This window comes from Mobula birostris, chromosome 3 (assembly GCF_030028105.1).
Source record: "Mobula birostris isolate sMobBir1 chromosome 3, sMobBir1.hap1, whole genome shotgun sequence".
NCBI classification, from domain to species: domain Eukaryota; kingdom Metazoa; phylum Chordata; class Chondrichthyes; order Myliobatiformes; family Myliobatidae; genus Mobula; species Mobula birostris.
In genome coordinates this window covers 230,116,877-230,369,287 of record NC_092372.1, presented here as the reverse complement: position 1 = coordinate 230,369,287, position 252,411 = coordinate 230,116,877, and the positions used below count along the sequence as shown (strand labels likewise).

Sequence of the window (252,411 nt, the reverse complement as noted above, 5' to 3'; positions counted from 1 at the left end):
GGGCTGAGGAGGGGAGAAAATGTTCAGCCATGAATGAATGGTGGAGAAGATTCGATGGGCAAATGGCCTACTTTTTGCTCCTCTGCCTTATAGTCTTGTGATTTGAAGATAATTATAGAGAACGATCTGTCTGGTGTTCTGGTTGAGGATCTAAATTGGAGAAAATCCAATATTGATGGTATCAGAAAGGCAAGTGTGGATTGGGAAAGTTTGTTGTCTAGCAAATGTGTTCTTCGTCAGTGGGGGGGAGGTTCTTCAACAGTGAAATTTTGAGTATACAACGTTTGTATATTCAGAATGAAAGGCAAGGATCATAGAATAGTACAGCACAGTACAGACCCTTCGGCCCACAATGTTGTGCCGACCCTCAAACTCTGCCTCCCATATAAGCCCCCACCTTAAATTCCTCCATATACCTGTTTAGTAGTCTCTTAAACTTCACGAGTGTATCTGCCTCCACCACTGACTCAGGCAGTGAATTCCACGCACCAACCACTGAGTAAAAAACCTTCCTCCAATATCCTCCTTGAACTTCCCACCCCTTACTTTAAAGCTATGCCCCCTTGTATTGAGGATACCAGAGTTAGGGAACCTTGAATTTCGAGGGATGTTGAAGGAGGTTAAGAAAACGAAGGAGGTGTATAGCAGGTATAGACAGGTACTAAAATGAAGTAGTTATGGAGTATCAGAAATGTAAGGTACATTCAGAACAAAATCAGGGGCGGGGGGCTAAAGTAAGACACGAAGTTGCTCTAGCACAGCAGGTGAGGGAGAATTCTAAGGTATTAAGAATGAAAGGATTGCAGGAGACAAAATTGGACCCCTGGAAGATCGGAGTCGTAATCTACGCGTGGAGCCGAAAGAGAAGGTGGAGATTTTACGTAGATGTTTTGCATCTTCATTTACTCTGGAGACGGCCACAAGAGTCTATAAAAGGTGAGGCAAACCAGCAGCGAGTTTATATAGTTGGCAGATGAGAAAGTGTTTCCTTTTTTGAGGCAAGTTAGGGTGGATACATTCCCAGACCCTGACAAGGTGCTTTCTTGAACCCTGGGCGAGGGTAGTGCAGAAATTGCAGGGCCCTTAGCAGGGATGCGTAGAAGAATGAGGGGAGATTTGACAGAGGTATATAAAATTATGATGGGTATAGATAGAGTGAATGCAAGCAGGCTTTTTCCACTGAGGCAAGGGGAGAAAAAAACCCAGTGGACATGGGTTAAGGGTGAGGGGGAAAAGTTTAAAGGGAACATTAGGGGGGCTTCTTCACACAGAGTGGTGGGAGTATGGAATGAGCTGCCTGACGAGGTGGTAAATGTGGGTTCTTTTTTAACATTTAAGAATAAATTGAACAGGTACATGGATGGGAGGTTTATGGAGGGATATGGTCCATGTGCAGGTCAGGGGGACTAGGCAGAAAATGGTTCAGCACAGCCAAGAAGGGCCAAAAGGCCTGTTTCTGTGCTGTAGTTTTTCTATGGTTTCTATATTTAATATGTCCACAGGCACAGGTGGGGTGCCGGGATTCTGGAGGGTAGCTAATGGTGTTCCATTGTTTCACAAAGGCTCTAAGAATATGGCAGGAAATTTTAGTGCAGCGTGCCTGACATCAGTAGTGGGAAGGTTTTTGGAAGGGACTGGATACATACAGTAAGTATTTGGAAGCCAGAGATTGCTTAAGGAGGACTGAGGGCAAAGAATCGCACACAGGATGGTGGGTATCTGAAACAGGCAGCCTCAGGAAGTTGTAAGAGCAAGTAAACTTGGAATGTTTAAAAGACATTTGGACAGGTACATGGATTGGAATTGCTTAAAGGGAGCTGGGCCAATAACAGGCATTTAGCACTACCTAGGATAAGCAACTTGGTCAGTTGAGAAACAAGTTTGGGGGGAGGGGAAGGAGAGGAGAGATAGATATATATATATATATATAAAAACTCCTTGTATGCGTTTCAGGAAATCGTCCTCTACAACGATCGTTTATTTTTATAGTTTATTTAGCGATACAGCAAAGTATCAAGCTCTTCCAGCCCAAGCCGGTCAATTACTCTCATTTACCCTATTCACCTACTAACTCACGCATCTTTGGAACGTGGGAGGAAACCCGAGGACCTGGAGAACACGCGGTTACGGGAAGAACATGAAACAATCCTTCCAGACTGCGATAGGAACTGAACTCGGGTCGCAAGTACTTTAATATTGTTATGCTAACCACTGCACTACCACGCCGACTACTCGATCTGTCTAGTCTATCTGGAGGCAGAACTCTCCACGATTCTCTCTTTCCCTCACTTACACGCTCCCCCTTTCACTGCTGGTGTTTGAAATCCAATAAACGATTCCTAGAAACACTTTGTGGTGCCCCGCGGCGCCGTCATTCGGCCCAGGCCGATTCTAATTCCGAGATCTCTGCGAGGTAGCGTAGCGGCTGGCGCAATTGCTTTATAGCGTCAGTGTTCACTGTTAGGGATTCGGTCCCCGCCGCTGTATGGACATTTTCCCTATGGTTGTGTGGGTGTCCCCACGGTAGCGTAGCTGTTAGCGCGACGCTATTACAGATGGGGGCGTCGCAGTTCGGAATTCAATTTTCCGCCGTCTGTAAGTAGTCTGTACATCCTCCCCATGAATGCCTGGGTTTCTTCTGTATGCTCTAGATTCCTCACACAAGCATGTATCTATCCAAACGTCTTCTAACCCTGTAATTTCACCCACCTCTGCCAAACCAGCCGCCAGCTCGCTCCATATGCACACCAGAACCCGTTTAAATCTCGTGGAGTGTGTTGCCCCAACTCTGGACATCCTGCGCTGGTCATTAAACGTAATGGAATTATTGGAACACTAAAGTACTGATCAGGCCCGTAATGTTATTCCGATATTTGAACCTGCTTCAATATCACTTTAATTCTTCCCTCTTACTTAGCCATACATGTGTTTATCATCATGTGCCTTTCTAAGGTTTCCTAAATGTCCCTAGAGCATTTAATTTAGCACCACCCCTTGCAGAGCGTTCCATGCACCCACCACTCTATGTAAAGAACATGTCTCCCATATCGTCCTGTACTTTCCTCCAGTCACGTTAATATTATCCTCCCTCGTAGTAGCCATTTCCGCTCTGGGAAATAAAAAGGAGGTTGGTGGCTATCCACTCGATATATGGCTCTTATCTTGTATACCTCTATCAAATCACCTCTCACCCTCCTTCACTCTAGAGAATGAACTCAACCTATCCCTGATCTCCAATCCAGGCAGCATCTTGATAAATCTCCTCTGCACTCCGTATAAAGCTTCCACATCCTTCTAATTACGGGGCGACCAGAACTGAGCAGAATACTGTGTCTAAACAGGTTTTTTTTATGAACAACATCGATGGACGTGGACCGCAAGATCCGTTTGTTCCTCGATACTGTCCTGAATCCTGCCTTCAACCCTGTAATTTATCTTCGTTTTCTTTCTGAAGTGTATTACTCCGTGCTTCTCCTGGTTGAACTGTATCTGACGTTGCATTCTATCAATATCCCATTGTAAGCTCTGACAACCTTCTGCTCTACCCACAACTCCGCCAGCCTTCGTGTCATCTGCACCTATTTACCACCAGAGTGCTATTCGCGCATCTTTTTGCAATGATTATAAAGTTACCGTTGGTGGATGCGGCTGAGAATTCCCGGCAGAAACAGGCGAGGAGGTACAGGAGCAGGAGCCTCATCTCGACGGAGCGGAGCGTTCAACTCTAAACTGCTTCTCCGGTCGGATTCCGGAGTGTCTCGATTTTCCTGCTGTGCCTGTCTTCATTCCCCAGCCCAGCCCAAGACGGAGTTCGCAAACTGGGTAACTCGATGCCACATCAAATAAAGTGTCAGGTTCCAGGGAGCCGATTTAGTCACTGACTGCTGGAGCACCTCCGCAGGGCCCTAGCTCACTGTGACACCATTTTCCAGGAATTATTGATCTGTATCCCTCTGTCCCACTGCACTCCTCGGTGACCTGCTGCTCACCGTGGAAGCCCTACCCTGGTTTGTCCACCCAAGGTGCAGTACCTCACACTTACTTACATTAACTCCATCGAACACACACCAAATGCTGGCTACTTTCAAAAGGTGATGCCTCAAACAGGCCGTATTAAGGACCACCATGACCCAGGACATTGTCCTGTTCTTATCAAGGAAGTGGTACAGGAGCCTGAAGACAGACAGACACTAACGACTTCTTCCCCTCCGCTGTTTGATTTCTCAATGGACAATGAAGCCATGAACAGTGCCCAACTGTGTCTCGTCACTTTTTGCTCCATTTATTTTATATTTTCCACTTTTTGAACAACACATTTTACGACATCCATCTCCCAGTTCCTGTAAATGACGTCCATGTCACAATGGCAGGGGCATAGGGAGCAAGGGTGGACTCAAATGCAAGACATCTTGAGGTTAATTAAATTTAGTTTACTGTTCGATATCAGGAGAGCTAGGCAGGAGCAGGAGTAGCGATCTGGACAAGGACTGAGGACTACGACTAGGCTGGGACCAAGGGTCTGGGCTAGGACTCAGAATCGGCTCCCAGAACTAGGGGAGACATGAAGAGGCTAGGGTATGGACTCAGAGCCCAAGACTGGGCAAGGACCCAGTACCTGGGTCTTGCATCAGGCTCAGACCCCAGAACCAGGCATGGACATGACATGGGCAAGGGAGAGGAGGAATATGGAAACACAGAGCCTCGGTCTCAGGGAGCAGGTACATGGAACCATGGACACATACACAGAACAGAGAGCCGGGACCCCTCCTTGGGTACAGGACATAGGGCCAGGACTCATGATCCTCCACAGGGCAACAGCAAGACGGCCTGACTTACCCCACAGAGGCGAGGACAAGACAAGACAAGACAAGACAGAACATGAACCCCCGCAGGGCAATGGCAAGACGGCCTGACCTACCCCATGGAGGCAAGGACAAGACAAGACCAACACGAATGAACACCAGACAGTACCTATCCAGCTCCAGCGATGGAACTAGACCGAAGTGCAGGCAAGGGCTAGAGGCATGAGGGGCAGAGAAGGGATTCAGAAAAGGGGGTAGGACAGGAATCACAGGCCACCAAAGCCAGGACTTCAACTTGACTTGGAGCTTGAATGCCACCAGGGCCTGGATTTGACTTGGAGCCTGAATGCCACCAGGGCCTGGACTTGACTTGGAGCTTGAATGCTGCCAGGGTCTGGACTTGACTTGGAGCCGCCAGGTAGTGGTGAACTCTCGACTCGGCCCGGGAACAGTAGACAGCAGTTCTTGATTCCCTCCGGCGGGTTAACTGACGGATCCACCTTGGTGAGGAAACTTTGCAGGCTCGCTTTGACGAGGTAACTGGACTGGGTTGCGCCAGTGAGGAAAAGGCGAATTACCGGCACTCGCTTTGGTAGAGACTAGGCTTGCTCCAGCCAGATAACATCCGTACATAGAAACATAGAAAATAGGTGCAGGAGTAGGCCATTCGGCCCTTCGAGCCTGCACCACCATTTATTATGATCATGGCTGATCATCCAACTCAGAACACCGCCCCAGCCTTCCCTCCATTCCCCCTGACCCCCGTAGCCACAAGGGCCATATCTAACTCCCTCTTAAATATAGCCAATGAACTGGCCTCAACTGTTTCCTGTGGCAGAGAATTCCACGGATTCACCACTCTCTGTGTGAAGAAGTTTTTCCTAATCTCGGTCCTAAAAGGCTTCCCCTCTATCCTCAAACTGTGATCCCTCGTTCTGGACTTCCCCAACATCGGGAACAATCTTCCTGCATCTAGCCTGTCCAATCCCTTTAGGATCTTTTACATTTCAATCAGATCCCCCCCCCCCCTCAATCTTCTGAATTCCAACGAGTACAAGCCCAGTTCATCCAGTCTTTCTTCACATGAAAGTCCTGCCATCCCAGGAATCAATCTGGTGAACCTTCTCTGTACTCCCTCTATGGCAAGGAGGTCTTTCCTCAGATTAGGGGACCAAAACTGCACACAATACTCCAGGTGTGGTATCACCAAGGCCTTGTACAACTGCAGTAGTACCTCCCTGCTCCTGTACTCAAATCCTCTCGCTATAAATGCCAGCATACCATTCGCCTTTTTCACCGCCTGCTGTACCTGCATGCCCACTTTCAATGACTGGTGTATAATGACACCCAGGTCTCGTTGCACCTCCCCTTTTCCTAATCGGCCACCATTCAGATAATAATCTGTTTTCCTATTTTTGCCACCAAAGTGGATAACTTCACATTTATCCACATTAAATTGCATCTGCCATGAATTTGCCCACTCACCCAACCTATCCAAATCACCCTGCATCCTCTTAGCATCCTCCTCACAGCTAACACTGCCACCCAGCTTCGTGTCATCCGCAAACTTGGAGATGCTGCATTTAATTCCCTCATCCAAGTCATTAATATATATTGTAAACAACTGGGGTCCCAGCACTGAGCCTTGCGGTACCCCACTAGTCACCGCCTGCCATTCTGAAAAGGTCCCCTTTATTCCCACTCTTTGCTTCCTGTCTGCTAACCAACTCTCCACCCACACCAATACCTTATCCCCAATACCGTGTGCTTTAAGTTTGCACACTAATCTTGTGTGGGACCTTGTCAAAAGCCTTCTGAAAATCCAAATATACCACATCCACTGGTTCTCCCCTATCCACTCTACTAGTTACATCCTCAAAAAATTCTATGAGATTCGTCAGACATGATTTTCCTTTCACAAATCCATGCTGACTTTGTCCAATCATTTCACCGCTTTCCAAATGTGCTGTTATCACATCCTTGATAACTGACTCCAGCAGTTTCCCCACCACCGATGTTAGGCTAACCTGTCTATAATTCCCCGGTTTCTCTCTCCCTCCTTTCTTAAAAAGTGGAGTTACATTAGCCACCCTCCAATCCTCAGGAACTAGTCCAGAATCTAAAGAGTTTTGAAAAATTATCACTAATGCATCCACTATTTCTTGGGCTACTTCCTTAAGCACACTGGGATGCAGACCATCTGGCCCTAGGGATTTATCTGCCTTCAATCCCTTCAATTTACCTAACACCACTTCCCTACTAACATGTATTTCCCTCAGTTCCTCTATCTCACTGGACCCTCTGTCCCTTACTATTTCTGGAAGATTATTTATGTCCTCCCTAGTGAAGGCAGAACCAAAGTAATTATTCAATTGGTCTGCCATGTCCTTGCTCCCCATAATCAATTCACCTGTTTCTGTCTGCAGAGGACCTACATTTGTCTTTACCAGTCTTTTCCTTTTTACATATCTATAAAAGCTTTTACAGTCCATTTTTATGTTCCCTGCCAGTTTTCTCTCAATCTTTTTTTCCCTTCCTAATTAAGCCCTTTGTCCTCCTCTGCTGAACTCTGAATTTCTCCCAGTCCTCAGGTGAGCCACTTTCTCTGGCTAATTTGTATGCTTCTTCTTTGGAATTGATACTATCCCTAATTTCTCTTGTCAGCCACGGGTGCACTACCTTACTTGATTTATTCTTTTGCCAAACTGGGATGAACATTTGTTGCAGTTCATCCATGCAACCTTTAAATGCTTGCCATTGCATATCCACCATCAATCCTTTAAGTGTCATTTGCCAGTCTATCTTAGCTAATTCACATCTCATACCTTCAAAGTTACCCCTCTAAGTTCAGAACCTTTGTTTCTGAATTAACTATGTCACTCTCCATCTTAATAAAGAATTCCACCATATTATGGCTACTCTTACCCAAGGGGCCTCTCACGACAAGATTGCTAATTAACCCTTCCTCATTGCTCAAAACCCAGTCCAGAATAGCCTGCTCGCTAGTTGGTTCCTCGACATGTTGGTTCAAAAAACCATCCCGCATACATTCCAAGAAATCCTCTTCCTCAGCACCTTTACCAATTTGGTTCACCCAATCTACATGTAGATTGAAGTCACCCATTATAACTACTGTTCCTTTATTGCACACATTTCTAATTTCCTGTTTAATACCATCTCCGACCTCACTACTACTGTTAGGTGGCCTGTACACAACTCCCACCAGCATCTTCTGCCCCTTAGTGTTACACAGCTCCACCCATATCGATTCCACATCTTCCCAGCTTATGTCCTTCCTTTCTATTGTGTTAATCTCTTCTTTAACCAGCAACGCCACCCTACCTCCCCTTCCTTCATGTCTATCCCTCCTGAATATTGAATATCCCTGAACGTTGAGCTCCCATCCCTGGTCACCCTAGAGTCATGTCTCTGTAATCCCAACTATATCATAATCATTAATAACAATCTGCACTTTCAATTCATCCACCTTATTACGAATGCTCCTTGCATTGACACACAAAGCTTTCAGGTGCTCTTTTACAACTCTCTTAGCCCTTATACAATTATGCTGAAAAGTAGCCCTTTTTAATACTTGCCCTGGATTTGTCGGCCTGCCACTTTTACTTTTCTCCATAGTACTTTTTGTTTCTACCCTCACTTTACACCCCTCTGCCTCTCTGCACTGGTTCCCATCCCCCTGTAGTGAACTAACCTCCTCACACCTAGCCTCTTTAATTTGATTCCCACCCCAACCATTCTAGTTTAAATGACTTTGCAGACTCTCCCACCCGAACAGCTGAAAGCCGGAGACTATAAACTACCGGTTCAGCTGAGCGTTAATGGCCTCTAATCACCAAAGTCGAGGGACACGGGAAAACCGGGAATCAACGGTCCGGATCGTAACATAAACAAGGTAAATTTAAAGGGACCCTGATCCGGACCATGACAGTCCAGTGCTCCAACTTCCAGAGCTGTGACAGAATTTTAACCAGTTGAAATAAATACATTTTTTTCGATTAGTCTTCCTGAAGAATGTCCGTCGCTAGGTTCAGAGTGTCCTGTGCGATTTAACGTTAATGCGTTGGACGGTAACGAAACCCCGGCTGAAGGAGAGAGGGGGTGATGGTTCACAGTGATTTAAACGCACGGGGGATGGGGGCTGCTTTGTAATCCGACGGAATTATGTGATTTGACAACGGGGGCAAAATTATGAAGGGTGTACAGTGATATCCTTTTAGAACAGACATGAGATGGAATTTCTTTCGCCAGAACGTGGTGAATCTGTGGAATTCATTGCCAACAGAGTCTGTGGGGGCTAGGTCATTGGGTGTATAATATTTAAAGCGAAGTTTGATAGGTTCTTGATTAGTCAGGGCATCAAAGTTTACGGAGAGAAGGCAGGAGAATCGGATTAAGAGGGATGAAAAGGTCTATCAGCCATAATGGAATGGCGGAGCAGACTCGACAGGTTGAATGGCCTAATTCTGCGCTTTTGTGTTATGGCATTAAATCTGTCCTTTTCACCTCAATTCTATGCCCTGTATTTTAGACTCGTGGAGGAAAAATACTTAATTGACCTGATCGAGGCCCTCATAATTTTATAAATCTGTATACAGTCACCCTTCAGAGTCCGGCATTTCATTGAGAATAAAACCACCATGTCCAATCTCTCGTGACAGATGCAGGGCTCCATTGCAACAGCTGGAGGATTGCTTGTTCAAGCGTCGAAACATATTTAACGTAAAATAATCGAGCTCCGCTGTACTAAAAGACCACATATACAGCGAATTGCTCCCGGGATCTACATCGGGAGTAGATGGGTGTTGGACCTGTGCACGCGTGAGGATGAAGTGCTTCAATCCCGAGAGTAGACTGTGTTCACACCAAACCAATTAAATTAGTAATCATATAACCAACTACTCTCTTTGCCTACACAATACCCATATCCTTCCATTTCCCCCACATTAACGTGCCTATCTAAAGGACTCTTAGCAGTCGCTAATGTTTCTGCCTCTGCAGCCACCCAGGGCAGCGCATTCCGGACACCCACCAATCTCTGTGCAAAAAAAAACCTTGCCCCTCACAGCTCCTTCGATATTACCCCTTCTCACCTTAAATGTATGCCCTCTGGCATTAGACACTTCAACCTTCAGAAAAAGAAACTGCCTATCTACTCTGTCTATGCCTTTCATAACCTCATAAACCTCTATCTGTCATGGTCCGGTCCGTGAAGTCTGCATTCCGGTTCACGGTCTGGTCCATGGACTCAGGACTCCAGCTCTTCCAGATGTCCCTCGTTTAGATGAGTTAATCATAAGCAGCTGATTCCCATCTTTGAGCTTGGAATATAAGTAGCCTTGGGGTTAAGAGTGGGCTGCTGATTGATAACTGACCAGAGAGTGGTTAGACTAGAAGCTGGCTGTGTTTTGCTTGATGTGTGAGTGTGTTTTGGAACCTGTTGTGGGAAAGAGAATGGGGAAGGAATGGAAATTGCTGGGAGGGGGTCGTGTGGGTCTGGTAATGGTGGACAAGATAAGAGTTGGGGTTGAGGGAAAGAAAGTGGAGAAGGAGAGGGATAGAGACTTAGGACCAGAGGTAGGCAGCTGGGGAGAGTTGGATTATTGTGAAGGGAGAAATAAAGGGAATGAGGAGGTAGTGAGGGGTCGGATGACTAAAAACCAAGACAAAGGGAATAAAAGAATAAGAAATGATAGTGGAGAAAGCTCTGAAAGTGAGGAAGATGAACAAGCTCAGAGAGGAGGTGTTGTCATAATTAGGTTTAATGAGAAGGCTCAAGGACATATGAAGAAAATTAACCTGTTTGTACTAACAACAACTCTGATAAATAAGGTAGGAGAAATAGTATTTGCAGAAGTCCTTAATGATGGCAACTTATTGGTAAGATGTGCGAATGAGGAACAACTTGAGAAAGCACTCAAGCTAAAAGAGATAGGAAAATGCAAGGTGGAATACACTGGGAGGGTGGGAGCACGAAACAGTGGTTGTAAAGGAGTGATCACGGGGATACCAATGAGTATAAATATGGAGGAGATAAAGAGGAATATCAAAGGAGGGAAAGTAATGAATGTTCAAAGACTGAAAACAACAAAGGAGGGAGTGAAAAAGGAAAGTGAATCAGTATTAATTGAATTTGAAGGAGGAGTGCCAAGGAAGGTGTTTCTGGGTTTCATAAGTTACCCAGTAAGGGTGTATGTGCCAAAGCCACTGAGGTGCTATAATTGTCAAAGGTTTGGACATGTGGCTAAAAACTGTAAAAGGCAGAGGAGATGTGCTAGATGTGGGGGTGATCATGAATATGGAAAGTGTGGAACAGGAGTTCAACCAAAATGCTGCAATTGTGGAGGAGCTCATAATGTTGCATATAGTGGGTGTGTGGTTGTGAGACGGGAGACTAAAATTCAAGAAATAAGAGTGAAAAGAAAGATCACTTATGCAGAAGCTGTAAGAATGTCGAGAGAACAGAATAGTGTTCCTAATGAACAGGGAGCAATAGGGATATGAGAGATGCAACAAAGAACAAATGACAGGATTTATGTAGACAAAAAGGCTCTAGTAACATTCATTGCAGGAGTGATTAATAGAACGGCTGAGGTAAAGTCAAAAAGTGACAAAATTCAGCTGGTGGTAAAAGCAGCAGTAAACCATTTAGGATTAGTAGGATGACATGGGAGGAAGTAAGGGAGAACCTCAGTAATCAGTCAAGCCAGGAAGTGTCATGTGTTGGTTAATACTAATTATGGTGATTCTTTTACAATGGAATGCAAGGAGCTTACTGGCCAATAGCCAGGAATTCAAGCACTTTTTATTAAAGAAATGGTTGTAAAACTGGATGTAGTGTGTATTCAGGAAACTTGGTTGAAACCAACTTTAGACTTTGTGGTATATGGGTGTACAATGATAAGGAAAGATAGAAATCTAGGGGGAGGAGGGGGTTGTGCTATGTTAATCAAGCAAGGTATACCATATCGGGCACTGGAAAAAGGAGATGATCAGGAATACATAGTGGTGGAAGTGTGGGAGAGAGGGGAGGGAGTGGTTATAATTAACTACTACAATCCATGTAAAAGGTTGGATTTGGACAGCCTATTAAAGATACAAGGACAAAACAGCCATAAAGTAGTGTGGTGTGCAGATTTCAATGCTCATAGCACAATATGGGGGGATCAAATGGAAAGGTAATTGAAGATTTGATGGAAGAAAGGGATTTGGTGTGTATGAATGATGGTAGTGGCACAAGGATAGATATAACAACAGGAACTGAGTCAGTGTTAGATATTACGTTAGTGTCTAATACCTTGGCTGGCATTAGTAGCTGGGGAGTTTGGACTGCTTCAACAGTAGGCAGTGATCACTAACCAGTTTTGTGTTCAGTGGGTGAAAGAGTTGAAGTAAGACCAGGTGGCGGAACCCCAAAGTGGGTGTTTGAAAAAGCTGATTGGGGTAAGTTCCAGAAGTTGAGTGAAGAAGGGTTGACAAAGATTGATATTTCTGGAAATGTAGATGAATTAAACAGTCAGGTGACTTCAGCAATTATCATGGCAGCAGAAGGATCTATACCTAGGAGTAAAAATAGGATGAATAGAAAACTGGTACCATGGTGGACAGAGGAATGTTGTCAGGCTGTAAAAAAAATCAGAAATAGAGCATTCAGGCTAGTTAAAAGAACCCATAATATGCAGCATTTGGTTCAATATAAGAAAGCACAGGCAGTGGTGAGAAGAACTATACGTCAAGCTAAAAGGGCAAGTTGGAGGAGTTTTTGCGACAAGGTAGGAAGAACAACACCTGTGGGAGAGATATGGAGAATGATTAAGAGGATGGGAGGAGATAGAAGGGAATGGGAATATCCAGTAATGATATCTGAGGAGGCAACTGCAGTCTCCAGTAGGGATAAGGCTGAGATCATGGCCAAGTCATTCGTACTGATACACAGTTCAGAAAATTTGTCTGAAGAAGGGAAAGAATAATGAACCAACACCCAGGTGTGTTAAGCAGGAGGGAAGGAACAGATGATATAATTGATGATCCATTTACATTAGCAGAAATGGTGAGAGCAATAAAGAGATCGAGACCAACCTCAGGGAAAGATCTGATATGCTCTGTGATGCTAAAAAATCTAGGAGAAGGAGCGCTCTTGAAGTTGCTGCATTTTTATAACAGTGTGGGAGGAGGGAAGATTACCAAGTGCATGGAAAGAAGCAGTAGTAATTCCAATAAGGAAGCCTGGCAAGGATCTGTCAAAACCCACTAGCTACAGACCAATTGCATTAACATCAAGTATATGTAAGATAATGGAAAGGATAACAGAAAGGTTATCATATGAGCTTGAGAAAAGGGGAATGCTGGCAAGTTATCAGAGTGGTTTTAGAAAGGGAAGGAATTCCATGGACTCAGTGATTATGTTAGAGATTGAAATAAGGAAGGCCCAGGCAAATAGAGAGTCAGTAGTGGCAGTGTTCTTTGACATTGAAAAAGCCTATGATATGATGTGGAAGGAAGGATTATTAATTAAACTGCTCAAGATGGGGGTTGGTGGGAGAGTTTTTAATTGGATTAAAGATTTTTTGTTTGGTAGAAAAATTCAAGTTTGGATTGGATCAGAATTATCAAAACAGTACATAGTGGAAAATGGCACACCTCAAGGTAGTGTGATTAGCCTGTTACTTTTCATCATTATGATCAATGATGTCTTCACAAAGGTACCAGTGGATATAGGTAGGTCACTGTTTGTGGATGATGGGGCCTTGTGGAAAAGAGGCAGGAACATGGACCATATAATCAGGAAACTACAAGAAGCAATTGATGAAGTCGTGGAGTGGGGTTATGATTGGGGATGTAGATTTTCAGTAGACAAAACTCTATCTGTATTTTTTACCAGGAAAAGGGTTGAGGTAGGGAAGAAGTTAAGGATGTATGGGGTTGAATTAGAAAGGGTTGCATCATTTAAATTTCTGGGAGTTATATTTGATTCACAATTAACATGGGCAGACCATATCAGGAAAGTTGAGGAGAAATGTAAAGTAATAAATGTGATGAGATGTTTGACTGGTAGGGAATGGGGAGCAAGTTGTTCAGCTTTGAAGAGAATGTATGTGGCTTTAGTAAGATCTGTATCGGACTATGGAAATATAGTATATGGATCAGCAGCTATGTCTCTTATAAGGAAACTGGATGTGATTCAGGCTCAGGCCTTGAGAGTGTGCAGTAGGGCTTTTAAAATGTCACCAGTGTCAGCCCTACAGGTAGAAATGGGAATAATGCCTTTGGAACTAAGAAGGATGCAACTGATGGCAAACTACTGGGCTAACTTGCAGGGGCACAATGATTCTCACCCTACTAAAGGAGTGTTGCAGGAGTGCTGGGGAAAATGGGAGGTTTCAGAGGGATACCTTTAGTCGGGTAGGGAATGATATCGTGAAAGAATGTGGAGCATTTGATCTGAGGATAAGTCCTTCAGTAGTTTATCCGGTTGTAGCTCCATGGAAGCTTGTATGGCCTGACATAGACTGGCATTTGTTAGAGGTAAAAAGGAAAGAAAGATATAAAACAGATTTGCTAAATGCATTTAACTGTCATGTGATGGAAAATTATAGTGATTATACTCACATTTATACAGATGGTGCGAAGGAACCTGCAACAGGAGTGACAGGGTTTGGGGTGGTCATACCAGCAAAAGAAATTGGAATCAGCAGAAGAACATCTAATAAGTTAGGAGTGTTTATAGTGGAGATGCTGGCAGTGTTGGTTGCATTGCAATGGGTGCAGAAAGCCAGACAAGTCAAAGCATTGATATGTTCAGATTCATCCTCCGTTCTAGCAAGTTTAAGGTCTTTTCACACAAACAGTCAGCAAGATGTACTTTATGAAGTCCTTCAGTTAGTTACAAGGATTGCAAATCAGGGAGGTCAGGTAAAATTTCTATGGGTTCCAGCACATGTAGGGGTGAAGGGGAATGAGAGGGTGGATGAGTTGGCAAAGAGGGTGTTAAAGAAAGAAAATGTGGAAATGCACATTAGTATCAGTAAAGCAGAGGTTAAGTGTGTAATCTGGGGAAAAAGTCAACTGAATGTGGCAAGAAAGATGGGACGGAGGGGAAAGGGAGGCATTTATATCAAATACAAAAGAGTGTTGCAGTTACTAGGGTAGGTAATGGAAACAGAAGAGGAAATTGTGTGGACTAGCTTAAGGCTGGGGCATTGTGCATTAACAAAACATTGAAAATGATAGGAAAACAGCAGACAGGATTGTGTGAGGAATATCAGGAAGAGGAGTCAGTAGAACATGTAGTTCTGAGTTGCAGGAAGTATGGGATACAGAGAGATGATGAGAAATAAATTAAGGGAGTTGGGGATGCAGGAATTCACATTAAAAGGGTTGCTGGGCATGGGTGAGAGCACAAGTCTGGGTATTTTTAGCATTTTTAAGGGGTACAGGGGTTTTATAGAATATGATGAATAAACAGGAATAGGATACTAGGATGGTCAAAGGTGTGTGTGTGTGTGTCCCTTAGAGTAACCTGCTGATGGAAGGCTAGTGAAACCATTTGTGATCTCTAGGCCTGGTTAGAGGACTGCTGCTTTATGGAGCCTGGTTACCACTGGTTGGAGTAGTTATTGTGGTATAGATTCCACTGTTTCCCAGGCCAGCTGGGTGGCCATCAGTCACTCTGAGCTATGTAGGGATCCAGTTGTTTCTGTAGCCAGTGGAAGTTGCTGGCTGTAACTGTGACTTGGAGCAACCCTGAAGCAGAGATGGAACTGTGTGTTGTTCTTTGGTGTTTGTCTCTTGTCCTTGCCTCTGTGGGGTAAGTCAGGCTGTTCTGCTGTTGCCCTGTGGAGGGGGGGGGGGGGGGGTCATGTTGTCTTCTCACCTCTGTGGGGTAAGTTAGGCCATTTAACTGTTGCCCTGTAGGGAGACATGTCTTGTCTTTGCCTCTGTTGGGTAAGTCTAGCCATTCTGCCATTACCCAACAGGTGGATCTGTCCCACCTTGGTGTGGAGAGGTTGAGTCTCGGCTTGTCTAAGTATAAGTCCTGGCTCTATGTCTATGTACAGTCCTGTCTCATGTTGGTGTCATGTTAGTGTTGAGTCCCGGCTCTATGTTGATGTTCAGTTCCCAGTCGGTGTCTCAGCTCCAGCCTCCGAGTTATCAGCCTCTGCATTTCAAGCTGAAGATCTCTCAGCCAAACTCCAAGGACCCAAGACCCCAGCCTGTCTCCAAGCTCAGGCCTCTAGACCCCAGTCATGTCCTGTCCTGAAGCCATGTCATCCTTGCCTGGTTCTGGGGTCCTAGCCTGAGGCAAGACCCAGGTTCTAGGTTCTTGTCTGGTCTCGTGCTTGGAGTCCAAGCTTTGTCTCCTAGTCCATGGTTTCTAGTCCTGGTCCTGCTTTCCCTAGCCCTCTGTGTTCTTGTCCCTGCTCCTGGTCTGAATCCTGTCACGTCCCTACTCTAGTCAAGTCCTGACCCTTGTACTTCAGTGTCTGTGTCTTGCATTTGGGTCTGTTTCCAATGCCCCCATTGTGACACTATCAGATCTCTCCTCAGCCTCTGCTGTTCCAAAGAAAACAACCTGAGTTTGTCCACCCTAGTGTTAAAGAGGATGTCTTCTAATCCAGGCATCATCCTGCTAAACCTCTTCTGCACTCTCTGAAGCCTCCACATCCTTCCTAAATCTGCATGCAATGCTGTAGTGAGAAGGCAAGGTGGCCGAATGTACTCGAAGTCTGGGGCAGTGAGGTGTACTTGGAGTTGATAGATTCCTGATTGGTTGGGGCACCAAGGGATATGGTGAGAGGGCAGCTGTATGGAGTTGGCTGGGATCCAGGATTGGCCACGATGAAATGGCAGAGCTGACTCGATGGGCTGAATGGCCTAATTCTGCTCCAATGTCTTATGGTCTTATGGTATATGGGCAGGATGGTAAATAAGTGGTTGGAATAATGCTTTACATCGACAGTGACTGGAGCTCAAACCCCACTGCTCTTTGCAAGGAGTTTGTATGTTCTTGCCATGACTGCATAGGTTTCCTCCAGCTTTTCTGGATTCATCCTACCTGCCAAGGATGTGCAGGTTAGGGTTAGTAAGTTGTGGGCATGTGATGTTGATGGTTGACCCCAGCACATCCTCGAACTTCACTGGTTGGTGCGAACAATGAATTTCACTGAATGTTTTGATGTACATCTGACAACACTGATGCTTATTTAGTGCCTGAGTGGGGACTTTGCTCTCAACCCTGTTTGCACTCACGGAGAACCAAAAAAATCAGGAATGGTCTGGTGGGAGGTTTACTAAATGAAGCAACACTAGAGGGGTGGGTTCTGGGGTATAGGGGTGCATGCAAAAAGGTTTTGAGGCGGTCAGCTCACATTAAGGACTGGAGCAACAGTTAGTGTTTGTGCTCAGGATGCAGGTGGGCATCTATCTGTAGGTGCAAGTGTTGCAACTGGACCGGAATAGTTGGTTTGTTCTGGAGTGCAGGGATCTCACCACGACCGTAAAGTTGTTTTTTTTTTTTATTCTCCACTTTATAGACTGGATTGAATCTGCAATGGAGTCGGGAGGATGTGGGATCCATGGGTACAGCTGCATCTGGCTGGCTCTGTTGCAGTTCCCAGAACTCAGCTGTGATATACCCCGATCCACTATCGCAGGTGTCCGGGGTCACTGCCTGGTCACCTTGGTGCTGAATGGAGCAGAGTGTGTCTGTCAGGCTGCTCTGCTGTTGCCTGCCTACTTGATGATGATCTGAATCGGGTAGAAAACGCTGAGCAGTTCTTTCGCGAGGGTCTGCTGCTTGGTGAGGAATACCAGTTGGAATTTCTCCACTCGGCTAGGTGAGAATTCATGGCGGGAATATTCCGGCCCATCTCCTGGCTGGATCAACGACAGAAATCTGTCAAGGGAACGTTAACGTGCATAAATGACGGCTGCTGACAGCAGGGAGAACAAGGGGGGCATATCTGAAGTGATGACAGTGAGGGTTGAGAGGAATGGGTGCTCTCGGGAAGTGTCGGTGAAGTGTCTTACAGCGGCTGGCAGACAGGATCCTCATCGTCATTAAACAGCAATGGCAGGCGCTCTCAAACCTAAGGGAAGGTCACCAAAACGTTCATGTTTCACGGCCTGGCCTGCAACAGGAGGACTAAGGACAGTGCTGGGCCCTTGCTCTGGAGCTGAAGGTGGGATAATGTTAATGGTTAATGCCACTGTCCACCCCTCATTGCTCCTGAGCACAGATGCCAGGTGAACCCACGTACTGCAGAAGGAGGTGCGGGTGGTGTCACAGGTGGGCCAGAACTCGTAAGGATGTCCACAGACAAATAGGGTGGGTGATCGGAATGGGCCGAGGGGATTCATGGCCAATGCCAGGCCCTCACAGACTGAAGAACACATGTCACATGGTCTGTTTGTGCTTGTGCAGTGTAGACACTACAGAGCACTCCGCAAGATGGGTAAGCGAAGCGAGGCCTCACCTGGGAGGGCAGTTGAGTCCCGTGGCAGCAGAATCAGGGGCTGGGAGGGCAGGTATAGAGAAACGGGACACCTACCTGGGTAGCAGACCAAGTTTCAGTCTCACTCCAGGAAAGCTCATTGCTCACCCCTCAGTCAGCCATTACCCCAGGCCGGCCCCTCATTGCTGGGAAACTCCTCACTCACCTCAAGACAGCTGCTCACTCACCCTCCTCACCCCATGATGGCACCTCTCTCACCCTCACCCTGGGAAAACCCCTCACTCACCCCTCACCTTTCTCCTGGGACAGCACCTCACACATCCTGGAACAAGCCCCTCCCCCACCCCTCTCCCGAGGACAGCCCCTCAGTCACCCTGGGTCATCCCCTCACTCGCCCCAGGATGGCCATTCACTCACCCATCTTTCTGCAGCAACTCTTTACTCAGTAACTTCTCCATGAGTCCGGCCTGGATCTGCTCAAACACTGCCGTCACCACCTGGAACATGTTCACCTCCATCATGTCGATGACAAGCATTTTGCCGTACCTCAGGGCAGTAAACATCACAGGTCAGTGTGCGGCTTACTCTGGTCAAGTGTCAAACAGTAAGATGAGGTGACCATTCACGTCCTCTCGTTGCTTCATCATTCACTAGTCAGGGGCAGGTCTGACAGTCTCAGCACCACTCACCTACTCTCGCATATAACCCCAACTTCAAAGGAAAGGACACTACTGTGGCTGACAAGTAAAGTCAGAGCCAAAGTAAAAGCAAAAGAGAGGGCATACAAGGAAGCCACAGCTCGCGGGAATATAGAGGATTGGGGAGCTTTTAAAAACTTGCAGAAGGAAACTAAGAAGGTCATTCGGAAGGAGAAGGTGAATTATGAGGGGAAGCTGACGACTAATATCAAAGAAGATACTAAAAGCTTTTTAAAGTATATAAAGGGTAAAAGAGAGTCGAGGGTAGATATGGGACCAATACAACACTGGAGATATTGTAATGTGAGATGCAGAGATGGCAGAGGAATTGAATGCATATTTTGCATCAGTCTTCACAGCAGAAGACATCTTGCGGTGTACCGGACATGCAAGACTGTCAGGGAAGTGAAGTATGTGCAGTGAAAATTACGACTGAGAAGGTGCTCAGGAAGCTTAATGGTCTGAGCGTGTGATAAATCTCCTGGATTTGATAGTGCATCCTCTGATTTCGGAAGGAAGTAGCTGGAGAAATTGCAGATACATTAACGATGATCTTTCAAGAATCAATAGCCTCTGGCATTGTACTGGATGACTGGAAAATTGCAGATGTTACTCTTCTAATTAAGAAGGGGAGGAGGCAGCAGAAAGGAAACTATAGACCTGTTATCCTGGCATCATTGGCTGGGAAGTTGTTGGAATTGATTGTTAAGGATGAGATTACAGAATATCTGAAGGCACATGATAAGCCAGCATGGTCTCCTGAAAGGAAAATCCTGTGTGACAAACCTACTGCAATTTTTTGAGGAAATTACAAGCAGAGTAGACAAAGGAGATGCAGTAGATGTGGTGTACTTGGATTTTCAGAAGGCCTTTGACAAGGTGCTGCACGAGGCTGCTTAGCAAGATAAAAGCCGATGGAAATACACAGAAGTTACTAGTGGGTGGAGCATTAGCTGGTCGGCAGAAAACAGTGGGAATAAAGGGATCCGATTCTGACTGGCTGCCAGTTACCAGTGGAGTTCCACAGGGATTGGTGTTGGCACTGCTGCTTTTTACAATGTATGTCAATGATCTGGACGACAGTATTAATGGATTTGTGGCTAAATTTACTGATGATGCAAAGATAGGTGGAGGAGCAGGTAGTGTTGAGGAAACAGACTTGGATAGTTTAGGGGAATGGGCAAAGAAGTGGCAAATGAAATACCATGATGGAAAGTGTATGGTCATGCACTTTGGTGGAAGGAATAAATGGGTAGACTATTATTTAGATGGGGAGAGAATTCAAAATGCAGAGATGTGAAGAGACTTGGGAGTCCTTGTGCAGGATACACTAAAGGTTAACCTCTAGGTTGAGTCTGTTAAGAACGCGAATGCAATGTTGCATTCATTTCTAGAAGTATAGAATATAAAAGCAGGGATGTGATGTTGAGGCTCTTTGAGGCTCTATGAGGCACTCGTAAGATCACACTTGGAGTACTGTGTGCAGTTTTGGGCTCCTTATTTTTGAAAGGATATACTGACATTAGAGAGGGTTCAGATAAGATTCACAAGAATGATTCCAGTAATAAAACAGTTACTGTATGAGAAACATCTTGCAGCTCTTTGGCTGTATTCCCTTGAGTTCAGGAGAATGAGGGGAGATTTCATAGAAACATTCCGAATGTTAAAAGGCCTGAACAGATTCGATATGGCAAAGTTATTTCCCATGATAGGGGATTCTAGGACAAGACGGCATGACTTCCAGTTTGAAGGGTGTCCTTTTAGAACTGAGATGCGGAGAAATTTTAGTCAGGGTGGTAAATCTGTGGAATTTGTTGCCATGAGTGGCTGTGGAGGCAAATCATTGGGTGTATTTAAGGCAGAGATAGATGTTCTTGATTAGCCAGGGCATCAAAGGGTATGGGGTGAAAGCAGGGTAGTGGGGATGACTGAAAGAATTGGATCAGCTCATGATTGAATGGTAGAGCAGACTCGATGGGTCAAATGGCCTACTTCTGCTTCTATATCTTATGGTCAACAAAGATCTTCACTATCCAGACCATGTCATCTCACAGCTAGTAGTGGGCAGGAGGTACAGAGCCTGAGGTCCCATGCCACTAGGCTCAGGAGCAGTTACTTCCAGTTCTTAAACCAACCATCAAAACCCTAATCACTACAGATCAGCACACTAAAGTGTATTGCTGATTTGTTCTAATTGTGTTCTTCCTTGTGAAAATTCTGTATAATTTAATTTATATTTTCCTTGTGAATGCTGCTTATCTGATGCCATGTGCCTGTGATGCTGTTGCAAGTAAGTTTTTCATCACACTGGCGTGCACATGGTTCAGAGCATATGGAATTAAACTTGACTTTGACTTCCTACCTGAGCTGCCACCTCAGGAATCGTTGGACCTTTACACTGAGGTTCTCCTGTTCCAAAACGGTCTCTGGGCTCCACCTTTAGAGGTTGAGGCAAAGACACTGACACTCGACAGGATCAAATTCCATCTGCCAGTGCTCTCCCATGATACGTACTAGTCTGTAACCTAACACTACCCCCTCACTATTAACACTTGAGGGTTGAGACCCTCAATTTCCCAGAAGTGAATATCCCCTGTAGTGTGTCCTGGTCCATTTTTGTGGATGGTACAGCCAAGACACTGATGCTTGGAACTGTGTCTTGCACCTTGGCCCAGAGTAATGCTGTTTTGTTCGGCTGTATTTATGATCATTTGGAAGAAAGCTCACCAGGGTCTCCTCTCTGCCAGGAGGCTGAAGACATTTAGCATGTTTTTGTTTGACTGTCACCAGCTTTGATCAATGCACCACTAGAAGCATCTTGTCTCAGGTCTCTAATCAGTGTTTTTTAAATGCATTTTTCACTGTAGTGCTGTTGCAAAAACAGCAGATTTTGTGACACGTCAGTGATAATAAAGCTGGTTCTGATTCTGAGGAAAAGAGGAACAGCTGGAAATGGGTTAGCGTATAGGGTCCCAGATCGGAAATATTCTCTCCCCACAGATGCTGCGGACTTGCTGAGTGTTTTTGTTTCTCCCGGGGAACAGTAAGTGTCGGAGTGTGCAGCAAGATTGACTGCATCCTACTGCACCACTACCCGAATACTCCCTGCAGCTGTCTCTACTTCCACAGGTGGTTTCTCAGAGACCTACCGACTGATCCGTTTGTGTCTGTTCTCCAGTTACCTGATAGCTCTGAGCAGGCCGAGACGCAGAACCTCAGGCTTCATATGGCTGGGATTGAGGGCGTTGTGGAAGTTGGTGTCGCGGTACCGCAGGAAGGTGCTGGCTTGGCCGGAAGGGTCAATAATGAGTGGCCACCTGGAGCATGTTGGGGAGAGCAAGGGAGGGAATGAGGCAAGGTCAGCCAACATCCCAGGGCCACACAGGAATGCCCTTGTACTCCAGACAACCACAACCCAACACCCAACCCACAAATTCCATTCCCAACATCTCCCCCCACATGTCCATCCTCACCTTTTCCCCAACCATCTCCTTCCCACCCAACCAACCATCCCCTGATCTCTCAACCCCACACATTTCCCCTTGTCCTCACCTCCCTTTCCCAAGTGATTCCCTTGTTTCTTCCCCTCACCCTTCTTGCCATATCTTTTGACTGATTTGGAAATGATCAACTTCTGCCTTAAGTATATCCATGGCCACCACCATAGTCTGTGACAGAGCATTCCACAGATTTACGACTGTCTGGCTAAAAAAATTCCTCCTTACCTCAGTTCTAAAAGGTTGCCCCTCAATTTCGAGGCTGTGCCCTGTAGTTCTAGATACCTCCACCATGAGAAACATCCTCTCCACATCCACCCTGTACAGTCCTTTCAGCATTCAGTAGGTTTCAATGAGATCCCCCTGCATGCTTCTAAATTCCTGTGAGTACAGGCCCAAGGCTGCCAAATGCTCCTCATATGGTAACCTCTTCGTTCCCGGAATCATCCTTGTGAACCTCCTCTGAACACACTCCAATGACAACACATCCTTTCTGTGATATGGCGCCCCAAACTGTTTACAATACTCCCACTGTGCCTTACTAGTGTCTTATGAAGGCTCATCATTATCTCAAGCAACACCTAAAAGTTGCTGGTGAACGCAGCAGGCCAGGCAGCATCTCAAGGAAGAGGTACAGTCGACGTTCGGGCCCAATGGCCACACATTTTAGTTCCACATCCCATTCCCATTCTGATATGTCTATCCACAGCCGCCTCTACTGTCAAGATGAAGCCACACTCAGGTTGGAGGAACAACACCTTGTATTCCATTTGGGTAGCCTCCAAGCTGATGGCATGAACATTGACTTCTCTAACTTCTGTTAATGCCCCACCTCCCCCTCGTACCCCATCCATTATTTTTTTTCTCTTTTTTCTCCCTCTGTCCCTCTCACTATACCCCTTGCCCATCTTCTGGGTTCCCTCCTCCCCCTTTTCCTTCTCCCTGGGCCTCCTGTCCCATGATCCTCTCATATCCCCTTTGCCAATCACCTGTCCAGCTCTTGGCTCCATCCCTCCCCCTCCTCTTCTCCTATCATTTTGGATCTCCCCCTCCCACTTTCAAATCTCTTTCTAGCTCTTCCTTCAGTTAGTCCTGACGAAGGGTCTCGGCCCGAAACGTCGACTGTACCTCTTCCTAGAGATGCTGCCTGGCCTGCTGCGTTCACCAGCAACTTTGATGTGTGTTGAAAACCATAAAACCATAGAAACTACAGCACAGAAACAGGCCTTCTGGCCCTTCTTGGCTGTGCCGTACCATTTTCTGCCTAGTCCCACTGACCTGCACATGGACCATATCCCTCCATACACCTCCTATCCATGTATCTGTCCAATTTATTCTTAAATGTTACAAAGGAACCTGCATTTACCACCTCGTCTGGCAGCTCATTCCATACTCCCACCACTGTGTGAAGAAGCCCCCTCTAATGTTCCCTTTAAACTTTTCTCCCCTCACCCTTAACCCATGTCCTCTGGTTTTTTTTTCTCCCCTTGCCTCAGTGGAAAAAGCCTGCTTGCATTCACTCTATTTATACCCATCATAATTTTATATACCTCTATCAAATCTCCCCTCATTCTTCTATGCTCCAGGCAATTAAGTCCTAACCTATTCAACCTTTCTCTGTAACTGAGTTTCTCAAGTCCCAGCAACATCCTTGTAAACCTTCTCTGCACTCTTTCAACCTTATTTATATCCTTCCTGTAATTTGGTGACCAAAACTGAACACAATACTCCAGATTCGGCCTCACCAATGCCTTATACAACCTCATCATGACATTCCAGCTCTTATACTCAATACTTGGATTAATAAAGGCCAATGTACCAAAAGCTCTCTTTACGACCCTATCTACCTGTGACGCCACTTTTAGGGAATTTTGTATCTGTATTCCCAGATCCCTCTGTTCCACTGCACTCCTCAGTGCCTTACCATTAACCCTGTATGTTCTACATTGGTTTGTCCTTCCAACGTGCAATACCTCACACTTGTCAGTATTAAACTCCATCTGCCATTTTTCAGCCCATTTTTCCAGCTGGTCCAAGTCCCTCTGCAGGCTCTGAAAACCTTCCTCACTGTCTACTACACCTCCAATCTTTGTATCATCAGCAAACTTGCTGATCCAATTTACCACATTATCATCCAGATCATTGATATAGTTGACAAATAACAATGGACCCAGCACTGATCCCTGTGGCACACCACTAGTCACAGGCCTCCACTCAGAAAAGCAATTCTCTACCACCACTCTCTCTGGCTTCTTCCATTGAGCCAATGTCTAATCCAATTTACCACCTCTCCATGTATACCTAGCGACTGAATTTTCCTAACTAACCTCCCATGTGGGACCTTGTCAAAGGCCTTACTGAAGTCCATGTAGACAATATCCACTGCCTTCCCTTCATCCACTTTCCTGGTAACCTCCTCGAAAAACTTCAATAGATTGGTCAAACATGACCTACCACGCACAAAACCATGTTGACTCTCCCTAATAAGCCCCTGTCTATCCAAATGCTTGTAGATTCTGTCTGTTAGTACTCCCTCCAATAACTTACCTACTACTGATGTTAAACTCACCAGCCTATAATTTCCCAGATTACTTTTCGATCCTTTTTTAAACAACGGAACAAATGAGCCACTCTCCAATCTTCCGGCACTTCACCTGTAGACAGCGACATTTTAAATATTTCTGCCAGGGCCCCCGCAATTTCAACACTAGTCTCCTTCAAGGTCTGAGGGAATACCCTGTCAAGTCCCAGGGATTTATCCACTTTAATTTTCCTCAAGACAGCAACCACCCCCTCCTTTTCAATCTGTACAGTTTCCATGGTCTCACTACTTGATTCCCTCAATTCCATAGATTTCATGCCAGCTTCCTTAGTAAATACTGACGCAAAAAACCTATTTAAGATCTCCCCCATTTCCTTTGGTTCCGCACAAAGCCAATCACTCTGATCTTCAAGAGGACCAATTTTATCCCTTACAATCCTTTTGCTCTTAATATACTTGTAAAAGCTCTTTGGATTATCCTTCACTTTGACTGCCAAGGCAACCTCATGTTGTCTTTTAGCCCTCCTGATTTCTTTCTTAAGTATTTTCTTGCACTACTTATACTCCTCAAGCACCTGATTTACCCCCTGTTTCCTATACATTTTATACAACTCCCTCTTTATCAGAGTTGCAATATCCCTTGAGAAGCAAGGTTCCTTATTCCTATTCAATTTGCCTTTAATCCTGACAGGAACATACAAACTGTGCACTCTCAAAATTTCCCCTTTGAAGGCTTCCCACCTACCAATCACATCTTTGCCAGAGAACAACCTGTCCCAATCCACGCTTTTTAGATCCTTTCTCATTTCTTCAAATTTAGCTGCCTTCCAGTTCAGAACCTCAACCCTAGGACCAGATCTATCCTTGCCCATGATCAAATTGAAACTAATGGTGTTATGATCACTGGAACCAAAGTGCTCCCCTACACACACTTCTGTCACTTGCCCTAATTCGTTTCCTAACAGGAGATCCAATATTGCATCCCCTCTCGTTGGTCCCTCTATATATAGATTTAGAAAACTTTCCTGAACACATTTTACAAACTCTAAACCATCTAGACCCCTAACAGTATGGGAGTCCCAATCAATGTATGGAAAATTAAAATCCCCTACCACAACTTTGTTTCCTGCAGTTGCCTGCTATCTCTCTGCAGATTTGCTCTTCCAAGTCTCGTTGACTATTGGGTGGTCTGTAATACAATCCCACTAATGTGGCCATACCTTTCCTGCTTCTCAGCTCCACCCATAAGGACTCAGTAGACAAGCCCTCTAATCTGTCCTGCCTGAGCACTGCTGTAATATTTTCCCTAACAAGCAATGCTACTCCCCCACCTTTCATTCCTCTGCCTCCATCACATCTGAAACATCGGAACCCTGGAATATTAAGCTGCCAGTCCTGCTCCTCCTGTAGCCAAGTTTCACTAATTGCTACAACGTCATAATTCCACGTGTCAATCCACGCCCTCAACTCATCCGCCTTCCCTGCAATACTCCTAGCATTGAAATATATACACCTCAGAAGATTTTTACCACCACTCACAACCTTTCTATCAGCGGATTTGCTTAAACTTTCAACATCATTTATTTTCACCCCAGCCACACTGTCAGCTCTGGCACTCTGGTTCCCATCCCCTGCAAATCTAGTTTAAAGCCACCCCAATAGCACTAACAAACCTCCCTGAAAGAATATTGGTCCCCCTGTGGTTCAAGTGTAACCCGTCTCTCTTGTACAGTTCCCACCTGCCTCAGAAGAGGTCCCAATGATCCTGAAATCTGAAACCCTGCCCCCTACACCAGTTCCTCAGCAACTTGTTCCTCCTCCAGAGCATCCTATTCCTACCCTCACTGGCACCTAGCACAGGTAGCAATCCTAAGATTACCACCCTTGAGGTCCTGCTTTTCAACTTCCTACCAAGCTTTCTATACTTGCTGTCCAGGACCTCTTCACTCTTCCTTGCTATGTCATTGGTACCGATGTGCACCACGACATCTGGCTGATCACCCTCCCACTTCAGAATGTCATGCTGAAAGGATCAGAGACATTCTTGACCCTGGCACCTGGGAGGCAAGAAACCATCCTGGATTCTGTCACGACCACAGAACCTTCTATCTGCACCTCTAACTATCGAGTCCCCTATCAATACCGCTCTCCTCTCTCCCCCCTCCCTTCTGCATTGCAGAGCCAGACTCAGTGCCAGAGATCCGGCTACTGCAGCTAGTCCCAGGTAAGTCATCCCCCCCAACAGTGTCCAATGCGGTATACTTGTTGTTGAGGGGAATGGCCACAGAGGAACCCTGCTCTGCCTGCCCTTTCCTCTTCCCTCGCCTGACAGTGACCCAATTTCCTGTCCTCTGCTCCTTTGGCGTAAGTACCTCCCTGTAGCTACGATCAATAATCTCCTCATTCTCCCGAATGATCTGTCGGTCATCCAGCTCCTGCTCCAGTTCCCTCACGCAGTTTGTTAAGAGCTGCAGCTGCAGCTTGAGTTTCCAGCATCTGCAGATTTCCTCGTGCTCACCATTATCTCCTTGCTTTTATATTCTATTCCCCTTGAAATAAATGCCAACATTGCATTTGCCTTCTTTACCACAGACTCAAACTCTAAATTAACGTTCTAGGAGTCTAGCACGACAACTTTTAAGTTCCTCTGCACCTCTGATGTTTGAACCTTCTCACCATTTAGATAATAGTCTGCAGTATTGTTCCTTTTACCAAAATGGATCATCATAGATTTCCCAAAACTGTATTCCATCTACCACATTTTTGCCTATTGTTCCAATTTGCCTAAATCCTGCTGCAACTATCTTCCCCTCCACCTCTCTTCATATCATCCACAAACTTTGCCAAAAAGCCATCAGTTCCATTATCCAAATCATTGACAAACAATGTGAAAAGTAGCAGTCCCAATACTGACCCCTGAGGAACACCACTGATCACTGGCAGCCAACCAGAAAAGACCCCTTTTATTCCTTTTCCTGGATTCCTGTACATTCACAGTCCCTTAATCTGTGCATAATCCCAGTACCAAATTCCTTCCACATTCCCAATCCCGCAGTCCCTGTAGATCCCCAGTCCCAGAGTCCCTGTGCATTCCCAATCCTCTGCCCCACTGAATTCCCTCCCATTCCCAGTCCTGGAGTCCCTGTACATTCTCAGTCCCAGTCACACAGTTGCAGAACATTACATTTCCCAGAGTCCCAGTACGTTCCCAATCCAGGAGTCCCTGTACATTTGCAGTCCCAGAGTCCTTGTATATTGTCAGATTCAGAGGTCCAAGCACATTCCCAGTCCCAGAGTCCCTGTACAATCCTTCAGTCCCTGTACATTCCCTATCCTGCAATCCTTCCACATTCCCAGTCCCAAAGTCCTAGTATATTCCACATCCCAGAGACACTGTACATTACCTGTCCTCAAGTCTCTGTACATTACTTGCCCCAGACTCCCAGTACATTCCCAGTCCCAGAATCCTTGTACATTCCCAGGCCCAGAGTCAGTGTACATTCCCAGTCCCAGAGAACCTCCATATTCCCAGTCCCAGGGTCCTTGTACATTCCCTGGTTGGGAATCCCTCCACATTCGCAGTCCCAGAACCCTTGTACATTCCCAGTCCCGAAGTCCCTGTACATTCACTATCCTGGTATCCTTGCAATTCACCATCCCAGAGCCCCTATACAATCAGTCCCAAATCCCTTCTACACCCTCCACTCCCAAAGTCCCTGCACAATCCCAGTCCCAGAGTCCTGGAACATTCTCACTTCTGAATTCCCTCCATGTGCCCAGTCCCAGAGTCCCATAACATTCCCTGACCTGGAGTCCCTGTATGTTCTGATCTGATTCCCTGTACATTCCTAGTCCAAGAGACCCTGTACATCCCTATCTCATAGTCCATATACATTCCCTATCCCATAAACCCTATACATTCACAGTCCTGAATTCCATCCACATTCCCAGACCCTGAGTCCCACAACATTCTCTGTCTGGGGGTCCCTGTACATTCCCAGTCTTGGAGTCTCTGCACATTCCCAGTCCCAGAGTTGCTGTATATTCCCCATATCAGAGTCCCAGTACATTAACTGTCCTGAAGTTCCTGTACATTCCCAGTTTCAGAATACCTGTATATTCCCAGTCCTGGAGTACCTGTGTTTCCCTGTCCCAGAGTATGTTTTTTCCCCAATCCTGAATTCCCTAACCCCTCCAAGTTCTGGAGATCTCCACATTCCCTGCACTGGGGTGCCTGTGCATACACAATCCCAGAGTTCCTGTACATTCCCAGTCCTGGTGTCCCACTACAGTACCTGTCAGAGTCCCTATACATCCCCAGTCACAGAATCCCTGTACATTCCCTATCCCAGAATCTCTAAAATCCCAGTCCTGGAGTCCCTGTACGTTTGCAGTTCCAAATTCCCTCTGGATTCCTAGTGTAATGCCCTAGTAAACATGGTTCATATTTTTTCTCTGTTATGCTTTTCTGTTCTCTGTGTAAGCTGCTTGTCTGGGTTACCGTTGAAGATAAGAGTTAGAACAAATGTGTGCCATCCATTCGGGGGGGTTTCTCTGGTGAGGGACATGAAGGTTGGGCTTGGGGCTTTTGAGAGGGGAGAGGAGAGGTCGGAGGAGTCAACCTGGAGTGGGGCCAGGATTTGGTGTAGCCTGGAGAATCAAAGGAGGATTGACGAAGGGGAAACTGAGCTCCAACTTGTGCATGTCAAACTGTTTCATTTAAAATGGGTCCTTTTCTTTTTTTGCTTTTTCTTTACTAATCCTTTAGTCAAACTAAGAATTATAAAGCTGTATGTGGTGTACTGATTTGTAACAGGGTAACAAATCATGCAGCATCCACACAAATGGGGATTGGGGGGGGGGGGGGGGTTGCACTTCCATCTCATGTTTGGCAGGGCCGGAGTGTGTCTTAGAAACATAGAAAACCTACAGCACAATACAGGCCCTTCGGCTCAAAGTTGTGCCGAACATATCCTTACCTTAGAAATTACTAGACTTACCCATAGCCCTCTATTTTTCTAAGCTCCATGTACCTATCCAAAAGCCTCTTAAAAGACGCTATCGTATCCACCACCGTTGCCGGGAGCCCATTCCATGCACCTACCACTCTCTGCATAAAAAGCTTGACCCCTGACATCTCCTCTGTACTTACTCCCCAGCATCTTAAGCCTGTGTCCTCTTATAGCAACCATTTCAGCCCTGGGGAAAAGCCTCTGACTATCCACACGATCAATTCCTCTCATCATCTTGTACACCTCTATAAGGTCACCTCTCATCCTCTGTCGCTCCAAGGATAAAAGGTCAAGTTCACTCAACCAGTTTTCATAAGGCATGCTCCCCAATCCAGGCAACATCCTTGTAAATCCCCTCTGCACCCTTTCTATGGTTTCCACATTCTTCCTGTAGTGAGGCGACCAGAACTGAGCACAATACTCCAGGGTCCTATATAGCTGTAACATTATTTCTTGGCTCTTAATCTCAATTCCATGATTGATGAAGGCTAATGCACTGTATGCCTTCTTAACCAGAGTCAACCTGCGCAGCTGCTTTGCGTGCCCTATGGACTCGGACCCTGAGATCCCTCTGATCCTCCAACTTACACTAAACTTACACTGCTGGCGGAACCAGAGTGTTACACTCATCCTGGAGTCCCTGTATATTTCCTATCTCAGAGTCCCTCCACATTCCCAGTCCAGAGACCATCCTCATTTTTTTTATCCCCAAGTCCCTCTACATTCACTATCCCAGAGACTCTGTACATTCCCAGACCAGGAGTCCCTGTAAATTCCCAGTCCTGCAGTCCCTTTACATTCCCTATTGCAGAGTTCCTGTATATTCCCTATCGCTCACTCTCTGTACATTCCCTGGCCTGGAGACCATCCACATCCCCAGTCCCAGCAAAGCTGTACATTGCCGATCCCAGAGTCCCTGTACATCCCCATTCCTGGAATCCCTGTGCATCCTCAGTCCCAGAAACCCTTTACATTCCCAGTCCCTGGGTCTCTGTACATTCTCAATCCAATAATCCCTCAACATTCCCTATCCTGGAGTCCCTGTACATTTCTAGTTCCATGTACATTCCCAGTACCAGAGCCTCTATGTCCCCAGTCCTGGAATCCCTGTACATTCCCAGTCCCAGAAACACTCTACATTCCCAGTCCCATAATGCATCAACATTCCCTATCCTGGAGTCCCAGTGCATTCATAGTCACGGAGTCTCTGTACGTTCCCAGTTCCGGAGTCCTTCCACAATCCCAGTACTGGAGTCCTTCCACATTCCTAGTCCCATAGTCTCTGTACATTCCCAGTCCTAGAGTTCCTGTACAATCCCAGTTCTGGAGACCTGTATCCCAGAGTCCATTCATATTCCCAGTGCCAGAGTTCCTGTACATCCTCTGTCCTGAAGTCCCTGTGCATTACCAATCCCGGATTCTGTGGACATTCCCAGTCCCACAGTCACTCCATATTCTCATTCTAGAGTCCCTGTACATTCCCAGTTCCAGAGTCACTCCATGGCCTTGTGCCCTGTGCACAGTTGAAGGTGACCCCATGCTGAACATGAATGCTCTACCCCCTGTGCCCTGGGTAGGTTCGAGGAGACCTCCTGCTGACAGTGATCACCCAGGATCCCCTCTTAGGCTGGTACCTGCCATCTTGCTTGATCTTGTCACCCACATCCTTCAGCAGGACGTCATCCAGCTCCCGAATGTGACACAGGGTTCCTTTCAGCTCCGTCAATGACGCTTCTGTAGAGAGAGGGGGAGAGAGGGTGGCGGGAGTGTGGAGAGAGATTGAGAGAGGGAGCAAGAGATGAAGAGAGGAGAGAGGTGACAGAGGGATAAGAACAAAGTGTAGAGAGGGGAGAGGATGGGTGGAGTGCGAGAGAGAAGTGGAGAGGGTGGAGAAGAGAAAGGGAGCAAAAGATAGAAATTCACAGGAGGGAGGGAAGAGAGCAAGAAAGGAGGAGAGAATGGATGGAGGGGGGAGAGGGAAAGGGGAGAAAAACAGAAGCAGGGAGATGAAGAGAGGAGGAGAGATGGGGATGAGAGAGAAGCAGTGAGAACATGGGAGACAGAGGGAGAGATAGTTGGAGAGACAGGGATGGGGGAGAGAGAGGGAGGCAGAGAGGAGAATGAAATGGCAAGGAGGGAGACAGATGAGAGACAGATAGTGAGAAGGAGGGAGAGAGAGATGGAGATACTGCCACTGGAGAATGCTGCACATTCTTTCCTCTACACAGTATATGGAGATTTTCTGCTCCTCCAAGCTCACCCAGTTCCCTTAGCCACATTCCTTCCTATGCAAATGAGGCTGCCTGCTCTACCCAGCTCTTCCAGTTCCCAATGGCCACATTCACTTTCTCTCGGACTTGTATTTTGCTCTAAACAGCAAAAGGATCAGGTCATGCTACCCTTGAGCCTGCCCCGCTCTGACTGATCCCACCTTGACCTCAGCACCATACTCTCATTCTCCCCTCACCTGTAATTCATCCTCAGTAGCAGGTTTCCTCCGGCAATGTACCATTGACTGTCTCCACACACTCTGGGGTACACGGTTCATCAACACTTACCTCACTACTTATTGATTTTTGTAATTCATTGCAACTTCTGTAATTTTTGTGTATTATTTCTGAAAATAAAGCAAATCTCAAGATGTATGCCAATGATAATAAACTTGATTCTGATTCCGCTTCTCACTGGAGGTAACCCACTCTCAGCAGCCCTCCTATCAGTAGCCCTCAGGATGAGATGTTCTTACACTACAGTACAGCAGCAGGCCACTTGACCCATCTACTCTGTGCTGAACTACTATTTGGCCTACTCCCAATGACCTACACTTGAACTACAGCCCTCCATGCCCCTCCCATCTATGTACATCCAAACTTCTCTTAAATGCTGCAGTTGAACCCAAATCAACCCACACAAAATGCTGGAGGAACACAGCAGGCCAGGCAGCATCTATGGAAAAAAAAGTACAGTTGACGCTTCAGGTCGAAACCCTTTGGCAGGAAGTCCAGGTGCAGATAGATGGGACCATGCTGGATTAGAGTAGATGGGCCAAATGGCCTGCTTCTATGTTGTAGTGCTCTGTGACTCCATGTGTCACCTAATGAACCTCCTTTATGCTGCTTCCAGGCAAATAAACAGCATCTTCAGTATGGGAACCAAATTTATGCATAGTATTCCAGTTTCTGTAAAGTAGTAGCAATAGTCATACATTTATGCAACATACAGGAGGTTCAGGAGCCTGTGGTCTCTCACCAGCAGGGTCGGTAATAGTTACTTTCCTTCAACCATCAGGTTCTTGAGCTATAAGACCGTAACAACATCAGACATAGGAGCAGAATTAGGCCATTCAGCCAATGGAATTTGCTCTGTCATTTCCATTAATGCTGATCTATTATCCTCCCTGCCCTCAACCCCATTGTCATGCCCTCTCCCTATAAATTTCGACACCTTACTAATCAAGAAACTATTAAGCTCCATTTTAAATATATCCAATGAAGATCTCCACGGCCGTCCGTGACAATGATTCCATAGGCTCACTGCCCTCTTGCGAAAGAAATTCCTCCTCATCTCCATCCTAAAGGGGACACCCTTCTATTCTGAGGCTGCACCCTCTGGCCCTAGTCTCTCCCACTATAGGAAACATGCTCCCCATATCCAGGCTTTTCAATGTTTGAGTCCGCTAAGCTGCCTCTTGCACTACAGTAGACTTGTCTCTGATTCTGCCTTTTTTCACCTATACCTCATTTGCTTTTCTCAGTCCCTTCGCGGTAGTATGCAATTTATGATCTGTGTGGTGTCTGAACCGAAGTGCCTGTGAGACTGCTGCAAGCAAGTTTTTATTGTACCTATCCCTGCCTACACACATGACAATAGACTTGGCAATACACACTCTTTGCAACAAAGGCCGGTGTTCTGAATTACCTGACACACCTGCATGCAGTCATTATCTACCAACACAACAGCCAGGAAAGGATGAGCAGAGTCAACATGGATTCATTAGACAGATCCTATGCTTGAGTAATCTGTTGTTCTTTAAGTAAGTGAACCATAGAACCACACAGGAGAGAAATGGACTTTTAATCTACCTGATGCAGACTCACCGTGTTGCCTATTTACTCTAGGCCCATCATTTGCATTAGGCTCGTGTCAATCCATGCATTTCCTACCCGTACCTATTCAAAATACCTTATAAACATGATCAATGTGCCTCCATCCACTGCCACCTTTGTGTTTCTCAACACCAGTACTTTATTGTTTCCCGTCATTCACCTCCTGTACAGCTTGGCATCACTTTATGGACATGTAATCAATCTATGTATAAAAGCACTCTAATGTATTTCTATTTATTGACTATTTCCTTGGAGTTTAGAAGAATGAGGGGAGACCTCATAGAAACATTTCGAATGTTAAAAGGCATGGACAGAGTGGATGTGGCAAAGTTGTTTCCCATGATGGGGGAGTCTAGTACGAGAGGGTATGACTTCAGGATTGAAGGGCGCCCTTTCAGAACAGAAATGCGAAAAAAACTTTTTAGTCAGAGGGTGGTGAATCTATGGAATTTGTTGCCACGGGCAGCGGTGGAGGCCAAGTCATTGGGTGTATTTAAGGCAGAGATTGATAGGTATCTGAGTAGCCAGGGCATCAAAGGTTATGGTGAGAAGGCAGGGCAGTGGGACTAAATAGGATAAAATGGATCAGCTTATGATAAAATGGCGGAGCAGACTCAATGGGCCGAATGGCCTACTTCTGCTCCTTTGTCTTATGGCCTTATGGACTTTTAAAAAAATTATTATTGTAATCTTTATCTTTTGTGGGTTTTTTTGCCTGACCAGAATGTAGGTTGATGAGACTAGATAGATTAATATTTTGGCACAGACAAGATTGGCCAAAGGGTCTGTTTCTGTGCTGTGTGACAGTGTGACTCTATGGGTGCAGACATTGTACTCAGTCCTGATTCACCAGCCTCTCAGCCTTCTGAGTCTGTAACCCTGAAACCATAGAAACCATAGAAACTACAGCACAGAAACAGGCCTTTTGGCCCTTCTTGGCTGTGCTGAACCATTTTCTGCCTAGTCCCACTGACCTGCACATGGACCATATCCCTCCATACACCTCCCATCCATGTATCTGTCCAATTTATTCTTAAATGCTAAAAAAGAACCCGCATTTACCACCTCGTCTGGCAGCTCATTCCATACTCCCACCACTCTCTGTGTGAAGAAGCCCCCCCTAATGTTCCCTTTAAACTTTCCCCCCTCACCCTTAACTCATGTCCTCTGTTTTTTTTCTCCCCTTGCCTCAGTGGAAAAAGCCTGCTTGTATTCACTCTATCTATACCCATCATAATTTTATATACCTCTATCAAATCTCCCCTCATTCTTCTACGCTCCAGGGAATAAAGTCCTAACCTATTCAACCTTTCTCTGTAACTGAGTTTCTCAAGTCCCGGCAACATCCTTGTAAACCTTCTCTGCACTCTTTCAACCTTATTTATATCCTTCCTGTAATTTGGTGACCAAAACTGAACACAATACTCCAGATTCGGCCTCACCAATGCCTTATACAACCTCATCATAACATTCTAGCTCTTATACTCAATACTTTGATTAATAAAGGCCAATGTACCAAAAGCTCTCTTTACGACCCTACCTACTTGTGACGCCACTTTTAGGGAATTTTGTATCTGTATTCCCAGATCCCTCTGTTCCACTGCACTCCTCAGTGCCTTACCATTAACCCTGTATGTTCTACCTTGGTTTGTCCTTCCAACGTGCAATACCTCACACTTGTCTGTATTAAACTCCATCTGCCATTTGTCAGCCCATTTTTCCAGCTGGTCCAAGTCCCCCTGCAGGCTCTGAAAACCTTCCTCACTGTCTACTACACCTCCAATCATTGTATCATCAGCAAATTTGCTGATGCAATTTACCATATTATCATCCAGATCATTGATATAGATGACAAATAACAATGGACCCAGCACTGATCCTTGTGGCACACCACTAGTCACAGGCCTCCACTCGGAGAAGCAATTCTCTACTATCACTCTTTGGCTTCTACCATTGAGCCAATGTCTAATCCAATTTACCACCTCTCCATGTATACCTAGCGACTGAATTTTCCTAACTAACCTCCCATGTGGGACCTTGTCAAAGGCCTTACTGAAGTCCATGTGGACAATATCCACTGCCTTCCCTTCATCCACTTTCCTGGTAACCTCCTTGAAAAACTCCAATAGATTGGTCAAACATGACCTACCACGCACAAAGCCATGTTGACTCTCCCTAATAAGTCCCTGTCTATCCAAACGCTTGTAGATTCTGTCTCTTAGTACTCCCTCCAATAACTTATCTACTACCGACGTTAAATTTACTGGCCTATAATTTCCCGGATTACTTTTCGATCCTTTTTTAAAAAACAGAACAACATGAGCCACTCTCTAATCCACCGGCACCTCACCTGTAGACAGCGACATTTTAAATATTTCTGCCAGGGCCCCTGCAATTTCAACACTAGTCTCCTTCAAGGTCCAAGGAAACACCCTGTCAGATCCCGGGGATTTATCCACTTTAATTTTCCTCAAGACAGCAAGCACCTCCTCCTTTTCGATCTGTACAGTTTCCATGATCTCACTACTTGTTTCCCTTAATTCCATAGACTTCATGCCAGTTTCCTTAGTAAATACAGACGCAAAAAACCTATTTAAGATCTCCCCCATTTCCTTTGGTTCTGCACATAGCCGACCACTCTGATCTTCAAGAGGACCAGTTTTATCCCTTACAATCCTGGTCAGGGGAAAAATCTTCAACAAACAAGAGAAAGTCTGTGGATACAGGAAATCCGAGCAACGTACACAAAGTGCTGGAGGAATTCAGCAGACCAGGCAGTATCTAGGAAAAGTGTACAGTCAGCTTTTCGGAGAGAAACCTTTCGGTGGAGCAAAACATCTTCCCTGCCGACCTCTTTAACACTCCTGTCTGCCCTGTCTCTCCTGATGTGGCATACACTGAATCTCTGGAGACACAGGAGACTGCTGATACTGCAATCTGGAGCAATCCGCAAACTGCTGGAGGATCCCGGCATGTCAGGCAGCATCTGTAGCAGGATGCGACAGTCAACATTCCCAGCTGGGACCTCTGAAGGGGAACTTCTTCAGGACTTAGAGGGTGGTGCAAGTTGGAATGAGCTGTCAGCGAATGTGGTGGATGCAAGTTCAAAATTAGAATCAAGTTATAAATATCACTGACAGGAGGAACAAAAGCATAGGTTATTTTATAAAGAGAAAGAAAATTCAAAACTCTGAGGTGCAAAGTGTTTTGGGAATCCTTGTGTAAGATTCCCAAAAGGTTAACTTGCAGGTTGAGTCGGTAATGAGGAAGGAAAATGCAATGTTAACATTTGTTTTGAGAGGACTAGAGTATAAGATCAAGCATGTAATGTTCAGGCTTTTATAAAGAGCTGGCGAGGCCTCACAGAGTACTGTTAGCAGTTATTTAAGAAAGGATGTGCTGACATTGGAGAGTGTTCAGAGGAGATTCACGAGAATGATTATGGGAATAAAAGGCTTATCATATGAGGAGCATTTGATAGTTCTTGTCCTTTACTCACTGGAATTCAGAAGAATGAGGGAGATCTTATTCAAACCTATCGATTGTTCAAAGGCCTAGAGAGAGTCTATGTGGAGAGTAGTGGGGGAGTCTAGGATCTGAGGGCACAGTTGCAGGATAGAGAGATGTCATTTCAGAAGGGAGACGAGAAGTAATTTCTTTGGCCAGATGGTCATTAATCTGGAATTTGTTGTCACAGGCAGTTTTGGAGGCCAATTCACAATTAAGGCAGAGATTAGTCAGGGCTTGAAAAGTTATGGGGAGCAGGCAGGCGAATGGAGTTGAGAGGGAAAATGAATCAGCCATGGTGAAATCGCGGAGCAGATTTGGTGTGCCGAATGGCCTAATTCTGCTCCGATGTCTCATGGTAAAAAAAAAGTGTAGATTGTTGGGTCTGTTTCCCCGGGCAGTGGTAAAAAGAACGTATGTGGCATGAAATTCAAAGCAGATCAGAGAGATCAGATTCAAGATTGTTTAATGTATTTTCCTGTACATAAGTGTAAAGGAGAACAGAATAATTATTAACAATGTTGTGCCAACCATGTAACCCACTCTAGAAACTGCCTAGAATTTCCCTAGTGCATATCCCTCTATATTTCTCAGCTCCATGTACCGCTCTAGAAGACCCTATTGTATCTGCTTCCACCACCGCTGCCGGCAGTGCATTCCACACTCCCACCACTCTCCGTGTGAAATACTTACGTCTGACATCCCCTCGGTACCTATTTCCAAGCATCTTAAAACTATGCCCCTTCATATTAGCCATGTCAACCCTGGGAAAAAGCCTCTGGCTATCCACATGGTCAATGCCCCTCATCATCTTATACACCTCTATCAGGTCACCTCTCATCCTCTGTCCCACGAAGGAGAAAAGGTAAAGTTCATTCAACCTATTCTCATAAGGCACACCTTCCAATCCAGGCAACATCCTTGTAAATCTCCTCTGCGCTGTCTCTATAGCATCCCCATCCTTCCTGTAGTGAAGTGACCAGAACTGAGCACAGTACTCCAAGTGGGGTTTGACCAAGGTCTTATTTAGCTGTAACATTACCTCTCAGTTCTTGAACTGATGACTGCCAACACACCATATGCCTTCTTAACAACACTGTCAATGCGGAACACCTTTGAGTGTCCTATCGGCATGAACCCCACGATCTCTCAGATCCTCCACACTGCCAAGAGTCTCACCATTTACGAGGGGTGATTAATAAGTTTGTGGTCTAAGGTAGAAGGAGTCAATTTTAGAAAACCTAGCACATTTATTTTTCCTACATTTACACACTTAGTCCAGCAGTCGTGGAGCATACGGATCCCTTCCTTGTAGAAGTCTGCGTCTTGGACCTCCAGAAAGTGGTCCACAGCAGGGGTGATAGATTAGTTTGTGGCCTAAAGTAGAAGGACATAAGTTATTAACTTCAAGCTTTCCGCATTTTCACTCAAAGAGTTGAACTGCACATGCATGTAACAAGATCTCCTTCTACCTTAAGCCACGAACTTATCAATCACCCCTGCTGTGGACCACTTCTACAAAGAAGGGATCTGTATGCTCCACGACCGCTGGACTAAGTGTGTACATGTAGGAGGGGACTATGTTGAAAAATAAATGTGCTAAGTTTTCTAAAATTGACTCCTTCTACCTTATCAATCACCCCATGTATATGATATTCTGTCTTCAAATTGGACCTACCAAAATGAACTACTTCACACTTATCGGGGTTGAAGTCCATTTGCCACTTCTCAGCCCAGTTCTCCATCCTATCAATGTCCCACTGTAACCTCTGATAACCCTCCAGATTATCCACAACACCCCCAACCTTTGTGTCATCAGCAAACTTACTAACTCACTCTTCAACTTCTTCATCCAGGTCTCTTTGGATCCCACGCCTTCTTTACTTTCTGAAAGAGCCTCGCATTGGTATCTATCCCAATTTCTCTTTAGTACTGAAATTGAACCTGCATCCATGGCTTCTACTAACAGCTCGTTCCACACTCTCACCATCCTCTGAGTGAAGACGTTCCCACTCATGTTCACCTTTGACCTTTAACCCATGTCTGTAGTTCTAGTTTTACCCAACCTAGACCTTAAGACCACAAGATATAGGAGCAGAAGTAGGCCATTTGACCCATCGAGTCTACTCTGCCATTCAATCATGGGCTTTTTTTTATTCGCAGTTATTTTGTAAATAACACTATTCTTTGCATTTCTGGTCAGGTGCTAAATGCATTTCATTGGCTTTGTATCTGTACTCGGCACAATGACAATAAAGTTGAATCTAAATCTAAATCTAAAATCTAAAAATCCAATTCTTCCAGTCATCCCACTCCTCTGTCTTCTCCCCATACCCTTTGATGCCCTGGCTAATCAAGAACCTGACTAACTCTGCCTTAATTGTACTCAATGACTTGGCCTTCACAGCTGCTTGTGGCAACAAATTCCACAGACTTACCACCCTCTAAGTAATGTAATTTCTCCGCATCTCTGTTCTAAATGGACGTCCTTCTATCCTGAAGTTATGCCCTCTAGTCCTAGACTCCCCTACCATGGGAAATAACTTTGTCATATTTAATCTGTTCAAGCCCTTTAACATTCAGAATGTTTCGATGATATCTGCCCTTGTTCTCTTGAGCTCCAGCAAATACAGCCCAAGAGCTGACAGACGTTCCTCCTACGGTAACTCTTTCATTCCTGGGATCATTCTTGTGAATCTTCTCTGAACCCTCTCCAATGTCAGTATATTCTTCCTAAAATAAGGAGCCCAAAACTGCACATAATACTCCAAGTGTGGTCTCACGAGTGCCTTACAGAGCCTCAACATCACATCCCTGCTTTTATATTCTATACCTTTAAAACAAAATGCCAATACTGTATTGCATTCACCAACTCAACCTGGAGATTTAGGGTATCCTGCACAAGGACTCCCAAGACCCTTTGCATCCCTGCATTTTGAATTCTCTCCCCATCTAAATAATAGTCTGCCTGTTTGTTTCTTCCACCAAAGTGCATGACCATACACTTTCCAACATTGTATTTCATTTGCTATTCAACCTTTCCCCTATATTTCAGGTCCTGCTAACATTCTTGTAAATTTTCTCCACACTCTTTCAATCTTATTGATACCTTTCCTGTTGGTAGGTGACCAGAGCTTCACACAATACTCCAAATTAGGAGTACTATCAAGGTTTTATCTAACTCCAACATAACATGCTAGCTCCAGTACTCAGTACTTCGATGAATGAAGGCCATAGTGACAAAAGCACTCTTAATGACCATATCTACCTGTGATGCCGCATTCAAGGAATTATAAATCTGTATTCACAGATCCCTTTGTTCTCCTGAGCTCCTCAATGCCCAAAAAACTCACCGTGCAAGTTCCACCCTGGTGTGTCATCCCAAAGTGCAACCCCTCACTATCATCTGCAATAAATTCCATCTGCCATTTTTCAGTAGCTCCAGATCCCATTGCAAGCTTTTACACCCACCTGGACAAGCCAGCGAGCACTGTGAGGGTCATGTTTTTTGACTTCTCCAGTGCGTTCAACACCATCCGCCCTGCTCTGCTGGGGTAGAATCTGACAGCAATGCAGGTGGATGCTTCCCTGGTGTCATGGATTCTTGACTACCTGACTGGCAGACCACAGTACGTGTGCTTGCAACACTGTGTGTCCGACAGAGTGATCAGCAGCACTGGGGCTCCACAGGGGACTGTCTTGTCTCCCTTTCTCTTCACCATTTACACCTCGGACTTCAACTACTGCACAGGGTCTTGTCATCTTCAGAAGTTTTCGGATGACTCTGCCATAGTTGGATGCATCAGCAAGGGAGATGAGGCTGAGTACAGGGCTACAGCAGGAGACTTTGTCACATGGTGTGAGCAGAATTATCTGCAGCTTAATGTGAAAAAGACTAAGGAGCTGGTGGTAGACCTGAGGAGAGCTAAGGTACCGGTGACCCCTGTTTCCATCCAGGGGGTCAGTGTGGACATGGTGGAGGATTACAAATACCTGGGGATACGAATTGACAATAAACTGGACTGGTCCAAGAACACTGAGGCTGTCTACAAGAAGGGTCAGAGCCATCTCTATTTCCTGAGGAGACTGAGGTCCTTTAACATCTGCCGGACGATGCTGAGGATGTTCTACGAGTCTGTGGTGGCCAGTGCCATCATGTTTGCTGTTGTGTGCTGGCGCAGCAGGCTGAGGGTAGCAGACACCAACAGAATCAACAAACTCATTCGTAAAGCCAGTGATGTTGTGGGGATGGAACTGGACTCTCTGACGGTGGTGTCTGAAAAGAGGATGCTGTCCTAGTTTCATGCCATCTTGGTCAATGTCTCCAATCCACTACTTAATGTACTGGGTGGACACAGGAGTATATTCAGCCAGAGACTTCCACCGAGATGCAGCACAGAGCGTCATAGGAAGTCATTCCTGCCTGTGGCCATCAAACTTTACAACTCCTCCCTTGGAGGATCAGACACCCTGAGCCGATAGGCTGGTCCTGGACTTATTTCATAATTTACTGGCATAATTTACATATTACTATTTAATTATTTATTACTATTTTCTATTACTATTTCTATTACTATTTATTATTTATGGTGCAACTGTAACGAAAACCAATTTCCCCCAGGATCAATAAAGTATGACTATAGCCTTCCTCGCCCAGTCTTGGTGTCATCTGCCAATTTCCTTATTCAGTTTACTACACTATCATCCAGATCATTGATATAGATGACAATAGAAATGGATTCAGCACCTATCCCTGTGGCACATCATTATTCACAGGCCTCGAGTCAGAGAGGCAACCATCTACCACAACTCTCTGGCTTCTCCTGTAAAGGTAATGTCTAACCAAATTTAGTACCCCATCATGTATGCCAAGTGACTGAATGTTCTCCCATGCAGGAGCTTGTCAAGTACCTTGCTAAGGTCCATGTAGACAACATCCACTGCCTTGCCTTCATCAACTTTCATACTTCTTCCTCAAACAACTGTAAGATTGATTAAGCATGGCCTATCATACACAACGCCATGTTGACCATCCATAACCAGTCCCTCCTTATCCAAATAATTAAGTATCCACCCATAGGATACCTTCTAATAACCTTCTGACTATTGATGTCAGGCTCACCAGCTTCTAGTTTCCCAACTTATTCTTTGGGCCTTTCTTAAATAAAGGAAGAGCATTCTTCTTCATGTGCCTTGTGCGTTACACGCTTGGGCGATCATGGCTCTACGTATCGAACGATCCCTTGCAGCGTCAGTGATATCTCGCACACTTAGATCTGTTAGTTCTTTCACAGCATCCATATATTTTCTTCTTTGCCTTCCTGTTCCGCATTTCCCAGGCATACGGCCTTGTAATGAAAGGCATTCTATTTCTCCCTTTCTGATGACATGGCCCGGGAATTTAAGTTTCTTCTCATTTAATGTTCTCATTAAAGATCTTTTTGTATGGGCACATTGGAGTACTGTCTCATTAGTTACCCTATCTCTATATGATATTTTCAGCTTTCTTCTAAGAAACTACATTTCTGTTGCTTCTAAGTTTCTTTGGAGTTCTGGTGTTACAGTCCATGTTTCGGAAGCATTCAGCAAGATTGACCAGATTTCAATAGCCTAAGCCTTGTTGTCATAGAACTGAGTCTGTTGGTGAAAATGGGTCTCATTTTTTGAAAGTTGGTTTTGGTAATGGCAATTCTTCTTTTTATTTCTACAGCTTTAGCTATCTTTTAATCCACTGCTACCTCACCTGTAGCTAAGGACATTTTAAAAATTTCAGCTCGGGCCCCGACAAATTCTGCATTAGCCTACCACAAGGTTCAAGGAAACAACTTGTCAGGCATTTTGGATTTATCCACCCTGATTTGCCTCAAAACAGGAAACACTTCAATCTAACCCTTTCTTCCCACATAGCCCTCAATATTTCTTACATCCATGTGTCTATCTTAAGAGTCTCTTGAACATCTCTAATGAATCTGCCTCTATCACCACCCCTGGAAGTCGTCCCGCATACTCACAATTCTCTGCTACCCACTCTATACTTTCCTCCAATTACTTTAACATCTGCCCGATGACATTAGCCACTTCCACCCTGGGATAAAATTCTCTGTTGTCCACTCCATTAATATCGCTTACCATCTTATATATCACTATCATCCCTCCCCACTGCCTTCATCAAACCAGCTTTTTCCCTTCTGCAAGTGTGGACATATTGCACTTACCCAACTCACTGAGAGATTGTCAGAAGATAACAAATGGTGGGTGAGGGCTCAGAGAGGTCCCAGGGGTGGGTCAACATTTGGGCCCTGTGTGGGGCTGGGTTTGGTCTAGTTTTGGAATTTGTTATGGCCAGTGTTGGTTCATGGTCAGGATTTAGTCAGGGTCTGGTCCAGGTTGAGTCGGTCAGGCTCTGTCATGGGTCAGAATCTGGGGCTAGTGAGGGTTAACATAGAAAATCTACTGCATAATACAGGGCTTTCGGTCCACAATGCTGTGCCGAACTTTAGAATTACCCAGAGCCCTCTATTTTTCTATGCTCCTTGTACCTGTCCAGGATTCTCTTAAAAGACCCTATTGTATCCACTTCCACCACCATCACTGGCAGCCCATTCCAAATACTCACCATCTCTACGTAAAAACCTTACCCCTGACGTCAACTCTCTACTTACCTCCAAGTACCTTAAAACTGTGCCCTCTCGTGTTAGCCATTTCAGCCCTGGGAATATGCCTCTGACTATCTACATGATCAATGCCTCTCATCATCTTTATACACCTCTATCAGGTCACCTCTCATCTGCCGTCACTCCAAGGAGAAAAGGCCAAGTTCACTAAACCTACTTTCATAAGGCTTGCTCCCCAATCCAGGCAACATCCTTGTAAATCTCCACTGCACACTTTCTATAGTTTCCACATCCTTCCTGTAGTGAGATGATGAGAACAGTACACAAAGTGGGGTCTGACCAGGGTCCGATATAGCTGTAACATTACTTCTCGGCTCTTGAACTCGATGTCACGGTAGATGAAGACCAATACACCGTACGCCTTCCGAACCACACAGTCAATGTGCGCAGCTGCTTTGAGCGTCCTATTGCCAAGATCCTCTTCCATAGTGAATACTGAAGCAAAGTATTCATTAAGTACCTCTGTGATCTCCCCTGTTTCAATACTCACTTTTCCACTGCCACGCTTGATTGGTCCTATTCTCTCATGTCTTATCCTCTTGCTCTTCACATACTTGTAGAATGCTTTGGGTTTTTCCTTAGTCCGGTCCACTAAGGCCTTCTCATGGCCCTTTCTGCCTCTCCTAATTTCTTTCTTAAGCTCCTTCCTATTAGCCTTATAATCTTCTAGATCTCTATCATTACCTAATTTTTTGAACCTTTCATAAGCTCTTCTTTTCTTCTTGGCTAGATTTACACCAGCCCTTGTACACCACAGTTCCTGTACCCGACCATCTTTTCCCTGTCTCATTGGAACGTACCTATGCAGAACTGCAGGTAAATATCCCCTGAACATTTGCCACATCTCTTCCGTACATTTCCCTGAGAACATCTGCTCCCAATTTACACTTTCAAGTTCCTGTCTGATAGCTTCATATTTCCCCTTACTCCAATTAAATGCTTTCCTAACTTGTCTGTTCCTATTCCTCTCCAATGCCATGGTAAAGGAGATAGAATTGTGATCACTATCTCCAAAATGCTCTCCAACTGAGAGATCTGACACCTGACCAGGTTCATTTCCCAATACTAGATCAAGTACAACCTCTCCTCTTGCAGGCTTATCTGCATATTGTGTCAAGAAACATTCTTGAACACACCTAACAAACTCCACCCTATCCAAACCCCTTGCTCTGGGGACATGCCAATCGTTGTTTGGGAAATTAAAATCTCCCACCATGACAACCCTGTTATTATTACACCTTTCCAGAATCTGTCTCCCTATCTGCTCCTCAATGTCCCTGTTTCTATGGAGTGGTCTATAAAAAACACCTAGTAGAGATATTGACCGCCTTCCTGTTCCTAACCTCCACCCAGATAGACTCCGTAGACAATCCCTCCACGTCTTCCTCCTTTTCTGCAGCAGTGAAACTATCTCTGATTAACAGCGCCATGCTCCCACCTCTTTTGCTTCCCTCCCTGTCTTTTCTGAAACATCTAAAGCCTGGCAATCGAAGTAACCTTTCCTAGCCCTGAGCCATCCACATCTCTGTAATGGCCACAACATCATATCCTATGCCCCTTGAAGTAAATGCCAACATTGCATTTACCTTCTTTACCACAGACTCAACCTGTGAATTAACCTTCTGGAAGTCTTGCACGAGGACTCCTTAGTCCCTTTGCACCTCTGATATTTGAATTTTCTCCCCATTTGGATAATAGTCTGCACTATTGTTCCTTTTACCAAAATGCATTATCATACATTTTCCAACACTGTATTCCATCTGCCACTTCTTTGTCCATTCTTCCAATTTGTCTAAGTTCTGCTGCGATCGCATTGCTTCCTCAGCACTACCTACCCCTCCACCTATCTTTGTATCATCTCAAACTTTGCCACAAAGCCATCTATTCCATTATCTAAATCACTGACAAACAATGTGAAAAGTAGCTGTCCCAATACTGACTGTTGAGGAACACCACTAGTTACAGTCAGCCAACCAGAAAAGGCCCCTTTTATTACGACTCACTGCCTCCTGTCTGTCAGCCATTCTGCTGTCCATGCCAGTATCTTTCCTGTGACGCCATACGATTTTATCTTGTTCAGCAGCCTCCTGTGCGGCACATTATCAAAGGCCTTCTGAAAATTTAAGTAAATGACATCTACTGCCTTTCCTTTGTCCACCCTGCTTGTTACATCCTTGAAGAATTCTAACAGATTTTTCAGACAAGATTTCCCTTCACAGAAAACATTCTGACTTTGACTCATTTTATGGGATTATTTTATTGGATGAGGTTGGTTTGGTCAGGGTCTGGGTTTGAGACCATAAGACCATAAGACAAAGGAGCAGAATTAGGCCAACTGGCCCATCGAGCCTACTCCACTATTCAATCATGGTTGATCCTTTTTTTCGAAATCTCCTCCTCAACCCCAGCTCCCGGCCTTCTCCCTGTAACCTTTGATCCCATGTCCAATCAAGAATCTATCAATATCTGCCTTAAATACACCCAGCAAGCTGGTTTCCACAGCTGCATGTGGTGACAAATTCCACATATTCACCACCTTTTGACTGTAGAAATTTCTCCACATCTCTGTTTTGAAAGGGTGCCTCTCTATCCTGAGGCTGTGACCTCTTGCCTTAGACTCTCCCACCATGGGAAACACCCTTTTCACATCTACTCTGTCAAGGCCTTTCAACATCCGAAAGGTTTCAGTGAGATTCCCACTCATTCTTCAGAATTCCAGTGAGTACAGACCCAGAGCCATCAAACGTTCCTTGTATGATAACCCTTTTAGTCCTGGAATTATCCTTGTGAACTTCCTCTGGACCCTCTTCAATGCCAACACATCTTTTCTAAGATGAGGGGCCCAAAACTGTTCACAATACTCAAGGTGAGGCCTCACCAGTGCCTTATAAAGCCTCAGTATCACATACTTGCTCTTGTATTCTAGACCTCTTGAAATGAATGCTAGCATTGCATTTGCCTTCCTCACCACCAACTCAACCTGCAAGTCAGCCTTCAGGGTGTTCTGCACAAGGACTCCCAATTCCAATTGCATCTCAGATTCCTGGATTTTCTCCCCATTTAGAAAATAGTCCACACATTTATTTCTACTACCAAAGTGCATGACCATGCATTTTCCAGCATTGTATTTCATTTGCCACTTTCTTGCCCATTCTCCTAATCTGTGTAGGTCTTTCTGCATCCTACCTGTTTCCTCAACACTACCTGCCCCTCCACCAATTTTTGTATCATCTTTAAACTTGGTAAAAAAGCCATCTATTCCATCACCTAAATCATTGATATACAGCATAAAAAGAAGTGGTCCCAACACTGACACCAGTGGAACACCACTAGTCACTGGCAGCCAACCAGAAAAGGATCCTTTAATTCCCACTCGTTGCTTCCTACCTATCAGCCAATGCTCTAACCATGTTAGGAACTTTCCTGTAATGTCATGGGTTATTAACCTGGTAAGCAGCCTGGTGTGTGGTACCTTGTCAAAGGCCTTCTGAAAGTCCAAATATACAACATCCACTACATCCCCTTTATCTATCCTACTTGTAATCTCCTCAAAGAATTCCAGCAGGTTTGTCAGGCAGGATGTTCCCTGAAGGAAACCATACTGACTTTGTACTATCTTGTCCTGTGTCACCAAGTACTCCCAACCACTGAGGTCAGGCTAACTGGTCTATAATTTCCTTTCTGCTGCCTTCCTCCTTTCTTAAAGAGTGGAGTGACATTTGCAATTTTCCAGTCCTCTGGCACCATGCCAGAGTCGAATAATTTTTGAAAGGTCATTTCTAGCGCCACCACAATCTCTAATGCTACCTCTTTCAGAACCCTAGGGTGCAGTTCTTCTGGTCCAGGTGACTTATGTACCTTTAGGTCTTTCAGCTTTTTGAGGACCTTCTCCATTGTAATAGTAACTGCACTCACTTCTCTTCCTTCACACACTACAACATTAGGTATACTGCTTGTGTCTTCCACAGTGAAGACTGATGCAAAATACTCATTTAGTTCATCAGCAATCTCCTTGTCCCCCATTATTTCTCCTGCCTCATTTTCTAGCAGTTCTATATCCATTCTCATTTCTTTTATTTTTAACATATTTGATAAAACTTTTACTATCCTCTTTGATATTATTTGCTAGCTTGCTTTCATATTTCATCTTTTCTCTGTAGGTTTTTAAAAACTTCCCACTAATTTTTGCTTTGTTGTATGCCCTTTCTTTTGTTTTTACGATAGCTTTGACTTCTCTTGTCGGCCATGGTTGTACTGTTTTACCATTTGAGTATTTCTTCATTTTTGGAATACACATGTCCTGCACCTTCCTCATTTTCCCCAGAAACACATACCATTGCTGCTCTGCTGACATCCCTGCCAGCAGCTCTTTCCAATTTACTTTGGCCAACTCCTCTCTCATACCACTGTAAGGGAAAAAATACTGCTACATCAGACTTTACTTTCTGCCTATCAAATTTCAAGTTGAAATCAATCATATTATGATCACTGTCTCCCGAGGGCTCTTTTACCATAAGCTCCTTAATCACCTCCAGTTCATTACATAACACCCAATCCAGTATAGCTGATCTCCTAGTAGGCGCAATGACAAATTGCTCTAAAAAGCTATCTCTTAGGCATTCAGCAAACTCACTCGCTTGAGATCCATTGCCAACCTGATTTTCCCAATTGACCTGCATGTTAAGATCTCCCATGACTGTCATAACATTCCCCTTTTGAATGCCTTTTCTATTTCCTGTTGTAATCTGTGCTCCATCTCCCAGCCACTGTTGGGAGGCCTGTGTATAACTGCCATCAACATCCTTTTACCCTTGCAGTTCCTTCACTCAACCCACAATGATTCAACATCTTCCAATCCTATGTCACATCTTTCTACTGATCTGATGCCATTCTTTATCAGTGGAGCCACACCACCCCCTCTGCCTACCTTCCTATCCCTCCGATATAACATGTAACCTTGGACATTCAGCTCCCAACTACAACCGTCCTTCAGCCTTGATTCTGTGATAACCACAACAACATACTTGACGATCTGCAATATTGCAACAAGATCATCAGCCTTATTTCTTATACTACGCGCATTTAGATACAACATCTTGAGTACCGTATTTGCTATCCTTTTGGATTCTGCATCCCTAATGATTTGATACACAGCCTGTTGGCTGCATCTAAGACTCATCACCTGCCTGCTCTTACTGACAAGCTATCTTTACTCTTTTACCATCCGTCCTATCCTGAGTCTCTTCACTCCAGTTCCCACCCCCCACCAAGCTAGTTTGGTTAGGATTCAGGGTGGGAGACTGAGTTCAGTTAGGGTCTGCTTTGCGGTCTGTGTTTGGTTTGGATCTGGTGCAGGACGGGCTCTGGTCCCTCGCTGTGACCCACCTCTCTGAAGCCTCTCCCTCAGCTGCAGCTTGGCCAGTGAGAGTTTCTGCTCTGCCTCGGCCACTGCTGACTTCTTCACTGCCAACAGTTCCTCTGCATCGTGGACAGCCTGAGGACAGAGGGAGGTGTCAGACCACACTGGAACTGCTGAAGACTACCCTATCTCGTGCATCAGGCACGGCACACTGCACCACACTCCCCATCAGCCCGCCTCGGTGCACACAGCCATAGATCCACCCTGTCATCCATTCAGCTGCAGACCACCGTGGGGTCTGTTCTGTGCACGGGACAGGGCACGAGTGGGGGGGGAGTGGAGAGAGAGGGGGACAGAGAGAGGGGAGAGGGCGAGGGGGGGCGGGGGGAGAGGGGGGAGAGAAGCAGCGGTTGCAGATTGGGGAAGATACTGTGAGTGAGACAAAGGGAGAGAAGTGAAAGGATGGGGGTGGGGTTTGCAGACTGAGGAGGGAGGCAGAGACGGCGAGGGAGGGAGGGAGGGTCGGAGAAAGTTGTGTCCTCCTCGGATTAGGGCTGACTGACCTGCAGTGTGATGTTGGTCTTGCCCATGTCCTTGCTCACACACTTGTCGTGCTCGCTGATGCGTTTGTGGAGTTCACAATATGCTTTCTGCAGCTGGTGGAGAATGGCCATGTTAAATGTGTCCCCTGTTCACCTGGTCCCTCCCAGTCTGTCCCACCCACACAGACCACCAGGGTCTGTCCCACCTGCACAGACCACCTGGGTCTGTCCCCCACCCTCACTCACCACCTGGGTCTGTCCCAGTCTGTCCCCACCCCCACTCACCACCTGGGTCTGTCCCCACCCTCACATGCCACCTGGGTCTGTTCCACCTGAACACACCACCTGGGTCTGACCCAGTCTGTCCCCACCCTCACACACCACCTGGGTCTGTCACAGTCTGTCCCCACCCTCACACATCACCTGGGTCTTTCCCAGTCTGTCCCACCCTCACACACCACCTGGGTCTGTCCCAGTCTGTACCCACCCTCACACACCATCTGGGTCTGTTCCACCCTCACACACCACCTGGGTCTATCCCAGTCTGTCCCCACCCTCACACGCCACCTGGGTCTGTCCCAGTCTGTCCCCACCCTCACACACCACCTGGGTCTGTCCCAGTCTGTCCTCACCCTCACTCACCACCTGGGTCTGTCCCAGTCTGTCCCCTCCCTCACACACCACCAGCATCTGTACCCACCCTCAGATACTAACTGGGTCTGTGCTCACTCTCACACACCAACCGGGTCAGTGTGGAGAGTGTGGGGAGTGCAGGGGAAAAGTTTGTGTCTCCCCAGGGGTCAGACAGGTGTGTGTGATGGTGAGGGAGGAGGCTGCGACTCCCCTGGGGTCATTGAGGGGAGTGAGGTGGTAGGGGGGACTCCATGACTCCCCAGGGGTCAGTGAGGGAAGCCTGGGGGTGGGAGAGGAGTTTGTGACTCCCCAGGAATCAATGAGAGGAGAGCAGGGGTTGGAGAGAGCTTGTGACACCACGGGGGGACAGACAGGTGTGAGTGAGGGTGGGGGAGGAATGCGCAGTTCCCCAGGGGTCAGTGAGCCAGCAGCAGATGGTGGTGCTGGAGACAGAGCAGGGATTTCGGGCAAACCCACCTCGTGCTGATACTGGGACAGCTCCTTCGTCAGTTCTGAAACCTGGCTCTGGATCCTGGACACAGAGGAGTCAGGTTACAAGACCACAGTCTGAAGCAGCCCCCAGCCAACACAGCCCCCAACAACACAACCCCAATCCAACACATACCCTCAATACCACAACCCCAGCCAATCAACAACACATACCCTCAATACCACAACCCCAGCCAATCAACAACACATACCCTCAATACCACAACTCCAGCCAATACAGCCCCCAACACTACCCCAATCCAACACATACCCTCAAAACCACAACCACAATCAACACACCCCGTCAACAACACAACCCCAATCCAACACAACCCCCACCCAACATACACTCTCAAAACCAAAACTCTCACACAACACACACTCAACAACACAAACCCCACCTGGCGCAGGCCTGCAACACCACAACCCCAGCCAACACACACCCTCGACACCACGACCCAAATCCAACACACACCCTCAAGCTCAGAACCCCCACTCCACACACACACACACACACACACACAACCCCCCACCCCACAAACATCCTCAACCCATCCCACACACACACCCTCAATTCCACCCAACACACACCCTCAACACAAGCCCCACCAATAGAGACACACCCTCAACATCACAGCCCCCAACCAACACAAACCCTTACCCCACAGCCGCCAGCTAACACTCTCTCAACTGCACAACTCCAAACCAAACACACCCTCATCCTTACAACCCTACAATCTAATCCAATACACACACCCGCAACACCAAATCCCACCAAACAGACATATCAACATCACAGCCCCCCAACACGAACACCCTCAACACAACAATCCCCACCCAACACAAACACTCACCCCCACAAACTCCACAAGACATGCTCAGCACCAGAACCCCAACCCAACACATACCCTCAACATACAACCCTGGGCCTACACACACATCTTCAACACCACAATGCACACCCAGCAGGCTCCCTCAAACCTCCAACACCCACCCATCAACCCTCACCCAACAAGGCCCTGATGCCGCCCGAACTGCTGAATTCATTCAGTGTACTGAAAGTATTGCTTTGATCACAGCATCTGCAGATTATTTTGTGTTTACCTCAACACAACAGCCTCTACCCCACATACACCCTAAAACCCACAAACCCTACCCAACACAACCTCAACACCATAAGACCCACCCCCCCACACACAGAAACCCTCAACATCACAGCCCCGCCCCAACACAAACTCTCAACTCCCACCCAAAACACGACCTCGACACCAAAACCCCCATGAAACATACACACCCTACACACACACACCCTCAACACAACCCTCACCCAAAACACTCTAAACCCCACATACACCCTCAACCCCCACCTAACACACTCCCTAAACCCCACAATCCTCACTCAAAACACATCCTCAGCACAACACCCACCTCACACAGACCCTCAACCTCAAAACCCTTCTTCACATGCAACCTCAACCACACAATCCCCACTCAACACTCACCCTCAACACCACAACACATATGCTCCCACACACACACTCTCAAAACCACAACCCCAACACCACACACACCTAAAACCCACCCTCAATACTATAAACCCCACACAACACACTCCCTCAGCCCCATAATCCTCACTCAAAACACACCCTCAACACCACAACCCCCACCCCACACACACATCCACAACCTCACTATGCAAACACCCACAATCCCAACACTCACCCAACAAACACCCTCAGCTCTACAGACCCACAGACACTCAACACTTCAAACCTAAGTGAACACACACCCTCAACACCACTACACCCAAGCAGCACACACACACCTCCAACCCACAATGCTCACTGTGCACACATTCTTAACCTAACACCCAGCCCGCACAAACTCTCAACCACACAACTCCCACCAAAAACACACTCATCTTTACAACCCACACCCACCCTCAAACCCACAATTCTAACCCCACATACAGCACACATCCTCAACACCACAACCTCTACCCCACACACATCCAGAACACCGTAACCCACAGGCAACAAAGAAACCCGCAACTCAACAATCCCACCTCACACTCAACCTCAACACCACAAACCCCAACCCACACACAAACATACTCAACCCACAATGCACAGCCAGCACATACCCTCAACACTGCAACCCCCACTGTCAACCATACACCAACACAAAACACACGCTCAACACCACCACCCCCACCAAACACACAACCCACTATCACAACTTCCACCCAACGCGCACCAACACAACTCTCACCGAAAACATACACTCAACACCACAAGCCCCACCCCACACAGACCCTCAACATCACAACCCACACCCTACACAAACACCCTCCTCTCCACAGCCTGCACCCCACACACACCCTAAATGCCACAATTCTCAGCCCACACACATCTCATCAAAAAACCCCACCGACCACACTCACTCAGCCACATACTCCTCACCACACACACACCCTCAACACCACAACCTCCACCTGAAACACACCCTCAACACCCTAATCCCCACCCAAAACACAACTGTAACACAATCCCCACAGAACAAACCCCTCAACCTAATAACCCCCACACATCACACTCATAACCACAACCCCAAATGAATGCACATACTCTACACCACAAACCCCACCCAACACACACCCTAAACACCAGACTCCCAACGAACATATACTTTCAACTCCAAGACCCCCAACCAACATACAACCTCAACCCTACAATGCCCACTCCACATGCACCCTAAAGCACACAACTCCAACTCAACCCACACCCTCAACACCACAACACCCACCCTCCACACACACACTCAATCCCACAACACACACCCAGTACACACTCTCAACCCCACAGCTCCCACTCCATATGCACCCTAAACCACACAACCCCCACCTCACACACACCCACAGACTCACAAACCCCATCCTACACATCCTGAACACCAGAGCCCAAACCCACCACACACACACTCAACACCACAACACCCACCCAACACACACCAACACTAGAGCCCACACCCCACACACACACTCAGCACAACACCTACCCAACACACATCAACACCAAAGTCCACATCGCACACACACGCAACACCCACCCCCACAACTCCCACCCAACACACACACTCAACACAACAGCCACCCAACACACACCCACAACTCCCACCTAACACATATCCAACACACACACCACAACCTTCACCCAACACACTCTCTGCACAACCCCCACCCAACACACTACACCACAACCCCCACCAATACACGCCCAAAACACACTCTATACACAACCCCCACCCAACACACAGTTTGTACACCACAACCTCCACCCAACACATACCCACCACCACAACCTCAACCCAAGACACACCCCCTACACCACAACACTTATCCAAGACACACCCGCAACATCACAACTGCATCCCACACATGCTCCTCCACAACCCCCACTCAACACACACCCTCATCAGCATGTCCCATCCCACACACACCCTAAGCCCCACCCAACAGACACCCTGAATACCAAACCCCCACTGAACATGTACCTTCAACTCCAAAACTCCCAACCAACATACAACCACAACCTTACAATGCCCACCCCAACACACCCTAAACCCCACCTAGCACACACACTCAATATCACAGCCCCCAACCAACACAAACCTTCAACCTGACAACCCCAACAAACATAAACACTCAACCCTATAACCCCACCCCACATGCACCCTCAACACTACAACCCACACCACACACACACTCAACACCACAGCCCCAAATGAACATAGAACAGTACAGCACATTACAGGCCCTTCAGCCACAATGTTGTGCTGACCCTCAAACCCTGCCTCCCATATAACCCCCCACCTTAAATTCCTCCATATACCTGTCTAGTAGTCTCTTAAACTTCACTAGTGTATCTGCCTCCACCACTGACTCAGGCAGTGCATTCCACACACCAACCACTCTCTGAGTAAAAAACCATCCTCTAATATCCCCACTGAACTTCCCACCCCTTACCTTAAAGCCATCAACACCCTCAACCCTCACCACACACACAACCTCAACACCAGAACCCCCACCCAGCGCACTCCCTAAATCCCACAATCCTCACTGCACACACACCCTCAACAGCACAAACTCCATCCAAAGCACACCTGCAACCTAACAGCCACCCAATGCATCCCCAAATTAATGCACAGACTGACCACCAAATTCCTACCCAACACATACACTCAACTCCAAAACCCCCACCCAATGCACATCCTCAAACCCACAACTCCCAACCCACACCAACACACACCCTCAAACCCAATACAAACATCCAGCACACACCCTCAACCCCACAACACCCACCCAACAAAAATCCTCAAACCCACAACGTCCATCCCACATGCACACTCAACACCACAACCCACTCTCCACACACACAACCCTAAATGAACACACACCATCAACACCACAACCCCTACTCCAAACACACCCTCAACCATGTGCACTCCCTCAACACAACAACCCCACCTCACACACTCAACCCCACAATGCACACAGCACACATCCTGAATCCCACAAGCCTCACCCCACCCTCAACACCACAACCCCTACTCCACACACACACACACACTCAGCCATACAAAAACACAACATAGGCTCAACACAATGCCACATGACACACACTCTCAGCATAACTCCATCCCCCCCATACACCTTCAACCCCATACACCCACCCAACAAACACCCTCAACATTACAAACCCCAGCCAACACACACCCTGAACACCAACCCCCCACCCAAAAACATACCCTCAACTCCAAAACATACACTCAAGACCACAACCCCAAATGAACGCACACCCTAACACCACAACACCCAACCAACAAACACCCTGAACTTCAAATGCACACCCACCATATATCTCTAAAAAAAGAGATGGATAGAGCTCTTAAAGATAGCAGAATCAAAGATTATGGGGATAAGGCAGGAACTAGATACTGATTGTGGATAATCAGCCATGATCACAGTGAATGGCGGTGCTGGCTCGAAGGGCCGAATGGCCTACTCCTGCACCTATTGTCTATATATCCTAAATTTTAAAACGTCCACCCAACACCCTCAACCCCACTGCACATGCACCTTCAACATCTCAACCGCAGCCGCACACACTCCTTTAACACGACAACCCCAACCCCACACACACACGCTCAACTGCACAACACCCACCCAACAAACACACTCAACACCACAAGCCCCACACCACACACACACTCTCAAACCCCCATGCACGCGCAGCAGAAGCACCATCCCACACACACACATCCTCAATTCCACTATGCACAAGCAGCACGCACCTTCAACCCCCCTACACCCACCCAACACGACAACCCCCAGCCAACATACATCCTCAACCCCGGAACCTGCATCCACATGCACCTTCAACCACAAAACACACACTCAACATACACCCTGAACAGCACAATATCCAACCCACACACACCCTCAACACCACAACCACCACCCAGCACACACCCCCAAACCCAATATGCACACCCAGCACACACCCTCAACCGCACAACACCCATCCAACAAGCACCTTCAGCTCCACAACCCCCACGCCGCATGCATCCTCAACACCACAATCCACACCCGTACACACACTCAAGTCCTCAATCCTTAACAAATACACACCTTCAAAACCACAACTCCCAACCAACACACACCTTCAACAACACATCCTCCAGCCCACACGCACTCAATAGCACAACTCCCAACCAACACACATCCTCAATCCCACACAACCCACCCAACATACACACCCTCAACCTGACAACCCACAACCTCAGCACCTGGTCAGTGTCTCCCAGGATCCATCTCCCCTCTTTCCACAATACTCCTACTTCCCCACCCTGAATCCAGACACGATCCAAATACAGTCTGTACCCCAGAGATTGATCCAGCTGTCAGTGTGAGTCAGGGATGTGTGAGGTGAATCCAGGGGGTTTGATGGACTTTTTGGTGCGAGGACGGTTCGCTGGGATGTGTGCATGTGTGAGGTGCTTGAGGGACTGGAGGGGTGAGGTGAGTGAAGGGTTTGAGTTAGTGGTGTGGTTGAGGGACTGGGATGACTGATGATGGTTCACTCAGGGGTGTGAGCTGAGTGAGGGTTTGAATGTCTGAAGGGGTGAGATGAATGAAGCGTTTGAGTTAATGGAGTGAGTGATGGACTGTGGTAAGTGCGGATGGTACAACCGCAGGTGTGAAGTGAGTGAGGTGTTTGCGAGTCTGAAGAGGTGAGTGGGATGTGGAGGACCCCTGACCTGTCAGCTTCCTCCTCTTTCTGCCGCTTCTCGGCTTCTCTCCTGCGTTGCAGATCGGCTTCCAGCCTCTCCCTCAGGACCACAGTGATGCTAATATCCCAGTCCTGCAGAGTCCTAAGGGTGGGGTCTGTCGACGCCACCTGGCAGAGCCATGAGACAGGTTAGCACTTGTGCCCACTCTCCACAACACACCACCAGCCCATTCCACCCTTCTTCCCCCTGCTCTCCCCGCATCACCATCCACACAAGGCAGCACACAGCACAGGTCCCGGGATCTGTGCTGGGCTGTGCCCTCCGGGGAGCTGGAGTAGCAGGGTCCTAGAACATACAACATAGCACACTACAGCCCAGTACAGGCCCTTATTATCCCAACCTTTCAACTTTCTCTAAGATCAGTCTAACCCATCCCTTCCACAATGCCCCTCATTTCTCTATCATCCATGTGCCTATCAAAAAGTCTCTCAAATGTCCCTGATTTATCAGACTCACCACGACTCCTGGAAACATGTTCCATGCACCCTCCACTCTTTCTGTAGAAAACCTACCTCGGACATCCACTCCCCCCATACTTTCCTCCAATCACCTTAAAATGATACCTCCTCATATTAGCCATTTCTGCCCTTGGAAAACGTCTTTGGGTATCCACCCTATCTGTGCCTCATCATCATTTACACCTCTATCAAGTCACCTCTCATCCTCCTTCACTCTAAAGAGATAAGCCCTAGATCACTCAATTTATCCTCATAAAGCATGCTTTCTAATCCAGGGCAGCATCCTGGTAGATCTCCTGTGAACCATCTCTAAAGCTTCCACATCCTTCCTATAATGAGGTGACCAGAAGTGAACGCAATAATCCCAGTGGTCTCACTAGGGTTTTATAGAGTTGCAACATTACTTAGAGGCTCTAGAACTCATGAGTGTCTGCAGCAGATCCACCATCCAGCAGGAGATGCATAAGAACATAAGAAATAGGAGCAGGAGTTGGCCATCTGGCCCATCAAGCCTTTTTATACTTTATACTTTATTGTCACCAAACAATTCATACTAGAACGTACAATCATCACAGTGGTATTTGATTCTGCGCTTCCTGCTCCCTGGATTACAAATATTCAATATTAAAAATAGTAAAAATTAGTAAATATTAAAAATTTAAATTATAAATCATAAATACAAAATAGAAAAATGGAAAGTAAGGTAGTGCAAAAAAAACCAAGAGGCAGGTCTGGATATTTGGAGGGTATGGCCCAGATCCGGGTCAGGATCCATTCAGCAGTCTTATCACATGGAAAGAAGCTGTTCCCAAATCTGACCGTATGAGTCTTCAAGCTCCTGAACCTTCTCCTGGAGGGAAGAGAAACGAAAAGTCTGTTGGTTGGGTGGGTCATGTCCTTGATTATCCTGGCAGCACTGCTCCGACAGCGTGCGGTGTGAAGTGAGTCCAAGAACGGAAGATTGGTTTGTGTGATGTGCTGCGCCGTGTTCATGATCTTCTGCAGCTTCTTTCGGTCTTGGCCAGGACAACTTCCATACCAGGTTGTGGTGCACCCCAGAAGAATGCTTTCTACGGTGCATCTATAAAAATTAGTGAGGATTTTAGGGGACAGGCCAAACTTCTTTAGTTTTCTCAGGAAGTAAAGGCGCTGGTGGGCCTTCTTGGCAGTGAACTCTGCTTGGTTGGACCAAGTCAGGTCACTTGTGATATTGACCCCGAGGAACTTAAAGCTTTTGACCTGTTCCACTTGCGCACCGCCGATGTAAATTGGGTCGTGCAGTCCACTACTGTTTCTGAAGTTAACAACCAATTCCTTCATCTTGTTGACGTTGAGGTTATTGTCTTTGCACCATGCCACCAGGTTCTTAATTTCCTCTCTGTACTCAAACTCATCATTACCCGAGATATGGCCTACATTTGTTGTGTCATCAGCAAGCTTATATATTGAGTTTGATGGAAACTTGGCTACACAATCATGGGTATACAGTGAGTACAGCAGGGGGTTGAGTACACAGCCTTGTGGGGCACCGGTGCTCAGAGTGATTGTAGAGGAGAGCTTATCCCCTATTTTAACAGCCTGGGTCCTGTCTGTGAGGAAGTTGGAGATCCAGCTGCAGATCTGAGTGCTAAGGCCTAGGTTCCGGAGCTTAGGAATCAGTTTATTTGGAATGATGGTATTAAAGGCAGAGCTGTAGTCAATGAAAAGGAGCCTTACGTACGCATCTTTATTCTCCAGGTGTTCTAAGGAGGAACGTAGGGCCAGAGAGATGGCATCTGCCATTGACCTGTTGCTCCGGTAGGCGAATTGCAAAGCGCCGAGGTTGACCGGTAGGCTATGGTTGATGTGGGCCATAACCAATCTCTCGAAGCACTTCATAACATTTGATATCAGAGCCACAGGTCAATAGTCATTCAGGCGTGCCACCTTGCTCTTCTTTGGCACTGGGATTATCGTTGCCTTCTTAAAACACGAGGGGATCTTAGACTGAAGCAAGGAACAGTCCACAATTCAATAATATTATGGCTGACAACATGAATTCTGCAGATGCTGGAAATTCAAGCAACACACATCAAAGTTGCTGGTGAAAGCAGCAGGCCAGGTAGCATCTCTAGGAAGAGGTACAGTCAACTTTTCAGGCCGAGACCCTTTGTCAGGACTAGTTCTGACGAAGGGTCTCGGCCCGAAACGTCAACTGTACCTCTTCCTAGAGATGCTGCCTGGTCTATCAGGCAGGGACTTGGAAGCATAAATTGGGAACAGATACTCTCAGGGAAATATACAGCAGAAATGTGGCAAATGTTCAGGGGATATTTGCTTGGTGTTCTGCATAGGTATGTTCTAATGAGACAGGGAACTGAAGGTAGGGTACAGGAACCGTGGTGTACAAAGGCTGTTGAAAATCTAGTCAGGAAGAAAAGAAAAGTTTATGAAAGGTTCAAAACACTGGGTAATGATAGAGATCGAGAAGATTTTAAGGGTAGCAGGAAGGAGCAAAAGAATGAAATTAGCAGAGCCAGAAGGGGCCATGAGAAGTGCTTGGCATGCAGGATTAAGGAAAACCCCAAGGCAATCTACAAGGATAACACGTAAGAGAATAGGACCAATCAAGTGTGACAGTGGAAAAGTGTGTATGGAACTGGAGGAAATAGCAGAGGTACTTAATGAATACTTTCCTTCAGTATTCACTACGGAAAAGGATCTTGATGATTGTAGAGATGACTTACAGTGGACTGAAGAGCTTGAGCATATAGACATTAAAAAAGAGGATGTTGTGGGGTTTTTAGAAAGCAGCAAGTTGGATAAGTCACCGGGACAGGATGAGATGTGCCCCAGGTTACTGTGGGAGGTGAGGGAGGAGATTGCTGAGTGTCTGGAAATGATCTTTGCATCATCAATGGGGACGCAAGAGATTCCGGAGGATTGGAGGGTTGTGGATGTTGTTCCTTTATTCAGGAAAGGGAGTAGAGATAGCCCAGGAATTTATAGACCAGTGAGTCTTACTTCAGTGGTTGGTAAGTTGATGGAAAAGATCCTGAAAGGCCAGATGTATGAACATTTGCGGAGGCATGATATGATTAAGAATAGTCAGCACGGCTTTGTCAAAGGCAGGTTGTCCCGTACGAGCCTGACTGAATTTTTTGAGGATGTGACTAAGCACATTGATGGAAGTAGAGCCGTAGATGTAGGGAATATGGATTTCAGCAAGGCATTCGATAATGTACCCCATGCAAGGCTTATTGAGAAAGTAAGGAAGCATGGGATCCAAGGGGACCCTGCCTTATGGATTCAGAATTGGCTTCCCACAGAAGGCAAAGAGTGGTTGCAGGTGGGTCATATTCTGCATGGAGGTCAGTGACGGTGACCAGTGGTGTGCCTCAGGGATCTGTTCTAGGACCCTTCTCTTCATGATTTTTATAAATGACCTGAATGAGGAAGTGGAGGGATGGATTAGTAAACGCTGATAACACGAAGGTTGGGGTGTTGTGGATAGTGTGGAGGACCGTCAGAGGTTACAGCAGGAAATTGATAGGATGCAAAACTGGGCTGAGAAGTGGCAGATAGAGTTCAACCCCGATAAGTGTGAGGTGGTTCATTTTGGTAGCTCAAATATAGCAGAATATCACATATTAATGGTAAGACTCTTGGCAGTGTGGAGGATCAGAGAGATCTTGGAAGGATGTAGAAACTATAGAAAGGGTTCAGAAGAGATTTAGAAGGATGTTGCCTGGATTGGGGAGCATGCCTTATGAAAACAGATTGAGTGAATGGCCTTTTCTCCTTGGGGCGACAGAGGATGACAGGTGACCTGATAGAGGTGTATAGGATGATGAGGGGCATTGATCGTGTGGATAGTCAGAGGCTTTTTCTCAGGGCTGAAATGGCTAACACGAGAGGACAAAGTTTTAAGGTGCTTGGATGTAGGTAGAGAGAAGATATCAGGGGTAAGTTTTTTACACAGAGAGTGGTGAATGCGTGGAATGGGCTGCTGGCAATGGTGGTGGAGGCGGATACGATAGGGTCTTTTGAGGGACTTTCGGATAGGTACATGGAGCTTGGAAAAATAGAGGGCTATGGGTAACCCTAGTAATTTCTAAGGTTGGGACATGTTCGGCACAACTTTGTGGGCCGAAGGTCCTGCATTCTGCTGTAGGTTTTCTATGTTCTATGTTCAAACTTCCCAATTCTTTACTTCATCCCTCCACCACCCTCCCCAGTTTCGCCTATCACCTTGTGTATCTTCCTCCCCTCGCCACACCTCCAACTCTGACTCCTCATCTTTTTCACTCCAGTCCTGATGAAGGGTCTCGGCTGTCTTTCCATCAATGTTGCCTAGCCTGCTGAGTTCCTCCAGCTTTTTGTGTGTGCTGCTTGGATTTCCAGCATCTGCAGATTTTCTCTTGTTTGACACTGGAGGCTCTGCTAGAACAAAGGACCCTACAGAAAGTCCTGACAATTCTGAACACTGGTTTGCACCCTCTGCATACCACCTTAGCTGAACAGAGAGCACTTTTAGTGATAGTCTAAGATGACTGCGCTGCTCCAAAGAGCGTCACACGAGGTCACTCTTACCCTCAGCCATCAGGCTCAATAATGAGTCAACCTATAGCCGGGGAAGTGATGACCACCTCCTGCAGACTGTTTGAGGTCACTTATTTTTTATTCTTTCTACTTGTTTTCTAATATTTATATACCTGTGCACTTGTGATGCTACTGTGACACAGTAATTTCCTTTGGGATCAGTATCTATCTATCTATCTATGTGCCTTGTGCTGTGTGTGACTGTTGGGACCGTACTGTGATTTCCACCTTCGACCTGCAGTAATGGTGTTTGGTTCGGCTGTATTCATGGGTATTCATGTATGGACGAATGACAATTAAACTTGAACTTGAACTACTCCCTCTGGTAAATCAGTTTATTTTTATCACATGTAATGAGGTAAAGTGAAAAACGTTTCATGTTGTTCCATCGAGGTAGTACAAAGGAAAACAACAACAGAATACAGAATAAAGGTTGACAATTACAGCTGGCAGCTTGTTTCATACACTGACCACCCTTGGGGTGAAGAAGTTCTCCCTCAGGTTTGTATTAAACCTCTCCCCTCTCACCTTAAACCTGTCCCCTCTAGTTCTTAGCTCTCCAACCTGGGAAAAAGACTGAGTGTATTAACCCTGTCTCTGCACCTCATACACTCCGATGAGATCACCCCTCATCCTCCAACATTACGACGAATAAAGTCCCAGCCTGCCCAACCTCCCTCCATAACTTAGACCCTCAAGTCAGGGCAAAATCCTCATAAATTCCTCTGCACTCCCTCTATCTAATGCTATCATTCCAATAATAGGGTGAGCAAAACTGAACACAATGCTCCAAACGTGACCTTACCAATCTCTACAAGAACTTCCCTCCTCTTGTACTCAGAGCACTGACTGTGGGGCCTCATTGAATGACATTTACCCCACGTGAGTACTGATAATTCCCTCCTTACCTCCACAGGTGTCGTACCATCCTCGGCGTTGACCCGAGGGTCGGCTCCGCTCTGTAATAGAGTCTGAACAGCAGCAACATGGCCCCCAAATGCTGCGCGGTACAGAGGGGTCCGTCCGTACGCACCCTACCACAGACAGCAGGATCAGTCCGTGTGTATACATAAACACACGCCACCTACACACTCACCATCCACACATATGTACACTCATAAACACATGCCTGCATACACACAGACATACATACTTACACATACACGCATGCACATAGACACATGTACAGGCAGATGCACTGATAAACAAACACACACACACACACACACACACACAGTAACAATGAAAGAAAATGCAGTTATAGTTGCAGACATAAATGAGAGGGAACCTCCAGAGTATGGGATCCACTGAGACCACGAGATGCACCAGGGCACCCTCTGAGAGTGTGCAGCGTATACAGGCACACCTAGAACATGGCACGGTGTGCTGGAGGAAAGCTGGGAACATGCAGAGGGTTAACACGGGGAGTCCCTCAAAAGATAATTACCAGGTCTAATTTTTGAACTACGGTCCTAAACTGTGGAACTCAATACCTAAAGCTATAAGGGAAGAAATCTCAGTTGACACCTTTAAACATCAGCTAAAAACCTATTTATTTAACTGTGCTTTTAATTAACATAAATTTGTTTTTTATGTTCATGTTTATTTTTATTTGATTTTCATGTTTGTACTTTATCCCATTGTAAAGCAATTTGAATTACATTATTTGTATGAAAAGTTCTCGATAAATGAAGTTACTATTATTAATATTAATACTACTACATGGGTACATGAGAACACAGCAAGTACAGACCCAGAGCCATCAAATGTTTCTTGTATGATAACCCTTTCATTCCCGGAATCATCCTTGTGAACCTCCTCTGAACCCTCTCCAATGCCAGCACATCTTTTCATAGATGAGGAGCCCAAAACTGTTCACAATACTCAAGCTGAGGCCTCACCAGTGTCTTATAAAGCCTCAGAATCACATCCTTGCTCTTGTATTCCAGACCTCTTGAAATGAATCCTAACATTCCATTTGCCATCCTCACCACTGACTTTGCCTGCAAGTTAACCTTTAGGGTGTTCTGCATGAGGACTCTCAAGTCTTTTGCAACTCAAATATTTTCATTTGCTACTCTCATGGCCATTCTCCTAATCTGTCTAAGTCCTCTGCAGCCTGTTTCCTCAACACTACCTGCCCCTCCACCAATCTTCGTAACAAAGCCATCTATTCCATGAACTAAATAACTGATATACAGCATAAAAAGAAGCAGTCCCAACACCGACCCCTGCGGAACACCACTGGTCACTGGTAACCAACCAGAAGAGGATCCTTTTATTCCCACTAGCTGCCTCCGACCAACAGCCAATGCTCTAACAGTGCCAGTAAGTTTTCTGTGATACCATAGGCTCTTAACTTCATATGTGGCACCTTGTCAAAGGCCTTCTGAAAGTCCAAATATACAACATCCACTGCATTCCCATTATCTATCCTATTTGTAATCTCTTCAAAGAATTCCAACAGGTTCATCAGGCAAGATTTTCCCTTGAGGAAACCATGCTGACTCTGTCCTATCTTGTCCTGTGTCACCAAGTACTCCATAACCTCATCCTTAACAACTAACTCCAATATCTTTCCAACCACTGAAGTCAGACCGCTACCTCTTTCAGAACCCTAGGGTGCAGTTCACCTGGCCCAGGTGACTTTTTGCACCTTAGGACTTTCAGCTTTATCGGCAACTTCTCCCTTGTAATGTAGTAACTGCACTCACTTCTCTTCCCTCACACCCTTCAACATCTGGCACACCGCTTGAGTCTTTCACCATGAACACTGATGCAAAATATTCATTTAGTTCATCCGCCATCTCTTTGGCCCTCATTATTATTTCTCTGGCCTCTTTTTCTTGCGGCCCGATATCCACTCTCATCTCTCTTTTATTTCTTACATACTTGAAAAAGCTTTTACTATCCACATTGATATTGTCTGCAAGCTTGCTTTCATATTTCATCTTTCCCCTCTTAATGATTCTTTTCTTTGTTCTGTGTAGGGTTTTAAAAGCTTTCCAATCCTGTCATCCCACTAATTTTTGCTTTGTTGTATGCCCTTTCTTTTGATTTTACATTAGCTTTGACTTCCCTTGTCAGCCACAGTTATACTATTTTACCATTTGGGTATTTTTTTGTTTTTGAATACATCCATCCTGCACCTTCCTAATTTTTCCTATAAATTCACGCCACTGCTGCTCTGCTGTCATCCCTGCCAACATTTCCTTCCAATTTACTTTGGCCAACTCCTCTCTCATACCACTGTAATTTCCTTTACTCCACTGAAATCCTGCTACATCAGACTTTACTTTCTCTCTATCAAATTTCAAGTCATATTGTGATCATTGTCTCCTAGGGGTTCTTTTACCTTCAGCTCCCTAATCACCTCCTGTTCATTACAGAACACCCAGTTCAGTCTACCTGATCCTCTTGTTGGCATTCAACAAACTCACTCTCTTGAGATCGATTACCAACCTGATTTTCCCAATCAACCTGCATGTTAAAATCTCCCATGACGACCATAACATTGTCCTTTTGACATGCCTTTTCTATCTCCTGTTGTGATCTGTCGTCCACATCCCAGCTACTGTTGGGAGGCCTGTATCTAACTGCCATCGGGGTCCTTTTATCCTTGCAGTTTCTTATCTCAACCCACAAGCATTCAATATCTTCCAATCCTATGTTACATCTTTCTACTGATTTGATGCCATTCTTCACCAGTAGAACCACACCACCCCCTGTGCCTACTTTCCTATCCCTCCAATATAACATGTAACCTTGGACATTCAGCTCCCAACTACAACCATCCTTCAACTACAAACATGTGTTGAGTGATGTAGTCCCTCAATCACTGTGGTGCAGGGACGAGGAGTGGTGATCCTGAAACCCTGTAACCTGGCCCTCTTCTCCCATGTTACCTTTGAATTGGGATTGGCTCCTTTCTCGATCAGGTATTTGATGGCACTGGGATGCCCGCCACCAGCTGCCTCTGACAAGGGTGTGTTTCCATGGGCATCGGTGCAGTCCACCATGTCTAGCTGGTGACGTCGTCTCAGCACCTGCCCTATCTGGTCAAAGGGCACTCCATTCTTCGTATCCAACTCAGAAACCTGTGGGAGGAGGAAGCAGTCCATGAATACCCTCCCTTTTGATTTATCAGGCCCCATCCTAATCCCTTTGCTCCCAAAGAATTCAGCACAGGAACAGGCCCTTTAGCCCATAACGTTACTCATTTCATAGAACATTACATCACAGTACAGACCCCTTGGCCCATAACGTTACTCATTTCATAGAACATTACTGCACAGTACAGACACTTTGGTCCATGATGTTGTGTCGACATATTAATGATCAATCTTATCCTTCCCTTCCATATAACCCTCCATTTTTTATTATCCATGTGCTTATCTGAGATTCATTTAAATGTCCCTCATGTTTCTGCCTCTAGCATTATCTCTGGTAGTTCATTCCATGTAGCTACCACTCTCTGTGTTAAAGAAATGTACCTCTCGATCCCCTCGAATTCGACATTCCTGCTCTGGGAAAAAGTCTCTGGCTGTCCTCTTAATTTATACCTCTTAAGGGAGCTAGGGCTTTACTCTTTGGAGAGAAAGAGGATGAGAGGAGACATGATAGAGGTGTACAAGATATTAAGAGAAATAGATAGAGTGGATAGCCAGCGCCTCTTCCCCAGGGCACCACTGCTCAATACAAGAGGACATGGCCTTAAGGTAAGGGGTGGGAAGTTCAAGGGGGATATTAGAGGAAGGTTTTTTACTCAGAGAATGGATGGTGCGTGGAATGCACTGCCTGAGTCAGTGGTGGAGGCAGATACACTAGTGAAGTTTAAGAGACTACTAGACAGGTATATGGAGGAATTTAAGGTGGGGGGTTATATGGGAGGCAAGGTTTGAGGGTTGGCACAACATTGTAGGCCGAAGGGCCTGTACTGTGCTGTACTATTCTATGTTCTATGTTATCATCTTATACACCTCTATCAAGTCATCTTTCGATCTCTTGGACTACAAAATGAAAAGCCCTAGTTCACTCAGCCTATCCTCATAAGACATGCTCTCCAAACCAGGCAGCATCCTGGTAAATCTCTTCTGCACCCTCTCCAATGCTTCCACATCCTTCCTATAATGAGGTGACCAGAACTGAACACAAGAGTGGTCTAACCAGGATTTTATACAGCTACAACATTACTGCCTGGCTCTTGAACTCAATTCCCCAACTAATGAAGTAACACACCATGCACCTTAACAACCCTATCAACTTGCTTGGCAGCTAATTAAACTGACCATGTTTGTTTATCTGCCTCAGTCAGTCAGTGGGTGCCGTCCCGAATCCGGGGTTGGCGGCTATGCACCTCCATCTTCTTCCATCTTGCGACAGCACCGAGTACAGCCTCTCCTCCAGCTTGTTCTCGCTGGCTGTCTTGGCACCGCCCGCTGCTGCCCCCGCCGAACTCGAGCCCGAGGCCGTGTCGGCCTCCAGCCATGGCCGCTCCTTCGAGCTCGGCCCTTCCGTAGGCGGAGGCCTTGGGCAGGTCCAGGCACACGGTGCAGCGCCCAAGTTCATCATGTCTCTTCTAACTGGGTGCATAGCAAACGATTCGTAGATACGTGGTGAGGCTTTACTCTCTTCCACGGAAGATAGCCGTTGGCTCACAAGGAGCTCATCCGCCCTTTGTCAGGTCTTGTTTTTTTTGGTCCTGCTGGGTGTCCTCACACCCTCCTCACCAGACTAAGTCCGGTGGGGTAGCTGGCCCAAGTTGCCGACCGCTCAACCACGGCCCCTACACAATTATCTGTCTACACAATGTCCATATCACTTCATTCTCCACACATTCATGAGCGTATCTAATAACTGTGTAAATACTTCTATAGCATCTGCCTCTACCACCACCCCTGGTAGCACATTCCAGGTACCCGTCACTTGCACATCTCCTTTGTATTTACCCCCTCCCACCTTCAATGCATATCCTCTCATATTAGACCCTTCAACCCTGGGATAAAGATCCTGGCTGCCTGTGCCTCTCAGAGTTATGTAAACCTCTATCAGATCTCCCATCAGCACATGCTATTTCAGAGAAAATGACCCAAAGTTTTCCAGCCTCTCCTTCTTGGTTTGTATTCCCTCATCCTCCCCTTACTGAAGTCCACATTCAATGCTTTGGTCTTACTGGCGTTGAATATCAGGTTGGTGTTACCAAGCTGAGATATCTTGCTCCTGGTACCCTGTCATCTCTATGAGATTCTGCAACAATAGTTGCATCTTCAGCAAATTAATAGATGGCACTTGAGCTATACCTAGCCACACAGTCGTGGGTATAGAGGGAGTAGAGCAGTGCACTAAGCACACATCCCTGAGGTGCACCAGTGTTGATCATAAACGAGGAGGAGATATTATTACCAATTTGCACAGATCGTGGTCTTCCGGTTTGGAAGTCAAGGACCCAATTGGAGAGGGAGGTACAGAGGCCCAGGTTCTGTAACTTATTGATCAGGGTTGTGGGAAGGATGGTGTTAGATGCTGAGCTATAGTTGATGAACGGCATCCTGACAGAGGTGTTTGTGTTGTCCGGGTGATCTAAGGCCGTGTAAAGAGCCATTGAGATTGCAGCTGCCGTTTTCCTATTGTGGCAATAGGCAAATTACAGTGGGTCCAGGTCTTTGCTGAGGCAGGTGTTGATTCTAGTCATAATCAACCTCTCAAAGCATTTCATCTGCGTAGATGTGAGTGCTACTAGATAATTGTCATTGAGGCAATTCACTCTATTCTTCTTAGGCACTGGTATAATGTTGCCCTTTTGAAGTCACCTGACGAAGGGTCTCGGCCCGAAACGTCGACTGTACCTCTTCCTAGAGATGCTGCCTGGCCTGCTGCGTTCACCAGCAACGTTGATGTGTGTTGCTTGAAATTCCAGCATCTGCAGAATTCCTTGTGTTTGCATGACCATGAAGCCTTGTGCGGGCACCTGTGTGCGCATGCGCGTACATGCTGATTTTTTTCCCCCACAAATCGGTTTTGCCCTCATCTTCCCGACTATACTGTACATACGTTATTTCTACTTTATATAGGCTGTGTATTTATCATATCATTCCTGCTTTTACTATATGTTAGTGTTATTTTATGTTTTATGTCTTATTTGTTATGATTTGTTAGGTTATTTTTTGGTTCTGGGAATGTTCAAAAATGTTTCCCATATAAATTAATGGTAATTGCTTCTTCGCTTCACGCCATTTCGGCATGAAAGGTTTCATAGGAATGCTCTACCTTAGCGGGGGAAATATGGGACAAGGGCGGTCCCATATAGGACAAACCAATTTAGCCCAATATACGGGATGTTCCAGCTAATACGGGACAGTTGGCAACCCTGTGTTCAAGTTCAACAGTGTGTGACGGAATGAGGAAAGGTGCAGCTGACTCATATCGTTTCTTCACGGCCCAGTAGCGCATGTTTTGCGGCCCAGTGGTTGGGGACTGCTGCGTGCAAGAGCTCCTGTGCTTCCCTTGTCTATACCTTCTTGGTTCTCACTGCTGGACTTCAGTCTCTGCCTATACTCAGGGAGCAGAAGTACAGCCAGGTGATCAGACTTTCCAGAGTGAGGGCGTGGAATAGCACGGTAGGAATTCTTGATGGTGGTATAACAGTAGTCCAGTGTGTTGTTTCCTCTGGTGCTACAAATGATTTATTGATAATAATTAGTGACTTTTTCCAGCTGATCTGGTTAAAATCACTCAAAATGATGGTGAAGGCGTCAAGGTGTGAAGTTTCGTTTGTACAATGATCACATCATTCAGATCACCTAGAACCTGTTTGACATTGGCCTGAGGTGGAATGTACACTACTACAAAAAAGATCGCAGAAAATTCACATAGCAGGTAAAATGGCCGACACTTCATTGCAAGCTATTCCAGGTCTGATGAGCTGAATTGGGACATCACTGACACATTTGTGCACCAAGAGGAATTTACTATGAGGCAGACACCTCCTTCTCTGCTTTTCCAAGACTCGACAATCCTATCCTGACTCTGTATATGATGAGTTCAGCACAGAAGGGGTTAACCCGCATGGTAAGACTCTTGGCAGTGTGGAGGATCAGAGGGACCTCGGGATCTGAGTCCATAGGACACTCAAAGCAGCTGTGCAGGTTGACTCTGTGGTTAAGAAGGCATACGCTGTATTGGCCTTCATCAATCGTGGAATTGAATTTAGGAGCCGACAGGTAATATTGCAGCAATATAGGGCCCTGGTCAGACCCCACTGGGAGTACTGTACTCAGTTCTGGTTGCCTCGCTACAGGAAGGATGTGGAAACCATAGAAAGGGTGCAGAGGGAATTTACAAGGATGTTGACTGGATTGGGGAGCATGCCTTATGAAGACAGGTTGAGTGAACTCGGCCTTTTCTCCTCGGAGCGATGGACGAGGAGAGGTGACCTGATAGAGGTGTATAAGATGATGAGAGGTATTTTTCGTGTGTATAGTCAGAGGCTTTTTCCCAGGGCTGAAATGGCTGCCACAAGAGGACACAGGTTTATGGTGCTTGGGAGTAGGTACAGAGGAGATGTCAGGGGTAAGTCTTTTACTCAAAGAGTGGTTAGTGCGTGGAATGGGCTGCCGGCAACTATGGTGGAGGTGGATACGATAGGGTCTTTTAAGAGACTTTTGGATAGGTACATGGAGCTTAGAAAAATAGAAGGCTATGGGTAACCCTCATTATTTCTAAGGTAGGGACATGTTCGGCACAACTTTGTTGGCCGAAGGGCCTGTAGTGTGCTGTAGGCTTTTTATGTTTCTATGCTTCTATGGATTCCGTGAAGCAGAGGACATACACTGTCCTAATATCCCTCAGTCCAGAGCACTTGCTACCATTGTTCAGCATACTAGTCCTTGTGTTGTTGTGCATAGCTGAGTCTCTTGACTTTGTCAGCATGGATTTACGAAGGGGAAATCATGCTTGACTAATCTTCTGGAATTTTTTGACGATGTAACTATGAAAATGGACAAGGGAGAGCCAGTGGATGTAGTGTACTTGGACTTTCAGAAAGCTTTTGATAAAGTCCCACGTAGGAGATTAGTGGGCAAAATTAGGGCACATGGTATTGGGGGCAGAGTACTGACATGGATTGAAAATTGGCTGGCTGACAGAAAACAAAGAGTAGCGATTCACGGGTCCCTTTCGGAATGGCAGGCGGTGACCAGTGGGGTACCGCAGGGTTCAGTGCTGGGACTGCAGCTGTTTACAATATATATTAATGATTTAGATGATGAAATTAAAAGTAACATTAGCAAATTTGCTGATGACACAAAGCTGGGTGGCAGTGTGAAATGTGAGATTATCCACTTCAGTGGTAAGAACAGGAAGGCAGATTATTATCTAAATGGAGTCAAGTTCGGAAAAGGGGAAGTACAACGAGATCTAGGTGTCTTGTACATCAGTCACTGAAAGCAAGCATGCAAGTACAGCTGGCAGTGAAGAAAGCTAATGGCATGCTGGCCTTCATAACAAGGGGAATTGAGTATAAGAGCAAAGAGGTCCTTCTGCAGCTGTACAGGGCCCTAGTGAGACCACACCTGGAGTACTGTGTGCAGTTTTGGTCTCCAAATTTGAGGAAGGACATTCTTGCTATTGAGGGAGTGCAGCGTAGGTTCACAAGGTTAATTCCCAGGATGGCGGGACTGTCATATGTCGAAAGATTGGAGCGACTGGGCTTGTATACTATGGAATTTAGAAGGCTGAGAGGGGATCTGATTGAAACATATAAGATTATTAAGGGATTGGACACGCTGGAGGCAGGAAGCATGTTCCCGCTGATGGGTGAGAGCAGAACCAGAGACCACAGTTTAAGAATAAGGGGTAGGCCATTTAGAACGGAGTTGAGGAAAAACTTTTTCACCCAGAGAGTGGTGGATATATGGAATGCTCTGCCCCAGAAGGCTGTGGAGGCCAAGTCTCTGGATGCTTTCAAGAAAGAGATGGATGGAGCTCTTAAAGATAGCGGAATCAAAGGTTATGGGGATAAGGCAGGAACTGGATACTGATTGTGGATGATCAGCCATGATCACAGTGAATGGCTGCACTGGCTCGAAGGGCCGAATGGCCTACTCCTGCACCTATTGTCTATTGTCTATTGATTCCAGTTCCAGTTTTCAGCAGAAACGCTTCCATGAAGCTCACTTTTGAGAATATCTCTCGGGACTATAGAGGGGTGTACTTGGGGTCCAGTGGTTTCTGTAAGTTCAGAGCTGAAAGCAGTGCTGGACTTCTTTCAAAGGGCTTTTAGTTTGATGAATCTCTTGTCTGCTGCACTCAGTTTCCATGGCTGGCCACTGCATTTCTGGCCCTCAACCTTGCCCATTTTTTGTGCTTCTTCGGAGGAGCTTGAACATCACATCTTGAAAACTCCTGTCTGTTGTGAAATTCCTGCTCTGGAGAGACGTAGCTGATGCAAGATGACTACTTTGTGACTTCCACTATGCTCACTCTAGCCATGTTGTAAGAATTCAAGATTTGAAGATTAAACTGACACATCTGCCACACTTTTAGTTTGCTTGTCCTTTGCCCAATTTAATTCCTTCTAGACCCCTTTCTGTTTCAGTAAATCAGATTTGTTCATTCAACTCATACCATTGATCATTAGCACCTGTTATCTTTGTTTAATCAGGCACTGGACTACACACCTGCAAAGTCATTAAGTTATTTTATAATATAAACAAGATTTATATTAAAAATCTGGGGTGCCCAAGAGTTTTGCACAGTATTGTAAAAAAATCAAATAAGTCGTGCAAAAATGGTGGGACAGTGTTCATGGGTTCATTGTCCATTCAGCAATCTGTTGGCAGAGGAGGAGAAGCTGTTCCTGAATCATTGAGTGTGTGTCTTCAGGCTCCTGTACCTTCACCCTAATGGTAGCAATGAGAAGAGGGCCTGTCCTGGGAGATGGGGCCATCAATGACAGATGCTCCCCATTTGAGGCATCGCCTTTTGAAGGTGTCCTGGATGCTGGGGAGGCCAGTCCCATGAAAGAGCTGGCTGAGTTTACAACTTCCTGCTTCTTTTTCCAATTCTGTGGAGTGACCCCTCCATTCCAGACGCTGATATAACCAGCTAGAATACTCTCTGTGGTACGTCTGTAGGAATTTGTGAGTGTCTTTGGTGACTACCAATGCTCCTCAAACCTCTAAGGAAATATCGCCGCTGTCATACTTTATTTGTAATTGCATCAATATGTTGGATCCAGAATAGATCCTCAGAGATGTTGACACCCAGAAACTTGAAACTTCTCACCCTTTCCACTTCTGATCCCTCGAAGATGACTGGTGAATGTTCCCCTGACTTCCCCTTCTTACCAATTCCTTGGTCTTATTAATACTAAGTGCAAGGTTGTTATTGAGACACCACTGAAACAGCTGATCCATCTTGCTCCTGTATGCCTCCTCGTCACTATCTGAAATTCTGCTGACAACAGTTGTGACACTGGCAAATTTATAAAAGGCATTTGAGCTGTGCCTAGTGACACGACTGTGTGTGTGTGCGTGTATGTGTGTGTGTCTGGAGAGAGAGAATAGAGGAATGAGCTAAGCACCCCTGAGATGTGCTAGTCTTGATTGTCAGAAGGGAAGATGTTATTTCCAATCTGCTCAGACTCTAGTCTCCCAGTGAGGAAGTCAAGGATCCAGTTGCTGAGGGAGGTACAGAGGCCCAGGTTTTGGAGCTTTTTGACTAGACTGAGGGTTTCACTGTGGTGAAAGTGAGAGGGTGGCGGTGAGTTCCTGGACTAAAGTTGACTGACTCCAGTTGAATGGAACAGATGGTCCATTTCTGGTCCTGGATCTTGTTATTTCATTCTCTGATTCCTTCCACCCTAACCCCACCTCCCTCACACCTACTCCCCACTCCTAGCCCACTCTCCATGTCAAACCCACACCCGACTCTCACAACATCCCCTGTCACCCCAACCCCCCCTCACCCCACCCCTGTCATTCCCAATGCCCTCTCTCAACCCCACCACATCTGTCACTCCCAGTCCCCTCTCTCACCTCACACCTCTTTCACCCCCACTCACCTCACTCAACCCCACCACACCTGTCACCCCAGTCCCTTCTCTCACCCCACCACACCTGTCACCCCCACTCCCCTCTCTCACCCCACCACACCCCTGTCACCCCCAATCCTCTCTCACTCCACCACACCTGTCACCCCCACTCCCCTCTCTCAATCCCACCACACCTGTCACCCCCAATCCTCTCTCACCCCACCACACCTCTGTCACCCCCGATCCTCTCTCACTCCATCACACCTGTCACCCCCACCCCCCTCTCTCACTCCACACTTCTGTCACCCCCAATCCTCTCTCACCCCACCACACCTCTGTCACCCCCACTCCCCTATCTCACTCCACCAAACCTCTATCATTCCCATTCCACTCTCTCAAACCCACCACATCTGTCACCCCCAGTCCTCTCTCAGCCCACTACACCTGTCACCCACACTCCTCTCGCTCAACCCCACCATACCTGTTACCCCCACTCCCCTCTCCCAATCCCAACACACCTCTGTCGCCCCCAATCCTCTCTCACTCCACCACAGCTCTGTCACCCCCCAATCCTCTCTCACTCCACCACACCTCCGTCACACCCACTCCTCTCACCCCACCACACCTCTGTCACCCCCAATCCTCTCTCACTCCACCACACCTCTGTCACCCCCACCCCCCTCTCTCACCTCACCACACCTCTGTCACCCCAATCCTCTCTCACCCCACCACACCTCTGCCACCCCCACTCCCCTCTCTCAATCCCACCACACCTCTGTCACCCCCAATCCTCTCTCACTCCACCACACCTCTGTCACACCCAATCCTCTCTCACCCCACCACACCTCTGTCACCCCAATCCTCTCTCACCCCACCACACCTCTGCCACCCCCACTCCCCTCTCTCAATCCCACCACACCTCTGTCACCCCCAATCCTCTCTCACTCCACCACACCTCTGTCACCCCCAATCCTCTCTCACCCCACCACACCTCTGTCACCCCCACTTCACTCTCTCACCCCACCACACCTCTGTCACCCCCAATCCTCTCTCACTCCACCACACCTCTGTCACCCCCACTCCCCTCTCTCACCCCACCACACCTCTGCCACCCCCACTCCCCTCTCTCAATCCCACCACACCTCTGTCACCCCCAATCCTCTCTCACTCCACCACACCTCTGTCACACCCAATCCTCTCTCACCCCACCACACCTCTGTCACCCCCAATCCTCTCTCACCCCACCACACCTCTGTCACCCCAATCCTCTCTCACCCCACCACACCTCTGCCACCCCCACTCCCCTCTCTCAATCCCACACCTCTGTCACCCCCAATCCTCTCTCACTCCACCACACCTCTGTCACCCCCAATCCTCTCTCACCCCACCACACCTCTGTCACCCCCACTTCACACTCTCACCTCACCACACCTCTGTCACCCCCAATCCTCTCTCACTCCACCACACCTCTGTCACCCCCACTCCCCTCTCTCACCCCACCACACCTCTGTCACCCCCAAACCTCTCTCACTCCAGCACATCTCCATCACCCCCACTCCTCTCTCTCACCCCACCACACCTCTGTCACCCCCAATCCTCTCTCACCCCACCACACCTCTGCCACCCCCAATCCTCTCTCACCCCACCACACCTCTGTCACCCCCAATCCTCTCTCACTCCAGCACATCTCCATCACCCCCACTCCTCTCTCTCACCCCACCACACCTCTGTCACCCCCAATCCTCTCTCACCCCACCACCCCTCTGCCACCCCCAATCCTCTCTCACCCCACCACACCTGTCACCCCCAAACCTCTCTCACTCCACCACACCTCTGTCACCCCCCAATCCTCTCACTCCAGCACACCTCTGTCACCCCCACTCCCCTCTCTCACCCCACCACACCTCTGTCACCCCCAAACCTCCCTCACTCCACCACACCTCTGTCACCCCCCAATCCTCTCTCACTCCAGCACACCTCCGTCACCCCCACTCCTCTCTCTCACTCCACCACACCTCTGTCATCCCCAATCCTCTCTCACCCCACCACACCTCTGCCACCCCCAATCCTCTCTCATCCTACCACACCTCTGTCACCCCCACTCCCCTCTCTCAATCCCACCACACCTGTCACCCCCAATCCTCACTCACTCCACCACACCTGTCACCCCCAATCCTCTCTCACCCCACCACACCTGTCACCCCCAATCCTCTCTCACTCCACCACACCTCCATCAACCTCACTCCCCTCTCTCAATCCCACCACACCTATCACACCCAATCCTCTCTCACACCACACCTCTGTCACCCCCAATCCTTTCTCAACCCCACCACACCTCTGTCACCCCCACTCCCCTCTCTCAATCCCACCATACCTCTGTCACCCCCACTCCCCTCTCTCACTCCACCACACCTCTGTCACCCCCAATCCTCTCTCTCACTCCACCACACCACTATCACCCCCACTCCCCTCTCTCATCCCACCACACATCTGTCACCCCAATCCTCTCTCACCCCACTATACCTGTCACCCCCAATCCTCTCTCACCCCACTACACCTGTCACCCCCAGTCCTCTCTCTCAACCCCACCACACCTCTGTCACCCCCACTCCCCCTCTCAATCCCACCACACCTCTGTCACCCCCACTCCCCTCTCTCACTCCACCACACCTCTGTCACCCCCACTCCCCTCTCTCACCCCACCACACCTCTGTCACCCCAATCCTCTCTCACAACACCACACCTCTGTCACCCCCACTCCTCTCTCACCCCACCACACCTGTCACCCCTACTCCCCTCTCTAACTCCACCACACCTCTGTTGCCCCCACTCCCCTCGCTCAACCCCACCACACCTCTGTCACCCCCAATCCTCTCTCACCCCACTACACCTGTCACCCACACTCCCCTCTCTCAATCCCACACCTCCGTCACCCCCACTCCTCTCTCTCACTCCACCACACCTCTGTCATCCCCAATCCTCTCTCACCCCACCACACCTCTGCCACCCCCAATCCTCTCTCATCCTACCACACCTCTGTCACCCCCACTCCCCTCTCTCAATCCCACCACACCTGTCACCCCCAATCCTCACTCACTCCACCACACCTGTCACCCCCAATCCTCTCTCACCCCACCACACCTGTCACCCCCAATCCTCTCTCACTCCACCACACCTCCATCAACCTCACTCCCCTCTCTCAATCCCACCACACCTATCACACCCAATCCTCTCTCACACCACACCTCTGTCACCCCCAATCCTTTCTCAACCCCACCACACCTCTGCCACCCCCAATCCTCTCTCAAGCCACCACACCTCTGTCACCCCCACTCCCCTCTCACCCAACCACACATCTGTCACCCTCAATCCTCTCTCACCCCACCACACCTCTGTCACCTCAATCCTCTCTCACTCCACTACACTTGTCACCCCCAATCCTCTCTCACCCCACTACAACTGTCACCCCCACTCCCCTCTCTCAACCCCACCACACCTCTGTCACCCCCACTCCCCCTCTCACCCCACCACACCTCTGTCACCCCTACTCCCCTCTCTAACTCCACCACACCTCTGTCACCCCCACTCCCCTCGCTCAACCCCACCACACCTCTGTCACCCCCAATCCTCTCTCACCCCACTACACCTGTCACCCACACTCCCCTCTCTCAATCCCACACCTCTGTCACCCCCACTCCCCTCTCTCACTCCACCACACCTCTGTCACCCCCAATCCTCTCTCAAGCCACCACACCTCTGTCACCCCCACTCCCCTCTCACCCAACCACACATCTGTCACCCTCAATCCTCTCTCACCCCACCACACCTCTGTCACCTCAATCCTCTCTCACTCCACTACACTTGTCACCCCCAATCCTCTCTCACCCCACTACAACTGTCACCCCCACTCCCCTCTCTCAACCCCACCACACCTCTGTCACTCCCCCTCTCAATCCCACCAAACCTCTGTCACCCCCACTCCCGTCTCTCACTCCACCACACCTGTGTCGCCCCCACTCCCCTCTCTCACCCCACCACACCTCTGTCACCCCACCACACATCTGTCACCCCCACTCCCCTCTCTCAACCCCACCACACCTGTCATCCCCACTCCCCACCACACCTCTGTCACGCCTACTCCTCTCTCTCAACCCCACCACACCTCTGTCACCCCAATCCTCTATCAACCCCACACCTCTGTCACCCCCAATCCTCTCTCACTCCACCACACCTCTGTCACCCCCACTCCTCTCTCACCCCACCACACCTCTGTCACCCCCAATCCTCTCTCAATCCCACCACACCTGTCACCCCCACTCCTATCTCACCCCACCACACCTCTGTCACCCCCAATCCTCTCTCAATCCCACCACACCTCTGTCAACCCCAATCCTCACTCACCCTACCACACCTCTGTCACCCCCAATCCTCTCTCAACCCCACTAAACCTGTCACCAACACTCCCCTTGCTCAACCCACCTGTCACCCCCACTCCCCACTCCCCATCACATCTCTGTCGCCCCCACTCCCCTCGCTCAACCCCACACACCTGTCACCCCCACTCTCCTCACTCAAACCCACCACCTCTGTCACCTCCACTCCCCTCTCTCACACCACCACACCTGTCACCCCCACTCCTCTCTCAACCCCACTCTCCTTCTATCAAACCCACCCCCATCTAACCCCCACTCCTTCTTCATTCAGCTCCACTCCTCTCTCACTCCAATCCCCCTCACATTGTACTCTCTAACCTTTCTCCCATTCACACCTCTGTCTCAACCCTGTTCCCTCACACTCCCTCTCATCCCCTCTCTCACCCCAACTCCCCTCTCTCATCCATACCGCTCTTTCACCTCTCTTAACCAAACCCCACCACCCTCACTTCCAGACTCCTATCTCACCCCACCCAAATCTCTCACCTCACTCCCCTCTCACCCTGCTCTCACCCAATCTTCCCTCTGTCAACGTACCTCCAGCACCATGCCAGTATCTTTCCTGTAACTGCATAGGAAACCATGCTGAATTTGTCCTATCTTGTCCGGTGTCACCAAGTACCCCGAAACCTCATCCTTAATAATAGACTCAACACTTTCCCAACTACTGAGGTTAGGTTAACTGGTCCATATTTTCCTTTCTTTTGCATTCCTCCCTATTCTCACTCCACCCCCAGCCCCTTCCCTCCCTCTCCACCCCTACTCCCTAATGCCATACAATTAAGGAAAAACCCAGAGGTTGGAATAAAACACTTGCACTTGCACAGGATTAATAGGTCAAACATTAATTGATAATGTTTGACAAGCACACAAAATTTGTTGATCACACGACCAATGGATTAAACAATCACCCAGTGAATAGGACATCGTTCCATTAGCAAGTTCTTAGGCGAAACCAGCTTGGTAATATTCATCTCTGCTTTAAATACACCCAACAACCTGGACTTCACAGCTGCCTGTGGTAATAAATTCCACAAATTCACCACCCTCTGGCTAAAGAAATGTCTTTACATCTCTGTTTCTTATTTATAATCTCCTCAAAAGATTCCAACAGGTTCATCAGGCAAGATTTTCTCTTAAGGAAACCATGCTGACTCTGTCCTCCTTTGTCCTACATCACCAACTACTCCATAATCTCATCATTAACAATTGACTCAAACACCTTCCCAACCACTGAGGTCAGGCTAACTGGTCTATAATTTCTTTTTGACTGCCTTCCTCCTTTCTTAAAGAGTGGTGTGACATTTGCAATTTTCCAGTCCTCTGACACCATGCCAGAGTCCAATGATGTTTGAAAGATCATTACTAATGCCTCCACTATCTTTACTGCTACCTCTTTCAGAATCCTAGGGTGCAGTTCATCTGGCCCGGGTGTCTTATGTACCCTTTGGCCTTGCAGCTTTTTGAGCACCTTCTGCTGTGTAATAGTAGGTGCACTCACTTCTCTCTCTCACACCCTTCAACATCTGGCACACTGCTAGTGTCTTCCACCATGAAGACTGATGCAGAATACTCATTTAGTTCATCTGCCATTTTCTTTGGTCCCCTTTATTTTTCTCCACTCTCATTTTCTAGAAATCCTATATCCACTCTCATCTCTCTTATTTTTTACATACTTGAAAAAGCTTTTACTTTCCACTTTTATAATGATTACCAACCTGCTTTCATATTTCATCTTTTCTCTCTAATGATTCTTTTAGTTGCTCTCTGTAGGTTTTTAACAGCTTCCCATTCCTCTGTCTTCCCACTCGGTTTTGCTTTGTTCACAACACGCTGGAGGAACTCGGCAGATCGGGCAGCATCCGTGGAAAAGATCAGTCGACGTTTCAGGCCGGAACCCCTCGTCAGGACTGTGTTTTGCTTTGTTGTATGCCCTCTCTCTTGGTTTTAGATTAGCTTTGACTTCCCTTGTCAGCCACGGTTGTACTATTTTACGATTTGAGTATTTCTTTGTTTTTGGAATACATCTATCCTGCACCTTCCTCATTTTACCCAGAAACTCATGTCATTGCTGCTCTGCTGCCACCCCTGTCAGCATCTCCTTCTAATTTACTTTGGCCAACTCCTCTCTCATACCACTGTAATTTCCTTTACTTCACTGAAATACTGCTACATCAGAGTTTACTTTCTCCCTATCAAATTTCAAGTTGAACTCAATCGTATTGTGACCCCTGCCTCCTTGGGGTTTTTTTACCTTCAGCTCCCTAATCACCTCCGCTTCATTACATAACACCCAATCCAGTATAGCTGATCCTCCAGCAGGCTCAGTGACAAACTGCTCTAAAAAGCCATCTCAACAAACTCATTCTCTTGAGATCCATTACCAACCTGATTCTCCCAATCGAACTGCATGTCAAAATCTCCCATGACGATCATAACATTTCCCTTCCACACACCCTTTCTATTTCCCATTGTAATCTGTAATGCACATCCCAGCTACTGTTGGGAGGCCTGTATATAACATGCATCAGGGTCCTTTTACCCTTGCAGTTTCTTAATTCAACATGCAAGGATTCAACATCTTCCAATCTGATGCTATTTGTCACCTGCAGAGCTGCATCACCCACTCTGCCTACCTTCCTATCCTTCCAATGCAACGTGTGACCCTGGACATTCAGCTCCCTACTGCAACCATCCTTCAGCCACGATTCAGTGATGACTACCACATCAGACCTGACAATCTGTAATAGTGCAGCAAGATCACCCACCTTGCATTGAGATATAACACTTTGAGTGCTGTATTTACTGCCCTTTTTGATCCCTAATGCACTGGTACTCCCCTGCTGGCTGCATTTATGTTCCATCATCTGATCATCTGCCTGCCCTTCCTGACAGTATAACTGCACACTATCTTTGCTTTTTCACCATCTGAGTCCCTTCACTCTGGTTCTCCCCCCGCCCCCACCAAATTAGTTTAAACCCTCCCCAACTGCTCTAGCAGACCTGCCCACGAGAATACTGGTTTCCCTCGGCTTCGGGTGCAACCCGTCCCTTTTGTGCAGGTCATACCTACCACAGAAGAAATCTCAATGATCCAAGAGCCTGAAGCTCTCCCCACTGCACCAACTTCTCAGCCACACATTAATCTGCCAAATCATCCTCACTGGCATGTGGCACAGACAGCAATCCAGAAATAACCACGCTGGAAGTCCTGCTTCTCAGCTGTCTGCCTACCTCTCTCAATTATCTCTTTAGGACCTCTTTGTTTTTCCTTTCTATGTCATTGGTACCAATATTCGCCAAGACATCTGGCTGCTCTCATCTCTCTCCAAAGTGCTGTGGATGCGATTTGAGACATCCCTGACCCTGACACCTGGGAGGCCAGTCGGGTGTCCCGTTCATGTAAACAGAATCTCCTGTCTGCTCCTCTGACTATTGAGTCCCCTGTCACTACTGCTCCCCTGTTCTCCCTCTTTACCTTCTGCACCACAGACGCATGCTCAGTGACAGTATTCTGGTCTCCATGCCATTCCCTTGGGAGGTCATCCTCCACAACAGTATCCAAAATGGTATTTATTATTTTACTTAATAGCACATCCAGTGTCAAGTTCAAAGGAAATGGGTCTGCCATTAATCTTCAAAACCATCTGTATAAGGGGAATAAGGGGAACTGGCCCTAGACCATCAAAGTGCATGACGAATGCATCCGGCTCCATAACAGCACACTGTGCTGCTGTGAAATGTTCTAGTTTGAATGGAGGCCGAGATAGACAGAGTCTTGCCAAGGGTCCTTTCTTTTGGCAAGTATGGCAGACAGAGTCTCGGTGTTGACAGTTAATAAACCTGTGGTGAATTTCCCTGCAATGGTAACATTGGAAATACAGAGTATAATTCCCTTTTTTCTTAGCTAGTGACACTTTGTTAATGTCAGTATAATTAGCTGCAGTTGTAGGTGATGGGGACGCTGCCTCTGCTTTTTGTTGCCTCTGTTGCAACAAAACTACATTCGTATCTGCTGCTTCCACGCTGTTTGCAATATGAAAGGCTGCTTTAAGTGTGAGCTCTGATTCTGCCAATAGGCGACATTGAATATGAACATCATGCATGCCAACAACCAAGTAATCATGTTTCATATCTTCGCAAACTGCCAAAATCACAAAATTCAGACTGCTTTCTTAATTCAGCAACAAACGTTGCTATGGATTCATTTTCTAAGTGAATACGAGTGTTGAGTCTAAAGCATTGCACTGATGGTTTAGGAGTGTATTGAGAGACAATTAACCTGACAGGTTCCCTCGAAGATTTCGAAGAGGGCAAATTGGGATCCATCGAACTTCAGATGATGTTGTACGTTTTCAGACTGCATATACTGAGCAGGATGCTGGCTTTTTTTATTGGGCTCAATGACGTTTGCCATGAAAAAAGAATCCAAACACTCAACAAAAGCATTCCAGGGGTATTGTGGATCACAGTATTGGTCGACTTTTCCAATTTGCTCATTGTCCAGATGTGAACATGTACTGTATTCCAAATGAGTGAGTGTGACAGATTTAATTCTCTTCGCCACTGTAACAATTAAGGAAAAACCCAGAAGCTGGAGAAGAACATGCAGCTGAATAGGTCTGATTGACTCATAGTCACTTGGAAACAATGAACACCTTCCATGCACAGGATTAGTAAGTCAAACATTAATTAATCGGTAGATAAGCCCGCAAAATTGACCTGTCAGGTGATGTCACATAACAGACTGATAAACAGTCACACGGTGAATAGGACACACCACACCCTCTCTCACCTCACCCCCTTTCTCACCCCACCCCCTTTCTCTCAGCCCACCTTCTCTTATATCCCCACACCCCTTTCTCATCTCACCTCCACTCCACCCCCTCTTTGGCCCACCATCTACAGAGAGTGGGGATTGCCTGGATGTGCTGTTGGAGTGTTGGTAGCTTGGAAGTTGTGGCATGGTAAAGGTTAAAATAGTGTGCCAACGCACAGAGCACAGACAATCAGTACAGATTTTTCTGTGTGTAGGCAACAGTCCAGATGAAAAGTATACAGAGACGGTGTGCAGACACAATGCATTCATCAGGCTGAACACGGCTCTTGAAAGATTCAGGATTGTTTTATGTCATTTCCAATACACAAGCGTAAAGGAAAACAAAATAATTCTAAATCTGGATCCAATGCGGTACAAAAAACACACAATAAGATGAAGAATACAATAATTTTAAAACACAACAAAAATAAATATAATCACAAACAAGAGAAATCTGCAAATGCTGGAAATCCAAGCAACACTCACAAAATGCTGGAGGAACTCAGCAGGCCAGACAGTTTCTATGCAAAAGAGTACAGTCAACATTGTAGGAACACACATCAAAGTTGCTGGTGAACGCAGCAGGCCAGACAGCATTTCTAGGAAGAGGTACAGTCGACGTTTCAGGCCGAGACCCTTCGTCAGGACTAACTGAAGGAACAATTAGTAAGAGATTTGAAAGTGGGAGGGGGAGGCGGAGATCCAAAATGATAGGAGAAGACAGGAGGGGGAGGGATGGAGCCAAGAGCTGGACAGGTGATAGGCAAAGGGGATATGAGGGGATCATGGGACAGGAGGTCCTGTCCAGCTGTCCAGCTCTTGGCTCCATCCCTCCCCCTCCTGCTTTCTCCTATCATTTTGGATCTCCCCCTCCCCCTCCCACTTTCAAATCTCTTACTAACTCTTCCTTCAGTTAGTCCTGACGAAGGGTCTCGGCCTGAAACGTCGACTGTACCTCTTCCTAGAGATGCTGCCTGGCCTGCTGCGTTCACCAGCAATTTTGATGTGTGTTGCTTGAATTTCATGCATCTGCTGAATTCCTGTTGTTTACAGTCAACATTTTGCCAAGATTCTTCTGCAGGACTGATATAAATATAAGATAGCATCTCTTTCTAACTCTTGTACAGCCTTTTTGTTCAAGCCTGGGAACCAAGGTCACTGAGCATACCAAGACAAGATAAGATACAAATAAAGGATTCTAGAACACTTTCTATTGGACAGTCCTGCGAAGGGTCTCAGCCTGAAACATCAACTGTACTCTTTTCCATAGATGCTGCCTGGCCTACTGAGTTCCTCCAGCATCTTATGTGTGTCGCTCTGATTTCCAGCATCTGCAGATTTTCTCTTGTTTGCTATTGGACAGTTATTATAATTCTAAGTATTATTAGTCTTTAACATGTAGATTTAATTGGTTACTAACACCTGATATATCTATTATATGAGTGAGTGAGGCCTCCGTTAACCATGGATGTTGTGTCCCAGCTATCTATGTGATACACAAGCCAGAGCAGTACAATATGGAGAGCCAGCTGTTATCCATGCAGCAAGCTCCCCCTCTCCACGTATCTGATGAACCCAAAGGAACGGCAGAGATCGATACATTTTGGCACCAGCTGCATCGAACTCAAGCCTGTCAGCATTGAACTCAACGTAGGACTGCCTTAGGGACTGGATTTTTCCTAGAGTTTACTTCAAAAAGGCTTCCCCATGAGTGGGTACAGCCGCAAGGTAGAGGAGGCTTAAGATCAGAGTTTTCCTTTTTCGGCCCCATCTGTCTGAAGCGACTGGTTTTACAGAGGCAGTAACTCACCTTTGCCCCCTTCTCCTGTCAGCAGAAATGATTCCACCAGGCTCAGTAGAAAGCCACGATGGTGTGGATAGTCTGAAGGGCTGTCAGAGGTTACAGCAGTACCTCGATAGGATGCAGAACTGGGCTGAGAAGTGGCAGATGGAGTTCAACCCAAATAAGTGTGAAGTGGTTCATTTTGGTAGGTCAAATCTGAAGACAGAACATAATATTAATGGCAAAGCTCTTGGCAGTGTGGAGGACCAGAGAGATCTTAGGGTCCATGTCTACAGGACACTCAAAGTTGCTGTGTAGGCTGACAGTGTTGTTAAGAAGGTGTACAGTGTGTTGGTCTTCATCAACTGTGGGATTCAGTTCAAGAGCCGTGAGGTAATGTTATAGCTATTTTAGACCGCAGTCAGACCCCTCATGGAGTACTGTGCTCAGTTCTGCTCACCTTACTACAGGAAGGATGTGGATACATAAAGGTTATGTGGATAAGGCAGGAACTGGATACTGATTGTGGATGATCAGCCATGATCACAGTAAATGGCGGTGCTGGCTCAAAGGGCTGAATGGCCTACTCCTGCACCTATTGTCTATTGTCTATTGATACTACAGAGAGAGTGCAGAGGAGATTTACAAGGATGTTGCCTGGATTAAAGAGCATGCCTATGAGAACAGTTTGAGTGAACTTGGCCTTTCTCCCTTGGGGCAACGGAGGATGAGAGGTGACCTGATAGAGGTGTATAAGATGACGAGAGGCATTGATCGTGTGGATAGCCAGAAGCTTTTTCCCAGGGCCAAAATGGCTAACATGGGGTATGTTTTGGGGTAAGGATGAAGTGTACAAAAGGGATGGGTTGCACCTTAATAAGTGGGGCACCAGCATTCTGGCAGGCAGGTTTGTCTCTGCAACACGGGTGTGTTTAAACTAAGTAGTGGGGGGGAGGGGACGAACTGGAAATTTAAGGATGGAGATAAAGGGAAAGTGAGAATAAGAAAAGTGTGCTTGCAACACTGTGTGTCCGACAGAGTGATCAGCAGCACTGGGGCTCCACAGGGGACTGTCTTGTCTCCCTTTCTCTTCACCATTTACACCTCGGATTTCAACTACTGCACGGAGTCTTGTCATCTTCAGAAGTTTTCAGATGACTCTGCCATAGTTGGATGTATTAGCAAGGGAGATGAGGTTGAGTACAGGGCTACGGTAGGAAACTTTGTCACATGGTGTGAGTAGAATTATCTGCAGCTTAATGTGAAAAAGACTAGGGAGCTGATGGTAGACCCAAGGAGAGCTACTGAGCGTCATAGGAAGTCATTCCTGCCTGTGTAACTGTAATGACAGTAACTGTAGCAACCTAGCAACTGTAATGAAAACCAATTTCCCCTGGGATTAATAAAGTATGACTATGACTATGTTAAGAAAGACAGCAGAATCAACAGAGCAGAAAGCTCAAGAAGGGATCGTACAGTATGGCCAAGTGAAATAGGAATTGATATGAAAGGTGAGGGGAGTAATGAATTAAAAGTATTATATATAAATGCACGGAGTATAAGAAATAAAGTGGATGGGCTTGAGGCACAGTTGGAAATTGGTCAGTATGATGTTGTGGGAATAACAGAGACATGGCTTCAAGTGGACGGGCCTGGGAAATGAATATTCAAGGATATACGTCCTATCGAAAGGACAGACTGATGGGCAGAGGGGGTGGGGTGGCTCTGTTGGTGAAGAATGATATTCAGTCCCTTGTGAGGGTGGACATAAAATCAGGAGACGTAGAGTCAGTCTGGATAGAACTGAGACATTCTAAGGGTAGAAAGACCCTAATGGGAGTTACCTACAGGCCCCCAAACAGTAGTCTGGATGTAGGGTGTAAGTTGAATCAAGAGTTAAAATTGGCATGTAGCAAAGGTAACGCTACAGTGTTATGGGGGACTTCAACATGCAGGTAGACTGGAGGAATCAGGTTGGTACTGGACCCCAAGAAAGGGAGTTTGTGGAGTCCCTCCAAGATGGATTCCTAGAACAGCTTGTACTGGAGCCTACCAGAGAGAACGCAATTCTAGATTTAGTGTTGTGCAATGAACCGGATTTGATCAGGGAAAGTGAGGTAAAGGAGCCATTAGGAGGTAGTGACCATAATATGATAAGTTTTAATCTACAATTTGAGAGGGAGAAGGGAAAATCGGAGGTGTCAGTATTACAGTTGAACAAAGGGAACTATGGTGCTATGAGGTGGGAGCTGGCCAAAGTTCAATGGGACAATACTAGCAGGGATGACAGTGGAACAACAATGGCAAGTGTTTCTGGGAATAATGCGGAAGGTGCAGGATCAGTTCATTCCAAAGAGGAAGAAAGATCCCAAGGGGAGTAAGGGGAGGCCGTGGCTGACAAGGGAAGTAATGGACAGTATAAAAATAAAAGAGAAGTACAACATAGCAAAGATGAGTGGGAAGCCCGAGGATTGGGAAACTTTTAAAGAGCAACAGAGGGTAACTAAAAAGGCAATACGTGGAGAAAAAATGAGGTATGAAGGTAAACTAGCCAAGAATATAAAGGAGGATAGTAAAAGCTTCTTTAGGTATGTGAAAAGGAAAAAAATAGTTAAGACCAAAATTGGGCCCTTGAAGACAGAAACAGGTGAATTTATTATGGGGAACAAGGAAATGGCAGACGAGTTGAACAGGTACTTTGGATCTGTCTTCACTAGGAAAGACACAAACAATCTCCCAGATATAATAATGGCCAAAGGACCTAGGGTAATGGATGAACTGAAGGAAATTTATATTAGGCAGGAAATGGTGTTGGATAGACTGTTGGGTCTGAAGGCTGATAAGTCCCCGGGACCTGATGGTCTGCATCCCAGGGTACTTAAGGAGGTGGCTTTAGAAATCGTGGACGCATTGGTAACCATTTTCCAATGTTCTATAGATTCAGAATCAGTTCCTGTAGATTGGAGGGTGGCTAATGTTGTCCCTCTCTTCAAGAAGGGAGGAAGCGAGAAAACAGGAAATTATAGACTGGTTAGCCTGATGTCAGTGGTGGGAAAGATGCTGGAGTCAATTATAAAAGATGAAATTACGACACATCTGGATAGCAGTAACAGGATCGGTCTGAGTCAGCATGGATTTACGAAGGAAAAATCTTGCTTGACTAATCTTCTGGAATTTTTTGAGGATGTAACTATGAAAATGGACAAGGGAGAGCCAGTGGATGTAGTGTGCCTGGACTTTCAGAAAGCCTTTGATAAAGTCCCACATAGGAGATTAGTGGGCAAAATTAGGGCACATGGTATTGGGGGCAGAGTACTGACCTGGATTGAAAATTGGCTGGCTGACAGAAAACAAAGAGTAGCGATTAACGGGTCCCTTTCGGAATGGCAGGCAGTGACCAGTGGGGTACCACAGGGTTCAGTGCTGGGACTGCAGCTATTTACAATATATACTAATGATTTAGATGAGAGAATTAAAAGTAACAGTAGCAAATTTGCCGATGACACAAAGCTGGGTGGCAGTGTGAAATGTGAGGAGGATGTTATGAGAATGCAGGGTGACTTGGACAGGCTGGGTGAGTGGGCAGATGCATGGCAGATGCAGTTTAATGTGGATAAATGTGAGGTTATCCACTTTGATGGTAAGAACAGGAAGGCAAATTATTATCTAAACGGAGTCAAGTTAGGAAAAGGGGAAGTACAACAAGATCTAGGTGTTCTTGTACATCAGTCACTGAAAGCAAGCATGCAAGTACAGCTGGCAGTGAAGAAAGCTAATGGAATGCTGGCCTTCATAACAAGGGGAATTGAGTATAAGAGCTAAGAGGTCCTTCTGCAGCTGTACAGGGCCCTGGTGAGACCACACCTGGAGTACTGTGTGCAGTTTTGGTCTCCAAATTCAAGGAAGGACATTCTTGCTATTGAGGGAGTGCAGCGTAGGTTCACAAGGTTAATTCCCGGGATGGCAGGACTGTCATATGTCGAAAGATTGGAGCAACTGGGCTTGTATACTCTGGAATTTAGAAGGCTGAGAGGGGATCTTATTGAAACATATAAGATTATTAAGGGATTGGACACGCTGGAGGCAGGAAGCATGTTCCCACTGATGAGTGAGTCCAGAGCCAGAGGCCACAGTTTAAGAATAAGGGGTAGGCCATTTAGAACGGAGTTGAGGAAAAACTTTTTCACCCAGAGAGTGATGGATATATGGAATGCTCTGCCCCAGAAGGCTGTGGAGGTCAAGTCTTTGGATGCTTTCAAGAAAGAGACGCACAGAGCTCTTAAAGAAAGCGGAATCAAAGGTTATGGGGACAAGGCAGGAACTGGATACTGATTGTGGATGATCAGCCATGATCACAGTGAATGGCAGTACTGGCTCGAAGGGCCGAATGGCCTACTCCTGCACCTATTATCTACTGTCTGTAACGTGAGGGGGCATTACTTTAAGGTGCTTGGAAGTAGGTACAAAGGGGATGTCAGAGGTAAGTTTTTCACACCGAGAGTGATGGGTGTGTGGACTGCACTGCCAGCAAAGGTGGTAGAGGTGGATACAATAGAGTCTTTTAAGAGCCTCTTACATAGGTATATGGAGCTTAGGAAAATAGAGGGCTATACGATAAGGAAATTCTAAGCAATTCCTAGAATAGGTTACGTGGTTGGCACAACATTGTGAGCTGAAGGGCCTGTAACGTGCTGTACATTTCTATGTTTCGATGCTTCTGTGGATGAGCTGTCAACCACGGCTGATGAGCCCCCTCTGCCCAAAGTAGCCAGTAACCCACCTTTGTCCCCTTCTCCTGTCAGTAGAAATAATTCTGCTGGGCTTAGTAGTGAACCACATGTGAAGATCAGGAGATGGACTGGGTTGTCAGAGGCTATTTGAGGCGCACAACATTGGGAGAATTTAATAGGTAGTGGGAGCTTATCCCCATTACACTCCTCCCCCAATTTCAGCTACGACAACCTTAAGGAACTAAGTATTATGATTGGTATTTAACTATGCAATGGTGAGATTGAGAAGTGTACCAAGTTTGCACTGGATCAGTATCTGTATCCAACCAGTTAATTTCTGTATCAACATGGCATTTCTATGTTCAAACTTCACAACAGTCTGTGGCAGGGGTTGGGCAGTTCTCATTGTGCCCAAGTGATTGAGAAACAAGTTCGAGTTATAAAAGTCCAGTTAGTTGGTGAGGACAGCTGGTGTTCAGCACAGCAGTACTTAAACCAGCGTAATTGCTTGTTTCACAGGACACGCAGACGCACTAAGGTGTGGTGAAGTTACCACTATCCTGTTCAGGTGCCCACGAGTGTGGGATGGAGGATCGATTGTGAGGGATCAATCTGTGATTATTGGTGTGTGAAAGAGCAACCCTGTGGAGTCTACCAGTGTGTCTAACCTTTGCCTGGGTTGGTAGACTATCACTTGAAGACTGTGCTCTTAAGTTGGTCAAGTTTGGCTAACTTGGAAATTTCGGAGGACAACTGGAAGATCGATGGCATCAGCTCACCTGAAGAACTAGACACCTCTCTCTCTCCATCACTTCTCGACTAAATACCACAAACTGAACTGATTCTCTTTACCCATCACCGTAAGGCTGTATCCATTTACGCCTAGGCTTGAAGAAGCTTGGTTTTTATATTTCCACACTTAAATATGCATGAACTTTGCTAACCTGTTTGATTGATCTGATTTTATATTACTGTATTGTGTACTTACTAATACACGAGTGTTAGTTAACAGCAATACCAGACTCCAAGGTGTTTTCCATTTCTGCTGGTTCTTTAACCCGTTACGTCACTCTTTCACACACCAATAATCACAAATCGATCCCGCACGATCAATCCTCAGTCCCACACACGTGGGCAGGATAGTGGTAATTTCACCACACCTTAGTGCGTCTGCGTGTCCTGTGAAACAAGCAGTTACGCTGGTTTAAATACTGTTGTGCTGAACACCAGCTGTCCATCAAGTAGCTCCTCCCTTCTCTCTCTGTAGGAACTCAGAAGCTGGCAGTGTCCTTGCAGAAATCCTAAACAAACTGAGCAGTCTTTGCCCCTCTCTTTCTCTGTAACAAGTTGTTTGTGCTGTACAGATGCACACTCTCTCTCTCTCTCTCTTTTTAAAAGCACAGCCCATAATGAATAACTCAGGATATCGTCACAAGGGGGAGGGATGAAGTAAAGAGCTGGGAAGCTGATTGGTGAAATCTCAGAAGACCATGGAAGAAAGAAAAAGAGGAAAGAAGCACCAGAGGGAGAGGATGGGCGGGCAAGGAATTGAGGTGAGAGAGGGAAGGGGGGATGGGAAATGAACAAGGAGGAGGGCATTACCGGAAGGTCGAGAAATTGATGTTCATGCCATCATGTTGGAGGCTACCCAACAGAATATAAGGTGTTATTCCTCCAACCTGAGTGTGGCCTCATCACGACAGTAGAGGAGGCCATGGATGGACATATCGGAATGGGAATGGGAGGTGGAATTAAAATGGGTGGCCACTGGGAGATCTTTTTCTGGCAGACAAAGCATAGATGCTCTGCGAAGTGGTCTCCCAATCTACATCTAGTCTCACCGATGTACAGGAGGCCACACCAGGAGCACCAAACACAGTAAATGACCCAACAGACTCACAGGTGAAGTGTCACCCCACCTGGAAGGACTGTTTAGGGCTCTGGATGGTAGAGGGAGGAGGTGTAAGAGCAGTTGTGAAATGAAGACACGTCTTTCTCCATTATTAGGGAGAGAGAGAGAGCCTGTTGTATGTTGAATACCGGGTGAACGAGTAGCCTTTGGGGTACTGCAAGTCTGTGCCTTTGCTGTTGCTTCGGTGTGTACTGATGCTTTTTTCTGCTGGTGGAGGGAGGGAGGAATCGTTGTTTGCTGTCGTTTATGTGCGGGAGGGAGGGGAACTGGGGGGGGACTTTGGGGTTCTAACATTTAACTGTCATTCATTCTTTATGGGAACTCCTCTGTTTTCATAGATGGTTACGAAGAAAAATCATTTCAGGATGTATATTATATACATTCCTCTGACATTAAATGTACCTTTGAAACCTTCGAAACCTTTGAAACCTGCTCCGCTTGCAAGGCTAAGTGCCAGAAAGGAGATCAGTGGGGAGGGACGAATGGACCGAGAGTCGCGTAAGGAGAGATCCCTGCAGAAGGCAAAAAGTGTGGGGGAGAGGTAAGGATGTGTTTGGTGGTGGCATCCTGTTGGAGGTGACGGAAGTTTCAGAGAATTATGTGCTGGGCGTGGAGGCTGATGGGGAGGCAGGTGAGGGCTAGAGAAACCCCTATCCCTGGTTGGGTGGTGGGAGGATGGGGTAAGAGCAGACATGCATGAAATGGAAGAGATGCCTTTGAGGGCAGTGTTGATGGTGGAGGAAAGGAAAGTCCTTTCTTCGGAAAAAGAGGACATCTCCTTCGTTCAAGAATCCTGACTGGAGACGGAGGAATTGAGAAAAGAGGATGGCATTTTTACAAGTAGTAGGGTGGGACAAGGTGTAGTCTAGGTAGCTGTGAGAGTCCATGGGTTTGTAATAGTAATCGGTAGATAAGCTGTCTCCAGAGATAGAGACAGTGAGATCCAGAAAGGGAAGGGAGGTGTTGGAAATGTGTGGGATGAATTTGAGGGTAGGGTGGAAGCTGGAGGCAAAGTGGATGAAGTCGACGAGTTCAGCACAGGTGCAGGAAGCAGCACCAATGCAGTCGTTGATGTAGCATAGGAAAAATGCAGACCCTTCCTCTCCTTCTCCATTTCCCATCCCCTTTTCCCTCTCTCACCTCATCTCCTTGCCTGCCCATCACCTCCCTCTGATGATTCTTCCCCCTTTTTCTTTCTTCCATGGCCCTGTCTCTTTCATCAATCAATTTCCCAGCTCTTTACTTCATCCCTCCCCTCCAGGTTTCACCGATCACCTCATGATTCTCTCTTCCCTCCCCACACCTCCTAAATCTATGCCTCAGCTTTTTTTTTCTCCAGTATTGATGAAGGGTTTTGGCCCAAAACGTCAACTGTAATTTTTTCCATTGATGCTGCCTAGACTGCTGATTTCCTCCAGCATTATGGAAACATAGAAAACCTACAGCACAATACAGGCCCTTCGGCCTGCAGAGCTGTGCTGAACATATCCCTACCTTAGAACTACCTAGGCTTTACCAATAGCCCTCTATTTTTCTAAGCTCCATGTAGCCATTGAGGAGTCTCTTAAAAGAACCTGTCATTTCCGCCTCCACCACCGCTGCCAGCAGCCCATTCCACGCACTCACCACTCTCTGTGTAAAAAACTTACCCCTGACATTTCCTCTGTACTTATTACCAAGCACCTTAAAACTATGCCAGCTCATGCTAGCCAATTCAGCCCTAGGAAAAAAGTCTCTGACTATCCACACGATCAATGCCTCTCATGATCTTGTACACCTCTATCAGGTCACCTCTCATCCTCCGTCACTCCAAGGAGAAAAGGCCGAGTTCACTCAACCTATTCTCATAAGACTTGCTCCCCAATCCAGGCAACATACTTGTAAATCTCCTCTGCACCCTTTCTATGGTTTCCACATCCTTCCTGTAGTGAGGTGACCAGAATTGCACACAGAACTCCAACTGGGGTCTGACCAGGGTCCTATATAGCTGCAACATTACCTCTCGGCTCTTAAACTCAATCCCATGATTGATGGAGGCCAATGCACCGTATGCCTTCTTAACCACAGAGTCAACTTGCGCAGCTGCTTTGAGTGTCCTCCAGACTCGGATCCCTAGATCCCTCTGATCCTCCACACTACCAAGAGTCTTAACATTAATGCTATATTCTGCCATCATATTTGACCTACCAAAATGAACCACCTCACACTTATCTGGGTTGAACTCCATCTGCCACTTCTCAGCCCAGTTTTGCATCCTATCAATTTCCCATTGTAACCTCTGACAGCCTTCCACACTATAAACAACACTCCCAACCTTTGTGTCATCAGCAAATTCACTAACCCATCCCTCCACTACCTCATCCAGGTCATTTATAAAAATCACAAAGAGTAGGGGTCCCAGAACAGATCCCTGAGGCACATCACTGATCACCGGATCCCTGAGGCACACCGCTGGTCACCGGTGTGTGTTGCTTGGATTTCCAGCATCTGCAGATTTTCTCTTGTTTGAGAGTCACAGGTAGCCTGCAGAGGGCAGCGGATATCTGTGTCTAGACCTGCTTTAAATACCCGGCCACCTCAGTAATGCAACATTTGTTTTACTTACCAGCTGGATACTTCGAACATAGAACACAGAATACTACAACACAGGAACAGGCCCTTGGGCCCACAATGTTGTGCTGAACCAATCAAATTAGTAATCAACTGGCCAACTACACTAATCCCTCCTGCTGCAAAATGTCCATACCCTTCCATTTTCCTCAAGCTTGTGTGCTGATCTAAATGTCTCTTAAAAGTCTCTTTTAATATTTCTGCCTCTACCAGCACTCCAAGCAGTGCATTCCAGGCACTCACCACTCTCTGTGGAAAAAAAATTTCGCCTTACATCTCCTTTTAAATAACCCTCTCACCCCTTAAATGCATACCCTCCGGTATTAAATATTTCAACCCTGAGAAAAAGATACTGTCTGTCATAATTTTATAAACCTCTATCAGATGTCCCCTCAACCTCCACCGCTTCAAAGAAAACAACCTAAATTTGTCCAAACTTTCATTATACCACATGCCCTCTAACCCAGGCAGCCACCTGGTGAACACCTCCTACACCCTCTCCAAAGCCTTGACACCCAATTTTATCATATCTGTACAGTGGTACACACTCTGCTGCTTCATAACTAAACTCTATTATTGGACTGCACTTTCTTCATGTAATATCACAATGTTAATACCTGGTCCATTTCCAACACCTCCCTCCCCTTTCTCAATCTCACTGTCTCCATCTCCGGAAACAGCTAACCACTGATGTCTATTATAAATCCACAGTCTGTCACAGCCACCTGGACTATACCTAATCCCACCCTGGTACTTGTAAAAACGCCATCCCCTTCTCTCAATTCTTCCATCTCTGCCACATCTGCTCTCAGGTTGAGGTTTTTCATTCTAGAATGAAAGTTTCCGCCTTTTTCAAAGAAAGGACCTTCCTTTCCTCCACCATCAATACTACCCTCTCCCGCTCCTTCTTCATTTCCCATTCCCTTTTCCCTCTGTCACCTTATCTTCTTGCCTGCACTTCGTCTTCCTCTGATGCTCCTCCCCCTCCTTTTATTTTTACTATGGCCTTCTGTCTCTTTCACCAATCAACTTCCCAGCTCTTTACTTCATCCTTCTATCTCCTGGTTTCACCTATCACTTTGTGTTTCTCTCTCCCCTCCCTCCAACTTTTAAATCTACTCCTCAACTTTTTTCTCCAGTCCTGCCAAAGGGTTTCGGCCCAAAACATCAACTGTACTCTTTTCTATAGATGCTGCCTGACCTGCTGAGCTCCTCCAGCATTTTTGTATGGGTTGCACAAATTAATCAATATTACTTTCAACCTACATTGTAAAACATAAATTCTGAGCATTTCATTTTCCTTGACACTTAAAAAGACCCTTTAAAACTCAAGGAAGGAAGGAAGAAATTCTTGACCACACTACACATTTTAATCATTGTCCCACCTCCACTAATCTCAATAGGATATCCTGATTTCCTTCAAATCCATGGACATACTGGACGAAAGGGTTAGGTTGATCTTAGTGCAGGTTAAAAGGTCAACACAACATCATGGCCCAAAGGGTATGGACGGGGCTTCAGTGTTCCCTGTTCTATATAAGTGATCAGAACAACAACAAAAATGAGAATAAGGTTTATGGACGCTGATATAAGTCATGAAATTCATTAGCAAAAGGTTGTCTAGGTGAATGTCAACCATTCGGTGAGGATGTGTGACTTAATAGGGTCCACTATCCTGATAGTAAAGTGAGGATCTGTGACTGAAGAGTGTCCACTATCATATAGAACATAGAATAGTACAGCACAGTACAGGCCCTTCGGCCCACAATGTTGTACCAACCCTCAAACCCTGCCTCCCATATAAGCCCCACCTTAAATTCTTCCATATACCTGTCTAGTAGTCTCTTCACTAGTGTATCTGCCTCCACCACTGACTCAGGTAGTGCATTCCACACACCAACCACTCTCTGAGTAAAAAACCTTCCTCTAATATCCCCCTTGAACTTCCCACCCCTTACCTTAAAGCCATGTCCCCTTGTATTGAGCAGTGGTGCCCTGGGGAAGAGGCGCTGGCTAACCACTCTATCTATTCCTCCTATTATCTTGTATTCCTCTATCATGTCTCCTCTCATCGTCCTTCTCTCCAAAGAGTAAAGCGCTAGCTCCCTTAATCTCTGATCAGAATGCATACTCTCTAAACCAGGCAGCATTCTGGTAAATCTCCTCTGTACCCTTTCCAATGCTTCCACATCCTTCCTATAGTGAGGCAACCAGAACTGGACACAGTACTCCAAGTGTGGCCTAACCAGAGTTTTATAGAGCTGCATCATTACATCGCGACTCTTAAACTCTATCCCTCGACTTATGAAAGCTAACACCCCATAAGCTTTCTTAACTACCCTATCCACCTGTGAGGCAACTTTCAGGGATCTGTGGACATGTACCCTGAGATCCCTCTGCTCCTCCACACTACCCTGTCATTTACTTTGTACTCTACCTTGGAGTTTGTCCTTCCAAAGTGTACCACCTCACACTTCTCCACGTTGAACTCCATCTGCCACTTCTCAGCCCACTTCTGCATCCTATCAATGTCTCTCTGCAATCTTTGACAATCCTCTACACTATCTACAACACCACCAACCTTTGTATCGACTGCAAACTTGCCAACTCACCCTTCTACCCCCACATCCAGGTCGTTAATAAAAATCACGAAAAGTAGAGGTCCCAGAACAGATCCTGGATAGGATATAGGATAGACAGCAGTAAATATTTCCCCACTGCAAGGAGTGCAGATATTGTAGGTTTAGCGAGGATCTGAAGAAGCCTTTTTTTCATCCGGGGTGTGGGACGAAATCTGAAATGCACTGCTTATATGTGTCTGTCTATATATGTCTGGTAGAATAAGAATAAACTTGGACTTGAATAACATTTAAGAAATATGCAGAGCAACACACACGAAATACAGAAGGAACTTAGCAGATCAGGCAGCATCTGTGGAGAGGAATAAACATCTGAGGTTTTGGGCCGAGGCCCTTCATCAGGACTATCCAGATAAAAAATATCAAGTTCAAATTTATTTTCATTCAACCATATACATGTTTACAGCCAAACGAAACATCACACCTCGAGGGCTAGGGTGCAAAACGCAGTGCACAAAATCACAGTTACGATCCAACACATTCAGTCACAAAATCATATTAGCACAAGTCACTGAGGGGTGTGGCCTGAGGACTGACAGGCTGACACAAAGTGCGAGAGGCATGCTGAGGTGAGGTAGTGCGAGGTAACTGACACTGTTATATTAAAATAAGCAGTTGTATAACTGTGAAACAGCAGCAATAAAAAGGTGAAAAGTGACCGGTGCAGGATGAGAGTGTGTCTGTGAGTCGGAGTGGGGGGTGGGGGTAGCAGCACAGCAGTCAGAGAGGGTATATGTATATGCTGGGTAGTAGCAAGCCATGAAGAAGTCTATCAGCTTGGGGGAAGAAGCTATTACCCAGCTGGACAGTTCTGGTTCTTACGCTGCGGTACTATCTGCCTGAGAACAGGAGGTGAAAGAAATTGTGGGAAGGATAGGACGAGTCCTTGACAATGCTGGAGGCAGCACTGCTGATATATGTCTGAATAGAGTCGCGCATCCCAATGCACATCACAATTACCAGGACAGAGGGAGATACGGGCCAGGTAAGTAGGATTACTGTGGGTGGTACTTGATAGTTGGAATGGAGAAGATGGGCTGAAGGGCCTGTCTGTGTTAATTTCTTTAGTTAGCAATGGCTAAGACATCGTATGGCACTCACCTCCTTCAGTATGCTTTGGATCTCCTCCACATCGCCCTCGAAAGCTGCCTCCAGCATGCGGGACCTGCATTTCTGTTCCTCCTGCCTGCGCCTTCGCTCCATCTCCTCCTTTTCTCGCCCCCTTGCTGCGGCCTCCTGCTCTCTCCGCACCAGGGCGACGAAAGCCTAACATAAAGGGAGGCTGGTTAAACTTGTGCCCATAACTGCAGTGTTAATGAGGCAACTCAGTCAGAGAAGCACAACAGTGCAGGGTAGTCACAACAGGGCGTACCATGAGACAGAGGGCATGAAATACCTCTCCTTGATCCAGCGGATGGATGGGTTCAAGTCTTACACCGGAAACAGACCAGAGGTGAGGCAGCGTCACACTGTGACACTGGCAGGGGCAGGTCTGATGGAGGGTCACACTGAGGGAGGGGTGGTACTGAGGGAGGGTCACACTGTGGGAGGGTCAGTACTGAGGAAGGGTCACACCGTGGGAGGGTCAGTACCGAGGGAGGGTCACACTGTGGGAAGGGTGGTACTGAGGGAGAGTCACACTGTGGGAGGGGTGGTACCGAGGGAGGGTCACACTGTGGGAGGGGTGGTACCAAGGGAGGGTCACACTGTGGGAGGGGTGGTACTGAGGGAGGGTCACACTGTGGGAGGGGTGGTACTGACAGAGTGTGACCGTGTGGTACAGCTGGTGCTGTGGGAGGGGTGGTTCTGAGGGACAGTCACACTGAGGGAGGGGTGGTGCTGAGGGAGACTCACAGTGTGGGAGGGGTGGTACTGAGGGAGGGTCACACTGTGGGAGGGAGTACTGAGGAAGGGTCACACCGTGGGAGGGTCAGTACCGAGGGAGGGTCACACTGTGGGAAGGGTGGTACTGAGGGAGAGTCACACTGTGGGAGGGGTGGTACCGAGGGAGGGTCACACTGTGGGAGGGGTGGTACCAAGGGAGGGTCACACTGTGGGAGGGGTGGTACTGAGGGAGGGTCACACTGTGGGAGGGGTGGGACCGAGGGAGGGTCACACTGTGGGAGGGGCGGTACTGAGGAAGGGTTACACTGTGGGAGAGGTGGTACCGAGGGAGGGTCACACTGTGGGAGGGGCGGTATTGAGGGAGGGTCACACTGTGGGAGGGGTGATACCGAGGGAGGGTCACACTGTGGGAGGGGCGGTATTGAGGGAGGGTCACACTGTGGGAGGGGTGATACCGAGGGAGGGTCACACTGTGAGAGGGGTGGTACTGAGGGAGAGTCACACTGTGGGAGGTGCAGTACTGAGGAAGAGTCACATCGTGGGAGGGGCGGTACCAAGGGAGAGTCACACTATCGGAAGAGAGTATTGAGAGAGCGTTACTGTGGGGTGTGGTACTAAGAGAGAGTCACACTATGGAAGGGCAGCACTGTGAGAGGAGCCGTGGTACTGAGAAAGTCACACTGTGGGAGGGGTGGTACTGGGGGGAGGCTGTAATCTTTGGAGAAGTTTCCTACACTTTTAGAGGCTGTAGCATGAACCACTGATGTGGGAGGGGTGACTAGAAGGAATAATCAAGAAGGCAGGACGCCAGAGGGAACTTCGGCTGGTGGAGTGGAGAGTGAGGGATGAGTCCGTTCGACGTCGGTGTGCATTGTGTTCGCACCTCTCTCTCAAGTTTCTCCATCTGTTCCTCGAACTCCTTCTTCTCCCTCAGCCGCATTGCCCTCTCCTTACATGCCAAATACTGCCGGAAAGCGCACTGGATGGTGATGGCTGACCTCGCTGAGGAAAGGCATGAGGAGATAATTCTTTAGCTAGAGGGTGAGGAATCTGTGGAACATATTGTGACAGACAGCTGTAGAGGCCAAGTCATTGGGTGTATTTAAAGCAGAGGCTGATAGTTTTTGACTAGTAAGGGTGTTAAAGGGAGAAGGCATAAGAATGGAGTTGAAAGAACATGATGGAAGGATGGAGTAGACTCAATGGGCCAAATAGCCTAATTCTGCTCCCATGTATTATTGTCACTGTCTGCAATTCCACTAATTTTTGTATCAACTGCAAACTTAAAATGCACCCATCTATATTTTTGTCCAGCAACACACATCAAAGTTGCTGGTGAACGCAGCAGGCCAGGCAGCATCTCTAGGAAGAGGTACAGTCGGCGTTTTGGGCCGAGACCCTTCGTCAGGACTAACTGAAGGAAGAGCTAGTAAGAGAACTGAAAGTGGGAGGGGGAGGGGGAGATCCAAAATGATAGGAGAAGACAGGAGGGGGAGGGATGGAGCCAAGAGCTGGACAGGTGATTGGCAAAAGGGATATGAGAGGATCATGGGACAGGAGGTCTGGGAAGAAAGAAAAGGGGGTGGGGGAAAAACCCAGAGGATGGGCAAGTTTCTCATTTTGGAAACTTCGCTCTTCACATTTCTTTTAAATTCTTCCCCTCCCAGTTTGAACCTCCATTCTCCACTCTTGTGAAGACAACCATGTCTGTGTTTTCCATCTTTGCTGCTTTAATTTTTATAAACTTCACTGAGGTGACCCCTCAGACTTAGGGAGAGTTAGCACAACCTTATGCTATGGTTTAATTAGCACATGTTTTAATTATGTCTTTTGAGGAAGTGAAGAAGATGATTATGAGCAGTTTTGGGCCTCTTATCAAAGAAAACATATGCTGACACCGGAAAGAATTCAAAGGAGGTTCATAAAAATGATTCTAGGATTGAAAGACTTATCATATGACAACCATTTGATGACTCTCGGCCTGTACTCAGTGCATTTCAGAGGAATGGGAGGGGAGGGATCACATTGAAACCTATCAAATGTTGAAAGGTCTTGATAGAGTGAACATGGAGAGGATACTTCCTTTGGTAGGGGAGTCTAAGAGGACACAACCTCAGAACAGAGGATGTCTATTTAGAATGGAGATGGGGAGGAATTTCCTTAGCCAGAGAGCAGTGCATCTGTGGAATTCATTGTCACAGGTTGCGGTGGAGGCCAGGTCATTTGGTGTATTTAAGGCAGAGGTTGATAGATTCTTAATTTGACAGGGCATGAAGGGTAACAGGAGGAAGGCAGTAGATTAAGGCTGAGAGGGAAATGGATGGGCTATCATGGAACGGCAGAGCAGAGTCGATGGGCCAAGTGGCCCAATTCTGTACATATATCTTGTGATTGAGGAGGGAAACGTTGTGGATGATGGCTACATGGACCTGAACAAGGTCCCTCTTGATAGGCTAAGGCACAGGGGTTCCAGAGTGACTCGGTAAATTGGATTCAAAATTGGCCTGGTGATCGAAGGCAGAGGGCAGGTAATCTACCTGGAGGACCGTGGCTAGTGGAGTTCCACAGAGATCAATGCTGGGACTTCTCTTGTTTGTGATTTTTACATGTTATCCACAGGTTATGAACATACAGCTTACGGACAGCCCGTACATATAAGTAAGCATTTAGACCAGAAGACCATAAAACATAAAAGCAGAATTAAGCCACTCAGCCTATCGAGTCTGCTTCGCCACTTCATCATGGCTATTCCCTGATCCCATTCATATGCCTGCCCTCTAACCATGTCTCTTGATGCCCCAACCAATCAGGAATCTATCAACTTCTGCTTTGAATATACCCACGGATTTAGATTCACCACTCCTTGGCTAAAAAAAAATTCCTCCTTCACTCTGTTCTAAAAGGTCACTACTCAGTTTTGAGGCTATGCCCTCTAGTTCTGGATACCCCCACCAGAGGAAATGTCATCTTGACATTCATCTTATCCAGTCCTTTAAACATTCAGTAGGTTTCAATGAAATCCCCCTACATTCTTCTAAATTCCAGTGAGTACAGGTCCAAAGCCGTCAAATGCTCCTTATATGTTAACCCCTTCATTCCCAGAGTCAGCCTTGTGAACCTCCTCTGGACTCTCTCCAAAGACAATACATCCTTTCTGAGATAAGGAGCCCAAAGCAGTTGACAATACTCCTTAAGTCTGATAAAGCTTCAGCATTACCTCCTTGTTTTTATTCCCCTTGAAATAAACACCAACATTGCATTTGCCTTTTTTACCACAGACTCAACCTGTGAATTAACCTTCTAGGAGTCTTGCACAAGGACTCCCAAGTCTCTCTGCACCTCTGATGTTTGAATATTCTTCCATTTAGATAATAGTCTGCACTATTGTTCCTTTTACCAAAATGCATGATCATACATTTCCCAACACTGTATTCCATCTGCCACCTAATTGTCCTTTCTTCCAATTTCTCTAAGTCCCGCCGCAATCGCATTGCTTGCTCAGCACTACCTACCCTTCCGCCTATCCTCGTATCAGCTGCAAATATTGATACAAAACCATCAATTCTGCTAACTAAATCATTGATAAACAATGTAAAAAGTAGCGGTCTCAATACCAACCCCTGAGGAACACCACTAGTCACTGGTAGCCAATCAAAAAAGACCCCTTTTATTTCCACTCACTGCCTCCTGCCTGTCAGCCATTCCTCCAACCATGCCAGTATATTTCTTGCAACACCATCTGATTTTATCTTGTTAGCAGCCTTATGTGTGCCTTATCAAATGCCTTCTGAAAATCTAAGTAAATGACATCCACTGCCTCTCCTTTGTCCACCTTGCTCGAAGAATTCCAACAGATTTGTCAGACAAGATTTCCTTTACAGAAACCATGTTGTCTTTGACTTATTTTATAATTAGTCTCCAAGTACCTTGTTGGCTAACTGGCTTATAATTTCTCCATTTTGTATTCCTCCCTTCTGAAAGAGTGGAGTAACATTTGCAATTTTCCAGTCGTCCGGGACCAGTATCAGGTAATTCCTGAAAGACCATGACCGATGCATCCGTTATCTCTTCAACAAACACCTTCAGGACTCTGGGATGTAGACCATCTAGTCCAGGTGATTTACCCACCTTAAGATCTTTCAGTTTTCCAGCGCTTTTCCCTTTGTAATAGCAAGGGTGCTCACTCCTGCTCCCTGACACTCATGGGCCTTCACAGCAAAGACTGAAGCAAAGTACCCATTAAAATTCATCTGCCATTTCTTTACTCCCATTACTACCACATCAGCATCATTTTCCTGATCCAATATCAACTCTCACCTCTCTTTTATTCTTTATATCACTGAAAAATATTCTGCTTTATATTATTGGCTAGGTTGCCCTAATATTTCATCTTTTCCCTTCTTACAGCTTCTTTAGTTGCCTTTTGTTGGAATTTAAAAGCTTCCCAATCATCCAACTTCCCATTCATTTTGCTAACTTATATGTCCTTTCCTTGGCTTTTATGCAGTCCTCAACTTCCCTTGTCAGCCACAGTGGCCTAGCCCTGATATTTGAGAGCTTATTCTGTGGGACATATCTATCCTGCGCCTTGTGAACTATTCCCTGAAACTTCAGCCACCTCTGTTCTGCCATCATCCCACCAGTATCCAGCTCCAATCCACCTGAGCAAACTCCTCTCTCTCATGCCTCTGTAATTCCCTTTATTCCACTGTGATACTGATACATGTGACTTACGCTTCTCCCTCTCAAAATGTAGTATGAATTAAACATTATTCCACAGGGGCCGCTGTTGGGACTGCTTCTTTTTAAGCTGTGTATCTATGATTTAGATGATGGAATAGATGGCTTTGTTGCCAAGTTTGCAGATGATATGAAGATCAGTGGAGAGGCAGGTAGTGTTTTTTGAAACAAGTAGGCTGTAGAAGGGCTTAGACAGATTAGGAAAATGGGCAAGGAAGTGGCAAATGAAATACAATGTTGGAAAATGCATCACCATGCACTTTGGTAGTAGGAACAAATGAGCAGACTATTTTCTACATGGAGAGAAAGTCCAAAATTCTGAGATGCAAGGGGACTTGGGAGTCCTTGTACAGAACACCCTAAAAGTTAACTTGCAGGTTGAGTCGGTGGTGAGGAAGGTTAAATGCAATGTTAGCATTCATCTCGAGATCTTGAATATACAGCAGAGGTGTGATGCTGAGGCTTTATAAGGCATTGGTGAGGCCTCACCTTGATTAATGTGAACAGTTTTGGGCCCCTCATCTTAGGAAAGATGTGCTGGCATTGGAGAGGGTCCAGAGAAGGTTCTCAAGGATGATTCTAGGAAGAAAGGGTTAGCATACGAGGAAAGTTTGATGGCTCTGGGTCCGTACTCGCTGGAATATAGAAGGATAAGGTGGGGGGGGGGGGAATCTCATTGAAACCTTTCAAATGTTGAAAGTCCTAGACAGAGGATGGAGAAGTCCAGAACAAGAGGGCACAGCCTCAAGATAGAGGGGCGTCCATTTAAAACAGAGATGCAGAGAAAGTTCTTTAGCCAGAAGGTGGTGAATTTGTGCAATGTATTACCACAGGCAGCTGTGGAGCCAGTTCGTTGGGTGTATTCAAGACAGAGATTGATAGGTTCTTGATTGGCCATGGCATCAAAGGTTATGGGGAGAAGGCTGATAAATGTGGTTGAAGAGAATAAAGGATCAGCCATGATCGAATGGCAGAGCAGAATTGAATGGCCAAATGGCCTAATTCTGCTCCTATGTCTTTTGATCTTATGTCTTATGTTATAATCACTGCCTCCTAAAGGTTCCTTTATGTTACGCTTCCTAATTAGATCTGGGTACACCCAATCCAAGAAAGCCTTTCCCAAGTAGTGAAAGCACAAGCTACTCTAAAAAGTCATCTCATAGGCATTCAACAAATTACCTCTCTTGCGATCTGACACTAACCTGATTTTCCCAATCCACTTCCATATTGAAGCCCACCATTACAATTGTGTCATTACCCTTATTACATGCCCTTTCCAGCTCCCTTTGCAATCTCAACCCCACATCTTGGCTACTATTTGGAGGCTTACTTACGACTCCTATAATGTTTTTTCACCTTTGCAGTTTCTTAACTCCTTCCACAAAGATCCAACATTCTCTGACCCTATGTCACCTCTTTCGAAAGATGTAATTTAAAGATGGAAGATGTCTTCCTAAGAAAACTAAAGAAATTTGGCCTGTCCCCTAAAACCCTCACTAATTTTTATAGATGCACCGTAGAAAGCATTCTTCTAGAGTGCATCACAACCTGGTATGGAAGTTGTCCTGTCCAAGACCAGAAGAAGCTGCAGAAGTTCATGAACACCACGCAGCACATCACACAAACCAATCTTACGTCCTTGGACTCACTTTACACCGCATGCCATCGGAGCAGTGCTGCCAGGGTAATCAAGGACACGACCCACACAGCCAACACACTTTTCGTCCCTCTTCTCTCCGGGAGAAGGCTCAGGAGCTTGAAGACTCGTATTGCCAGATTTGGGAACAGCTTCTTTCCAACTGTGATAAGACTGCTGAACGGATCCTGACCCGGATCTGGGCCGTACCCTCCAAATATCCGGACCTGCATCTCAGTTTTTTGGCACTACCTTACTTTCCATTTTTCTATTTTCTATTTATGATTTATAATTTAAATTTTTAATATTTACTATTGATTTGTAATCCAGGGAGCAGGAAGTGCAGAATCAAATATCGCTATGATAATTGTACGTTCTAGTACCAATTGCTTGGCGACAATAAAGTATAAAGTAAAGTAATTTCATCCCTTACCAACAGAGCCACACCACCTCTTATGCCAGCCTGCCTGTCCTTTCGATACAAAGTATATCCATTGATCTTAAACTCCCAACTACGGCACTCTTTCAGCCATGACTCAGTGAAGCCCACAAGGTCAAACTGGTGCAGGACTCAAGCATCACATTCATCCAGCACAATGCCCAATAACTGAATAGGGTTTACCCGGCAGGCTGGAGGACAGACTCCTCTAACTGCTCTGCCATTGACATGTGGAACACAGGCTGCCAGATAGGTAAACCTGCAAGCTGTGTCGCCAGATCTTCCTTTGGACGTCTGATCACCCTAAACCTGACACTGACTAACAGTAGTGATATCAGTGTGGCAACGATTAGTGTTTTTCCAATTCATTCAGGTACCGAATGGCTGAAAGGAAATAGCTGTTCTTGAACCTGGTGGTGTGGCACTTCAAGCTTCTAAGTCCCTTAAAGTGAGTCCATGAGGTGTAGGGATAGTTCAGTGTTGGGGTGAGCGAATTTGAATGAAGTTCAGAATCACAGTCAGAATCAGTTTTATTATCACCGGCAACAGCAGCTTAATGCAATACATAAAATAGAAGAGACAAAAAAAAATAATAATAATAAGTAAATCAATTACAGTATACATATATTAAAAAAACATATAAAAATCAGAAATACTATATTAAAAAAAAGTGAGGTAGAGTCCAAGGGTTCAATGTCCACTTAGGAATCAGATGGCAGAGGGGAAGAAGCTGTTCCTGAATCGCTGAATGCGTGCCTTCAGGCTTCTGTATCTCCTACCTGATGGTAACAGTGAGAAAAGGGCTGGAGGTCCTTAATAACGGACGATGTCTTTCTGAGACACCGCTCCCTGAAGATGTCCTGGATACTTTGTAGGCTAGTACCCAAGACGGAGCTGACTAGATTTACAACCCCCTGCAGCTTCTTTCGGTCCTGTGCAGTAGCCGCTCCATACCAGACAGTGATGCAGCCTGTCAGAATACTCTCCATGGTATATCTACAGAAGTTTTTGAGTGTACTTATTGACATGCCAAATGTCTTCAAACCCCTACTGAAGTAAAGCCACTGTCTTGCTTTCTTTATAACTACTTCGATATGTTGGGACCAGGTTAGTTCCTCAGAGATCTTGACACCCAGGAACTTGAAACTGCTCACTCTCTCCAATTCTGATCCCTCTATGAGGATTGGTATGTGTTCTGTCATTTACCCTTCCTAAAGCCCACAATCAGTTCTTCCATCTTACTGACGTACTGGCGGGTTATGCTCTCTGGTTCAAGAATCTGTTGGTTAAGGGTTAATAACTGCTCCTGAATCTAATGCTGTGAGTCCTGAGGCTCCTGTACCTCTTTCCTGATGGCAGCAGTGTGAAGAGAATGTGCCTTGAATGGTGGGGGCCCTGATGATTGATACTGCTTTCCTGCGACAGCACTCCATGTGGGTGTGCTGAAAAGTGGGAAGGACTTTCCCTGTGACGGATTGGCCTGTATCCACCACTATCGGTAAGCTTTTCCATCAGAGCGCATTGGTGCTTCCATAACAGGCCATGATACAATGAGTCAATATGCTCTCCACCACACATCCATAAAATAATCTCAAAATTTTGGGTGACTTGCTGAATCTTCGCAAACATCTAAGAAAGCAGAGGTCCTCCATGCTTTCTTTGTAAAGCACTTCTGTGCTAGACACAAGATCACAAGACAAAGGAGCAGAATTAGGCCATTCGGCCCTTCGAGTCTGCTCCGCCACTCCACCATGAGTTAAATCAGCAGTTTCAATTTCCGGCTTTTTCCCCATATCCCTTGATACCCTGACTAATTAGATACCTATCAATCTCCTCCTTAAAGGCCCTCAAAGACCCTCAGTGATCGGGCCTCCACTGCTGATACCCCAATGAGGATTGCCTCATGGACCTCCAGTTTCGTCCCAAAGTCAACAATCAGCTCCCTGGTCTTGCTAACATTAACTAAGAGATTTTTGTTGTGGCACCACTCAGTCATACTTTTCTATGCATCTCCTAAGTGTGTGTGTGTGTGTATATATGTGTGTGTCTGTAAATGCTTAATAGAGGTCAGTCAGAAAAACTAACTGCCCATGATAGTTCTGTCTGTGGGTGATAATGTGACATGTCTGGGTGTGTGTTGCATCTGTGAATCACAGTCTGTTGGAAAGCAGCTGCTTTGGTTGTTTGATCCAGGCTGAATCCCAAACAGTTCACATCCATCTTCAGTTCTCAGTAGCCACGATTCAGTTACAGTGACATTTGGTCATGGAGGCCAACTCCAAGATCAATCTAGACCACATTGTCCTCCAGTTTGCTATCATCCATGTGCCTATCTAAGTCTCTTAAATATCCCTTATGTGTCTGCTTCTACCACCGTCCCTAACACAATATACAACACATCACCACTCTCTATGCAAAAAGCTTAATTCTGACAACCTCCCTTATATTCCTTGGTGTCCACATTTCCAAGGATCTTACCTGGTCCCTGAACTCCTCCATCTTGATCAAAAAGGCGCAACAGCGCCTTTATTTCTGCAGAGCATCAAAAAAGCTCACCTCTGTCCCAGGATACCTACGGACTTTTACCGCTGTACCATTGAGAGCACACTCACCAACTGCATCTCAGTGTGGTATGGCAATTGTCTCGTATCCGACCGCAAAGCACTCCAGCGTGAGGTGAAAACTGCCCAGCGGATTATCAGCACCCAATTGCCCACCTTTGAGAACATTTACCATAAACGCTGCCTGGGCAGGGCGAAAAACATTATCAAGGATGCATCTCACCCTAACCGTGGCCTTTTTACTCTCCTCCCATCTGGTAGGCACTACAGGAGCCTCCGCTCCTGCACCAGCAGACACAGGAAGAGCTTCTTCCCTGAGGCTGTGACCCTGCTGAACCTCATATCACAGTGCTAAGCAGTATTTCACCCATATTGTACTGTCTCAGTACTTTTATGTGTGTGCTGTAGCACTTACTTTTTATTCACAGTTATTTTTTAAATAACACTATTCTTTGCATTTCTGGTCAGATGCTAATTGCATTTCATTGGCTTTGTATCTGTACTCGGCACAATGACAATAAAGTTGAATCTAATCTAATCTGATCTAAAAATGTTTCCTCTCGTGGGGTATCCAGAACTAGATGGCACAGCCTCAAAATTGAGGAGTCACATTTTAGAACAGAATTAAGAAGGATTTTTTTTAGCCAGAGAGTAGTGAATCTGTGGAATGCTCTGCCACAGATTGCGGTGTAATCTGATCTAATTTGCCTTGGGTCACTTTAATAACCTGGTATTTGCCATTTCTGCCCTGAGAAAAAGTCTCTGGATGTCCACTTGATCTATGCCTCCAGTCACCTTGTACACCACTATCACTTTACCTCTCATTCATCTTCAATACAAAGAGAAAAGCCCGATCCACCTATCCACAAATCCAGTGTACAGCAAAACATCAAAACCTACAGTGAAATGTGTTCCTTGGAGGCCACCAATGTCGCCATGCCTCCGGCACCAACCTAGAAGCTCACAACTCAACTCATAATATCTGATATGCCAACGGAATGTGAGGGGCGGGGGGGAGATCCAGAGGAAAGCTGTGCGGTCACAGAGAGGATGTATAAACTCCTTACAGACTGTGGTGGGAGATGCATCCTGATCACTGGCAACGTAAAGCGTTATGCTAAACACTGTACTACTGTGCCTGTGGAACCGATTCTGTTTTGCCTTCAGTCACTTGCAATACTTCTGCATGACAACCGTTGAATTTGTTCAAGATGGCACTGAGATGCGGTCTCCAATGAGGTCTTTGTCAGGTAGAGATTTAGTTAATTTTTTAGTTTTGTAGGAACGGTTTAGAGACAGGGATGTGGGGGAGTTAGAGGTCAAGCTGCATTCAAAGGCCTGTGATCTGGGCATAGGATAAAGGACATCCTTGGTTTGATGTCAGCAAGAATGAGGAAAAGGACGAAGAGATCTGGTGTACCTTCTTCATGATTGTAGCAATGTGTTGGGCCCAGGGTAAGATTCTTGGCACATTGTTGACCAGCATCTTGAAGCCGTTAACCCTTTCCAGTGCAGACTCCTCGATGAGGGCTGCTCTGTGTTCTGACTTCCTGCTTCAGAAATCCACTAATCGATTCCTAGGTATTACTGACATTGACTGTGAGGTTGTTGTTTCAGCTCCACTCAACCAGCTGATTTATTTCTGAAAAAGAGCCCTGAAGAAAGGTCTCAGCATGAAATGTTGGCGGTTTTTCCAGCATTGTGTGTGTGCTGCTTTGCACTTGCAGCATCTGTAGACTTCCTCGTGTTTATGATCTATCTCTCTCCTGTACGCTCCCTCGTCGCCCTGAGATTCTGCTAACAGTTGATTTATCAGGGAATTTATAGATAGTGTTTGCACTGTGCCTAGCCACAAAATTATGGGTGTAGAGAGAGTGCAGCAACAGGGTAAGCACACATCCTTAAGGAACACCTGTGATGAAAGTAAGCAAAGAGATGTTATTTCAGATCCTCACTGACTGTAGTCTCACAACGTGGAATTCAAGGGAACACAACTGCAACAGTAAGAGATTGAAGGTATCCTTGAACACTTCCGTTGGTTGTTTCACACAAGTTTTCAGAGCCCCATCAGATACACATTTGGGGCCTGGTGCCCTGCAAGGGTTCACCCTCTTGAAAGATGTTGTGCCGTCAGCCTCCAAGACAGGTATCACAGGGTCACCAGATACTCCAGGTGTGGCCTCACCAACCGCAACATAATGTTCCATAGCCTATACTTAGTGTCCTGACTAACGAAGGTCAGTGTGCCAGATGCCTTCATCACCACACCATCTACCTGTGATTCTATTTCAGGAAACAATGCCCTCTTAGGTCGCTCTGTTCTAAAAACATATACCTGTATGGATTCTGTCTATTCTTCTTGCCGCCCCAGGAAGGCAGCTAGCATAATCAAGGCCTCTCTCCGTCTGAACATTCTCTCTTTTCCACTGTGCTGCAGGCAGAAAATGCAAAAACCATGAAGAATGTACCAGTAGTCTTGAGAACAGCAGCTACCTCATTGTTATAATAGTATTAAACAGATCTCTAGTATGACAATGTGGAACCTTGACATCACAAACTACCTTGTTCTGATCTTGTTTACCTGTACTGCACTCTCTCTGTAGCTGTTACACTTCATTCTGCATTCTGTTATTGATTTCCCTTGTTCTACCACAGTGCACTGTGTAATGATTTGTATTCCATGAATGGTATAAGAGACAAGCTCTTCACTCTGTCTTGGAACAAGTGACAATAATAAACCAATTCCAATAACTTTATACTCATACAGTTGCAGAAGACTACAGCACAGAAGCAGGTACTTCGGCCATCTAGTCCTTGCTGAACCATTAATCTGCCTCATCCCTGGACCATAGCGTCCTATGCTCCACATACCTATCTACCTATATTTTTCTTAAATGGTGAAATTGAACTCACATCCATGACGGCTGCTTCCACACCCTTGTAACCCTCTGTGTGAAGAAGTTCTCCCTAATATACTCCTTAAATATTTCACCTTTCACCTTCACACTCTATGACTCTATAGAGTTACTGGGAGCTTAATGTCCAAAAACACTCATTCTACCGAAAGGACAGGGAGGAAGGAGAGTGGTTGGCATTGCTCTGTTGGTAAAAAATGAAGTTGGGTCACAGGGAAGCGGTGACATGATGTCAGAAGGTGTGGAATTATTCTGGGTAGAGCTAGGGAACTGCAAGGGTGAAAAGACCCTGATGGGTGTTATGTAACCCCAAACAATAGTAAGTAGGTGGTTTACAAATCATAATGAAAGATATAAAGTGTATGCCAGAGGGCAATGTTGCAATGTGCAGGCAGATTGGGCAGACCAGGTTGGTGCTGGATTCCAGGAGGAGCAGTTTCTGGGGTGCCTGTGAGATGGCTTTTTGGAGTGGCTCGTCATTGGCACCACTGGAGGACTGGCTGTTCTCGATTGGGTGTTGGGCAATGAATCACAATTGATTGATGAGCTTAAGGTAAAAGAACCCTTTAGGGAAGTATGATCATAAAATTAGTGGAAAGTTAGAGGATTGGGAAACTTTAAAAACCAACAGAAGACAACTAAAAAAGTCATCAAGGTAAGGATGGAATTTAAAAGTGGGCCAATAATATTGATTGGCATCTCCACAGAGCAAGGGGTTTAGATGGGGTGGAGTTTGTTGGGTGTGTTCAGGAAGGTTTCTTGACACAATATGTAGATAGCCCTACAAGAGGACATGTTGCACTTGATCTGGTATTGGAAAATGAACCTAATGAACTTGGTCAGGTGTCAGGTCTCTCAGTGGGAGAACATTTTGGAGATAGTGATCACAATTCTATCTCCTTCACCAAAGCATTGGAGAGGGATAGGAGCAGACAAGTTAGGAAAACATTTAATTGGAGTAAGGGGGAAATATGATGCGATCAGGCAGGAACTTGGAAGCATAAATTGGGAACAGATGTTCTCAGGGAAATGTACAGCAGAAATCTGGCAAATGTTCAGGGGATATTTGTGTGGCGTTCTGCATAGGTACATTCCAACGAGACAGGGAAAGTATGGTAGGGTACAAGAACCGTGGTGTACAAAGGGTGTTGAAAATCTAGTCAAGAAGAAAAGCTTACAAAAGGTTCAAAAAACTAGGCAATAATAGAGATCTAGGAGGTTATATGGCTAACAGGAAGGAGTTTAAGAATGAAATTAGGAGAGCCAGAAAGGGCCATGAGAAAGCCATGGTGAGCAGGATTAAGGAAAACCCTAAGGCATTCTACAAGTATGTGAAGAGCAAGAGGTTAAGACATGAGAGAATAGGACCAATCAAGTGTGATAGTGGAAAAGTGTGTCTGGAACCGGAGGAGATAGCAGAGGTACTTAATGAAAACATAGCTTCAGTATTCACTACAGAAAAGGATCTTGGCAATTGTATGGATGATTTGCGGCAGATTGAAAAGCTTGAGCATATAGACATTAAGAAAGAGGATGTGCTGGAGCTCTTGGAAAGTGTCAAGTTGGATAAGTCACCGGGACCAGACGAGATGTACCCCAGGCTACTGTGGGAGGCGAGGGAGGAGATTGCTGAGCCTCTGGCGATGATGTTTGCATCATCAATGGGGACGGGAGAGGTTCCGGAGGATTGGAGGGTTGCAGATGTTGTTCCCTTATTCAAGAAAGGGAGTAGAGATAGCCCTGGAAATTATAGACCAGTGAGTTTTACTTCAGTGGTTGGTAAGCTGATGGTAAAGATCCTGAGAGGCAGGATTCATGAATGTTTGGAAAGGCATGTGATTAGTAACAGTCAGCATGGTTTTGTCAGAGGCAGGTCGTGCCTTACGAGCCTGATTGAATTTTTTGAGGATGTGACTAAACACATTGATATAGGTAGAGCAGATGCAGTGTTTATGGATTTCAGCAAGGCATTTGATAAGGTACCCCATGCCAGGCTTATTGAGAAAGTAAGGAGGCACAGGATCCAAGGGGACCTTGCTTTGTGGATCCAGAGTTGGCTTGTCCACAGAAAGCGAAGAGTGGTTGTAGACGGGTCATATTCTGAATGGAGGTTGGTGACCAGTGGTGTGCCTCAGGGATCTGTTCTGGGACCCCTACTGTTTGTGATTTTTATAAATGACCTGGATGAGGAAGTGCAGGGATGGGTTAGTAAATTTGCTGACGACACAAAGGTTGGGAGAGTTGTGGATAGCGAGGAGAGCTGTCAGACGTTACAGCAGGGCATCGATAGAATGCAAAACTGGGCTGAGAAGTGGCAGGTGGAGTTCAACCTAGTTAAGGGTGAGGTGGTTCATTTTGGTAGGTCAAATATGATGGCAGAATATGGTATTAATGGTAAGATTCCGAGCAGTATGGAGGATCCGAGGGATCTTGGGGTCCGAGTCCATAGGACACTCAAAGCTGCTGTGCAGGTTGACTCTGTGGATAAGAAGGCATATAGTGTATTGGCCATGGGATTGAGTTCAAGAGTTGAGAGGTAATGTTACAGCTATATAGGACCCTGGTCAGACTGCACTTGGAGTACTGTGCTGGGTTCTGGTCACTTCACTACAGGATGTGGAAACTATAGAAAGTGCGCAGAGATTTACGAGGATGTTGCCTGGATTGGGAAGCATGCCTTATGAGAATAGCTTGAGTGAACTCTGCCTTTCCTCCTTGGAGTGGCAGAGGATGAGAGGTGACCAGATAGAGGTGTATATGAGGATGAGAGGCATTGGTAGTAGGTACAGAGGAGATGTCAGGGGTAAGTTTTTTTTTAAAACACAGAGAGTGGTGAGTGCTTGGAATGGGCTGCCAGCGGCAGTGGTGAGCAGTGGAGGTGGTTATGATGGGTTCTTTTAAGAGACTCCTGGATAGGTACATGGAGCTTAGAAAAATAGAGGGCTATGGGTAATCCTTGGTAATTTCTAAAGTAAGTACATGTTCGGCACAGTATTGTGGGCCGCAAGGTCTCTGTTGTGCTGCAGGTTTTCTGTATTTCTATGTCATATCGACCAAAATCTAATTGTGCCACAAGTTCATCCAGCTTATTCTGAATGCTACCCGCATTTAAATACAGCACCTTCAGTCCTGCATTCTTTGCCCTTTTGAATTTTGCTCGTGATACAATTTAGCTCTTTGCTCTGTCTGTATTTGTACCGAATCATTGGCTTGTCCTTCCTTACATTTGTTACACCCATCATCTACTTGTAAACCTGCTGACTCATCCTCAGCTCTATCATACTGGCTCCCATCCCCCGGCTATATTAGTTTAAACCACTCCCGACACCTCTCATAATTCTACCCACAAGAATATTTATCCCCCTCGGATTCAAATGCAAACTGTCCCTTTTGTACAGGTCCCACCTGTCTCAGAAGAGGTTCCAATTAGCCAAAAATCTGAATCCCTGACTCCCTGCTCCAATTCTTCAGCCACGCATTTATCTGCCTCCTTATTCTATTCCTATCTTCACTGTCGCATGGCACAGGCAGCACTCCCGAGATTCCTACCTTTGAGGCCCTGCTACTCAGCTTCCTTCCGAAATCCCCGTATTCTTTTCTCAGGACCTCCTCCCTTTTTCTTCCTCTGTCATTGGTACAAATATGTACCATAACTTCTCACTGCTCCCCCTCTATTTTCAGGACATTGTGGACGCGGTGGAGGAGGTGACCTGATAACGGTGTATAAGAAGATGAGAGGCATTGATCGTGTGGATAGCCAGACATTTTCTCTCAGGGCTGAAACAGCTAACACCAGGGGGCATAGTTTTAAGGTGCTTGGAAGTAGGTACAAGGGGGATGTCAGAGGATGGTGCGTGCATGGAATACACTGCCGGCGACGGTGGTACAATAGGGTCTTTTGAGAGACTCTTCAATAGGTATATGGTGCTTAGAAAAATAGAGGGCTGTGCAGTAGGGAAATCCTAGGCAGTTTCTAGTGAAGGTTACATGGTCGGCACAACATTGTGGGCCAAAGGGCCTGTAATGTGCTGTAGATTACTATGTTGTATATCCAGAAACATCTTGGGCCCTGGTACCTGGGAGGCAAATTACCATCCGTGTTTCCTTTTCGCGTCCATGGAATCGCCCATCTGTCCCCCTGCCTATCGAGTCCCCTATTACTGCTGCCCTCCTCTTCAGTTCCCTATCCTTCTGAGTCACAGGGCCAAACACGGTGCCAGAGGCTGTTGCTGCCCCCAGGTAGGGCCCTCCCCCCAACACTACTCAAAATGGAGTACTTGTTGTTGAGGGGGCAGCCACTGGGGTGCTGTCCACTATCTGACGTCCTCCCTTCCCTCTTCTGAGAGTCACCCATTTATCTGTCTCCTGTAGCCTTGGGATGATAGCTCCTATCTATCTCTGCTTCACTTTCCTTAACAAGCCGAAGATCATCAAGTTGCAGCTCCAACTCCCGAACACGGTTTCTAAAGAGCTGCATCTTGATGCACCTGGTGCAGATGTGGCCATCGGGGAGGCTGGGAGTCTCCTGGAAATTGCACATCTGACACCCAGAACAGGACACTGGCTCTGTAGACTTACCTCCAGTCTCTAGAGTTAAATAAGAAATAAAGAATGAACTTATCTCGCCTCCCCCTGTCTTTGCTGAAACGCTATCGAGTTCAAGCCTAACTGCTCTGCCTCAGACTACTCCGACGACGACCGCTCCGACAGACAATACCTCTCTTTTATAGAGACTGGGTTTTTAAAAGCTCTTTGTCAGACATGCGCAGGAACACTTCTTCAACTTCGCCGTGGACAATCTCCATCCAGGCTGAGAAAGGAGAAGGGTTAGGTATGGGGCTAGCAACCCCATCCTGTAAAATCCAGAACTACAGAAACAGCAACAGCAGCTCCAAAGACCTCATCTCTGGGAGAGAAGGATACACCAAGAAGACGGGCTACACTTTGGAGACAACTTAAAAAGCTGACCCAGGACAGAGGACTCCGACAAGCTGCTGCCAGTGACCTATGCCTTGATAAGGGAGATGGGTTTTAAAAGAATAATAATTTAGCTTCCATTCCTTCCAATGAGCTTATTTTCTAAATGGGAAGCAAATTAAGAATTCAGAGGTGGAAAGGGACTTGAGAGTCCTCATGCAGGATTCTCTAAAGATTAACTTGCAGGTTGAGTTGGTAGTCAGGAAGGCAAAAGCAATATTAGCATTCCTTTCCAGAGGACTAGAACATAAAAGCAAGGATGTAACGTTGAGGCTTTCTAAGGTGCTGCTCATATCACATTCAGAGTATTGTGTGCAATTTTGGGCCCCTTATCTGAGAAAGGATGTGCTGGCATTGGAGAGGGTCTCGAGGAGGTTCATGAAAATGATTCTGGGAGTGAAAGGCTTAACATATGAGCAGTGTTTGATGACTCTGGGCATGTACTCACCAGAATTTAAAAAAAAAAATGAGGGGGATCGCATTGAAAACTACCAAATATTGAAAGATTTAGATAGAGTGGATGTGGAGAGGATGTTTTTTTAATAGCAGGGGAGTCTAGGAGTGAAAGGTGCAGCCTCAGAATAGAAGATGTCCCTTTGGAAGAGTGGTAAGGAGGAATTTCTTTAGCAGTAGGTGGTGAATCTGTAGAATTCATGTCCACAGATGGCTGTGGATGCTAAGTCATTGGGTATACAGTATTTAAGGCAGTTGATTGGTTCTTGATTAGTCAGGGCATCAAAGGTAATGGGGAGAAAAGAGGAGAATTGGCTTGAGAGGGATATTAAATCAGCAATGATGGATTGGCACAGCAGGTAAGATGGCCCAAGTGACTTACATTTGACAGCACACCAACTCCAGATGCGCTGCCCCATTAGCCTGATAAATGAGCACCAGGACATTTTCCTACCAGGAGAGATGGAGAGATGGGGGGGGGGGGTACAATGAAGAGAGATTTAGAAGAAAGAACTGGGTGGGACAGAGACGGAAGTGATTGGGGGAAGTGAGCTGAAAAGGGCTAATTCCTCAAAAAAGCATCCGAAGAAGAAATTAACAGAGCTGGTCGAGGTAAGACTTGGCTGCGGAGAAAGGCTCAATGGTTCTGGGTGGGAAAGTGAAAACATTGGGAGTTTCCGGGTTTGAGGCAGGGAGCGAGGAACAGTGAGAGCTCCTGGCACAGGATGCACATTGTGCAAACAGACGACCAGCTTCAGTGACTGGGCCCAGCCGTCAATCATCTACTCATTTCAAAGGCCTGAAGTTGGAGGGGGAGGATGAGAAACACATGTCATGAAGTTTTAGCTGCAGGCATAAGTTTTCCTTTTCTAATACTTCCTAACTAGTGCAAACAACACAAGAATTCTGCTGCGGTATTTTGTTTATCTGACATCATTTTATTGTCTTCCTTTGGATCTTCTGAAGTGACTACAGCCCACGATCCATTATGCATGACTCCCACAGCACTTGTGGGCACTCATAGGCTATTCTACCACTCATCCAGTCCATGCTGTGGCGTGCCAGTCACAGCCAGTGGTAGATGAGTAGCGTGCCTGACATCCACATTCACCGGGCGGTTTTGGGATTTCCACTCAAGTGAAGAGGCCAGGTTGCCAACCTGCGCTGTGAGTTCCATCAGTCCAGTCCTGACGCCTTTTTGGAATTGCACTAGCCGGCTGTTGATTGCCTCCAGGGTACTGTCCATTATCTCCAGGTTGACCTTAACGCTGTTCACAGAGTTACACATCTGCCCCAAGGCCATCTGAGTTCTTCTGCCATTTGCTTCAAATGCCTCCTGAAGCTGGTCCATCTTCTCCTGGATGGTATCGCTCGTCTGTGCCAGCTCGGAGGCAACAGATTCTTTCACCTGGGACTCAGTACTTGCCATTGTCCTCTCCTGTCTGGGTGAGCTGACGGGGCAGCCTGTACTTGCCACACCCCAAATTTGAGCAGCTTTCTCCTGATTGTTCGAGCTCCTCTGATTAAAGGGAGATGAAGCTTTTTGAGAATCATTCTGCTTCAGGCCACACAACAGGGGCTGGGCTCGAGTACTACGTGGTATCTCACAGAAGAGTTCTTCTCTGTCTCTTCCACCTGCAAAATAATGGTCATTGTGGTAACAAGGTGAAATGAATTCTCACAAACGCACTGTCCTCTCTCTGTCCTTGTTATTGGACATACTGAGGAAGCACACTAGCTTGTGATAGATGCAGAGAGAGTAGTGATCAAACTTCAGCTTGCTGTTGAGAAAGCCAGTGCACATCATCACCTTTGAAGTCCTATTGAATCAGACACCAGCATGCTGGACACCTATTTTACCACACTGAAGGTGGCATGGTAACATAGCGGTTGGTGTAACGCATTACAGTGCCAGCGATTGGGATTTAATTCTGGCCGGTGAATCTAAGGAATTTGTATGTTATACCTGTGACTGCATGGGGTTCCCCCAGGAGCTCTGGTTTCCACCCACCCTCCAAAGATATGCGGGTTAGGGGTAGTAAGTTGTGCACGTGCTATGTTGGCACTGGAAACATGGCAACATTTGTGGGTGCCCCCAGCACATCCTTTGGCTATGTTGGTCATTGACGCAAATTTTATGTTTCACTGTGCCAATCTTTATCTCTATCTGTTGCCCGGCCAGTGGCTGGTGTCCTTCCCATTGCTGACATCAAACCATTCAATTCTGACAAGAGTTAATTATCCCTGAAGCAGTTAATTTCTCTCTCCAGATCCTTACACGGTGATCTCAGATTGGTTGTTGTGTAATAACCCAGATCTTATTAAAGAGCTTAATGTAAAGGAACCCTTAGAAGGCAGTGATATGATTGAATTCATACTGCAATTTCAGAGGAAGAAGCCGTCACATGCATCAGTATCACTATGGATTAAAGGGAATTACGGGGGCATGAGCGAAGCGCATGTCCAGGTGGATTGGAGGAGGATATGGCAGTGTAGAGGTGACTGAAGTTTCTGGGAATAGCTTACAAGGCGCAGGATAATATGTCACACAGAAGTTGTTGTTCACCATTGCAGGGGTATGCAACTGTGGCTGACAGGGAAGTTAAGGACTGCATAAAAGCCAAGGAAAGGGAACATAAGGTAGCAAAAGTGAGAAGTTGGATGATTGGGAAGGTTTTTAAATCCAACAAAAGGCAACTAAACCAGCTATAAGAAAGGAAAAGATTAAATATGCGGGCAAACTAGCCAATAATATAAAGCAGGATACCAAAAGTTTTTTTTCGTTACATAAAGAGTAAAAGGGAGGTGAGAGTTGACATTGGACCACTGGAAAATGATGTTGGTGTGGTAGTAAACTAGGACAAGGAATTGGCAGATGAACTTTGCATCTGTCTTCACTGTGCAAGACACTAGCAGCGTGTCAGGGAGCAGAAGCAGGAGTGAGTACCATTGCTATTACAAATGGAAAGGTGCTAGGCAAACTGAAAGGTCTTAAGGTGGATAAGTCACCTGGACCAGATGGACTATATCCCAGAGTGTTGAAAGAGGTTACTGAACAGTTAACGGATGCATTGGTCATAATCTTTCAATAATCACTTGGTTCTGGCATGGTCACAGAGGACTGGAAGATTACAAATGTCATTCCACTTTTTAAAGAGGAAGAAAAACAAAAGAAAGGAAATTATAGGCCAGTAAGCCTAACCTCAGTGGTTGGGAAAGTTTTGGAGTCTATTATTCAGGATGAGGTTTCGGGGTACTTGGAGACTAATGATAAAATAAGTCAAAGTCTGCACAGTTTCTTGCCTGACAAATCTATTGGAGTTCTTCAAGGAAGTAACAGGCAGGGTGGGCAAAGGAGAGGCAGTGCATGTCGTTTACTTCAATTTTCAGAAGGCATTCGGTAAGGTGCCACATGAGGCTGTTTAACAAGATAAAATCCTACGACGTTACAGGAAAAGTACTGGCATGGATAAAGGAATGGCTGAAAGGCAGGAGGCAGTGAGTAGGAATAAGAGGGGCTTTTACCGGTTGGCTGCTGCTCAAGGGTCATTATTGGGACCGCTACTTTTCACATTGTTTGTCAATTACTTGGATCATAGAATTTGATATAGGTGTACAAAATTATAAGAGGTATAGATAGGGTACTTGTAAGCATGTTTTTTTCCACTGATGTTGGGTGAGCCAAGAACTGGAGTTCATATGTTAAGACCATAAGATATAGAAGCAGAATTAGGCCATTTGGCCCATCGAGTCTGCTCTGCCATTTCATCATGGCTTATCCAATTTTCCTCTCAGCCACAATCTCCTGCCTTCTCTCTGTATCCCTTCATGCCCTGAACAATCAAGAATCTATCAACCTCTGCTTTAAATACACATAAAGACTTGGTCTCCTTAGCTGCCTGTGGCAAATAATTCCATAGGTTCACCATTCTCTATCAAAATACGTGACCATATTCTTCCCGAGACTGTATTCCAGGGATGACTACCTGTATTCCATCTGCCACTTCTTTGCTCATTCTCCTAATCTGTCTTTCTGTAGCCTCTCTACTTCCTCAAAATTACCTACCCCTCCAACTGTCTTCATATCATCTATAAACTTTGCAACAAAATCATCAATTTCATCATCCAAATCACTGACCTATAATATAAAAAGAACTGGTCCCAACACAGACTCCTGTGGAACGCCACTAGTCACCGGTAGCCAACCAGAAAATGCCCCCTTTATTCCCACTCTTTGCCTCCTGCCAATCAGCCACTGCTTTATCCATGCTAGAATCTTTCTTGTAATACCAAGGACTTGTAGCTTGCTAAGCAGCCTCATGTGTGGCACCTTGTCAAAGGCCTTCTGAAAATCCAGGTACATAACAACCACTTCACCTTTGTCTATCCTGCTTGCTATTTCTTTAAAGAATTCCAACAGACTTGTCAGGCAAGATTTTCCCTTGAGGAAACCATGCTGACTATAGCCTATTCTATCATGTGCCTCCAAGTACCCAGAGACCTCATCCTTAATAATTGACTCCAACATCTTCCCAACCAGAGGTCAGACGAACAGCCGATAGTTTCCTTTCTTCTGCCTCTCTCACTTCTTGAAGAGTGGAGTGACATTTGCAATTACCCACTCTTCCAGAACCATTCCAGAGTCTAGTGATTCTTGAAAGATCATTATTAATACATCCAGATTCTCTTCACCCACCTCTTTCAGAACCCTGGGGTATATGCCATCTGGTCCAGGTGACTTACCTATCTCCAGGCCTTTCAGTTTTCCAAGAACCTTCTCTCTAATTATGGTAACTTCACACACTTCATGCCCCCTGACACCTGGAAGTTCCACCATACTGCTCGTGTCTTCCATAGTGAAGACTGGCGCAAAATACTTTTTCAGTTCGTCAACCATTTCCTTGTCCCCCATTACTACCTCTCCAGCATTGTTTTTCAGCTGTCTGATATCAACTCTCGCTTCTCTTTTACACTTTATGTATCTGAAGAAACCTTTGGTATCTTCTTTAATATTATCAGCTAGCTTACTTTCCATCTTTATCTTCTTCATTACTTTTTTAGTTGTCTTCTGTTGGCTTTTAAAAGCTTCCCAATCCTCTAACTTCTCACTAATTTTTGCTCTATTTTATGCCTTCTCTTTGACTTTTATGTTGATTTTGTTTTCTCTTGTTAGCCACAGTTGTGTCATCTTTCCTTTAGAATACTTCTTCTTTGGGATGTATATATCCTGTGCCTTACAAATTGCTTCCAGAAATTCCACCCATTGCTGCTCTGCCATCATCCCTGCCCCTCCCAGTTTCACCTATCACCTTGTGCTTTTCCCTCCCCTCCCTCCACCTTTTAACTCTACTCCTCATCTATTTTTCTCTAGTCCTGCTGAAGGGTCTCAGCCCGAAACATCGACTGTAGTCTTTTCTATAGATGTTGCTTGGCCTGCTGAGTTCCTCCAGCATTTTGTGTGTGTTGATCACTGCCAATGTTCTGTTCCAATCAAGTCTGGACAACTCCTCTCTCATGCCTCTTCAATTCCCTTTAACTGATTCCCCCACTGGGCTCAACCATGAGCTGCTCTAAAAAAAAAAAAATCTCATAGGCATTCTAGAAATTCTCCTCTTGGAATCCAGTACCATACCGATTTTCTCAATCTACCTACGTAGTTAAATCCCCCATGACTATTCTAACATTAATCTTTTGGTATGCATTTTCTGTCTTCCGTTATAATATGAAGTCCACCTCTTCACTACTGTACAACTCCCATCAGGGAATTTTTTAGCCTTGCAAGGGTGAAAGCTGAAATGTTTAAGGGGAAGATGAGTGGGAACTTCATTCAGGGTGTGGTGAGAGTGTGGAATGAACTGCTAGCGGAAGGGGTGGATGTGAATTTAATTTCAACATTTAAGAAAAATTTGGATAGGCACATGGATGGGAGGGGCATGGAGGGCCATGATCTGGGTGTAAGTTGATGGGACTGGGCAGAATAACAGGTTGGCACAGACCACAAGGAAATATGCAGATGCTGGAAATTCAAGCCACACACATCAAAGTTGCTAGTGAACGCAGCAGGCCAGGCAGCGACTGTACCTCTTCCTAGAGATGCTGCCTGGCCTGCTGCGTTCACCAGCAACTTTGATGTGTGTGGTTTGAATTTCCAGCATCTGCAGATTTCCTTGTGGTCTGTGCCAACCTGTTATTCTGCCGATTCCCATCAACTTACACCCAAATCCTGGCTCTCCATGCCCCTCCCATCCATGTTTTGCTTGGAACACACATAGCACCAGGAGAATGGTGGGAGAGTGATTACAGCTGCTTTGATATCCCCCAGCCATCCCCAAAATAAATGCAATGCAAAAGAGTCTGCCACACATGTATTTTTCCCCGCACTGTTGTGAGGCTGTGGAAATCTTGTCAAAGGGCAGTGGAAGCCAAGCCTGTGAATGTGGTTAAGGCAGAGGGACTTGTTTTCTTGATAATTAAGAGGTGATGGGTTACTGGGAGTGGAGGGGAATGTGGAACTGTGACTATCATCAGATCAGCTGAGATGTTAATGCATAGGGTCGAGGGCTGAGGTTTAGTGCTTCAGATTACAATCTTACTACTATCTAAGTGGGAGAGCTCCCCACAGCACTTGTCAAGCAACAACCTCATACAATGAGACTCACAGAATCAAACCTTACAGACATCTGCAGGTTTTCTCTCGTTTGTGATTGGACCTTACCAATATTGTAATTTCCAGATATATTGATCGGTGACACAAAATTTTTTCCCCCTTTAACCCAGATTCAGTTATTATTCACGTACATCAAAATGTACAGTGAAATGCACCATTTGTGTTAACAACCCAACACAACCTCAGGATGCTCTGGAAGCAGCCCGCAAGTGTCAACACACATTCCGGTGCCAACACAGCATGCCCACAATGTTCAGCAGAATAACACAAGCAACAACAATAATAACAACAGAACAACATCAACTATAGCTGCACCCATCGCATGCAGGCTACTTTGGCAGCTGGGTCACTCGTGATTCGCCCGGCTTGGGCTACTGATCCCCATCCACAGCATATCCTGAGCCCTTCCTACTCTGTTCTTCTTTCAAGTGCCATTCAATTCAGATTGATTGATTGAGAGATAGTACAGAATAGGCCCTTCCAGTCGTGCTGCCCAGAAATCCCCCAGTTTAATCCTGGCCCAATCATGGGACAATTTACAATGACCAATTAACCTACCAACCCATACGTCCTTGGATTGTGGGAGGAAACTGGAGCACCAGCAGGAAAACCACGGGCAACGGAGAGAATGTACAAACTCCTTACCAACAGCAGTGGAATTGAACCCAGGTCGCCTGCACTGTAAAGCATTCTGCTGACCACAATGCTTCCGTGCCACTACAGTAAGTTGTGGTAGGTAATCATCAAGAATTTCCTTGTGCATGAGACATTATGGAGTATTAGGATTTCAAGGGCTATCCATCCCCCCTCCATCATGCTGTGCTGCTATTTCTGGTTGATGTCCCCTGCCTAGTTGACACCCAGACCCAGAGAACCAAGGTCAAAGATGCTGTCAATCAAAGCATGACTGCCAGGACTGATGATCGAAGAGCCCAGTGTGTGAGCACCAAGTTCAAAGATAAGGGATTTGACAGCCTCTTCAAGAAGCATTGGCCAGAATAGTTCAGCTTAGTTGCCTCAGGTTCCCACTGACAATCTTCCTTTCCCTAAGCAGCAGTCGTCTGTGACCCGTAAAGAAAGTCAGCTCCTCAGTCTCAATGGGCAATATCTGGTCACCAGGAACCAGCTCAGCCTCCTGCCAAATCTGACCTCCAAGCATCAGCACAGCCATGAGCCACCCATGGGCAAATACAGAAAGCTGAACTGACAGTAGATGCCTTCAGCATCAAGACAACATTTAACAAAGAATAGCGTGGAGAATAGAGCCAATTAAAAAGAAATCCTTTGGACACAGAGGCAGGAGGCTCTGGTAGACAGAGGCAGCATCACGAGCAGCCAATCCAAAGACACTCAGCTGCATCACCAGAAATACTGTAAAGTCAGGATGGAATGAGAATGCCTGTCTATATCAAGGATCAGCAGAGAGGAGGATCCCAGGCGAAAGACGAACAAATGAAGATGAAAGAAAATACTAAAGCAAAGACCGGGGCATAGAGTGGCAAGGCTCGTGGTGGATCAGAAGGCTGGGAATTTTACAACAGGTGAAAGTGAGAGACTGACAAGTTAATAAGACAGGAGAAAATTCTTTACGTGAGAGTGAAACAACTCATGTTCTCACTATTGTTTGTTTATTTTGTATTTGCACAGTTTGTCTTTTGCACATTGATTGTCTGTTCATCTTTCTTTTGTGTGTGTTTCTGCATTGATTTTATTGTTGATTTGCATCTAACTGTAAGAAAATGAACCTCAGAGTATCTATGGCAACATACAGGATATGTACTTTTTAATAAATTTCCTTAGAATATTAAGTAAATTTAAAAGACAATCAGAATCTTTCTCCCAGGGTAGAAATGTCAAAAACTTGAGGCCATGAATTTGAGGCGATAGGGGGAAAGTTTCAGGCAGATAGACAGGGCAATTTTGTTCTTACACAGAGTGGTGGAGGCTGGAATGAGCTGCCAGAGAAGTGCTGGAAACAGATAGATAGTGATGTGTAAGAGGCTGATAGATAGAGGAACAATCAAGGAGTGGAAGAATATCGATTGTGTACAGATAAGGGGTTTAATTTATTTCATCATTGCAGTCAACACAGATATTGTGGACGGAAAAGCCTGCTCTTGTACTGTATTGTTCTAAGTTCTACATTCAGGCTGAAATACGTAAGAATCAGTTCTTGGCCTTCAGATATTTACGACTTACGGTAATAACTTGGAGGAGGGGGTGGAAACATATCAAATGTTGAAAGGCCTCGATAAAGTGGATGTGGAGTGGTGGGAGAGTCAAAGACCAGAGGGCACAGCCTCAGAATAGAGGAGAGTCCTTTTAGAACAGAGATGATGAAGAATTTCTTTAGCCAGCGAGTGATGAATCTGTGGAATTCTTTGCCACAGGCAGCTGTGGAGGTCAAGTCTTTATGTATATTTAAGGCAGAGGTCGATAGATTCTTGAATGGTCAGGGCATGAAGGGATACATGGAGAAGGCAGGAGATTAATTCTGCTCCTATATACTATGGTCTAATAAAAAGAAACTTAGTTAGCTGTTGACCCTAGAATAAACAGAAGGGCACATTGTGGTGAGGATATGGGCACTGGGACAGATGCTAGAAAGGATGTAGAGGTACAGAGAGGATGCAGAAGAGGTGTACCCAGATTCTGCCTGGATTAGAGGGCATGAGCTAAAAGGAGAGGTTGCATAAATTTTAGTTGTCCTCTGGAGCGTCAGGCTGAAAGGAGACCTGATAGGAGTTAGTAAAAGTATGTGAGACATATACGCAATAGATAGCCAGTATCTTTCTCCAACGGTCAAAATGCCTTAATATTCAAGGGCACATATTCTAGACGAGAGGGATAAAGTTCAAAGATGTGTGGACAGGCTTTTTTTTCCAACATAGAGAATGGAATGTACCCAGAATACCCTGCCAGGGGTAGTAATGGAGGTAAAGGCCAAGACAGAGCATGCTCTATGTTCAATGGACACTATACAGATAGATTCAGTGAGAGAGCAAAACCTCGGAAAATAGACTGAATGCAGACGTTCATATTAAGGAGAAAGAAACACAACAGAATCAATCAAGGACCACACACAACAGAGACAAACAAACAACGTGCAAAAGACAACAAACTGTGCAAATATAAAAATGTCACCTCTCATCCTCTTTCATTCCAAACAGAAAACCCCTAGCTCAGTTTACTGTAGAATTTCCTCTTAATAACCGGAAGTTGATAGGTTCTTGGTTAATCAGGCTGTCAAAAGGAGAATGGGATAATAAATCAGCCATGATAGAATGGTGCAGCAAACTTGTACAGCTGAATGGCCTAATTCTGTTTTTATGTTTATGGTCTCAACCAGTGGTTCCCAACCTGAGGTTCGTGGAACTCTGGGTTAATGACAGGGGTCTATGGCATAAAAAAGGTTGGGAACCCCTGGTTTAATCCAGACCTATCTGCATGCACATGGTCAGTATCCCTTTATTCCCATATTCTCAGGTCTCTTGGAATATGATAATGTAATTTTAGGCAGAAGTAGTCAGACAGAGTTTCTATGAGGAAATGGCAGAGGTTTTGAGTGACTATTTTGCATCAGTCTCCATGGTGGAGGACACATCTAACATGCCAAAGAGAGATGTCATGGATGCAATGGGAGGTGAGGACCTTAATACAATAGCTATCACTGAAGAGGTAGTGCTGAACAAACTTGTGGGCCTGAAGACAGAGAAGTCCCCTGGTCCTGATAGAATACATACTAGGGTAGCAAAAGAAATGTCAGAAAATATAATAGAGGCTTTGGTGATAATTTACCAAAATTCTCTAGACTTTGGGCAGGTCCAGGTGTTTTGGAAGTCGGTGAATGTCACACCACTGAAGATGGGACCGAGTATAGTGTATCTGAGTTTGCTGATGATGCTAGATTGAATGGAAAAGCAAATTTTGCAGAAGATACGGAGAGTCTGCAGAGAGATATAGATAGGTTAAGTGAGTGGGCAAGGGTCTGGCAGATGGAATAGAATGTTGGTAAATGCGAGGTCATCACATCGTAAAGAAAAACTTAAGAGCAGATTATTATTTAAGTGGTAAAAAAAATGCAGCGTTTATGCATGAATCAAAAAAGGTTGGTTTCCAGGATACTGGCTTTGGAGGTGTGCAGAGGAGCTTCACCAGGTTGAGTCCAGAGACGAGGGGGTTAGACTATGAGGAAAGGTTGAGTCACCTGGGACTGTACTCGCTGGGATTCAGAATGAGAGATCTTATTGGAACATATAGGATTATGAAAGGGATAGATATGATAGAGGCAAGAAAGTTGTTTCCACAGGTAGGTGATTCGAGAACTAGAGGACATGGCCTCAAGAATTGAGGGAGTAATCTTCGGACGGAGATGAGGAGGAACTGCTTTTCCCAGACACTGGTGAATCTGCGGAATTCTCTTCCCAATGAAGCAGTGGAGGCTACCTCAGTAAATCAAGTCAAGTCAACTCACTTCTTATTGTCATTTCAACCATAACTGCTGGTACAAAACATAGTAAAAATGAGACAATGTTTTCTAGGAACATGGTGCTACATGAAACAATACAAAAACTACACTGAACTACGTAAGAAAAAACTAGACTACAGACCTATCCAGGACTGCATAAAGTGCACAAAACAGTGCAGGCACTACAATAAATATTAATAAATAAAAAACAAGACAGTAGGCACAGTAGAGGGTATAGTAGGTTGGTGTCAAGCCAGGCTCTGGGTATTGAGGAGTCTGATGGCTTGGGGGAAGAAACTGTTACATAGTTTGGTCGTGAGAGCCTGAATGCTTCGGTGCCTTTTGCCAGATGGCAGGAGAGAGAAGAGTTTATATGAGGGGTGCGTGGGGTCCTTCATAATGCTGTTTGCTTTGCGGAGATTTTTCACATAGTTGGGAAATTAAGGGTTATGGGGAAAAGGCAGGTAGGTGAAGATGAATCCATGGCCAGATGGCCTACTCCTGCTCCTATTTCTTAGGTTCTTATAAAGACATTTCATAAGGTGCCACCCAAAACATTACTGCATAATAGTCATGCAGTTAAATAACACAAACACACCCACAATCGTTGGACTTCTGAGAGATTAAATCATGTGCTGTAAAAAGCATGCTTGGATTGTGCCTTTAGAGTTCCCTCTGAAAGTCCCTCTATCAAGGACATTTACATACTCACACAGACCTACTCACACACAGGAATTGTTCCTCGATTCATTGAGGAATAGAACACGAGAGCAGGGAGATGATGGCAGAACAGCATTCAACACTGGTTCACTGGTTTGAAATTGCACACAGCTCTGGTCAGCATATTACTGAAGATATGATAAGGAGAGGTAGCATTATTGTCAGGGGAAAGATTGGATAGTCTGAGGTTGTTACTCTAGAATGGAGAGGGCAGATAGGAAAATCAGCTGAGGTGTAAAATTACCACCACTACTTTATCATTTCCTGTAAGTCACTTTAAATGTAGGCATTTCTGTGCCTAGCGTCACTTTATGGACATACAATCAATATACGTAGGCTACCTTATATATTTATATTTATTGTTTTAATTATTGCATTCTTTATAGTCACATAGAAACATAGAAAATAGGTGCAGGAGTAGGCCATTCGGCCCTTCGAGCCTGCACCGCCATTCAGTATGAACATGGCTGATCATCCAACTCAGAACCCCGCCCCAGCCTTCCCTCCATACCCCCTGACCCCCGTAGCCACAAGGGCCATATCTAACTCCCTCTTAAATATAGCCAATGAACTGGCCTCAACTGTTTCCTGTGGCAGAGAATTCCACAGATTCACCACTCTCTGTGTGAAGAAGTTTTTCCTCATCTCGGGCCTAAAAGGCTTCCCCTTTATCCTCAAACTGTGACCCCTCGTTCTGGACTTCCCCAACATCAGGAACAATCTTCCTGCATCTAGCCTGTCCAATCCCTTTAGGATCTTATACGTTTCAATCAGATCCCCCCTCAATCTTCTAAATTCCAACGAGTATAAGCCCAGTTCATCCAGTCTTTCTTCATATGAAAGTCCTGCCATCCCAGGAATCAATCTGGTGAACCTTCTTTGTATTCTCTCTATGGCAAGAATGTCTTTCCTCAGATTAGGGGACCAAAACTGCACACAATACTCCAGGTGTGGTCTCATCAAGACCTTGTACAACTGCAGTAGTACTTCCCTGCTCCTGTACTCGAATCTTCTTGCTATAAATGCCAGCATACCATTCGCCTTTTTCACCGCCTGCTGTACCTGCATGCCCACTTTCAATGACTGGTGTATAATGACACCCAGGTCTTGTTGCACCTCCCCTTTTCCTAATCGGCCACTATTCAGATAATAATCTGTTTTCCTGTTTTTGCCACCAAAGTGGATAACTTCACATTTATCCACATTAAATTGCATCTGCCATGAATTTGCCCACTCACCTAACCTATCCAAGTCACCCTGCAACCTCTTAGCATTCTCCTCACAGCTAACACTGCCACCCAGCTTCGTGTCATCCGCAAACTTGGAGATGCTGCATTTAATTCCCTCATCCAAGTCATTAATATATATTGTGAACAACTGGGTCACAGAAAACTACAGCACAGAAATCTAAACAACACACATCTAAGTTGCTGGTGAACACAGCAGGCCAGGTAGCATCTCTAGGAAGAGGTACAGTCAACGTTTTGGGCCGAGACCCTTCGTCAGGACTAACTGAAAGAAGAGCTAGTAAGATATTTGAAAGTAGGAGGGGGAGGGGGAGATCCAAAATGATAGGAGAAGACAGGAGGTGGAGGGATGGAGCCAAGAGCTGGACAGTTGATTGGCAAAAGGGATATGAGAAGATCATGGGACAGGAGGCCTAGGGAGAAAATAAAGGGGGAGGGGGGAAGAAACCCAGAGGATCGGCAAGGGGTATAGTGAGAGGGACAGAGGGAGAAAAAGGAGAGAGAGACAGAAATCTAGTCCATGCTGAACCATTCAAGTTGTCTACTCCCATCGACCTGCACCTGGACCATAGCGAACCATAACCTAACCATCCATGTACCTATCCAAACTTTTCTTAAACGTTGAAATCAAGCTCACATGCACCACTCATTCCACACTCTCACGCTGTAAAGAAATTTCTCCTCATGTTCCCCTTAAACTTTTCACATTTAACCCTTAACCCATGACCTCTAGTTGTATTCTCACCGAAGCTCAGTGGAAAAAGCCTAATTGCACTAACCCTCTCTATACCCCTGATAATTTTGTATACTTCCATCAAATCTCCACTCAATCTTCTCCATTCTGGGGAATAAAGTCTGAACCTGTTCAATCTTTCCCTAAAACTCAGGTCCTCCAGTCCCAGCAACATCCTTGTAAATTTTCTCTGTACTGTTTCACCCTTATTGTGTTTGTTTTTTTTGTGCTGCATTAGATCTGAAGTAACAACTATCTTGCTTTCCTTTACATTTGTGTACTGGAAATGACATTAAACAATCTTGAAAGTATGAGGGATTACATGATGTTAATTGGAAGGGCCTATTCCCTTTCCAGAAAGCTCTAAGACGAAGGGCACAGACAAGGATGGCACAATAGTATAGAAGATAGTGTAATGCTTTACAGTGCCAGTGGCTCAAGGAGTTTGCATGTTCTCCCCACGACTGTGGGTTTCCCCAAGTTGCTCTGGTTTCCTCCCACATTCCAAAGTTGTGGGCATGCTATGACGGCAGCAAACACATGGCAACATTTGTGGTCTGCGTTGGTCATTGATGCAAACACCACATTTCACTGTATTTTGCAATGTACACTCGACCAGTGGCGTCCTGACATCCGCACCAGACGTTGAGGCAAGTGGTCCAGATTTGAATCCAGCCAGCTCCTTGCACGCTTTCCATCCATGCTGGGTTGAGTGTCGAGCAGCAACTCGACCTCAAAAACTGACAAAATGCTAAGGAAGCAGCAAAGATTGCTGCCTGATGCGCCAAAAGGTGCGGGGAGGAACAACAAAAAATTGCAACCAAACCAGTTAAATTAATCTGATGTTTAATCTTATAAGAATTTATGAGATTTCACCAAGAGTTTCCAGAAATTAGGAAGTCTGGATGAAAATGTGAGTGAGGAAGATGTCCCTGCCACATCTAACCAACAGGAAAGTGGGATGAGGCTGAGGAGATCCTTTCTGACTGGCAAAGACACGGGTGGCAGCAGAGCCTGAGCAACGTGGTTTCAGGCTGTAGACAAAATGGTGATTGCAGTAATGAATATGCATCTGAAGGCAAAGGGCCTTGGGTGAGCCCTGCCGACAACCTGAGGACAAGCACAGAGCTGCCACAGGCTCAGAAACTGACCATGGTGACAAATGATTGGAGAGCTAAGGCATTCAAAGAGACTGCAGCACGCTGCAGACATAGCCCTCTGAGACAGGGTGGGCTGAAGCCCTGGCTGGAATAAAAGGTGGAGCCAGCCATAGAAGGCTTTAACCCATCTTCCTCTCCCATTGCACTGATGTCTCACAATTTCCAAGCAATGACTCCCGTTGTTTCCCCATTTACTTATTCCCTTTCTCTGTAACTGTAACAGCATATTCAGCATTCTGTCATTGGTTTTCCCTTCCACCACATTAAATACAGAATACTACAGTGCAGTACAGAACCTTCAGAAAACCTGCTCGGAGATCGATCTAGCCCTTCCCTCCTACATGGCCCTGCATTTTCTATCACCCATGTGCCTGAGTATCTTCAATGTCCCTAATGTATCCGCCTCTACAACCACCCTGGCAGTGCATTCCCAGCATCAACCGCACACTGTGTAAAAGTACTTAACTCTGACATCCCCTGATACTTTCCTCCAATTACCAAAGAATTCTGACTTTTTGTATTATCTATTTTGCCCTGAGAAAATGTCTCTCGATGTCTGCTCGATCTAGTCATAGTCATACTTTATTGATCCCGGGGGAAATTGGTTTTCGTTACAGTTGCACCATAAATAATTAAATAGTAATATGTAAATTATGCCAGGAAGTTAGTCCAGGACCAGCTTATTGGCTCAGGGTGTCTGACCCTCCAAGGGAGGAGTTGTAAAGTTTGATGGCCACAGGCAGGAATGACTTCCTATGACGCTCTGTGTTGCATCTGTAGCTCTCATCATCTTACACCCTGCTATTAAGACATCTGTCATCTTCTTTCATTTCAGGAAGAGAAGCCCTAGCTCATTCACCCCATCCTCATAAGACATGCTCTGTAATCCAGGCAGCATCCTGGTCAATTTCCCCTGCACCCACTCTAAAGGTTCCACATCTTTTCTATTATGAGGTGACCAGAACTGAACACGAAGCCCTTATCCTTGGGATCATCCCTGTCCACAGAGACAACTTCAGCATTGGTACAATAATCAGCCAACTACTATAGCAACCCTTCACTCAGACTCTGCAATACTCAAAACTCTACCTTCTACAGTGCCTTCGCCTTTAACCTGGGCCACATCAGGAGCAAGCTTTCCCTTGTCATTTTTGGACTTGTTGCGGCCAGAAGTGCTTGGATTTTTGGTGGGAGGGTGAGCTCCCAAATCTGAGGAAAAAGAATGAGAAGATCAGATAGGAGATGGATTAACCCCATCTCCATCGCCAATGCCTTCTACATTTAAGCAACTCAAGTGCCCATCCAGACACATCCTAAACACAGTCAAAACCCATCACATTCATGTACGTACATAAAACTAATTTCTCTTCAATATTGAAATCGGACCCACACCCACCACTCCTGTGGGCAGCTCATTCCACACTCGTGCCACCTTCTGAGTGAAGCTCCCCCCTCCTCAGGTTCCCGATCAGACTTCTGAATACAGAATTAACCCATGAGCACTACCTCACTATTCTTACCTCCCCTTTTGAGCTACTTATTTAAATTTATATATATTCTCATTTTAATTTATAGTATATTTTATGTCTTGCACAGTCCTGCTGCCTCAAAACAACCAGTTTCACAACATTTTTCAATGATTATGATTCTAAATATTTTACCTTTCACCCTTAGCCTATGACCTCTCATTGTAGTCACACCCAAACTCAGTGGGAAAACCCTGCCTGCATTTCCCTTATTTATACCCCTCATAATTTTGTACGTCTTCATCAAATCTCCTCTCATTCTCCAACGCTCCATGGAATAAAGTCCTCACCTATTCAACCTTTCCCCATAACTCAAGACCTGGCAACATCCTGGTAAATTGGTCCTCCCAATTTTATTGATATCTTTCCTGTAGACACATGAAATAATGCGGATACCTCTCCTTGCTGGCTGAATGGATTTCTTTGTTGCTTTTCCAGCTCCTGATTTAGATTTGCGGCTGGACATGGTGTTAGAACCACGTGGGAATCCAGACAAGGAGCATCACTGAAAGAAAAAGGTACAGTATCTCATTAGGCAGAGGGGCAGACAGTGCCCGATGATGAATGTCAGCTCTGTGGAGAAGGGTATTCACAAGGGTGAGAAAACAGGGTGCTGGGACATAAACATTCTCCAGGTGAGATCACCAAACACTCCGCTGCCAAAGGAAATTCCAGGGTGAGAGGAGGTGAGGGGGTGGGAGGGGGAGAGGGGACGGATGGGGTGGAGAGGAGGGGGGTGGGTGGGGTGTAGATGATGCAAACTGTGTGTGTGGGGGTGGAGTAAGTGGGGTGAAGTGGGGGTGTAGGGAGTTTGGGGAGTGGAGTGTGTGCTGTGGGGGAAGTGTGAGGGAGATGTGGGGGGTGTTGGAGGGGTGTGGGGCGGGGTGGGTGTGGGAAGGGTGTGAGGGGGAGGGGGGTGGAGCAGTTAGGAAGGGTGAGGGGCAGGTGGGGAGAGGTGAGGGGCAGGGATTAGGGAAGGGGAGGCGAGGAGGTGTCGGGGAGTGTGGGGAGTGGGATGGGGTGAGGGGGAGAGGGTTAATAGGGGGATGCAGGAGGGATACGGGAGGGACAAAGGAGTAAGGGGGAGGGAGAGGGATAGGAGTAAAGGGGGGAGAGGGGAGGGGTGTAAGCAAGAGGAGATGGATGTAGATGGGAAGCAGTGGGAAGAGGGAGAGAGGGTTGAGGGGAGGGTAAGAAGTTCGGGAAGGGGAGGGTGAGCCGAGTGGATGGGAGGCTGAGGTGAGAGTGATTGGAAGGAGAAGGATGAAGGGGAAGGTTGATGGGAGGGAGAGGAGAGTAGGAGGAGTGCGCGGAGGTGTGGAAAGAGGAGGAGGATCGTGGGATGAGGAGGGGTGAGGATGAGTGGAGAGGAGGGGGACAGGGAAGCCATCGCTCACAAACCCACCGGACCTCGCTGTTCACCTTCCGTCTCCAGGCAACGGATGCAACGGAAGTCCCGCCCATAGGGCTGGCAAACCCGATGCAAAAAGTAACTTCCGGTGCTAGGCACCGGCTGTTCAGTGAGCGTGGGGTGGTGCAGTATCTCCCCTCGCCTGTCCACAGTGCGGGTGCGCCTTGTGGACGGGGACGGAGGGGGAGGAGGGAGGGTGCTGAGGGGATGGGGAGGTGGTTTGAGTGAGGAGTGAGGGAGGGAGGGATAGGGGAAGGGTGTGCGGGAGGGAGGGATAGGGGAAGGGTGTGCGGGAGGGAGGGAGGGATAGGGGAAGGGTGTGCGGGAGGGAGGGATAGGGGAAGGGTGTGCGGGAGGGAGGGAGGGATAGGGGAAGGGTGTGCGGGAGGGAGGGAGGGATAAGGGAAGGGTGTGCGGGAGGGAGGGATAAGGGAAGGGTGTGCGGGAGGGAGGGAGGGATAGGGGAAGGGTGTGCGGGAGGGAGGGAGGGATAGGGGAAGGGTGTGCGGGAGGGAGGGATAGGGGAAGGGTGTGCGGGAGGGAGGGAGGGATAGGGGAAGGGTGTGCGGGAGGGAGGGAGGGATAGGGGAAGGGTGTGCGGGAGGGAGGGATAGGGGAAGGGTGTGCGGGAGGGAGGGGGGGATAGGGGAAGGGTGTGCGGGAGGGAGGGATAGGGGAAGGGTGTGCGGGAGGGAGGGAGTGGTAGGGGAAGGGTGTGCGGGAGGGAGGGAGGGATAGGGGAAGGGTGTGCGGGAGGGAGGGATAGGGGAAGGGTGTGCGGGAGGGAGGGAGGGATAGGGGAAGGGTGTGCGGGAGGGAGGGAGGGATAGGGGAAGGGTGTGCGGGAGGGAGGGAGGGATAGGGGAAGGGTGTGCGGGAGGGAGGGATAGGGGAAGGGTGTGCGGGAGGGAGGGAGGGATAGGGGAAGGCTGCGGGAGGGAGGGATAGGGGAAGGCTGCGGGAGGGAGGGATAGGGGAAGGGTGTGCGGGAGAGAGGGAGGGATAGGGGAAGGGTGTGCAGGAGGGAGGGATAGGGGAAGGGTGTGCGGGAGGGAGGGAGTGGTAGGGGAAGGGTGTGCGGGAGGGAGGGAGGGATAGGGGAAGGGTGTGCGGGAGGGAGGGAGGGATAGGGGAAGGGTGTGCGGGAGGGAGGGATAGGGGAAGGGTGTGCGGGAGGGAGGGATAGGGGAAGGCTGCGGGAGGGAGGGATAGGGGAAGGCTGCGGGAGGGAGGGATAGGGGAAGGGTGTGCGGGAGAGAGGGAGGGATAGGGGAAGGGTGTGCAGGAGGGAGGGATAGGGGAAGGGTGTGCGGGAGGGGGGAGGGATAGGGGAAGGGTGTGCGGGAGGGAGGGATAGGGGAAGGGTGTGCGGGAGGGAGGGATAGGGGAAGGGTGTGCGGGAGGGAGGGATAGGGGAAGGTGTGTGCGGGAGGGAGTGAGGGATAGGGGAAGGGTGTGCGGGAGGGAGGGAGGGATAGGGGAAGGGTGTGCGGGAGGGAGGGAGGGATAAGGGAAGGGTGTGCGGGAGGGAGGGAGGGATAGGGGAAGGGTGTGCGGGAGGGAGGGAGGGATAGGGGAAGGGTGTGCGGGAGGGAGGGATAGGGGAAGGGTGTGCGGGAGGGAGGGAGGGATAGGGGAAGGGTGTGCGGGAGGGAGGGAGGGATAGGGGAAGGGTGTGCGGGAGGGAGGGAGGGATAGGGGAAGGGTGTGCGGGAGGGAGGGAGGGATAGGGGAAGGGTGTGCGGGAGGGAGGGATAGGGGAAGGGTGTGCGGGAGGGAGGGAGTGGTAGGGGAAGGGTGTGCGGGAGGGAGGGAGGGATAGGGGAAGGGTGTGCGGGAGGGAGGGATAGGGGAAGGGTGTGCGGGAGGGAGGGATAGGGGAAGGGTGTGCGAGAGGGAGGGAGGGATAGGGGAAGGGTGTGCGGGAGGGAGGGAGGGATAGGGGAAGGGTGTGCGGGAGGGAGGGAGGGATAGGGGAAGGGTGTGCGGGAGGGAGGGATAGGGGAAGGGTGTGCGGGAGGGAGGGATTGGGGAAGGGTGTGCGGGAGGGAGGGAGGGATAGGGGAAGGGTGTGCGGGAGGGGGGGAGGGATAGGGGAAGGGTGTGCGGGAGGGAGGGATAGGGGAAGGTTGTGCGGGAGGGAGGGATAGGGGAAGGGTGTGCGGGAGGGAGGGAGGGATAGGGGAAGGGTGTGCGGGAGGGAGGGATAGGGGAAGGGGGTGGAACGTACCTACACAGAACGCCACACAAATATCCCCTGAACATTTGCCACATTTCTGCTGTTCATTTCCCTGAGAACATCTGTTCCCAATTTATGCTTCCAAGTTCCTGCCTGATAGCTTTATACTTCCCCCTTACTCCAATTAAATGCTTTCCTAACTTGTCTGTTCCTATCCCTCTCCAATGCTTTGGTGAAGGAGATAGAATTGTGATCACTATCTCCAAAATGTTCTCCCACTGAGAGACCTGACACCTGACCAAGTTCATTAGGTTCATTTCCCAATACCAGATCAAGTGCAACATGTCCTCTTGTAGGGTTATCTACATATTGTGTCAAGAAACCTTCCTGAACACACCCAACAAACTCCACCCCATCTGAACCCCTTGCTCTGTGGAGATGCCAATCAATATTATTGGCCCACTTTCAGATTCCATCCTTACCTTGATGACTTTTTTAGTTGTCTTATGTTGGTTTTTAAAGTTTCCCAATCCTCTAACTTCCCACTAATTTTATGATCATACTTCCCTAAAGGGTTCTTTTACCTTAAGCTCATCAATCAATTGTGATTCATTGCCCAACACCCAATCGAGAACAGCCAGTCCTCCAGTGGTGCCAATGACGAGCCACTCCAAAAAGCCATCTCACAGGCACCCCAGAAACTGCTCCTCCTGGAATCCAGCACCAACCTGGTCTGCCCAATTTGCCTGCACATTGCAACATTGCCCTCTGGCATACACTTTATATCTTTCATTATGATTTGTAAACCACCTACTTACTATTGTTTGGGGTTACATAACACCCATCAGGGTCTTTTCACCCTTGCAGTTCCCTAGCTCTACCCAGAATAATTCCACACCTTCTGACATCATGTCACCGCTTCCCTGTGACCCAACTTCATTTTTTACCAACAGAGCAATGCCAACCACTCTCCTTCCTCCCTGTCCTTTTGGTAGAATGAGTGTTTTTGGATATTAAGCTCCCAGTAACTCTATAGAGTCATAGAGTGTGAGGGTGAAAGGTGAAATATTTAAGGAGTATATTAGGGAGAACTTCTTCACACAGAGGGTTACAAGAGTGTGGAAGCAGCCGTCATGGATGTGAGTTCAATTTCACCATTTAAGAAAAATATAGGTAGATAGGTATGTGGAGCATAGGACGCTATGGTCCAGGGATGAGGCAGATTAATGGTTCAGCAAGGACTAGATGGCCGAAGTACCTGCTTCTGTGCTGTAGTCTTCTGCAACTGTATGAGTATAAAGTTATTGGAATTGGTTTATTATTGTCACTTGTTCCAAGACAGAGTGAAGAGCTTGTCTCTTATACCATTCATGGAATACAAATCATTACACAGTGCACTGTGGTAGAACAAGGGAAATCAATAACAATGCAGAATGAAGTGTAACAGCTACAGAGAGAGTGCAGTACAGGTAAACAAGATCAGAACAAGGTAGTTTGTGATGTCAAGGTTCCACATTGTCATACTAGAGATCTGTTTAATACTATTATAACAATGAGGTAGCTGCTGTCCTCAAGACTACTGGTACATTCTTCATGGTTTTTGCATTTTCTGCCTGCAGCACAGTGGAAAAGAGAGAATGTTCAGACTGAGAGAGGCCTTGATTATGCTAGCTGCCTTCCTGGGGCAGCAAGAAGAATAGACAGAATCCATACAGGTACGCTCCAGGGAGATGCAAATCGATATTTGGGAAATTAAAATTAAAATCTCCCATCACAACAACTCTGTTGTTATTATTACACCTTTCCTTGATCTGTTTCCCTCTCTGCTCCTCGATATCCCTGTTGCTGTTGGGTGGCCTATAAAATACACCCAGTAAAGTTATTGACCCCTTCCTGTTCCTAACCTCCACCCACAGAGATTCTGTAGACAATCCCTCCATGGCGTCCACCTTTTGTTCAGCCGTGACACTATCTCTGATCAACAGTGCCATGCCCCCATCTCTTTTGCCTCCCTCCCTGTCCTTTCCGAAACATCTAAAACCCAGCACTTGAAGTAACCATTCCTGTCCCTGAGCCATCCAAGTCTCTGTAATGTCCACCACATCATGTGTTACACCTTGTCAAAAGCATTCTGAGAATCCAAGTACATGTAACACTCAGCTATATCAACTCACGTTCATCTTGGGGAAACTGCCGTCTGCCTGCCAAACTGTGTCTACGTTTGCGTACATGCTGTGTAATGCACCCTGGTACAAACCCATAACGTAAAACATCAGACAGTACACAATGTACGATTAAATGATTACACTTTATAACTCTCTTAGGTGGTGTGATTAATAGAAACAAATAACACAAAGGTGCCAATCAGTAAGTGTATCAGTCTTGTGCACGAAATATAATTCGTTGCAGCTCACGCCTTCCCGATCAATCCACAATCGACCTCTGACAGCATCCAAACCGTCGAATTCCAGTATCCGCTGTCTGGGAACCGCCAGCCACTCCCGCACTCACTTTAGTAAGGCATTTGACAAGGTTCCACATGGTAGGCTTATTCAGAAAGTTAGAAGTCATGGGATCCAGGGAAGTTTGGCCAGGTGGATTCAGAATTGGCTTGCCTGCAGAAGGCAGAGGGTGGTGGTGGAGGGAGTACATTCAGATTGGAGGATTGTGACCAGTGGTGTCCCACAAGGATCTGTTCTGGGACCTCTACTTTTCGTGATTTTTATTAACGACCTGGATGTGGGGGTAGAAGGGGGGGGGGGTTGGCAAGTTTGCAGACGACACAGAGGTTGGTGGTGTTGTAGATAGTGTAGAGGATTGTCAAAGATTGCAGAGAGACATTGATAGGATGCAGAAGTGGACTGAGAAGTGGCAGATGGAGTTCAACCCGGAGAAGTATGAGGTGGTACACTTTGGAAGGACAAACTCCAAGGCAGAGTACAAAGTAAATGGCAGGATACTTGGTAGTGTGGAGGAGCAGAGGGATCTCGGGTTACATGTCCACAGATCCCTGAAAGTTGCCTCACAGGTGGATAGGGTAGTTAAGAAAGCTTATGGGGTATTAGCGTTCATAAGTCGAGGGATAGAGTTTAAGAGTCACGATGTAATGATGCAGCTCTGTAAAACTCTGGTTAGGCCACACTTGGAGTACTGTGTCCAGTTCTGGTCACCTCACTATAGGAAGGATGTGGAAGCATTGGAAAGGGTACAGAAGAGATTTAGCAGGATGCTGCCTGGTTTAGAAAGTATGCATTATGATCAGAGATTAAGGGAGCCAGGGCTTTACTCTTTGGAGAGAAGGAGGATGAGAGGAGACATGATAGACATGTACAAAATAATAAGAGGAATAGATAGAGTGGATAGCCAGCGCCTCTTCCCCAGGGCACCACTGCTCCATACAAGAGGACGTGGCTTTAAGGTAAGGGGTGGGAAGTTCAGTGGGGATATTAGAGGAAGGTTTTTTACTCCGAGAGTGGTTGGTGCGTGGAATGCACTGCCTGAGTCAGTGGTGGAGGCAGATACACTAGTGAAGTTTAAGAGACTGCTAGACAGGTATGTGGAGGAATTTAAGGTGGGGGCTTATATGGGAGGCAGGGTTTGAGGGTTGGCACAACATTGTGGACCGAAGGGCCTGTACTGTGCTGTACTGTTCTATGTTCTATGTTCACCCTTTCTCTTCGCTTGCCTCGCCGAAAAGACCGTGAGCGAACTCTCAGTCCCACCATTCAAGATAGCATAACAGGTCATCATTGGTTAGTTCCCTGATATCTATAACTTTAACCCAAACATTGCAGCTACAGAGAAACATTACCTCATCATTTAACATTACAGAGAAGTCATTTCATTAGCCTTAGCAGTTAACATTTACTGAGAACCCTACATTCACAACATCAATAAATTCTCCTTTGTCTATCCTGCTTGTTATTTCTTGAAAGAATTCCAACGGATTTGTCAGTCAAGACATTCCCTTTACTCCACTGTAATACTGATACATCTGACTTCATCTTCTCCTTCTCAATTTTCAGGGTGAATTTGATCAAATTATGATCACTTGCTCCTAAGGGTTCTTTTAGCATAAGACATAGGAGCGGAATTAGGCCATTTGGCCCATTGATCCTTCTTCACCATTCAATCATGGCTGATCATATTTTTCCCCCCACAAGCCCATTCTCTGGCCTTTTCCCCGTAACCTTTGATGTCGTGTCCAATCTGAGATGTCCTCCTTTTTCAAATGAAGGGGCTTCCCTTCCTCCACCATCAACACTGCCCTCAACTGCATCTCTTCCATTTCATGCACGTCTGCTCTTACCACATCCTCCTGCCACCCTACCAGGGATAGGATCCTCTTGTCCTTGCCTACCACCCCACTGGCCTCCGGGTCCAGCACATAATTCTCCAAAACTTATGCCACCTCCAATGGGATCCCAGCACCAGGCACATCTTTCCCTCTCCCCCAACTTTCTGCTTTCCACAGGGGTCACTCCCTCTGCGACTCCCTTGTCCACTTGTCCCTCCCCATTGATCTCCCTCCTGGCACTTATCCTTGCAAGTGGAACAAGTGCTACGCTTGGCCCTACACCTCGTCCCTCACCACCATCCAGGGCCCTAAACAGTCCTTCCAGGTGAGGCGACACTTTACCTGTGAGCCTGTTGGGTCACTTACTCTGTTCAGTGCTCCTGTACATCGGAGAGACACGCCGTAGATTGGGAGACTGCTTCGCCGAGCGTCTACATTCCATCAGCCAGAACAAGCAGGATCTCCCGGTGGCCACCCATTTTAACTCCACTTCCCATTCCCATTCCCATTCCAATATGACCATCCATGGTCTCCTCCACTGTCATGATGAGGCCACACTTAGGTTGTAGGAACAACAGCTTACATTCCATTTGGGTAGCCTTGATTTCTCAAACTTCCAGTTATGCCCCCCTCCCGCCTTCTCCATTTCCCAAACTCTTTTCTCTCTCTCACCTCATCTCCTTGCCCATTCATCGCCTCCCTCTGGTGCTCCTTTTCCCTTTTTCTTTCTTCCATGGCCTTCGGTCTATTTCACCAATGAACTTCCCAGCTCTTTACTTCATTGCTCCCCCTCCAGGTTTCACCTGTCACCTGGTGGCTCTCTCTCCCCTCCCGTCTTTTAAATTTACTCCTCTGAAGAGTACTGATAATGGCAGGGGTCACCTGTCTTAGAACATAGAATAGTACAGCACAGTACAGGCCCTTCGGCCCACAATGTTGTGCTGACCCTCAAACCCTGCCTCTCATATAACCCCCCACCTTAGATTCCTCCATATACCTGTCTAGTAGTCTCTTAAACTTCACTAGTGTATCTGCCTCCACCACTGACTCAGGCAGTGCATTCCACGCACCAACCACTCTCTGAGTAAAAAACCTTCCTCTAATATCCCCCTTGAACTTCCCACCCCTTACCTTAAAGCCATGTCCTCTTGTATTGAGCAGTGGTGCCCTGGGGAAGAGGCGCTGGCTATTCACTCTATCTATTCCTCTTATTATCTTGTACATCTCTATCATGTCTCCTTTCATCCTCCTTCTCTCCAAAGAGTAAAACCCTAGCTCCTTTAATCTCTGATCATAATGCATACTCTCTAAACCAGGCAGCATCCTGGTAAATCTCCTCTGTATCCTTTCCAATGCTTCCACATCCTTCCGATAGTGAGGTGACCGGAACTGGACGTAGTACTCCAAGTGTGGCCTAACCAGAGTTTTATAGAGCTGCATCATTACATCGCAACTCTTAAACTCTATCCCTCGACTTATGAAAGCTAACACCCCATAAGCTTTCTTAACTACCCTACCTACCTGTGAGGCAACTTTCAGCGATCTGTGGACCTGTACCCCCGATCCCTCTGCTCCTCCACATTACCAAGTATCCTGCCATTTACTTTGTACTCTGCCTTGGAGTTTGTTCTTCCAAAGTGTACCACCTCACACTTCTCCAGGTTGAACTCCATCTGCCACATCTCAGCCCACTTCTGCATCCTATCAATGTCTCTCTGCAATCCTTGACAATCCTCTACACGATCCACAACACCACCAACCTTTGTGTTGTCTGCAAACTTGCCAACCCACCCTTCTACCCCCACATCCAGGTTGTCAATAAAAATCACAAAAAGTAGAGGCTCTAGAACTGATCCTTGTGGGACACCACTAGTCACAACCCTCCAATCCAAATGTACTCCCTCCACCACAACCCTCTGCTTTCTGCAGGCAAGCCAATTCTGAATCCACCTGGCCAAACTTCCCTGGATCCCATGCCTTCTAACTTTCTGAATAAGCCTACCGTGTAGAACCTTGTCAGATGCTTTACTAAAATCCATGTAGATCACATCCACTGCACTACCCTCATCTATATGCCTGGTCACCTCCTCAAAGAATTCTATCAGGCTTGTCAGACACGATCTGCCCTTCACAAAGCCATGCTGACTGTCTCTGATCAGACCATCTCTAAATGTCCATAGATCCTATCTCTAAGAATCTTTTCCAACAGCTTTCCCACCACAGACGTAAGGCTCAGTGGTCTATAATTACCTGGACTATCCCTACTACCTTTTTTGAACACGGGGACAACATTCACCTCCAATCCTCTGGTACCATTCCCGTGGACAACGAGGACATAAAGATCCTAGCCAGAGGCTCAGCAATCTCTTCTCTCGCCTCGTGGAGCAGCCTGGGGAATATTCCGTCAGGCCCCGGGGACTTATCCGTCCTAATGTATTTTAACAACTCCAACACCTCCTCTCCCTTAATATCAACATGCTCCAGAACATCAACCTCACTCATATTGTCCTCACCATCATCAAGTTCCCTCTCATTGGTGAATACCGAAGAGAAGTATTCATTGAGGAACTTGCTCACTTCCACAGCCTCCAGGCACATCTTCCCACCTTTATCTCTAATCGGTCCTACCTTCACTCCTGTCATCCTTTTTTTCTTCACATAATTGAAGAATGCCTTGGGGTTTTCCTTTACCCTACTTGCCAAGGCCTTCTCATGCCCCCTTCTTGCTCTTCTCAGCCCCTTCTTAAGCTCCTTTCTTGCTACCCTATATTCCTCAATAGACCCATCTGATCCTTGCTTCCTAAACCTCATGTATGCTGCCTTCTTCCAGCTGACTAGATTTTCCACCTCACTTGTCACCCATGGTTCCTTCACCCTACCATTCTTTATCTTCCTCACCGGGACAAATTTATCCCTAACATCCCGTAAGAGATCCCTAAACATCGACCACATGTCTATAGTACATTTCCCTGTAAAAACATCATCCCACTTCACACCTGCAAGTTCTAGCCTTATAACCTCATAATTTGTCCTTCCCCAATTAAAGATTTTCCTGTCCTCTCTGATTCTATCCTTTTCCATGATAATGCTAAAGGCCAGGGAGCGGTGTTCGCTGTCCCCCAGATGCTCACCCACTGAGAGGTCTGTGACCTGACCCGGTTCGTTACCTAATACTAGATCTTGTATGGCATTCCCCCGGTTGGCCTGTCAACATACTGTGACAGGAATCCATCCTGGACACACTTAACAAACTCTGCCCTGTCTAAACCATTGGAACTGATCAGGTGGCAATCAATATTGAGGAAGTTAAATTCACCCATGATAACAATCCTGTTATTTTTGTATCTTTCCAAAATCTGCCTCCCAATCTGCTCCTCGGTATCTCTGCTGCTACCAGGGGGCCTATAGAATACCCCCAGTAGAGTAACTGCTCCCTTCCTGTTCCTGACTTCTACCCATACTGACTCAAACGAGGATCCTGCTACATTACCCACCCTTTCTGTAGCTGTAATAGAATCCTTGACCAGTAATGCCACCCCTCCTCCCCTTTTTTCCGCCCTCTCTATCCCTTTTAAAGCACTGAAATCCGGGAATATTGAGAATCCATTCCTGCCCTGGTGCCAGCCAAGTCTCTGTAATGGCCACTACATCATAATTCCATGTATGTATCCAAGCTGTCAGTTCATCACCTTTGTTCCTGATGCTTCTTGCATTGAAGTACATGCACTTTAGCCCTTCTACCTTACTGTCTTTACACCGTTTATTCTGCTTCTCTTTCCTCAAAGCCCCCTTATGTGTTAGATCTGGCTTTACTCCATGCACTATACTTGCAGTTCTCGCATGGCCTTTATCCTCCTCCACCTCACTATCTGCTCTAACACTCTGGTTCCCCTCCCCCTGCAAATCTAGTTTAAACCCCCCGGAGCAGCACTAGCAGACCTTCCTGCAAGGATGTTAGTCCCCCTCCAGTTCAGGTGCAACCCGTCCCGTCGGAACAGGTCCCACCTTCCCTGGAACAAGGCCCAATTGTCCAGAAACATGAAGCCCTCCCTCCTGCACAGACTCCTTTGCCACATATTTAGCTGCATTATCTTACCATTTCTAGCCTCACTAGCACATGGCACGGGTAACAACCCTGAGATTGCAATCCCGGAGGTTCTGTCCTTCAACTTCGCACCTAACTCCCTAAACTCTCTTTGCAGGACCTCCTCCTCCTTCCTATCCACGTCATTGGTCCCTACATGGACCACGACATCTGGCTGCTCACCCTCCCTCCTGAGAATACCGAGAACTCGATCCGAGATATCGTGGACCCTGACACCAGGGAGGCAACAGACCATCCGGGATTCTCGATCTCTCCCATAGAACCTCTTATCTGTCCCCCTAACTATCGAATCCCCTTTCACTACTGCTCTCCTCTTTTCCCTCCTTCCCTTCTGAGCTGAGGGTCCAGTCTCGGTGTCAGAGACGCGACCACTGCAACTTGTCCCTGGTAGGTCATCCCCATCAACAGTATCCAAAACGATGTACTTATTGTTGATGGGAATGGCCACAGGGGTGCTCTGCTCTTTCTGTCTATTCCCCTTCCCTCTCCTGACAGTCACCCAGCTACCTGTCTCCCGACTTTTAGAGGTGACTGTCTCCCTGAAACTCCTCTCTATTTCTGCCTCTGCCTCCCGAATGATCCGAAGTTCATCCAGCTCCAGCTCCAGTTCCCTAACTCGGTTTGTCAGGAGCTGCAGCTGGATGCACCTTTTACAGGTGTAGTCATCAGGGACAATTGTTCTCACCCTGACTTCCCACATACTGAAAACGGAGCACTCGACTGCACTAAGTGCTGCCTCCATTACCCTACTCCTAAGTTAATTAGATTAATTAAAGGAACTTACCGGGCCTTACCTCACTGGGAGCAAGCTCATCCTCAGCCTCCGCTCGCCAAAGCCTCTCGAGCCAAAGCCTTCCTACTCTGTCTCCCACTACTCCGTCGCCCACTCCGTTAATGTGCTCGCTTTTCAAACTCTCCCGCTGTCTCACATGCCGACCTTCACGCGCTTGCGCAGTCGTGCCCCATTCATTGTCTTGTAAAGACATTGCCTAGGAGAAGGCAATGGCAAACCACTGCTGTAGGAAAATTTGCTAAGAACAATAATGGTCAAAGACCATTAGGACATGGCACATGATGATGATTGAGATTGGCAATAGCAGAATACAGTTGTATCAGTTACAGAGAAAGTGCAGTGCAGGCAGACAATAAGATGCAAGATCACAATGAAATAGATTGTGAAGACGAGAATCCATCTTATCGTACTCAACGAACAGTTGCAGCTTTGTGTACTATCTACAAGATGCACTGTAACAACACACCAAAGTTCCTAAGGCAGTACCTTCCAGACGCACGACCACTAGCATCCAGAAGGATGAGAATGGCAGATACCTGGGAACCCCACTTGGAAATCCCCCTTCAAGTCACTCACCATCCTGGCTTGGAAACATGTCATTGTTCCTTCATTGTCACTGGGTCAAAGTCATGGGATTCTCTCCCTAACAGCACTGTGGGTGTACCTACACCTCAGGGACTGCAGCGGTTGAAGAAGGCAGCTCATCACCTTCTCAAGTGATGGATAAAAAATGCTGGCTTAGCTGGTGACGGCCACATTCAGTAACTGAATAAATAAAAAATACAGGGTCCATATAATACAGAGAATTTATTTAAATCTTGCAGTCATCCCACAACGTGAGGGAGTAAAAATATTTGCGTTATGACTCCGTCGCAATGTACAGACATGTGAATTTGAAGGTCTACTAGCTTGTAGAAAGAAGCTGTCCCATAGCCTATTGGTCCTGGCTTTAGTGCTGCAGTAGTGTTTACCAGACAGAAGCAGCTGAAACAGTTCATGGTTGGGGTGACTGGTGTTCCCGATGATCTTCCAGGCCTTGTTTCTGTACCTGTTGCTGTAAATGTCCTCAGTGGAGGGAAGTTCACATCCACATATGCACTGGGCGGTCCGTACCACTCTCTGCAGTGCCCAGCGATCAAGGTTGGTACAGTTCCCATACCAGGCGCTAATGCAGCCAATCAGTCTGCTCTCAGTGGTGTCCCTTTAAAAGGTCTTGAGGATTTGGGGGCCCATGCCAAACTTATTCAGTCGCCTGAGGTGGAGGAGATGCTGTTGTGCTTTTTTTGCCACACAGCCTGTGTGTAGAGTCCAGGTGAGATCTTCGGTGATGTGTATACTGAGGAACTTGAAACCACTCACCCGCTCAACTGCAGACCCACTGATGCTGATTGGGCTGAGCCCTTTGCCGTTCCTGCTGTAGGAGTCCACGATCAGCTCTTTTGTCTTTTGGACATTGAGGGAAAGGTTGCTATCCTGGCACCAGTGTGTCAACCTCTCCTCTGTAGGCTGTCTCATCACCACTAGAAATACGGCCAATCAAAGCAGTATCATCTGCGAATTTGATCAGCAGATTGGAGCTATGTGTGGCTGTACAGTCAGGGGTGTAAAGGGAGTAGAGAAGGGGACAAAGAACACAATATTCTTGTAACTCTGGTGTAAAAGCTGTTCTTGTTCCTGGTCATATGTTCTTTGTCTTCTGCCTAACGATAAAGAGAATGTGGAGTCTTTGATTATGTTGGTTGCTTTATTGAGGCAGCAAGAAGTGTGGACAGAGTCCACGGAGGGAAGACTGGTTTCCGCAATGTTCTGAGCTGTGTTCACAACTCCCTTCAGGGTCTTTCAGTCATGGGAAGAGCAGTTCCATGCCAGTCTCGGTGCATCCAGATAATTCTGTGACTCTAATTGGAAATGCTGAATATCTGAACTCTGGATCTGGAGGTGACACTGCGTCTGTGAAGTGAGAAGTACTTCATGTTTCCGGATTGGGACCTTTCATCAGGACTGGCTAAGTTTCAAAATTGGTGAAGATGTGGAGGGGGGATAGGTCAAAAGGAATATCTGGGGAGAGGTGGGAAGCTTCCAGGTGAGAAGGTGGCGTGGTAGCATATCAGCTACTGTAACCCTTTACCGTGCCGGCCCTGTCTGTACGTTGTCCCTGTCATTCAGTCACATGGGTTTCCTCTGGGTGCTCCAGTCTCCTCCCACAATCCAGGGACATGTGGGTTAGGGTGAGTAAGTTGTGGGCATGCAATGTTGGCGCAGGAAACCTGGGCTGCCCCAAGCACATTCTCAGATTGTGTTGGTTGTGGACACAAATGACATATTTCACTGCATGTTTTGACATACATGTGACAAATAAAGCTGATCTTAAAAAAGAAAGTTAGAAGGCAGATTTTACACACTGCAAGTGGTATACTGCCAGGGACAATGGTGAATGCAGGCATGATACCTGTGTTTAAGCGGCATTTAGATAGAGGGACAAGCAATGGAGACCACAGACCACGTGGGGTGGGTTCAGTTTAGCAGACCTGGTGGATTGAGGGTCTTTTCCTGATGGTGAGGTGGCCTTTAGGTGGGAGAAGGATCCTTAACAAGCCAGTCATTCCATGCCTGATGCCCCACAACCCACTGTGACTGTCAGTCAAACAAATTCAATCTCTATGTCTTCCATAATGCAAGGAAGTCAGAGAGCGAACACTAACCCACTTCCATGTACCCATTCCAGATTCTACCCCTCACTGAGGGGAATTATAGAGTTTGAGGCCTAATTGTGATCCTGGGGTCAGTAACAACGGTCGAAGCCTGTAGACTGAAGAGTTAGTGTCCGGAAGTTGGAGGCTCAATGTCTGCAAGTCCAGGCCAGAAACTGGTGGTTAGACGCCCAGATGTGGTCTGTCCTCGAGTTGGAGGGAGAATGGGGCTTGTTCCTGCTTCTGTTTTGTGTAGTTTTGTTGTTGCTGCTTGCTTGTTCTGCTCAACATTGTCGGCGTGCTATTTTTGCGCCAGAATGTGTGGCAACACTTGCAGGCTGCCCCCAGCGCATTGTTAAGCTGTGTTGGTTGTGAACGCAAATGGCACGTTTCACTGTGTGTTTCAAAGTACATGTGACAAATAAATCCCAGTCTGAAACAGTGACCCAAGGGAGACTGGAGCACCTGGGGAACCAACAAAAGGGGTTGTAGGATGTTCTGAGAAGGTAAGGAATAAACTATTGGGGGGGGGAGGGGGGCTGGTGGAATATTTGCATCATTGTTAGCTATAGGGGAGGTACCAGAAGACCGGAGCATGCCTAATGTTACATAAGAATGGCTGAATGTGTAAAACTGGATGGTGTAGGTTTAACTCTGTCATAAAGTTACCATATATTGTACAGGAACTGTGTGAAAAGTTGCTCCTTAGGAAGAAGGAACAGAGAGCACCGGATGTCAAAGTTGACTTTATTTCCATTTGCACAGTACTGTAGTAATTTTATGTAATACACTGTACTGCTGCCACAAAAAATTAAACAAACTTCATGAGTGATGATAACCCTGATTCTGATAATTTGGACTGAGAGGGGGAAGGGGCAGGGTAATGGGAGTCATGTTTGGGAAAAGGGGAAGGGAGAGGGGAGGGAATGGAAGCACCAGACAGACATTCTCAAATGATCAACAAACCAATTTTTTTGGAATCAAACGTCCTTGCTGGGTGTGTCTGCACCATTCTCACCCCACCCTCCCATCCCGGCACTTCTCTACTACCTGGTCTAAAGCTCTCCCGCAATGCTCCACCTTCTCCAGTCCCAACATCCTCTGCTCCTGCCAGATTTACTAACTTGCTCTCTGATCCTCGTTGACAAATACAGTACGCTGCAAAACCCCTCAGTACCCGGGCTATATATATGTGTGGTGACTTTTGCATTGTAATGTATATGCACCCGTGGCTGACAAGAGAAATTAGGGATAGTATCAATTCCAAAGAAGAAGCATACAAATTAGCCAGAGAAAGTGGCTCACCTGAGGACTGGGAGAAATTCAGAGTTCAGCAGAGGAGGACAAAGGGCTTAATTAGGAAGGGGAAAAAAGATTGAGAGAAAACTGGCAGGGAACATAAAAATGGACTGTAAAAGCTTTTATAGATATGTAAAAAGGAAAAGACTGGTAAAGACAAATGTAGGTCCCCTGCAGACAGAAACAGGTGAATTGATTATGGGGAGCAAGGACATGGCAGACCAATTGAATAATTACTTTGGTTCTGTCTTCACTAAGGAGGACATAAATAATCTTCCAGAAATAGTAGGGGACAGAGAGTCCAGTGAGATGGAGGAACTGAGCGAAATACATGTTAGTAGGGAAGTGGTGTTAGGTAAATTGAAGGGATTGAAGGCAGATAAATCCCCAGGGCCAGATGGTCTGCATCCCAGGGTGCTTAAGGAAGTAGCCCAAGAAATAGTGGATGCATTAGTGATAATTTTTCAAAACTCGTTAGATTCTGGACTAGTTCCTGAGGATTGGAGGGTGGCTAATGTAACTCCACTTTTTAAAAAAGGAGGGAGAGAGAAACCGGGGAATTATAGACCGGTTAGCCTAATGTCGGTGGTGGGGAAACTGCTGGAGTCAGTTATCAAGGATGTGATAACAGCACATTTGGAAAGCGGTGAAATGATCGGACAAAGTCAGCATGGATTTGTGAAAGGAAAATCATGTCTGACGAATCTCATAGAATTTTTTGAGGATGTAACTAGTAGAGTGGATAGGGGAGAACCAGTGGATGTGGTATATTTGGATTTTCAGAAGGCTTTTGACAAGGTCCCACACAGGAGATTAGTGTGCAAACTTAAAGCACACGGTATTGGGGGTAAGGTATTGGTGTGGGTGGAGAGTTGGTTAGCAGACAGGAAGCAAAGAGTGGGAATAAACGGGACCTTTTCAGAATGGTAGGCGGTGACTAGTGGGGTACCGCAAGGCTCAGTGCTGGGACCCCAGTTGTTTACAATATATATTAATGACTTGGATGAGGGAATTAAATGCAGCATCTCCAAGTTTGCGGATGACACGAAGCTGGGTGGCAGTGTTAGCTGTGAGGAGGATGCTAAGAGGATGCAGGGTGACTTGGATAGGTTGGGTGAGTGGGCAAATTCATGGCAGATGCAATTTAATGTGGATAAATGTGAAGTTATCCACTTTGGTGGCAAAAATAGGAAAACAGATTATTATCTGAATGGTGGCCAATTAGGAAAAGGGGAGGTGCAACGAGACCTGGGTGTCATTATACACCAGTCATTGAAAGTGGGCATGCAGGTACAGCAGGCGGCGAAAAAGGCGAATGGTATGCTGGCATTTATAGCGAGAGGATTCGAGTACAGGAGCAGGGGGGTACTACTGCAGTTGTACAAGGCCTTGGTGAGACCACACCTGGAGTATTGTGTGCAGTTTTGGTCCCCTAATCTGAGGAAAGACATCCTTGCCATAGAGGGAGTACAAAGAAGGTTCACCAGATTGATTCCTGGGATGGCAGGACTTTCATATGAAGAAAGACTGGATGAACTGGGCTTGTACTCATTGGAATTTAGAAGATTGAGGGGGGATCTGATTGAAACGTATAAGATCCTAAAGGGATTGGACAGGCTAGATGCAGGAAGATTGTTCCCGATGTTGGGGAAGTCCAGAACGAGGGGTCACAGTTTGAGGATAGAGGGGAAGCCTTTTAGGACCGAGATTAGGAAAAACTTCTTCACACAGAGAGTGGTGAATCTGTGGAATTCTCTGCCACAGGAAACAGTTGAGGCCAGTTCATTGGCTATATTTAAGAGGGAGTTAGATATGGCCCTTGTGGCTACGGGGGTCAGGGGGTATGGAGGGAAGGCTGGGGTGGTGTTCTGAGTTGGATGATCAGCCATGATCATAATAAATGGCGGTGCAGGCTCGAAGGGCCGAATGGCCTACTCCTGCACCTATTTTCTATGTTTCTATATGCAGTGAAAAATGTGCTTGCAGCCGGAAGCATCAGAGACACAACATTCAGAAAAAAAGAGCATAAATTATGCACAATTTTTCCAGGTACCCAGGTCTGTGGAGCTGGGAGGCAGCAGCACTGCCCGCTGCACCATGTACTTGACACCCTGTTGCTGTAGGCGGTAGAGGTTCCCAGCTTTGAGTACTGACTGGTTCATCACTCTGCCCATCTCATCCAGCTCCTGGTGTAGCATTGATACACTCTGGCCCTGTATGTTGCGATGAAGGGCCTGTTCCTGTGCTGTACTCCCTTCCCCTTTCACTAACAGACAAACATAGGGGAAGTAACTTTCGGAGCACATGCTAAAGGGCATTGTTGCTTTAAGAAGGAGAATGTACACAGCTGCAAGACGATCGGAAACTGCATTCCATTCTTCTGCTCAACTGATCCCCTGCACTCCCTAATGCATTCTGGCAGGTCACAACACAACAATGAGTAAGGTTCACGCCCGCTTGTGCATGGGCTACACCCTCGACAGCTCACCCAACCGGCTCACTGGCAATCATGCTTCTGTCCTCAGCTCTGCCCGAAAATAGAATTAGTTTATTATTAACAGGAGAAAGTCTGCAGATGCTGGAGGAACTCAGCAGGTCAGACAGCGTTATGGAAATGGATGAACAGTTGACGTTTCGGGGTGATCAGCGGGACTGGAAAGAAAAGGGAAAATGCAAAATATAAAAGTGGGGAGAGGGAAAAGAGGCTAGCTAGAAGGTGATAGGTGGAGCCAGGTGGGTGGGAAAGGTAAAAGGCTGGAGAAAAAAGAATCTGATAGGAGAGGAGAATGGACAATAAGAAAAAGGGAAGGAAGAGGGGACCCAGTGGAGGTGGGAAGAGAAAGGAGACCAGAGTGGGGAATAGAAGGAGGGGAGCAAGGGAGAATTTCTTTCACCAGGAGTAATCAGTTTGTTATTGTCACATCTACCAAGGTCCTGTCATGCATACTGATAGGCCATTGGACACTCTCTCCACCTGAATGTCACCCACACACACCTCCTTGCTGCATTATCCTCTCCTGTCAAAATCAGATTTATTTTCACTGAGATATGTCGTGAAATATGTTGTTTGCAGTGCAAAACATAAAGTTACTCAAAGTTACGAAGTAAATAGGCAGTGTTCATGCGTTCATGGACTGCTTTGAAATCTGATGGCAGGAGGGAAAAAGCTGTTCTTAAAATGTGAGTGCAGATCTTCAGGCTCCTATATCTCCTCCCTGAATCAAGATTCAAGATAGTTTAATGTCTTGTATTTCCTTACTTAGAACCCTTTACTGTGTTTAGGCTAGCAATGAAGGTCCTCCATCTCTGTCTGAAAAGAAAGATTCTTCATTGCTGTTGTTTTTGACTAGTCAGGGTCATTCACCCTGAACGTGGAGAACCGGAGGACCACTCTTACTCTGGACTCTATCCTTTGACCTGTTTGGCATGGTAACCAAAGCACAAGGCCATGTCCAGCCAACATAGCTCTCCAGGTCATCGAGGCACAAAATCCTTCAAATCCTATCACAAGCATTTACTTCTAGTCCACAAGTGCAAAGGGGAATGAAATAGTTGTTCCGCCAGATCACATGCAGCACAAAAAAAGCACAGTGAGATAAAGAACACACAATAAATATAAATACATAAGAAGATAAGAAATAGGAACAGGAGTAGGCCATCTGGCCTGCTGCTGATTCAATAAGATCACGGCTGATCTGGCCATGGACTCATCTCCACCTACCTGCCTTTTCCCCATAACCCTTAATTCCCCTTGATGTAGTTTGATTGTATGTCCATAAAGTGATGCTGGGCACAGGAGTGTCTCCATAAAGTGATGCTGGGCACAGGAGTGTCTCCATAAAGTGATGCTGGGCACAGGAGTGTCTCCATAAAGTGATGCTGGGCACAGGAGTGTCTCCATAAAGTGATGCTAGGCACAGGAGTGTCTCCATAAAGTGATGCTAGGCACAGGAGTGTCTCCATAAAGTGATGCTAGGCACAGGAGTGTCTACATAAAGTGATGCTAGGCACAGGAGTGTCTACATAAATTGACTGAGAGGAAATGATAAAGTAGTGGTGGTTGGGGCTGTGAAGTGGGAGGAGGTGTTGATCAGCCTTACTGTTAATGCATAATAATGCAGAGGTATGTCCCAATGGTGAGGGTCATTAATGCTGTGTGCCTTTTGTCACTTCGACCTATCGCCTCCCAGCTTCTGACATTATTTGAACTCTCCTATCATCTCCTCCCTCACTTGGATCCACCCATTACCTGTCAGCTCTTCCGCCACTCCTTCTCTCCGCTTCTTTCTACCAGATATCGCCCCTCATTCCTTCAGTCCAGATGAAGGGTCTCGACCTGAAATATTGTATGTCCATTTCTCAAGATCACAAGGCAAAGGAGCAGAAGTAAAAGCATAGCAAGGAAGAGTGAAGGGGTCCTGGACAGTGAGTATAGAGAGCTTGGTAGGAAGTTGAAAAGCAGGACCTCAAGGGTGGTAATCTCAGGATTGCTACCTGTGCTAGGTGCCAGTGAGGGTAGGAATAGGATGCTCTGGAGGAGGAACAAGTGGCTGAGGACTTGGTGTAGGGGACAGGGTTTCAGATTTCAGGGTCATTGGGACCTCTTCTGGGGCAGGTGGGACCTGTACAAGAGAGACGGGTTACACTTGAACCACAGGGGGACCAATATCCTTTCAGGGAGGTTTGTTAGTGCTATTGGGGAGGTTTTAAACTAGATTTGCAGGGGGATGGGAACCAGAATGCCAGAGCTGACAGTGTGGCTGGGGTGAAAATAAATGATGTTGAAAGTTTAAGGAAATCCGCTGATAGAAAGGTTGTGAGTGGTGGTAAAAATCTTCTGAGGTGTATATATTTCAATGGTAGGAGTATTGCGGGGAAGGCGGATGAGTTGAGGGCGTGGATTGACACGTGGAATTATGATGTTGTAGCAATTAGTGAAACTTGGCTACAGGAGGGGCAGGACTGGCAGCTTAATATTCCAGGGTTCCGATGGTTCAGATGTGATCGAGGCAGAGGAATGAAAGGTGGGGGAGTAGCATTGCTTGTTAGGGAAAATATTACAGCAGTGCTCAGGCAGGACAGATTAGAGGGCTTGTCTACTGGACTCCCATACTGTTAGGGGTCTAGATAGTTTAGAGTTTGTAAAATGTGTTCAGGAAAGTTTTCTAAATCAATATATAAGGGGACCAACTAGAGGGGATGCAATATTGGATCTCCTGTTAGGTAACGAATTAGGGCAAGTGACAGAAGTCTGTGTAGGGGACCACTTTGGTTCCAGTGATCATAACACCATTAGTTTCAGTTTGATCATGGACAAGGATAGATCTGGTCCTAGGGTTGAGGTTCTGAACTGGAAGAAGGCCAAATTTGAAGAAATGAGAAAGGATCTAAAAAGCGTGGATTGGGACAGGTTGTTCTCTGGCAAAGATGTGATTGGTAGGTGGGAAGCCTTCAAAGGGGAAATTTTGAGAGTGCAGAGTTTGTATGTTCCTGTCAGGATTAAAGGCAAATTGAATGGGAATAAGGAACCTTGGTTCTCAAGGGATATTGCAACTCTGATAAAGAAGAAGAGGGAGTTGTATGACATGTATAGGAAACGGGGTAAATCAGGTGCTTGAGGAGTATAAGAAGTGCAAGAAAATACTTAAGAAAGAAATCAGGAGGGCTAAAAGAAGACATGAGGTTGCCTTGGCAGTCAAAGTGAAGGATAATCCAAAGAGCTTTTACAAGTATATTAAGAGCAAAAGGATTGTAAGGGATAAAATTGGTCCCCTTGAAGATCAGAGTGGTCGGCTTTGTGCGGAACCAAAGGAAATGGGGGAGATCTTAAATAGGTGTTTTGCGTCTGTATTTACTAAGGAAGTTGGCATGAAATCTATGAAATTGAGGGAATCAAGTAGTGAGACCATGGAAACTGTACAGATTGAAAAGGAGGAGGTGCTTGCTGTCTTGAGGAAAATTAAAGTGGATAAATCCCCAGGACCTGACAGAGTGTTCCCTCGGACCTTGAAGGAGACTAGTGTTGAAATTGCAGGGGCCCTGGCAGAAATATTTAAAATGTCGCTGTCTACAGGTGAAGAGCCGGAGGATTGGAGAGTTGCTCATGTTGTTCCGTTGTTTAAAAAAGGATCGAAAAGTAATCCGGGAAATTATAGGCCGGTGAGTTTAACGTCAGTAATAGGTAAGTTATTGGAGGGAGTACTAAGAGACAGAATCTACAAGCATTTTGATAGACAGGGGCTTATTAGGGAGAATCAACATGGCTTTGTGCGTGGTAGGTCATGTTTGACCAATCTGTTGGAGTTTTTCGAGGAGGTTACCAGGAAAGTGGATGAAGGGAAGGCAGTGGATATTGTCTACATGGACTTCAGTAAGGCCTTTGACAAGGTCCCGCATGGGAGGTTAGTTAGGAAAATTCAGTCACTAGGTATACATGGAGAGGTGATAAATTGGATTAGACATTGGCTCGATGGAAGAAGCCAGAGAGTGGTGGTAGAGAATTGCTTCTCTGAGTGGAGGTCTGTGACTAGTGGTGTGCCACAGGGATCAGTGCTGGGTCCATTGTTATTTGTCATCTATATCAATGATCTGGATGATAATGTGGTAAATTGGATCAGCAAGTTTGCTGATGATACAAAGATTGGCGATGTAGTAGACAGTGAGGAAGGTTTTCAGAGCCTGCAGAGGGACTTGGACCAGCTGGAAAAATGGGCTGAAAAATGGCAGATGGAGTTTAATACTGACAAGTGTGAGGTATTGCACATTGGAAGGACAAACCAACGTAGAACATATAGGGTTAATGGTAAGGCACTGAGGAGTGCAGTGGAACAGAGGGATCTGGGAATACAGATACAAAATTCCCTAAAAGTGTCATCACAGGTAGATAGGGCCGTAAAGAGAGCTTTTGGTACATTGGCCTTTATTAATCAAAGTATTGAGTATAAGAGCTGGAATGTTATGATGAGGTTGTATAAGGCATTGGTGAGGCCGAATCTGGAGTACTGTGTTCAGTTTTGGTCACCAAATTACAGGAAGGATATAAATAAGGTTGAAAGAGTGCAGAGAAAGTTTACAAGGATGTTGCCGGGACTTGAGAAACTCAGTTACAGAGAAAGGTTGAATAGGTTCGGACTTTATTCCCTGGAGCGTAGAAGAATGAGGGGAGATTTGATAGAGGTATATAAAATTATGATGGGTATAGATAGAGTGAATGCAAGCAGGCTTTTTCCACTGAGGCAAGGGGAGAAAAAAACCAGAGGACATGGGTTAAGGGTGAGGGGGGAAAAGTTTAAAGAGAACATTAGTGGGGGGCTTCTTCACACAGAGAGTGGTGGGAGTATGGAATGAGCTGCCAGATGAGGTGGTAAATGCAGGTTCTTTTTTAACATTTAAGAATAAATTGGACAGATACATGGATGGGAGGTGTATGGAGGGATATGGTCCGTGTGCAGGTCAGTGGGACTAGGTAGAAAATGGTTCGGCACAACCAAGAAGGGCCAAAGGGCCTGTGTCTGTGCTGTAGTTTCTATGGTTTCTATGGTTTAAGTAGGCTATTCGGCCCATCGAGTCTGCTCCACCACTCCACCATGAGCTGAACTATGCTCCCATCTAGTTCCAATTTCCGGCTTTTTCTCTATATCCCTTGATATCCTGACTAATTAGATACCTATCAATCTCCTCCTTAAACACCCCCAATGATCGGGCCTCCACAGCTGTATGTGGCAATGAATTCCATAAATCCACAACCTTCTGGCTAAAAAAATTTCTCCTCATCTCTGTTTTAAATGGGTACCCTCTAATTCTAAGACTGTGGCCTCTTATCCTGGACTCACCCACCAAGGGACACAGCCTTTCCACATCTGTCCAACCCTTTCAACATTCGAAATGTTCCTATGAGATCCCCTCTCATTCTTCTATACTCTAATGAATACAGTCCAAGAGCCGACAAACACTCCTCATATGTTAGCCCCTGCATTCCAGGAATCATCTTTGTAAATCTTCTCTGAACTCTCTCCAACGTCAGTACATCCCTTCTCTCTGTGCATCTGCCGGAGGCACCAAGTTTCTCCTGCCCCAGATAAGCCTGTGGTCAACCAAACTCCTCCAGGAAAAACGCAACTCCAAACAATAGTAGTTCACAGTACTAATAATTTGAAGTCGCGAGTGGGAGAGAGAGATATTATTGCAAGGCAGGAGCCATTTGAAAAGAACAGGTCTTGTTGGGAATGAGTTTTATTTGAGCCAATAAAAAGAAGGAGTGCAGTAGATATTGTTGGAGTGGGCCAGTGTTAGAGTGGGAGGTGTGGGCTCAACAGGCTTCGGCAAGAACAGGCTTGGGAAAGCATGAGCACCGGTTCTAAGTAAGTTTCTAGTAAGTTGTTTTTTCCTCTTTCTTTGCCTATTAGTACATAGCTAGTGCGCTGAGAATGGGTTCAGAGTTAGTGGTATGTTCGTTGTGCAAGATGTGGGAACTCTGGGAGACCTCTGATAACAGCTGCACAAACTGCATTGGGCTTCCTTCGGATGAGAGACTAAGACAGTGGTAAAAAGGAGCTACAGGGAGGAAGTCACCCATAAGTTGCGGGATGCAGATACCTGGGTGACAGTTATGAGAGGGAAGGGGAATAGGCAGTCAGTGCAGAGTACAGCCAGGTACAGCCTACCAGGGAGAAACCTCAGACACCAGGTCTCTGGCACTGAGTCTGGCTCAGAAGGGACGGGGAGAGAAGAGGAGTGATAGGGATTCCATAGTGAGAGGGGCAAACAGAAGTTTCTGTGGACATAAAAAGAAACTTAAATGTTACTTTGCCTCCCAGATGCCAGGGTCAGGAATGTCTCAGATTCGTCCACAGCATTCTAAAAAACAAGGGTGAGGAGCCAGAAGTCATGGCACATATTGGTATCAATGACATAGGTAGGAAAAGGGATGAGGTCCTGATGACAGAGAATGGGGAATTAGGTAGAAAACTGAAAAGCAGGACATCCAGGGTAGTAATCTCTGAATTGCTGTCTGTGCCACATGCCAAAGAAGGTAAGAATAGGATGATTTGGAAGATGAACGTGTAGCTGAGAAATTGATCTGGGGGCATCAGATTTCTGAATCATTGAGATCTCTTCTGGGGAAGTACAGACCTGTACAAAAAGGATGGTTACACCTGAACACAGGGGGTCCAATACCCTTGCAGGCAGGTTTGCTGGAGCTGCTGGGGAAGACTTAAGCTAATTTGGCAGGAGGACAGGAACCGGGCTGAGGATGGGGAAGTTAGTACAGAGGTAGATGCACTGTGAGACTAGGAGGATGGATAGGCAAATGACAGGGCAACATTGCAGTCAGTGAGCTGAAGTGTAATATGGGGGAAAAGTCAAAAAGGGTGATGAATACAGGATAGAAGGTGTTATATTTGAATAAACACGCTATGTGGAATAGGGTACTGTAGATGATCTTGTAGGGCAGTCGGAAACTAGCAGGTATGATGTTGTGGGCATCAATCAGTCTTGGCTGAAAGAAGATCATACTTGGGAGCTTAAAATCCGAAGATGTACATTGTATCAAAAGGACAGGTAGGGAAGCAGATGGGATGGTGTGGCTGTGTTTGTAAAAAATGAAATCAAATCCTTAGAAAGAAGTGACACAGGATCGGAAGATGCAGAATCCTTGTGGGAAGAGTTAAGAAAATGCAAGGGTGAAAGGACCCTTTGGGGAGTTATATACAGGTCTCCAAATAGTAGCAAGATTGTGGGATACAAATTACAATAAGAGATAGAAAAGGCATGTAAAAAGGGCAATGTTACAATAGTGATGGGAGATTTCAATATGCGGGTAGATTGGGAAAATTAGGTTGGTGTTGGAGCCCAAGAGAGAAAATTTATAGAATGCCTACAGGGTGGCTTTTTAGCGCAGCTTGTGGGAGCTTAAAAGGGAGATTAAGGTAAATGAACTCTTAGGAAACAGTAAGAAGAAGATAAAGTCAGATATTTCACAATTACAGTGGAGTGAAGGGAATTACAGAGGCATGAGAGAGAAACTGGCCAAAGATGATTGGAAGGGGACATGATCATGGATAATGGCAAAACAGCAATAGCTGGAGTCTCTGCAACAACTCAGAAGGTTCAGAATAGATACATCCCTAAGATGAAGTATTATAAAGGGAGGGTGAGGCAGCCATGGCTGACAAGAAAAGTCAAAAAAGGCATAGAAGAAAAAAGAGACCATAAAATATAGCAAATATTAGTGGGAAGTTAGAGGATTAGGACACTTTTAAAGACCAAAATAAGACAACTAAAAAGCCATAAGGAGAGAAAAAATGGAATATGAAGATTAGCTAGCCAATAATATTAAAGATACCAAATATTTTTCAGATATATAAAGAATAAAAGAGAGCTGAGAGTGGATATCAGACTGGACACTGGAGAGGTAGTAATGGGGAACAAAGAAATAGCAGACCAAAATAGTGAGTATTTTGCAATAGTCTTCACTGTGGAAGACACTAGCAGTGTGCCAGAAATTCAAGGGTGTCAGGGAAGAAGTTAGTGTAGTTGCTATCACTAAGGAGAAGGTACTTTGGAAGCTGAAAGATCTGAAGTTAGATAAATCACTTGGATTAGATGGGCTACACCACAGGGTTCTGAAGAGGTAGCTGAAGAGATTGTTCAGGCATCAGTAATGATTTGTCAAGAATCACTAGCTTTTGGAAAGGTTCAAGAGGATTGTAGAATTGCAAATGTCACTATACTCTTTAAGAAGGAAGGAGATAGAAGAAAGGAAATTGTCAGCTCGTTTGTCTAACCTCAGTGTTTAGGAAGATGGTGGAGTCCATCATTAAGGATGAAGTTTCAGGGTACTGGGAGGCACATGATAAAGTAAGCCAAAGTCAGCATGGTTTCTTTAAGAGGAAATCTTGCCTGACAAACCCGTTGGAATTCCTTGAGGAAATAACAGGCAGGATAGACAAAGAAGAGTCAGTGGATCAAATTCAAATCAAATCAAATCAAATTCAAGTTTAATTATCATTCAACCAAACATGAATATAGCCAAATGAGACAGCTTTCCTCTGGGGCTAAGGTGCAAAAACAAACACTCCATATCCATCAAAATAGTGAACAAGAAATATATAGTCATGCAAAAAAAAACTATATATATAGCCCAAGCCCCTGAGCAATTTGCCCTGAAGATTAGTGGTGCAGTTCTCGGCAATGCGCAGCCACTGCAAACCAGCCTATCATTCCACCAATCGAACACTAAGGTCAGCACACAACAGGAGAGGCCAGTCTCCAATGAGCATGGGCACCACGCTACACTGCCTCTGGTGTTCTCTCTCCTGGACAGCAGCAGCAGCAGGCAAGTCCGTGGCTTGAGGACTATTCCTCACTACGACCAAGGCCACATAGCTTCCCCACCACCTGCCGCACTTGCAGGATTGTGAGCGGTTTTATAGAAACATAGAATATAGGAGATCTACCACACATTACAGGCCCTTCGGCCCACAGTGTTGTGCCGACCATGTGACCTACTAGAAACTACCTAGAATTTCCCTGCCACATGGCCCTCTATTTTTCTAAGATTTTGTGCCTTTTATCTCAAAAACGATATGCAGGCATTGGAGAGGGTCCAGAAGAGGTTCAAGAGAATGATTCCAGGAATGAAAAGGTTAACATATGAGGAGCATTTGGTGGTTCTGGGCCTGAACCCCTGGAGTTCAGAGGAATGAGGGGGGATCTCACTGAAACCTATTGGGTACTGAAAGGCATAGATAGAGTGGATGTGGAGAGGATGTTTCCCGTAGTGAAGTAGTCTCGGACCAGAGGGAACAGCATCAGAATAGAGGGATGTCCAATTAGAACTGATAAGGAGGAATTTCATTAGCCAGAGGGTGGTGAATCTGTGGAATTCATTGCCGCAGATGGATGTGGAGACCATGTCATTGAGTATATTTAAAACAGAAATTAATAGGTTCTTGATTAGTTAGGGTGTTGAAGGAAATGGGGAGCAGGCAGGAGAATGGGATTGAGAAGGATAATAAATCAGCCATAATGGAATGGGGGAGCAGACTTGATGGGCCAAATGGCCTAATTATGCTCCTATATCTTATGGTGTAATGGGTCTACGATAATGATCAACCTTGATCGTGGGGGTCTCAGGTGATAGCGTCCCTCTGTGTTGTGATTCCCTGGATTTGGGGTGGCCACGAGCTGAAGCCCTCAGCGGGTGGGGACCCAGGTTTGTGTCTCTGAGAGATGGGGTACCCAGCAGTTGGGCCCTTGATTGTTAGGGTCCCCAGGTTTGTTCAAGTATGATCTTCTGGTGCTGGGCTTCATGTAACACCATAGATTCTGCAGATTCTGGGAACCCAGAGCCACACACTCAAACTGCCAGGAGGACTCAGCATGACAGGCAGCATCTATGGAGGGGAATACATAGTCCACGGTTCAGGCCAAGACACCTCATCAGGACTGGAAAGGAAGCGGGGAAAAATCCAGAATAATGTGGGGGGAGGGGAGGTTAATTCACAGGGGGAGGTTCTCTTCCCAGACTGTTGTGTGTCTCCTTCAGACTCGTCTACTCCAGGATAACGTGTGTCTGAAGGAGAACTACTCTCTTGTCCTGTGGTGAGGAAGCACTTCCACCTCAATGCCCTCCCACAGCTCTCACCATGCGAGACTATTTTGGTCGGATGGTGATTCACAGGAGGGAAACAGGTTTCACTGCTTGACGCTAACCTGTTGGGACACTTCTGGTGTGTCCTGTTCTTTGGTTGGTTTCCAAATTCTTGTGTAGGAGAGAAAGGGCCCTCTTCTTCACTCTGCTGCATTCCTTTCCTATCGACGCATAGACGAACACACCCAGATCTCCTCTCGAGACCAGTGACTAACAGTCAGCTCCTCCTCCCCAGCTACATCTCCAGCTTCACACAAGGATGAGGTGAGAAATCAGGACAGCGCAGCCCTGGGCTGCCAGCATAGAACCTCAGCAGGTTGGGCACAGCAGGGATGTAGTGTGGAGGGAGTTTACCCAGACAGCATTATGTGGTAAGACTGGTCTCAGTGATGTGCAGTTAGGGTGAGACGGAGAACAGTTAAAGCAGAAGTGTTGCCAGTGTTTTATTCAGAGTTGTGGGTGCCCAGCATGGACTGCTAGGGGCAGAAGCATTTACATAAGCACATGACTGTACGGGGAATGGGTCATCCAGGCACAAGAACCTTAATTGAATTTCGTGTCATTTTGCACACAGATATGGTGGGGTGAAGTTCAAAGTGAACTTAATATCAAAGTACATTTAACCATGTACTTGATTCATAAACTTGCGAGTGTTTACAGGAAAATAAAGAAAAACAACAGAATTTCTGAAAAACCATACATTAAAAAAGACTGACGTTCAAAATGTGCAAATGTACAAAAGAGGACAAATGGTGCAGTTGAGAACAGTAAGTAAACAAACTGAGTGAGAACATGAGTTGTAGAGTACATGAAAGCGAGTCTGTTGGTTGTGTAATCTGTTCGGTGTTGAGGTGAGTGAAGTTATCCACACTGATTCAGGGCGCCGCAGTCACACTGCAGCCAGCACAGTACTATCATAGCTCAGGGTGCTTCACAGCTCCGTTCTGGTGCTGTCTGTCAGGAGTTCGTACAGACAATCCCGAGAGTGACACACAGTGAGAGGGACAATCAGAGAGTGACACACAGTCAGAGGGACAATCAGACAGTGACACACAGTGAGAGGGACAATCAGAGAGTGACACACAGTGAGAGGGACAATCGGAGAGTGACACAGTGAGAGGGGCAATCAGACAGTGACACACAGTGAGAGGGACAATCGGAGAGTGACACACAGTGAAGGGGACAATCAGAGAGTGACACAGTGAGAGGGACAATCGGAGAGTGACACACAGTGAGGGACAATCAGAGAGTGACACACAGTGAGAGGGACAATCAGACAGTGACACACAGTGAGAGGGACAATCGGAGAGTGACACACAGTGAGAGGGACAATCAGAGTGACACACAGTGAGAGGGACAATCAGACAGTGGCACACAGTGAGAGCGACAATCAGAGAGTGACACACAGTGAGAGGGACAATCAGACAGTGACACACAGTGAGAGGGACAATCGGAGAGTGACACAGTGAGAGGGACAATCAGAGAGTGACACACAGTGAGGGACAATCAGAGAATGACACACAGTGAGAGGGGCAATCAGAGTGACACACAGTGAGAGGGACAATCAGACAGTGGCACACAGTGAGAGCGACAATCAGAGAGTGACACACAGTGAGAGGGACAATCAGACAGTGACACACAGTGAGAGGGACAATCGGAGAGTGACACACAGTGAGAGGGACAATCGGAGAGTGACACACAGTGAGAGGGGCAATCAGACAGTGACACACAGTGAGAGGGACAATCAGACAGTGACACAATGAGAGGGACAATCGGAGAGTGACACACAGTGAAGGGGACAATCAGAGAGTGACACAATGAGAGGGACAATCGGAGAGTGACACACAGTGAGGGACAATCAGAGAGTGACACACAGTGAGAGGGACAATCAGACAGTGACACACAGTGAGAGGGACAATCGGAGAGTGACACACAGTGAGAGGGACAATCAGAGTGACACACAGTGAGAGGGACAATCAGACAGTGGCACACAGTGAGAGCGACAATCAGAGAGTGACACACAGTGAGAGGGACAATCGGAGAGTGACACAGTGAGAGGGACAATCAGAGAGTGACACACAGTGAGGGACAATCGGAGAGTGACACACAGTGAGAGCGACAATCAGAGAGTGACACACGGTGAGGGACAATCAGACAGAGACACACAGTGAGAGGGACAATCGGAGAGTGACGCACAGTGAGAGGGACAATCGGAGAGTGACTCACAGTGAGGGACAATCAGAGAGTGACACACAGTGAGGGACAATCGGAGAGTGACACACAGTGAGAGGGACAATCGGAGAGTGACAGACGGTGAGGAACAGTCAGAGACTGACACACAGTGAGGGACAATCGGAGAGTGACACACAGTGAAGGGGACAATCAGAGAGTGACACACAGTGAGAGGAACAATCGGAGAGTGACACACAGTGAGAGGGACAATCAGAGAGTGACACACAGTGAGGAACAATCAGAGAGTGACACACAGTGAGGGACAATCAGAGAGTGACACACAGAGAAGGGGACAATCGGAGAGTGACACACAGTGAGAGGGACAATCAGAGTGACGCACAGTGAGACGGACAATTAGAGAGTGACACAGTGAGAGGGTCAATCGGAGAGTGACACACAGTGAGAGGGACAATCGGAGAGTAACACACAGTGAGAGGGACAATCGGAGAGTGACACACAGTGAGGGGGACAATCGGAGAGTGACTCACAGTGAGGGACAATCAGAGAGTGACACACAGTGAGGGACAATCGGAGAGTGACACACAGTGAGAGGGACAATCGGAGAGTGACACACAGTGAGAGGGGCAATCAAAGAGTGACACACAGTGAGAGGGACAATCAGAGAGTGACGCACAGTGAGAGGGACAATCAGACAGTGGCACACAGTGAGAGCGACAATCGGAGAGTGACACACAGTGAGGGACAATCGGAGAGTGACACACAGTGAGAGCGACAATCGGAGAGTGACACACAGTGAAGGGGACAATCAGAGAGTGACACAGTGAGAGGGACAATCGGAGAGTGACACACAGTGAGGGACAATTAGAGAGTGACACACAGTGAGGGACAATCAGAGAGTAACACACAGTGAGAGGGACAATCGGAGAGTGACACACAGTGAGAGGGACAATCAGAGAGTGACAGACAGTGAGAGGGACAATCGGAGAGTGACACACAGTGAGAGGGACAATCGGAGAGTGACACACAGTGAGGGACAATCAGAGAGTGACACACGGTGAGGGACAATCAGACAGTGACACACAGTGAGAGGGACAATCGGAGAGTGACGCACAGTGAGAGTGACAATCAGAGAGTGACGCACAGTGAGAGGGACAATCGGAGAGTGACTCACAGTGAGGGACAATCAGAGAGTGACACACAGTGAGGGACAATCGGAGAGTGACACACAGTGAAGGGGACAATCGGAGAGTGACACACAGTGAGACGGACAATTGGAGAGTGACAGACAGTGAGAGGGTCAATCGGAGAGTGACAGACAGTGAGAGGGACAATCAGAGAGTAACACACAGTGAGAGGGACAATCGGAGAGTGACACACAGTGAGAGGGACAATCGGAGAGTGACACACAGTGAGGGACAATCGGAGAGTGACACACAGTGAGAGGGACAATCGGAGAGTGACACACAGTGAGGGACAATCAGAGAGTGACACACAGTGAGGGACAATCAGAGAGTGACACACAGTGAGAGGGATAATCGGAGAGTGACACACAGTGAGGGACAATCGGAGAGTGACACACAGTGAGAGGGACAATCGGAGAGTGACACACAGTGAGAGGGACAATCGGAGAGTGACACACAGTGAGGGACAATCGGAGAGTGACACACAGTGAGAGGGACAATCGGAGAGTGACACACAGTGAGGGTCAATCAGAGAGTGACACACAGTGAGAGGGACAATCGGAGAGTGACACACAGCGAGGGACAATTAGAGAGTGTCACACAGTGAGGGACAATCAGAGAGTGACACACAGTGAGAGGGACAATCAGAGAGTGACACAGTGAGGGGGACAATCAGAGAGTGACAGACAGTGAGAGGGGCAATCGGAGAGTGACACACAGTGAGAGGGACAATCGGAGAGTGACACACAGTGAAGGGGACAATCGGAGAGTGACACACAGTGAGGGACAATTAGAGAGTGACACACAGTGAGGGAGAATCAGAGAGTGACACACAGTGAGAGGGACAATCAGAGAGTGACACAGTGAGGGGGACAATCAGAGAGTGACAGACAGTGAGAGGGGCAATCAGAGAGTGACACACAGTGAGAGGGACAATCGGAGAGTGACACACGGTGAGGAACAATCAGAGAGTGACACACAGTGAGAGGGACAATCAGAGAGTGACACACAGTGAGAGGGACAATCAGTGACACACGGTGAGGAACAATCAGAGAGTGATACACAGTGAGGGACAATCGGAGAGTGACACACAGTGAGAGGAACAATCGGAGAGTGACACACAGTGAAAGGGACAATCGGAGAGTGACACACAGTGAGAGGGACAATCAGAGAGTGACACACGGTGAGGAACAATCAGAGAGTGATACACAGTGAGGGACAATCGGAGAGTGACACACAGTGAGAGGAACAATCGGAGAGTGACACACAGTGAAAGGGACAATCGGAGAGTGACACACAGTGAAGGGGACAATCGGAGAGTGACACACAGTGAGAGGAACAATCGGAGAGTGACACACAGTGAGAGGGACAATCAGAGAGTGACACACAGTGAGGAACAATCAGACAGTGACACACAGTGAGGGACAATCAGAGAGTGACACACAGTGAGAGGGACAATCAGAGTGACGCACAGTGAGATGGACAATCAGAGAGTGACACAGTGAGAGGGTCAGTCGGAGAGTGACGCATGGTGACAGGGACAATCAGAGAGTAACAGACAGTGAGAGGGACAATCAGAGAGTGACACAGTGAGAGGGTCAATCGTAGAGTGACAGACAGTGAGAGGGACAATCAGAGAGTAACACACAGTGAGAGGGACAATCGGAGAGTGACACACAGTGAGAGGGACAATCGGAGAGTGACACACAGTGAGGGACAATCGGAGAGTGACACACAGTGAGGGACAATTAGAGAGTGACACACAGTGAGGGACAATCAGAGAGTGACACACAGTGAGAGGGACAATCGGAGAGTGACACACAGTGAGGGACAATTAGAGAGTGACACACAGTGAGAGGGACAATCAGAGAGTGACACAGTGAGGGGGACAATCAGAGAGTGACAGACAGTGAGAGGGGCAATCGGAGAGTGACACACAGTGAGAGGGACAATCAGAGAGTAACACACAGTGAGAGGGACAATCGGAGAGTGACACACAGTGAGAGGGACAATCGGAGAGTGACACACAGTGAGGGACAATCGGAGAGTGACACACAGTGAGAGGGACAATCAGAGAGTGACACACAGTGAGGAACAATCAGACAGTGACACACAGTGAGGGACAATCAGAGAGTGACACACAGTGAGAGGGACAATCAGAGTGACGCACAGTGAGATGGACAATCAGAGAGTGACACAGTGAGAGGGTCAGTCGGAGAGTGACGCATGGTGACAGGGACAATCAGAGAGTAACAGACAGTGAGAGGGACAATCAGAGAGTGACACACAGTGAGAGGGACAATCAGAGAGTGACACAGTGAGAGGGTCAATCGGAGAGTGACAGACAGTGAGAGGGACAATCAGAGAGTAACACACAGTGAGAGGGACAATCGGAGAGTGACACACAGTGAGAGGGACAATCGGAGAGTGACACACAGTGAGGGACAATCGGAGAGTGACACACAGTGAGAGGGACAATCGGAGAGTGACACACAGTGAGGGACAATTAGAGAGTGACACACAGTGAGGGACAATCAGAGAGTGACACACAGTGAGAGGGACAATCGGAGAGTGACACACAGTGAGGGACAATTAGAGAGTGACACACAGTGAGAGGGACAATCAGAGAGTGACACAGTGAGGGGGACAATCAGAGAGTGACAGACAGTGAGAGGGGCAATCGGAGAGTGACACACAGTGACAGGGACAATCGGAGAGTGACACACAGTGAAGGGGACAATCGGAGAGTGACACACAGTGAGAGGGACAATCGGAGAGTGACACACAGTGAGGGACAATTAGAGAGTGACACACAGTGAGGGAGAATCAGAGAGTGACACACAGTGAGAGGGACAATCAGAGAGTGACACAGTGAGAGGGACAATCGGAGAGTGACACACAGTGAGGGACAATTAGAGAGTGACACACAGTGAGGGAGAATCAGAGAGTGACACACAGTGAGAGGGACAATCAGAGAGTGACACAGTGAGGGGGACAATCAGAGAGTGACAGACAGTGAGAGGGGCAATCAGAGAGTGACACACAGTGAGAGGGACAATCGGAGAGTGACACACGGTGAGGAACAATCAGAGAGTGACACACAGTGAGAGGGACAATCAGAGAGTGACACACAGTGAGAGGGACAATCAGAGAGTGACACACGGTGAGGAACAATCAGAGAGTGATACACAGTGAGGGACAATCGGAGAGTGACACACAGTGAGAGGAACAATCGGAGAGTGACACACAGTGAAAGGGACAATCGGAGAGTGACACACAGTGAGAGGGACAATCAGAGAGTGACACACAGTGAAGGGGACAATCGGAGAGTGACACAGTGAGAGGAACAATCGGAGAGTGACACACAGTGAGAGGGACAATCAGAGAGTGACACACAGTGAGGAACAATCAGACAGTGACACACAGTGAGGGACAATCAGAGAGTGACACACAGTGAGAGGGACAATCAGAGTGACACACGGTGACAGGGACAATCAGAGAGTAACAGACAGTGAGAGGGACAATCGGAGAGTGACACACAGTGAGAGGGACAATCAGACAGTGACACACAGTGAGAGGGTCAATCAGAGAGTGTCACACAGTGAAAGGGACAATCAGAGAGTGACAGACAGTGAGAGGGACAATCAGAGAGTGACACACTGTGAGAGGGACAATCAGACAGTGACACACAGTGAGAGGGACAATCAGAGAGTGACAGACAGTGAGAGGAACAATCAGACAGTGACACACAGTGAGGGACAATCAGAGAGTGACACAGTGAGAGGGACAATCAGAGTGACGCACAGTGAGATGGACAATCAGAGAGTGACACAGTGAGAGGGTCAGTCGGAGAGTGACGCACGGTGACAGGGACAATCAGAGAGTGACACACAGTGAGAGGGACAATCAGACAGTGACACACAGTGAGAGGGTCAATCAGAGAGTGACACACAGTGAGAGGGACAATCAGAGAGTGACACACTGTGAGAGGGACAATCAGACAGTGACACACAGTGAGAGGGACAATCAGAGAGTGACACACGGTGAGGAACAATCAGAGAGTGATACACAGTGAGGGACAATCGGAGAGTGACACACAGTGAGAGGAACAATCGGAGAGTGACACACAGTGAAAGGGACAATCGGAGAGTGACACACAGTGAGAGGGACAATCAGAGAGTGACACACAGTGAGGAACAATCAGACAGTGACACACAGTGAGGGACAATCAGAGAGTGACACACAGTGAGAGGGACAATCAGAGTGACACACGGTGACAGGGACAATCAGAGAGTAACAGACAGTGAGAGGGACAATCGGAGAGTGACACACAGTGAGAGGGACAATCAGACAGTGACACACAGTGAGAGGGTCAATCAGAGAGTGTCACACAGTGAAAGGGACAATCAGAGAGTGACAGACAGTGAGAGGGACAATCAGAGAGTGACACACTGTGAGAGGGACAATCAGACAGTGACACACAGTGAGAGGGACAATCAGAGAGTGACAGACAGTGAGAGGAACAATCAGACAGTGACACACAGTGAGGGACAATCAGAGAGTGACACAGTGAGAGGGACAATCAGAGTGACGCACAGTGAGATGGACAATCAGAGAGTGACACAGTGAGAGGGTCAGTTGGAGAGTGACGCACGGTGACAGGGACAATCAGAGAGTGACACACAGTGAGAGGGACAATCAGACAGTGACACACAGTGAGAGGGTCAATCAGAGAGTGACACACAGTGAGAGGGACAATCAGAGAGTGACACACTGTGAGAGGGACAATCAGACAGTGACACACAGTGAGAGGGACAATCAGAGAGTGACACACGGTGAGGAACAATCAGAGAGTGATACACAGTGAGGGACAATCGGAGAGTGACACACAGTGAGAGGAACAATCGGAGAGTGACACACAGTGAAAGGGACAATCGGAGAGTGACACACAGTGAGAGGGACAATCAGAGAGTGACACACAGTGAAGGGGACAATCGGAGAGTGACACAGTGAGAGGAACAATCGGAGAGTGACACACAGTGAGAGGGACAATCAGAGAGTGACACACAGTGAGGAACAATCAGACAGTGACACACAGTGAGGGACAATCAGAGAGTGACACACAGTGAGAGGGACAATCAGAGTGACACACGGTGACAGGGACAATCAGAGAGTAACAGACAGTGAGAGGGACAATCGGAGAGTGACACACAGTGAGAGGGACAATCAGACAGTGACACACAGTGAGAGGGTCAATCAGAGAGTGTCACACAGTGAAAGGGACAATCAGAGAGTGACAGACAGTGAGAGGGACAATCAGAGAGTGACACACTGTGAGAGGGACAATCAGACAGTGACACACAGTGAGAGGGACAATCAGAGAGTGACAGACAGTGAGAGGAACAATCAGACAGTGACACACAGTGAGGGACAATCAGAGAGTGACACAGTGAGAGGGACAATCAGAGTGACGCACAGTGAGATGGACAATCAGAGAGTGACACAGTGAGAGGGTCAGTCGGAGAGTGACGCACGGTGACAGGGACAATCAGAGAGTGACACACAGTGAGAGGGACAATCAGACAGTGACACACAGTGAGAGGGTCAATCAGAGAGTGACACACAGTGAGAGGGACAATCAGAGAGTGACACACTGTGAGAGGGACAATCAGACAGTGACACACAGTGAGAGGGACAATCAGAGAGTGACAGACAGTGAGAGGGACAATCAGAGAGTGACACACAGTGAAGGGGACAATCGGAGAGTGACACACAGTGAGAGGGACAATCAGAGAGTGACAGACAGTGAGAGGGACAATCAGAGAGTGACACACAGTGACAGGGACAATCAGAGAGTGACACACAGTGAGAGGGACAATCAGAGAGTGACACACAGTGACAGGGACAATCGGAGAGTGACACACAGTGAGAGGGACAATCAATGGAAAGATGTACAGTTGACGTTTCGGGCTGAGATGTCGACCCCAGTCCTTCAGAAGGGTTTTGGCCCAAAATGTTGACTGTGCTTTTTTCCATAGGTGCTGCCTGGCCTGCTGAGTTCCTCCAGCATTTTGTGTGTGTTGCGCTTTATTGTCTCCCAGTGCACCATGCAATACACTGATGTGTTGAACAGTTTGCAAGACAAGTGTTTTACTATACCTCTGTATGTCTGACAATAATATACCATTTGCAATGCCAGTACTGAGGTAGGGCCACACTGTGGAAGTGGAGGGCTCTGCCTGCCCCTTTTCTGAAGATATGTTCATGCCCAGTTGTCCTTGGAAAAGGAGCACGCGGTCACACTGTGGATTTCCGGGAGCGGTTGAGCCCCTCAGGGAATTTGACTGTCATATTTTAATCTGAGTGTACTCACTGTGTTGTAAATAAGACCATAAGACAAAAGAGCAGAAGTCGGTTATTCTGGCCAATCAAGTCTGCTCCGCCATTTTATCATGAGCTGATCCACTCTCCCATTTAGTCCCACTCCTCCGCCTTCTCACCATAACCTTTGATGTCCTGGCTACTCAGATACCTATCAATCTCTGCCTTAAATACACCCAATGACTTGGCCTCCACTGCCGCCCATGGCAACAAATTCCATAGATAGACCACCCTCTGACAAAAAAAAAATTCTTCGCATTTCTGTTCTGAATGTTTGTATCTTTTGTATTTGTATTGTAAATAAACATTTATAGTTTTTTGAAAAATGGAGGTGGTGTCATTCCTCACCATTCAGAAATGCTCCCCTAGCTTTATGCAGGCAGAAGAAAATTGAAGCAACACCTATCAAAGTTGCTGGTGAACGCAGCAGGCCAGGCAGCATCTCTAGGAAGAGGTACAGTCGACGTTTCGGGCTGAGACCCTTCGTCAGGACACAAGATTTCCAGCAACAGCAAATTTTCTGTTGTTTGTGATTGGACTCAGAGAGTCGGCTTGGAAAACGCCTCGGCTTATTCTGATAACAGTGGTTGCTCTTGTTTGGGTGTTAATAGACAGAGTGATTACAGTACGCCAGAGCTTTATCGGGTGTTGCAGGAATTTCACAAGTATTGGTTGTAGTTTTTATATATTAAGAACTCTGTTAACCATGAGTGTGGGACCGAATCAAATGCCTTTTGGTAGCCAACATAACAACTTGAAAGAGTTCTGCTTTTCCACCAAGCTTGATTTGGAATTACAGGATCTCTTACCATTTGTTCTTTACATCCTTTCTGCTCTTCTGTAAGTGTATTGTCGAAATCCAAGTGAGCGGTGATTAGTTGCGAGATACATGATGTTGCAATTTTAAATAGTTTGTAAACAAGTAATAGGACGATATTTGGATGGATCCTTCGTGATTCCCCCTTTAGGTAAAAGGTACGTTTTACCCTCTATCAAAATATCAGGCACTTCAGGATTTTTCAGAAAATTGCTGATATGCATTAATAGGTATGGATGAAGGAAAGTCATTTTTCTATCAATAATTATGAATATTATCACTGCCAATACTTTTCTTGTAGATATTTTTATAACCTTTTTCAGCATATCTATTGTACCTTCAAGTATTTGCACTTCTTCAATCGTGCCCGTGCATCCTTTTTCCTCCCTAATGCAATCTGTTTCTTGATTGTGTGCCTCCCTGTTTGACCAGAGAGTAGACCAGAAGTTCATCATCTCCATGTTTGTCGGTAATTCTGTGCTGGGGTTGGCGACATTTTGATTCTTTAAATTTTGTTTCAATGTCTTATATAAATCTTTTTCACTGTTTCTGAACTGATAATTCTGTTTTCTTCGTCTGGTTCATTTCATGTATCTATTTAGTCCAATTTTGCATGCACCAAGCTTTTGGTTCAGTGTATCTATAAACTCTATAGTGCTTTTGCTAGGCTGATCGTATCTTGTATGGGCTTTGTATTTCCTTAGCTTTTCCCTTAACTTTCTTGCTCGGGCTAATTTTTTTTTATATAATTAGGTGGGCTATTTCTGATCTTAAAGTTTCAACTTTATTTTAATCTTTTCTGCCAATTTGGTGTTCTCATTTCATTACTCTGTTTTGAGTTTCTATTCATGAGTGCCTCTATTTTGGAGCCATTGAACTGCACTGCCTTTAATGCTGCATTGTATGTTATTGTGTGTAGTTCTTCAGATGTTTCAAGTTTTCTTAAATGTGGTAATATACTGTAATATTGTTTAGAGTATTAACAATCTGACACATTTTGTTTTGATATGTAAGATCTTTTAGTTGGGTGAATACCCTTATATTCTATTGATGTGGTGTTAAGTACGAGGATAATTTTGTCTGTAAGCTCAGCTTTGTCATCAGCGTTCTGTGGAGGCTTTGGATCTGTGTTGTTGCTGTTAAAGGTTACTTTGAATGCTGGTAGTATCTTTTTCGGGGTTTCTAGTGCCTGCCTGCCTACTCAGCAGGGCAACACTAGCGGCTCATGTATTGTCATGTCTAGTGCTAGCTCCAAGCATGCCCTGCCGTTCCTCAGGCTCCGGCCATCTCACTCTATTCTGTAGAGATCTCCTCGTTTCTAAAGCGAAAGGGTATTGCATTTATTATTAGTATTGTTTATTTTCCCATTTGTATTGGTGTAGTTTGTCTTCTTTTGCGCTTTGGCTGCTTGTCTTTGTTTGTGTGCGGGTTTCTTCATTGATTCTGTTGTATTTCTTTGTCTTGTTGTGAATGCCCACAAAAAAATGGATCTCAAGGTAGTCTATGGTGCCATAAACACAAGAGGTTCTGCAGATGCTGAATTCAACTTTGGATTTGAAGATCACCTCTCAGTGTCCATGTGCAAAGGCAAAAACTCCATGGATTGTTGGGGACTGAGAGGTGATATTACACAGATTAAAGGCCTTCTATACATGTGAGCTGACACTGCTACTGCAGTGGGTTGGCAACAGGTCACCACAACGTCTTGTCCCCTCTGGTCTGTTGTGTGACCGGGGCTGAGAGGGTCAAAGAGTCACACAGCACAGAAACCTGCCCCTTGGCCCATCTTCTCCATGCTGGACCGAGGTGCCCACCTGCACCAGTCTCATTTGCTTGCATTTGGCCCATATCCCTCTGAATATGAGCTTGAATCCGGGCTGATCCCAGGGTGGATGGGGCCCTATGTACATTATGTTACAGTGAGCACCCAAATCGGTATGTTATAGTGAGCCCCCAAATCGATATGTTATAGTGAGCCCCCAAATCGGTATGTTATAGTGAGCCCCCAAATCGATATGTTATAGTGAGCCCCCAAATCGGTATGTTATAGTGAGCCCCCAAATCGATATATTATAGTGAGCCCCCAACAGCTTCCATGTGCAGTTAGTATGACCTTGTGGTGGGAGATCCTCTCTGACTGAATTTAGCAACACAAGTGATCCTGCAGGAGCACAGCGAGGCATGAGGGCCAGTCAATTGGTGTTTCCCGAGTTCAAAGCACAAATTTATGGTCCGGTCATCAGCTAGTCCGAGGAATTGATACCAAAGATCAGAAGGAGCCTGAAGGTTGATTAGAAATCCAGAATTTGAAGCGCAAGGGTCAAAGGTTGGAAAACCAAAGGTGGAGGCCTGACCTGTGGTTGGAGGATCATTCGTGTGTGTGGGAGGGGGGCAGGAAAAGAGACGTGGCTTGCTGTTGTTTTGTTATTTGTTGTATGCAGAAGAAGGTGACACCAGTGAACAATGCTACCAAGGCAGCACCCTCAAGACGGGTCACAAAGCAATTCCTCTCACTTCTTTTACAGCTGCTTTTTATTTCAGATGTGATTTGCCACTGTTAGAGCCTCTAATCTACATTCTGGCCATGTGATTTCAGGCCAATCGGGCACTTTGCTGTCTCTGAGAGGGTTCCACGAGGTGCATGAAGGCCGGGAAGCAAGGAGACAGGGTATGGACCCATGATCGACTCCATCTCTTACCAATCTCATTGATTAAAGTGCTGAGAGAGATTGAGGTCATCGAGCCGGGTGTGGAGGACGAGCGGCTGTTCAGTGGCGTCTACCAGTCTCTCGTTTGCTGCCACCAGAGAAGGTGTCCGCATGTGACCGTCTCTCGCACACTGCTCCCAAGGGAAGGTCCTTTGGTTCCTTTTTTTTGTTAATACAGCTGGGCATTTTTTCAATCAGGAGGCCTGCAGATGATGAGCTGATCTGAAATATGCCTTTTGTGTTTTGTATTCTGTGTTTTTGATTGGTAACGTCTGTGCAGTTTTGTTTTTGTGTATGGAGGGGAGGTGGGTTTTGATGTTTCTCTTTGAACGAATTGGTTCCACGATTCTTCTTCGTGTTGTGACGTTGGGAAGACGAATCTCAGGGCTGTACACTGATACGTAGTTTGGTAATAAATGCTCTCTGGTTCTTTGCTCTGTGTTGTTCTGCTGAGCATTGTGAATGTGCTGTGTTGGTGCCGGAATGCGTGCTGACACTCGCGGGTGCCCTCAGCACCACCCTAGATTGTGCTGGTTGTTAACACAAATGACACTTTTCTCTGTGTGTTTCCACGTCCCTGTGATAAATAAGCGAGTCTGAATCTGAGGTGCTGGATATCCAGAGCAACTCACACAAAATGCCGGAGGTCAGGCAGCATCTATGGACAGAAATAAACAGTCGACATCCCTTCACCAGGACTGGCAAGGAGGAGAGAAGATGCCAGAACATGAAGGTGGAATGGGGGAGGGGAAGAACAAGCTGGTAGGTGAGGGGGAGGAGAGAAGGAAGGAAAAGGCTGGGTGGAAGAGAGAAAGGATTGAAGAAGAATGAATCTAAGAGGAGAGAACAGTGGACCATGGAAGAAAGGGGAGGAGGGGCACCAGAGGGAGGTGATGTCATCAAGATGATAATAACTTATCTCGTTATCTTAATGTTATTAACATAATTTAGTATTTGAAATAACTATATCAGCAATGAGGACAATAGCTATGTTTTGTCTACAAAGCCACAGGCTGTCCCATTTGGAAGGCTGGTACATCAGGTTAGAGAAGCTGATAGGACGGTAACAAAGGCACACAACATTCTTGCTTTATTAGACAAGGCACTAAGTTCAAACTTGGGGAAGTTGTGAAAATTCTCCCCAGGCTGCATCTGAGGTGTTGTATGCAATTCTAATTGTTCGATTATAGGAAGAGTGTGGAGATTATGGAGAGGGTGTCGAAGAGGTTCACCAGGATATTGCCCCAAGTAGAGGATATCAGCTATGAGGCAAGGTTGGATAAACTTGGTGTTAACATCTGAGATAAAAAGCAAGCAGGCAAACATAGATCCTGTGTTTTCTTGGTGAAAGGAGACAGGGAATGGTGCAGGGTTATTTGTCTGATTGGATGCCTGTGACAGGGATCAAAGTTCAAAAGTTTACATTAAGTAAATTCATTATCAAAATATATACGTGTCACCACATACTGCACTACCCTGAGATTCATTTTCTTGCAGGCATTCACCATAAAAGACTACACCCAAACAACCAATGTGCAATCAGTTCAGGGCAGGGGTGTGTAAAGTTTTATCTCCTCTGGTTCAAGAGTCTGATGGCTGAGGGGTAATAACTGTTCCTGAACTTGGTGGTGAGAGTTCTGAGGCTCCAGGATCTCCTTCCTGATGGCAGCACGTCCTGGATGGTGGAGGTCCCAGATGATGGATGCTGCTTTCCTGCATCAGCACGCCTTACCACTGTACCATTGAGAGCACACTCACCAACTGCATCTCAGTGTGGTATGGCAATTGTCCCGTATCAGACCGCAAAGCACTCCAGCGTGTGGTGAAAACTGCCCAGCAGATTATCGGCACCCAATTGCCCACCATTGAGAACATCTACCATAAACGCTGCCTGGGCAGGGTGAAAAGCATTATCAGGGATGTATCTCACCCTAACCATGGATTTTTCACTCTCCTCCCATCCGGTAGGCGCTACAGGAGCCTCCGCTCCTGCACCAGCAGGCACAGGAAGAGCTTCTTCCCTGAGGCTGTGACCCTGCTGAACCTCACATCACAGCGCTAAGCAGTATTGCACCTATATTGTACTGTCTCAGTACTTTTATATCTGTGTGCTGTAGCACTTTTTTTTATTCGCGGTTATTTTGTAAATAACACTATTCTTTGCATTTCTGGTCAGATGCTAAATGCATCTCATTGGCTTTGTATCTGTACTGGGTACAATGACAATAAAGTTGAATCTAAATCTAAATCCTACAAAAGTGCTTAATGGCAGGGTGGGCTTTACCCAGTGCCGGGATCCTTGCTATTTGTCCGATACATTAAAGATTTCAATAGATACAATGACAATATTTTAAAGGGATTTGAATAGATACTTGGAAAGGGAAGTCATAGGGAGATACAGGGATAGGTCAGGAAATGGGATTAGTATCGTTCGGTCATACCATCCACATCAGAATCTAAATCAGGATTATTATCTCTGACATATCAATTGAAACCTGTTGTTTTGCAGTGGCAGTACAGTGCAAAGACAATAAATGACTGTAAATTACAAAATAATAAACAGTGCAATAAAAAGGAATAATTTGGTATGCCCATGAAGGCTCTCAGTCATCCAGGTCATTGTAAATCAAGCAGTAGTAAATCAAAGCAACTGGACCTACTGTGTTGTCTGGAAGAGAGATAGAGATAGAGACACAGAGAGAGAGAGAGAGAGAGAGAAAATGAAGAAAGGTCAAAGGAGAGAGGTATAGAGTTCAAAGTTCAAAGTAAGTTCATTATCAAAGTTCATCGATATCATCATATACAACCCTGCGGGCATACTCAATAACCATAATTGAATCAATGAAAGACCAACAGGATGGACAAACAAAAATGTACAAGAGGCAACAGACTGCAGATGAAAAAAAACAAATAATAATACTTAATAAATAAGCTGTAAATAAATAAACTTTGAAACAATGACTATTGTCTCCCCATCGCTGTGGAATGAGTGATATCTGTCTCTCCCTTATGAGTGAGCGAGAGAGCCTGGGGATGTTGAAATGTTGGAGTGAACAGCTAGGTTTTGGTGGACTGTCGACCATGCTCTCTCTTTGCTGACATAATGGGTGGTGGGAATGCTGATAGTTTATGTTAGAATGAGTGGGGGGAGGGTTGATGGGGGGGGCAGGGGTTTTGAGGTTCTGATGTCTTTTCTGTCGTTCATTCTTCGGGTTTCTTTCTTCTGTTTCGAGGATGTCTGCGGGAAGTAAGGATTTCAGCTTGTATATTGTAGATATTCTCTGACATTAAATGGAACCATTGAACTATTGAATATGAGGTGAGGAGACCTTGAAAATGAGTCCATAGGTTGTGGGAGCATTTCAGTGATGGGGAAAGTGAAGATGAGTGACATTATCCCCTCTGCTTCAAGAGCCTGATGGTTGAAGGGTAATAACTGTTCCTGAACCTGGTGGTGTGGGTCCTGAGGTTCCTGTAGAAATGGGCCCTTCATCCACCATATCCATACCGACCAACTGTACAGCTCCCGTTAGCCAGTACGTGACCCCACCATTCTTTGCCTTGGTAATTCAAGTGCTGGTCAGATGTTGTAAGAATCTATACCTCCACCAGCCTTTCATAGAACCTCCTTCTCTTGCTGTTTAACTATCTCAGAGACTAGAAATTGGCACATTGCCAAAACAAAGCTGCGGTTGTGCAAATTCTTTCATCACAGAGGGAAATCTTTTGCAAACTTTGCACGATGAATTAGAGCAAACTATCAGGTTCCTGGCACTGGTATCCAATTCACCTTGGTAACGCCAACAGTATCAAAATACAGCATTGTCCTCGGCAAGATCAACGTCTGGAGTGGTTGCCAGGTCGAATTCCTGGGATCCCCACCTATGACAGCCCTGGGGAACTAGGGTGTCCAATGTAGCTTGTCAAAACTGTATCAAAGGTAGTTAACAGTGGAGGTGGGGGTGGGACATCGACACTGGCCTTGAATAGTGCAATCATAACTGCAAACAAATTGGAACGATGAAGGAAATAATTCTGCCCTTCTGTAAATAAACTGCTGGAAATCTGGAAGAAAAGCAAAGAATGTCATCAACTCCTCACAGGTCAGGCAGCATAAAGAGGGAGACACAAAGTGAGACAGAGATAGACAGAGAGACAGGAAGAGATAGAGATGGGGGGGAGAGAGAGAGAGACAGAGATAGAGAGAGAGAGAGAGAGACACAGGAGAGACAGACAAACAGAAAGACAGGGAGAGAGAGAGACAGAGACAGTGGGAGAGAGAGAGATGGATGAGAGAGAGAGAGATAGAGATAAGGGAGAGAGAGAGATAGAGAGAGACAGACAGACAGGGAGCGGGAAAGAGAGACAGCCGGATGGACAGATAGAAAGAGAAAGAGACAGAGATACAAGGACAAACAGAGAGAGACAGAAGCAGACAGAGACAGGAGGAATCAGGGAGAGACAGAGACAGACAGAGAGACAGAACGACAGAAAGATTGTTACCAACAGGAAGGAGGTACAGAAGCCTGAAGGCACAAACTCAACGATTCAGGAACAGCTTCTTCCTACTGCCATCCGTTTCTGAATGAACATTGAACCCATGAACACAACTTCACTAGTTTAGTAATTCTATTTTTTTGCATTACTTATTTAATTTAAGCATTAAATATTCAGTAGATATAGTGACTGTAGTTCAGATTGTCCCTCGGATTATGTACTGCATTTTACTGCTGCCACATAAACAACAAGTTTCCTGACATATTAAAGCTGATTCTGATTCTAAAAGAGACACAGAGATACAGAGAGACAGGGAGAGAAAGAGAGAGACAGCGACAGAGACTGAGACAAAGAGACACAGAGAAACCAAGAGAGACAGATTGAGACAGTTCAAGTTTCCCTGCAGATGTTTCACTGGCTACAGCAGTTCCTGTCTCCCAGTGTTCCAGAGTGAATTACGCACTCTCTCTGCATTCCAGTGTGATCCCTGCTCCCTCTGTGTTCTGGAGTGATCACCGCCCTATCCGTATGTCCTGGATTGAATCGTGCGCTCTCCCTGTGTCCCACAGCAACTCCTGATCTTCGTGTCTCCTGGAATGATCTCTACTTTCGCTATGTCCGTAAGACCACAAGACATGGCAGCAGCACAAGGCCATTCAGCCCATTGAGTATGCCCCGCCACGCCATCATGCCTGGTCCTGGATCCCACTCAACCCCACGCACCTGCCTTCTCACCATATTCTTTGATGCCCTGACCGATCAGGAAATGATCAACTTCCGCCTTAAATATATCCACGAACTTGGCTTCCACCATAGTCTGTGGCAGAGGATTCCACAGCTTCACTCCTCTCTGGCTAAAAAAAATTCCTCCTTACCCCTGCTCTAAAAGATCGCCCCTCAATTTTCAGGCATTTCTGGATACCCCACCATAGGAAACATCCCCTTCACATCCACCCTACCTAATCCTTTCAACATACAGTAGGTTTCAATGAGAACCCCCCACATTCTTCTAAATTCCAGTAAGTACAAGCTCAAAGCTGCCAAACACTCCTCATATGTTAACATTCCCAGAATCATCCTCGTAAACCTCCTCTAGACTCTCCAATGACAACACATCCTTTCTGAGAGATGGATACTGATGGACTTGGCCTCCACCGCAGTCTGTAGCAGAGCATTCCACAGATTTACTATATGCAGGTGAAAAATAATCCTCCTCCATTGTTTCAAAGGGTGGCCCCTCAATTTTGAGACTCTGCCCTCTAGTTCTGGAAACCTCCACGATCGGATACATCTCCTCCACATCTGCCCTATCTAGTCCCTTCAACATTTGGTAGGTTTCAACCACATTCTTCTAAATTTCAGAGTGTACAGGCCCAAAGCTGCCAAACGATCCTCATATGTTAACCCCTTCATTCCAGGAATCATCGTCGTGAAACTCCTCTGGACTCTCCAATGACCACACATCCTTTCTGAGATATGGGGCCCAAAACTGTTGATAATACTCCAAGTGCAGCCTGGCTAGTGTCTCATAAAGGCTCAGCATTACCTCCATGCTTTTGTATTCTGTTCCACTTGAAATAAATGGGAGCATTGCATTTGCCTTCTTTACCAGACTCAACCTGTAAATTTACGTTCTGGGAGTCTTGCACAAAGACTCCCAAGTCTCTCTGCACCTCCGATCTTTGAACCTTCTCCTCATTTAGATAATAGTCTGCACTTTTGTTCCTTTTAACAAAATGCATTATCATACATTTCCCAACACTATATTCCATCTGCTACTTTTTTGGCTCATTCTTCCAATCTGTGTAAGTCCTGCTGCATTGCTTCCTCAGCACTACCTCTACATCCACCTATCTTCGTATCATCTGCAAACTTTGCCACATAGCCATCAATCCCACTATCCAAATCATTGATAAAACAATTTGAAAAGCAGGGGTCCCAATACTGACCCCTGAGGAACACCACTAGTCACCGACAGCCAGCCAGAAAATGCCCCTTTTATTCCCTCCTGCCTGCAGCCATTCTGCTATCCATGCCAGTAATTTTCTAGTAACACCATAAGATTTTATCTTGTTAAGCAGCCTCATGTGTGGCACTTTATCAAAGGCCTTCTGAAAATCCAAGTAAATGACATCCACTGCCTCTCCTTTGTCCACCCTGCTTGTTACTTCCTCAAAGAACTCTAACAGATTTGTCAGGCAAGATTTCCCTTTACAGAAACCATGCTGACTTTGACTTATTTTATCATTAGACTCCAAGTACGTTGAAACCTCATCCTTAATAATAGACTCCAACACTTCCCAGCCACTGAGTTTTAGCTAATTGTCCTATAATTTCCCTTCTTTTGCCTCCCTCCCTTGTTAAAGAGTGGAGTGACATTTTCAATCTTCCAGTCCTCTGGGACCATGCTAGAATCAAGTGATTCTTGAAAGATCATGACCAATGTATCCGTTATCTCTTCAGCAACCTCTCTCAGGACTCTGGAGTGTAGTCCACCTGGCCCAGGTGATGTATCCACGTTATGCCCTATGTTTTTGCCTCGAACATTTTCCTTTGTAATAGTAATGACACTCAATCCTGCTCCCTGACACTCACGGACCTCTGGCATACTGTTGTTGTCATCCACAGTGAAGGCAGATGCAAATTTCATCTGCCAATTTCTTTTCCCCCATTTCCTCCTAAACCAGTATCATTTCCAGTGGTCCAATATCAACTCTCACCTCCCTTTTACTTTTTATATAACTGAAAATCTTTTGGTATCCTACTTTATATTATTGGCTAGTCTGCCCTCATATTTCATCTTTTCCCTTCTTATAGCTTTCTTAGTTGCTTTTTGTTGAGTTTTAAAAGGTTCCCAATCATCCAACTTCCCACTCACTTTTGCTACCTTATAGACCCTTTTCTTGGCTTCTATGTAGTCCTTAACTTCCTTTGTCAGCCACAGTTGCTTCCCCCTGCCATAGAAACAGAGAAACGTAGAAAATATACAGCACAATACAGGCCCCTCAGCCCACAATACTGTGCTGAACATGTACTTACTTTAGAAAGTACCTAGGGTGACCCATAGCCCTTTATTTTTCTAAGCTCCATGTACCTATCCAGGAGTCTCTTAAAAGACCCTATCGTATCTGCCTCCACCACCACCGGCAGCCCATTCCACACACTCACCACTCTCTATGTGAAAAATCTTACCCTTGCCGTCTCCTCTGTACCTACTTCCAAGCACCTTAAAACTTTGCCCTCTTGTGTTAGACATTTCAGCCCTGGGAAAAAGACTCTGACTATCCACATGATCAATGACTCTCATCATCTTATACACCTCTATCAGGTCACCTCTCATCCTCCGTCGTTTCAAGGAGAAAAGGCCAAGTTCACTCAACCTATTCTCATAAGCCATGCTCCCCAATCCAGGCAACATCCTTGTAAATCCCTCTGCACCCTTTCTATGGTTTCCACATTCTTCCTGTAGTGTGGTGACCAGAACTGAGCACAGAATTGTGGTCTCACCATGTCCTATATAGCTGCAACATTACCTCTTGGCTCCTAAACTCTATCCCTCGGTTGATGAAGGCCAATGCACCGTATGCCTTCTTAACCACAGAGTCAACCTGCGTAGCAGCTTTGAGTGTCCAGCTTAGACCCCAAGATCCCTCTGATCCTCCACACTGCCAAGAGTCTTACCATTAATACTATATTCTGCCATCATATTTGACCTACCAAAATGAACCACCTCACACTTATCTGGGTTGAACTCCATCTGCCACTTCTCAGCCCAGATTTGCATCCTATCAATGTCCCGCTGTAACCTCTGGCAGCCCTCTACACTATCCACAACACCTCCAACCTTTGTGTCATCAGCAAACTTACTAACCCATCCCTCCACTTCCTCATCCAGGTCATTTATAAAAATCATGAAGGGTAAGGGTCCCAGAACAGATCCCTGAGGCACACCACTGGTCACCGGCCTCCATGCAGAATATGACCCATCTACAACCACACTTTGCCTTCTGTGGGCAAGCCAGTTCTGGATCCACAAAGCAAGGTCCTCTTAGGTCCCATGCCTCCTTACCTACTCAATAAGTCTTGCACAGGGTACCTTATCAAATGCCTTGCTGAAATCCATATACACTACATCTACTGCTCTACTTTCATCAATGCATTTAGTCACATCCTCAAAAAATTCAAACAGGCTCGTAAGGTCCGACCTGCCTTTGATAAAGCCATGCTGACTATTCCTAATCATACTATGCCTCTCCAAATGTTCATAAATCCTGCCTCTCAGGATCTTTTCCATCAACTTACCAACCACTGAAGTAAGACTCACTGGTCTATAATTGCCTGGGCTATCTCTACTCCCTTTCTTGAATAAGGGAATAATATCTGCAATCCTCCAATCCTCCAGAACCTCTCCCATTTCAATTGATGATGCAAAGATCATCAGCAGAGGCTCTGCAATCTCCTCTCTTGCCTCCCACAGTAGCCTGAGGCTAAATTTGCCATTTGAGAACTTTTTCCTCTGTGGACATTGCTATCCTGCGTCTTGTGAACTGTTCCCAGAAAATTCAGCCATCTCTGCTCTGCCATCATCCCCGCCAATCCACCTGGGCAAGCTCCTCTGTCATGCCTCCGTAATTCCCTTTATTCCATTGCGATACTGATACACGTGACTTATGCTTCTCTCTGATTGCAGTATGAATTCAATCATATTATGTTCACTACCTCCTAAGGGTGCCTTTACATTAAGCTCCCTAATAAAATCTGGATTATTTCACAACATCCAATCTAAGATGGCCTTTCTCCTGCTAGGATCGAGCACAAGTTGCTCTAAAGAGCCATTTTGTAGGGATTCAACAAATTCCCTCTCTTGCGATCCGACACCAACCTGATTTTCTCAATCCCTTTGCATATTGAAGTCCCCCATTACAATTTTGCCATTACCCTTATTACATGCCTTTTCCAGCTCCCTTGCAATCTCAACCCCACATCTTGGCTATTATTTGGAGGCCCATATCTAGACCTTCTCCCATCCTGTTACTTGTTAAAAGACCATCACTTTCTCTCCTGCCTTGTGCAGCTGGATCCTGGACTTCCTGTCAGATCACATGCAGGTTGTAAGAGTGGGCTCCTTCACCTCCAACCCTCTGACTCTCAAATCTGGAGCCCCTTAGGGCTGCGTACTGTGTCCCCTCCTTTACTCCCTGTACACCCATGACTGTGTCGCCACCCACAGCTCCAATCTGCTAATTAAATTTGCCAATGACACTGCATTGATTGGCCATATCTCAAACAATAATGAGCTGGCCTACAGGGAAAAAATCATCTCTCTGACACCGCAGTGTCAAGAAAACAACCTTTCCCTCAATGTCACAAAAACCAAGGAGCTGGTTGTGGATTACAGGAGGAATGGAGACAGGCTAACCCCTATTGACATCAATGGATCTGGGGTTGATAGGGTAAACAGCTTTAAGTTCCTCAGCATCCACATCACCGTGGTCTGTACACACCAGAAGTGTGGTGAAAAAGGCACAGCAGTGCCTCTTTCACCTCAGACGGTTGAGGAAGTTTGGTTTGGGCCCCCAAATCCTAAGAACCTTCTACAGAGGGACAATTGAGAGCATCCTGACTGGCTGCATCACTGCCTGGTATGGGAACTGTACCTCCCTTAGTTGCAGGACTCTGCAGAGAGTGGTGTGGACAGCCCAGCGCATCTGTAGTTGTGAACTTCCCATGATTCAGGACATTTACAAGGACAGGTCTGTAAAAATGCCCCATAGTATCACTGGGGACCCAAGTCACCCCCAACCACAAACTGTTCCAGCTGCTACCATCCAGGAAACGGTACCACAGCATAAAAGCCAGGACCAACAGGCTCCGGGACAGCTTCTTCCACCAGGCCATCAGACTGATTAACTCATGCTGATTTAAGTGTACTCTATATTACATTCACTGTTCTATTTATTATAAATTACTATGATTGCACATTGCACATTCAGACGGAGACATAAGGATTTTTACTTCTCATGTGTGTGAAGGATTAAGAAATAAAGTCAATTCAATTCAATGCAATTCCTCCATCTCTGCTGCATCTGCTCTCAGGATGAAGTTTTTCATTCCAGAATAAAGGAGATGCTCTCCTTCTTCAAAGAAAGGGACTTCCCTTCCTTCATCATCAATGCTGCTCTCAACTGCATCTCTTCTATTTTAACACATGAAACGGACCTTATATTCCGCCTGGGTAGCCTCCAACCTGATAGCATGAGCATCGATTTCTTGAACTTCCGGTAATTTTAAAGATTAACTATGAAAGGAAGCTAGCAAATAATACCAAAGAGGATACTAAAAGCTTTTTCAAGTATATAAAGAGTAAAAGACAGGTGAGAGTAGATATAGGACCGATAGAAAATGATACTGGAGAAATTGTAGTGAGAGATAAGGAGATGGCAGAGGAACTGAACAAGTATTTTGCATCAGTCTTCACTGAGGAAGACATCAGTATACTGGACACTCAAGGGTGGTAGGGAAGAGAGGTGTGCGTAGTCACAATTACGACAGAGAAAGTACTCAGGAAGCTGAATAGTCTAAAGGTAGACAAATCTCCCGGACCAGATGGAATGCACCCGTGTGTTCTGAAGGAAGTAGCTGTGGAGATTGCGGAGGCATTAGCGATGATCTTTCAAAAGTCGATAGATTCTGGCATGGTTCTAGAGGACTGGAAGATTGCAAATGTCACTCCGCTATTTAAGAAGGGGGCAAGGAAGCAAAAAGGAAATTATAGACCTGTTAGCTTGACGTCGGTGGTTGGGAAGTTGTTGGAGTCGATTGTCAAGGATGAGGTTACAGAGAACCTGGAGGCATATGACAAGATAGGCAGAACTCAGCATGGATTCCTTAAAGGAAAATCCTGCCTGACAAACCTATTGCAACTTTTTGAGGAAATTACAGTAGGCTAGACAAGGGAGATGCAGTGGATGTTGTATATTTGGATTTTCAGAAGGCCTTTGCCAAGGTGCCACACAAGATAAGAGCCCATGGAATTACAGGAAAGTTACATACGTGGATAGAGCGTTGGCTGATTGGCAGGAAACGGAGAGTGGGAATAAAGGGATCCTATTCTGGTTGGCTGCCGGTTACCAGTGGTGTTCCACAGAGGTCCGTGTTGGGGCCGCTTCTTTTTACATTGTACATCAATGATTTGGATTATGGAATAGATAGCTTTTTGGCTAAGTTTGCTGATGGTACGAAGATAGGTGGAGGGGCCGGTAGTGCTGAGGAAACAGAGAGTTTGTAGAGAGACTTGAATAGATTGGAAGAATGGGCAAAGAAGTGGCAAATGAAATACAATGTTGGAAAGTGTATGGCTATGCACTTTGGCAGAAGAAATAAATGGGCAGACTATTATTTAAATGGGGAGAGAATTCAAAGCTCTGAGATGCAATGGGACTTGGGAGTCCTCGTACAGGATACCCTTAAGGTTAACCTCCAGGTTGAGTCGGTAGTGAAGAAGGCGAATGCAATGTTGGCATTCATTTCTAGAGGAATAGAGTATAGGAGCAGGGATGTGATGTTGAGGCTCTATAAGGCGCTGGTGAGACCTCACTTGGAGTACTGTGGGCAGATTTAGTCTCCTTATTTAAGAAAGGATGTGCTGATGTTGGAGAGGGTACAGAGAAGATTCACTAGAATGATTCCAGGAATGAGAGGGTTAACATATGAGGAATGTTTGTCCGCTCTTGGACTGTATTCCTTGGAGTTTAGAAGAATGAGGGGAGACCTCATAGAAACATTTCGAATGCTGAAAGGCATGGACACAGTGGATGTGGCAAAGTTGTTTCCCATGACGGGGGAGTCTAGTACGAGAGGGCATGACTTAAGGATTGAAGGGCGCCCATTCAGAACAGAGATGCGAAGAAATTTTTTTAGTCAGAGGGTGGTGAATCTATGGAATTTGTTGCCACGGGCAGCAGTGGAGGCCAAGTCATTAGATGTATTTAAGGCAGAGATTGATAGGTGTCTGAGTAGCCAGGGCATCAAAGGTTATGGTGAGAAGGCGGGGTATTGGGACTAAATGGGAGAATGGATCAGCTCATGATAAAATGGCGAAGCAGACTCGATGGGCCGAATGGCTGACTTCTGCTTCTTTGTCTTATGGTCTTATGACCTCACCCTCTCCTCCATCCCCCACTTTGGCTTTCCCCATTCCCATTTTCCTCTCTCACTTTATCTCCTTGCCCGCCCATCACCTCCCTCTGCTACTCCTCCCCCCTTTTCTTTCTTCCATGGCCTTCTGTCTCTTTCACCAATCAATTTCCCGGCTCATTACTTCATCCCCCGACTCCAGGTTTTACCTGTCACCTTGTGTTTCTCTCTGCTCTCCCCTCCTCCCATCTGCTCCTCATCATTTTTTCTCCAGACCTGCCGAAGGGCTTTACCATCGATGTTGCCTGGCCTGCTGAGTTTCTCCAGCATGTTGTGTGTGCTGCTTGGATTTCCAGCATCTGCAGATTCTCCCTTCTTTATGATTCCCATAATGGTTTTTTTACCTTGCAATTTCTCAACTCCACACACAAAGATTCAACTTTCTCTGAACCTATGTCACCTCTTTGTAAAGAGGTAATTCCATCTGTTACCAACAGAGCCACACCACTGTCTATGCCTTCCTGCCTGTCCTTCCGATACAGAGTATATCCTTTGATGTTAAACTCCCAACTTTGGCCTTCTTTCAGCCACGGCTCAATGAAGCCCACAACGTCGTACCGACCAATCTGGGATTGGTGTGTCACGAGTTTGTCTACCCTATTCCGAATACTATGCAGATTTAATACAGCACCTTTAGTCTGCATTCTTCACCCTTTTGAATTCACCTCCATGGTACAATTTAACTCTTTGCTGTCTGCATTTGCACCCAATCATTGGCTGGTCCTTCCTTACATTCATGTTACACCAGTCATCTACCTGTAAACCTGCTGGCTCATCCTCAGTTGTATCATCCTGGTTCCCATCCCCCTGCCATATCAGTTTAAACCACTCCCAACAGCCCGAATCTGCCCTTTTCTAATAAATCTCTCTTTTGCTTTTACATTAGCTTTGACTTCGCTTGTCAGCCACAGTTGTACTATTTAGCCATTTGAGTATTTCTTTGTTTTTGGAATACATCTATCCTGCATCTTCCTCATTTTCCCCAGAAATTCCCGCCATTGCCGCTCTGCTGTCATCCCTCGCAGCATCTCCTTCCAATTTACCCGGAGTAGTACTGCTCTCTCTGTGTCTCCGAGTGAATCCTGTCTTCTCGTTGTGTCCCGTAGTGAATCTTGCCCTCTGATTGTATTCCACAGTGATTCTTGCCCTCTCCCTGTCTTGCAGAATGAATACTGCCCTCTCCCAGTGTTCTGGAGTGAACACTACTCTCTCCCTGTGTCCCAGCATGATCCCTGCTCTCTTGCTGTATCCTGGACTGAAGCCTGCCCTCTATCTGTGTCCAGGATTAATCCTTGTTCTCTCAGTGACCCAGTGCGTTCCCTGCCATCTCCGTGTCCCAGAGTGATACTTGCTCTCTCCTGGTGTCCTGGAGTGATCCATCCACCCTCCCTGTGTCCCAGAGCAAATCCTGCTCCCTGTGTCCCAGAGTGAAACCTACCCTCACCCTGTCCCAGAGTAAATCCTGTTCTCCCAGTTTCCCACAGTGAAACCTACCCTGTCCCTGTCCCTGTCCCACAGTGAAACCTACCCTCTCCCTATATCAAAGTTGCTGGTTAACGCAGCAGGCCAGGCAGCATCTGTAGGAAGAGGTACAGTCGACGTTTTGGGCCAAGACCCTTCGTCAGGACTAACTGAAGGAAGAGCTAGTAAGAGATTTGAAATCTCTTTCAAATCTCTTACTAACTCTTCCTTCAGTTAGTCCTGACGAAGGGTCTCGTCCTGAAACGTCGACTGTACCTCTTCTTAGAGATGCTGCCTGGCCTGCTGCGTTCACCAGCAATTTTGATGTGTGTTCCTTGAATTTCCAGCATCTGCAGAATTCCTCGTCTCTCTCCCTATATCCCCGATTTATTCCTGCTTTCCGTCTCCCAGAGTGATCCCAACCTTTCCTTATGTCCCAGAGTGAATCCTGCTCTCTCCGTGTCCCAGAGTGAAACCTACCCTGTCCCTGTGTCCCAGTGTAAATCCTGCTCACTCCCTATATCTCCAAGTGATCCCTGTCTTTCACAGTGATCCCAACCCTTTCTCTGTGTCCCAGAGTGAATCCTGTCCACTTCCTGTGTCCTGGAGTAATTCCCGCTCTCCCTGTGTCCCAGAGTAAACCCTGCCCTCCTTGTCTCCTCGAGTGATCCCAACCCTTTCCTTGTGTCCCAGAGTGAGCCTTGCTCTCCCTTGACCCAGAGTGAATCCTGCAGTCTCCCTGTGTCACGGAGTGAATCCTGCCCTCTCTCTGTCCCAGAATGATCCCTGCTCACTCCCTGTATCCCAGTATGATCCCTGGTCTCCCTGAGTCTCGGAGTGATCCCTGCTCTCTTCTTGTGTCTCAGAGAAAATCCTGCTGTCTTCTTGTGTCCCGGAGTGAATCCTGCCCTGTTCCTGTGTCCTGGTGTGAACCGTGTTCTCTCTGTGTCCGAGATTAAATCCTGCTCTTCTTGTTCCCAGGAGTGAATTCTGCTCTCCTTGTCCCGGGGTTATAGCTGTTCTCTCTGTTTCTTGGATTGAATCCCGACGCAAACACGAGGAATTCTGCAGATGCTGGAAATTCAAGCAATTCAAGAAATCCCGACTTCTAGTTGTGTCCCGTAGTGAATCCTGCCCTTTCCCTGTGCCGTGGAGTAAATCCTGTCATTTCGGTGCTCCAGAGTGAATCGTGCTCTCTCTGTGTCTTGGAGATTTCCCTGCTCTCCCCGTGTCCCGGATTAAATCGTGCTCTCCCGCTGTGTCCCAGAGTGATCCCCGCTCTCCCTGTGTCCCGGAGTGATCCCCTCTCCCCCTGCCCCGAAGTAATCCCTGCTCTTGCTGTGTGCTGGTGTGATTGCTGCTCCCTCCAGTCTCCCAGTGTGATCTCTGTGCAGTCTGTGTTATCAGCTCTCTCTCCATGTTTACACAACACGGTGCCTTTATCAGTGGCGTAATGCCCCGCCTCTGTTGCTCAGCAACCGCAGAAATATTTGATTAATTTAGCCCTGGGACTTTTGAGAATCTGCCGGACTCCCTGGGAGTAAACTACACCCATTGACCGTCCCAGCATCCCCTTCCCCCAGACTTCCGGAGGCCATTCAGCCCATACCGCTCACCTAACCCACACCACTCTCGGGAAGTCAGCTGAGATCTCATAGTCATAGTCATACTTTATTGATCCCGAGGAAATTGGTTTTCGTTACAGTTGCACCATAAATAATAAATAGTAATAAGACCATAAATAGTTAAATAGTAATATGTAAATTATGCCAGTAAATTATGAAATAAGTCCAGGACCAGCCTATTGGCTCAGGGTGTCTGACCCTCCAAGGGAGGAGTTGTAAAGTTTGATGGCCACAGGCAGGAATGACTTCCTATGACGCTCTGTGTTGCATCTCGGTGGAATGAGTCTCTGGCTGAATGTACTCCTGTGCCCAACCAGTACGTTATGTAGTGGATGGGAGACATTGTCCAAGATGGCATGCAACTTGGACAGCATCCTCTTTTCAGACACCACCGTCAGAGAGTCCAGTTCCATCCCCACAACATCACTGGCCTTACATCTCCGCAGGATTGCCCCAACCCACCACCATGGATGTGAGGTCTGCCGGTACAGGAGGACTGAAGACATTTGGTCCCACAGGACTGTACCATCACACATCACAAACACAAGAGATTCTGCAGGTGCTGGGAATCTGGAGCAACACACACAAAATGCTGAAGGAACTCAGCATCCAGAGAGAGTGGAATGAAAAGCTGCTGTTTCCGGCTGAGGCCCTTCATCAGTTCTGGAAAGGAAAGGGGCAGAAGCCAGAATAAGAAGTTGGGGGGAGGGTGAGAATACAACCTGGCAGGTGGCAGGTGAGAGCAGGTGAGGTGGAAGGTGGGTGGGTGGGGTACAGGGGGGATGAAGTGAGACACTGGGAGGTGATAGGTGACACCAGGTGAGGGGGAACGTGGGTGGGTGGGGGAGAGGGGGGATGAAGTGAGACACTGGCAGGTGATAGGTGAGACCAAGTGAGGGGGAAGGTGGGTGAGTGAGGGAAGGGGGGGATGAAGTGAGACACTGGCAAGTGATAGGTGAGGGGGAGGGGGAGAGCAATTGAGGGGGAAGGTGGGTGGGTGTGGTGGAGAGGGGGGATGAAGTGAGATGCTGGCAGGTGATAGGTGAGACCAGGTGAGGGGGAAGGTGGGTGGGTGGGGTGGAGAGGGAGGATGAAGTGAGATGCTGGCAGGTGATAGGTGAGACCAGGTGAGGGGGAAGGTGGGTGGGTGGGGGAGCGGGGGGATGAAGTGAGACACTGGATAAAGTACTGACGATGAAGGAATCTGATAGAAGAGGTCAGTGGACCATGGGAGATGGGAAGGAGGAGGGTCACCAGGAGGAGGTGATGGGCAGGAGAGGAGTGTGAGTGTGAGTCTAAGCAGAATGTGGAATGGACGAGAGAGAGAAAGGAAAGAGGGAGAGATTACCAGAGATGGAGGCATTTACAGGAAAATAAATAAATATAATAGAATTTATGAAAACCCATACATAAACAGTGACTGACACAACCTGTTTGCTAAAGAAAGTGAACTGTACCAATTGATGTACTAACCAGTACATCTTCGGACAATGAGAAGAAATCAGCGCACCGAGAGCAGACCCAAATAAAGCGAACTTTTATCTTTGCAGCACACACTAAATGCTGGGGGAACTCTGCCAGGCAGCATCTATGGAAAAGAGTACAGATGACATTTTGGTCTGAGACCCCTTATCAGTGTCCTGATGAAGTCTCAGTCTGGAATGTTGACTATATTCTCGTGTGTGTTGCTTGGATTTCCAGCATTTGCAGATTTTCTCTTATTTGTATCCTTTATCTTTAATCTTCAGCTGCATTCTCTCTCCTCTGGGAGAGTTCAAAGTATTGCCTTCTGTTACAGGTATCCCTTTCCTATCTCCCTCCCCCATCTACAACTCCCCTCCCTTGATATTTGTGAGGGTCATCAATTTTATGGTGTTATTATTTGACAGGACCTGTCCTTGGCCCAGCACACAAGCACAATTACGAAGAAAGCATGGCACAGACTCTATTCCTTATTTAGTTTGCAAAGATTCAGCATGACATGTAAAACTTTGACAAACTTCTGCAGATGTGTAGAGGAGAGCATATTGACTGGCTGCATCAATCCGGAATAGAAACACCAATGCCCTTGAAAGGAAATCCTTCCGAAACTGTGGATACGGACCAGTCCATTATGGGTAAAGCCCTCTCTACCATTCAGCGCATCTATACGAGCATTTTTTACAGGAAAGCAGTATCCATCATTAGGGACCCCCACCACCCAGGGAATGCTCTCTTCTCACTGCTGCCATCAGGAAGGTACAGGAGCCTCAGGACCCACACCAACAGGTTCAGGAACATTTATTGCCCTTTAACCATCAGGTTGTCAAACCAAGGGGGAGAACTTCACTCACCTGAACCTATGGCAAACTTTCAAGGACTCTTCACCTCATGTTGTCAATATTTATTGCCCATTTATTTATTATTAATTATTTCTTTTTGTATTTGCACAGTTTGTTGTCTTTTGCACACTGGTTGAATGCCCAGGTTGGTGTGATCTTACATTGAATCTATTAAGGATGTAATGTTGAGACCTTATAAAGCACTGGTGAGGCCTCACTTGGAATATTGTGAGCAGGTTTGGGCCCCTATCTAGAAAGCAGGTGCTGAAACTGGACAGGGTTTAAAGGAGGTTCACAAAAATGATTCCAGGATTAAACGGCTTCTCATATAAAAAGCATTTGATGGCTCTGATCCTGTATTCACTGGAATTTAGAAGAATGAGGGGTGACCTCATTGAAACCTATTGAATAGGTTTGAGGATGTTCTACCAGTCTGTGGTGGCCAGTGCGATCATGTTTGCTGTTGTGTGCTGGGGCAGCAGGCTGAGGGTAGCAGACACCAACAGAATCAACAAACTCATTCGTAAGGCCAGTGATGTTGTGGGATGGAACTGGACTCTCTGACGGTGGTGTCTGAAGAGAGGATGCTGTCCAAGTTGCATGCCACCTTGGACAATGTCTCCCATCCACTACATAATGTACTGGTTGGGCACAGGAGTACATTCAGCCAGAGACTCATTCCACCGAGATGCAACACAGAGCATCATAGGAAGTCATTCCTGCCTGTGGCCATCAAACTTTACAACTCCTCCCTAGGAGGGTCAGACACCCTGTGCCGATAGGCTGGTCCTGGACTTATTTCCTGGCATAATTTACATATTACTATTTAATTACTTATGGTGCAACTGTAACAAAAAACAATTTCCCCCAGGATCGATAAAGTATGACTATGACTATGTCTAGTGAAAGGCCTTGGACCATAAGACATAGGAACAGAAATAGGCTATTCAGCCCATCAAGACCACTCTGCCATTTCATCATGGCTGATCCCGGACCCCATTCAACCCCATACTCCTGCCCTCTTACCATATTCCTTGATGCCCAGGCTAATCAGGAATCTATCAACTTCCACTTTGAACATACCCACAGATAAAATAGAGGGGCATCTTGTTGGAACAGACATGAGGAGGAATTCCTTTAGCTAGAGAGTGGTGAATCTGTGAAACTCTTTTCCACAGGCCGCGGTGGAGGCCAAGCCCTTATGAATATTTAAGACAGGAGTTGATGGATTCTTGATTGGTCAGGGTATGAAGGAATGGGGGGAGGGAATGCAGGAGACTGGGGCTGACAGGAAAATGGATCAGCCCTGATGAAATGATGGCGAGGACTCGATGGGTCAGATGGCTCCTATATCTGATAGTCTTACTCTCTTATGGATTTATTGAGTATGCCCGCAAGAAAAAGAATTCTCGGTCTGTTTATGATGACACCCGTACGTTTATAATAAATTTACTTTGACTTTAACCTGAGTGGTCTTTGTACAGACGCTGGCTGCTCCGTAGCAGAGTAACGGACCATTCAGCACGTCCCCTGTTTAGTAGACGCTCCCCCGCACGCCACCTCTCACTTCCCGACTGAGGGCAACGTGAAGCCTTCCGTGGAGAAACAGTCGCGCTCACTGAATACAGGCTGGGGGGAGGCAGCCGGCAGTAGTTACAGTGAAGTCTCAGGTGAGGGGCGGGGTCAGTGTCCAAGTGGCCGAGACTACCCCAGCCCATACCTCTGGCCCAGGACCCGCCTGTTCCCCGCTCCTCCTTGGCTCAAATTGCGAGGAAGTTTGGGAAAGTTTCGCGAGGCTGCCCCGGGACGACAGGGAAGAGGTGGCGGTGCTGGGAGAGGCCGGAGGCGGAGCTGAACGGCGCTCCGATGGAGTACCTCTCACCACACCCTCCCCGGGCGCGGCTCTCGCCGGATGTGCGACCGCTTCCCGGCTCCGGTGAGCAGCTTCCCAGTGCTGTGTGGCCCGAGCTGCGCCGGCTGCCCTGGGGGAGGGTCAACCCCGCGCCCGATCGGCCGAGTGGCCTGAGAGTAGAAACTCCCCAGGATCCAGGTGAGTGCGGGTCTGGCGGCGGGAGGTGGTCGGGGTGGGAAAGCTGCCCGGGCGGCTCGGCTCTACGGAAGTGCGCTGTCCGTCAAAAGTACAGGTGATCGCCGGGGTTCTGGTACGTTGCGGCCGGCGGGCGGTGGGGTTTCCGGCAGCGGTCTCGGGACTCGACGCCTCGCCTCTTCTCCTGTTTCTGCGCTGCCTCGGAGAGCGAGGCCGTCGAATCATCATATGGAAACAGGCCCTTCGGCCCGACGTGTCCCTGCCGACCAAGTCGGCTACCTGGACTAGTCCCATTTACCCGTTCATGTCCGTGCTTTCCTGTCCACGAACCAGTCGAAGTGCATGTAAAATGTGATTGCACGTTTCGCAGACGCACTCTCCGGTCAGCCTCCTTTTTAAATCTTTTGCATTTCACTTTAATCAGAATCAGGTTTATTATCACCGGCACGGTCGTGATATTTGTTAACTTAACAGCAGCAGTTCAATGCAATACATAATATAGAAGAAAAATAATAAACTAATAATAATAGTAATAAAGCCTCTACCCTGGGATTCATGGTTCTGCCCCTCATGGTTTTACAACTCGAAAATATCACCCTCAGCCTCCTTGAGGAAATAGTCCCAACCTAACAGTGAGCAGCCGGCGGAAATGGCAAATACAGGGGTCATAACTTTAAGGTGATTGGAGGAGGTTAGACGGGGGATGTCAGAGATGCCAGAGACTGGTAAGGACATGGAACACTCTGCCAGGGCTACTGGGACACTTAAGAGACTTTGCCACTTGGATGAGAGAGAAATCGAGCATTATGTGAGAGGGATGGATTAGATTGGTCTTGTGCTAAGGAGGCAACGTGCAAATGTTGCCACACTTTGTGTGCCAACATAGCATGCCCTCAACACTCTAACCCTAGCCTGTAGGTCTAGGAATGTGGGAGGAATCCAGAGCACTGGGAGGAAACCCCCACAATCACAGGGAGAATGTACTAACTCCTTCCAGGCAGCAGTGGGAATTGAACCTCGGTCGCTGGAGTTGTAAGGTGCTATACGACAGTGCCACAATGATTTGAAGACAAGCTTGTCATTGCAGCTTGGTATATTGAATATAGAACATAGACCAGTGTGGCATAGGGACAGCCCCTATGGCCCACAATGTTGTGCCAACCCAATTAAATTAGTAATTAAATGGCCAACTAAACTAATCTCTTCTGCCTACACAATCTCCATTCTCCTCACATTCATGTGCCTATCCAAACATCTCTTCAAAGTCTCTAATGCATCTGCTCGATCGCCACCCCACGCAGTGCACCCCAAACACCCACCAATCTCTGTGTGAGAAAAAAAACTTGCCCCTCACCTTAAATGCATGCTCTCTGGTATTAAAGAGAGAAAGAGTTTGTGCTGAAGCTTTTGGAAAGCATCAAGTTGGATAAGTCTCCAGGACCAGATGAGATGTACTCCAGGCTCGTGTGGGAGGCGAGGGAGGAGATCGCTGAGCCTCTGGTGATGATGTTTGCATCATCAATGGGGACGGGAGAGGTTCCAGATGATTGGAGAGTTGTAGATTTTGTTCCTTTATTCAAGAAAGGGAGTAGAGATAGCCCAGGAAATTATAGACCAGTGAGTCTTACTTCAGTGGTTGCTAAGTTGATGGAAAAGATCCTGAGAGGCAGGATTTATGAACATTTGGACAGGCATAATAAGATTAGGAATAGTTAGCTTGGCTTTGTCAAAGGCAGGTTGTGCCTTATGAGCCTGATTGAATTTTTTGAGGATGTGACTGAACACATTGATGAAGGTAGAGTAGTAGATGTAGTGTATATGGATTTCAGCAAGGCATTTGATAAGGTACCCTATGCAAGGCTTATTGAGAAAGTAAGGAGGCATGGGATCCAAGGGGACATTGCTTTGTGGATCCAGAACTGGTTTGCCCACAGAAGGCAAAGAGTGGTTTATAGACGGGTCATATTCTGCTTGGATGCCGGTGACCAGTGGTGTGCCTCAGGGATCTGTTCTGGGACCCCTTCTCTTCGTGATTTTTATAAGAGACCTGGATGAAGAAGTGGAGGGATGGGTTAGTAAGTTTGCTGATGGCACAAAGGTTGGGGGTGTTGTGGATAGTGTGGAGGGCTACCAGAGGTTACAATGGAACATTAATAGGATGCAAAACTGGGCTGAGAAGTGGCAGATGGAGTTCAACCCAGATAACTGTGAAGTGGTTCATTTTGGTAGGTCAAATATGATGGCAGAATATAGCATTAATGGCAAGATTCTGGACAGTGTGGAGGATCAGAGGGACCTTGGAGTCCGAGTCCATAGGACGCTCAAAGCTGCTGTGCAGGTTGACTCTGTGATTAAGAAGGCATACGGTGCATTGGCCTTCATCAATCGTGGGATTGAGTTTAGGAGCTCAAAGGTAATGTTGCAGCTATATAGGACCCTGGTCAGACCCCACTTGTGGAGTACTGTGCTCAATTCTGGTCACTTCACTACAGGAAGGATATGGAAACTATAGAAAAGGTGCAGAGGAGATTCACAAGGATGTTGTCTGGATTGGGGACTCAGCCTTTTCTCCTTGGAGCGACGGAGGGTGAGAGGTGACCTGACAGAGGTGTATAAGTTGATGAGAGGCATTGATCATGGGGATAGTCAGAGGCTTTTTCCCAGGGCTGAAATGGCTAACACGAGAGGGCACAGTTTTAAGGTGCTTGGATGTAGGTACAGTGGAGATGTCAGGGGTAAGTCTTTTACGCAGAGAGTGGTGAGTGTGTGGAATGGGCTGCCGATGATGGTGGTAGAGTTGGATAGAATAGGGTCTGTTTAGGGACTCCTGGATGGGTACATGGAGTTTAGAAAAATTGAGCGTTCGGGGTAACCCTAGGTAATTTCTAAGGTAAGTACATGTTTGGCACAGCATTGTGGGCTGAAGGGCCTCTATTGTGCTGTAGGTTTTCCATGTTTCTGTGTTTCCATTAGACATTTTAATCCTGTCCATTCTATCCATGCCTCTCATAGTCTTATAAACGTCCAGCAGATTTCCCCTCAGCCTCTGGCGCTCCAGCGAAAATGACTTGAGTTTGTCCAACCTTTCGTTCAAGCACATGTCCTCTAATCCAGGAATCATCCTGTTAAACCTCTTCTACTTCTCTTCAGAGCCTCGACATCCTTCCCATAATGGGGGCAACCAAGACAGTATATGTGACAATAAGAAGCCAAGAAACCAGTGCAACCTAAGACCATAAGACATGGGAGTAGAATTAGGCCATTTGGCCCATTGAGTGTGCTCCATAATTCAATCATGGCTGATCCTTTTATCCTCCTCAGCCCCACTCCCCAGTCTTCTCCCCATAATCTTTGATGCCGTGTCCAATCAAGAACCGATCAACCTCTGCCTTAAATACACCCAATGACCTGGCCTCCACAGCTGCCTGTGGTGTCAAATTCCACACATTTTCCACTCTCTGGCTAAAGAAATCTCTCTGCATCTCCATTTCAAAAGGACGCCCCTCTATCCTGAGGCTGTGCCCTCTTGTCCTGGACTCCCCCACCATCAGAAAGATCCTTTCCACACCTACTCTGTTTCGGCCTTTCCTTGATATTCCTCCCTCATCCTTCTAAGTTCCAGCCAGTACAGACCCAGAGCCATCAAACATGAGTGCAAGTGCAATGCCGGCATTTATTTCAAGGGAAATAGAATATAAAAGTGAGGGGATAATGCTGAGCATTTATAAGACACTAGTCAGGCCGTACTTGGAGTATTTTCAACACCTTTGGGCCCCATATCTCAGAAAGGATCTGTTGTCATTGAAGGGATTCCCAAGGAAGTTCACAAGATTGATTCCAGGAATGAAGGGGTTAACATCTGAGGAGCGTTTGGCAACTTTGGGCCTGTACTCACTGGACTTTAGAAGAATGCGTGGGGACGTCAGTGAAACATGTTGAAACCACTGGATAGGGTGGATGTGGAGAGGGTGTTTCTTATGATGGGGGTATCCAGAACTAGAGGGCACAGCCTCAAAATTGAGGGGCGACCCTTTAGGACAGAGGTAAGCAGGAAATTTTTTAGGTGGAGAGTTGTGAATCTGTGGAATGCTCTGCCACAGACTGCGGTGGAGTCAAAGTCCGTGCGTGTATTTAAGGTAGAAGTTTCCTGATGGGTCAGGGTATCCAAAGATTTGGCGAGAAAGCAGGTGTATGGGGTTGAATGGGATCCAGGATCAGCCATGGTGGAATGGTGGAGCAGATTTGATGGCCTGAATGGCCTAATTCTGCTCCAATATCTTATGGTCTTAAGGTGTGAAAAACCCTTTCATTCCTGGAATCATCCTTGTGAACCTCCTCTGGACCCTCTCCAATCTTTTCTTAGATGAGGAGCCCAGAACTGTTGACAATACTCAAGGTGAGGCCTCACCAGAGCCTCATAAAGCCTCAGCATCACCTGAGGCTCTGGTATTCTAGACCTCTTCAAATGAATGCTAACATTGCATTCTCCTTCCTCACCACCGATTCTACCTGCAAGTTAACGTTTCGGCTGTTCTGCACAAGGACTCCCAAGTCCCTTTGCACCTCAGATTTTTGGATTTTCCCCGTTTAGAAAATAGTCTGCACATTTATACCTTCTACCAAAGTGCATGACCATGCATTTCCCAACATTGTATTTCATTTGCCACTCTCTTGTCAACTCTCCTAATCTGTCTAAGTCCTTTTGCAACCTACTTGTTTTGTCAACACAACCTGCCCCTCTACCAATCTTCATATCATCTGCAAACTTGGCAACAAAGCCATCTGTTGCATCATCTGAATCATTGATATACAGCATAAAAAGTAGCGGTCCCAACACCAGTCTCTGAGGAGCACCACTCTTCACTGGCAGCCAACCAGCAAAGGATCCTGCCATTCCCACTCGCTGCCTCCTATCATTCAGGCAATGCTCTAACCATGTCAGTAACTTTCCTGTAATACCATGGCCTCTTAACTTAGTAAGCAGCCTTATGTGTGGCACCAAGTTCAAATATACAAGATCCACTGGATCCCTTTTATTTATCCTACTTGTAATCTCCTCAAAGAATTCCAACAGGTTCATTAGGCAAGATTTTCCCTTAAGAAAACCATCTTTTTCCCATCTTGTCCTGTGTCACAAGGCACTCCATAACGTTATAGAACCATAGAACACTACAGCACAGAAAACAGGCCATTCAGCCCTTCTAGTCATTCCTCCGAGATGCAGCACAGAGCGTCATAGGAAGTCATTCCTGCCTGTGGCCATCAAACTTTACAACTCCTCCCTTGGAGGGTCAGACACCCTGAGCCAATAGGCTGGTCCTGGACTTATTTCATAATTTACTGGCATAATTTACATATTGCAATTTAACTATTTATGGTTTTATTACTATTTATTACTTATGGTGCAACTGTAACGAAAACCAATTTCCCCCGGGATCAATAAAGTATGACTATGACTAGTCTGTGCCGAAACATTATTCCGCTAGTCCCATTGACCTGCATCTAGTCCATAACTCTCCAGACCTCTCCCATCCATGTACCTATCCAATTTATTCTCAAAACTTAAGAGTGAGCCTGTGTACACCACATGAGATGGCAGCTCGTTCCACACTCCCACCACTCTGTGAGTGAAGAAGTTCCCCCTAAACCTTTCCCCTTTCACCCTAAAGCCACGTCCTCTCATATTTATCTCTCCTAATCTAAGTGGAAAGAGCCTATTCACATTTACTCTGTCTATACCCCTCATAATTTTGTAAACCTCTATCAAATCTCCCCTCATTCTTCTACGCTTCAAGGAATAAAGTCCTAACCTGTTCAATCTTTCTCTGTAACTCAGCGGAGGAGACATGATGGGCCGAATGGCCGACTTCTGCTCCTTTGTCTTGTCTTATGGTCTAACTCAACTCCTGAAGACCCGGCAACATCCTAGTAAATCTTCTCTGCACTCTTTCTATCTTACTGATATCCTTCCTATATTTAGGTGACCAGAACTGTACACAATACTCCAAATTTGGTCTCACCCATGTCTTATACAACCTCCCCATAACATCCTAACTCCTATACTCAATACTTCGATTTATGAATGTCAGGATGCCAAAAGCCTTCTTTACAACCCTGTCTACCTGTGACGCCACTTTCAGGGAAGTATGTATCTGACCTCCCAGATCTCTTTGTTCCTCCGCACTCCTCAGTGCCCTACCATTTACTATGTATGTCCAACCTTGATTTGTCCTTCCAAAATGCAACACCTCACACTTGTCTGCATTAATTCCATCTGCCATTTTCTAGCCCATTTTTCTAGTTGGTCCAGGTCCCTCTGCAAGCTTTGAAAGCCTTCCTCGCTGTCCACAACAGCTCCAATCTTAGTGTCATCAGCAAACTTGCTGATCCAATTTACCACATTATTGTCTAGATCATTGATATAGACAACAAACAACAATGGTCCCAGCACAACATCCACAGCCTTTCCTTTGTCTACTTTCTTGGTAACCTCCTCAAAAAACTCTACAAGGTTCGTTAAACACGATCTACCATGCACAAAACCATGCTGACTATCCTTAATCAGCCCTTGACTGTCCGAATACTTGTATATCCGATCTCTCAGAACACCTTCCAATAATTTACCTACTACTGATGGCAGGCTCACCAACCTGAAATTACCTGGTTTACTTTTGGAGCCTTTTTTAAACAACGGAACAACATGGGCTCCTCTCCAATCCTCTGGCACCAAACCCATGGCTAAGGACATTTTAAATATTTCTGCCAGGGCCCCTGCAATTTCTACACTAGTCTATCTCAAGGTCCGAGGAAATATCATCTCAGGCCGGGGGATTTATGTACCTTTCGCTGTAAGGCAGCAAGCACCTCCTCCTCTTTAATCTCTGTATGTTCCATGACACTGCTGCTTGTTTCCCTTCCTTCCATATACGCTATGCCAGTTTCCTGAGTAAATACTGATGCAAAAAAATTGTTTAAGATCTCCCCCATCTCATGAGGCTCCACACATAGACGACCACTCTGATCTTCTAGGGGACCAATTTTGTCCCTTACTATCCTTTTACTCTTAACATACTTGTAGAAACCCTTCGGGTTTACCGTCACATTATTTGCCAAAGCAACCTCATGACTTCTTTTTGCCTTCCTGGTTTCCTTCTTTAGTATTTTTTTTACATTTTCTATACTCTTCAAGTACCTCATTTGTTCCTTGTTGCCTATACCTGTTTCACACCTCTCTCTTTTTCTTAACCAGATCACCAATATCCCTTGAAAACCAAGGTTCCCTATGCCTGTTAACTTTGCCTTTAATCCTGGCAGGAACATGCAAACTCTGCACTCTCAAAACTTGGCCTTTGAATGCCTTCCACATATTGAACACATCCTTGCCAGAAAACAACTTATCCCAATCCACTCTTCCTAGATCCTTTCTTATTTCCTCAAAATTGGCCCTTCTCCAAGTTAGAACCTTAACTCGAGGACCAGACCTATCCTTATCCATAATTAACTTGAAACTAATGACATAATGGTCACTGGACCCAAAATGTTCGCCTATATATACTTCTGTCTCCTGACCTGTCTGGTTCCCTAATAGGAGATCTAGTATTGCATCTTCTCTCATAGGTACCTCTATATATTGATATAGAAAACTTTCCTGAACACATTTGACAAACTCCAAGCCATCTAACTCTTTCACAGTGTGGGAGTCCCAGTCGATATGTGGAAAGTTAAAATCTCCTACTATTACAACTTTCTGTTTCTTACATCGGTCTGCTATCTCTCTACAGATTTGCTCCTCCAATTCTCTCTGACTATTGGGCGGTCTATAATACAACCCTATTAGTGCGGTCACCCCTTTCCCGTTCCTCAGCTCCACCCATATGGCCTCTGTAGACAAGCCCTCCGGGCTGTCCTGTCTACGCACAGCTGTGATATTTTCCCTGACTAGTAATGCCACTCCTCCCCCTTTCATCTCTCCCCCTCTATCATGTCTGAAACATCGGAACCCCAGAACATTAAGCTGCCTGTCCTGCTCCTCCTGCAACCAAGTCTCACTAATAGCAATAATGTCGTAAGCTCATCTGCCTTACCTACAATACTCCTTGCATTGAAATAGATGAATCTGAGAACTTTCTATCACGTACAAACCTTTGATTACCATCTATATCTTGCATGACCTTTATCCTCCTCCACCTCACTATCTGCTCTAACACTCTGGTTCCCCTCCCCCTGCAAATCTAGTTCAACCCCCCCCCGGAGCAGCACTAGCAAACCTTCCCGCAAGGATGTTAGTCCCCCTCCAGTTCAGGTGCAACCCGTCCTGTCAGAACAGGTCCCACCTTCCCTGGAACAAAGCCCAATTGTCCAGAAACACGAAGCCCTCCCTCCTGCACCAACTCCTTAGCCACATATTTAGCTGCATTATCTTCCTATTTGTAGCCTCACTAGCACGTGGCATGGGTAGCAATCCTGAGATTGCAACCCTGGAGGTCCTGTCCTTCAACTTTGCACCTGACTCCCTAAACTCTCTTTGCAGGACCTCCTTTGCCTTCCTATCCACGTCAATGGTCCCTACATGGACCACGACATCCGGCTGCTCACCCTCCCTCCTGAGAATACCGAGAACTCGATCCGAGATATCGCGGACCCTGACACCAAGGAGGCAACAGACCATCTGGGATTCTCGATCTCTCCCATAGAACCTCTTATCTGTACCCCTAACTATCGAATCCCCTATCACTACTGCTCTCCTATTTTCCCTCCTTCCTTTCTGAGCTGAGAGTCCAGTCTCGGTGCCAGAGACGCGACCACTGCAACTTGTCCCTGGTAGGTCGTCCCAACCAACAGTATCCAAAACAGTATACTTATTATTCATGGGAACGGCCACAGGGGTGCTCTGCTCATTCTGTCTACTCCCCTTCCCTGATCCTTAACAATTCACTCCAACATCTTCCCAACCACTGACGTCAGGCTAACTGGTCTATACTTTCCTTTCTGCTGCTTTCTCCTTTCTTAAAAAGTGGTGTGACATTTGCAATTTTCCAGCCCTCTGGCACCATGCCAGAGTCCATTGATTTTTGAAAGATCATTACTAATGCCTCCGCAATCTCTACACTACCCTCTTTCAGAACCCTAGGGTGCAGTCCATCTGGTCTGAGTGACTTATGTAACCTTAGGGCTTTCAGCTTTTTGAGCACCTCCTCTCTTGTAATAGTAACTGCTCTCACTTCTCTTCCCTCACACCCTTCAACATCTGGCACACTGCTAGTGTCTTCCACAGTGAAGACTGATACAAAATACTCATTTAGTTCATCGGCCATCTCCTTGTCCCCTGTTATTATTTCACCAGCTTAATTTTCCAGTGGTGGTCCTCTATCAACCCTCATCTCTCTTTAATTTTTTACATATTTGAAAAAGCTTTTTACTATCCACTTTGATATTGTTTGCTAGATTGCTTTAATATTTCATCATTTCCATCGTCATAATTCTTTTAGTTGCTCTTTGTAGGTTTTTAAGATCATCCCAGTCATCTATCTTCCTATTAATTTTTGCTTTGTTGTATGCTCTCTCTTTTGCTTTTACATTAGCTTTCAATATAAGAACATTTGGCCCATCGAGCCTGCTCTGCCATTCAATAAGATCATGGCTGATCTGGCCATGGACTCATCTCCACCTACCTGCCTTTTCCACATATCCCTTAATTCACTGACTATGCAAAAATCTGTCCAGCCTTGTCTTAAATATTTTTACTGAGGTAGCCTCCTCTGCTTCATTCGCCAGAGAATTCCACAGATTCACCACTCTCTGGGAAAAGCAATTCCTCCTCATCTCCATCCTAAATCTACTCCCCCAAATCCTGAGGCTATGTCCCCTAGTTCTCATCTCATGTACTGGTGGAAACAACTTTCCTGCCTCTCTTATCCATCCCTTTCATAATTTTGTATATTTCTATAAGATCTCCTCCCATTCTTCTGAATTCTGAATTTGGCTTCCCTTGTCAGCCATGGTTGTATTATTTAGCGATTTGAGTATTTCTTCATTTTTGAATTGAATTGACTTTAATTCTTCCATCCTTTACATCCCTGATAAATTATAATAATTTATAATAAATAGAACAGTCAATGCAATATAGAGTACACTCAAATCAGCGTGAGCTCATCAGTCTGATGGCCTGGTGGAAGAAGCTGTTCTGGATCCTATTGGTCCTGGCTTTTATGCTGCAGTACCACTTCCAAGATGGTAGCAGCTGGAATAGATTGTGGTTGGGATGACTTGGGTCCCTAATGATCCTACGGGCCCTTTTTACACACCTGTCCTTGTAAATGTCCTGAATCGTGGGAGGTTCACAACTACAGATGTGCTGCGCTGTCGGCACCAGCCCAGTCCGCACTGCAGAGTCCTGTGATTAAGGGAGGTACAGTTCCCATCCCAGGTAGCGATGCAGCTAGTTATGATGCTCTCAATTGTCCCCCTGTAGAAAGTCCTTAGGATTTGGGGACTCATGCCAAACTTCTTCAACCATCTGAGGTGCAAGAGATCCCACCATATCCTCCCCATCTATGTAACTGTCCAAATTTCTCTTAAATGATGAAATCAAGCATGCATTCACCATTTCTGTTGGCAGCTTGTTCCATGCTCTCACTGTACTAGTAGTGAAGAAGTTCCCCTTAAATATTTCACCTGTCACCCTTAACCCATGACCTCTAGTTCTCACCTCACCTAACCTCAGTGGAAAAACTCTGCGTTTACCTGTCTGTACTACTCAAAATTTTATATCACAAACGAGCAAATCTGCAGATGCCAGAAATCCAAGCAACACACACAAAATGCTGGAGGAGCTGTTTTTGAAACAGAGAGCTGTGAGACCTTCCTGGTGGGGGATGGAGGCGTATGGGGTCTGGACATCCATGGTGAAAGTCAGATGATGGGGGCCAGGAAACTTGAAATCACTGAAAAGATCCAGAACCTATGGGGTGGAATGCTTTTTTTTAAAAAATGGAGAACTTTGAGGCTTTCCTGCTGGGGGATGGAGGTGTCTGGGGACTGGACATCCAGAGTGAAGAATAATTTTCTTTATCCTGCTGAAGGGTCTCAGCCTGAAACGTTGAATGAACTCTTTTCCATAGGTGCCACCTGGCCTGCTGAGTCCCTCCACCATTTTGAGTGTGCTGCATAATTTTGTATACTGTACCTCTTTCTCTTGCACTCCAGGAAACAGAGTACTAACTTATTCAACTTTTCTCTATAACTCTGGCCCTCAAGTCCTTCCAACATCCTCGTAAATTTTCTTTGCACTTTTTCAATCTTATTGATATCTTTTGTCTAGCAAGGTGACCAGAACTGAACACAGTTCTCCAAATTAGGCCAGATCAGTCTTGTTCAATAACACAACATCCCAACTCCTGTACTCAATGTTGGACTCTCTTCAAGCCTCCAGTTCAGGCAGAAAGGAAAACTGGGCCAAAGCAATGAATGAGTGACTGAGTGCACGAACTGCCAATTCTGTTACAAAGAGGAACTTACTTAAAGTCGGAGAATTTACAGATAAATCCTGCAGGTTGCAGCGTGTCTAGGCAAATTCTGAGGTGTTGTTGCTCCAGCTGCAGTTCATTCTTGTTGTAACAGTGCAGGAGATGACTGACAGGAAGGTCTGTGTGTGATGTTGAGTTAAGGTGGTAGGAGTCGAATTACAGTTATTACCACTGAATTAAATGGCATGACTTGTTTTGTGGCAGCTGTACAGAGCAAAGGCATAAAATCACTGTAATTTTAGTGCAAAACAACGAGGGGTGTGCATGGACTGTTGGCAGAGGGGAACAAGCAGTTTCTGAATCGACGAGTACAGGTCTGCAGACAGGTTGTTGATGGTATTCAGGAAAAGAGGCATGCCCTGGATGGTGAGGCTCCTTTCTGATGGATGTTGCCTTCCCGAGGCATTACCTCTTGGAGATGAAGGGATACTTTAAAATAGTAGCTTTATTTGTCACATGTACGTTGAAACATGGAAGCATACAGTGACGTAAGTCTTTTGTGTCAACGACCAGCACAGTCTGAGGACTTGCCAGGGGCAGCCCACAAGTGTTACCCTGCTTCTGACACCGATGTAGCATGCCCAGATTTAACAATGCTAATCAGCTTGCCACGGTGCTGGAGCTGACTCACTCGCTCACAGGAGTCGGTAGCCCTCCACAGTCTCTTGTGATCCTGTGCACTGGAGCCTCGCTGCCTGAGGGTGATGCAGTCCCTCAGATTACACCCCAGCATATGTAGGCTCGGGAGCCACTTTATTATGTAGACTTGTACAGCCGGTCGTTAATGCAAATATCTAATCAGCAGCTCAGTGCATAACAACATGCAGACACGGTCAAAAGGTTCAGTCGCTGTTCAAAATGGGGCAAAATGTGATTGAAGTGACTTTGACTGTGGAATCATCCAGTGTATCTGGTCAGTCCTTCCAGGTGAGGCGACACTTCACCTGTGAGTCTACTGGGGGTCATCGACTGTAATTCCACCTCCCGTTCCGACACGTCAGTCCATGGCCACCTCTGCTGTCACAATGAGGCCACACCCAGGTTGGAGGAGCAACACCTTATATTCCATCTGGGAAGCCTCCAGCCTGATGGCATGAACCTTGATTTCCTGAACTTCCGGTAATGCCCCCCTCCCCCTTTTCCTCACCATTCTCCATTCCCTTTTCCCTCTTTCATCGTATCACCTTGCCTGCCGATCGCCTCCCTCTGGCGCCTCTCCCCGCTTTTCTTTCTTCCATGGCCTTCTGTCCTCTCCTATCAGATTCCTCTTCTCCAGCCCTGTATCTCTTCCACCAATCAACGTCCCAGCTCTCTACTTCCCCCCTCCCCTGTCCTGTTTCACCTCTCACCTTGTGACTCTTCCTCCCCTCCCCCCGCTTTCTTACTCTGACTCCTCATCTTTCTTTTCCCGTCCGAGTGGAGGGTCTCAGCCCGAAATGTTGACTATACTCTTTCCCATGGATGCTGCTGGCCTGCCGTGCTCCTCCAGTATTTTGTACATGTTGCTTCGATTTCCAGCATCTGCAGATTTTTGCTTGTTTGTGATTGACCGTGGAGTAATTGTTGTAGTCAAACAGGGTGGTTTGATCAGAAACTGCTCATCTCCAGGGATTTTCATGCACACCAGCCTCTGTGGCACAGGTTCTCAGCCTGGGATTCATGGACCTCTTGCTTAAAGCTGTTGGTGCGTGCCATAAAATGGGTTGAGAACCCCTGCTCGAGAGTTTAGAGAGAACGGTGTGAAAAACCAAAAACATCGAGTGAGTGATGGTTCTGATGGTGAAAATGGAAGTCAGAGGAGAATAATCAGACTGGTTCAAGCTGGCGGTAAGTCAAATAATCTTGCATAACCACATTGGTGTGCAGAAGAGATCTCTGAATGCATAACAGGTCAAACCTTTAAGTGGATGGGCAACAGCAGCAGAAGACCATGAACATACACTCAGTGGCCACTTTATTAGGTACAGGAGGTAGAGACGTAGAAAACCTACAGCACAATACAGGCCCTTCGGCCGACCATGCTGGGCCGAACATGTACTTACTTTAGAAATTACCTAAGGTTACCCATAGCCCTCGATTTTTCTAAGCTCCATGTACCTATCCAGGAGTCTCTCAAAAGAACCTATTGTATCCGCCTCCCCCACCGTTGCTGGCAACCCATTCCACGCACTCCTCGCTCCCTACATAAAAAAACCTACCTCTGACATCTCTGTACCTACTTCCAAGCAACTGTGCCCTCTCGTGTTAGACATTTCAGCCCTGGGAAAAAGCCTCTGACTATCCACATGATCAAAGCCTCTCATCATCTTATACACCTCTATCAGGTCACTTCTCATCCTCTGCCGCTCCAACAAGAAAAGGCCAAGTTCACTCAACCTATTCTCATAAGGTATGAACTCCAATCCAGGCAACATCCTTGTAAATCTCCTCTGCACCCTTTCTATGGTTTCCACATCCTTCCTGTAGTGAGGTGACCTGAACTGAGCACAGTACTCCAAGTGGGGTCTAACCAGGGTACTATATAGCTGCGACATTACCTCTCGACTCCTAAACTCAATCACACGATTGATGAAGGCCAATACACCATACGCCTTCTTAACCACAGAGTCACCCTGTGCAGCTGCTTTGAGTGTCCTATGGACTCGGACCCCAAGATCCCTCTGATCCTCCACACTGCCAAGAGTCTTACCATTAATACTGTATTCAGCCATTATATCTGACCAACCAAAATGAACCACCACACTCTTACCTGGGTTGAACTCCATCTGCCACTTCTCAGACAAGATTTGCATCCTATCGATGTTCCGCTGTAACCTCTGACAACTCTCCAAACTATCCACAACACCCCCAACCTTTGTGTCATCAGCAAACTTACTAACCCATCCCTCCACTTGCTCATCCAGGACATTTATAAAAATCATGAAGAGAAGGGGTCCCAGAACAGATCCCTGAGGTACACCACTGGTCACTGACCTCCATGCAGAATATGACCCGTCTACAACCACTCTTTGCCTTCTGTGGGCAAGCCAGTTCTGGATCCACAAAGCAATGTCCCCTTGGATCCCATGCCTCCTTACTTTCTGAATGAGCCTTGCATGGGGTACCTTATCAAATGCCTTGCTGAAATCCATCTAGTTTTTTACAATCATCAATGTGTTTGGTCACATCCTCAAAAAATTCAATCGGGCTCATAAGGCACGACCTACCTTTGAAAAAGCCATGCTGACTATTCCTAATCATAGAGACATTGACAGGTTGCAGAAGTGGGCTGAGAAGTGGCAGATGGAGTTCAACCCGGAGAAGTGTGAGGTGGTACACTTTGGAAGGACAAACCCCAAGGCAGAGTACAAAGGAAATGGCAGGATACTTGGTAGTGCGGAGGAGCAGAGGGATCTGAGGGTACATGTTCACAGATCCCTGAAAGTTGCCTGACAGGTAGATAGGGTTGTTAAGAAAGCTTATGGGGTGTAAACTTTCATAAGTCGAGGGATAGAGTTTAAGAGTCACGAGGTAATGATGCAGCTCTATAAAACTCTGGTTAGGCCACACTTGGAGTACTGTGTCCAGTTCTGGTCGCCTCACTATCGGAAAGATATGGAAACATTGGAAAGGGTACAGAGGAGATTTACCAGGATGCTGCCTGGTTTAGAGAGTATGCATTATGATCAGAGATTAAGGGAGCTAGGTCTTTACTCTTTGGAGAGAAGGAGGATGAGAGAAGACATGATAGAGGTGTACAAGATAATAAGAGGAATAGATAGAGTGGATAGCCAGAGCCTCTTCCCCAGGGCACCACTGCTCAATACAAGAGGACATGGCTTTAAGATAAGAGGTGGAAGTTCAGGAGGGATATTAGAGGAAGATTTTTTACTCAGAGAGTGGTTGGTATGTGGAATGCACTGTCTGAGTCAGTGGTGGAGGCAGATACATTAGTGAAATTTAAGAGACTACTAGACAGGTATATGGAGGAATTTAAGGTGGGGGGTTATATGGGAGACAGGGTTTGAGGGTTGGCACAACAATGTGGGCCGAAGGGCCTGTACTGTGCTGTACTATTCTATGTTCTATATTATGCCTGTCCAAATGTTCATAAATCCTGCCTCTTAGGATCTTTTCCATCAACTTACCAACCACTGAAGTAAGACTCACTGGTCTATAATTTCCTGGGCTATCTCTGCTCCCTTTCTTGAATAAGGCAACCACATCTGCAACCCTCCAATCCTCCGGAACTTCTCCCATCTCCATTGATGATGCAAAGGTCATTTCCAGAGGCTCAGCAATCTCCTACCTCACCTCCCACAGCAGCCTGGGGTACATTTTATCTGTTTCTGGAGACTTATCCAACTTGATGCTTTCAAAAAGTTCTATCTTCTTTCTTAACGTCTATATTGTCAAGCTTTTCAATCCGCTGTAAGTCATCCCTACAATCGCCAAGGTCCTCTTTGTAGTGAATACTGAATCACTAAGTATTGATTAAGTGCTTTCGCTATCTTCTCTGGTTCCATACACATTTTTCCACCGTCACACCTGATTGGTCCTATTCTCTCATGTCTTATCCTCTTATCCTCTTGCTCTTCACATACTTGTAGAATGCCTTGGGGTTTTCCTTCATCCTACTCACCAAGGCCTTCTCATGGCCCCTTCTGGCTCTCCTAATTTCATTCTTAAGCTCCTTCCTGCTGGCCTTATAACTTTCGAGATCTCTATCATTACCTAGTTTTTTGAACCTTTCGTAAGCTTTTCATTTCTTCTTGACTAGATTTTCAACAGCCTTTGTAAACCACTGTTCCTGTACCCTACAAACCTTTCCCTGTTTCATTGGAACGTACCTATGCAGAACACCATGCAAATATCCCCTGAACAGTTGCCACATTACTGCCGTACGTTTCCCTGAGAGCATCTGTTCCAAATTCCTGCCTGATAGCTTCATATTTCCCCTTACTCCAATTAAACATTTTCCTTACTTGTTTGTTCCTGTCCCTCTCCAATGTTATGGTAAAGGAGATGGAATTGTGATCACTATCTCCAAAATGCTCTCCCACTGAGAGTACCTGATAAAGTACCCCTGAGAGCACATCGAAATTACAAGACCCTTTGGTCACATTCCATATCTTGTCAAAGTCATAATGAAGTAGAGCTGCTGTCAAACTCAGACTGGAGTCGACCAGCTTTTACTGAGCTGGTCACAGCCAGAGTTGGTTCAGAGAGTAGATGGGTGAACACCAGGAGAATTAAGGGGAGTTAGCTGTCATTGCAGGGTTCCTCTGTGACCCTTCCCCTCAGCAACAAGTATACCCCTTTGAATAATGCTGTGGAGGGAGAGTGAGGAGACAACATATCAGGGCACAGCAGACGCAGAAGGCCAATGGCACTGTGGCCAGCTCTGAGGTTCAACAGCGTAGGGTGAAGTCAGACAGAGCCGTTGTAGTAGGACGCTCGACAGGAGGATGGACAAGAGATCCTGTGGCTGCGAAAGGGAAGCCAGGATGGTGTGTTGTCGCCAAGCTGCTGGGGCCCAGGATGTCTTAGAGCAAGTGCAGAAGGTTCTCAAGTAGGAAGGTGAGCAGCCAAAGGTTGTTGTGCACTTTGGCACCAATGACATAGCTAGAAAGGGGGAAGAGGTCCTGCGCAGTGAGTATAGGGAATTAGGGAAGAGGAGTTCTAAGGCAGTAATCTCTGGATTACTCCCAGTGCCATGTGCTAGTCAGAGCAGGAATAGGATGATGATACAGATGAATGAGTGGTTGAGGAAGTGGTTCAGGGGATGGAGTTTCAGATTTCTAGATCATTGGGATCTCTTCTGGGGAAGGTATGACTCGTACAAAAAGCATGGATTACAACTGAACCCAAAGGGGGCTGATATCCTTGGGGCAGGTTTGCTAGAGGTGTTAGGGAGGACTTAACATCTGCCGGAGTCTGTGGTGGCCAGTGCTATCATGTTTGCTGTTGTGTGCTGGGGCAGCAGGCAGAATCAACAAACTCATTTGTAAGGCCAGTGATGTTGTGGGGATGGAACTGGACTTTCTCACGGTGGTGTCTGAAAAGAGGATGCTGTCTAATTTGCATGCCATCTTGGACAGTGTCTCCCATCCACTACATAATGTACTGGGTGGGCACAGGAGTACATTCAGCCAGAGACTCAGTCCACCGAGATGCAGCACAGAGCGTCATAGGAAGTCATTCCTGCCTGTGGCCATCAAACTTTACAACTCCTCCCTTGGAGGGTCAGACACCTTGAGCCAATAGGCTGGTCCTGGATTTATTTCATAATTTACTGGCATAGTTTATATATTACTATTTAACTGTTTATGGTTTTATTACTATTTATTATTTATGGTGCAACTGTAACGAAAACCAATTTCCCCCGGGATCAATAAAGTATGACTATGACTACTATAATCTAATTTGGCAGGGAGATGGGAACCAGCATGATGGGATTGAGAATGGGGCAGTTTGCATACATAGAACATATTAATCTACAGCCCATTACAGGCCCTTCAGCCCATAATGTTGTGCTGACCATACAACCTACTCTAGAAACTGCCTAGAATTTCCCTAGCACGTAGCCCTCTATTTTTCTAAGCTCCGTGTACCTATCGAAGAGGCTCTTGAAAGACCCTATCGTATTCACCACCACCAGCAGTGCATCCCACGCACCCACCACTCTCTGTGTGAGTATTGTCTGGATTACTCCCGATGCAATATGTAGTGAGTCTGTGAAGGTAGACAGGCAGATGAAAGGGCAAAATTGCAGTCAGTAGGATGAAGTGAATTGTAACAGAGGGGCCAAATCAGAAAGGGGGATAAATACAGGACTGAAAGTCCTTTGAACTCTGACCAGCGGTCAATGTGGACATTGGAGGTTTGGAAAGGAGGGAACTTCAATCAGGTCCACTGCCCGAGGATAAAAGGCAGGAGAGGGTCATGGCAGCTTAATAGAGCTTTCACCAATGGCCAGTCCGCGTTTGAGTTGATTAGTAAGAACAAATTAAAGGAAGGCAGGAGCGGGCACAGCGGCCATCGTCTGACTGGACTTAGTCTGGTGACTTTTAGCTCTGAGTCTTCAGTAAAGAGAGGCTTCACTCAGAGAAAGCAAAGGAAAGAAAAGGTCAAGTTTTTTCCTTCTCTTCTTTGTATCTGCTCAGCTAGGACAGTGTAGATGTCAGGCTGGATAGTGCATTGCTCTCAGTTTGGGATGTGGGAAGGCAGGAGACCTTTCAGTATCCCTGACTACTGCAACTGTGAGAAGTGCATCCAGCTGCAGCTTCTAACAATCTACGTTAAGGAGTTGGAGCTGGAACTGGATGAACTCCAGATCTTTCGGAGGCTGAAGGGGGTGAGAACAAGATTCCCAGGTGGTATGTTGCCTCCCGGGTGCCAGAGTCTGGGATATCTTGGATCGAGTCCTCAGCATTCTTAATTGGGAGGGTGAAGAGCCAGAAGTCATGGTCCTACTCACATCATCGGTACGTGCATGGATGAGTGATGAGGTTCTGCACAGGGAGTTCAGGGAGTTAGGTGCTGTTAAAGGGCAGGACATCCAGGGTTGTGATCTCAGGATTGCTACCCATGCCACGTGCAAGTGAGGCTAGAACTAGGAAGTCCTGCTGAAGGGTTTCGACACAAAATGTTGACGGTACTCTTTTCCATAGATACTTCCTGGCCTGCTGAATTTCTCCAGCATTTTGTATGTGTTACTGGGAAGATTTTAAAGTTTAATATGTGGCTAAGGAGTTGGTGTATCAGGGAGGGCATAAGATTTTTGGATCATTGGGCACTCTTCCAGGGAAGGTGGGACCTCTACTGAAGGGACAGATTGCACCCCAACTGGCAGAGGACAAATATCTTAGTGGGAAGGTTTGTTAATGCTGGTGGGGTTTAAACTAGAGTTGCAAGAAGATGGTAACCAGAGTGCCAGAACAGTTAGTGGAGAGGTTGTGGAAGCAGATGTTGGTAAGACCTCAGACAAAGTTAGGAATCAAAAGTTTGAGCATGGTGCAACAACATTGAAAATACAGGACCTGAAGGTGTTGTATCTGGATGTGCAAGGTATATAGAATAAAGTGGATGAACAGTAGCAGATTAGCAGGTGTGATGATGTGGGCATCACAGAATCATGGCTGGAAGATTATAGCTGGGATCATGATGTCCAAGACTACACACTGTATCAAAAGGACAGGCAGGAAGGCAGGGTGGCATTGCTCGGTTGGTAAAAATTGAAATCAAGTTATTTGAAAGAGGTGACACAGGGTTGGAAGGTGTTAGGTGGAACTAAGGAACATGCAAGGGAGAAAAGATCCTGATGGGAGTTCTATGGAGACTCCCAAATAGTAGTCAGGATGTAGCTTACAAATTACAACAGGAGATAGAAAATGCATGCCAAGAGGGCAATGTTACAATAGTCATGGGGGATTTCAATATGCAGGTAGATTGGAAAAATCGGGTTGGTGCTGGGTTTCAGGAAGGGGAGCATCGAGAGTGCCTACGAGATGACTTTTTAGAGCAGCTCGTGGTTGAGCCCACCAGGGAGTTAGCTATTCTGGATTGGGTGTTGTGCAATGAACCAGAATTGATTAGAGAGCCTAAGGTAAAAGAACCCTGGGGAGAAAGGGATCCTAGTAGATCAAATTCACCCTCAATTTTGAGGATAAGCTAAAGTCAGTGGAATAAAGGGAATTAGAGGCATGAGAGAGGAGTTAGCCAGAATTGAATGGAAAAGAACACTGGCAAGGATGACGGCAGAGCAGCAATGGCTGGAATTTCTGGAAGCAATTTGGAAGGCACAGGATATATACATCCCAAAGAGGAAGAAGTATTTGAAAGGAAAGATGACACAACTGTGGCAAACAAGATGTCAAAGCCAACATAAAAGCCAAAGAGGGGGCATATAATAGAGCAAAAATTAGTGGAAAGTTAGAGGATTGGGAAGTTTTTAAAAACCAGCAGAAGGCAAATAAAAAGACATTAAGAAAAGAAAGATGGAATATGAAAGGAAGCTGGCCAATAATGTTAAAGAGGATGCCGAAAGTTTCTTCAGAAACATAAATGTAAAAGAGAGGCGAGAGTGAGTTTGGATAGTTGAAGGTAGTAATAGGGACAACAAAATAGCAGATCAATGGACTGAATATTCTGCGTCAGTCTTCACTGTGGAAGACACTAGCAGTGTGGTGGAAGTTCCAGGTGTCAGGGGTCATGCAGTGTGTGAAGTTACCACAGGTAGAGGGAAGGTTCCTGGGAAACTGAAAGGTCACCTGGACCAGAAAGCGCACACCCCAGGGTTCTGAAAGAGGAGGCTGTGGAATTGTGAAGGCGTTACTAATGATCTTACTAATGATTCTGAAGGGCTTCAGAAGACTGGAAAATGATAAATGTCACTCCACTCTTCAGGAAGGGAGGGGGCAGAATAAAGGAACCTATAGGATATTTACTCTGAACTCAGTAGTTAGGAAGATGTTGGAGTTGATTATTAAGGATGAATTCTCAGGATACTTGGAGGCACATGATAAAATAGGCTATAGTCAGCATGGAGAAACCTTCCCTGAGAAATCTATTGGGATTCTTTGAAGAAATAACAAACAGGATAGACAGGGAGGAGTGGTTGATGTTGTGTGCTTGGATTTTCAGAAGGCCTTTGACAAGGTGCCACACATGAGGCTGCTTAACAAGCTACAAGCCCATAATATTACAGGAAGGATTCTAGCATGCATAAAGCAGTGAATGATTGGCAGGAGGGAGAGAGTGGGAATAAAGGGAGCCTTTTCTGTTTGGCTGCTGGTGATTTGTGGTGTTCCACAGGGGTCTGTGTTGGGACTTTTTTTTACATTATATATCAATGATTTGGATGATGGAATTGATGGCTTTGTTGCAAAGTTTGGACAGATTAAGATTAAGAGAATGGGCAAAGAAATGAGAGGTGGAATACATTGTTGGGATACATGGTCACACACTTTGGTAGAAGAAGTGAAATGGCTGACTATTTTGTAAATGGAGAGAAAATACAAACAACTGAGTTACAAAGTGACTTGTGAGTCCTTGTGCAGGATTCCCTAAAGGTGAAATTGCAGGTTGAATCTGTGGTGAGGAAGGCAAATGTGATGTTTGCATTCATTTCAAGAGGACTAGAATATAAAAGCAAGGATGTAATGTTGAGACTTTATAAAGCCCTGATGAGGCCTCACTTGGAGTATTGTGAGCAGGTTTGAGTCCTTTATCTTGGAAATGATGTGCTGAAACTGGAGAGGGTTCAAAGGAAATTCACGAAAATCATTCCAGTGTTTAACGGCTCGGCCTGTATTGACTAGAATTCAGAAGAATGAGGGGTGACCTATTGAAACCTATCGAATGGTGAAAGGCCTTGATAGAGTGGATGTGGAGAGGATGTTCCCCATGGTGGGAGAGTCTAACACCAAAGGACACAGCTTTAGAATATAGGGATGTTCTTTTAGAATGGAGATGAGGAGGAACCTCTTCAGCCAGAGGGTGGTGATTCTGTGGAATTCTTTGCCACAGGTATCTGTGAAGGCCAAGTCTTTATGTATATTTAAGACAGAGGTTGATAGATCCTTGATTGGTGGAGATCGGCTGCAGAGGTTTCCCAGCCAAATCAGCATGGCGGTTGTTGTCAGATCTGGGCCTGTACGAAAGGAGCGTAAAACAAGCAGCTCGTAGGATGGGGGAAGAGGCGGAATGAGCCTCTTGTTGGATTTGGAGTAGGTGAGAGGAGGGGCGCTGGAAGCCAGAAGCGGACGGGCAGTGATTTGGCCACCACTGCCGGCCCACCAACTGGAGAGTGTTGTGGTTAAGGGTTGAAACACTCGGTGAAGGTTGGGAACCACCTGATGACATCTGCTCCTGGCTGAAGGCTACGGTTACCTTATAAGGTACCTGGAGAATGCACCCTAACAGGTGTATGTAACAAGGTCAGTGCATAAAGGGATATGAGGAGAAGGTGGGAGATTTGGGCTGATAGAAAGATCATATCAGCCATGTGGGCACGTGGCCAAGTGGTTCAGGCATTTAAGACACCTGAAGGTCGTGACTTTGAGCCCCAGCCGAGGCAACGTGTGTTGTGTCCTTGAGCAAGGCACTTAATCACACATTGCTCTGCGACGACACTGGTGCCAAGCTGTATGGGTCCTAACGCCCTTCCCTTGGACAACATCGGTGTTGTGGAGAGGGCAGACTTGCAGCATGGGCAACTGCTGGTTTTCCATACAACCTTGCCCAGGCCTGCGCCCTGGAGAGTGAAGACTTTCCAGCCACAGAACCATGGTCTCGCAAGAATAACGGATGCCGTTGCTATCAGCCATGTTGAAATGGTGGAACAGATGAGATGGGCCAAATGGCTTAATTGTACTCCTATATCTTATGGTCTTTAGGTGTTATATTTGAATGCACATTGTATGTGAAATAAGGTAGCACCGGAAGATATGACGTTCTGGGCTTTGCTTAGTCGTGGCTAAAAGAAGGTCATAGTTGGGAGCGTAACATCCAAGTATCAACATTGTATCAGATGGAAAGGCAGGAAAGCAGAGGGTTCTGTTGGTAAAAAATGAAATCAAATCCTCAGAAAGAGGTGACACAGGATCGGAAGGTGTAGAATCCTTGTGGGTAGAGTTATGAAACTACAAGGGTTAAAAGACTGTGATGGGATTGGTATATACGCTTCCAACTTACAGCTTGGATGTGGGAAATACATTTCAACGAGATAGAAGAAGCATGTAAAAAGGGCAATGTTGTGATAATCATTGGTAATTTCAATATGCTGGTAGATTGTGAAAATCAGGTTAGCGCGGGATCCCAGCTGATGGAATTTGTAGAATGCCTACGAGATGGCTTTTGGAGCAGCTTAGCTTGAGCTTACTCATGGAATGGTAATACTGGATTGTGTGTTATGTAATGACTCAGAGTTGATTAGGAAACTTAAGGTAAGTGATAAACACGAGGATGGCTCAGATGCTGGAAATCCAGAGCAACACGCACACAGAATACCAGAGGATGCTGCCTGACCTGCTGAGTTCCTCCAGCATTTTGTGTGTTGTTTACAGTAAATGAACCCTTGGGAGCCAATGATCATTGTCTGATAGAATTCACTCTGCAGTTTGAGAGGGAGAAATAAGGTCAGATAGAGTAAGGGGAATTATGGAGGCATGAGAGAGGAGATGGCCAAAGTTGACTGGAAGGAGACACAATCTAATAGAGTTTTTCAAGGAAGATATCAGGAATGTTGATGAAGGCAAGGCAGAGGTTGCTTAAAAACTCTTTAGCAAGGCCTTTGACAAGGATTCGCATTGGAGGTTGGTCAAGAAGGTTCCGTTGTTTCACATTCAAGATGAGGTAGTAAATTGGATTCAACATGGGCTTTGTGAGAGAAGCCAGAGAGCGGTAGTAGATGGTTGCCTCTCTGAATGGAGATCTATAACTAGTGGAGTGCCCCCAGGATTAGTGCTGGGTCTGTTGTTTGTTTTCTGCGTCAATGATCTGGATAATAGTACAGGAAGCTGGTTCAGCAAATTTGTGGATGACACTAAGATTGGGGGTGTAGAGGAGAGCAAGGAAGGCTAACAGAGCTTGCAGCAGGCCCTGCAAGGCTTGCAGGTAAAAAGGGATTGCAGAGGCTGCCCTCTAGTTCTGAGTACCTCCTCTCCACATCCACCTTATCTAGTCTTTTCAACAGTGGGTAGGTTTCAATGAGATCCTTCCAATCAAGGCATGACTGTGCAAGTGTGTGGATGTCAGCGAGTTAGACTGGTGGTAAGAATTTAAAAAGAAGACAGCTTTCTAGAGCGGGTGTTGGAGTAGAGGGAATCAGAATGGGGGGGTGGTTTGGCTCATCGGGGCTTCAGCGATAACAGGTTGAAGTGAGGTAAGTTACTTGTGAAGAACAGGAAGTATATCTGCGAGGCCAGTGTTCCATACTGGGTGTCAGATGTGGGATGTCCTGGAAACTCCCAGACTCCTGGACGGCCACACCAGCACCAGATGCGTTGAGCTGCAGCTCCTTAGGGATAGTGTTAGGGAACTGGAGATGCAGCTCGATGACCTTCGTCTAGTCAGGGAGAGTGAGGAGGTGATAGAGAGGAGCTACAGGCAGGTAGACACCCCGGGGCCTGGGGAGACTGATAAGTGGGTAACAGTCAGGAGAGGGAAGGGCAAGAGTCAGATGCTAGAGAGTACCCCTGTGGCGGTCCAACTTAACAATAAGTACTCCTGTTTGAGAACTGTTGGGGGGGAGGGAAACAGCCTACCTGGGGGAAGCAACAGTGGCCGTGCCTCTGGCACAGAGTCCGGCCCTGTGGCTCAGAAGGGTAGGGAAAGAAAGAGGATGGCAGCAGTGATAAGGGACTCTATAGTTAGGGGGTCAGACAGGCGATTCTGTAGACGCAGGAAAGAAACATGGAAGGTAGTTTACCTCCCAGGTGCCAGGGTCCGGGATGTTTCTGATGGCGTCTATGATATCCTGAAGTGGGAGGGTGAACATAGAACATAGAATAGTACAGCACATTACAGGCCCTTTGGCCCACAATGTTGTGCCGACCCTCAAATCCTGCCTCCCATAAAACCCCCCACCTTAGATTCCTCCATATAGCTGTCTAGTAGTCCCTTAAACTTCACTAGTGTATCTGCCTCCACCACTGACTCAGGCAGTGCATTCCACACACCAACCACTCTCTGAGTAAAAAACCTTCCTCTAATATCCCCCTTGAACTTCCCACCCCTTACCTTAAAGCCATGTCCTCTTGTATTGAGCAGTGGTGCCCTGGGGAAGAGGCGCTGGCTATCCACTCTATCTATTCCTCTTAACAGCCAGAGGTTGTGATACATATTGGTACTGATGACATAGGTAGGAAAAGGGAGGAGGTCTTGAAAGCAGACTACAGGGAGTTAGCTGAGAAAGAAGTTGAGAAGCAGGACCACAAAGGTAGTAATCTCGGGATTACTGCCTGTGCCACATGACAGTGAGTATAGGAATAGAGTGAGGTGGAGAATAAATGCGTGGCTGAGGGATTGGAGCAGGGGGCAGGGATTCAGATTTCTGGATCATTGGGACCTCTTTTGGGGCAGGTGTGACCTGTACAAAAAGGACAGGTTGCACTTGAATCAGAGGGGGACCAATATCCTAGCAGGGAGGTTTGCCAAGGCTATTGGGGAGAGTTTAAACTAGAATTGCTAGGGGGTGGGAACCAAACTGAAGAGACAGAGGAAGGGGCTGTTGGCTCACAAATAGAGAAAGCTTAGAGACAGTGCAAAAGGGAGGATAGGCAGGTGACAGAGAAGGGATGCGCTCAGACCGATGGTTTGAGATGTGTCTATTTTACTGCGAGGAGTATCATGAACAAAGTGGATGAGCTTAGAGCGTGGATCGGTACTTGCTATGATGTTGTGGCCATTACAGAGATTTGGATGGCTCAGGGGCAGGAATGGTTACTTAGAGTGCCAGGCTTTAGATGTTTCAGAAAAGACAGGGAGGGAGGCAAAAGAGGTGGGGGCGTGGCACTGTTGATCAGAGATAGTGTCATGGCTGCAGAACAGGAGGAAGACATGGAGGGATTGTCTACGGAGTCTCTGTGGGTGGAAGTTAGAAACAGGAAGGGTCAATAACTCTACTGGGTGTTTTTTATAGACCACCCAATAGTAACAGGGACATCGAGGAGCAGATAGGGAGACAGATTCTGCAACGGTGCAGTAATAACAGGGTTGTCATGATGGGAGATTTTAATTTCCCCAATATTGACTGGCATTTAGATGAGGTGGAGTTTGTTAGGTGTGTTCAGGAAGGTTTCCTAACACAATATGTAGATAAGCCTACAAGAGGAGAGGCTGTACTTTATCTGGTATTGGGAAATGAACCTGGTCAGGTGTCAGGTCTCTCAGTGGGAGAGCATTCTGGAGATGGTGATCACAATTCTATCTCTTTTAGCACAGCATTGGAGAGGGATAGGAACAGACAAGTTAGGAAAGCGTTTAATTGGAGTAAGGGGGAAGTATGAAGCTATCAGGCAGGAACTTGGAAGCATGCATTGGGAACAGATGTTCTCAGGGAAATGTGCGGCAGAAATGTGGGAAACCTTCGGGATATTTGTGTGGCGTTGTGCAATGAGACAGGGACAGGATGGTTGGGTTCAGGAACCCTGGTGTACAAATGTTGCATAGGTCTGAAGTAAGCTGCAGAGGGTTGTAAATCTAGTCAGCACCATCTTGGGTACTAGCCGACAAAGTACCCAGGACATCTTTAGGGAGCGGTGTCTCAGAAAGGCAGCGTCCATTATTAAGGACCTCCAGCACCCAGGGCATGCCCTTTTCTCACTGTTACCATCAGGTAGGAGGTACAGAAGCCTGAAGGCACACACTCAGCGATTCAGGAACAGCTTCTTCCCCTCTGCCACCCGATTCCTAAATGGACATTGAACCTGCAAACACTACCTCACTTTTTTAATATACAGTATTTCTGTTTTTTTGCACGATTTTTAAAATCTATTCAATATACCTATACTGTAATTGACTTATTTATTATTATTATTATTTTTATTTTTTTTTCTTCTATATTATGTATAGCATTGAACTGCTGCTGCTAAGTTAACAAATTCCATGTCACATGCCGGTGATAGTAAACCTGGTTCTGATCTGAACCTAGGTAATGATTAGAAGGCATGAGACGGCCTTGGCAGGCAGGATTAAGGAAAACCCCAGCATTCTACAAGTATGTGAAGAGCAAGAGGATAAGATGTGAGTGAATAGGACCAATCAAGTGTGACAGTGGAAAAGTGTGTATGGAACTGGAGGAGGTAGCGGAGGTACTTAATGAATACTTTGCTTCAGAATTCACTACGGAAAAGGACCTTGTCAATTGCAGGGATGATTTACAGTGATGTGAAAAGCTTGAGCATGTAAATATTAAGAAAGAGAATGTGCTGGAGCTTTTGGAAAGCAGCAAGTTAGATAAGTCAGTGGGACCGGACGAGATAGTAGCATAGAAAACCTACAGCATAATACAGGCCCTTCGGCTCAGAAAGTTGTGCCGAACATGTCCCTACCTTAGAAATTACTAGGCTTACCTACAGCCTTCTATTTTTCTAAGCTCCATGTACCTATCTAAATGACTCTTAAAAGACCCTATCGTATCCGCCTCCACCACCGTTGCTGGCAGCCCATTCCACGCACTCACCACTCTCTGAGTAAAAAACTTACCCCTGACACCTCCTCTGTACCTACTCCCCAGCACCTTAAACCTATCTCCTCTTGTGGCAACCATTTCAGCCCTGGGGAAAAAGCCTGTGACTATCCACGCGATCAATGCCTCTCATGCCTCAATGAGATGTACCCCAGGCTACTGTGAAAAGCGAGGGAGGAGATTGCTGAGCCTCTGGCAATGATCTTTGCATCATCAATGGTGATGGTAGAGGTACCGGAGGATTGGAGGGTTGCGGCTGTTATTCCCTTATTCAAAAGAGGGAGTAGTGATAGCCCAGGAAATTATAGACCACCGAGTCGTACTTGAGTCATTGGTAAGCTGATGGAGAAGATCCTGGGAGGAAGGATTTATGAACAATTGGAGAGGCGCAGTGTGAATGGGAATAATCAGCATGGCTTTGTCAAAGGCAGGTCGGGCCTTACAAGCCTGACTGAATTTTTTGAGGATGTGACTAAACTCGTTGATGAAGGTGGAACAGTAGATGTAGCGTATATGGATTTCAGTAAAGCATTTGATAAAGTACCCCATTCAAGGCTTATTGAGAAAGTAAGGAGGCATGAGATCCAACGGGACCTTGGGATCCAACGGGACCTTGCTTTGTGGATCCAGAATTGGCTTGCACACAGAAGGCAAAGAGTGGTTGCAGACGGGTCATATTCTGCATGGAGGTCAGTGACCAGTGGTGTGCCTCAGGGATCTGTTCTGGGACCCCTTCTCTTCGTGATTTTTATAAATGTCCTGGTTGAGGAAGTGGAGGGATGGGTTAGTAAATTTGCTGATGACACAAAGGTTGGGGATGTTGTGGATAGTGTGGAGGGCTGTCAGAAGTTATAGTGGGATATCGATAGGATGCAAAACTAGGCTGAGAAGTGGCAGATGGAGTTCAACCCAGATAAGTGTGAGGTGGTTTATTTTGGTAGGTCAAATATGATGGCAGAATATAGTATTAATGGTAAGATTCTGGGCAGTGTGGAGGATCCGAGGGATCTTGTGGTCTGAGTCCATAGGGCACTCAAAGCTGCTGTGCAGGTTGACTCTGGTTAAGAGGGCATATGGTGCATTGGCCTTCATCAATTGTGGGACTAAGTTCAAGAGCCGAGAGGTAATGTTACAGCTATATAGGACCTTGATCAGACTGCACTTCGAGTACTGTGCTCATTTCTGGTCACCTCACTATAGGAAAGATGTGGAAACTATAGAAAGGGTCCAGAGGAGATTTACAAGGATGTTGCCTGGATTGGGAAGCATGCCTTATGAGAATAGGTCAATTGGTCTTTTCTCCTCGGAGCGACGGAGGATGAGAGGTGACTTGATAGGGGTGTACAAGATGATGAGAGGCATTGATCGTGTGGATAGTCAGAGGCTTTTTCCCAGGGCTGAAATGGCTAACATGGGAGGGCAAATTTTTAAGATGCTTGGAAGAAGGTACAGAGGAGATGTCAGGGGTAAATTTTTTTATGCAGAGAGAAGTGAGTGTGTGGAATGGGCTGCTGGCAATGGTGGTGGATGTGGATACAATAGGGTCTTTTAAGAGACTCTTGGATAGGTACATGGAGCTTAGAAAATAGAGGGCTATGGGTAACCCCAGGTAATTTCTGAAAGTAAGTACGTATTCGGCCCAGCATTGTGGGCCAAAGGGCCTGTATTGTGCTGTAGGTTTTCTATGTTTCTATATTTCACTTTCCTAAATTTCAGTGAGTACAAACCCAAATCTGCCATACACTCCTCATATGTTAACCCTTCATTCTCAGAATCATCCTCATGAACCTCCTCTGGACTCTCTCCAATGACAACACCTCCTTTCCAAGATATGGGGGCCCGAAACTCATAGTCATAGTCATACTTTATTGATCCCGGGGGAAATTGGTTTTCATTACAGTTGCACCATAAATAATAAATAGTAATAAAACCATAAATAGTTAAATAGTAATATGTAAATTATGCCAGGAAGTAAGTTCAGGACCAGCCTATCGGGAGGAGTTGTAAAGTTTGATGGCCACAGGCAGGAATGACTTCCTATGACGCTCTATGTTGCATCTCAGGGGAATGAGTCTCTGGCTGAATGTACTCCTGTGCCCACTCAGTACATTATGTAGTGGATGGGAGACATTGTCCAAGATGGCATGCAACTTGGACAGCATCCTCTTTTCAGACACCACCGTCAGAGAGTCCAGTTCCATCCCCATAACATCACTGTCCTTACGAATGAGTTTGTTGATTCTGTTGGTGTCTGCTGCCCTCAGCCTGCTGCTCATACTGTTGACAATACTCCAAATGCAGCCTGACTAGTGTCTCAGGATTATCTCCTTGTTTTTATATTCTATTCCCCTTGAAATAAATGGCAGCACTGCATTTGCCTTCCTTACCACAATCTCAGGCTGTAAATTAACCTCTGGGAGTCTTGCACAAGGACTGCTGAGTTCCTCTTCACCTCTGATGTTTCAAACTTCTCCCCATTTAGACAATAGTCCACATTATTGTTCCTTTTACCAGAATGCATTATCATACACTTCCCAACACTGTATTCCATCTGCCACTTTTCCCACATTCTTCCAACTTGTTTAAGTCCTGCTACAATTGCATTGCTTCCTCAGCATTACATATCCCTCCACCTATCTTCATATCATCCACAATCTCTACCACAAAACCGTCAATTCCATTATCCAAATCATTGACAAACAATGTGTAAAGTAGCAGTCCCATTGCTGACCCCTGAGGAACACTACCAGTCAGTGGCAGCCAACCAGAAAATGTCCCCTTTATTTCCATTCACTGCCTTCTGCCTGTCAGCTATTCCTCTATCCATGCCAGTATCTTTCCTTTAACGCCATAGGGTTTTACCTTGTTAAGCAGCCTCATGTGTGGCACCTTATCAAACGCCTTCTGAAAATCCAAGTAAATGACATCCATTACCTCTCCTTTGTCCACCCTGCTTGTTACTTCCTCAAAGAACTCTAACAGATTTGTCAGGCAAGTTTTCCCTTCACAGAAACCATGTTGAGTTTGACTTATCATTAGTATTCAAGTACCCTGAAACCTCCATCCTTAATAATGGACTCCAACACTTTCCTAACCACTGAGGTCAGGCTAACTGGCCTATACTTTCCTTTCTTTGGCCTTCTTCCCTTCTTAAGTAGTGGATTGACATTTGCAATCTTCCAGTCCTCTGGTATCACACCAGACTGAAGTGATTCTTGAAAGATTAAGACCAATGCATCCGTTATCTCTTCAGAAACCTCTCTCAGGACTCTGGGATGTCGTCCATCTGGCCCAGGTGACTTATCCACCTTACAACCTTTGAGCTCACCTAACACTTTTTCCTTTGGAACTGAATGATGAAGGGAAGGGGTCCCAGAACAGATCCCTGAGGCACACCACTGGCAATTGACCTCCATGCAGAATATGCCCCATCGACAATCTCTCTTTGCCTTCTGTGGGCAAGCCAACTCTGGATCCCCAAAGCAACATTCCCTTGGATCCACAAAGCAAGGTCCCCTTGGATCCCATGCCTCCTTACTTTGTCAATAAGTGATGCATGGGATATGTTATGAAATGCCTTTCTGAAATCCATATACACTACATCTACTGCTCTACCTTCATCAATGTGTTTAGTCACATCCTCAAAAAATTCAGTCAGACTCGTAAGGAAGGACCTACCTTTGACAAATCCATGCTGACTATTCCTAATCATATTAGACCTCTGCAAATGTTCATAAATCCTGCCTCTCAGGATCTTTTCCATCAACTTACCAATCACTGAAGTAAGACTCACTGGTCTATAATTTCCTGGGCTATCTCTACTCCCTTTCTTGAATAAGGGGAGAACATCTGCAACCCTCCAATCCTCCAGAACTCTCCCGTCCCCATTGATAATGCAAAGATCATCACCAGAGGCTCAGCAATCTCCTCCTTCGCCTCCCACACGAGCCTGGGGTACATCTCGTCCGGTCCCGGTAACTTATCCAACTTGATGCTTTCCAATAGCTCCAGCACTTCCTCTGTCTTTATGTCTATATGCTCAAGCTTTCAGTCCACTGTAAGTCATTCCTACAATCACCAAGGTCCTTTTCCATAGTGAATACTGAAGTAAAGTATTCATTAATTATCTCCGCTATTTCCTCCAGTTCCAGACATATTTTTCCACTGTCACACTTGATTGCTCCAATTCTCTGAAGTCTTATCCTCTTGCTCTTCACATACTTGTAGAATGCCTTGGCTTTTCCTTAATCCTGTTCACCAAGGCCTTCTCATGGCCCCTTCTGACTCTCCTAATTTCATTCTTAAGCTCCTTCCTGTTAGCCTTATAATCTTCCAGATCTCTATCATTACCTAGTTTTTTGAACCTTTTGTAAGCTTTTATTTTCTTCTTGACTAGATTTTCAACAGCCTTTGTAAACCACGGTTCCTGTGCCCTACCATCCTTTCCCTGTCTCATTGGAGTGTACCTATGCAGAACTCCATGCAAATATCCCCTGAACATTTGCCACATTTCTGCCATACATTTCCATTTAGAACATCTGTTCTCAATTTGTGCTTCCAAGGTCTTGCCTGATAGCTTCATATTTCCCCTTACTCCAATTAAACGCTTTCCTAACTTGTCTGTTCCTATCCCTCTCCAATGCTGTGGTAAAGGAGATAGAATTATGATCACTATCTCCAAAATGCTCTTCCACTGAGAGAACTGAAACCTGAGCAGGTTCATTTCCCAATACCAGATCAAGTACAACCTCTCCTCATGTAGAGTTATCTACATATTGTGTCAGGAATCCTTCCTGAACCCACCTAACAAACTCCAGTCCATCTAAACTCCATGCTCTAGGAAGATGCCAGTCAATATTGGGGAAATTAAAATCTCCTCCATGACCACCCTGTTATTATTACACCTTTCCAGAGTCTGTCTCCCTATCTGCTCCTCCATGTCCCTGTTACTGTTGTGTGGTCTATAAAAAACACCCAGTTAGTTATTGACCGCTTCCTGTTTCTAACTTCCACCACAGAGACTCCGTAGACAATCCCTCCATGACTTCCTCCTTTTCTGCAGCCGCGACACTATCCCTCATCAACAGTGCCACGCCCCCACCTCTCTTGCCTCCCTCCATGTCCTTTCCGAAACATCTAAAGCCTGGCACTCCAAGTAACCATTCCTGCCCCTGAGGCATCCAAGTCTCTGTAATGGCCACAATATCATAGTTCCAAGTACTGATCCACGCCCTGAGCTCATCCGCTTTGTTCATGATGCTTGTTGCATTAAAATAGACACATCTCAAACCATCAGTCTGAGTGCATCCCTTCTCTATCACCTGCCTATTCCTCCCTTTCACATTGTCTCCATGCTTTCACTATTTGTGAGCCAACCGCCCCTTCCTCCGTCTCTTCAGTTCGGTTCTAGTTCAAACTCACCCCAACAGCCTTAGCAAACCTCCCTGCCAGGAAATTGGTCCCCCTGGGATTCAAGTGCACCCCCTCCTTTTTGTACAGGTCATACCTGCCCCAGAAGAGGTCCCAATGATCCAGAAATCTGAATCCCTGTCCCCTGCTCCAATCCCTCAGCCACGCATTTGTCCTCCACCTCACTCTATACCTATAGTCACTGTCACGTGGCACAGACAGTAATCCTGAGATTATTACCTCTGTGGTCCTGCTTCTCAACTTCCTTCCTAACTCCCCGTAGTCTATTTTCAGGACCTCCTCCCTTTTCCTACCTATATCGATGGTACCAATATGTACCACGACCTCTGGCTGTGCTCCCTCCCACTTCAGGATATTGTGGACACGATCAGAAACATCCTGGACCCTGGCACCTGGATGCAAACTACCATCTGTGTTTCTTTCCTACGTCCATGAAATCTCCTCTCTGACCCGCTAACTATAGAGTCCCCTATCACTACTGCCTTCCTCTTCCTTTCCCTACTCTTCTGAGCCACAGGGCCAGACTCTGTGCCAGAGGCACGGCCACTGTTGCCCTCCCCAGGTCGGCCGCCCCCCCCACCCCCAACTGTACTCAGACAGGAGTACTTATTGTTAAGGGGATGGCTACTGGGGTACTCTCTAGCATCTGTCTCTTGCACCTCCCTCTCCTGACTGTTACCCACTTATCTGTCTCCCCAGACCCCGGTGTGACTACCTGCCTGTAGCTCCTCTCTATCACCTCCTCACTTCCCTGACCAGACAAAGGCCATCGAGCTGCATCTCCAATTCTCCAACACGGTCCCTAAGGAGCTGCAGCTTGATGTACCTGGCGCAGATGTGGCGTTCCGGGAGGTTGGGAGTCTCCTGGACATCCCACATTTGACAGAACACCGGCCGCACGGACATACCTCCTATTCCTCACAAATAACTTACCTCACCTTGACCTGTTATCGCTGAAGCCCCGTTGAACCAACAACCTCCTACTCTGTCTCCCTTTACTCCATCGCCCACTCCTATGGTGCCTGCTCTACAAAAATGTCTTCTTTTAAATCCTTCCTGCCGGTCTAACTCGCTGACATCCACACGCTTGCACAGTTGTGCTTTGATCAAACCGATGAGGAAAAAAACTTGTCTTTTTTTAAATCTTTCCCACCGATTTAAATTCTGCTGAATTTGGTTTAGTACAGGCCCAGAGCCATCAAACAATCTAAGCAGCCTCGTGTGTGGTAGCTTGGCAAAGGCCTTCTGACAATCCAAGTACACAACATCAACTGATTCTCCTTTGTCAAGCAGGATCTATGGTGAGGGGTCAGGACTGGGAATGAAGGGGGGAGAACACCAGAATAACAAGGGGAGGGAGGGGAAGAAGGGCAAACTGGAAGGTGATGGGTGAAGGGAAGGGGGAATGAAGCATGAAGCTGGGAGCTGATGTTGGAAAACGTAAAGGGCTGGAGAAGAAGGAATCTGATAGGAGAGTGGACCATGAGAGAATGGGAAGGAGGAGGTGTAGGTGATAGGCAGGTGAGAAGAGGGGAGCCAAAGCAGAGAATGGAAGAAGAGGGAGGGGGTCAGGGAAAATCATTACCAGAGGTTAGACAAGTTAATGTTCATGCCATACCCAGGTGGAACATGGGGAGTTGCTTCTCCAACAAAAAAGTGACCTCATCATGGCAGAGGAGGAGGCCAAGTACCAATATGTCAGAATATGAGTGGGGATGGGAATTAAAATGCTTGGCCACCAGAAACGTTGCTTTTTGCCGGTGGAGCGAAAGTGCTTGACAAAGTTTTCCCAATCTATGTCAGGTCTCAGCAAAGTAGAGGAGGCCACTTCGGGAGCACTGGATGTAGGAGATGACCCCATCTGGTTTGCAGGTGACGTGTTGCTTCACCTGAGGGACTGTTTGTGGGCCTGACTGGAGGTGTGGGTACAGCTGCTGTTTGAGTTATTCTGTTGAACATTGTGGACGTGCTAATTTGAGCCGTAATGTGTAGCAACAGTTGTGTTGGATATTAATGCAAATATCCCTTTTCACTTTATGCTTCATTGTACATGAGATGTACAAATAGTCCTGAATACCATTGGGTAGACAGCAGCAGACTTCTTCCCAAAACACAGGAGAGAATTGGTTATGGTGAGTTCAGAATCAGTGACATATAGCATGAAATTTGTTGTTTTGAGGCACCGATATATAATTGTACAATAAGGTTTCTGTAAATGTAAAATTAAGCAAGTACTGGTGCAAAAAAAAGAGTGAAAATAGTGTGGTAGTTTTCATGGGTTCATTGTCCAGAATTCATAGTCATACTTTATTGATCCTGGGGGAAATTGGTTTCATTACAGTTGCACCATAAATAATTAAATAGTAATAAAATCATAAACAGTTAAATAGTAATATGTAAATTATGCCAGGAAATCGGATGCGCCCTGAGCCCGGCACCGCTGTCTAATCCCCACCGTCATTCTCTCCCCCCACACCCGGCACCGCTGTCTAATCCCCACCGTCATTCTCTCCCCCCACACCCGGCACCGCTGTCTAATCCCCACCGTCATTCTCTCCCCCTACACCCGGCACCTCTGTCTAATCCCCACCGTCATTCTCTCCCCCCACACCCGGCACCGTTGTCTAATCCCCACCGTCATTCTCTCCCCCCACACCCGGCACCGCTGTCTAATCCCCACCGTCATTCTCTCCCCCCACACCCGGCACCGCTGTCTAATCCCCACCGTCATTCTCTCCCCCCACACCCGGCACCTCTGTCTAATCCCCACCGTCATTCTCTCCCCCCACACCCGGCACCGCTGTCTAATCCCCACCGTCATTCTCTCCCCCCACACCCGGCACCGCTGTCTAATCCCCACCGTCATTCTCTCCCCCCACACCCGGCACCTCTGTCTAATCCCCACCGTCATTCTCTCCCCCCACACCCGGCACCTCTGTCTAATCCCCACCGTCATTCTCTCCCCCCACACCCGGCACCGCTGTCTAATCCCCACCGTCATTCTCTCCCCCCACACCCGGCACCGCTGTCTAATCCCCACCGTCATTCTCTCCCCCCACACCCGGCACCGCTGTCTAATCCCCACCGTCATTCTCTCCCCCCACACCCGGCACCGCTGTCTAATCCCCACCGTCATTCTCTCCCCCCACACCCGGCACCAGTGTCTAACCGCCACTGTCTTTCTCTCCCCCCACACCCGGCACCGCTGTCTAATCCCCACCGTCATTCTCTCCCCCCACACCCGGCACCGCTGTCTAATCCCCACCGTCATTCTCTCCCCCCACACCCGGCACCGCTGTCTAATCCCCACCGTCATTCTCTCCCCCCACACCCGGCACCGCTGTCTAATCCCCACCGTCATTCTCTCCCCCCACACCCGGCACCGCTGTCTAATCCCCACCGTCATTCTCTCCCCCCACACCCGGCACCTCTGTCTAACCGCCACTGTCTTTCTCTCCCTGTGCACAGGACCGCGTCGGCTGCCAGCTGAACCATGGCTCACCGCTCACAGTGCTCGTCCTTTGGGGACGTGGACCGAGACCCCGGACATGTTCCGCCCCACTATAAGGAGTATTACCGAATCGCCATTGACATCCTGGCGGAGGAGGGCATTGACGCCTACTATCGCTTCCTGGCAGCCGAGCAGGAGGTGGACTTTCTCAGCAGCACTGAAATTGAACACATCAACAAGCACCTGAAGAAGCCTGTGATCCCTCTCGAGTGCCTGGACTACACCCCTAGCACCTACGAGGACTCGGACTCCTCGGGCACGTATTGGCCCATGCACACGGACATCGCCGCCCCCGTCCTGGACCTGGGCTGGCCCAGCGCCCACACCTTCCGGGGGCCATCTGACGTCACCATCTTTGTGCACCCTCCCGCCCCTGACACCCTCAGCATCAAGGAGGAGGTGCGCCGGTTGATCCGCTCTGCCACGCAGGTGAGGTGGAGCCCTGCACTCTGACCGGATGGTAATGCAGTCTTTGCACCCTGAACTCTGACCCCTACCCTTTGTGTCAGGGTCAATGTTGGGGCAGCCTCTGTCCCTCCCACTCCACACATACCCACACCATCTCCCTCAATGGTTCTTTCCCTAGCTTCCTGACATCTGTGCCATCCAGTTAAATCGGTGTTGGGTAGAGTCATGGTGTATTACAGCATAGAAACTGGCCCTTCAGCCCATCTGTGCCAAACTGTTACTCTTCTTAGTCGCATCAACTAGACCAGAGCCCTCCATGATCCTCCCGCCCTTGTACTCAACCAAACTTCTCTTAAAATGTTGAAATGGAACCTGCGTCCACCACCCAAGGAGTGAAGTTATTCCCCTCATATCCTCCCGGAACATTTCACCTTTCACCCTCATCACATGACCTCTAATTCTAGTCTCACCCAACCTCAGTGGAAAAATCTTGCTTCATTTACCCTAACTGTACCCCTGATAGTTTTGTATTACCTCTGTCAAATATCCTTTCATTCTCCGACACTTCAGCGAATAAAGTTCTAGCCTTTTCAACCTTTCCCTCCAATTTGGGTCCTACCAGAAACATCCTTTTAAGTTTTCTGTATACTCTTTCAATCTTATAGCGAACTTTCCTGTATGTAGGTGAGCAAAACTGCACACAATACTTCAAATTTGGCCTCACCAACATCTTACATAGAAACATAGAAAACCTACAGCACAATACAGGCCCTTCGGCCCACAAAGCTGTGCTGAACAGGTCCCTACCTTACAACTACCGAGGCTTTACCCATAGCCCTCTATTTTTCTAAGCTCCATGTAGCCATCCAGGAGTCTCTTAAAAGACCCTATTGTTTCCGCCTCCACCACCACTGCCAACAGCCCATTCCATCACCCACCACTCTCTGCGTAAAAAAACTTACCCCTGACATCTCCTCTGTACCTACTTCCAAGCACCTTAAAACTGTGCCCTCTCGTGCTAGCCATTTCAGCCCTGGGAAAAAGCCTCTGACTATCCACATGATCAATGCCTCTCATCATCTTATACACCTTTATCAGGTCACCTCTCATCCTCTGTCGCTCCAAGGAGAAAAGGCCGAGTTCACTCAACCTATTCTCATAAGGCACGCTCCCCAATCCAGGCAACATCCTTGTAAATCTCCTCTGCACCCTTTCTATGGTTTTCACATCCTTCCTGTAGTGAGGTGACCAGAACTGAGCACAGTACTCCAAGTGGGATCTGACCAGGGTCCTATATAGCTGTAACACCATCTCTCGGTTCTCAAACTCAATCCCACAACTGACGAGGGCCAACGCACCGCATGCCTTCCCAACCACAGAGTCAACCCGCACAGCAGCCTTCAGCGTCCCTCGGTTTCAGACCCCAAGATCCCTCTGATTCTCCAGACTGCCAAGAGTCCTACCACCAATGCCACATTCTGCCACCATATTTGACCCACCAAAATGAACCAACTCACACCCATCTGGGTTGAACTCCATCTTCCACCTCCCAGCCCCGTCCTGCGTCCCATCGATATCCCACTGCAACCTCTGACAGCCCCCCACACCACCACACCATCCACAACACCCCCAACCTTTGTGTCATCATGATCTCATGTAATGACAGAGAAAGCCCAAAGGTTGGAAATTCTACTCCTACTATTTATTAGCATCTTGCATAATATATGTGTGATTCATGCCTTCTTAAGTACCCTTGTTTCTTGTTCTGTTCTGTTTTCCCAGCTTCCTTTCTTTTTCCCTCCCTTCATCAACTTTCTCAGTGCTCATACTCAGTATTAGCTCTGCACTAATTATGTGGTACAATGTTCTGCAACTTCAGCATAACATTCCATCTCCTGTACTCAATACGTTGATTTATGAAGGCCAATAACTTGTCAAAAACTTTCTTTACAATCCTATCTTCCTGTGATGCCACTTTGAAGAATTATGGACCCAGATAAGTGTGAGGTGGTTCATTTTGGTAGGTCAAATATGATGGCAGAATATAGCATTAATGGTAAGACTCTTGGCAGTGTGGAGGATCAGAGGGGTCTTGGGGTCTGAGTCCATAGGACGCTCAAAGCAGCTGCGCAGGTTGACTCTGTGGTTAAGAAGGCATACGGTGCATTGGCCTTCATCAATCATGGAATTGAATTTAGGAGCTGAGAGGTAATGTTACAGCTATATAGCACCCTGGTCAGACCCCACTTTGAGTATTGTGCTCAGTTGTGGTCAGCTCAGTACAAGAAGGATGTAGAAAGGGTGCAGAGGAGATTTACAAAGGTGTTATCTAGATTGGGGAGCATGCCTTATGAGAATAGGTTGAGTGAACTTGGCCTTTTCTCCTTGGAGCGACAGAGGATGAGAGGTGACCTGATAAAAGTGTGTAAGATGATGAGAGGAATTGATTGTGTGGATAGTCAGAGGCTTTTTCGCAGGGATGAATTGGCTAGCGTGAGAGGGCACAGTTTTAAGGTGCTTGGAAGTAGGTACAGAGGAGATGTTGGGTAAGTTTTTTACGCAGGGAGTGCTGAGTGCGTGGAATGGGCTGCCGGTGACTGCAGTGGAGGCGGAGACGATAGGGTCTCTTTAGAGACTCCTGGATAGGAAGGTGGAGCTTAGAAAAATAGAGGGCTATGGGTAACCCCAGGTAATTTCTAAGGAAAGGACAAGTTGGGCACAGCTTTGTGGGCCGAAAGGCCTGTATTTTGCTATAGGTTTGAACAGCCCATTTCTTTGCTGCCATGCTGTATGTGTGGCAGGTTTGTTTTTATAGACAGAGTGCTGGGAGCCTGGGATGATCTGCATGGGTGGTGGTGGCAGCAGGTACAGAGGCTGGTAGCCAGGCCAGTGAAGGAGTAAGTAAGGGACGATGGATATGGAATTGTCCATCTGGCCCAGGTGACTTATCCACCTTAAGGCCTTTGAGTTTGCCTAGAACATCCTCTCCATATCCTCTTTTTCTTGGCCTTTCTATATTCGACAGGTTTCAATGAGATTCTTCTAAACTTCAGTGAGTGCATGCCTAGAGCCATTTAAAGCTCATCATATGCTAACCCTTTCACTGCTGGAATTATCCTTGTGAACGTCCTCTGGACCCCCTCCCATGCCAACAGATCTTTTCTTCGATAAGGGGCCCAAAACTGCTCACAATACTCCAAGTATGGTCTGACCTGATAAAGTGTCAACATCACATCCTTGCTTTCATATTCTGGTCCTCTCGAAATGAATTCTAATATTGCATTTGTGATCCTTACCTGCTCAGCCTGCAAGTTAACCCCTTCATTGCTGCCGCTGCCGCTGATGCATTCCTCTGCACGTCTGCCCCTGCAGGTCATTGCCATAGTGATGGACGTTTTCACCGACATTGATCTGTTTGAGGAGGTGTTGGAGGCTGCGAGCCGTGGGATCCCGGTCTACCTTCTCCTGGACGAGATGCTCTCTCACCACTTCCTGGACATGGTCAAGAAGTGTCAAGTGAACTTGAGCCACGTACACGTAAGCTCCACCGCCGATCCGTTCTGTTTCCAGCTCGGCTAAAGAGGTGATCCTGAGCTCGGCCCTGGGCGTCCTCCTGGGGGCAGGACTGCTGAACGAACTCTGCACTGCTGTGATAATCCAGCAGTCCATCAGTCCTCGAGTTATCCAGTAGAGAAAGAGGCCCTTCAGGCTTGTTTGTCATGCTAGCCTCCGTGCCTGTTTACGGTAGTCCAATTTGCTTGGGTTTGGCCCATATCCCTCTAAACCAACCTGGGGTCCTTGGACTCCTCGGTTAATGGTATGGGTTTATGGCATGAGAAGGGTTGGGAATCTGGTCGAAACCATATACTTGTCCAAATGTTTCTGAAATATTGAACTAGAATCAAATCAGGTTTAGTATCATTGACATTGACATGAAATGTGTTGTTTTTTGGCAGCAGTACGGTGCAAAAGGTAAAAATTACTGTAAAATACAATAAGAAATATAAAAATAACTAATTACTGCAAAAAGAGAGTGAAATAATGAGCTAGTGTTCGGGGTTCTTCATCTGTTCAGGAATCTGATGGTGCAGGAGAGAAAGCCATTGGGTGTGTGTCTGCAGGTTCCTGTACCTCCTGCTAGCAACGAGAAGAGGGTCTCGTGAGTGGTGAGCACCCTGAACAATGGAACCGGCCCCCTTGAGGCCTCGCCTTCCAAAAATGTCCTTGATGCTCACCGACGTTGTAACCGCGATGCTACTGTGTCATCAGTGTGGATTTCCAGAATTCCCTGCCTTGTCCTCCTCACCCTCACCCTCCTTCTCAGTCCCCACCCCCCTGGCCATCTGCTGATGTTGTTAGGAGTTTGCTGCCATTTATGGGCAATCCCAATGTATGAGTCACCCCAATGACATTCCACAGAGTCTGCAAATACTCACCACTCTGCAGATATTCCACAGAGTCTGCAAATACTCACCACTCTGCAGACATTCCACAGGAGTCTGAAAATACTCACCACTCTGCAGACATTCCACAGGAGTCTGCAAATACTCACCACTCTGCAGATATTCCACAGGAGTCTGAAAATACTCACCACTCTGCAGACATTCCACAGGAGTCTGAAAATACTCACCACTCTGCAGATATTCCACAGGAGTCTGCAAATACTCACCACTTTGCAGATATTCCACAGGAGTCTGCAAATACTCACCACTCTGCAGACATTCCACAGGAGTCTGCAAATATTCACCACTCTGCAGATTGCCCCGGCACTCCCCAATGATTCTTCTGCAAGGCATTGCCTCCAGGCAGTGTTTCCACACAGAGTCACAGAACCAGCCCATTCAGCCTACCTTGACTCTGCTGTCCCTACTTGTCAAGGGAGTGGGAGGACTCTGTGCTGGGAGTGTGAGGAGACTTTGCCCCAAGTGCCTGCAGCCTCCTACAGTGAGAAAAGAAACAACTGTGTCCCCACCCAACCCCACGTGTACCAGCTGACCAAACCCAACCCTATGGGATCACTCTGCCTGCCTGACTGTGAATGTGATCAGCCCGCAAGGCTGCAGACACCCACCATTGTACCGCACCACCTCGCTGACGTTACTCGCATTAATGTGCAATCATGCGCTCAGGAGTCCCAGTGGCCGTGGGCAGTGTAGGCCAGGATTCCCACTGGCCGTGGGCGGTGTAGGCCAGGAGTCCCAGTGGCCGTGGGCAGTGTAGGCCAGGATTCCCACTGACCGTGGGCAGTGTAGGCCAGGAGTCCCACTGGCCGTGGGCAGTGTAGGCCAGGATTCCCACTGACCGTGGGCAGTGTAGGCCAGGAGTCCCACTGGCCGTGGGCAGTGTAGGCCAGGATTCCCAGTGGCCGTGGGCAGTGTGGGTCAGGATTCCCAGTGGCCGCGGGCAGTGTAGGCGAGGAGTCCCAGTGGCAGCGGGTAGTGTAGGCCAGGATTCCCAGTGGCCGTGGGCGGTGCGGGCCAGGAGTCCCAGTGGGCGTGGGCGGTGCGGGCCAGGAGTCCCAGTGGGCGTGGGCGGTGCGGGCCAGGAGTCCCAGTGGGCGTGGGCGGTGCGGGCCAGGAGTCCCAGTGGGCGTGGGCGGTGCGGGCCAGGAGTCCCAGTGGGCGTGGGCAGTGTAGGCCAGGAGTCCCAGTGGCCGTGGGCAGTGCGGGCCAGGAGTCCCAGTGGGCGTGGGCGGTGCGGGCCAGGAGTCCCAGTGGGCGTGGGCAGTGCAGGCCTGGATTCCCAGTGGCCGTGGGCAGTGTAGGTCATATGACCAGAAGGCAGGAGCAGAATTAGGCCAATTGGCCTATCAAGTCTGTTGCACCATTCCATCTTGGGTGATTATTTTCCCTCTTGCCGCCTTCTAGTAACCTTTGACCCCATTACTAATCAGGAACCTATCAACCTCCCTTTTAAATATACCCAATGGCTTCGCCCCCTACAGCCATCTGTGGCAATGAATTCGACAGATTCACCATCCTCTGCTGAAGAAATTTCTCTTCATATCTGTTCTAAAGGGTCGTCCCTCGTTTCTGTGGTTCTGTCCTCTGGTCCTAGACTCACCCACGAGAGGAAATTAGACACACAAAATGCTGGAGGAACTCAGCAGGCCAGGCAGCATCTATGGTAGAGGCAAAGTTTCGGTCTGAGACCCTTCAACAGGACTGGAAAGGAAGGAGAGGTCAGAGTAAGAAGGTAGGGGCAAGGGAGGAAGAAGTACAAGATGGCAGGGGACAGGTGAGAGCAGAAGAGGGGGAGTGATGAAATAAAGAGGTGTGAAGGTGATGAACGAACGAGATACGGGTTGGAGGAGGGGGAATCTGATAGGAGAGGACAGAAGGCCATGGAAGAAAGAGACGAGGGAGGAGCACGAGAGAGAGAGATGATGGGCAGGTAAGATGAGAGGAATGGTGAAGGAGATGGAGGGGCAGTTTCCTGGTTCGAGAAATCGATGTTCATGCCATCAGGTTGGAGGGTGCCCAGATGGAATATAAGCTGTTGTTCCTTCAGCCTGAGCGTGGCCTCATCCTGGCTGTAGAGGAGGCCGTGGACTGTCATGTCGGAATGGGAATGGGAAGTGGAATTGAAATGGGTGGCCTCCGGGAAATCCTGTCGGGTCTCACCAATATTCAGGAGGTCACGCTGGGAGCACCGGATACAGTAGATGACCCCAACAGATTCACAGGTGAAGTATTACCTCATATGGAAGGACTACCTAGGGCCCTGAATGGTAGTGAGGGAGGAGGAGTAGGGAAAGCTGTGACACTTGTTCTGCTTGCAAGGGTAAGTACCAGAAGGGAGATCAGTGGGGAGCGACGAGTGGACAAGGGAGTTGTGTTGGGAGCGATCCCTGCAGAAAGTGTGTGGGAGGGAAAGATGTGCTTAGCGGTGGGATCCTATTGGAGCTGGTGGAAGTTAAGGAAGATTATGTGCTGGATGCAGAGGCTTGTGGGCTGGTAGGTGAGGACAAGAGGAACCCTACCCCAGTGTGATGGTGGGAGAATGGTGTGAGGGCAGATGTGTGCAAAATGGAAGGAGGTATGGGTGACGGCAGTATTGATGATGGAAAAAGAAGGAGAACATTTCAGTTGTTCTGGATTGAAAAGCCTTATCCAGAGAGCAGATGTGGTGGAGACGGAGGAATTGAGAAAAGACCCACTGTAGGGAATTTCCTCTCCACGTCCACTCTACCAGCATGGCACGGTAGCAAGTGGTCAGCACGCTTTGCTGTTCCAGTGACTCGGGTTCAATTCCCACCGCTGCCTGGAAGGAGTTTGTACGTTCTCCATTGGATTTGCAGGTCAAATCATTGGGTGGATTTAAGGAAGAGGGTGATAGATTCTTCATTATTCAGGACATGATGGGTCGCAGGGACAATGCAGGAGAATGGGGCTGAGCGGAATGGATCAGCCAAGATGGAATGTCAGAACAGACTTGATGGGCCAAATGGCCGAATTCTGCTCCTATGCTGCTGAGGAGCTCTTGATGGCTCCAGTCAAAGCCGATCAGAGTTTAGAAGCAGTTTATGTATCACTGTTTCTTTTGACATGAAGTTAGTTGTTTTGTGGCGGTGGTACAGTGTAGTGACATCAAATTCTGGGAAATTAAAAAAAAATATAATATCTGATATCGGATAATGAGGTGGTGTTACGCCCACAAAATGCTGGAGGAACAGCAGATCAGGCGGCATCTATGCAGGGAAATAAATTGTGGGCGTTTTGGGCGGAGACTCTTCATCAGGACAGAAAAGGAAGATGACAGAAGCCAGACAAGGGTGGTGGGTAGCGGAGCGAATGGGAAGGAGTACGAACTGGCAGGTGATTGGTGAGACCAGTGAGGGGGAGCTGGATAAAGTGAGAAGCTGGGAGGTGATAGGTGGGAAAAGTAAACGGCTGGAGAAGAAGGAATTTAGTCAGATAAGAACATAGACCATAGAATAGTACAGCACAGTACAGGCTCTTTGACCCACAATGTTATGCCGACCCTTAAACCCTACCTCCCATATAACCTCCCCACCTTAAGTTCCTCCATATACCTGTCTCTTAAACTTCACGAGTGTATCTGCCTCCACCACTGACTCAGGCAGTGCATTCCACGCACCAACCACTCTCTGAGTAAAAAACCTTCCTCTAATATCCCCCTTGAACTTCCCACCCCTTACCTTAAAGCCATGTCCTCTTGTATTGAGCAGTGGTGCCCTGGGGAAGAGGCGCTGGCTGTCCACTCTATCTATTCCTCTTATCATCTTGTACACCTCTAATCTCATCCTCCTTCTCTCCAAAGAGTGAAGCCCTAGCTCCCTTAATCTCTGATCACAATGCATACTCTCTAAACCAGGCAGCATCCTGGTAAATCTCCTCTGTACCCTTTCCAATGCTTCCACATCCTTCCTATAGTGAGGTGACCAGAAATGGATACAGTACTCCAAGTGTGGCCTAACCAGAGTTTTATAGAGCTGCATCATTACATCGCGACTCTTAAACTCTATCCCTCGACTTATGTGGGACAGTCTGTATATCGGGTACAGGGTATCACTGTGGGGCAGTCTGTATATCAGGTATGGTGTATCACAGGGAGTGGGTCTGTATATCTGGTACAGTGTATCACTATGGGAGGCTCTGTATATCAGAGGTGGTGTATCATAGTGGAACTGTTTGTATATCTGGTAGAATGCATGGCGGTGCCAGTCTGTATATCTGGTACAGTGTATCAGGTGGGAGGGGCTGTATCTGGTACCGTCCACACGGTGGGACTGTCATCTGCCGGTAAGGGGGTTATTCACGGCCAGTGGGGTGTATCCTGGGTGAGCACCGTCTGATCACTCCCTCTCTTGCAGTTCCTGCGGGTGCGGACTTTGGTTGGATCCACCTACCTCTGTCGCTCAGGTATATCGTTCACTGGAAATCTAATCGAGCGCTTCCTGCTGGTCGACAGTAATGCCGTCCTCTGCGGCTCCTACAGGTAAGTGACCGAGGCTGCCCACTCAGTCGACCGCGGTACCCCCAGACACAGGGCTTCGTGATCACCTCGCATGCCCCCTTCCGGTGATCCCACCCCGTTATGCCATGTTCTCACCAGCCTCCACACCGGGGACAAATCACAGTGGCCAATTAACCCACTGATTCTGCACGCCTTTTGGACATGGGGGGAAATTGAAGTATGCCGGGAAACTGCACACGATTATGGGGGAGACGTGCAAACACCACACAGACAGTCCCTGATGTCAGGATCAAACCCAGAGTCATAGAGTTAGTGAGCACTACATCACAGAAACAGGCTTGTGACCCATCCAATCCATGCCAAGCCGTTAACCTGTCCAGTTCCATCGACCTGCACCCAAACAGTGGTCATCCATACCCCTCCCAAATTTATCCACATTTCTCTGATGTTGAAATCAAACCCTCACTGTCCTCTGAGTGAAGAAGTTTCCCCTCATGTTCCCCTTAAACTTTTCACCTTTCGCCCTTAGCCCATGACCTCTAGTTGTCGTCTCATGCAAACTCAGTGGAAAAAGCCTGTTTGCATTTACCCCATCTATTGTTGTTGAGTGCTCGCGAGTCGTTGTCGACTCTGGGCGATTCTATGCATAGTGTGGGTGTCCAAATAGGGGTTTTTGTGGCAAGATACAGAAGTAGATTGTCATAGTCATAGTCATACTTCATTGATCCCGGGGGAAATTGGTTTTCGTTACAGTTGCACCATTAGTAATTAAATAGTAATAAAACCATAAATAGTTAAATAGTAATATGTAAATTATGCCAGGAAATAAGTCCAGGACCAGCCTATTGGCTCAGGGTGTCTGATCCTCCAAGGGAGGAGTTGTAAAGTTTGATGGCCACAAGCAGGAATGACTTCCTATGACGCTTTGTGCTGCATCTTGGAGGAATGAGTCTCTGGCTGAATGTACTCCTGTGTCCACGCAGTACATCATGTAGTGGATGGGAGACATTGTCCAAGATGGCATGCAACTTGGACAGCATCCTTTTTTCAGACACCACCGTCAGAGAGTCCAGTTCCATCCCCACAACATCACTGGCCTTACGAATGAGTTTGTTGATTCTGTTGGTGTCTGCCACCCTCAGCCTGCTGCCCCAGCACACAACAGCAAACATGATCGCACTGGCCACCACAGACTCGTAGAACATCCTCAGTATCGTCCGGCAGATGTTAGGCCTTTCTTCTGCACAGATACTGCTGCTGTCCATACCGGATTTGAATTCAGGACAATCTGCCTCAAAGTCCATTGCTGATCCCATTATACCACTGGCTGACCCTAACCCTGTCAATACCCTTCATAACTTTGTATTCCTCTGTCAAATCTCCCCTCAATCTTCTATGCCCTTTGGAATAAAGTCCGAGCCTATTCAATCTTTCCTTACAACTCAGGTCGTCCAGTCCCGGCAACATTTTTGTTAATTCTCTCTGTACTATAAGACAAAGGAGCAGAAGTCGGCCATTCAGCCCATCGAGTCTGCTCCGCCATTTTATCATGAGCTGATCCACTCCCCTGCTTTCTCACCATAACCTTTGATGCCCTGGCTACTCAGATACCTCTCAATCTCTGCCTTAAATACAGCCAATGACTTGGCCTCCACTGCTACCCGTGGCAACAAATTCCATTGATTCACCACCCTCTGACTAAAAATATTTCTTCGCACTTCTGTTCTGAATGGGCGCCCTTCAATCCTTCAGTGTACTCTTTCAACCTTGTTTACATCTTTCCTGTAGGTTGGTGACCAAAACAGCACACAATACTCCAGGTTAGGCCTCACCAGCGTCTTATGCAACTTCAGCATAACATCCCATCTCCTGTACTCAATACATTGATTTATGAAGGCCAATGTGTCAAGAGCTTTCTTTATGACTCTATCTACGTGTGACGCTGCCCGACGGTCTGCAGGATTTTGAGGAATTATGGACCTGTATTCCCAGATCTCTCTGTTCAACCACAGTCCTCAGTGCCCTACTGCTGGTTAGTCCTCACAAAGTGCATCACCTTGCAATTGTCTGCATTTAATTCCCTCTGCAATCTTTCGTCCCATTTTTCCAGCTGGTCCAGATTGCTCTGCAAGCTTTGATAATCATCCTTACGGTCCACTACACCCCTCATCTTGTTGTCATCTACAATTTTGCTGATCTAGTTAACCACATTATCATCCGGATCATTGATATAGACGATAAAAACAACAAAGGACTCAGCACTGATCCCTGTGGCACATGACCAGTCACAGGCCTCCGGTCAGAGAGGCAGCCCTCTCTACCACTCTCTGGGTTCTCCCACAAAGCTATTGTCTAATCCAATTTACTACCTCGTCCTGAATGTGGAGTGACTTCTCGACCAGCCTCCCATGCATCAGTGTCAGGAAGTGTATGGTCATGTCCTTTGGTAGAAGAAATAAAAGGGTGGACTATTTTCTAAATAGAGAGGAAATACAAAAAATGGAGGTGCAAAGGGCCTTGAGAGTCCTTGTGCAGGATTCCCTGAAGGTTAATTTGCAGGTTGAGTCTGTGATGAGGAAGGCAAATGCAATGTTAGCAGTCATTTCGAGAGGACTAGGATATAAAAGCAAGGATGTAATGTTGAGACTTTATGAAGCACTGGTGAGGCCTCACTTGGAGTATTGTGAACAGTTTTGGGCCCCTCATCTTCGAAAGGATGTGCTGAAACTGGAGAGGGTTCAAAGGAGGTTCACGAAAATAATTCCATGATTGAATGGCTTGTAATATGAAGAGTGTTTGATGGCTCTGGGCCTGTATTCACTGGGATTGAGAAGAATGATGGGTGACCATGTTGAAACCTATCGAATGGTGAAAGGCCTTGATAGAGTGGATGTGGAGAGGATGTTTCCCATGGTGGGAGAGTCTAAAACCAGAGGGCACAGCTTCAGAATAGAGGAGTGTCCTTTCTGAATGGAAATAAAGAAGTTCTTCAGCCACAGTTGTGAATCAGTGGAATTCGTTTCCACAGGTGGCTGTGGAGGCCAAGTTTTTAGGTGTGTTTCAGGCAGAGGTTGATAGATTCTTGATAGGTCAGGGCATGAAGGGATACAGGGAGAAGGCAGGAAATTAAGGCTTAGAGGAGAATTGGATAGGCCATGATGAAATTTGTCGAGCAGACTCCATGGGCCAAATGGCCTGATACTGCTCCTATCTCTTATGGTCTTGTGATCTTCTCCTTGTCTGTTAGAATATCCTGTGCCTTCTTGTAGCCTTTCTGATTTCTCTTTTAGGTGTTCTCTTGCATTTCTTGTACTCCCCAAGCACCTCATTTGTTTCTACCCATCTCCCCTGCTATGCACTACCTCCTTTTTCTTAATCAGTGCCTCAATATCTCTTGAAAACCTAGGTTCCATTAACTTGTTATCCTTGCCTTTTATTTTGACCTGAACATACAGACTCTGTACACGCAAAATTTCACTTTTGAAGGCTGCCTACTTTCCAAGTACACCTATACCAGGAAGCAGCTTGTCCCAGTCCACATTTGTCAGATCCTTTCTGATACTATTAAAATTGGCCTTTCTCCAGTTTAGAATCTCAACTTCTGGACCACACCTATCCTTTTTCATAATTACGTAAATACTCATGGCATTATGATCACTAGGTGCAAAATGTTCCCTTACACAAACTCTGTCTCCTGCCCAGTCTCAGTCCCTTTTTGGAAATATAATATCAATCTCTTTAGTTGGGACTTCCATGTACTGATTTAGGAAACTTTTCTAAACACATTTGACAAACTCTTTCCCATCCAACCCTTTATAGTGTGGGAGTCCCTGTCAATATGTGGAAAGTTAAAATTACCAACTGCCACAAGTTTTTTGCAACTGTCGCGATCTCTCTACAAATTTGCTCCTCAAAATCCGGCAGACCGTCGGTGGTTTATAATATAATATAATGTCATTACTGTGGTCAATATGCAGGATAGTACAGGAATAGTCTTTTTAGTCCACAATATCTGCACTAAGCATGATTTCAAATCCAAATCGATCCCTCCTGCCTGCATATCACTGCATTTCCTGCGTATTCATGTGTCAGTCTAACCGCGATCACTGATGCTGTCCTACCCGTGCCCTCGCCCTCACCGGTGCCGCTCACAGCCGCAATCACTCGCTGCCCGTGCCCGCACTGATTCTGCCTGTAATGATTTCATCCTACAGTTTCATGTGGTCCTTCGAGAAGATTCACCGGAGTATCGTGCAGCGGTTTCAGGGAGAGCTGGTGGCCATTTTTGACGAGGAGTTTCGGATCCTGTATGCCCAGTCGCGCCCTCTTCTCGGAGTGGAGTGCATGGAACCAGCCATGGAGAACTACTACAGTGTGGCCCGGTTCCAGCCTGGCGGTAGGGCCTGGCCCAAACCGGGCTACATCCATCGTCAACAGGAGGACATTCTCTCCCAGCATTCCAGCCACTCCTGGGCTGAGTCTGACCCCGAAGCCGACCGCCTGGCTCTCATGCTCAGGCAGGACGGTGAGGAGAGGCGATTCATCGAGGGGGTGGGCATCAGAGGCCACGCCCAGCAGCGCTCCCACTTTCAGCAGGACCACACTTCCAGCGCCATGCTCCGGGTCAAGCGGATTGAGATGAGCTCACTTAAGCGCAGGAGCTACGCTGAGGGCACCGGGGACTATTACGGTGCCGGTGCTCACCGGTACGGCCGCATTGCCGAGCACTATGATGAGCTGGACGTCAGGTCAGAGCATCTGTTTCGGGAGAAGCTGTCCCCCCTGGAGCCCGGGCTGATGAGGGAGAGGTTTAACTCTTTCAATCCCCAGCATCGGGTACTCGACCGCTTCAGGCACAGCCGGGAGGACTTGCATCTGGCCGACGACCTGCTGCACCACACGCGGCAAGGGTACGAGCAGAGAAATTTTGAAGAGGCCTTCCTGTCCGGCTACACGCTGCATCCTCCACTGGCGAACTACGAGCACTCCAGTTCCTCCAAGGACGTTCGGCACGGCTCCGAGCTGGATCTGGGGAGCGAAGAGTTGCTGGGTCTCAAGGCCCAGAAGCGGCCCAGCATTGGCCAGTCCTACGCCTGCCAGAAGTCCCCCACACAGAAGCAGGTGCTGGACCCACGGAGCTACCTCCAGGAGTCAGGCCTGGGGCGCAAGTCCGAGGACCAGCCCACCAAGCTGGGGCTGAGGAAGTGGAGGCTTGGCTCCTACCTCGGCGAGCACCCGGGGGTGCTGGAGGAGAACACGTTGACAGCCGACCAACCTCCTGCCAGTGACGTGCCTGCCGGCTCCAGGAAGGATTCTTGTGAGAGCACTCTGATTAAGGACCCGCCACAGTTCACCAGTTATAAGCGCCTTGACCTGTACAGCAAACTGCAGAAGGTGGACTCGGCCGAGGGCCAGTCCTCGGACCAGGGTAACGGCGAGCAGGTTGGTAAGCTTGTGAAGCATGCCTCGCTGCGCAGTAAGCTAAACCCCCTGCAACAGAGGGGCTCCAGGCTGAGATCATCCCTGATCTTCAACTCCACAAAGCTCGAACAGCACGCTGGCCAGAAGGGACGCAGGGTACTGAGCATCCGGGAGCAGCTCCAGACAGGCGAGGCGAAGGAATCCAAGGAGCAGGAACAGCCCACAGCCATGGAGACTGAAGGGACAGGTATCACGGACCACCAGCTGGTGGCTGGCCGTACCTTGCCTGCCGAGACCCCCGCATCCTCGCACACAGAACCCGTTGCACTGCCCTTGCCGAATCCGGAACCCAGGCAGGAGCCAGCACAGCGGCAGGAAGTCAGTCCGAAACCCCGTCAGAAGCTGTTGAAGTTAGACCTCCAACTCAGCCAGAAGATCCAAGATGCCCTCAACAAGATGGCACAGCACTCGGTCACCCCCAAAACCCCGGGGCAGCCGCAACCCGACAAACATCTGGAGCTTCCTGTGGAAACGCCTCCGGTCCTGCAACCGTGTCCTGACCCGGCTCTGAAGCCCGGTGTCCAACTCTCGGGGATAGATGCCACACCCCCTCCCCCTGCGGAGGATACCGGCAGCCAAGCCAAGGTCAAGTCGCACTCCCATGCAGTACGCCTGAACGCTGTGGCGAACGGCGAAGAGGCAGGAGAGGCCGCGTCTGATTCCCAAACCACACCCAAGGCATCTCCGGAAGAGCAGAGGCTTCCTCACCACCCCGGTGACAGAAAGGTGAAAGAATCGCCCGTTAGCCCAGGACCGGGACCGTCTGCTGTCGCCTCCACCGAGAGTGAGAAGATTCCTGAGAAAGCTCCAACGAGTAACCACGATGAGGCCGTGGAGAGAGAGGAAAAGCCACACCGATCTCCCATCCACCCCGCCCCAGCCAAAGCCACTCCAACGTCCCAGGCCGGACGGTACTCAAACACCACCTCCAACATCCTGTACAGCAGCAACCTCCGCGACGACACCAAGGTCATTTTGGAGCAGATCTCGGCCAACAGCCAGAAGAACCGAGCTGAGAACGCCAAGGCGCAGCTGGCCCCGGCCAATGAGGCCGACGACTTGAAGGCTACGGCCGATGTAGAGAAAGCAGACGCCGGGAAGAAGCTGGGCTTAAACAGTCTGATCACACACGAAGGGAGTGTGCCAAGCCCTCTCGATCACACAGACCCTCTGATAAAGAAGATGGACAGCTTCCGAAAGGAGAGACGGGTGTACAGCCGCTTTGAGGTCTTCTACAAGAGAGATGAGCCTCTGAAAACCGAGGGGGACCCCTTGGGCCAGCAGGACTCCAAGGGCGTGGACGGATCCGACAAGAAGAAGACGACCAAATTCATCCCCAAGATCCTGGGGACATTTCGAAAGTTCTGATGCTGTTCCATCCCACCTCTAAAGCACTGAGGATTTGTCTTGAGCTGTGGACTGCTGGGCATGACTTTCGCTGGACGGTTCCAGCAACTGGGATACAGATGACCGGACTAAGGCTGCTTTATGTCCAGGAGCGTGGCCTGTGGGTCTCGCAGTGGATGCCGTGCAGTCTCTGGAGAACCAAGTCAACTGAGGGAAGCTCCCACGGGACAGGTCACTGTTTACAGCAGATAAAAACCCTAGCCATTTATCGGGCAGTCTGTCACAGACCGGCAGTGGGCAAGGGAGAGGGTTTACGACGCAGGGCACCACTGCACTGACACAACTTCACAGTGGTGAGGGAGCAAAGACTAGGTACAAGAAGCCGAGGATGTGAAGTGGTTGTAAGACGATGAGTGCTCACTGCCTTTGGGCCGATAACACTTATGCCAGAGCTTTAAGACGAGTTGGTTTACAAAGGAAGGGGGTGTTGCTTTGGCTCGCCTTTTACCTGTGTCGGTCTCTATTCAAATTGCTTTGTGATGTCTGTGCTGCAGATTGGGAGCTCAGCGGCCAATTGTATGATAGCCACGTATTTTATTTTCTACATTGATGTCTGTGTAAAGAGGGAAGGGTGTGTTAGGAACTCCCAAACCCAGAATCTAAGTGCCACCTCTCCAGTTTGAGTAAGGCCCACATATACACTCAGGAGGTCTCCTCAGCTCAGCTCAAACCTTGTCATACAACACAGAACAGCACACCAGGGCAAGAGGACCTTTGGCCCACCATATCTGTGATGGCACGATGCTAACTTTAACTGTACACCTGCCCGATCGTGGTTCATCGCTCTCCATTCCCTGCCTGTTTGCCAGCTGTAGTTTGTCCAGCCTGTTGTTAAGCTTCGAATCCAGGCAGCATCCTGGTGAAACTCCTCTGCACCCCCTCCAAAGCCTTCACGTCCTTCCTGTAATTGGGTGACCAGAACTGCACACAATACTCCCAAGTGTTTACCTGCCTTTCAGCCAGGAAGCTACGATGGTAAAGTCATCAAGTTGCTCTGCCGTTTGATTGTAGCTGATTTATTCACCCTCTCAATCCCATTCTCCTGCCTTCTCCTGTAATGTTTGAGACCCTGATTAATCAAGAACCGATAAAACTCTGCCTTAAATATACCCAATAACTTGGCCTTCACAGCCATCTGAGGCAATGAATTCCACAGATTCACCACCCTCTGGCTAAAGAAATTCCTCCTCATCTCCGTTCTAAGTGGACATCCCTCTATTCTGAGACTCTGCTGTCTGGTCCTGGGCTCCCTCGTAGGAAACATCCTCTCCACGTTTACGCTACACATTTCAGTATTGGTTGAGTTTTAATGAGATTCTCTGCTCCACTGCCCATTCTTGTAAACTCAGTGAGTACAGGCCCAGAGCCACCAAATGCATCTCGCACATGATCCCTTTCATTCCCAGGATGATAGAAGAAGGCATTTAGCTACAAATAGAGAAAATTCTGGAAACACTCAACGTGTCAGGCAGTATCTGTGGCGAGTGGAGTTGTAGACAGGTCGGGCACAGAAAGGGCTTTCAGACCACGGTGCACATGCCGGCCTTTGTCTTCATCTTCACTAATCCCAGTCTTCCACATTAGAGCCACCTCCTTCCGTTCCTTGTATATTTGTCTGTCTAAATGCTACAGATGTAGTGACTATCTGATTCCACCGCCCCCCCCCGACAGTGAGTTCCAGCTATTGACCACTCTCCGTGAGAAGAAACTTACCCCTCAGATCCTTTTCCAAAACTACTTCCTCTTGCCTGAAAACGTTGTCCTTTCTGGGTTTTGGTACTGCAGACGAAAGTAACGCTAATTATCAATTATTCCTATGCCCCTCGGAATCATATATATATTCCGTCAGGTTGTCCACGTAGTGTCCTTCACTCCAGAGAAAACAAGCCTACCCTGTCCAATCACTGCCATGAGACATAGTGGCAGAATTAGGCCATTCAGCCCATCGAGTCTGCTCTGCCATTCCATCACAGCTGATCTATTTCCTTCTCAGCCCCATTCTCCTGCCTTCTCCCCGTAGCATTTGACATCCTGATTTATCAGCCTCTGCTTTAAAATCTCCAGAACTAATGTCCAGCAACCCAGACAGCGTCCTGGTCAACCTCCTCTATGTTCTGTCCAGCACAACCACATTCTTCATGGAGTGTGGCAAGGAATCACATTGAACAGTGTATATTTAAGGCAGAGGTTGATAGATTCTTGACTGGTCAGGGCATGAAAGGTTACGGTGAGGGTGCGGGGTGCAGACAGGAGATTGGAGCTGAGAGGAAATATGGATCAACCATGATGAAATGGTGAATCAGACTTGATGGCCAAATGGCTTAATCTGCTCCGGTACCTTATGATCTTAACTTAAGTAGCTATAGAACTTAACCAGAACTGCCCACAGTGCTCCAGGTGAGAAAAGACAGAGGGAGAGGGCTAGTCATCTTTGCATTGCAGGGTGGGTGGGACTGGGATGGATGGGGTAGAGGCAGTAGCTGTGATTGGGCGAGACCAGGGTTGATGAGCCGATTCAGCTGTGTACAGAGTCCTCTCCTCACTGAATGAGTGAGAGGTCAGTATGTGACAGCAGTTTTTGGAGAGATCTGGTAATTGCAATTCTTGGATGCGTTAACAGAGTGCAGGTTTTGACAGATTCCCCAGTGTAACTGAGCTGGGTTTGACAGTTTCCCCAGTGTAACAGAGAGCAGGATTTGAAAGATTCCCCAGTGTAACTGAGCTGGGTTTGACAGATTCCCCAGTGTCACTGAGCTGGGTTTGACAGATTCCCCAGTGTCACTGAGCTGGGTTTGACAGATTCCCCAGTGTAATGGACAGCAGGTTTTGACAGATTCCCTGGTGTAACTCAGAGCAGGGTTTGACAGATTCCCCAGTGTAACGGAGAACTGGGTTTGACACTTTCCCCAGTGTAC

At 46.8% G+C, this 252,411-nt stretch overlaps 2 protein-coding genes across 4 annotated transcripts; one reads left to right on the top strand and one right to left on the bottom strand.

Moving 5' to 3' along the window:
• Positions 1–17,370: 17,370 nt before the first annotated feature.
• Positions 17,371–135,256, bottom strand: LOC140194814 (IQ motif and ankyrin repeat domain-containing protein 1-like). Of its 3 annotated transcripts, none has more exons than XM_072252097.1 (15): positions 135,173–135,256; positions 134,164–134,272; positions 133,331–133,450; positions 100,409–100,527; positions 98,782–98,946; positions 66,629–66,820; positions 63,632–63,757; positions 57,652–57,791; positions 51,322–51,376; positions 50,233–50,325; positions 49,696–49,804; positions 31,658–31,757; positions 22,155–22,289; positions 18,692–18,820; positions 17,371–17,696 (listed from the first exon to the last, which is right to left on the bottom strand). In XM_072252097.1, the coding sequence occupies exons 2-15, from the start codon at positions 134,231–134,233 to the stop codon at positions 17,495–17,497; spliced, it is 1,755 nt and encodes a 584-aa protein (XP_072108198.1). In that variant the 5' UTR covers positions 134,234–134,272; positions 135,173–135,256; the 3' UTR covers positions 17,371–17,494. The 3 variants fall into 3 exon arrangements, with proteins under 3 accessions (XP_072108198.1, XP_072108200.1, XP_072108199.1); XM_072252098.1 differs by having other exon boundaries at positions 17,466–17,715; XM_072252099.1 differs by lacking the exons at positions 100,409–100,527; positions 134,164–134,272; positions 135,173–135,256 and having other exon boundaries at positions 133,331–133,396.
• A 60,951-nt stretch (positions 135,257–196,207) lies between these two features.
• Positions 196,208–251,958, top strand: LOC140195640 (protein FAM83H-like). Its single transcript, XM_072254323.1, has 5 exons — positions 196,208–196,626; positions 233,218–233,689; positions 237,041–237,205; positions 242,505–242,629; positions 246,823–251,958. The coding sequence occupies exons 2-5, from the start codon at positions 233,243–233,245 to the stop codon at positions 249,455–249,457; spliced, it is 3,372 nt and encodes a 1,123-aa protein (XP_072110424.1). The 5' UTR covers positions 196,208–196,626; positions 233,218–233,242; the 3' UTR covers positions 249,458–251,958.
• The last annotated feature ends 453 nt before the right edge of the window (positions 251,959–252,411 follow it).

What these genes read in the sequence shown, in the direction of transcription:
- LOC140194814 (XM_072252097.1), bottom strand. Translation starts at nt 134,233, where the DNA reads ATGTCCAGCCGCAAATCTAAATCAGGAGCTGGAAAAGCAACAAAGAAA. An exon ending in CATTCAGCCAGCAAGGAGAG is followed by an intron (nt 133,451 to 134,163) that starts GTATCCGCATTA and finishes CTTTTTCCTCAG; the next exon opens with ATTTGGGAGCTCACCCTCCC. An exon ending in TGGAGAAACTTGAGAGAGAG is followed by an intron (nt 98,947 to 100,408) that starts GTGCGAACACAA and finishes CCTTTATGTTAG; the next exon opens with GCTTTCGTCGCCCTGGTGCG.
- LOC140195640 (XM_072254323.1), top strand. Translation starts at nt 233,243, where the DNA reads ATGGCTCACCGCTCACAGTGCTCGTCCTTTGGGGACGTGGACCGAGAC. An exon ending in TGAACTTGAGCCACGTACAC is followed by an intron (nt 237,206 to 242,504) that starts GTAAGCTCCACC and finishes CCTCTCTTGCAG; the next exon opens with TTCCTGCGGGTGCGGACTTT. An exon ending in GTCCTCTGCGGCTCCTACAG is followed by an intron (nt 242,630 to 246,822) that starts GTAAGTGACCGA and finishes TTCATCCTACAG; the next exon opens with TTTCATGTGGTCCTTCGAGA.